Source organism: Astatotilapia calliptera, chromosome 12 (assembly GCF_964374335.1).
Source record: "Astatotilapia calliptera chromosome 12, fAstCal68.1, whole genome shotgun sequence".
Lineage (NCBI taxonomy): Eukaryota > Metazoa > Chordata > Actinopteri > Cichliformes > Cichlidae > Astatotilapia > Astatotilapia calliptera.
The window spans coordinates 25,893,023-26,131,916 of record NC_137433.1 but is presented as its reverse complement, the minus strand read 5'-3'; the positions used below and the strand labels follow the sequence as shown (position 1 = coordinate 26,131,916).

General features: G+C 38.4%; 3 protein-coding genes across 5 annotated transcripts; 1 reads left to right on the top strand and 2 right to left on the bottom strand.

Annotated features, from left to right (window-relative positions):
* Positions 1–50,223: 50,223 nt before the first annotated feature.
* ipo11 (importin 11) lies at positions 50,224–178,734 on the bottom strand. The gene is made up of 30 exons (XM_026188417.2): positions 178,581–178,734; positions 171,333–171,482; positions 164,233–164,333; positions 157,207–157,279; positions 155,768–155,971; positions 153,095–153,227; positions 152,769–152,827; positions 144,272–144,320; positions 140,359–140,429; positions 139,986–140,178; positions 138,933–139,085; positions 138,271–138,314; positions 136,221–136,311; positions 133,984–134,031; positions 132,050–132,155; positions 119,693–119,819; positions 113,385–113,418; positions 113,148–113,188; positions 112,928–113,044; positions 110,812–110,925; positions 106,162–106,277; positions 105,050–105,126; positions 87,876–87,955; positions 87,669–87,749; positions 86,921–87,016; positions 86,419–86,532; positions 85,842–85,963; positions 81,966–82,061; positions 80,487–80,571; positions 50,224–52,239 (listed from the first exon to the last, which is right to left on the bottom strand). The coding sequence occupies exons 2-30, from the start codon at positions 171,468–171,470 to the stop codon at positions 52,075–52,077; spliced, it is 2,928 nt and encodes a 975-aa protein (XP_026044202.1). The 5' UTR covers positions 171,471–171,482; positions 178,581–178,734; the 3' UTR covers positions 50,224–52,074.
* A 3,363-nt stretch (positions 178,735–182,097) lies between these two features.
* On the top strand, positions 182,098–201,141 carry hsd17b3 (hydroxysteroid (17-beta) dehydrogenase 3). 2 transcript variants are annotated; one of them, XM_026186537.2, is made up of 12 exons: positions 182,098–182,343; positions 183,057–183,250; positions 194,905–194,951; positions 195,175–195,250; positions 195,362–195,469; positions 196,264–196,331; positions 196,827–196,871; positions 197,595–197,629; positions 197,765–197,846; positions 197,932–197,997; positions 198,132–198,281; positions 198,371–201,141. In XM_026186537.2, exons 2-12 carry the CDS (start codon positions 183,100–183,102, stop codon positions 198,476–198,478), a joined length of 936 nt encoding a protein of 311 aa, XP_026042322.1. In that variant the 5' UTR covers positions 182,098–182,343; positions 183,057–183,099; the 3' UTR covers positions 198,479–201,141. The 2 variants fall into 2 exon arrangements, with proteins under 2 accessions (XP_026042322.1, XP_026042323.1); XM_026186538.2 differs by lacking the exons at positions 182,098–182,343; positions 183,057–183,250 and adding an exon at positions 185,048–185,159.
* Positions 201,142–207,206: 6,065 nt separating this feature from the next.
* Positions 207,207–220,734, bottom strand: ercc6l2 (excision repair cross-complementation group 6-like 2). Of its 2 annotated transcripts, XM_026186535.2 has the most exons (21): positions 220,428–220,734; positions 219,662–220,089; positions 219,428–219,544; positions 219,061–219,254; positions 218,773–218,866; positions 218,514–218,581; positions 218,170–218,274; positions 216,962–217,169; positions 216,677–216,817; positions 216,177–216,293; positions 215,972–216,091; positions 215,822–215,893; positions 214,028–214,173; positions 213,841–213,936; positions 213,554–213,653; positions 213,280–213,432; positions 212,556–212,636; positions 210,653–211,619; positions 210,420–210,574; positions 209,785–209,942; positions 207,207–208,544 (listed from the first exon to the last, which is right to left on the bottom strand). In XM_026186535.2, the coding sequence occupies exons 1-21, from the start codon at positions 220,453–220,455 to the stop codon at positions 207,380–207,382; spliced, it is 4,713 nt and encodes a 1,570-aa protein (XP_026042320.2). In that variant the 5' UTR covers positions 220,456–220,734; the 3' UTR covers positions 207,207–207,379. The 2 variants fall into 2 exon arrangements, with proteins under 2 accessions (XP_026042320.2, XP_026042321.2); XM_026186536.2 differs by lacking the exon at positions 218,170–218,274 and having other exon boundaries at positions 220,428–220,733.
* Positions 220,735–238,894: the final 18,160 nt, after the last annotated feature.

Below are 238,894 nucleotides of genomic sequence, written 5' to 3'. Positions count from 1 at the left end.
AGTGAACTATTTTTGTAATGCTCATTATCAAAGCCAGTTTAAATTTCAACGAAATTTGATTCTTCGTTTCAGTCAACAGAGTTTTCTGCAGAGCTGTTTGGGTGAAATGTTGTATTAAAATGTTTCAAACTTGCCTACTGAACAAAAAAAAAGTTGAAATTACTGTCATTGTGAGTTGCTTGTCTTTTTCTGAGTACTGTTCATTTGATTAAATCCTTTTTTTCTGTGCATGCACAGATAACCTTTTTTATTATTATTAGTAAAAAGGCAACAATGTTTTTTCAGATAAAGCTTTGTTTTGAAAATTGAGCTATGATTAAGCCATCAAAGGCTGAAATTATTAATTTTCCAAATGGGAAGAATGAGTTAAGATGAGCAAATTTGATTGAAGTGGAGAGAAAGATTCCCGCTGGGAAAATGCTACATAAAAATGGGAAAGGATAGGGTTTATACAGTATAGTGATAATATATGCCTGTCTCAGCTGTTATTGATTGCGCAGACCCAGGAGAAATATACTATCAACATTTGCAGAGTCAGTACAAATTCTGCCTTACCAGTAGAGTGATCCTTACTCTTAAAGCATCCCGAAATATTTTCAAATCTTACCCCTCAGTGGAGATTCACAGCTAAAATCGCTGAAACAGCACTTTGTTTGTGAATCTATAATTATAAGAATCCATATGTGCATACTAATAATGAAATCATATTAAAAATGTCCAGTGACTTTGAAACTTTCATTGATTTAGATTTCACGCAGTCAGTTTGTCAGACAGCTGGTATGTTAATGCTTATGTTACTGCTTTTCTCTCCAGGGTATTGTGATAAAGTGAGCAGGCAGACGGTATATGACTTGGCGAAAGAGGTCCTGTGATCAGCTTCCAGTATGAACTTCAACATGTTGCCAGAGATTTATCTCTCATCAGCACACAGGCAGCATTCAGAGGCACTGGATTACATAAGAGGAAGAGCTCAATTACCGAAGACTATAAAATATGGTGCTGCATTTTTGATGCAAAAGGCCTCGGGAAAAAAACAGCAGTGGATAACAAGAAAATGCAGACAAACAGCGAAACCGCCAGTTACCGCGAGGAGGTGATGAAAGCAGCGTGGAAAAAAGGGTCATGACCACATTTAATGAGAAATGGCAAAAGTGTCACAAGAAAACAAAAAAAAAATGCTTTTGGAAAGACTGCTGAATTTGAACTGCAGAAAAGTCAAAAACATTTTACTGCTTCTGTTCAGACAAAAACACACCGGAGGGTTTAAGTTCACACAATCTTCTGAAGGTTGAGCCGCTTTGTAATAGAAAGCATTTTAACTGAAATCATCACAAACTGGTATGTGATGCACTAGCCCAGCATCCAAAAGGCTTTGCGGTGGGTGATTAAACTCCCAAATACATCACCAACACTTCGACGGAGCATCAGGATGTCGATGAGGTGAGTGTCTGTGCAGACCCCAAGGATACTAAAGACAATACCTGCGCCGGCCACACTGTGTTTACTCTGCATATAGAGGCAGAGCAGTTTCTTCCCCTAGAACCTGAGACTACATCACCAAACTCGTCCTCCACACATAAACAGAAACATTACTGTTATTTATTACCAATATATATTTATTATGACTAAATTAATTATTTATTTTGTTTTGAAGTGCCGAAAGCATCTACATCTGAAATTTATAAGTGTAGTTTATAAATGAGTGAATCATAATTAATGTTTTTTTATTTAAAAAGTGAATAAATAATTGGCATTTATGCCTGAGGTGATGCTTAAATATTGTTCAAGCAATATTTAATGTCTGGAGTATTACTTTGACCAACGGGTTATAAATATTATGGGTTTGTCATTGTGGGTCTTAGTTTTAGTCACTTAGTCAATCACTTAATAAGTTTGCTAAATATATTTTGACTCATGAGGAGTTATGTTTAGCTCTCTACAGTCAATAAGTGGGACAACTTACAGTTCTGTTGCTTACCTACGATAAAATTAGTTATGGTTATTATAAAAATAAAAAATCTGGCGACCGCCAGTGCTACTGCTCATCCTCTCCATCTATGGTATCAATTTCAAAATCCTACGTCGACTTGTTCTCAAGTTATCACATTTACAAGACTTGCAGAAGACGTAAACTCCGACCATTTTTTTCTATACTTTGCGTTTTTCTTAGTGACCTTGTCACTGCAGACAGCATGTGACAGCACCTGCAGCCCGTTAAGGTTACAAAGGTAGACCAGCAGATGTTGCACACAGCACAACATTTGCAGCAACTGAATGACAATATTTTATTCTTCCTAACTGACTTCATACTGTGATAATTAAATGTTTTATTTATTTGTTTGCCTGTTTTGTTTTTCTTTTTGTATTGGGCAAAAGGTATTATTTTTATCTGCACATCTGTTTGTAGCTTCATTTGAACAAAGGGCATGGGTTCCCTCTTTTATTCTGCTATATTTGAATGAACTGAGATTAGTGCACTACATAACATTGCATGGGGAACACGAGTATGTTTTATATTCTTTCATACTGTAATGTCTTTCCAGTTGTTTTCCCTTGCCTTACTATGTGCCTAAAATGATTGGATTCACCAAAATTGCATTTTAAAGCCTTCAAATCCCTAGAAGTGAGAATCAAATAAACAGATATATTCAACTACATTTCAGTAAATCTGGACAGAGACATATACATGTTTGGAGATCATCTATGTCCCTCAGCAGAGAGGAGAATTTTAATTCCCGGCACACAGACACTGTTAAAGTCTTTTTTGCATATACAGTGGATACAATATTCAATCTGACAAAATATGAATTATGCAGAGTGGTTTCCTGACTGGTAATTTATTACAATTAGTAATACTATACATCTTCTTTGATTGGCTTCCCTTCATGTAAGCCTGGATTCATATTCCCTTACATATAAAACAACAAACGCTAACATTTCTCATGTCATCATATAACAGATTTTATGTTATGCTAAAGAAAAATTGCAATACATCAGGTGGGATTAAAGTGACGGCGACAAGTTAATGGAAAAAATGTACAGACAGTGGAACAATATCTGATTCTCCTCCTGCAAAACCAGGACATTCTCTCTCCCCCTGAACAACACTGAGTATCAATAAAGTTGAGCCTCAAGACCCTAGAGGACTCGCCTGCTCTAATCCACCAGGACTAGGCTAGGATTAACAGAGATGTGTGAACAATACACTGCACTGATTGCAAAACTCAGCCTTGCAAAATGACAAGAATTCCCTGAGTGAAACTCCATGGGGAGTGAGACTTCTGTAAACTGGAAAGCAGCTATGTTAGGTTTTTAGACTACTTGCTGGCTGTGTTAGTGCACATTATCCATGGATTCATATGGTGTCTTGGAAAACACACTCAGATGTATGGGCCCACATAACACTGAGGCTTTTTTCTGGTTTCTCTAAAATTCCTTCTTCTGTATTTTTTAATGGCCTGCTTTCATGTGCACTTGCTCCATTTACCCTCCAATCATTATCATTTACTGTTTCTCCCTGCCTGTAATTCTCTTTCAGGCTGCGGTCAGTTTGCAGTGCTTCATTTTTTCCCCTCTCTATCACTTACTCTGTCCTATTTTTCTCCCCTCTTTGCATCTCAAATCAAGTCAATTTATGCAGCCCAAAATCACAACTCTGCCTCAAAGGGCTTTACAAAGTCTACAGCATACAACACTCTCTAAACAATGTTTGATGACGCACACATCCATTCTTGTCTATCTGCAAAAATTTTTTTGGCAGTTAAACAATGTCAACTGACTGCAGATGCTTTTCTTGGGGGTACAAACAAAAGGCAAAGGTAGAAAGATCCAAAAATGAAAGAATGAAAGAAGCAATTATGATTTAGAGATATAAAGTTAATATATAATACACATTTATATGTAAATGTAAATGTGGATTTGGATCAAATTCCAGGGAGACAAAACCGGTACAATATGGAACACATAATTTCCTCCCAACCATAAAGACTGGGAGGGCAGAGTACACAAAAATGCAATACACAAAACAAAAGGACGTGGATCTGAAATCCAAAATGTTCTGAACAAGCACTGAGAGCCACTATGATTACTTCCATTAGTTGAGTTGTTAGAATTTTTTATTTACTCCTTCTCTGGATAATTTCCTTTCCTCTCCTCCACATCCTGCTTTAAACCTAGTCTTTTCTCTTTAGTGCCATTAACATGCAATGCAGGGAAAGAAATGCTGGACAAGCCTCCAGAGATATATTCAAGGGTCCATGTATAACCAAGAACAAAAATGTCTGCAGAAAGGGAGCAATTTCACACAATATGGCTTCATGCTCATTTACTCAAAACGTGTAATAAATCCTCTTTCTACAGAGTGTGCATTCCTGATAAGTTCTTATATATTTTGTCAACAAATCCCTCACCATTTTACTCGGCGTTAAAAGTGAACCCTACTGTGAACAACACTAAACATTCTCTTTGTATGAGCAGTCTCATAGTCCCAGTTATGTGCTCATCTGTTTTACCGGAAGCTGTTCTTCCTGTATCATTTCAGAACATTAATATGCCTGACTCTCATCACCTTGTAGATATACAATAAAGTTAATTCGGCAGCAAGTCAAAGTCAAACCTTCGCTGGAAGGCCTGCATTCTCTGCCATAATTGCATTTGGCAATATCCACTGGTAATAACTGCAAAACGTGGCCTGGCCAATTTCATTTTTGCATTGGAGTGTGAAGAAGATTGTAATTCAAAGTGCTTTGACGTATAGTGGAGTTTAGCTTGGTCATCAAGTCTAATATAGGAATAGAGGAGGGGGACTGCTGAGCTGATGGATCCAGCAGAATCACAGGCCCTGAAATAATTCACATTGTTGTTCTATGAATTTATTACTGATAAAAAAAAATTGTGAAATTGTATATAAAGCGTGATTGCAATATATGAAAAATGATAGAAAACTGGCAGATTTGAACAGAAACTGTTAAAATGTTCATTTTATGAAACTTTTGGCTGCACTATCTGCCATCTACAGGGATTGTCTTTCTATCCATGTAGCCAGTGTGGGCATTTATATCTCTCCTGCATGGTTAGGATCAGTGCTAGCACATAAAAACCTTTTGTGAACACAGGAAACAAAAACCCACTGATTTGTTTTTTTGTTTTTTTCCCTACATAAGCCCCCACCTCGCTTTCTTTTCAGTCCCTGAACAGTTGGAATCCATTTAAATACCTGTCTCACTCTCTCTATGTCACTAACTCGCACATAAAAAAATATGATCCTTCTAGTTTGCCTCTCATCTTACTTTCCAATCTCCCTCACCATGTCTTTCTTTCCTTCTATTTCTGTCTGTCTCTCTCTGCCTCCCTTTTCCCTCAGCACCAGATGTGCAGTATCTCCACTCAAAAGCGTTTTCCTCATCCAGGGTACAATAAACAGTTGTTTGCAGTGTGGAATAACAAAGATTGTCGCCATGGATACTCCTCCATCCCGTGACTGCTGAGTGGCCCTTTCCGAGTTCTAAAAGGAGCAATTATCTGATGACATCAAAGACAGGTGACGACATAAAAAAGCAAAGCGAGGGAATTGGTTCCAGGCCATTTATCAGACAGGTGGAGTGGAGAAGGGGTCTAGTTCACCTCATTCAGTTGGGACAGCTGATATAAGGCAACAAGCCTTCACCTCAAGAGGCCCAAGACAGTTATGTAAACACAGCCATTATGCTTGAAATGACCTGAATTTCATGAAATTCAATAAGAAGGACCCACAGCTCCAGTGTATTCTATAAATGCAGGCTAGGAGGGGGAGGATTACTGCTTTATCTGCATATTGCACCAAAGCTTTGACAGGATCACACTGCAACAGCTTTATATTATTGCAGTACACATAACTACAAACAACAATAGCTCGAGCACTGTGCAAACTTCTCATGTTCAGTAGATGAGCTCAGCCCATCCAAACAGAGAACTCTTTGATTTCAATACAAAAGACATGATCTAGTTTATTTTTAGATAAATGCATTTTTGTTAAAGCTCCGTTAATCAAATGATCTAATGATGTGTAATGTGGAAGGAACAAAACCAAAGACAATTTGTACTGTGTCATGCAGCTTGGAAAACAGTTTTCAGCTCATACACAATTCCCAACTTCAAGTTTTGGGAATAACTTTATATCTCCAAAGCATATGGCTTCAAGTCATTTTTATTAGTTTAAATTCTGCCACTTTTCAGTCCAAGATCAAAAACAATGTTACCATTTGCTGAACATAAAGGAGGATTTAGTGGCAAAACAGAACAAGATTCCCTTTAAGAGTTGGTGAAGAATCAAAATCAGAACTAAAGGACGTTGAATAATGACGCTGCAATACTACATTATCATTTTAATGCAGTGTGGCCGGCATTAAATCGGACACCAACACATGTGTGCAGTGCGTCATTAAAAAATTTGAGGAAACTGCGTAAGTGAAGGACAAAAACTATTTATGATAGTTGAACAGAGGCATGCCAAACACAGGAACTGAAATGAAAAGGCAACAGGTCTCATATACTGGTTTCAAATTTCTGGTGCAAACTGGCAGTTTTTGGTTACCCCCTCCATGAATTGCCACCTAACCATGGTGGAGGTGTCTGTGCGTCCCACATTGAAGGCTTTTGCTTTTGCCTCTTGGCAGTGACTCCCAAGGAAAACTAGTCCTGGGTGAGGTGAAAGACAAAGAGCAAGTCAGTCAAAGACTATGAGAGGAGGCACTGTAGGGGTGGAGAGAAATGCTGAGAGAAATACTGACTTTCAAGCACGTTAGAATTGTACAAACTGTTTTTGCTTGATATGTTGTGTTTACGTGTCCACACATGTTTCATATTTCCAGTAAACCACTGCACCTAAGAGCTCAAAGCTCAATGCTTTTGCACAGTCGCATACATGTGACTTCACATGAAGTCAATATTGTCATTATCGATTATTATTAATCATTGCAGTACGCTTTTTCTCTATGTATATTTTAAGTTATAGAAACTGTAAATATTTTAAAAATTAAAGACTATCTAAATTAAATGAAGAATGAGTTAATTGCATTGGCAACCACCATGATATTAAGCATAAATTATTTAACATTTTAATAATTATATATATACTGTGTTTGAGGTAATGATAAATAATCCAGTCATTAACAGATTACATTAGATTTTGAGGGGATTAAAGGAAGATGAGATCATTTTCAAGACTGAAGTGAATCAAGTGATTCCAGTGTTCATCGCAAACATTGTCAAATGTGTTTGTGAATAAGGTGTTATCATCGAATGCATACATTTACCAATGCATATTGATTTATATGTATTTCATTCACATTTATGTGCTCATCACCCCTGCAAGACACAGAGGAAGAAATATTGGACAAAAATTGTAGGTGCACTCTGATGTGTGTTAGTATTTGACTTGGATTTCCTACCAAAATGAGGTTTTTGAGAATACAAAATGCCACATCAGTTCATACATGTATCTTGGTTCATCACCTTTCTATTATCCTGTTGTGTAAAGGCAGAGCTTGCGGAGGATCAGGGCTGATGTTTTTGGTTTAAAAATGACTCCTTGAAAGCAGTTCAGACAGCACTGTTATATAGAGATTTCTTACAGTATATACACTTAATGATGAGCTTCAGCTAAACACCAAAGGCCTCAGGGCAAATCAACATTGAATGTTCTTGACATTTTCACTTAGCATTAGGAAATTGATTGCAATGTTGCTCCCTTAAGAGCCAGACTGGCATTTTCATATCATGGGAGCTGAAAACTCTCAGAAATAATTTATAGTCCATGGAGATGCAATCTCATTATAACCAAGAGATGTTGATCTTCTGCAAAGTTCAACATGAAATATTAATTGCATTTGGGTCCCTGAAGAGTTTTTCAGAATCAGAATCACTTTTACATGTGTGACAGAAATAGTTGGAAAGCGACTTAATGGCACACTATGCAGAGAATTATTAAAAACCAAAATGATCAGCGGTGTAAGGACATATTAAACTAGAGAAAGGAGGACAGCTCGAGTAGCATTGTGTGGCACATTGCAGAAATGAGGAGGATATTAGAATTTGGATGGTGGAGTCACCTAATAAAATGACAGCCTACAACTGAAAAAAGTACAGAGGATTTCCCACTGGAATGTGAAGAGCACAGATGAAATGACACTGTGATTACCATAAAAAGGATCAGTAGTTGCTTTGGTATGTACACATGTGTACATACTAATGTCAATATTTCTCTAACAAGCCACTTTTTGTAGTGGTTAGAAACAAGGCAATTTCATTTGGAGGTCAGGATGCTCGGTAATAGAAATTGTTGATATTTGAAACACTTCTTTCAGTTACCTCGAAATTACAAGAGGTTTCCGTCCAGAAGCTTCTTGAATCAGAGTAATTTACACAACAAATTGGTCAAAACAATTGAGGTATGGGAGGCATCAGGGATCGACCTTCTGTCTCTGGTCCTCCTCTTTTATTCTTCATATTACATTGGTCTTCTTTGTATGTGTGTACAGAAGTCCAACACCATAAAAGTCATGAAGCAGAGACTAGAAGGCTACCATTTTTCCCCTTTTTACTCTCCCTATGATTGTTGCCTTCTTTCAAATGTGTTGGCAATTTTGACATCAACACTTCAGAAGCATTTGAATGATACATTGTACAAACAAGTTTGCTTGGAGCATACTGTGACAGAGAATCTTAACCACACAGTACATGAGAAATGTGTAAAAATGCAGATATATAGATTGTCAGCGGTCTATATCGTTTCAGTGCTGCTGTTTTGATATGTAATGGCAAAGAAAACTGTTCTTGAAGTGAAAGTGTGAATCCAGGCATCCATCCATTCTCTACTCGATGTAAAAAAGGAAAAAAAAACTGCTTGTAAAGGAATCATTAAACAGGAAAATTACATGACATCATCCAAACAGTCTAAAATACTTTAATCTTTGGTCGTCCACCTAAATGTTTGTGTGGCAGGGTCGGTATTTTATATTTCAAGCTGTAAAGTGTAATATATTGTGCCATGGTCCAGTGCACCGTGGAGATACTTCACAGAGTGGAATGAGGCTTGAGGAATAACGATGAGGGATGGGTACCTCATATTTTTGTAGCTGTAGAGAGTCATATAGTGCAAGGTCTGGAATTAACAGGGTTGTGCAGACGCTGTGGATTTCAAAGTATGAGCAATATCCACCACACTCATGACAAATAGCATGGTAATAAATGGTGACTGTAGTAATGTCTATAACAAGGAGTTTAGAGATTGTAGACGGCTGTGGGGTTTGAGTCACAGGAAAAGTGTGATAGGATCAAGACAGCGTCTGCATAATTCTTAGCTATGGACTTCTAATGTACAAGACTAGGCCACGAATCCCACCATCAAATGCAAAGAAAGTTATATATTAAAAAAGAAAGGAAAGAAATTATGTTGTTCAGTTTCTTTAACTATGGGTAAATAAACGCTTTACTAAGTATTTCAAAAAAGTCTTTACTACATGCAGTTAGTGCATAAAGCATTTCCTAAAAACCAGGAAATTACAAGTCTGTGTATGTTGAAATCATTAAGTGCAAATAGTGGTATTTTTATTTGTGCAATCTAAACTAAATATCATTTAAGAAAAGATTACGTTTCTGTTTTTCATCTTTATAGTTCAAATGAAGCAAAATGAAGCATTTGTAATTCATTTATTTTTTAATCAAAGGGTTTCTGTGTTTCACATTCATGCAAACCATCCTATTTAGTGCTGTTGAGAAATGATTCTTATTTCATTTAATTTGTTTATCTTTGAGTGTTTCATCTTGCATAAGTATTTCAAAAAGTTGTAAAAATAATACAATTCCTTTGAAATACAGGATAGAGACCCAGAGCGTCAAATGCAAGTGGTTATGTTGCAACACAAGGGCCAAAAACAATGCATAGAAAGATGTGCTTTTAGTACAGTTGTTCTTAAATACAAGACTGAAAAACTTGAATTCTTGAGCCTGAGAGCTGAGACCACATGCTGCTGGTAATGATGCCCATGCTGACAGAGTTCACTGTGTGGTTTCTTTCATTGAAGATGGTGCAGTAGTTCTCACATTTTATACTTGCAGCACAAAGGCCCTTACTACCCAGTGGATTTGAACCCAGGATCCACTGGATCCATCGGCTGCTCAATCTCAGCAGCCAATCAGTGTGTAAATGTGGGTGTGTTTGTTATAACTCTGGTTGTGTGTTTCAGATTAGGGGCCTAGCTGCCTCTCCCACTTTTCTTGCTGACACACCTGGAAGCAGTTTGGTATTGACCACCTGTCAGCGACTCAGTGATTACTTACATGTTACTATTTACTTTTTTTAAAAAATGTTTTTGATTTTGATCTTTTCGATCATATACTTAAGCCCCTGTCCTTGATACTCAAGTGAACAAATTGAAGTACTTGCAGAACTAATAGCCACAGAAGAATAGGCAAAGGATGTTAAAATGATGCAAGCTCAGAAAGCCAAACTACATACACTTAAATATGAAATAAAGCCAGACAGAAATGCATCTGAAGCGCCATGAAGATAATACAGTTACAAAAGTTACAACTGGACAGTGACATAATAAATAGCAGCATCTGGAGTACAAACATATAGTAGTAGGTGATGATGGCATGATGGTGAAAATAATCGTGAAACAAAATCAGGCTCTTGAAATAACAATGCAACATGTATTAAATCCATGTGCTGTGCTATTTCAAATTCAACAGCCAATCTCTATGGCCTCTTTAAGTCAAGAGATGATCAGCCTAATTCAAGCAATTACAAACTCACCAAGCTTAAATTGCCTACTTGTTCCAGAACCCACTACATTTACTGGTGATCCTCAACAATTTGTGGAATGAAAAATCTCATTGATGGTTCTTATAGGTCATAAACCTCTCCCAGCGAATGAGACAATGCTTTATCTAAAGCATTATCTTGCAGGAGAGGCACATAAGGATGTAGAGGGATTCTCTTACACAAAGACAGAGAGCACCTATCAGAGTGTTTTTGCAATTCAAGAAGGGAGGTATGAAAGTCCATTTGTCATATGAAAGGCTTTCAAAATCAAGTTGCTTAAATGGCCCAAGATAGCTCCAAATGATCTGTTAGCACTTTGCAGATTTTTTCTAAGGTTCTTCTAAGGTTGCGCTGAAGCTATACCTCATGTCAAAGGTCTTACCATCCTTGATTACTGTGAAGAAAATCACAAGTTACTTAGGAAGCAACCAGAACGTGTTTTGTACAAATGAAGCCCAGTAGTTGTGGAGGAAATAGAGAAATTTGTAAAGTCATTTGTAATCCAGTAGCACCTTCATTCTTAATGAATACCAAAACCCAGAGGAGAGATTGCCTAAGAGAGCTAGAGCACTAAATACAAACATTCGATCACCTGCAGTTATGAAAGTCATGGTATTGCTAAGTGTTCAACCTTTGCAGCAAAGAACACTGATGATAAGAAAGCTTTGATTTATGAGAATCACTTGTGCTTTGGATGTTTGAGGAAAGGGCATATCATCCAAAGCAGTACAAGGTGACATGGATGTGGTATAAGTAGTAGGATGTCATCTACCTGGATTGCATGAGGAAAGAGACAGATAGCTTGTGGAAATTCTCACCTACAGTATTTGATATTCAACACACAAGTGGTTCGACATGATTTATTGGCAAACCTTAATGTTGAGGCGCAATTCGTCAAGCTCAAACGAAGCCCAGTGACATCTGTACAGAAGAATTCATAACCGTCGATCATATGTCCCAGCTAAGAAGACATCAGTTCAGTGGCATCACCTCAGATATCTCAAAACTATCAGTGCTATTTAGAGCTGGGCGATATGAGATTTTTTCATATCACGATATGGTTTTTTCATTTCAGGCGATAACGATATCTATCACGATATAAGCCAAATAACTATATTTGTGAGATTTAAATGTGCCGTTGCTCACAAGTAAAATGTGAAATAATCAGCAGCTTGTTTTTATTTAAATATTTATTTCCCATAATAAGTTCAACAGGGTAGATGTACTTAAGGAACATGAGACTTTTTCAGATAAATAAAGGCAAATATTGCAAACTACACAAAAGGCAGCCGCTAAAGCGTTTAAGTTTCAAAATAGAACAAACAAAACAGACTAAATTGTCAATTCCACTTAGAAACAAAATATTAATTCTAAAAATAAATCTTAGTTTGTTTTACAGAAGATCAGACAAAACTGACTAACTTTTGTCAATATCAAATAAACTGAGAACTAAAAGGAAATTCTCAATCTCTCCTTGTTGTATAGCTTAGCTTTTCAAACAGTTTTAACAGTTACTTTAGTCTGACAAAAGCCGAATGACGAATTAGCGCTTCCAGTCAGAGACTGAGGCTACGTCCACACGTACACGGGTATTTTTGAAAACGGAGATTTTCCGTTTTCGTTTTAAAAAATAATCCTGTCCACACATAAAGGCAGAAATGAAGGAAAACGCTGCTATGAACATGCCAAAGCAGCAGGTGGCGCTAGATTCCTAACCGTGCAGAAATGTTGGCCAATCAGAAGTCTAGAAGCCTCGGTGGGAAAAAGTAAACAAAGCTGGGGCATAGAAGCAGAACCGAGTCGTATGTGTGGAGGGACAGTAACTGTGTGTATATGTAAGCATTTAAACACTGCAGAGAGTAGAATTAACAGTATTGTAGAAATTCATTTCACCGAAACAATAACGTGGCGCACAGTGTGACGCATGCACCAGTTTATTGTATTTCCAGACTTGCTTTCGGCACAATTTACTTCCCAAACAAACACACGTGCGGCTTGGCACTTGTGCTGTACGTAGCAAGTCACGCGACGTGACGCTGCGGCTGTGATTGGTTCGGCTCTGCGCTACTTAATTTGGATTGGCTGACCTTTTTTTTTTTTTTTTTTTTTTTTTTGAGGACAAGAGCGGCGAGGTCTATCGCGATAGCTTAATTTCTCTATCGAGTAAAAGTTATATCGCAATACATATCGTTATCGTTCTATCGCCCAGCTCTAGTGCTATTATATTAGAGTGGATCTTCACTCGACAGTGCAGCCTAGGCGAAGTAGTCGAACGCAGATCCACTGAGCTCTCAACACAGACAGCATCGTCAGAAGAAAAGTTGATAAAGTAAATTAAAAATTTTGTATTGTTCGATACATATGCGTACCGAACCAAAAGCACTGTATCAAACGGTTCAATATCGATAGGAGTATCGTTGCACCCCTACTAGGAAGGCCCATAAAGAAACTCGTTGTTCTTCTACAAGCTGAATGGTTAGCAACCTACCTTGGACGTTTAAATACACATGATGCATTTCAGTTATTGCTCTACTCTACCAACTACAACTACAGTATATTGTAAATATACTAATGCTAATTTGAAAGTTTTTTAATATGTTCATTTCTTATTCTAAATGCCTTCCTGCAAAAACGGATGTCTTATTTCACCTCTGTATCAAAAAAATCTACAGTAAGCATGTGTTGTTCATCTTTTTAGAGAACAGGATTATTGTCCTTTCTTAAGCTGTGTGACTTAGTTTCATTGTATGCATTTAAGCGTTCATTTATTTTGTTTACAGTTTTCACAGTGTGTCCATGGTACTCCATGGTGAGCAGCTTGCTTAAATGATGTTGCAGTCCAGAAATAAAGAGGTTACAGCTGTGGAGACTCTACTGTTAATAGTTATTCCAAGGCCTGCTAAAATAACTTTTGATGCACTTCTCTGCATCACATTTTTAGGCTCTTGCATAAGTCTTTATAGTCATCGACTATTGTTGTTCTTTCTCTTCTTCTCCTGCTTAATGAAACATAAAAACATTTTTTTTTTTTTTTAAAAATCATATTTGATGGGGATGGGTTAGATAACGTCTTGGACTAGTTAACTTTTACCCACAGGGCTTTCTTCTTTTCCTGCTTATTTCTCATGATGCAATTTCTCATTCTTGTAACCGTCTTTCTCTTCTCCTTCTGCTTAATTAATCTACTGTGATTTCAGTTTAAAACTCAAAATATAAAAACATTCAGGAGGAAATGAATATTAGGCTCCACACCTTGGGAAGGAAGGAAACTTTCAACCAAACATACTGACAATATAAAGTTTGAGTTGTTAAAAGTGTGTATTTTGAAGAGAAAGAAACCCCTTTTTTTTTAAAAATAAATAAATAAAAATAGGATTTTCCATAAATAAATAGCAACTGCACTGATTTGCAAATCATTTAAATTCTATGTTTAATTGAAAATAGACAAGAAAAAAAGCTGATATAAATATTTTCCCATTTAACCAAAAGTAAAATGAGCACATAATGAACCACACAAACCTGAGTTACTATGGTTTGTGGCAGGCAATTTACTGCGAACTGGGTTAAATTTAACATCTAAAAGCATGCCTTAGGGATGGGGATTGATAAGAACTTAGTGATTCCATTGTTGATATCACTTATTGATTCTCATTGACTCTGCTTTGAGAACCACCACCACCACTAAGCAGCTCATCAAAGATATTACATTCATGCAAATTAATTGCATGATGTGTGGTCAAATGTTTGTGCATGTTGGAGGTATTTCTCCCCTTTCTTGTTAGCAGTGTTGCGGAGGTACACAAAAAAAGAAATGAACAAAACACTCTTCTTAAAAGTAATGCAGTACGTTACTTATTTCGTCAGAGGTGGAATTTCTCACCATAAAATGACCTTAAGAACCAGTTATCGATTTCCATCCCTTGTTATGTGTTTTGATGTGTGTGTGATAGTTGCCACTGTCACATCTGGATGGCTCAAAGCTCATGGCTCATCACCATCTTGAAGCACCACAGTCAGTTTGAAGGCTGCAGCTGACTGCAACAGGTCTCAGACTTAGTCCCGTCCTAAAAAAAAAAGACTAATTCAAAGGCAGGGAGATTGCAAGTTCATCACACAATAATTTTGATCTCAGAGTATCATTTTCCATAGTGTGACTGTAGCCGTACCTGTATAACAGTAACTAAAACTATGAGTTACTTGACTGAGGGGAAGCATGATTGTTGAAAATAATAGGGAGCCAAAAATAGTCTTGTGTTCCACATCACACTTAAGAGGACATTCTTCTGCAAAACCTGGATACTGTTCAACATTAATGGGGCCTTCACCAAAGTGAAAGCATGCAGTAAGGCCTAATTCACCCTCATATTATCATGGATGCAAGCTTTTGAACTGTGTGCTGATAACAAGCGGGATGGTCCTTTTAATCTTTTCCCCGCAGCAGTCCACCTCCATGACTGAAATAGAATTTCAGATTTTGTTGGACAAGACCACAGGGCAGTTTAAAATAATAATAATAATTTAAATTTTGCCTGAATCCATCTTAAATCTGCCTGGGAAAAAAGACAACAGCAGGATTTCTATTTATATAGGTTTTTCTTTCTTTGTATGGTAGGTTTTAACATGTATTTCTGGATGTTGGAATGGACTGTGTTACTGACAGTGACTTTCAAAAAGGGTTTCTGAGAAAATGCAGCGATTTCCTCGACAGAATCGTGTTCATGTTCAATGCAGTGCAGCCCGAGGTTCTTAGCACCATGGCCAATCAGTGACAGCTTATCTCATATACAAGAAAATCTCTGCACTCTTGGAATATTTCTTTGACTTACTTTAGATCAAATCTCCAAATTCTTTGTAATTTTATGTTACACGCTTTTATATATATAAACCAATATGTATTTATACATATATTGTATATAGAGTCTTTCCTCCAACATTTTTAAATTTATGTATTTATAAATGTAGAAGCTTCATTCAGCCCAGCTTTAGAATTTAGAAACCCGGAACCATGTATACAGCCACTGCTGTGACTGTGTTATAACTGTGTAATCCTGCAGCTCTTCATGTTTAATCCATGGCTTATTCATGTCTTTGCAACACACATGAAACAAGCAAACAGCTATCTGCTGCAAGTTCTTATGGACCCCTACTATGCATGATGCCTCATGCTAATTAATTTTCCAACCACCTCCATGTTTCTACATCTTCGAGTAAACACAAAATTGTAAATAATTCAGAGGCTAAGCATGATCTCTAGAGAGGTGCTCTGATTATCCTGTAATTTACATGTGGTATTTTTTATTATTATTATTATTATTTTACCTATACTCAAATCTAACTCTAATATTAAGGTCTGTATAAACAGAAATAAACAAAATGAAAAACATTTGACAGTGTCTCTCCGTATCCTCAGATTTATTCTGGTGAAGAAACACAAGAAATACTCACTGTGGGAATTCTAAACACGTCATAGTCACAAAAAAGTAGACCTGTAGATCTTTGTGTATTTAGAAACAGCTTTATAAATAGCTGTGAAAGGAAATGATCCATATTGAGGTCTTGCTTAAACCTCAGCCTTTCTTTAATAAGAAACTGTACACTAGCAAGCTGGAAGCTCAGACCTCCAGAGAGCCCTCAGGGAATTTTTGCAAAGTGTTCTATACGTTTGAAGTGCATACAGTTGTTCTCTAGATAGCATCTCTTCACTTTTATGCAAGCTATTGCATTCATAATTCATACATTGTAGATGTGGCTTTAGGAAAAGGGGGTGAATAAAACACATAATTCTGCTCCATTTTCACACTCTTCACACTTTAGTGCCTTTTAAGTATTATTCAGAAAACATTCCCCATCCTGGTCCTTCAGTTTATGAATATACAGAACTGTGTCATCTTTATGACTGTCTTTACATACATGCCTATTTTTAAGCGCTTTAACTTAAAAGTAAAGTGTTATGTGAAGATTCAGCAATACACAAAATATAGCCTGACATGTGAACGTATTTCGTTCGCATGCATTCACACAACACACATTAGCTCTTCAGGCTCCTTTGCCAGAGGACTTAATTCACCGTTCCATCCTCTCGCCTCTCAATTAAAACCTATCCATAATCGCTCTTCCTATTACTCTTCCTGACTAATCCCTTTGAGAATACTTCTTTAACAATCCTTTCATCTTATCCATGAGTTAGTCATGTTTTCCTTTATCTCCTGTCTGTAATCTTGGCTCCGGTTGCACACCGTATTGTATCCTCGCATCTCACTCTCGGCAGCTCAAAGAAAGACAGAAAAAATACACAGAAATCACAAATTCAGGTTACTTTTCTCTGACAAACATCCTTCTAAAGCAAATGCAGATGGAGAAAGTGGAGACACAGTTAGCTCCCAAGTACTATTCCTCTTAGAGAATGTGTTTAATCAATACATTCATCTAAAAGCATCAACCAAATGAAAAGTAATCTCTGAATGCCCTTGGGCACTAACTACCCAGCAAAGTATAATGAATCAGGTTTTTGAGTTCATTTTACTACAATATCAATGCCGCTGCACTGAGGATAGTGCTTTAAATGATTTTGCACAGCAGATACAGTTATATGCATGTGTCAGTCTCACCTGTTATCGAGTTAAAAACTAATTTACCCCGAATGAAATTATTTTCTAATTGATCACGTATTTGAGGCTCCCTTTTAACGTCTTCTGCAGTGTGCTTTTCAGATAGAACAGTTTTCTGGTCTGTAACATAAGCAGGCTGTACTGTCCTCCCTCTTCACAGCAGTGTTAAAATGATTTACTGCCTGACTTGGTATAGCCCAATTTCAAGGCTGGCTCACAGGCCCAGCTCATCTGATTATTCAGATTATCAAAGTCCTGCCAAAAATCAAAGGGGACTGTGTGGAAGAAAGTAAGTGGAGACAGGTTTGAAAAAAAAAAAGCAAAAGAGAAATGAAGTATTTTTAAACCACCTCCCTAGATAGAGTCAAGAGGTTGACAAGTTTGAGGAAAAATTGATGTTTAATCAAAAAATACATTCTTTGGTCTAAAATTGTAGGGTTTTTTTAAGCTGTTTGCTTATAGAATAATAATGACTTCAATTAGTTTTGAATGCCGCCTTTTTAACTTCTTATCTCTCACGGTTACGGCAGTGATTGATTCTCAAGTGGTTCTGTGAAACTCAGGATACCATTGCTTGTCCACTTCCTGCTGTGACAAAACAAATTTCCCACGTGTGGGACTAATAAAGGTTATCTTATCTTATCTTATCTTATCTTCACCATCTATTTTTAAAGGCAAAGATATTAAAAACATAAGAAGACCGGCAGGAAAGTATGTGTATTCTGTTGTTTTGGGAATGTTATTTATGTTGAACAAACACAGTAAATTATTGAAGAGATCTGGTTCATGTAGCTGTAAATCTATTACAAAAATATCTCTGAACAAAACATTTAGCATTTAACCCTTTTAAGCCTTTGAAGAATTTCAAGTTGCTATGGATCAATACAACCTTTATATCCCAAATTTTAATAATATGCATGTATTAAGTCCATATAACTACATAAATTGCTACCAAAAAAGGGTGCAATAAACAACAAAGAAAAACTTTTTTTTTAAAACATATTTTCCTAGTTACAGAAATGTCAAAGGTATATCCCTCCAAACTGTAAATCCAAAAGAGTTGCACAAAATAGTTCCCAATCACAGGAAATTTATTTTGAGGGTCTTCATAATTTCATTTTGGGATATGCTAATATTTATAAACTGCATCAAAAAAACAAAAATAGATATTATTGCGTACTATTTGGAAAAAAAACAAAACAAAACAAAGCAGCATTGCACTGTTGGAACTATTTCCAACAGTGCACTCAAAGTTCTAAGTGTCCCAGGAACTATACAAAAGTCAAACATGACTATAGATTGCCGAATCTACGAGGTGCACCTAAAGGCAACATGAACAGTGATCGGATATTGAACCGTACACAATGCTGTAGTTGCACAAATTTCTTTCAAGCATGGATGGCACGATTGCAGCCTTTTAGGGGTTAACCCCAATGAAAGTCAACAAGTAGCTTGTTGGTCATTAAAGTGGTTTTTATGGTTAAATGGCATTTTCTACGTTAACTAATTGTGAGGGGAGCATTTACAAGGTCGTAGTTTACAGACATATTTAAGGTCATCTTAATGCCAACAGATATATTCAGTATACTGTATATTTTAAGCACAAGCTGATGTAATACATGCAACGTATCTATACCTGTCATACTGTCATAGCTCTATCAGTCCCACAACATTTTACAGAATGACATATTTGATGAGCTTTTAAGTTGTTGACAGCTCATACTGAATTTTCCTTCTAAACTTTGCACATCAATATCAATAAATATTCAAATGATCCATTTTTACTCACAAAAAAATCAAACTAAAGAAAAAACAAAAACTGAATTGTGTTTTTTTCCCTTCTTTCCTGGCTCATCACTCATTTTCATCACAGCTCAGATTTACATGTCTCTGTATATAAAACTGTATATAAAGTAGTTCAAAATAGCACTGCCTACATTTGTATGCTGCTCACACACCAGTGCTTGAGTGTTAACAATCTTATGATGTCATACATTATATAATAATAATGCAGTCATCCTCCCAGAGCTAGTAGTATATCATGAATATACTACTGGTTACTAATATCTTTGCATTTCATTGGATTTTTCAGACAGAATTAACACTTGGAATAATTGACATTACTGCATTGGCACGTTTATTTAATTGAATGCACATCTTTCACCACTAGACTGTTATTGCTGCTAAAATGATGTGTTAGTAAGAGGTCATATCTGACCATTGCAGTGTCATGGATGATAAAAAAATAAAAACTGCCTGAATAATACAATTTGGACCTGTCCATTATGAGCCTATTTAGCATTCCTCTTGAGTAGTGTGCCAAATAGGCTGTAACACGCCGCTGTTTTTGTTGAGTCAGCCAGTCCTCATCTTGAATCCTAATATGCTAAAAGTTACCAATGTTATAACAGATTTATCCCTTCTCCAGAGATTATATCTCCAGTATGATAGCATAATATTTCCTGCAGTTCAAAACAGAGATGTTATATATGTGTGTATATATTCACAGCCAACAGGCAAATATTGTTATTATCAGTCTATGATATTTCATACCATTTCTCTCACCCCCGTGGTAATTTTTATTTATTTTTTCTGTCTTTAGGTCTTTTCTCTAAAAGTGGATTAGTACCCTTTTCACAAAAGCTCCATGTATCTGTCCGACGCTGTCAGGGTTGACGGATGCACCTCTCCTCTTTTTTTGTGTGTATGAGGCAGAGACAGATGCCCACGCATCTGCACCAACCAAGCATGGAACTTGTGAAAATACCGGAAAACTGATCTTGTGCAATTGATTAATTTGGTTTGAGAACTGAACCAGGTGTAGTTATTAGCTTCAGAAACACAACAGGTGGTGAGGCTGAAACTACAACTTGGCTTGTTTACATTTGTTTTCTCTTGTACTTTGCTGTCATCCCTCATTATTCAACTAATAACTTCATATTATGTCAGCACTCTATATCAATATCTATTATTTCTTAAGATCCAGAAAATGCATTGCAGCAGCAGCCTTGAAGGAAAGTGTTTTACTTTAAAATCCAATTACTTCTCCTAGTTATCCTTTTGTGTGCGCGTATTGGAGTTCTTCGTCAGGAGGGTGAACCAATTTGAAAATGGAATGGGACCTTGATGGAATTGTTGATGTGTGTATGAATGCATAGATAATTTAGTGCTGATTTTGCATGTGTATGTGGGTGTGTTTATGCAGCAGTCTTTACAGTCTTTATCTGAGGTTCCCAGTCAGATGCATGTCCTGCTGTAGTGGTGACTCTCCAACTGCCTGGATGGTTGGCTTGATTCTGATCAGTAACCGGTCGATGGCCGTGGTGTCACAGCGGATTTTTCTGGAGTGTGGAAAAGGTGGTTGGGCTTGGGGATTTGGAGGTGAACAGACCTGTTAAGATCATTCTGCTGTGACAGACCCTTTGCGCTCATCCTCTCTACTCTCAAGTAGTCAACTCATTGCGCTCTCATTTCACACTTCAGGGCAAATGGAAAGGGGGGAAGGAAAACCAAGAGTGAGGGAAAGTAAGGATGAGGGGAAGAGGAGACACTTTTGTACAGTGAGGCAGAATGATGGGATCGAGAAGGAGGTCCAAAATGGGGCCATGGACTTGTGTGTGTGTGTGTGTGTGTGTGTGTGTGTGTGTGTGTGTGTGTGTGTGTGTGTGTGTGTGTGTGTGTGTGTGTGTGTGTGTGTGTGTGTGTGTGTGTGTGGACAAGTTTTATACTAAGCATTACCCACAAATCATATCACTCTGCAGAACAGAGAAGAAAAAAACCCCCAATATGACAGGATGCAAACGTTATTGTCATTCTCATAGCTGCAAGTTAGGAACCTGCTCACAACAGCCTGGTCACGTTTTCAAGAAAGAGGTATTAATGCTGAGTTTTCCAAATGCATTTTTTGGCTCTCTGAGTACTACAAGGCAAGTGCCCTCTGGCTTCATTATATACATTTCTACAGCCAATGTCTCAAAAATTGGAAAGGCCAGAGGAACAATATATTAACTTGATTTACGGGTAACCTGTCAACTTAAAACGAGACATTTGCTTTTAATCAGTGGTATGCAATGACTTTGACAGAAAGTCAATGCACGCCACTTCCTCCAATGTTAAACAAGACAAATTGGCCCAGATTAAAACTCCGATTTTGCGCTGCCTGCCTTATGTATTTTGCACTCTTCCTTGATGTCTTCACCTTTCTGCACTCCTCCCTGGTTGAAGAATTGTCAATTATTCTTACATCAACTCTTCTACTCTGCTGCTGTTCACTGATAACAATAGAAACACGTACTGTTAGAAGGAGGGGATTTGCTGCAACACAGCTGAATAAAATTAGTAGGTCATTAGCAAGAATCTATAGAACTGGACTGCATGCTGAGGTGGCAACCCGTAACCCTACTGAAGTAAATTAAAGTGAAGTAAAGTCTTTGGAAAAATGTACTTCTACAAGTACTTTTTTTTTTTTGCACCATGTTCATTCACTCATGAGCTGCTGTACCATGAATCAAATGGCTGACTTGCCACCTCAGCATGCAGTCAAGTTCTGTTGAGTCTTCCTAATGGCCTATTTATGTTATTCAGGTGTGTTGCAGCAGGGATACATGGAAAAGTTTCAGGACACTGGCCCTCGAGGACTGGAGTTTGACACTTGTGCTCTATAGTCTAAGAAAAAAATATTGTCCTTCACTTGGTATGAATTGCATCAATTTGGCCCACTTCCATTTGGCTTGTTTAAAGCCCCAGTCACCTTCCAATGTGTCATGGACTGGGTACTAGGTACACATGCTACATGCCCTGCTGCCTACCTGGGTGATGTTATTATCCGGTGTGACACCTGGGTGCAGCATATGTGGGGAAAGGTCCTAGAGTCCTGGCTCGCCAGTCCTTTAAGTTCAAGGTGAGCCATAGGTCGGGGCACAGATGATTGTGGTGACTTCCTCTCTCAGTCGTCAGGGAAGGGATAGTAGGCTAGGCCGAACAACTCCCCGGCCTAAGTCAGGCAAAGGGGTATTTGGTACGGTGTAGTTTGTGGCATTGGAGGGATCGAGCAAAGGTTTCACGTGGGCAGTGACAGGGGAGGCTGGTCACAGGTGGTTTTCATCTTCTAATCATGCCTCCCATATTTCAGTAGGATGCCAGGAACGAGAAGAGCGGAGAAAAGAGGGGGAGCCTCTGTGGAGAGAGCAAGGACATGAATAAGAAAGTGCATAAACTCTGTAAATAAAGCATTCGCTCATTGGCTTCATCTCTTGGATGCGGAAAAATTATTTGGCATTCTTGTTTTAGAGTCAGTGGTCAGAGGCCAGAGGTTTAACTAAAATGCACATGCGCAAACGACCAGAACAAATTGCTTGTTATCAGGATACAGACACATCAATGAAATTTGCAGACTCCAGTACTGTAGTCAAGCAGAGTTAATCCTGCCTCCAGAGCAACCAGGGCCACACATAGGCAGTTATTTAAGTGTGGGTGCAAACAGCTAAGAAACTGTCTGACAGAATGCAGTTTGATATTAAAGAAGAAAGTTCCTTTTCATGCATTTTAATTAATTAATATCTATTTTTAAATTTCACTAGACCAGCACTGGTTGCCTTGTTTGCCCTGTCAGAATGCCAATGCTTTTAATTGAGCAATTTCAGGCCTTTGCTCAATTAACTGAATCTTTCACCACAGTGTCTCTAACACTCAAGCACGGTCTTCTTTTGTTTACCACTTGAGAGCTTGGGGTTTCTGAAAATCAAACTTCAGATCAACAGCCCTCTAGCAACATGCCCATTTTTAACCTTTTGACTTGAGTCTGTCTGCATGAATAACTTTGCTTTGCTTTGCTATGCTAGATATCTTCAGAAGGTGAAAAGGGGCTGTATTTTCTTTGGCACACAAAACAAAAAGGGAAACCGTGTTCTCTCTCCAGGGCCTTAATTAAGCATCTGACCAAATACTTTTCTTTTCTCATTAGATTTGCAAACTGGACTGTATGAAAAGAAAATTGCAATCTAAGCACGTTCAGAAAAAGAGCTGTTCATTTCAAAGGCAATGCACTGCACATTTCATATTCTGAAATTAAGATAAGCAAAAGAATAATCACAGTAATTATGTCATTCATAATAACTTGAAACCGCCTGCCTAATAAGATAATATCTGTGGGCTGCAATAGAGATACTCATACATTTTTATTCTAATAAATGAATAGTTTACAACAAAAGCTACAGTTGAAAAGCAGCAAATCAATTATTATTATGAATAGTCTTTACATCAATATCAGCATCTGAATGAATCATTTCTTTCTAGAAAGACCACTTGTCTGTAAATACGGAATATTTACAGCAGACATTTCTCAATAGACATGGCAGCTCAATGTTTTCACAAGCTCATCAGTTTCTGTTGAAACACATCACAAGCCATGCTTTGCATGATTATATAAAGGTATTTGTTATTGAAAAGAAAATGGAAAATGTATGCTTTAATCCATTATTTACTGTAAAATGAAATTTTAAAGAGCTTACAACTTGTATTCTTTAAAACACGAATGGGGTAACCCACTTACATTTTGAAGCAATAATTCAGTTTCTTTAAAAAAAAATAAAAATACAAGCAGGATTATACATTTTTTTATGCTCAGACAGGAACAATTTAAAGTCACAATAATTGTTTACTCACACACTTTGAATGCATTTTTAATCACAAATAGTTTAAAATTTCGCCTTGATACCCACACTATGAAATTCATTTGTCCTGCTTTAATTGGTGATGCCCCCATAAAAAATAATAAATTTAAATTAAATACCATTTAATACCAGTTACAGTATAAATAAAAAAGACTTTACACCATAGACTCACATCTGGGGTGTAATTTAATTTTGAACATTATTTTAACAATCATGCCCCTTGGAAATTCTCCGCTATCAACAAATTTGAGCCAGTGTGGCTCCTAAAATAGGCGCATTTCTGCAGTCATTATTTAATCTTAATCTCTTCTAAAAGACACATTTTTTGAAACAGTGCCATTTCCCATAAGTAACATACTGACTTAGACTATGAGCTGTATACTGCCTTCTGCTGCAAAGTGGGTTAGACGGCATGTATTTCAGATGGATTCTTTGTGTCTTGACAGTGGCAGTTATCCATTTTATTTACCCAACTGAAATCATTTTAGCTATCTTTCATCCCAGAATAGAAGGGTAAGGCATGTCAAAGCTGCTTTTGTGTTTGGACGTGGTGACACATGGAAAGGACAAGGCTGCTGTCTCATCTTAAGCTGCTTCCTTTTATTTTGTAGAACAGACAAAGTGTATTTTGGCAAAGTGGAAACCATCAAGATTTTTTTTCCCTCGTGAAGCTCTTTTTTATAATGAACTTATGTATCTATGGAGAAAGTCAAAGATGAGACCAAGAAAAAGAAGCAGAAGGAGTAAAGGAGAGAGATAAGTGTGTGTGTGTGTGTGTGTGTGTGTGTGTGTGTGTGTGTGTGTGTGTGTGTGTGTGTGTGTGTGTGTGTGTGTGTGTGTGTGTGTGTGTCGCTACAATTTTTCCATAAAGAAAAAAAATATAGAAGAGGGACTGTTCCAAGCTTCAAACGACAGGGTCTGCTCTTTGTTCTGTGCCATAGTGTTTGCACTTTTTATGAAAAGTCTCTCTATGACTCAAGAGCTCCCAGTCTGCTCTCTGCCTCCATCCACTTCGATTTATTTCAGGGTAGACTGACAGCACTCCACTCGATCAAAGGGATTAACACCGAAACAGAGCAAATCATAGAAATTAAAAAAAAAAAAAATCAGCTATTTTTGAGCAATATTAACTTGTAGCTATGTCATCTACTAATGCCACTTTACTTCTTGCACACCTCCGGGTGGAAGTGTGAGATATGAAAGCTGCATCTTTGTAGTTGAGAGATACAGACACAGACATTTAGACGGAGATACAGAGAGGGACGGAGATGCGGAGGGGGCTGCTGCTTCCCTCAACCAATGCTTTTAGTGAGAGTGTGCTATAATTTCCTAAAACAGGGAGAGTGACTGCATCAAGCTTCAAACAGCAGGACCTGCTCTTTCATCCATATCTTTTTATGAAAATACTTCTCTGTTCTTTAAGAGTTTTCAATCTGCCTTCTGCCTTTATTTAGAGAATTTAAACAAATAGACCAAAAGTGCAAAATGCCTGAGATACAGCATTATAAAGCACACAATTACATTTTACGCTGTGCAATTAGAAGTGCACTCATTTGCATGTTTACTAGAGGCGCAAAAACTAAGAGCAACTGAGTTTGTCATCTGCAAAACAGGAAGATGCGAGTGATAAGAATGGACACAAAGGGATAGCTGAGGTTGGAGTGAAACTCACCGCTTTAGTCTCATAAAATTCAAGGACTAGGGAGTAGCACAGACTGTGAAATTGTCAGTGATTGCCTTTTGCAGAAAAACATTGTTGCATGTCAGTCAAGTTCCCCTCACTGTGATTAGTGAACAAACTAGGGCTCATCTGCATATTACACAAAATGTGAGAGAGTTCTGTGGCAAGATGCAGTGTCCCAGCAAGTCGCAGTGAACTATTCAATAAAAACAAAAAATATATGCTTCCAGATATACTAAGAGGCTCTGGGCATTTTGGCAACAGATGCAACCAGTGACATCAGACACAATCCATTTATTAGCTGTAGAGAGGGTAACTGGGGTAGCTTTCTTCTGAAATAACAACTATACTTTTATTTGTAGGCAAAGCATGTTATCAATGCTCCTCTCCCACCCACACACAAACAGCCTATAAATAGCTTTATCAGTATTAATGCAATATTATCTTCTATCTAATGTAGTATAAACCTATTCATTTACTTTTATGTATTCAGTGCATATATAGCAGTAATAAATGTTGCTTTCTAAGCTATAAACTAAAGTTTTGTAATTTTGTGTTGTTTTTTTATTTTGCCTACATATAAAACAACATGCATTCCACAAATGCAGCTATGAATTGTTTCAGTGATTTTGCACAGGGCAGCATGTATCCACACAGATCTATACAGCCTATATAGGCTTTACTCTTAATGTGTGATTTATGAGAGGTATTAAAGTGAGGATGATGGGAAATCAGCTATGTAATTTACTTTGTCAGAGTGTGCGAGACTTGTAATATAGCTGATTGATTATAGGATCACGGTCAGGGGCGTGGGATTAATAAACAGCCTTAATCACTCTGAATTACACTCAAGAGACAGGTTGTAAATCTGAGAGTAGAACAAAGGGGGTGAAAATCATGTAATACTGTGGTACAGTTACATTTGTCAGTTGCTGATGGACTGTAATTTAGAGGCAGTCAAGCAACAGAACACATTAGTAATGGCACTATGTCAGCACTCAGGCATATGTGGCTGAAATCAAGATTTAAGGGATGGCCAAGGGATCCCATGTGGAAAAGATATATATAAATCTTATAAATTTTGCATCTGTCTTGTGTGAAACTTGTATGAAAAGCATACAAGAGTGAAAACAGATATAAGATTATATAAATGACACTTGTATGTTTTGGATACTTACTAAAACAATATATGAAAGTAATGAGAAAGTGGCCACTTTCATGAGTAAATCATCATATAAGTTTTTAATATTTCTTTTCCATATGGGATGTGTCAAAATAGAAAGAAGTGAGATAAATTGTCACTTTGGCTAAATGTCATTTGTGCTAACAGTGTAATTATTTTGACAAAAAGATTGCATCGGTAGCTTTTTTTTTTTTCTCCTTTTTCCTTATGTAAATATAATTTTTTACAAGAAAAAGGAAGATATTCCATCCTTCAAGGGGCTTAGATGACACTAAAGACATGTCAAGAGTAACAGAAGAATATTTCTTAATATATGGAAATAGAAACGATGTTGCATGCTTACAGAGTGAGCATTTTGAAGTGTCAGCGGCATCCATCAGCCACAGACAGCTGATTATCCATCAGTGTCCAGCATTTGCTGATGAAGTTGGAAGAGAAATAGTGGTGGCCAAAGACAATTTTCATCCTAATTATTCTGTCTGTCAATCTGTCAGGCAAGGCTTCCAGGTTTAACGCTGCAACTGCACTGAGGCACTACTTTCACCCAGCTCAGTGCACATACAAAAGAAGTGCACCGGTGGAGCACAAGCATGCACAGACTTATATACACACAGGAATGAGGACACACAAGCTCCTGACAGATATGCCATCCTCAGTGTGTAAAAGTACAGACAAGCAAAGGATAAGAGAAACAGAAGGTAAGCAGTGAAATGACTGACAGATTTGGCTCTCTTACTGACCCACACACCAAATCGTTTTACGCGTAACTCACATCCCCACAGGGCTTTTATCCAAATCATATCCACCCTACCACAGACTCATCATAAGAACTCAAACATTAAATCTGTCTGGAAAAGACGGTCTTACAGTACAAGGCGTCTAGGTAAAAATCAATAGGGATCAATTGCAGTGTGGACACAGTGTGTGTTTCACAGTACCTGAGGCAAATTATGGAAGAATGTGTTCTCTTTCCAGAATACAAATGAAATGCCTAGGACAAGATTTAATAATATGTGTCCCGTTGGCCGTCTGCCTGACACAGGAGCTGCCACCATTAGATCATAAGTCTATATCTCAGTAGTTCTGGCTCAAAGCTTTAATTATGATTTGGTGGGGCAAAGGTGAAACTTTGAAAAAGTTCAAAAGAAGTTGGTTTTCGATTTTTCGTGGAGCTTTATTCAATAATGAAAAGGTCCTCAGAAGTCAAACCCTAACAGCAAAGTCCTGGTCATTGTAATTAGATTTTTTAGCGATGCTTCACCTCATGACTAAAAATGGATTCATGCCTAGAGGTGGACCTTTGTGCACTTACATTTGTAGGGGGGATAAATCATACATATTTATGTTTTTGTTCTGCTCTGCTTCATGTTAACACGGAAATTTTCCAAACAGACCAGATAAATAAATATGCTAAACAAACTTACACCGACTGCACACTTTTGGTAACTCTCATCCTGTATTAGCAGCTAATTTTTTCAAGACTCACCTAGAAAATCAGCTGACACAGTTTATGCAACACTTTAGTGCAAACACAACATAACTCTGTGTTATTATATATAACTGGATTATGTGTACAGTTTAAGTATAGCATATCTATAGATTTAGGCTTTGACTTAATTGTTTCTTCTACTCGTGTAATTCCAAAGTGACACAACAACACTCACCTCAGGTATGGTCCATCAACACCAGAGTCTGCCTCACAGATAAAAAGCCAGTAAAGGAACTTAGAATTGACTCAGTTGGCTCTAAAAGTAGACATTCCATTTTCTACAGCTGTGCTCTAGTCAGATACGCTTTATTTTATATTCAAAGTGAAATGATTAATTAATAAGATTAGAGATGCTGAATCAATAGCTGCTCAGACAGTCTGACTGTTGTATAATGTATCTGCTATGGACATCTTACTTTTCAGTATCATTTAATGCAGAGTAACCTGATAATGAGATAAGACAAAAGGAAAAAACGGACAGACACGCAGCGACCAATAAAAACTGTACCCCTGAGCCACAGGCAGATGATAGTGATACTGAGGAGATAGGATACTAATAACTGAAATTCATTTATCTAATTGCTATGAAAAAAGTAGACTGGTTTAAACATGACTATTGGCTTGAAAACTATCTCTAGTGTTGCAGTGAGCCAACATTTTACAGCTTCTATGTTTTTATCCTCAGCACAGGAATAAAAATGTACTTTTCTTCTATAGTATTCTAAATAAAGTGAGTAATCTTAAATATGAAAGGACCTAAAACTGATCCGTGTGGGATCCCACAAAACAGAAAACAGTATGGAGCAAATGGGGCAAATTCAGTCAAATCAAATTCCTCATTTAACTGGATTAAATATATTAATTTTAAACTTGCCTAGTGATATATAATCAGCACTGAAAATGCAAATAAGCAGAGAAAAATTAATATGTATTCCAATTTTGCCAACCTCAGTTTAAAAAAAAAAAAGCAGCAGTTCATTAGGCTACACTCTGGCATCTAGCAAGTGTCATGATATTGCCTAGCAGGCTGCTGTTTGTAAACTGCAGTGGGTTTAGCACCGCTACAGTCCTAAACCCTTTGATCTCCCGATTTCAAAACTGAAGTCAAAATGAGAGACTAGGAAATAAAAACCTAGAAATATTTATAACTTCAAAATTGTGTTAGATGACAGTGGGAGCAGTTTACAAAGAGTGTGTCTAAAAAACAAAAGCTGGCATAAAAACAAAATCCAATTTAAGATTTAGTTCAGCAAATTACAGCAAACGCTGTATTCAATATTTTCTGCAATATTGCATTTGACATATTATCTGTAGGGACAAACTCCTGTATTTTTTATGGCAAACTAAATTATATGGTGTTCTTACTGAAACACACCCAATATGCTGAATTAGTTGAGAAATAAAACCCAGCTCATTAGTTTCATGTGAATATTGCTCCAGAGGTTTTGTGGTTTGTTCAGAAGCTGTACTTCCATGTTCTGTTTAGAGAGAAGAGGCATTTCCCTGGCAACCTCCTCTTCAGTTCCCAAACTCAAGCAAACAATGTGGCATCACCGAGAGTTAAAAACTGTCTTTAATAAAATGATCAACATAGCTGCTCAACCAGGTGTAACATTAAAGATAAACATCCAGGCATCCATGAAAAACAGGATTTATAAAGTTTAACAGAGGTAGAAGTTTGGTGTCTGGCAAACCGTGAGCCAATGGGCGGCAGTTACATGGTAAGGTTTTAAAAACGTAGCTTTAAAACGTGCTGCGGATGAATAGTGCTAATAAAAATCCAGAGAGGCCAACAGTGATCACTGACTATTTTTAGGGGTTTGTTTTTAAATAGAACACGATACAAAGCATTTAAACACGTTAAAAAGACAACAGCCTTGATGAACGCAGTGTAGTTTGGACACGGAAGCATGATCATACATCATTATCTTTTTCAAATTGTACTGTAATGAACATGAACATTAAACATGATGAATTTGCTGGAATGTCCCAGCTCTCTGGGAAGAATCTCTGGGAGGATTGCCAATTTGTGAATAATCTTCCTCATTGTAGAATGATGGACTTGAAATTATTTGGAAATGCCTTTCCAAGACTCATAGGGAGCAACAATTTCTTCTCTAAGATCCTTGCTGAAGATTTTCCTCCACAGTACCAGAAAAGCAGACTCCCAAAACCTCCCAAAAGGTGCTCGCATTTGCTGGTCTTCAGCTAACCAAGACACCAAACAAATGCTTTACTAATTCACATTATAGATCCATTTACACAAGAAAAATGAAGTACACAACAATATCCTGTCAGTGAAGCTGTTGTGAATCTATACTGTGTGTGCATGTATTGGTGAAACAACATGATGGATTCATGCGTTTCAATTTAGATGTTGATTGGCTCTTTGGTGAAATAGTTAGGAAAAAGGCCCATTTTAGCGTTTCCAAATAATCCATTATTTTTCTGTTTCTGTTTCAATTTCCTTTTAGGACTCCTGATTCCTGCAATCTCGATCACTTCAAGAAGCTTTTGGAAATATTGAATAATAACCATCTCAAACAAAAATTGACAAAAACCAAAACAGCCTACTTTTTGTTTTCATCTGAAACTACAAAATTGCAGCTGCTAAAGAGCAATTTCAAAGGCAAAAAAAAAAAAACAGATTTCAGTAAGACGTCTTATCTTGATAAACACATCCCCAGGTGTGCGACTTCCCTCAGCTTAGCACAAGAGGGTCTGGTTTGCACAAGAAAATTACCAAACAGACACAAGCACACATAAGTGGCACTGCAAGCATATTAAAGTTAATGTTGGCATTGCAGCCTGTATCTTAAAATGAAAGGTCATCGCTCGCTCGCTCGCACGCACACACGCACACACACACACACACACACACACACACACACACACACACACACACACCCAACTATATTAAGTGCAATCACATTAGAGGAAACAAATTCTGTTTGAACCTGAATATGAGATGAGGATCTTTCTACATCTATTAGGAGTCTTATTAGGTTGAAAGGTTGCAGGTGAAAACACTAACCATTAATGCAGTGGTTCTAATGTTATGAGGCAGGTTCCAGGTAGGTTGCTGATGATAAATGCTAATCCTTATTTTAGTAAAATTCAACTCAATTTCTTTCTTTCTTTTTTAATTGTTAATGAATGATTTAAAAAAAATATGGGACGTGAGGCGTGTGAACATGGGTGCCTTTGTGAGTCTGAGCAAGTGTGTGTATGTTTGTCATGAAGGACTGCTAGAACCCACAAGTATGAAAACACCCGTTTCTTCTACACATTTAGACAGTTTAGGTTTGAAGAGTGCATCAGATGGGTATCATGCATCACAGATAATAAACAGCAGCAGGTTCCCTGCATCAGCAGATAGATGGGCATTGTTAGGATGTTTATCTAGAAAGTTCCTGAAGCTGTCTATTACCATTTAGCCACTAAATTCAGGAAAACGTGGAGCGTGCAAACTGGGGAAACTGCCTTCATTGTCATCATGTTTGCCATCAGTGCTGCAGTCATTCACAAACATCCTTTGTTTGCCATAATCTTTTGACCAGAATAGCTTGCTATCTGACAGAAGGAAGTGACACAACACTTCATAATTCTAGGAGTAGCACGGAGCCATACAAGCATAACTAATATAAAAAAAAAGAAAAAAGAAAGCATTTGGTTGGTAGGTGATGGAGCATTTCCTGTGATTTACAGCAGTTTGCCACCATCTATCAATCAGCAGTTACAGTGTGGACTGCAATTGCATCTAGCCGGAGTGATTGTGAACAAACTCTTCGATCATTTCAGGAAGGAAGGATATTTTATGCTCTCAGCGAAGGTCAGCTTGAGGTGTGTGGCTTTTTAGTTCAATAAAACTACACGATTCTCCTTTGATGTCAACACCATCCTCTCAGAGGAGGTTTAGCTCGAGATGTGTGTGTGCTTGGGAAACCCAGAGACACACATACCTGAGCTGCAGTTTATGTTAATATTATAAAGACTGTGACAGGGCCAGAGTCTCCATTTACCATCATTGTGTGCTGTGAATGTGAAGATGATTAGACAAACATGTGTGCCTTCAGACTGGACAGGTGTAAACACAGGGTAACTCGTCATCTTCTTTCAGTCTTTATGCAATGTACACCTAATGTTGCTGAAGGCTACATACATTTCCCAGAGGAACCCACCCGAGGGATTAATAAAGTTCTATCTTATCTTATCTATTATAACTATTTTACTAAGGCAATATGTTGATCTTGCCTTAGTAAAAGAAAACAGTAAACAAGAGACACCGAGCCATGTTCATGTAGGAAACATTTTTCAGCTGTTGAAATTCAAAGGCCCTTCATGCAAATCGCTACCTTACTGTGCTGGAGTGGTTTGTGGACTATGTTGTAGTAGGCTTTTGCCCTTGTGAGGATCTTCCAAAGCAAAATGGTTTTGGGTGAGGGGCCATACAAAGAGCAATTCAAAAAAACCCTTATAAGGAAAGGATACCAGGCACACACCCTGGAGGCAGGCCTGGGGAGGAAGCTCAAGGGAGACCCCCTGATATCTGGGGCTCAGCCCATAGGGCCCAGCTGGGCACAGCACAATGAGGAGATTGGAGTCCGCCCTTTTGTGGTTTCAGCACCTGCAGGTGGCACCACAGGGGTCAGCTGCAATCAGCAGTCAAGGTTCATGGCAGTCCCGTTCTGTTGAAACTAGATCTTGAAATGTCACCTCTGTAGTAGGTATTGTTCAGCCAACCTGTACATTAGGAGTTTCCCCAGTAAATGAGGAGGTTGATTCCCTGTGGCTGGATGTTTGTTTGCACTAATGTGTGAAATGACAGATCCATACCCAACCTTCTTGGAGTTGCAGGTTGTAGAAGAAGATACTGGACATTCCTGACAGCCCCAAACAGTGGGGGTGTGATGGGAATGTCTGGGAGAGGCCCCAGTTTGTGAAATCTTTAATTTGCACCTTCAAGAGAACTTTAACAACATTTTGAGGGATGTTGAGGGCATTGACTCTAAAATGACTGTGTTCCATACTGAGGTGGCTGCATGGAGCTGATATGCCTCTGCAACACTGAACGGAGATCGTCTTCTGAAAATTTCTGTTACTTCTGAGCAGAAGTAACCCTAAACCTCCGAGCATATGCTGGAATATGCAGAAAATAGTTTTAAATGTTAAACAAATTTCTTTAGTGCAACATCAGAGAATGTTGCATATAATTTAATGTTTGCTTGATGCATAAAGTTAAAAGATTAAAACTAATAAAACTAGTTTCAAAAAGAGACTTTTTCATTTGATTACATTTTATATGATGGGTTATGCAGAAAAATTAGAACTGGGCTGAAAGATCTATTGCTTTATTACCTAATCAGGTTGTAAATCATTTTTTTAAAGTAACTAAGTAACTAATTACTTTTGAAAATAAGAAATCAGTAAAGTAATGGGATTACTTTTGGGGGAAGCAATCAGTAATTAGTTACTGATTACTTTTTTTCAAGTAACTTCTTCAACTGCTTCTGAACTGACTGGAGTGTGTTCTCCAATTATAGGGCGATCACACTACATATGCCAGCCTGAGTGGGATCCCAGTAACTTTGGTCCAGGCAGGGTGAACTGGTCCCTTTATTGCTTCTTACCTGTACAGTGATGCGAATGTTGCACTGGTCCTTTTATCTGGTTACCTACGTACCTATCCTCAGCTATGGTCACAAACTTTGGGTACTGGCCGAAAGAATGAGTTCATGGATACAGATGACAGAAATATGCTTCTTCCAAAGGATAGCTGGGCTCCTCTTTAGTGATAGAACGAGGAAATCAGTCATTCAGGAGGGACTCAGATTCGAGCCAGTACTCCTCCATCAAATGAAGCCAGTTGAGGTCGTTTGGGCATCTAAAAAGATTCCCTATGGGGGTCTTTTGGGTGAGATGTTCCTGGCACGTCCTATCAAAAGAAGACCCTGAGCTACCCACTCAGGAGAGATTAAAGATTACAGAGACATATTTCTCAGCTGGCCTGGGAACACCTTAGTGCTCCCCTTGATGAGCTAGAGAAGGTGGGTGGAGATATGGAGAGGAGGTGGGTGGGGATATGGAGAGGAGGTGGGTGGGGATATGGAATCTGTGGGAATCTCTGCTTATGCCTTTGCCCCCCATAGCCCAACCCTGGATAAGCAGTAGAAGATGGATGGAAATATAAAGCTGTGTCAAACACAAACAGCAAGAGCTCACAGGAAACAGTGAGATTTTCATTATTCTGGTAAAACATCCATTGCCTAAGGTTAAACTTAATTTGTAAAATCAGTGAGGAGTATAGTTTAGAGGAACCATTAACCTCCAGTTATAAACACTTTAACAAGTTTAAAATCTGCTTTGAAATAACTTTTGGAAATAGGCTTTTGTGGATGTCTTTATAAATTAACCTATTTTGCTTTGTCACAAGGTCAGATGGACCTTTAAGACCATGTCATTGCAGATCAGATCACATGAGATGACCTGACATATGAGTGTCTGTGGATAGTCTGAAACAGTCATTCTAGTAATTTTGTCTGTATCCTCAAATAGAATAAAGGATTACTGTCACAGGAAAATCCCAGGGGAGAAATAATGCATCTAGAGGACAGCAGACAATACCAATCCAACTAATATTAACCAGTGATTCATCTCAAATCCCTCGATAATGTGTGTATAATTTTTCTCCCAGTCCTGTGCTTATGTAAACTGATTATTGTTGCTATTGCTATTTTGTGCACTATGAAATAAAGTCAGTATATACCCTACCCATCTAAACACTGGAGCACACACAGAGACTATATACTGAAATCTACTCCATCTACCACATGCATGTAAAAGTACACAATAAGCCTCTATGTGTTATCAAAGGAACAAATTACTTGAGACACAAATCTGGACAAAACGGGGGGGGGGGGGGGGGGGGGGGGGGAGAGAGAATACATGATTCAGAAATAAATAATAAACCTTTAATCTGTGGCTGAGTGTTAGCTTGACATGAACCAAACATGTCAAGCTAACATGAGAACAAAACAAATTCATGTAATCTCAAACCTTGGCAATGAAAATGTGTTGGATTCATAATATTTTGTGTATTTTAAGAGCAACAGGGCCCGTCATTGTACCCCTGCCTGCCTGATCTTTGTGTCATTTCTTTCGGGGAGAGCTAAGGGTGATCTTGAGCTGACAGTGTGATTCACATTTGGTGTGTACAGTGGCCTACGGCGCTCAATGTCAAATCGATTGTTCCCGTATGACATCGACCTACTAATCACAGTACAGCTTTCTGCTCCATCCTGCATGCTGTGCCAAGTTTGACCATTGTATCACCACATCAGAAATTCCAGGTGTAGGATTTGAGTGTATTTGTGTCCTCTGGGTGCGTGTGTGTGCATGTGTGTGTAGGTATAGGATTCTGTATAGGTGTACCTAATATAAAGTATGATGGTGAGAAATGGGTGATGATAGAAAACTTGGCCTATCCTTGATACCTGCTACCTTAAAAGGGTTCGTTTACTGTCAGTGTCAATCCTTACAGCAAGCTTAGTCTGACTACACACAATAAAAAGCATCAGTGACCACTCTGCTGTATTAGGTAGCCACACCTACGATCTACACCTCTAAACAGATTTAATGGGCTGAAAACTCAATCATGACACTTCCAGCTCCACACAAAAAGAGTCAAGGAATGATTGGAAAGCACTTCATGCATGTCTGTGGACTGAAGTGTTGTTTTCCCTCAAAGGCTTAGTTTCTGATTGTTCCTTAAATCCCCTAAAGCTGATTTGACCTCATGCTGCCCAAGAAAGACCAACTGCTGTTAACCTTCCACTGTGCATGAGTGTTTATGTAAGTATCAAAGGAGAACATTGATGCAGGGGATTACGTGTGCCTGAGCAAACAGACTAGAAGACAAGAAGGAGGAGGGGGGGTGAATGGAGGTCGTTTTGTGTCCGTGACTTAGTTCGCGTATTTAGCAGTTCAGAATACGGCCGCATATTTTCACAGCGTCTTCTTGCATCACTGAGAGATCATCGACAGTCCCGTGAACATAGAGCCTCTATTCTGATTAGCCTGCATTCAAATCCTGGCAGTTCAACAAAAAGCATTTTTGTTACTAGTAAAATGTGTTCAGTTCACTCAAAATTGCAGCAGATGGTCAACTACAAATCTCCAAAATTATGGGAATCACTCAGCGGGAATGCATGCTTTTGTCACTCAAAAAAGAGGATGCTTCACATAAACCAACTCTAACATAAAATAACACCATTAGCAGTCACCTTGCTTTTGTATATGAATCTGTTATGATAAGCAGAACAAAGAGCTGCAGCTGCAGAGCTGTTCATTGTTATGTATTTCATAGCTTCTGACAACTTTCATCAGCGTACTTCAGCTTTTAATGTATTCACTTCTGAGATTGCTTTTCCTCTTATCTCAGCCCTCCTTCTCCTTCCTCCGCTCGCATCTTTCCACAGAATCACAGATGACTGTCAATGAACTTCCTACTTACAATTTTCTTTGCCTTCTAACCTCACTAGGCAGAGCGCAGTTAAATCATTTTAGTTTAGTTTTTTTTTTCTACCCCCTACTTGTCATTAGTGGAAGAGGAGATGGAGGAACAGAGTTTAAGGTGTGATGATGAATTCTTTTACAGAGAATGTAATCAGAGAAAGGACTTATTGCTTCTAATTGAGCAGCACATAAGCTCAGAGGTCATTTGGTTTTAGTCTCTGCCACAGTTCCTTGCAACAAACTCAACTGCAGTAATTCCCCAGACGTGTCACACAGTTTTTTAGCAGGTGGGTGGCCAGCAAATATGCACTCAGTTAACAGTTCTGCTAACAAAAGGCTTCAAAATAAAAGGCAGTTGCACAGAGGGATAGGAAGAAAGACAATGAAAAGAAGGGCAAATGAATGCCAGAGAGAAGTGGGAAGAACAGAAGAACCACAATATCAGTATTCAACACGTAGAAAAGCATGAATGCACATAAAGACTGTGAAACAGAAGCAAGCAGAAGTGGATTTAGTGTTGACAGAGGACTGTGCAAGAACATGTTTCTTAGATCATTTACAATTTGGCAGAAAATTGAAAATTACTGTTAGTTGCAACTGTGAGCTCCCCTGACCCTTTTATATCTTGATAAAACAACTCTCTTTCATTTTACAAGCACTTGAAAAGCACAAGTTTAAGAGGATAAGGTCATGACAGCCTACATCATAAATCTGAGACATATTTCCAGAAAGAAATTCTCTCCAGGATGATAAAATGAACAGAGCAGCTGAGTATATTCTATGTTTTTGCCGATTTTCTCAACACTTGACACTCTCAACACTTAAAGAATATTAAACCCACAATTTTCAGGCAGACAGATCTATGTGTGTCTACAAAGATGACAGGCTTCGCAAATATTGCACTCTCAAATTATTGTTTTCATTGCTATTTTTTTATGTATAAGTCAGTGTTTTAGATTTGACTGGTTTCCTCTGGACGTTTATCTATTGACTGTAATCATCCGCACTGAAATTGAACTGCAATGTTATGTCAACCATTTTAAATACAACATAAAAATGAAGCCTACATACATTTTTTATAATAATCTATAATGGAGGGATGGTGGTTGCCTTTGATAAATGAAGCAATATATACGGACAATACACCAGGTTTATGGACTTGTCATGGTTATGTATTATTCATACAAAACACATACTTTTAACAACGAGTTCTTTCATTAGTGCATCACTTGAGTTATTATTTTTCTGATTGAAAGTAAAATACAATATCATAAAAAAAGTACTATTTTGTGAAATATTTATTTATCCTCACTGGTCACTTTGTTAGGTACACCTGTTTACCTTCGTGATTATAGACAATCACGTGGCAGCAAATGAATGGATTTAGGTATATGGACACGGTCCAGAAAGATAAATGGCAAAGAAAGGTGATTTTGATTTAAGGACTTTCAGCGTGGTATGGTTGTTGGTGCCAAACCGAGTGGTCTGAGTATTTCAGAAACTGTTGCTCTCCTGGGATTTTTCCACAAATCTGTCTCTAGGGTTTACACAGGAATGGTGTAAAAAACAGTTCTATGGGTGACGAGGCCTTGTTGACATCAGAGAAGAATGACCAGACTGCTTTGAGCTGATAGGAAGGCGACAGTAACTCAAGTAGCCACTTGCTACCAGGAGAGCATCTTCTACTCCAAGTATAGCCTTGAAGCAGATGGTCTACAACAGCAGGAGATCACACCAGGTGTCACTCCTATTAGCTAAGAAAAGGAAACTAAGGCTACAATTTTCACAGGCTCACCAAAATTGAACAATAGAAGATTGGAAAACATTGTTTGGTTTGAAGAGTCTTGATTCCTGCTGCAGCATAGTGCACAATGGTAGGGTTTAGAATTTGGCATAAATCGCATTAAAGCATGGATCCATCCTGCTGTCCAACATGTCCAACATGCTGGAGGCATTGTGGACATGCAACAGCAAATCATTTTCACATTTTTTGGGAATGTCCCTGTGTGGTTCCATTTTGGAAGGAAATACATAAGGTCATGGAAACAATCTTCCAAAAGAAAATACAATTTCATTTTACATTATTGTACCTAGGCAACCTAGAGAGTCTTAATCTATGCAAACCGGATAAATATTTTTTCAGTGTGCTGTCGGTAGCATGCAAAAAGGCCATAACTCGCCTTTGGATTAAAGAGGATATTCCTACCATAGATGAATGGATTGATGTGATATATAATATTTTTGTTATGGACAGAATAACTTTTAGGCTAAAGTGCTAGGCGGACTCATTTGAAGAATATTGGTTGAAATGGTTGAAATATGTACAAAATGGGAGGCCCGATTTTGTATAATGTCATTGTATTTCTTGGTTTGTTTGTTCTTGTGTTTTGTTTGGTCTTGTTTTGGTCCATTTGTCTCTTCTGTTGTTGTTCGGTTTGGTTTTGCTTTCCCCCTCACGGTGATTAAATTGAATTTGTTGTATATGTTGTATAAATAAGAAAACTAATAAAACATAAATTTTAAAAAAAAAACAAAAAAAAAACATGGATCCATCCTGTCTTGTATCAATTCAGTCTGATTTGATGGTGTGGGGATATATTCTTGGCACATTTTGGGCCCCTGATTACTCCATGATGCCGCAGCTTAGCCAAGTATTGTAGCTGACCATGACCACAGTGTGGACCTCTTCTAAAGGGCTGCTTCCAACAAGACAACACATCATGTGACAAAGCTCAAATAATCCCCAACTCATTTCTTGAACATGACACCGATGCCAGATCTCAATTAGTGGAACGGCAGATTTGCATGGCTGTGCAGTTGACGAATCTGAAGCAACTGTGTGATGCTATCATGCCAGTGATGTGAACCAAAATATCTGAGAAGTGTATCCAGCATTGTATTGGTAGCTCTGACAGCAAACATGTGCACACTGTACCAAGAAAACCTTAGTGAACGCCCTGACACCAAATTTAGGCATCATAGATCTAATACTTACCAGGTAACACTTTAACATAAAGCCCATGTGTCTGGGGAAAGAGCTAAAAGTAGAAAACAATATGTCATTTACACATGATGCACCATCATGTAGGAAACACAAAGAGTTCATACTGGTACAATAATTTGCTAGAAATTATAAAAAAGCTAAACCTATTCATGTATAATGACACCTCTACTGTGTGACACACACATCAGCCAGACAGCACACCGAGCCATAATATCATAAGCAAATGCTTTCACAGATCAAATCCTTTCCTGAACTTGTAAATCTCCTATAATGCGAAATTGAAACCACAGGCAATCAGGTAATCCAACAAGGCGTCTGGACCTCCAGGGCACCCATAAATCTCTTGTTGAGATTCCTCCCTGTTGTGGGCGCACTACAACTGACGTGTGAAAGCCAGAGGCAGCCAACAGTTTTTAGAGTGATGTTCACTATACTGAGGAGAAAGCTGGAACATTTCCATGTTGTGATATTAAAAAGGTGACAATGTGAGGTGCTACACCACCGTGAGCACGTTCTCTTTTGATGCTGCTGCAATTACAGAGGAGTTCTACCACACTATTAACATCGTTTTGATCCTGGATTGTGTACCTTTACAGAGAAATGCCTGCATAATATTCATATATGCAACCTTGTAATCTCTTTCCCTGGTAGGAAACATAATGACAGATTTGCCATCCAATATTAATCAGCCACCAGTAGAGAGAGACAGAGAATGAGTAAGAATAGAAGGGTCGAAGGGAGACTGGGATAAGAACAGGAGGACGCGGTGAGCGTGTGTTTGTGCCTGTGTGATGGTGATTGCACACCCCACTTTCACTCTCTGATCACGCACTCCACTTACAGGTACTTCGGTGAACCTGAAACCACTCTGTCAAACATCTGTCAAGAGGCTGTCAGCGTGATTATGGGGAGCCACATCAAACAAAAGCTCGCAGTCATTGCAGCTGCCGTGTCACAGTTAAACTTGCAGCCCATCAGATGTGAAATTAGCCAATGACAATTTTAACTCCTGCTTGAAGAGATGTCATTTAGCTAATTACCACCAATGTATCCCTTCTACGGTGGAGATTAAAGTCTCATTTTGACTATAAACACTACTCCTGATACGATACATGAGCAGCTGCAGTGACAGAAGAAAACTATCCTCTGAGTTTCTCCACAGGGTGGTCACTATAATAAGAACACCTAATGGTAATTAATCAGTCCAGTACAAAAGCACTGCAGAAAATATTTTGGCAATGCTTACAAAGTCAAATTTGTGTTTGTGATTTTGACTGGGGTATCACTTCACCTCTAATTTATCACGCTGTGTAACATGTTTCAGAAACTGTGAGCTTCAAAGACCTGCAACATCACCACATTCTCCAGGGGGATTTCCTCGTTGTTGTGAACATGGACAGGGGATTCCACTGCCGATGTCTATATCAAACAAAAAACTGTACAAACACAGCTTTTGCTGTTACAGTAAGGCTCTTTGCTTTTCTTTCCCACTAACTGCATTTGTGACAATTCACAGACACGTCTCTTGGACTGCGAATCTATTTTGTTCATGTGGACAGTACTGCCACAATACCTGAAAGATCACAGCACACGCAAGTGGCTTGCCGCTGCGCTCGGCTCCACTTCTGTCGTGCACAGCTGGAGCTGAACAGGCTCAACACGAGAGAGGGGGGTCATTAATCCCATGGCAACAGCTTCCTCACGTTTACTCACAGGAATGTGATTCTCAGTCATTTTTCTGTGATTATGCGCTTCTAATGTAAGTGCTTTTTTCTTAATTTATCTTGTTTTACTAATAGTCACTTAGTCCATGAATACCCTCCAATGAAAATGCTTAATAGACTGTGTATATATACACACTCAAGTAATCCTTCTGTTCCCAAGAACGATATTACTCTGACTTCTGTGCCTTTTTAAAAAATTTTTTTTTTACTTTATTCACCTTGCTCTGAGTGCCATTAAACAGCGAATAACCGATAAGAGGACATTTTAGTTTATAATACCACTGATAAGGGCCTGTCTTTTCAGATACAGGCCTTATCTACTTTCCTTTATGGCTACCACTTATCAATGATTCCTTTCCAGACATTTCAGGGGATTACTTTAGAATTATTTCACTTCCAGAATTCCATTCGTTTACACTATCTTTTCATGGATAATACAATGACATTGACAGCCTGAAACATCTATTTATGGGGGAAATGAACTTAAATAAATTTCTTCTTTAGGAAAGCACTGGTCCATTTGGTTTTTTCATGTTTAGAAAAAAGGGGTAATGCTCTAGAGTAGTTAGGGATAGTCAAAGTGTCTAGTTTTGAGTTTCAGCTGTGGTCTCAGTTCTTTTTAACTTAATGCATACAAACAACCTAAAAAGCCTGATGCTTTTTAGGTTGTTTGTATGCATAACATGCATTTTGATTGCATCTAATCATCTCTTCCTATTGAGTTTCAACACCCTAATTTTAAGCCTTTGTGAACAAGCACATTTGCCAACTGTCTCAAAGTCAAGACTGTCTTTTTGCTTTGCTCCACACATGGCACAAATCTGCTGTGGGAAAATCATTGTTCTTCTTGTCGTTATTACTCTTGCTGTATGTTTGCGCTGACGTTGGAAAATGATCCCGCCTGATGTTGTGCGGTGGGTAAAATTCCAAACATTCAATGCTGAAGCACTTCCACAGTACTACATATGCGTTTTACATTAAATAGGTCATAATGTGTTGCTTTTCAATGACTTCTCTAAATGAAACGACTCTTTAATACAGTGAGGAAAAAGGTAGTTTGTTATCACTGTGCCCTGGGCGCTGGACTCAAACTAAAATGTTGCTTGACATCAACATTAATGTGCAGCTATTGGGAGTCTTTTTGTTCACAGCTGAAAATGGATTACTTCCCTCCAGAAACCTTGACTAAAAACATTTTCATATCATCGCCTTTCCTAATTTTCTCACTAGCGTAAGGCGAGAAACACTCTTTTGTTTTACCTTTAATGTCAGCCGATGCCATGATGGCTTGCGGAGACGGATTAGTTTGTCAATACCTAAGTCAGGAGAAAAGAAGATCAAAACAACAACACATAAATTAAGCGACTCAATTAGAAAGAAAATAGCCTACTAATGCTGTACAGGTCACAAGAACCCCCTGGCTTTACAGATGATCGATACAGTGGTCAGTTCCATATATCACTTATCTTCAGTTGAAAGAAAACCTTAACAGAATGGATCTAAATCCATTTCAGGCCACAGGATTGTAAATTGAATGAATAATAATTGAATAATAAATAAACCATTAGCAGCCCAAATGCAGGTTTTCCAAATAGATTCACCTGAATAAAGACTAGTATACAATAACATTTCCTAATTTAGATAATAAATAATATACGAAATATACGATGAGCAAAAAACAAAAACTGCTTTAATATACGAGTTGTTTCTGGCACTTGCTAAGGAAATATTTTACTCTCATAAGGTACTGAGGGTTGATAACCAGCCAAAGGCAAAAAGTCTTGAGTCATATCCTGAGATAACTGACAATGTGTTGATAAGAGAGAGAAAGTGTGGCAGTAATATGACTGCAGTATAACTACTACTCTATTCTATATGAGCAAGAGGGAGGCAAAAGATGAAAACAAGACTGCATTATTACTGGAGTCCCCACCTGTGGGTTTCACGTTGGCTTCACTTCTTACAGCCTGCAGCGTAAAATGTACTGTGATACTCTGAGGCGTGAAGTAGAACAGTAGAACTCCATTTCCTGCGTTCCCGTCTCTGGTCTTTGACAGAATTCCTGTGACATTTTGTCTTGTAGTTTCAGCTCTCATTAAATATTTATTTGCATTATGCTGCCGTACTGCTGATGAGTAGCAGGTTGTGAAAGCCTATTTTTACTTGTAATGATGATCTAAGAAGGCATGTACTCGTTTGCACAAGTGTCAAATAGTGGCACAATCCTGCAAGATTTCAGTTAGCGTAAATGAAAAACAAAGACAGAAACATTGTGTTAAACGAAATAAAACACACACACGGCTTTAGGAGGAAAAATGAGCTAAAAGTACTGAATAAAGAAAATGTGTTAAGAGTTCATCTCTGTCAGTTTGGTCAGGTTTGTCCTTACAACAAGGATGATGAGGTTTTGGTGCATGTTTGTTAAAACTGGGATGTCTACATAACTGAGTGAGTTGCCTTCGTGAAGCGTTATGTTTGTATAGGAATACATATTTTGAACCTCTTAAATCCCGCCCCAGATCAGGGGATGAAGGGAGCTTTAATTATCCACAACAGCATTTTTGGAGCCTTTAATTATTGAGTAATTACAACTGATAGGCAGGTTAACGCATATTACTGTCAAATTAGTTCATTTTTTTCATGCTCTGCAATCTGGTGTCCCTTTCTTGGACAGTATGGAGATATGAGTTATAGAAAATAAGTACATCCCACAGCTGCTTACACTTCAGAACATATAGTTCTCCTTGTCTTTGCTGTAATCCGTTCATGGCGCAGATGTAAATAAAGCTCTGGTAACATTTAGCTAGAGCTCCAGAACAAGACTGAGCATGAAATGCAAATTTTCAAACAGCTCTTCAAATATCACCAAACACAAAAACTACCTCTGGGCAGTTTGTCACAAAAGGTGTCTGCTAGCTAATGTATTGCTAGCAGACAACTGCTGAATTTGCCAGTGAGAGAAAAAAACATGTTGTTGTGTGAAACAGAGGTAAAGAAAGATGCAAGACAGAGAAGACAGGAGAGGAAGAAGAGAGATTTTTTTTTTTTTAAGTCAAGTTATAAGTTTTTAAATTAGATATTGGATCTATACATAACATGCTGCTGAATTATAGCTTCTTTTTTTTTTTAAATGATGCACATTTTTGGACTGGAGCAGAGCAACCTATAGTAATTGTGGTGAATGTCTGGTCACATTACAGGTGAGGACATCAACTTCTAGTTAAGGTGATGATGCTGATTACATTCACTCAATGAATACTATCTTTTCTGCTAGCTTTATAGCGGCTAGGCGTTTGCCATCATCCATACAGCTTATTAAAGATTCGTTTATATCTTGTCGACCTCAACTGGGTAAATTCACAGAGTAGTGAAAGTTAAAAAACAAATCAAAATTGATAAAAACTAAACCAGAAATAAAGTTTTATAAACAATAAAATAAACATAATTAATATGAGCAAAATAAAATTCCCAAATTGGTAATTAAATGACTTGATATGACAAACTACAAATCAACAATTATAAAAATACAAAAATACTTCAAACTGTGGAGCTTTAATTGCATCGAAGTAGGCCTTCATTAATTATTCTGTTTTGCTTTAAAAATCTAAAGCGGTATTATTAAATTCATTCTTCAGTTCAACCATCACTTCAAAGATAGTCACTCTGTTATTCAAAATGATTTTTGCCCATTAACTTAATATATTAATTATTAATTTACCAAAATAATAATTTGGTCAGGATGCTAAATGGCATTATCATTGCTGTGACTAATGTGACAGAGTCATGTCCACTTTACACACACTCCCCCCACCTGGCGCTATTTCTACACGAGGTAATCGATCTCATGTCAGTGCTCTCTGAATAGGGAGCACTGACTGGTTGGTTGGTTGATTGGTAGGTTCCATACAACTGTCACACTTGCCTAAAAATCTCATTAATCAGTGGACCAAAGTGACACTTCAATCAGCAAACTTTTCATTTTCCTGTAACAGAAGCGAGATTTCGAACACACACAGATGCGCACACAGGAGCACACGAGGACACAGTCATCAATACGATGAGTGCACATACACCTACTTGAAAGACATGCAGTATGGCCACATAATGATGGCACATGCCAAGAACTTCAGGTTTTAATTACAGGCTTCCACTGGCAGACAAGAACCGCCACTTCTAATCAGAATCAATGCATAGACAAATGGGCGCTCACCCACATGCTGTCACTGATACTTTTCTTCTACATAACCCGCACACAATCAAAATGACACAATCAGGTAGCTGTTGAAGCATGGCAAAGGAAGGACATATTTAAAGTAAATATATTTTGCACATAGTCAATGTCCACTAAATCCAATAGGTGTTCTATTAGAGTTATAAACTATAAAACTATAAACTATAAAAGTGTGATATTGACAGATAGGACTACCGTTAACTTTTCAAGGCCACATTCAACAAAGTGCTATTCTTCAGAGATTTTGGTCCACAGTGATGACAGCCTCGCACAGATGAATCTCTTGTTCCACCACATCTCTAAGGGGCTCTAATGGATTGAGATCTGATGACTGTGGAGGCCATTTGAGTGAACTTTTATAATACCAGTTTGAGATGATCAATGTGAGCTGGCATGTTATTCTGCTGGAATCAGCAATCAGAATACGGGTACCCTGTGGTCAGTGCATGCATCTTTAGAGTTTTAGGCTCTAAAGTGGAACATGGCTTTGAGGGATGTCGAGTGTGTGAGCAGACTTGTCACGAATATCCAAGTTATAGACAAAAACAGGTATGTGTAAAGAAATAAACATGATTCTGCAATGCATTTCAGCAGTTTGACAAAAATGTATCAAATAGTTATATTTTATTTATTTTTAAGCTAATACAATCAAAGTGTAAAAATTGTACCCTTAGGACTGTGCCAGGGCTGCCCCTTCAGTCATTAAGATCAGGTAAATGTTTGCTGGCTGTGGCTTCATACTTACTATGATTAATGAGACTGGATATCATTTCCAGAACCAACTTGGAGCAAGGAAAAAAGGTAAAAAAAACAAAAACAAAAAAACATTAAAGATATTTAAACTTCGCTTGCTATCTTTGAAAAAGCCTTCAACAGCATTTTTGTAAGTTAATTGCTACCAAATGTGCAATGCAAGTATTAAAACAGTCTACACTGTAGTTTTTGTCTCTGAAGAGAATTTTTTTTTTTTTAAAAAGGTACCAAAACAGTGAAAATAAATAAAGTGAAGCAGAAAACTTCACTGCACCGATTAAACAGGGCTTCTAAATGTATTTTGCTTTTTGATATTTTACCTCTTTTTCCTCATTCAGAAAAAATGAATATCTAAAGGATCCCGGGTAATGAAATGATAAATGTACATAAATTAGAAGACTTAAATGAGAAAATTAGCAATTACCAAAGTTTTAGAGTTAACATGCTGCTGTGTAATGATAATCTTTGAAGTGGGAAGCTAATCCAATGAAGAATGCAAATTATTGATTAGAGCTAATCCTCCCTGGTCTCCTGCCATGCATACCACAGGATAATTAACAAAATGCTTTGCGGATAAGTCTACCTGTGGTTCTTATCCGTTTCTACAGAACTAACTAGTAGCAATAGGATGAAAGAGAGTGGGAGAAGAAAGATGAATGGCCGAGTCCCTTGGATTAATAGTGCTGGCAAGGAAGAAAGGCAGGGTGGGAAGTGAAGATGGGTGCAGAATCCTTAATCACCCCTTCTGCACTCTATAAGCCACTCAAGTGACCAGTAGCCAGAAGTACATTTATTCTCTACCAATTAAGACAAATGGGCCAATTCCTGCCACTGCTGCCTTTTAGCATTAAAAAATGCATATTAAAAAAAAAAAGCAAAAAGCTGTAGTGCTGTTTTAAATGCAACTGAAAATAGAGTACATCAATTCTCAAATAATTTAAACCCTATATATAGATAGAAGAGTACAAAGTGGGCGTATAAAAATGTTAAATTTCTTGGCATGTACAGATGAAAACAGAATTAATGGCTGTTAAATAGAGCAAAGACTTTTTAACACCACCTTTTCAAGCATCCTAGTTTTTTTTTTTTGGACGTCCTGCTTCTACTGATGATCAGTCAGATGTGATGCATTTAGTTCGCTAGACATGATTGGAAAAGGCATGTCTGTCTATATGAGGTCCCATATTTGACATTGCATGTCGGGGCACAAACCAAGCCATGACATCCAAGGAATTGTGTGTAGACCTCTGAGACAGGATTGTATCGAGGCAAAGATCTGGGGAAGTGTACAGAAACATTTCTGCAGCATTCTGAAGGTCCAAAGAGTGGCCTTCATATATAAATGAAAAGAAGTTTGGAAACATTAGGACTCTTCCAGGAGCTGACCACCTGCCACTCTGAGCAATCTGAGTAGAAGCGCCATAGTCATGGAGATGACCAAGAACCCGTCGATGACAGAGCTCCAGCATTGCTCAGTGGAGAGAAGAGAACCTTCCAGAAGGACACCCATTTCCCAGTAATCCACCATTCAGGCAAAATTCTCATGTCGGGTAAAAACGAAAAGTCTTTGACCTTAATGTCACACGTAATGTCTGGAGGTAACCAGACGCCACTTATCACCTGCCAATACCATCCCTACAATGAAGAATGGTGGTGGCAGCATCGAGCTGTGGGGAAAGATGAATGCAGCAATGTACAGAGACATCCTGGATGATAACTTGTTCCAGAGCGCTGTGGACCTCACACTGGGGCCAAGGTTTGTCAACAAATTTTTGTCTTTATTTTTTAATTTTAAATATTTTTAAATACATTTGCAACAATTTCAACCAAAGTTTGTTCACTTTGTTATTATGGGGTACTGCATGTAGAATTCGAGGTGAAAAATGAATTGAATCCATTTTGGAATGAGGCTGTAACATGACAAAATGTGGAAAAGGTGAAGTGCTGGGAACATTTTCCAGATGCACTGTAATCGTTCTCCAGGTTGTGCTTTGCATACAACAGTTTGGCTTGAACGTGTCAATGTGTGCAGGATTCTAGTGATTGTCTTCTTAGAGACTTCAATTCCCAATAGGCTAAGTCATTTACTAGTGTCTCGGAAGTTGTTTTGGGGTCTTTAGACACACTTCACTCCTCTTTTCATTACAATCTTTCAGAATCTTTGACTTCCTACCTGCCAGGCTCATTGTTATGGCTGAATAATATTGAATTCCTGATTATACTTGTCACTCCAGCTCTTTGTATATCCACCTGTTTTGTGAGCGTCAACAATTTCCACCCCAAAGTTTTTCTGAAGTTGTTCTTTTGCTTTTGATGCTTTTTCAAGTGACAGCTCAAACACTTATTGATGTTTTATACTGTGTCAAATAGAATCCTCAGTTTTTGGTTGATTTTACAAGCTTTAAGCATTTCAAAGTTAAAGTGAAGCCATTCCACAGCAGTGGTTTGTGCTATAGGTCAATAATGATAATGTGCGCAAACATTTTAAAATAGTATGTTGAAAAAGTGTAATCAAATGCTTTAAACCCATCGTTGGGGTCACCACTTTTGAAAGCTTGTTCGAATTTAGTCAGCTAATTTTACCAGTTACCTGAGATTTTCAACCTGGTGTTTGTTTTTAAGTATTACAGTTTTGTCTCACACAGATCCATACAGTATGCACACCAGTCAAAAGGCATATCGTGGATGACTTTCTAATAATTTTGGTGAGGGTGAACAAATTTTGTACAAAAATTTATTCAATTTATTCCCCAGAATGAATTGTAATAATCTCAGTCATCACTTGAACTCTCTCATAAAACTATCATAAAGTCATATTTATTCTGTGCATTGGCATCACTGCCCCTCCCTGAGCCTGCTTCTGCCAGAAGTTTCTTCCTGTTAAAAGGGAGTTTTTCCTTCCCACTGTTGCCAAAGTGCTTGGTCATAGGGTGTCATATAATTGTTGGGTTTTTCTTTGTATGTATTATTGTAGGGTCTACCTTACAATATAAAGCGCCTTGAGGGGACTGTTGTTGTGATTTGGCGCTATATAAATAAAACTGAACTGAATTGAACTTTTTCTGTTGCTCAAACCAAAGAGCCACAAGCATGGCTGTAGGATCTAGTTCTATTTCCCACTAATTGCCAGTTCATTTCCTTGTACTTTCTCAGTAGTTATTGCCCCATTTTTCTAACTGACAGCTTCCTTTAAAAAAATGAAAAAGAAAAAAAAGAGCGTCTACCAAACTGACTTGAGTTTGCACATCAGTCATGCTGTACTCTCAAGAGAGGATGCATCTAAACCTTATGCTTACCATCATATTTCAGTGTCCTCAGCCTCTCCCACTCGTGCTCCTTTTCACTGCAATCAGTGGCTCAGTCCTTGAGGTTCCAGAATTAAGGACAACTTCCAAGTCCATTGCATTATCTGCAGGACAATTATGTCTGATCTGCTAGAAAAATGCACTCAATAGAATAAGACTGCAAAAAACAAAAAAACAAAACAAGTACATCAAAAACTCAATAGGGACTACTGTTTTCAGTTACACAAAATAAGCACTGGGAATACAAAGACAACTATTCTGGCTGATTACTGCATTTTATTGAAGGCTTTGGAATATAAGTATTTTTCCCCATGAAAACATAACCAAGAGTTATAGCTCCAGAACTTCCTCTACTATGTCGTTTTGAAAACAAACTTAATAATTTCAATCAAGAGTTAACAAGTGAAGAAATCTTCTACTGTTGAACTAGTTAAGTAGTCAACATAATAGTAAAAAGGTCTTGTGTTTCACGGGCAGGTAAGGCTGAAAGCATAAGGCTGTAATTCTGACTGCTACTCAACTCTTATCACAGTGTCAAAGGAGCTAATGTCAGGGCCATCGCTTTCTCGAGAAGGTTAACACGCACCACGATGAAAAAAGAAAACAAATTGTTAAACCATAAAAAAAAACTTATGTAAATGAGTCTAAAATTGCGACATAGTTTAGACAATGTTTCCTACTGTGTGTGTAAAAATGCAACTATTAAATACTTAAGTGCCAATATTCAGTAATTTATTACTTTTCTTTATCAAATAGGTTCGTTCCTATTTATTAAGCATTTTAAGATAGAACACAAAAACAAATGACTCCTCTCAAATCAAATATATCAAACTGTCACGCCAATTACAGGCCAATTCAGAAACAAAAATAAAAAGACTGCAGGACAGCTAACTTCTTTTCCACCAGTGATGCATTGTGATTCTTTTCAATGGCTCTGAAAGCCACTTGATAACAGCCGCACAGGCCAGAATTAAATTCTTCCAAATTAAAGTGAGGACGAAACCTAACAGCATGTCACATTTGGAATAAGTCAAAATGAAGATGTGGCACCAAATCAAGATAAGGCTCTCAATGCGCCTAATGCAACTTCAGCCTAGTATGCACAATCCTGTCGCACTACTCTGAGGTCTTCTACAATTGTGTTTAAGTATACTGACGTGAAAAGAATGAAAAAGATGTGACCATTTTGGTTATTAAAGTGCTCCAACACACCATCAATTAGCAGCGGTATGTATATATAAACATAGTTCAGCACTTTTACAAATCAACCATTTAAAAAGCTCCCATTCTGCAATCAAAAAACAAAAAACAAAATTCTAAGCCACCATACAAAGAAAACCAAAAAAACACTTTAGTTCTCTCAGTAGTTACTTCAATTTGACCTCAGGTTATGACAAAATTATTATTAAAAAAAATAGCTGTAGAGAAATTAACATGATGTAAAAACAAACTACAAATAATGTCAGGCAGAATATCATCCATACTTTACATACATACAAAATTACATTTCATTTTTTTCCTCTTTTAAGAATAGATTCTGTAAACACTGCTTCAGGTCCTTCAGGTTTGATTTATCCCCTTTTCTGCTACAATCTGTATGTTTTTCCATAGAAAATAGTCCGAGGCTCCTGTTCTGGCACTGCAGATGATTCTTCCCCCACCCCCATACTCCCCAACCGTCACAACATTAATTTAACTTTTTCAATTTTCTACCTATTTCACAGCAAAACCAAAAAAAGTGAGGAAAAATATAAGTATTGAGTGGAAGCTCTAGTGCGTTGATGTTGTCATGTAGGTGTTTTAAAAACGTGAAGATACTCTGACCCACATAAACCCAGTCTTTATAAAAAAGGGAAGGACAAGAAATAAGATAATAGAGAGGGCGGCGGGGGTCGGTGGGGGCATGGGGTGTTAGCTGAGGACAGTTGACAAGGCTAGGTTTTGAATATAGATAAGGCATAGCATGGGCAGAGGTTGGGGAGGTTTGAATTAGGAGTCCACATGTCAGGCAGATTGTTAGCCTTTCCAGTACATTTTCAAAAATGGGGTCAGAGGGTAGCATTAGGCAAGGACGTTTCTGTAAGGTAGTGAAGACTTTAGATGTGATTTAGAGGCCTTGGAGGAACTCCTGGAGCTGCCTGACGAGCTCCGTGTCCACAGTTTCCATCAGGGCTCCAAAGCCCTGGTCCCCCATCAGGGCCTGCTGCGCCTTCAGCTTTTCATAGACAAACTGCTGGAGAGAAACGCTGTGCACCGGATCCTCCAGGGCCAACTGCAGGAGGACAAAGAAAATGGAGAGTGGAAAAATTAGTGATCCCACCTGAGAAAGGGTCTGTTAGGCAGCGCTTTGGGAGAAAACAAAAACACCAGCAAACCAGCTGCTCATGGTTGTAATGTAGGTCTTAACAGTTCCCATACATTCATTTCAGAGGCTGTTCAAGATACAGTAAGTAAATATCCAATTTTGAACTGAAGGGAGGATTAATGTTCTGGTACAAACTCAGATCTGGATTTTTGATTTTTTCCTCTCAGACTCGATTTCATTTCCATGATCTAATAACTTTTGGAAGAGATGCTGCCCTACACCAGGCTATTATTTTTGGTTACTGTCTCGGTATAGAAGCTTTTACTCCGGTTTTCAGAATTTTTAATGGTTTAGATGAATACTTAGCACTCTGAAGGACAACTACACATTTCCTTTTTACGACGCAGGATTATTGGTATTGCACACTATAAATAGTGGAGAGATACAGAGCAATATATACAAAGTATGTGACAGGAACAAAACAGGATGAAACACAAAAATTCATGACTACAGAGAGATACTACACCTAGAGAATAAGGAAAGCGTATCTTAATTAGAAAAGAAAGTGTAATCTTGATTCACTTAAAGAAAGAATATCAACATAATCCATAAAATGACCTGCCTGACAAAAAAGGCAAATCCACTAATTACTCTTAATTTTATTAATGCCTGCTATGTGTTGCAATGTGTGTAAGTAGGTGTGTAAAGGACTTTCACTGAAAATGCACTGTGGATTTTTTTACAAAAAAGGAGGAAAATACAACAGAAACCTTTTACGTGTGGCGACTCTGACATATATAACTAACAGAAAACGTACACAAGGAAAAATAATTCAGTATTCACAGTCACTGTCATTCATCTTATACCGAAGAAAGCGCTGGAAAAATAATAATTGACAACAGTGTAAAAAAAACAAAAAAACAAAAACAAGCACAGAAGACTTGAATGGTGGACTACAGCTAACACATTTCTGTAAACCTGCACACTGTCATTTATTTTCTGTGAAATGAAGCAGAGGCAAACACAACAGATGGCAAAAGCCTGAAAGCCGGGACTCGGTCTGCAAATAAATTAGAGAGGTATACAAGTTCTGTTAACACCACTGCACAAACAAAACTTCCACGCATGCAGTCAAGTTTTGAAGATTTCTTTTTGTGTGTGTCTAATAAAATGTATAAAGACAATTTTAGTCACCCTTATATGTTTTTAATCAGTGTGGGTACCTTACTATATCACCGTTTGTAACATTTCCACGTATTCTGGCTCTTTTTTTTTTTTGCTATGATTTCCCCACAGATTAATTATCATTGTTGCTTCAAAGCAGGTGAGTATCTTGAATTAAAAAAAAAAAAACTCTCCTTGTGATCTCCTTTATCACCTAGCACAAACTTGACATTTTGGCGAGCGTGTTCACTCTTAATCACATCAGCCCACAACTGAAAAACAACTCTGGGTCCTTAGAGAAGCACAATATTGCAGTGGCAAATCTTAGTCTCTAGCCAATCACTGGAAACAATACTTGTCATACTAATTTGGTCTTCGTCATTACAATGCTATCAAACTAGTAAAGAGTGGATGTTGCAGAGTGGCTTAATGGAAAAGCTTTCATCTGAGCTGCATAATTACCTTCTCTCTGTATACCACAACATCTTTAAGGTCTTTTTTGTGTGTATGGGTGTGTGCGTCAGAAGCCACATATCATGGCACTTGAATACATTTTTAATCACCATGGTCCTCTTAAGCATCTACTATGATCAAACTAGGGAAAACATTATTAATGCAATTCTTCATATTTCTCAGTAAATATCAGATTAGTTTGGGTTAAACAGGAATAGAAGCAATTAAGTCTGTATGTAGAGATTACAATATTTCAGCAGCAATGTAGCCCCTTATCAGGACTGCACACTTCATATATACTAAATGAGCTTTTTAGAAAAATGCCAGAAAAACAATTCAAGTCTTTGCATATGATAGGGTGTGGATGAAAGTTTGCTGAAGTAGTGTAAATTATTAATATTATAATTATTATTAAATTTTTATTATTAATAAAGATTAAAGAGAAATTGATAAGTGAATAGAATTAAGAAAATAAACAGAATGTACACTCGCCAAGGTACTTCATTAGTTAACCCTGTTCAACTGCTAATCAACCCAAGTATATAATCACCCAATCACATGGCAGCAACCTTATGGATTTATGTAGATATGGTCTTGATTGTATGGTTGAAGTTCAAACCAAGCATCAGAATGTGTAAGAAAGTTAACTTAAGTGACTTTGTATGGTTGTTGGTGCCAAACAAGCTGGTCTGAGTTATTTGGAAATTGCTGATCTACTAGATTTATAATAACCACTCGATATAACCAAGGTGTGCAGAAGAACAACTCTGAACCTACAACACACTGACCCTTGAAGCAGATCAGCTACAGCAACAGGAGACTACACAAGGTGACACTCCTATTCCTGTCAGAGAAGAACAGGAAACTGAGGATAAAATTTGCAAAGGCTCACCAAAATTGGAGAACAGACGATGCCTCTGATGAATGGAAAAAGAGAGATACAGAGAAACCCCTTTCCCGCATCCAGCACAAAGAGGAAGTAACATAAGTGATATGAGCAGAAGAACAGTCATTTTCTGTTGTAACAGAAATTTGGCATAAACAACATGAACTCATGGGTCCTTCCTGCCTGGTATCAGCAGTTCAGGCTGTTGCTGGTGGTGGAATAGTGAGGTGGGGGGCGGGGTATTTTCCTGGAACACTTCGGACCCCTTTCAACCAAGTGAACATTGTTAAAATGCCACAACTAACCTCTATTATGCTGCGATCATCATCTCTTTATGACCGCAGTGTATCCATCTTCTGATGGTTGCTTCAAGCAGGATAACACATCCCTGACAAAACTCCTCTTAAGCTGGTTTCACAATGAATTCATCACAATCACCATGTCTCCCATCCAATAAAGCACATTTGGGCTTTGGAGAAACAGTAAATCAAATTGTGGATGCGCAGGAATAGCACCTTGTTGAATATGTCCCACAAACGAAACAAAGCCGTTCTTAAGGAAAATGGGGGGCCAACCTGGTAATACTGAGGTGTAAATGTTTCTGTACCCCAAAAAATAAAGTTCTGAGATAGAGCAATGGACTGTATTTAGGACATGCTGTGTTGAGACTGTGCACATAGCAACACTGATCAAAAGCAGTTTACAATGTTGCCACTATCAGTATAAACAGTATGCACGACCCATTGTCAACACAGGGGGAAAAACAAGGGCGGAGATGAGAAGACAAGAGAAGAGGAAAAAAAATAACGGTGACACGAGGCAACAAAAGGTGTAGATGTGATGGGTACAAAGGAATGAAATGTGATAAGGGAACGAGGAGACAAATATGACAAAAGAGGGAAAGAATCGTCATGCATGGGAATTAAGTACCAGGAACTGGCTAAGTAAGGTGGTTCAAAGAACCCCATAAAGGCAGCGAGTGATAAAAACAAGATGACGTGGGATGCAAGAGTGGGCAATCATAGCTCTACCTCATTGTTCAGGACAGAGAAAAGAGATGAGTGGGAAACATGAGAGAGTTGAAGAGAGACAGCTGAAATGACAGGGGCTGTAAAAGCCCTCATCTCTAAAGTAATCCCGAGACTACTGTTGTCCTTTTCCAAAGCAAACGGTTCTCAGTTATTTCTATAAAACCATCAGTGTTATTTAAAATTGGCCAATGAGGGACTTTAAACACACTTAATTCACACAACATCATGTGTACCAGGGACCAAGATCCTTAAAGCTCTCTGAATGACAGGCTCACACAAAGACAAATGGTATTAGTACAATGATTGCCAATATTGGTTTCGGGACTGGGATTAGCAAGGACATATTGCAAAGATAATAATCTCACAGATTTCACAATAGTAAGCCTTTTTTTTTTTTAGATCCTCAACTTTCTGATCTCTCAGACCTGCTCTCCTATTTCCACTCTTACAGTTTACTACAACAGACTACTCTATTCAGTCGAAAAACACATTTGTACTGTAGCAGAGGATATGAAAGGAAACTAAGTCAGGCAGACAAATGCTAACTGGAGTTAATGATGCAATAACCTGTACTTTTCCAGCTTTTATCTCACATCCCGTGGTGCCTCATGTCTAACTGCAAACACACAAATACCCCGCAGGAGCGCGAGTGTGTGAGCACATACACCGACTTCTGTGTGATGTAATGAACTGTGGGCCTGCATGATGTATTGAAGTGTAAACTAAGAACTGTATTGTGTAAGGAGATGCTGACAGCACCGGGCTTAGTGGATTACACTGCGGGCAAATGTTAATTTCATCAGCTAATTTACAACACATCATCTGCAGCCTCGCCAGCTCGTCGCCTTTAGAATCTCTAACTAGACATGTAAGCTGCTCTCAAGTGGTCAAATTTGACTCAAAGCATCATGCTGTTTAAGAGAAGCTATTGTCAACTCAGGTTTTAATGGCATCGCCGTCTTAAACAAATACCATCATATACATTAAAAAAAGTAAACTTATATTCTCTTATTTTTTCTGCATGTAAATTTTCTGTCATGCATTATCAGTGTTTGGGTTATAATGTATTATGCATAACACTTAAAAGCAAAAATAATACAGTATTTATTTGGTTCAAAGTGAGTAATCCATTGGACACGTTTTAGACTTTTGCACTACTCCGAGAGGTGCGCTGTCACACACTTAGATTGATAATTCTACCTTTAAAACTTACATTTTCACACACATCAGCACAAAGCAGTTTCCTAATGACATATGGAGATCTTTGCACTTCCTGATTTGTAGATACTTTGCCATTTCTATACAGCTTTCTGTGTTAATCAAAGTTAGGTGATTTTTACACCATCTTGCATAAAAAGCAAGAAACAAAACAAAGACACAAAACCACATTGTATGACTTTCAATATAGAGATCATTTAACTCATGCACTGCAAGTGACACATATTTGATTAACATTTGCATTTTGAGTGCTGAATTTAGGAGCAGTAATACGTTAGACAAATGTAAAGTGATTACATTAATGTGCTTCCCCAAACATTGAGGATTAAATGCATTTTTCATAAGCAACATTATTTCTCTATTCATTATTTCATTATTTTTCTCTTGGCAGGTAGTCCAAATCTGGTGTATAAACCTTAGCATGGCAATTTCAGCCATTCTGTTAATAAACAGAAGGGAAGACAAAAACAATCCCATCAGGACACAAATACTGCATAATGAAGGTGATTTTGTAAACTGGAAGCATTTCTCATTTATGTCATTTGTTCAGTTGCTTGATGGGAGTGAACTATGTGAAATATGATTGGTTCAGGTCATTTGAGGCAAGGTTTCAATTTTGGAGTTTGTACTGTGAAGAAGATAAAACGGCAAAGTAATTGGGGGCTCTGGATAAGTGGGGAAAAGATAAAGTAAGAAAATGATAGAGTAAGAAGTGCAAGTGCAATAACCAAAAAAGTAAACATGGTTTGCCAAAACAATAGGTATAGTAAAAACAACTACAAGTAAAACTGACTGAAAGGATGAACTGAAAGAAAAAAAATATGCATCTGTATTAATATTAGGTAACCTTGCGCACAAGCCAAAAACAAACAAAAGAAAAACCCCAACAACAAAAACCCCTCCACGACATAAAAAGTAGGAAAGAAATATGAAACCAGTAAAGTTTGAGGGGAAAAGAAAAGGAATAATGATGAGAGAAAAGGACAGAGGGAGAGTGACATGCTTCCTGCTGCAGCTCACTGATAAAGAAGCAATGGTCGCCATGCCACAGAAGAAGATAAATGAGAGGGAGGATGAATAGAAGAGACAAATGAGATGTGAAGGAAGTGGAAAAGGTTTGGTAGATGTCTAGTGAGAAGATATAGAGGGGAAAAAAAGAAGGAGACAGAATAGAGAAGTAGGCGAGATACGCTCTGAAGGAAAAAACTGTAATTATGACGATAATGATAATAATAATGATCCTAAGCACCCACGGCAGTCCGCTTTTACCTCATGCAAAATACCCAATAAAAAGCCTACATTTGTTCCATCTGTTCTGACATTACTTAGAGAGGTTGCCAAACACCTTTTTGCTTGCATCTTTTTTCTGCAACCAGTGTTGTCACACGAACAACTGTTTTCAAGGTGGCACAGTTTCACAAATCCATGCCAAAAACATGTAATTTAGCCTCTACTCAATATTTGCTTGGAAGTTATTCATACACCTTTGTCTGGGAAATAAGCTAATCTGCGCCAGCAGGCTGGAGAAGAATATAGCCTCAGCACACCTGAGAGAGTTTGGAACATGAAATTATTTGATCATGTCACCCCACTTCTAGGTGTAAAGTGGCTTACCTAAACAGAACAGAGGGCTACTTAATGTTATTGTATGCAGCTGTTCTTTAGTTGGAACAGAGTGTTTTTTTTACTGGGAAAAGGGCTTTCCATACCTGACACATTGGACCACCCTAACTTTTGGTGGCATTGATTAAATAAGATGCTTCTCCGCAACGATTCTGACATGATGGCATCTTATGCTTGTTGCAGATTTGTTGGTTGGACACTGATGATGAGAATCTCCCATTCCACCACAATGCAAAGATGCTCTGCTGGATTGAGATCTGGCAACTTTGTTGTCCGTTTCAGTATAGTGAACTCACTGTGTTCAAGAAACCACTTTGAGAAGATGGCTACATTTTGGTCCATAAAGGAATTTATGAGACACTCAACTGGCCCAAAAGTGTGCCAACAAAATATTCCCCACACCATTAAACTACCAGCACCAGCCTGAACCATTAACACAAGTAAGGATAGATCCATGCTTTTACAGGTACACTGTTTACTCCAAATTCTGACACTACCAATCAAATGTTGCAGCAGATATCAAATGATTTAGTACTTTCCTGCTTATATACAGTACTTTATGTGACAAGACATAAGTTTTTAACTCACTGTGTGTTCACGCGCAACTTTTCTTATAATCATTAGTTGATATTAATCTCTGGCTCTCTTCAATAGCGCGTCGTTATCCTGTCTTCGTTCTCTCACCTGAACTGGTCGCAGCAGATGGGCTCCACTTCCTGAGCCTGGTTCTGCTGGAGGTTTGTTGTTATTAAAAGAGTTTACATTCCCACCAATTGCCAAAAAAAGCTTGCTCAAAGGGTGTCATATGATTATTGGGGTTTTCTCTGAGTTTTTTTGTATTATTGTAACATCGTTATCTTACAATTTAAAGCACCTTGAGGCAACTTGTTTTAAATTTGGAAATATAAATTAAATTGAATTAAATTGAAACGTGACATATGTTACATGCAAAATACTTTTGTCTCTTTTTTTGTTTACGTTCATCAGTGTCTCTGGATGAACAGACCTATCACTGGGCTTGTCTGTGTCAAACAATATGTGTTGCATTAGGCATACGGTGCAAACAATGCCAACCACTTGTAGTAAATTATTCACAACTTGGCAGCTTAAAAGTTTTAAGCCATACATTTTAGTATCTGTGAATAATATCTGCATACTTGTATATGATCGAATCTATATACAAAAAAAGTCCCCAATTTATCACAGGCATATTTTCTTATGTGCTGCAAAAGATATTTTTCATTCTATAGTTACTTAAAACCAGTGGGTGAGCTCATGGAAAACACCATCAATCTGAATAGACAGTTTAAAAAAAAAAAAAAGATGATCCAGTTTACATTAAAAGACCAAACTCGAGATTAAAATCATTCTATAAAGTGTAGCATAATCATGATGTGTCAAAAACCTTCACTGCTGATAAAAAAAAATGCTGCCATGAATGATGGTCCTTCAATACAATAATCATAGGCATTGTGGTTTAAGAAAATCCCACTTAGAAAGTATGATGCTTATAAGCACGGAAAGACAAAATCACGTAAAGATTAATTGTTGAATTTGCTCTTTTCATGGGATTTTTTTTTCCAGTAAAAGTGCAGGATAATGGGGCATTGCCCTAATGCAAGGCGTCACATCAGATTGAAGTTGAGACTGATTATGAACATCAAAGAATAAGGATAGCAAAGAATTGCTCCTATGCCAGTAATTATGGAAGCATATATAAGAGTGTGGCTAATGGATATTATGCAAGAGAGGGGGTCTATATGTGTGCATGTTTTGTTGGCAGAGCTACGCTGGCTTGGTGGGAATGGGCCTGCTGAATATCCGAGTCTGACACTAATCCTATTACCTCTACTCCAACTGCTGCAGATATCAGCTATTGACTGTTGTCCCCACATACACTGTCCTGATTAAAGGACACCTACATACTTATACACGCAAGCATATATCTTAAGTTATTGGGCGGGGATAAATAAACATACATAGAACATGTAAACATAGACATGTTAATTCCACATTTTAAATGTAAAAGATGTAGCACTAAAATCTTCTTTCCACAGACATTCCAATTCGATGTGAATTTTTAAAGCATAATTTCAGCTTGACGATGACTAACACAAACTCATATGTGTCGTTATTCACATTCAGCTCGAGAGCAATTCAATTCCAACATTTTAAAGCCCACTACAGGCTTTTTATGCTCTTAAAGCATAAACATACAGTGGCTGGAGGGGAGTCTCTTAGCATCGGAGCAGCCAGTCCTTGTGTTTGCAGTAGCACATTTATTCTTCCTGTGAAAACCTCCAGTACAATCTTTCTGTCTCATAAGTGTGTTTTGATGCATATAAAACACAAACATGTGCAGGAAATGTCCACTAGTCCCAAAAGCCCTAAATAAATCCAGGACAGGAACAAATGGCACAGTAGATGATACTGAAGAAAAAAGTAAAAAAAAAAAAAAAGGTTAAAATAACTAATTAAAAATAAATTTTGCATAATTTGAGAATTTTGTGTATCCAAGTATGGGAACAAAACATTCATAAATAGAGTGTCCAGATCTAATGATCAGGTTAGCTCTTATTTACAGAAGAAATTTAAGTGTGAGGGGGAAAAAAGTATTGCTTGGTGATATAAAGTCAACTCAGTCAGTATAATAATGGCTATAGACATCCTGATCTCACCAACCTTGCAGCTGAGCAGAAGCAGACTGTCCCTTTCATTGCACCAATGGCATTTTGTCTTGACTTGTATTAAACGATACTGACTGCACTTGCACCACTGGACTCCCACAGCTCCGTTTAGAAGTGATCAGTACCTTGCTTTTAGTCAGTTGGGTGTTTTTGTGTTGCCTGCAGACTCTGTCTCCCACCACTTACAATGACAAAGATTGATTTTTTGTAATTTTTCTGTGTACCACCACAGAAGAGTTTAAATGAAATAATCAAGAAGTGATTGAAGTGCAAATTTTCAGCTTTAAGGGGGTTAACTGTTTAAAATTTAGACCGACTTTAATCAAATCTTTAGACTAGTAAATAGGAGAAATTTCCTGACCAATTGCTTGTTTACGTCTCGCTCAAAAATACAGATGAATTTATGCTAATAAGGCATTTTCAGTCATGCGTTGCCCAAAAAAAAAAAACCTTTGAGACCGCATTGCTTTCTACTACTTTAGCATACAGTATTGCTAAGCTAATGAAAACCTCAGACAAAGAATCTGCATTACTTACAAAAACAAAAAAAAAAGATCATATATGGCCAATGCTATAATGCTCTCCAAAGGTAACAAACTATAGACAACTACAGACAGCAGCCTTTACGGAAAAGCGTCAGAGCCATTAAGCACTTTACATTTAGTCATCCAGTAAGCATTTGCAATGACGTTTAATACATAATATCAGAAAAATGACTGAAGACATGTATGGCTGAAATCTGAGTCTTGGGGGATTTTAACACTCATTGCTTGACTACTGCTTCTGACCATTTAAAAAGGGTTCTCTACAGCCTTATTATATCTTAATCAGGGAGCCTGGCAGACCTACTCTAAAGAACCCCTCAGGATCAACGCATAACTTCTTAATATAAATAATATGAATGTAATTTCAATTTATATAGGTATTCTAAATGATACAGGCATTCATCACACACAGTGCAGTTCCTTTCAGGTTTATGTATATAATTCCATATATCGAGCCTGAGTCGCATCAAGGGACTTTAGGCACTAAGGTAAGAACTCTACAGTATTTTGGAGAAAAAAACCCCAAGAACCAGATGACCCCTATGAGCAAGCACTTTGTAATAGTGGGAAGGAGAAACTCCCTTTTTAACAGGAAGAAACCTCCGGCACAACCAGGTTCAAGGAGGGACAGCCATCTGCTGTGACCGGTTGGGGGCTAGGGGACAGAGAAAAGATATTAAATGCTGCGCTGGGGTCGAACATGACAAGCATAGAGATGAGTCCACTGTCAGAGGCCATAAGGTCATTGGTAATCTTCACTAGTGCTGTTTCAGTGAAATGCTAAAACCTGACTGAAACTTCTGTTCCTCTGCAAATGATCAATTAGCAGTTTCAAAATTTTTTGAAATAGGAGGACGCCTGAAGATTGGTCTATAATGAGCAAAAACAGCTGGATCAAGTAACGGCTTTTTAAGCTGTGGTTTAATTGCAGCCACCTTAAAAGCTTGTGGTACCTTATCCAGTGATAGAGATACATCAATCATATTTAACATTTTAGCGTTAATTAATGATAAGACTTCTTTGAACAGTCTTGTACCGAGGTGGTACTTTTAGACATGTTGAAAATTTAAAGGAAGAAATTATTTAAGTTAGTTTGCAAAGACTGACAGGAAAGAAAGAGTCTAAATAAATGGCAGCAGTTATTAAAGTTGCTGTACATGTCTGCAGGATGGCTGTGAAGGTTGTGGCAATCCACAACAGCAGCTGTAATGGCAGGCTATATTAGTTTTACAAATAACATTTCATTACAAGTGTTTCAATATATATATCTAGCATTCACTAATAAACAAAGACTACAACAAACTATGCAATACCCAACACATCTACATAATTTAATGTAGGAGATTCTTATGGAAAATTAAACCTGAGGCTTGGGTAATGGACATCATTAGTTACACTTTTAAAATGAAGTATAAAAACTGAGCTCTCACTGTAAGCAGCTAATTGCCTACATTTTAAAACAGACACACAGTTAGCGACAATATAAAGAATTTATTCTTTTTCTTTATAAACTTCAGCAGTTCTCTCCAAGTATGTATTAGATCATGCATGAACAGAAAAGCATGCTAGTGTGCATACTACAAAATCCAGCTGGAAGCAGGATTGTGTACCCATGTAGTTTCACAAACTGCATTTGACCTTTGTGAACTTTATACCATACCTTATAGAGTGAGGGTATGGTGTTGGAAAATAACCATAATTTGACCAGTCAAAGGAGCTTGCAAAGAAAAGCGTCTGGGCTTCTTTAAGTTGCTTGAAGACGTTTCACCTCTCATCCGAGAAGCTTCTTCAGTTCTAAGGTCAAATGGTGGAGAGTCCCAGATATAAACCTAGTGGGAGTAACCCCCCACAGAGGGACAAAAGGACCCCCTGATGATCCTCTAATCGCCTGAGCCAAGGTGGGAAACTGGGCGTGGGTCCCAATCAGCCAGAGTTTCGGGTGTGTTCATTGTGAAACCTGGCCCCACCTTATCATGCGAATTCCTGAGGTCAGATGGCCCAGGATGTGAGTGGGCGTTAAGGCGTCTGGGAAGGGATCTCAAAACTGGATTATAGATGGCAGAGAGTTGGTGTCGTAAACCCCCGCCTCTGTTCAAAGATGGTCGCTCACGGTGGACATAGATGGCTTCTTTCACTCCTCTTTCAAAACCATCTGTCCTTTGATGGTTTGAAAGAGGTTTATATCTGGGACTCTCCACCATTTGACCTTAGAACTGAAGAAGCTTCTCGGATGAGAGGTGAAACGTCTTCAAGCAACTTAAAGAAGTCCAGACGCTTTTCTTTGCAAGCTCCTTTGACTACGATGACCTGGATGACTGAGAACCTTCACAGACACATAATTTGACCACTCACCTCACCACTGAACACCCACCGCCTGACAGCAGCAGCTGTCCACAGCAAGGCATGATGCCCTGCCACATTGCAAAAGCTAGCCAAGAAGGGCTGGAGGAACAAAACAAAGAGCCTAAGGCATTATAACTCTGCCTCCCAAGAGATCCCAAGCAAGGCGAGTATCCACTCGTGCACTGGAACGCCAATCAATCCATGAAGACTCAAGCCCCTAAAACAAGTCCCTAAGACTTCACTGCCAAAGTTCTTGTGCCAGCCACCAGACAACACAGCTAGAAATTCTGTATCCATGCCTTAAAAGGAAAAGCTGTTTTGGTGGCATGATTGGAAAAAACAGAGTTTCAATATTATGATGGCTGTATGTACATTCAAACATCACACAGGCAATCTAGTTAAGAAATTAAGACAGAAATGAAACTTTCCTATCGTTTGCAGGAGAAAAAAAAAACAAAAAACGAAAACAGCTGAAGCTGTCTCTCTGTTTAGGAATACGGTGATATGATGTATAGGGCATCAATTCCTAAGGCCTTGGATGTTGATTATCATTATGCCCTTAGGCTTACTAATAGTCATGTTTATAGTGCATCATTAAATCTTATAAGAAAGACATGACAGGCATATCTCATTGTTTATCTGTAAGCCTCTCAGTGGGAAACTGTGACTTTACATCACTAATGCATTAAACTTGTGCTCAAAGCTATATGTCCATGAGCTCAGTTTATTAAAAAAAAGAAAACAGAAAAAAGGAGTGCTTTGGAAACCCCTCGGTGCATTCATTACTAATAGCTATGTACCCAGTACCAGGACGTATACATTGCACTGACAAATTAGAAAACTACTACAATAAAGAACATAAAAGAAACCAAACAACATCAGACAGAACAGAGTTGAGACATGAGTAGAATAATCGCTGTAAAGAAAAAATAAAAACAAAGATAAAAACACCACATACACAAATGTACACATCTCTCTCTACTTTTCATTAGGGCATGGCCTCTTGACTTCGAGAGCAGATTATTCCTTGATTGCAGTAATTTCCTCACCTAGTGAGGCAGCACGAACGGCAATATCGTAATTAGTACTGTACTAAAGGGCTTAATGTAAGAGTTCCTCAGCATTCTGTCATACAGGTGCATACTAGAAAATGTGTAGCTTAAACAGGCATGAGACTCAACATTTAAATCATTATTGTGTGATTTTTCAGAAAATCAAAGGATTTGAAGAGCAACTCCGAAGAAAACAGTAATAACAATGGCCCACTAACATGCTCTACCAAAAATTGTGCTTTGGTGTGTATCTGACGGACGAAAGCCAAACCAGTTCCACACCACTGAAGTTGCAGCATTTTTACAAACCAGCCCTACTAGCAGGATCAGAAAAACATTTCTTTTTAGTGCTCTAAGCAGAAGGCCATGAATTAGAGGAATCTTTGAACCAGGGCTTTGAGTGACAAGCTTGGTCAAACAGTGATATGAGACATCCTGTCTGAAATCTGGTGTGCCATCTGGTATGCACTAAAAGACCAACTTCTGCATTTGTAAGATGGCACTAAGAGGGGAAAGATGCAGTCAGCAACTTTTTCTGTTTAAAACTTTGTAAAATGTCATTAATTGAGGAAGCGCACAGAATAACAAATCACCCAGACCAAAGTTGAGTATTTACAAGGAACTTTTTCTCTTAAGTGGTTGTAGGCTTCTCACATGCATGGAAAACAACAAATATTTGTATTATTGTTATTACCGCTACCGAAGGAGGTATTTGATGTTTGTTTTTTTTAATCGTGTTGCCTTAAAAAACAGTTTTTCTTTATCAGTGTGTTTTGCTTCATGTTCTGTATTACCCTGCGAACAAATTTAAGTGTAATATCACCAGTGTTGGGACTAACGAGTTATTAAATAACGCGTTACAGTAACTACGTTATTATTGTGGTAACGAGCACGGTAACTAGTTATTATGCCAAAATCAGGAACGCGTTACTCGTTACTGGGATTTAGATAGGGTTGTTACTCGTTACTTCGTGTGGTGGCATCGCGGAGCTTCCACAGATTCAGTAACATTAGCAAGTGGTGGAGGCCAGCAGGTGGATGAAGGAAAAAGGAGGCAAGAGGAGAGACCCGAGGCGGCCGCCGGTCCAAGTGTGAACTGAACTTCAGGTAAGAAGTTATGACCTGCAGTCTCTCTGGGTCAGATATAAACCAAGTTTAGGTGGAGTTTATTTTCGTTATGCTGACTTTTTCCGTACTGCGTGATAGCTAGCTTGACGGAGTTTCTATACAGCTGGGTGGGTGCTATGACACTGATGTTGAACTTTATTTTGTTCATAAGTTATTAGAGTTGCCAATCGTCCCGTCTGGTATTCAGAGAAAATATTACGCGTTTCTTATTGAGGTGAAAAGGAACAGTTTGTCCCGTAATTCAGCTACAATGGAAAAGGCACAAAGCTGGAGTTATTCTGTGTTTACGCTGCACAGCTGCCCCTTCTTTCATTCTCCCCCCTCCCTCACCTGTTGCTACTTCAATCATGAAAACTGATCAGTGATCAGCTGATCGTCTCTCTTGTTTATCGCTCACTTTGCGCCGAAAGAGGAAACCAGCGGATGTCGCGCTAAACAACAGCAGCACGTTTAAGCTTGATCAGCTGTTGTAAGAATTTATTTAATATTAATATTAAGTGCATATTAGAGCATGAGGGTGGGAATGGATGTTTGTATATGTGTGTGCCTGTATGTCTGTGTCTATATGTCAGGTTGGGTATCAGACGCCACCTCTCTGGGGACATCTCAGGCCCTCCAAGGTTTGGAGGCCTATCTCCACCCACCACCACTTCCCCTGCCAGTGGCGGACTCCCTCAGGTATCGGTGCGTTGATGGTTCTTTGTGTGTGGGGGTGGGCGTCCGGGTACACACCGGCTCACTCCTTGACGGCCGCTTATCGGGGCCTGGAGCCTGGGGCTCGCTCGGGCCACTTCGGAGGTGGGGTGCCCCCGGCCTCTCGGCCTGGGGCTCGGTCACTCAGGCACAGCTGGCTGCCGGCGGAGCTCACGGGCGCGTCACTGCAACTCCCCCTGGCTTCTGCTCCGCGGCTGCTGAGTGAGCCCTCATCTGGGACTCTCCTCAGCTCTTACTGGGACAGTGGCGCGGCTGCCCCTCTGTTGGCCTTCCTTGGTCTCTTGTGTTCTGGGGGCCTCTGGATGTCTGGAGTTTTGATCTCCTCCATACCTGCTTCATACCCTGGAGGACGGGGCTGTGGCCCCCCCACACTCCCTAGCAGATCGTTACATGGAGAAACCTTTGGAATGCAAGCATGCTGATCCACACAGGTATGCACACGGGTGTACACACGGGTATTCACAGACGCGGACTACAGCTTTCTTGGCTGCTGCCTCAAAGCACATTGTGCGCTGTCTATCTTGCGTGCTGCACAATATCGTTTGTTATTTAGTAACTACTGCTAGCTAGTTTATTGTGATGGTGCCGTTTTTTTTTTTTTACTATGTTGCTCTTTGTTGTTTGCTTTCTCTTCTTTTTTTTTCCTCCATACAGGTGACCCAGGTGTTTTGTTTTTTTTTGTTTTGTTTTTTTTTTTTTCTTCCCCCCCTTCTCACCGTCTCTTCTCCCCTTTGGTTTTCTTTCTCTCCCTCTTTCTTTCTCCCTGTCCTGTCCCGTTTGTAGCAACTGAAAATAAAATAAATTCATAATTATAATAAAGGTCAATCAAATGGACCAATATGGCAAGGCCATAATGATCCACTTGGTAAAATAAATCCGCTTGGCATCTTTCTTGGCCTTAAGACAACAATTCTGATGGCTAAAGATCCAAACGGGACACAAAAAAAAAAAAAAAAAAAAGAATTTATTTAATATTACCGTATTTCCCGGACTACAAAGCGCACCTGTATATTAGCCGCACAAGCTAAAATCAGGGGAAAATCCTGTTTTGTACATACATTAGCCGCACCTGACTAAAAGCTGCAGGTGTTTTAATGTTGACTTATCATACGTAAGAGAATATGCACAAAGGGAATTGTCAGGAAAGAGATGGCTGTTTGGAGACATCACTTTTATTAATATTTTGAAAAACAAGTTATGGGTACATATTTGCATAACTTTTTAGGTATATGTACAAGTAGCGGTAATTAGAAGTACGAAACATGTACTGTGCTTCATAAATGAGTAACAAATGTAGTACATAACAATAACCTACAGCACACCAGAAAAATAGATTCGGACTACCTTTTAGGCTCAGGTGCAGTGACACAGCTTTAACAAGAAGAAAAGTCAGTCATTCACCACCATCTTCCCCAGTGTCGGATGTCACTTTCAAAACCAAAGAAATCCTCGTTGTCAGTGTCAGAGTCGAACACCCTCTGAAGGGCCGTGGCGGTGTCCTCCTCTCCATCATGCAGCAGTCCAGCCCTATGAAATCCGTTGGTGATCATGGATGTTTTCACACTTTTCCACGCTGTCAGAATCCACCGGTGGAGTTGAGCACAACTTGCCTTTCGCAAGTTTATGGCCGCTTGTCATCCACGCCTCCCGCTGAACGTGTAGCGCTACTTTGAAGTTTGTTTTTCGCGCTACTTGTACGGCACTATGTTGCCTGGCGGATGGACACGTGACCAACATACCACTCTTGAACCCCGATCCTTCCGCCAGGCAACGTAGTGCCGTACAACAGCAGAACAAACAAAACAAATCCTCTTACGATATGACAACAATCATGGACAATCCATAGAAAAGCCGCACCTGACTAAAAGCCGCAGGGTTCAAAGCTTGTGCAAAAAGTAGCGGCTTATAGCCCGACAATTACGGTAATTTCTAGTATCAGCTGATGTTTGCTGGAGCCACAGCTGTAAACCTGCTGGTCATGATGTCGGTTTGGATGTGTGATGAGAGGGAAACATGAAGATGAAACCAGGAGATGTCCTTACTGAATCATCAGAGCTGAACAGGTGATGGAGAAACAGGTTTATCTTTTAGGTGACATGAATGAGTTGAAATTATTAACTGTTTCCGAGAGACAAATAACACCAGGATCCTTTTCTAAGTAGCTGACAGCTGGTAACTGTGCAGGGGCGGGTCTAGCAAAGTGTTGCCAGGGGTCCATGTAGGGCATTAACAGGGAGAGGGGGGCACAAAGAAATACTTTTCTTTCTTATTCTCATTTAAAATGTCTCACTTTTAAAAAATAATTATCTGAATCTTACAACAAACGATTGATAGATTGATGCATATATACCATCAAAACAGTGTACATCACTGTCACAACAGTGTTTATTTTCATTCAAAGGCTTTATGATTTTTCCTATAATGGTGGGCCAGTGTCTAGTCAAAATGCCCGGGACGATTTTTTTTGTCCCAGTCCAGCCCTGTATGCAGCTCATCTGCAGTCTGGTGTTGCCTACATCTTCCTATTCAGAAGGCAGAATTTCCGAGTTCTGAGTACAATCGAAAGCACCACGACTGCAGTTTTTGTGTTGGATGTAAAAGGTGCACATGATGCTGTGACGTAGGCTAGAATCATGGCAGCAGTCAATGACTGTCCAGGCGTGGGATTTCTCTCGTGGAAATATGCACATTATCTTTTCCTTTCTATTGGTAGGTGGCACAGTGCACTTGTGGCACGTAAGCAAGCTAGAAGACTGGCAAAGTTATGGAAGCAACACATTAACAAGAGAATTCTGAGTAAAACCAAAGTTACTTTCCCTAGTAACTAGTTACTTTGAAAGTAACGAGTAACTTGAAGTAACTGAGTTACTTTTGAGAGAAGTAACTAGTAATGTAACTAAGTTACTATTTTAAAGTAACTTACCCTACACTGAATATCACATATGTCTAGTTTAATCTCCTAGGACCTGGGTCCACATATGTGGATATCACATTTTGGGTTGTCTAGACCAGAATACTAAATTTTGCTCTACAAGGGCCTGATATCCACTTACGAGGACATTACACTGCCACTGTTCTATCGAAATCTAAAGCAAATATCCTCATGTGTGGATCTGATTTTTCTCAGAAACAAAAATAAGGTTAAAACAAAAAAAAATCACGTTCTTTGTTTTTACATTCATAAGGTCCCAATCAGCCCAAATAGCAAAGAGAAATTAAAAATGCATGCCATGAAAGAGTTCGGGTCTCAGGAGGTTAAACATCACTTTTTTTTTTTTTTTTTTAATCCCACTAGAGCTCAATTCAAAGTTTTTAAAAAAGCACACTAGTGTTTCTAATAAAGCCTTTGTTGTGACAAATAATCTTCAAAATCGAGCTAATTGTTTAAGATGCCTGCAAACTATCTAAGGAGAATGTGCTACACTGTACCAGACACTTCATACTTAGACCGTGCCCTTTTAACAGCATCTGTTGTGCCATTACCCATCTTAAAATTGTAGCTTGTGACAGAAAGTATTACATTATAATGGACAGTCTATTCCTCAATTCCAGCTTCACACATAATGGCAGCATGATTTTGTTAGCAGCATCATGCTGTAAATCCCCCATTCACTTTATTCAGTGTTCACTCCATAGCTTAACAATCTTTAAATAATTTGTAAAACACTCAAAACAGCTACTCTATTCACAGATCATACTGTGTATACAGTATACTAGATCCATAAGTGCTGTGCTTTAGCTAGCAGAGGGCAAAACATAGTATCTGTCACATTATACTGAGGGCCTTTGCATTTAATTAACGTCATTGTGTTAAAATTTGCTAAAATACACAAGATGACACTCGCAAGATAGTCGTCAATGAATAAGCATTCATGGAACTAAACGGCTAAATTATTATTTTTTTAAAAAAAAGATAATTTATATATTGGTTCCCTTTCTTTAAAGCTTTTTAAAAGGATTAAAAGGAGGACTTTTTAATACTTCTAAGAAAATCTTCTACAGTCAAAGACTAGTACCCGTTCACATCACCAAATATTGCGTTTCCTCACTTCGGATGCTCTGTTAGACCTTTAGTGCAGCCACCTTCAGTTGCTGGTTGTTTGTGGGGTTTTCTGCATTCATTTCAGTCTTCAGGAACTGAAAGGCATGCTCTATTGGGTTGAGATCAGATGGCTGACTTAGCCACTGCCGAACATTCAATTTCTTTGCCTTTTAAACTTGTTTTGGGTAATTATTTTCATTGTGAAGTGCTGTTCTATCTGTTTTGCTGTATTTGGCTCAGTCTGAGCAGCGAATATAGACCTGTACACTTCATAATTCACCCTACTTGTATCAGTCATATTATCAATAAACATTAGTGACCGGCTTCCACTGACAGCATAGTGCATTTAAAAAAGTATCAATTTCTACAGAAAGCTACAAGTGAGAGAGGCAAAGAAGGCAGAATGGCAAATTAGGAAAAAAGATTTAGAGCAGTAAAATCATCAATTAAAATAATAAAAATAAGAATTACAATTGCATATAAAAATAAAAGAAGAAAAAATGAATAAACAGCCAGAGTTCTTTGCATAGCATAGCATTAACATGGTGATTGGTGAGAAAAGTGCAATAGTGTGAATTACACTGTATTGTTCTCATACCAACCAATCAAAATCATAGAGATTTGTTAGCGCTGTAATGAGCCATATGCAGAATGAATAAGCTTTTCACTGGTAATTAAGATACATAATGATCGATTTTACAAGTGAATTGTCAGAGCAAAGATCAATTATCCTCATTATTTGAATCAGACTAATTAACTCCCAATAAATGCAGAGAGCTGACAGGTTTAAATACTCAACATGCTTTTGGGTGCATCATCTGATTAGCAGAGCTGAAATGTAAAAACAAAGACTGGCAGAGATGTCATAGGGCAAAATCATTCTAATGTTCCCTGTGGTGCATGCATAACGTCATAATATCTGGCTTCTCTTTTTAAGAGCACGGTCTTATTAAAATGTTAAAATGGAGTAGAGTCATCAGTATGCCAACACTAATGATAACTGTTTAGCACTAGTCTAACAGGGATCTGCGAATCCTTTAAAGTCCTGAATAGCATTACAGATGTAAATCATGCTGTCAGATTTGATCTCTGCTGAGGTTGAAAATTTGTGTATTTATGCTGCAAATGCACGAGGTCAGACCTCTTGATCTAATTAGAGTGATTAAAAAAAAAGTCTGTTCAGCCCAAATATGATGGCATTTATGTTTGTTTCATGCATCATTTATAAGAAACATTACAGGTAGCTCATGGATGAAAAAATCTCATGTTTTTATCTGCTGTTTTAGCCTCATTAGTCGAGCAGAAGCTTGTGTGGATATCTAAGAAACTGATTTAATGCAAGTCATGGAAATGGAGGTAAACTGCCTTCTGGTTACCTTCCTAATGCTTCTCATTTTCTCTGTGACATTCAGCTGAGTGTCACAATAGAAGACATATCAAATGTTTAAAATAAGACATTTGACTGTTTCACAAAAGATTCATGAAATAGTGAACTAGGTCATGGCAGCAACATGCTGGAAAAAGGCCGGGACAGGGGGTAAAAATAAGTGGTACTAAACAGACACCACTGGAGGAAAAATTTGAAACATTTTGCCACTAATTAGGTTAACTGGCAACAGATCAGTAACAAGATTGTATACATATAGATAGCATCTTAGAAACGCAGTTTTCTTCAGAAGTAAAGATGTGCATTGGTTCACCAATCGGAAAAAGAAAAAAAAATCTCAACACTGGACGCTCATGATCTTCAGGTCCTCAGCACTCAATTAAAAACAATGAGCCTATGCAGTGATTTTTTTTAATCACTGCATAGGCTAAGAAGAGAAGGAAATCATTGTGTGTGTGCCAACCGCAAATGCAAGTCAAAGCTCTACCATGCAAAGAATAAGTAATATGTGAAAATGACCCAGAAATGCAGTCATCTCTGACAAAACTGATTAAAAATGCACTGAGGCAAAGTGGGAAATTGTTCTGTGGGCAGATGGATCAAAATTTGAAATCCACTGTAGAAAACATGGACGCTGTACCTCTGATGGTATGGGGGCACTATCAGCAACATGTGGTCCGATCCAGATGTCTTGCATATTTCAGCAAGATACTGCTAAACCACATAATGCATGGCTTTGGGGTTGCAGATCAATCTGTATATTTACTTTAACTTACCAATAATAACTTACTCTAGTCAACTATCCAAACAGAACACAATGACAGCATTCCGAGTACTGCCTTACAGACACAATGCAATATTCTGCATATGTCTCGATAAGCCTATTAGCTTTTCTATATCGCTTGCCAATTAAAAAAAAAAAAAAACTGCAATCATGTCAACTCCGACTACTCTCATGGACAATAAAGCTGGGAACCGACAGAGATGAAAACTAATTTTGATAACTCTGTATGTCTTAGGCAGTACAAAGGAAAATCTTTATATCTTGTGCTACAAAATAACAGAGAGGTCTGTTATTCAACAAAACCAAATTATGCTGACACCAATGGTCTGCTTGAGAACAGGAGCAATAATAAAGCAAGAATGACAAGTCTTCATTACTAATGCTTTGTGTGACTCAGAGTGAATTGATAACACACTGAAACTCATTTCCTATAAATATATACCTCTGGAAGACCTTTGGAGGCAAGTTGATTGTTCTTTAAAATGAAATAATGAAAAACCGTTGAATGACAAGATCAATTCAAAGATTCATTGGTAGCTCATCAAAGCTTTAAATAATACTTTTGGTTAACTCTGAGAAATGAAAACCTGTAATGTGAATTTTAAATGCACCAACTTTCTTAATTTATCATCTTAATAACTCAAGCATGTTTAATTAAATTTTTATTTAAGGAGCCAAATTAGTTACTTGGCTAATCTGCACAAAATAAGAAAACGTTCAATATTAATAAGTATTCTCTTGAAAAACTGTTTTATATTCATTTTGAGCAATACCAACCACAGTGCAACAATGTGATAGGAATATTTTTTCCTTATCTACAATTTTAAACCACGCTGGACAATATGTCAAACTCCATACACTTTAAAATTGGCAGACTTTAGCTAATTCAATTTTTCGCCTATTTTGTCAAACATAACAAAACAAAACAAAAAACAAACACAAACTACATTTTCTCAAAAATGGCAATTTGAAAAAATAAGTAAAGAAAGAAAGAAAGAAAGAAGCCTGTATGCCAACTTGCTGTCCCACATCTGAGTATGACAAACTGGCATTGGCTAAATCTGAAGGTGTTTTTTGTAAAGCAAAATCTTTTGTTTTGGTACAAAGATGCAATGAATGCTTCTTACCTAAATACAATATATACAATTTTATTTCTATTTATGAATGTAATTGCATTTGTGTAACAACATTCAGGTAGAGCTGCAGTCAAACTTCTGCTGGCCCGAGATTGACTGTAGCATTGTCACTTTTCACATTCATAGAACAACTTTGAAAATAATTGTTATATCACTATCATTTTTACCAAACCCTTCCAATACCAACTCCAGAATAACACGGTACTGAAGATCAACTCATTAGCCTAATAGCCTGGAACAAAAATCTCATCAGTTACACATCTTGAGCAAATGCTATAAATGACTAAACCTAGCATTCTGTTCAAATAAATCGAAATTACATCAAACAAAACATTTGCTGTACTCCTCAGTAAAGCACACCACATGAGACTTCGAAAATGAGGATATGTAGCTGGTGTGAACCTGGGATGCTACAACGCAGCTGTCATATAATTACCCATAAGAAGTAATATGCATAGTGATATGTGGAGTCCAATTCCAAGAGCTGATGTCCAACATCAATTTTTCACACCGGGGGGGGGGGGGGTGTCAGGGGTCTGTTACAAATGGGGGGGGGGGGGGGGGGGGGGGGGGGGAGTGGAATGTGGAAAACATGCAGGGGAACAGGTTTTCCGAGACTATGCAACATGTAACTCTTATTGTGGCCTCCTGTGTGTGTGTGTGTGTGTGTGTGTGTGTGTGTGTGTGTGTGTGTGTGTGTGTGTGTGTGTGTGTGTGTGTGTGTGTGTGTGTGTGTGTGTGTGTGTGTGTGTGTAAGTGAACACACTTAAAGAAAAAAAGAAAAAATTAACTTCGCCAACTTTTCTTTTAGTAATGTTATGTGTGTAGTATCCCAGATTCTCTAACTCTGTGCTTTCCCTATAACAAGTCCTATTTAATTGTACTGTAACTGGGTCACAATTTTTTTGGCAAATCATGTAGTCTGAAAAAAACAGAAGAAACAAAAACAAAGAAAAAGAAAAATATGAATAAAGTAGCAAACAGAGCATTTCCTTACGTCCCTTGTCCATTTCTCGAGGTCAGAGCTATTTTGGCAGTAGGAGAGGAAGCTACACAAATTAATGTTGCGGCTCATTAGTGTACACATTCCTTCCTTAGCAATTACTATTGATTTGCCCTTGAGAAAGGTACCTGCCTACAACACACACTATTACAAATAGTACAAGGGTTGCTTATTTAAGCAGTCCATAAAGATGGAAATTAAACCTTGTGGTATTTTGCTATGTAAATAGGTATTGATTTTTTTTTTCCAGTTCTATGGTCCAAACACTACAATGGAGGCAAATGGAATTTTATTTGCATTGCTCAAAGTATTCAATCGAGTGTGACCTTCCTGGATCACTATTCAGTGACTAGGTTTGGAAAACAGCCAGCTCACTATATACCTACTTATTGCTGAAGATTTGTTTGCAAGAGGGCAGACGTATTTTTTACTTTTATGTTGTAGTTCAATCAGTAATTGACATTTACTTACATAAATGCAGCACAATAACCTTTATGTGTGCTGTGCACATACATTAGCGTAGTGTAGTTTTAAAAAAAAAAATAAAAATAGACGAGAGAGAGTAATTGGGCTCAAGTGTGTGTGTGCCCCCATAACACAACAAACAGAACCCATGTCATTAGTACCCACTGGACTAAGTCTTTGATGTTGCCTATCCTTCTTGTTGTTTGATGGTACTGGCCTTGTAGATGAAGCACAGGAATCAAATAATGCATTATGAACAGAAGCCAAAACACAGCAGCAGTTAGCTTAGTCTGGTTGTCTAGAATACTCAGATTTCATGGGCGAACATGTAAGTCCAAGGTTCCATCAGTAAGAGTTGATCTCAATGAAATTTAACTTCGTTGTGTGTTGCAAGTGATCCCAGTTTCCAAAGTGACAGGTCCACTGGGTGAGTTATTAGGCCGATAGGGCTGGAAACAACTATGGATTTTTTTCCTTGCCCATCGGGATTTGTTAACATATAGAAGGCCGGTACACCGCTGATAAATGCAAGATAATGCAAGATATTTAGGTTTGGTAAACATATTGGCTGCCTGACAAAATAAGAGAGTTTAAAATAATTTTTAATGTTTCTCTGGGTTTTTAATGTGAAACGTTTTCATTTTTATATGCATTAAAAAGTCATAAATTAGTAAATGAGTTATACTTTTGATGTAAAAAATACAACGGGTTCAGTTAGTTTTGCTCACTTTGTCAGTACAGGTAATAAATTGGGTCTTCCTGAACTAAGTGGCAAGCAATACATTAAGGATCGGTAGAATCAGTAGGAGATGAAGAGATGGCAGGAGCAAGATTTGTTGTTATAGTCTTGTGCATGTGAAAGAAAGAAGAAGGAAGTCAGAATACAAGTGTGTAAATGTGAGGAAGACAGGTGGAAAGGTGAACAAGCAAGGAGTAGATATAGTGAATGCTGATGAGTTTAAATACCTGGAGTCAACCACCCAAAGCAATGCACGGCATATAAGAGGGATGAAGAAGAGAGTGTGGAGTGGGTGGAAACAAGTGTCAGGGGTGATTTGTGACAGAAAGACAGCAACAAGAGTGAAAGAGAAGGTTTGCAAGGCAGCGGTGAGATCTGCTATGATATATGGTTGGAGACAGTGGCAGTAACAAAAAACAAAACAAAACTGTGAATCCGTGTTTGGAAGCAGCTAAATGTAATTTGACAAGACAAAACAAAACACCAAACCAATACCTGCAGGCAGATGTTAAATGGCTAACTATACTATAATGTATAAAGACAGATAAATAGCAAAAAGATGTGAGAAGAAACATTTAGCAAAAAATAATAGTTACAAAAATGAGATGAGATAACTGTAATGTTCTTTAATTATTCACTCATTTTTTATATTTAATCTTTAGCATTTCCACAATAGTATATTCATTAAATTATTCCTTTTAAGAGACACTGCTGACATTTCCCTTCGTTCGCTAATAGTCATCACCAAGCTCAAGTACTGAAACTTTCACTTTCTATAATGGGCTGACAGGGGCTGGTGTGAAATCAAGGGTCCCCTGCACTGACAGCAATCAGTCCAATCGAGACGCTTCATGATTGTGATTTGCTTCAATGAAGAATGAGGAACCCCTATAAATAACAAAAATTACAATACGACTGGTCCTGCCATTTACTTCTATACTATCCAGTTTGAATTCTAATCTCACTCTCCATGTGAGATCAATTTAGGTGTGATAGTCCAAGTCAGAAGTCCAATTTTTATTCGCACTCTGCCCCTGTGCGGTGACTACTTTAGAGAAGTACAAAGCTTGACTACATTGCTCAAAGTCTCTTTTTCAGGCACTTTGAAAATTAAGAAAATAAACAGAGTTCTTTTCATCCACATAAAAAGGTAATGACTCAAACATAAGCTCAAAAGTCCAAGGAAAAGAAAAAAGAAAACTAAGAAAGAAACTAAAGTAATTATTTTGTTTAAAGAAAATACTTGTCTATATCTGCTTGAAGAATTACTTAATCTTCCTTCCTGGTAAACAGGACTAATCCTAAGCCAACTCTCATCTCTTTGTAGTGTTTCCAAAGAGAGACTGACTTCTTTTTCACTCATTTCCAATCCAGTCTTGTACCTTACCATTTTTATAGAAATATTTTTTTCTTTATTTGTTACTGTGATCACTCAGGTGATCCCAATAACCCCTACTCAACACTGTTTTTGAATTATTCAAGCACAAAAAGGCGCCTAACAATTGGATGAACCAGCGTTGTCTCTAAACAATTTTAGATTGTATCACTAGCCTCAAAAACCACGTTTGTTCCCATTTCTTTAGATTAATCTATAAAAATGCTAAACATATGAATTTGACAGTCATCAAATAATTTTTTTTCACCAACAGAGTAATTCTCAAAGAACTGTTGGCTGAAAACTTCTATTTTAGCATGGTGTGCAGTTTGCATCTAGGAAAATTAAGGAAACTGGACAAGTGGAGAATAAAAGATGAAGTGGCAGACCTAAAAAACTATAGTTTTTATCTGAAGTTTTTATCAGTATCTGAAGAAGAAACCAGATAATATACAGAATGAAAAATCTAGCAAAACAGGAGAGTTCAGGCTGTGTTGAATAAATGTGTTCATACCAAATATCAACTTTTAAGCGCGTTAGAATTGCTACAATAGAAGTCTGCTTTTCCCTTATAAACTCCATTTCCATGTCCTGCATAGCTCCACATGTTTAAACAGGTGCAGAACTTTTCGTTTTTCTTAACAGAATAGAGAAATAAGGGATGTTTCAAGACTTTTTCACTATACTGCAAGAAACACTAGAAAATGTGTCAGTGGTTTAACAAAACAGAACTCATTCTGCATTATATATTTTCCTGTAATTAACTGACAGCCACTGTGATAAATCAACACTCAGTATATGGTATTGGAAAGCAAATTTATCTGCGAAGGTTTTCTATGCAAAATGGTCTCAATCAATTTCTTTTAATGTACTTTATTAAAAAAAAACATTTTATTCAAAAGGGAAAATTCTAAATTAAGGGCTAAATTTAGGAAAACATGACTATCCACACGCCTGCACAGGGTGGCAGGAGGAGAGATTCCACCTCTCTATCGGACTTCAGTTCCAATAAAACATGCATGGAGGTGTGTTCAGATCTATTTGGGCCTGCTTCACCTCCTCCACTACCTCAAGCTTCTTCATCTCTAGAGATGTGACATTTCATGTCTTAAGTGCCAGTATCCAGGGCTTCTACCCATACCTGCACGGCACTGTTTATGCAGCACTGACCCAAACAAACCCCTATGCTACCCAGTGATGCAGATGGCAGACATATGAAGCAGCTTCTGATGAAAGCTGGAAAAAATAAATTCACTCAGAAGTGGACCTGAAACATAATCAAGCCACATGGAGATAACGATTTTAAATTTCAGCAAAAAAAATTATGGTTTTTCACATTAGCTGATCACTGATTTTCAATGTCAACTGATGAGAAAGAACATGAGAGAGAAAACAATGTAAAAATAAAAATAAAAATAAAATAATAATAATAATGATACCTGTGTCTCACAAGATCTTTGAGACCAGCAGAAAAATATAGACATTTATGCACATTTTTGTTTCATACAGATGCAGACACAGTTGCTAAAAAGTGTCACTAGTCTCCTTTCTCATCAACTTATGCCTCACATAGAAAAGTCCATCATGCAGGCACTCTGATTGCTTGCACACATGTATTCATGCACGTCTCCAAGCACACACACTCACAAACATTAAAAAGCAGAGAGAGGTGCGACTTTAAGTCTTCTCTCCTCTCTTCCCTGGAGCAAAAAGTCAGGGTCTGGGCTGAGGTGATAAGTGCACTGGGATGCTGCCAAGCAAATAGCACGCACACACATGCAAAGAAAAGTAAAACAAGAATATAAATATAGCTATATTTACTCAAACACAAATAAAATCCCATTTGTACAAAAAAAAATGTAATTTTGCCTAAGCACACATTTAGAGAAGACCACTGATACCAACAATATAGCTAAACAATAGTGTGAATGAGTGAAGCGATTCGTGAACTTTCACAGTGTAAAGGGGTACAGGAAGCATCCTCAGAGGATGCATGCTCATACATACATGCACCACTTAATTGGTGTACATCTCCCACCTAGGGGCCACATATGGGTACTCACTGACATTCATGCTTATCTAAAGACTTGCAGGAGGCTTTGAGCTTGCTTTGAACTGCTGTCTGACAACATACTACATAAAGTGACCGTTTTCCTTTTCGCTGCCTGGAATGAACCCTTTATGCTCTTCTCTGCATCTACTCTATGAGTTCCAGAGTGGCATAAACTATCACAAGAACAGATGGGTTTTTTTTTTTAATTCACGGGACACAGAAAGACACTCTGATAAACAGACAATTAAACTCAAAACAATAAGAAATAAATTCATTATTAAAGTTATTTGTCTATTATCCAGTAATGGAAATGAAACAAGAGAAAAACTGATTTAAAGATTTCAAAATTAGATCTGTACCGTGTATGAATTACACATTTCACTCACCAGTTTCTTCCTCTTGTCCTGCTCAGTTGGTGGCTCCTCATCATCACTCAGCTTGGGCTCTTCAAAATGGCTCATCAGCATGCAGCTGCAAACACAATAATATTCAACTCAATATTAATAACTGCAAATAAACCTACACAGTAGGAGACAATTTCAGAACAGGCAGCATGCATACACAGGCACTCCAAATGCTGAACCCTCTGGCACCCCTTTTTTCCTGAATGCTATTCATATTGGTTCATCTGCATGCAGAGAGAATTACAAGTAAAACCTTTGTGCACAGTATACAGTCTGTGTATGGTCTTTTATTTCCTTTGTCCTTACTTAAGCCTTATTGTGAGTAGAGATAAGGTGGGGGGGGGTCCTGAATGTCCCACTGTGATTGTGGTGCGTAGCTACTGATAACTCGTGATCAGAAATTTTAACTCTATTCCACCTAAACCAATGACATTCAAAGTGACAAAAATGAATTAACTCACAATTCTGGGTAGACAAAAATGCAGACTAGTAAATGGTAACTCTTCTGGGCACGTCATTAAAGAAGCTACAGTCAACATCTTGTACTGTTAACACTGAAAAACTGTAGCATGCCAAATTGACTATGTTATTTTACTGAAATTCATTCATGGCCGTAAGGACTTCTCATTTCACACTATGCAAGAACAATTCTAAACCACTCACGAAAACACAGGTCTGTTCGTTTAAAAGTTTACGTAATTCCAAAATAAAAGGGGAATGATTGTATTACTCACTGTTTTCTGTCTCAGCTGACTGCATTTATAAACAGCAAACAACGCTCAGAGGAATATGTTCATCTACAAATATATTACTGCTCGTGTCACACCCAACAGGGACCCAAAACGATTCAACATATCACTGGCAAACAAACGCATACAGTAGACTTTGCTCCCAGCTTTTCAGTTCATTTCACACCATTAGATCTTAGTATGGTGCTGAGCATCTTTCACAGCAGTGAATAGGTGTCTATGTTTGGTGAACATCTGCTAAGAAACTGCTGAGAAAGAGACCAAAAATATTGAAATATGTAGAGGAGGTTCAAAGTGTAAGGAGCGCTGTACTCAGTAACTTTTCCCACAGTGAGAAAGTGATGGTAACTCAGACACGGGCATTACTGTGAGGCTTTATCAAGGTTCAAATACAACCAAGTCAATCTCTCATTTGCTTTCCTTGTTTTCCCTGTAGTGAGCCGCTGCCCCCATGAAATTAATTTTTATCTCAAAATATTTCTTCTGAGGTTTGCATTTGATAAATTCCAACTTCAGCATCGCATCTGCATTTGTAGTGCTTCAAGCACTTTTGGGCGTCTTCATTCATTATGCATGAGTTTTGTCAAAATTACAAACTCCATTCATTTGTGAAAAAAATGATGGGAAGGTTTGGACTGTATAATTTCCACGTTTATAAGCACAGTTTTTTTCTGCTCTTCATTTGTCAGGGGAAAAAAATATGAATACTTACTCTTTGAAAGTGCCCGTTTCAGGATCTTCTGTCATTACATCATGTAATGCCTCAACACAAATGTTGACGATGCCACAGAACTTGTCCTGAATCACGCTGATAACAGAGAACAAAGCTTCATTACTCATGCTCATATCACTATGTCTGTATTTCTACATTAAAAAAGATATATTGTATCATAACAGCCATTTGAAGAGCCTCTAGTTGAACTACTCCGTTCCTAAAACTAGCAATTAAACTCCAGAGTTTAAAACCCCTTTACATATAAAGCATTTAGAGACCAATCACACAACTACTACATGACTCCAACAGAAAATTTTATATCTCATGAGTTCACACTTGCTTGTAGTTCCTTAGTTTCCAAAATAACAATTCACTACCATGTACCCAAGACACTGTAAGATTAGGCCTAAACTCTCAAGTCTCATATAATTTAGCATGGTTTGCTGAAACAGCCTCTTCCTGACTCACTTCACTCTTAATGCACTCATAAGCCATTATCGATTTAACACTCATTAACTGTGTCTTCTCTTTCAGTTTGTGTTTTTTTCACTCTGTTGTCATTTGTTGCCTGCCATTCTGCAGATATATCTGGCTGCAGAGGTGTATTTTCCCAGTCCTCACTTACCAGCCCGGCCAACCTGTCAACAGCCTGTCGTATTGTTTCTCCTATTTCTACACTTTTCACTTTAAAATCACCCCAGTCGGTTGTAACAAATGAGAGTCCTCCCAGAGCCTGGTTCTCTTGGAGCTTTACTTCTGTTAAAAGGGAATGATTACTCCCGACTTTTAGAAAGTCTTTACTTAAAGTGTATCGTCTTGTTTATCTCTGTAATACTGTTAGGTCTTGACCCTTCTATCTAAAGTGCCCTGAGATAAGTGACTGGCACTTTGGGCTATATAAATATAACTGACATCAACAACCTTTAAAAATAATATAGTTTATGAAACCCAACCACACAAGCTTGGAGACTTGCCACAGTCACTGGTGAACTATTTGAGTGAGTCTCAGTGGTTAGTGGTAGTGGAAAGAATATACTTGGGGGGTTTTTCTCCCCTACATCAACAAGAATGAGAAAACGGGGAAGGAAGTGTTAGTGTGAGTGAGTATAGGCACTGATACATCAACTGTTCCTTCTTCTGTCAGTTCATATTCTCAGCCAGGTAGACCCAAGGCAATGCTACATAAAGTTCACTAAGCATTAGGACAAGCCATAACCTGGAAAATCAGAATGAAAGAAGTAAGTATACACAGATGTGTCCCTTATTTTGTAAGTGTGGCAATTTTACACATACACATGGTACCAAATCAGACTAAATATTGATATCAGTGCTAAATAATCTGAAATGTGCTCAATTACCTAGTCACCATAATATTAATTAGGAAATACAGATTACTGGCCTGATGGTTTAGGCAACTCTCGCACACACACAAAATCATATCTAGCAGTGGCTCTACAGTTGATCCTTTTGGTAAAATATACCTACCAATATCCTGGGAGGGTAAAATAAAATCACTAAACATATGTGCCCCTGGTTATGAATAACAGTCTTAAATTGGTGGCCATGGCAACAACTGGAAATAGGCTTTGCCTTTAAGATCATTTTAACATGTCTGTCAATTCTAATTCTATCAACCAAAAACAACTCCCAAGTGAAAAACTAATAGCTGATTAGTAGTGCTGCTCAGTGCCTGTCATTTAAATCACCCTTAAGTGAAAAACTTCACAGTGATTACATGATGGCTTGCATGCCAAAACAAACTATTTACAAACTAGTTCGCAGAGATCTTTGAGAAGTAGTCACTACTCTGTCACAGTAAATCCCATTCACTTTTCTTTCCCCTAGTGATTTCTTTCTTGTAAATCATATATAACATATTACATATATAACACCAGCCACGTTATTAGGTATCCTTTGCTAGTGCTGGGTTCAACACCTCTTGCCTTCTCAGAACTGCTTAAATTCTTTGTAGCATAGATTAACTAAGGTGCTATAAACATTCCTCAGAGATTTTGGGCCATAGAGAGATGACAGCATCAGAGAGTCGCTACAGACTTGTTGGCTGACTATCCATGATGCAAATGTCCTGTTTCACCGCTTCCCATTGAGATCTTTGAGTTTCCCAAGAAAACATCCCCCAAACCATTATATTACCGCTAGCATCTTCAACTGTTGATCCATGGCAGGCCAGAACCAGGTTTTTAAAATTCTGACCGTCCCATCTGAATGTTACAGTAGAAATTAAGACTCATCAGACCAGGCAACTTTCCTCCGGTCTCAAAATTTGATGAACTGCAATCTGTATTCTCAGTTTCCCGTTCCAAACTGATAGGAGCAGTGTCTTTTGTGGTCTTCTGCTGCTCTTGCCTGTAATAAGTGGTTGCTTGAGTCATTGTTGCCTTCCTATCAACTCGAAGCAGTTTGGCCATTCTCTTCTGACCTCTTGCATCAACAAGGCATTTGTCACTTGATATTTTCTCTTATTCTCTGAAAAACCCACACATGGTTATGTGGGAAAATCCTAGTAGATCAGCAGTTTCTGAAACACTGGGACTAGCCTATCTGGCATAAAAAGTCACTTAAAGTTAGGGGAAAAGCTGCAAAATTGGCTAATTTTTTATTTTTTTTTAATTTTTTTTAAAGGAACTTCACCATAAATTCCATTTTGGAACCAATGAGTAAAGCTACAAAGCCTAAGTACCAAAAACTGTAGTACCCTGAATGGTATGGAGAGAAATTTGACTGCAAAATGCTGCAAAAGCATCCGATATGATCCACGAGTGTAAACCAAGATTTGTGAGCTAAACTTAATGAGTTGTGAGTAAATGATTAGCATTTATTCAGCTTTATGATGTACGTATTTGCAAAACAGTTTTACGTGTGGTCAGATTGCTTCATATTTGTGCTTGGATTGAACCGCATGCTTGTGAGTCCTCGTAAGTTACATACAAATCATTGAACACAACAGTAAATCTTAGTTTATGCTTGTGGATCTTATCGTACGCATTTGCAACATCTTTGAGGCAAATTTCTATCCAAAGAATGGCCTATTGAGGCCTGCTCCAAAAGCAAGTAAATCTCTACAGGCTTTCATATGAAAATGCTCAACGTTACATCGGGGGGGGGGGGGGAATTAAGGTGACAGCTTAATAGAAAAAAACAAAAACAATTTTTAAAAAAAAGACGGCTTGCACATATAAACATGTATCATTACCATCATCCTTCTGTCAGTACGGCACAGAAAATGTTCAAGTTCAATGTAAGAGGGCTGGTACTCTGTGTCTGTAAGCACGTATCCACATATTTATCTCTTCATTTATCATAGCGAGAGGTGTTGCCCAGAAAGTGTTTACGGTCGGGACAATAATCCACCAGAAGAAGAGAGACATAAACAAATGTGTTTCATGCTTTGGCTAAAGGATGATGAATTACAGATTTAAGTAACATCGCTTACTATAGCTTGTGACATTAAGTCTTAAAAAGAGATGGAAAGTCGTTTCATTTCTGACAATATATTCTCGCCCCCATATGCAAGTCTGAAAACCCAGCTGTCTGCATTGGCCTGTATAAGGTGTGTATATCAGTATCCGCATTTGTGGTGCTCGGCTGACATATAATTGGCACCCAGAGTGTTAAAGCAGGCGCCCGTTAAGCTGTTGTGCTGTTCTGCATTTTATGGCTGTAAGGAGAAATATATACAGGATAATTTCACCACCTATATCCGTAATGATGAACAAGAGTCTACTAAATAATTTTCCAAGAACATCATTACTTTCCCCCTGTTGTGCCCTAAAGTCAGCTATGCAGTTCAACCCACTTTTCATGAGCTTAAAGCAAAATCAACACAGAAAAGAATTCAAAAATGATTCTCACCTGTTGTCAGAAGGCAGGAGGGAAAGCAGAGCCAACGACGACAGCTTCCTCCTCTCAGGCTGAGTGATGTTGTCCATTCGGTCAACCCACATCTCTATAACATTGCCCAACAACTGGTCCATCTGATGAGCGGAGAAAAGGAGGAAGAGAAATAAGGAGGACAGAAAAAAGGGTTATTAAAAAAAAAAAAAAAAAGAGCAGCAGCAATTTGTACGGAGATGCGTCTCAACCTTCGCTATATTTCTGATTAAACTTCCTGTCTTGTCCTCTGTGGTGAGAAAAAACGAGCATGGTATGATGAGAGACAACTTAGAGAGGAACATCTTTGCATTTATTTAGATTAAGGCTGCAATCTCAGAACTAGGCACAATTAATTTCTTTGCTCAGAGTTTCACAGTAGAGGAGGACAACATTTTAGGGCTTGAAAATGTTACCATTTGCAATTCCTTGGCTCATTACTTTCAGCCTCGTTCACACTGATTCCCTTTTAACAGGCACTTTGCATTTATGTCTCCCACAGACATTCATCGAGTCTGTGCTGAGGAGAGAGAAATGAAGGGCAGACATCAAACCTCACCTCCTGGTTACACTCAGAAGCCATTTGACTTAGCAAAGACGAGAAAAAACTGAAGTTCTGGAGCAGGACACGACCCATGATGCCCAGGTAGGTGGACATCACCACGGGATATCTCTGTAGATCATAGACACGCAATCATGCATACAGATGATGAAAAATAACCACGCATAAATGGTTTTACATAAAACACGAGTCATTAAGCTTGATAAGAGGGAAAAGATGGACCCACTGACACAGCAGAATCCTGTGAATGTGTAACCTTTAACTGAGCTGACTTATCAGTAATTGCCACTATACAGTCTTTGAAGAATTCATTTCAAGTGACAGTAAAGGACAAATTAGAAGAAGGGCCGGGACTATTAACACTTAAGAAAGAACTGAAACCTTAAAAGACAAATTTAAGGTTAAATATGTGGTGAATAATGAAAAACATATTTTTACAGGTTCCTCCTTTTACACAGTTCCAGCGTAGATTCGAGCAAGATGCAAAGGTAAAACTCACCTCACCATCCACAATACCTCTGAAGACAGCTGGCAGCAGGGGCTGAAACATGTGGGCTCCCAGCATGGGGCTAACCTTTAAAGCTATCTCTACCACCTGCAGGGACACAGGGCGAGGAAGGATGAAGGGCGACCCTCAGAGGGTGGAGTAAGCAAAAGGAGCAGAGAGAAACTGACAGGAAAATCTCAGGAGGAAGCCAGAAAAGGAGCACAAAGGGTCAGCCACATAAAAATGTAAAGAAACTTCTGTCGTTATGGGAAAATCCCTCTTTTTATAGATGGTACAGTACGCGAAAGACGCAGCGTTTTTACATTTTGTATTACTTTCCCAAGAAAACTAAATGCTGCTTCTTGTATTCATAATCAAAGACGGTGATGCTGCAGGTAAGAGGGTCTAGAGTGAGCCGTTTGATATTCCTTATGTGCCATTTCTCAAATTCTTTTATTAGTAATGAGAAGTCATAGCTCCTCTTGCATTATAATGGGGTGTCAGTTAATAAGCAGCAGTGCTTGCGCAGTTTGTGTGAGTAAATGTTTATGTGTCTCCTTTTACTGGATATAATGGTGCTTTCAGCGCACCTGCTCTTCAGTGGCCACACAGGCACAACAACCTCTCACAGTGGCTGAACTCAAAAGCAATGAAAAATAAATCCAGACAATAAAAGAGAACGAGACACAATCAGCTGTGATTTTGGAAAAACAACATCTACGTGACTTGACTTTTTGTGAGAGGGGAGGAATGGGAGTACCTTGAGCACCTGCACCCGCCCTTCATTTGTGATGTCTTTCAGCAGGTCACAAAACGATCGACACAAGGATTCTGCGTAGTTCTGGGGAGGGAATAATCGGGGTAGATGGTTCAGTTCTGTAAAAACTTATGCAGATCAGCATGCCAACATGTATTATGACAATATAAGAGTTATGTGAAGTCCAAGTGTTCTTTTGTTGTGTCTCACCTGCAGAAACTCTGTAGCTGACAAATATATGTAGCCATTAACAATGTGGAAGCAGGTACGCAGGTTCTCAGAGCTCAGCTCTAAAACAGAAATGTAAATGTTGCACTTTACAAATTGGACAACAGGTAATTTTTGGAGCATTGCATAACAAACAGAGGGATCAAAGACACTGCGAGAATATGGTTTTTGTTTCTAAATAATCTGAGGTGATACTGCTGAGTGAGACTCTTAATTCAGTTCAGTTTTATTTATATAGCACCAAATAACAGATGCCTCAAGGTGTGACTGGCAAAGACCCTACAATAGCACAATATTTGCTGTGGTTTTCTCTATATTGTGGGGTCTTACAGTATAAAGCAATATAAAGCACTCTGAGGTGACCATTTTTGTGATTTGGTGCTAACAGAATTTTTGTGTATCTGTGTGCATGTTTAAGTAACTATGTTTCTCTGTAAAGTAACATCTGGCAATAGCAAAGAAGCAAAGCATTCAGCCATCTCAGGTATAATAGTAAAAAAAAATCATAATTATAAAAATTAAATTAAAAAACAACTTTATAATAATACAATTAATCTAATTTATTATTTTAGAATAATTTAAATTTCTATAAATAAATGTGCTGTAGCCCATGCCCCCACTTTAGACTCAAATCTGCTTGCTGCAAGTATCACTGGAACAACAAGTGGGATTGCTGCAGTCAGCTTTCAGCGAGCTACCCAATTCAAGCAGTGTATTAACAGTTCATTTTATTTTGATTTCTGTAGCTTTATTGTAGATTTTTGCTGATTAAAACAAAATGTAGCTGCTTCCATTCAACATTAAGTTCGCTTTTCTTAATGTTGAAGCTTGCTGAATAGGTGGTTTGAGTAAGGACTCCCGCTAGCTTTTTCCCAGTAAAGTTTGTAATGATGGTTACAGTAGCAGGCACTGCTGTTTTAAATACTACAAACACACTTTGTTTCACTACACCTGAGCTAACCAGTTTGGAAATGGCTCTGCATCTTTGCTGTTCACCCTCTTTTTAGACAGACACTGGTTCCATATCACTCACACACACCCCCTCATTAAATTTCTCTTACGGGTCTGTTTTAGTCGCAAACCCTTACAGTAAATGAAGGGTTGAAGCAAAAAAATCTGCTTCTTTGCGATAAAGTTATTTGAGTTACTTGATGAATCGTCTAAGGCGTAGTTTACAAGATGAGACAATAAACTCCTTAGTTATCAATAGCTTTTCTTTTCTGTTAAATTAAGTGCATTTAGTTTAATTTAAGACTGATGAAAACAATTTCAAGGATATCAAGTTATATAAGGTAAAGACAAACTGTTCAAACAGAAGTCTTGTACAAAAATAAAGACAATTAATTTATACTAGCAACTTCAAATCAAAATAATAAACCACCAGTGCTATCCCCTCTGCCTCCTAGTACTCACACCAATGTATCAATTTCAAAATCCTACGTCGCCTTGTTTTCAAGTTCTCGCATTCACAAATTTTGGTTTCCATGCTGCTCGCCCGGCAATTGACGACAATACCCCATCAGCCTTTTACGGTTATAAACTGTAACACAGTATTGTTACAGTTTTCCTGTGCATTATTTCCTAGTACACATACTTAAATATAGCGTTGCTTAGGAGGCTGTGATTCCTTGTCCTTTTAAACAAAATCCTACCTTTCTTTTGATTACATCAAAACACCTAAACCTGATGTGTTTACTTGTCAAAGTTTGTCTGCAAGAAGATTATAGTAGAATCTGTGATAAACAATGATAGCGGGCCCACTATGAGCGTGCCTGTTTGTAAAGATGATATTTATGCTAATGCATGCAACATGTTTTCTCCAGCCAACTGTCAGACATAATAAAGTAATGACGATAATATATTCTGCCATCTGTCATCTTCTCAGGTACATTATGTATTCCAGGAGCAATTTAGTCACTGCATCAGCCAAACACAGTATAAGGCTATACTATGCCAAACACATGTAATGAGAATTGATAATGAGTAGACAATTATTGAATATAACACAAAGGAGACACAGGTTAGTGCAAATTATAAGGAAGGAGCAAACAGAGGAATGTCTAAATAGTCAAAATAACTATTTTAATATGTCATTCTGTGTAGAATTGGTACTGGAGGAGAGCATTAAGAGGAAAGAAATGCATTCGTTTGGTCAGCCCAAGTCATAAAAAAGAAAGAAAAGAAAAGTCAAGGCAACAGATTTCTTAATAGTGAATGAGCAAGGAGACGTCAGTTCATTGAACATTGCGAGCATGGCAGGTCCGCAGAGAATGGATAAATGGGTGTGAATGTCCAAGCTTACTTAGAGACTGGATTTACATATTTTGACATGTGACAGTTTTTATGCATATTCTTTTTTAAGTTAAAAATATATATTTTAGTAAATGTGCAGTAACTCTATAGTTAATTACCTCTAACCCAGTAAAAAACAGATATTGTGTTGCTGGTTTCCCAGATACTTCACCAAATGACCAAAAATGCTGGAACTTTTCCTCTCCTTCAAATTCCATTATGCAGTTATTTAGTAAAGGACACAAAAGAGTTCATTTGATGGAAGCCATTATTTTCATAGCCTAAAAGCGAGCAAAATCAATATTTCAAAAATAAATGTATTCAAATAGATTTAACTTGGACAGAAATTCTTTTGTTGTGTCTAAATCATTTTATTCCCATCAAGGTAACCTGAAAGGAAAGGAAAACATGTGGGTGGCTAATCCATCTCTGTGCTGTCAGTGACACCAATGATTTTATTAAACATTACTGAATCAAATTCAAAAGAAAGCAATACCTCCGCTTTCACAATACCTGCTCCAGCTGCAAATTATAATTTGTGCCAACAAGACAATTACTGCATAGACGTTTCTGTACACAAACAAATATAGGGTAAATAGAATAGCCTGAGCACATGCCAAACTAAACATAACTCTTTAGCAAGTTTATTTTGTTGTGACTGCAAAAATAAAACTACTAAGTAAACAACTATGTTCAAACAATTGATGCAATACATGAAACAAGACACAAAATTAAGGTTGGCTATAGTATGTACTTAAATATCTCATACATGTTTCTCCAAAATATGCCTCAACTCACACTGCGTAACTGAAAACAGTTACAAGTTGCCAAAAATAGGTTGATTTAAACTACTGGTGGGCTCTGGCTGGTGGCAGAGCTCTCACAGCAAACCTCCAGTGAGAACCGATCAGCATCTAATATAACTGCTTTGAGCTGAGATTCTACCAGCAGGTCTCTAAAGGCCAAGACTGGAACAAACATGGAAAGGGGCTTTTATGAGTGAGCTTAGCGTGAATACCCCAGGCGCAGTTTAAAAGCTATTTCAGTTCATATGACAGGGAAACTAGTGGGGTGTACTAAAAATGTGGCAACAAGGTTAATCTGGTTTGATATGTAACCTTGAAATGAAGGGCTCTGAGAGGAAAAACAAGTTTTCAGAAGAGACGTGAATGTTACATTAAGCATTTGTCTGTTATTTTACAATCCACCAAACAGAGTAACTTTGAGGGGAAAACCAGGTTGTTTCACCACAAATCGTCCCCAAGAGGGTAAAAAACAGAGTTGTGCATTGTAGGCATTGATTGACAAGAAATGACTATTATTTGGCATTCTGTTTGATCAGAGTCGGGGCTTTTTATATTATTTTAGCTGGTTATTACTAGCATTTCATTCCTCTTCTTAAATGTGTACTTTCTGATAAGATAGTACCTCAAGTGTATACAATAGATCAGTTATGCTTACCTAAAATCTTAATTGAGTGAGCTACATGATACTGGAAGGACCAAAATACCCACACAGACAAATTTGAAATGCACACAACACAGGGCAGGAAATTTTTCAGGAAACTTAGAAAAATTATTTCATATATTTCTTAACAGTTTTTTTTTTAATATTAACTGTTTTACTAAACTGTCTTTGAAGTGGGACTGTACAAGGTTCTACCAGTAGATATGACCTCCAAGCAGACAGGATCACCAAGCCGTGATCAGCAGCACGCATATTTTAGTTGCCAAAAAGAAATCATTATCATTTAAATAAACATATGCATGGGTCTGTCATCAGAACGTTTACAATATGAAAGAAGGACACAGACACCATGACATCACTTATTCATTTTGTGCTCCAAATTTTGTTGCTGCCATTTTTTTAATTTATTTTTTTGGAACCAGAAGTGATGAAGATGACTGAGTATTCTACCCTAACTAGATGGTTGATAAAGCTCAACAACCAAACTGTACAAGTGAAATGCAGATATACAGATATTTGCTAATCAATGCTAATTAGTAACAGACTCATTTCAGACATCAAAAAGTACAAACTTCTTGGGAGGTGTGTGCCAACAAGCAAACCTATATTAGTCAGTCCAGAGGTGTAATTATCTCACTATGCCGTGGAGGCGCCACCTAGCAGGCAATCAAACATAACAATCATAACAGCACCAATCCATCTGCCTATCTACGCTCCCTTCTCCCCTCACTCGTAAACAAGACCCCAAGATACTTAAACTCCTTCACTTGGGGCAGGAACTCGTCCCTGACCCAGAGTCAGGACTCCACCCTTTTCCAGCTGAGGACCATGGCCTCTGATTTGGAGGTGCTGATTGTCATTCACACTCAGCTGCGAAACACTCCATTGGGAGCTGGAGGCAGTCACCTGATGAAGCTAACAGAAGCACATCATCTGCAAAAAGCAGAGATAAAATTCTGAGACCACCCAAATGGAAGCCTTCTGCCACTTGGCTACACCTAGAAATTCTGTCCATCAAAATTATGGACAGAATCGGCGACAAAGGGCAGCCCTGGCAGAGTCCAACACCCACCAAAAACTAGTCCGCTTTATTGCTGGCTATAGGGACCAAGCTCTTGCAAAGGCTTTATAAGGACTGAATGGCCTATAGCAACGGATGCAACGAATCCCTTCACCAAGTCCACAAAAGACATGTAGACTGGTTGGGCAAATTCCCTTGCCCCCTCGAGGATCCTCGAGTGGGTAAAGATGGTCCAGTGTTCCACGACCAGGACGAAAACCACATTGTTCCTCCTGTATCAGAGGTACTACTGACGGATGGACTCCTTTCCACCACCCTGGCATAGACTTTCCCAGGGGGGCGGAGGAGTGTGATCCCCCTATACTTGAAGCACACCCTCCGAACCTTTTCTTGAAGATGGGACCCACCATCTCGGTCTGTCAATCTAGAGCTACCGGCCCTGATCTTCACACAACATTGTACAGGCACGAACCTCATCCAACCCAGGAGATCTGCCACTAAGGAGCTGTTAAACTGCTTCAGTGACCTCACTCCCGGAGATAGACAAGTCACCCCCCTCTACCTCAGACTCTTCTACGGAAGACATGTCAGTAGGATTAAGGAGATCCTCGAAGTACTCTTTTCACCACCTGACAATGTCCTCAGTTGAAGTCAGCAGCGCTCCATCTGCACTATACACAGTGCAGGTAGAGCAATGCTTTCCTCTCCTGAGTCGCCTGATGGTTTGCCAGAATGTCTTTGAGGCAGTCCAGGGAAAATAAAATCAATTGATGAAAAACTATTTCTTCTAAACAGTCTAGTTCTAATATAAACAAAGAGTAGACTGTTCTTTTTTCTATGCCTGTGAAAATACTGTCACCCCCATTATCAAACTTCAGTGACACCATATGAGTACACTCAAAAATACTTAATCTTACCTGCAAGCACAGTTACACATGCTGCATTGTCTTTAATGCCAAAGGCAAAATAAGAGGTAGATAAATGCTTGTGACATCTCTCCAGTCCCTGTCCCTCCATAATGAAACCACCACAAGCACTCCTGCCATGTCAAGCTGATAAGATGTGTACATATTCTGGTAATACCCTTTGAAGAAGAGTTTTGTGTAGCTATCAACATAAGAGGAAAACACACAAATTAATATTAAAAGAAAAAATAAACAAAGAATGTCATTCTTATTCTGGGCAGCCCAGAGTACCAAGGCCTGGACTTGATAAGACTTTCATCATTCACATCCCTCACGATTGCAAATGAACTCAGGCCACCCCCAGTGCCCATGTATGAATACAAACAGCCTGACAAAAATAACACTGCATCTTTCTGGTTATTGGAAGTAAATTCACTTCCATCTCCACACAGCATCCCCAGACAATTTCGGTGTGACACAAATACGGCAGGAACAAAAGGATGGAGGATTTAGTGTGTCAGCTTCAACATATCGGCTTCTTTTTACATCAACACAACAGCCCGATAAATGCTATTCTCTACCTTTGTTGTTCTCTCCTGGGTTCTATGTTGTGACTGGTCCTACAGTGAGATATGAAAAGTGCAATCCTGAAAGCACAATTATGATGGTCTGGAAATAAACACTCAGGTTCCAAATGAACAACAAAAAAATGTCTGCAGTTGATAGTAACCAGTGGTAACCCTCAGCCTTCTAGCAGGTAGACCTATGGTATGAATTTGAAAATCCTAGGTGATTTCCTTCTGGACTTATCCTGTTCCAAAGATTTTCAGAAAAGTTGACCTCTGAGTAGGGATGGGTATTGATAAGATTTTCACGATTCAGATTCTATTTTCGATTCTGTTTAACGATTCGATTCTTTATCGACTCTCTTATCGATTTTTTTTTTAAAAAGGAGAACACTAAGTTCAATTAGCTTAGAACTTTGTTTTATATCTTCTCTTTGAAGAAGATAGAAATTTAGGAGTAACATGGCCTTACAAACCCAACAGTGAGATCTTAAGAGATCCACAGCCTACGGCTCTTCAATGGGGTGTCACAGGGTCCCCAGGAAAAAAAAAATGTAAATGTAAAATAATAAAATAAATATTCTTCTGTAGCAATAACAAAGTATAACATAAATTATTCAGTAGCAATTACACAAGAATATCCAGTCCCTGCCTACAATTAAACACATTCAGTTACCGATAATCGGGGGCATCTGCTGTGGCAAATGGGTGCAAGCCTTTACCACAAACTTAGTCACTGCTGGGTGACATTCGTCTATCCTGACCTGAAAGGAGACACTAACGGTAGACTGCAGCAAGAACTGCCAGCATCTGAGCCAGCCAGACTCTGTTTGTCTCTCTCATCATGGTCACCTAAATGCAGCGCACAGTAATGGCAGGTTTTGTAATAAGGCAGATCGTGCTAACATAATATGCACTGTTAGTTGATTATTTACCTGCCGCATTAACGGGAGAAGACGTGCAAACGTTACCGCCGCTGCTGAGATTCACGAGTCCGGAGCGGAATTAAAAACACGACATTCATTTAAGGTCATCGTGTGTTTTGTGAGCAAATGCTTTTGCGTATTCGTAGTGTTTCCTCCCTTAAATGAAATATCTACTTTTCAAGTATTGCAAGTTGCCCTGTTGTCATCCGTTCTCGTAAAATATAATCAAACTTTTGAGCGTTTGAGCCGCTAAGGCGCTGTGTTTCCTGCCAGGTAAATGACGCTCCGCAAAGTGGTGACGTCATTCGGGGCGACTGGAATCGATAAGGGAATCGTTTGCAAAAATGGCAAACAATTCCAAGGAATTGAAACATACCCATCCCTACCTCTGAGTCATGGTCAAGGTCAGTGAGATCAGAACTAGTCTGGGACATAGGAGATACACCTATACTATTAGTTTCAAACTCCTACGTTACTTCGTTCTCGAGTTATCACATTCACAAACTTAGGTGTCCATGATGAAGGCCGCCTGTTCGATACGATGACGCCACTATCCCATCAGCCTTTTACAGCTAAGGGGTAAAAAATACTCTTTCAAATGTTTTTGAAGAGGACAATGCACTTCCTCAGGTTTCCAGCAAAGCGCTCACCAAAAGTGCAGAACACACAGCTGGGCACAAGGAAACTTTTTTTATTAATTAGTAAGATTTGGATGCAATTGAATTATAGAGAAATTATTTTAATATTTTCTCCTTCCATGCATAGAAATGCCCATGGACAAAATATTAGAAAAGCCTAAGGAATACAAATTAGTCTAAATCAGAATAGGCTGTTTTGCCAAACACTATAAAAGCAATTAAATTTTAACAAAGATGTGGGAAGGGAGGACACAATCACCCCCTCCACGCACACACCGTCATAATCAAATAGTCACAAAAACAGATGCTAAAGCACTGATTAAGCTTTAGTGAGTACATCCTTCATAGCCCTGGGCATATGCTGCAAAATCCGCTTCAGTTATCAACATTAGCTGGGAAATGAGACTCACATCTGACTGCGATAACAGTCCCTGAAGTACCACTAATGGTTCCTGGGTACTTCTAAAACGTGGTCATATTCCACAATTCCACTATTCCACAATTTTCAGTTTATAATCTGTGATTAGGGTGAAAATGTTTGCAAAGTAAGGAAAGTGAACAGATAGCAAAAAAGCTGTGCCAAAATCTGCAATGAAGCACAACAAGAACAGATAATGTTTGTTGGGCTTATTCTAGTCAGCCAGCTACAAAAAGTTGGAGATCAGTAAAGCCCTAGGCTCGGGGGGTTTAACAGCCTTCAAATGCATAAAACTTCACAGAAAAGTGACAAGTCATGATATGTCTGTTATTTCAAAGTGTTAATAAATACTAGACCTTGTTAATGCTCCGAAATATTCCAAGGTGAACGTATGAGAAGCGCTCTCCAAGCTCTATAGCCAGCAAAAAAAAAGTCTCAAACATCTCACACTGGTTAATGCATGAGGAACTCCAGGTTAAACATGGATAGTATATCTGAAGTTATTAGACTGTAAGAAGAGCCCTTGTGGAGTATGACATCAAAATGGAAGAAAAGATGATAAGATGTTACCGTTTCCTCTATTAATGCATCAAATAAGGCGAAATATTTCCAACGTATGTGATAGCTATAATCAAAGCCATTACTTACAGTTAGGAAACCTGTAATAAAGAGCTTGTCGTCTAATGGGGTTGTTCAGATTGATCCAGGAAACATATTAACAGGGCAGTTAACTGTGAGTCTACATTATGAGAAATGTTAGCAATTCCCTCAGAGTACTTTCATAAGCCCTTAGCAGGATTGCTTTATTCGTCTGTGGCTGTGCCTGGCCAATATTTTTGCACAACAGCTATGATGACACTGGATAATTGTGCCCCCCCCCAAAAAAAAAACCCCAACAAAAAACAAAAACAAACAAAACCCACAGACAATGATATATCTATAGAATATGTTGAAAAAAAAAATGATACCAGTGAAATTCACTTTCATCTTTGTTTACTGTGTCCATCTATCTGTTCTTTTCCGCTTATCCGATTCAGGCTGGTTGGGGGGCGGGGTTGGAAACTACTCGAGCTACTGTACAGAGAGGGGTAGGGTTCACCATGGATATGCTGCCCGACAGTCACAAGGCTAACACAGAGAAACAGACAACAGTTCACACTCACATTCATGGATGATCTGATATCCTCGTGTCGGTGTTGTTCCCACATCATAATAAATGTTGTTCCAGGTTCAACATTGCAAGTGACCAATCACATTGTTGTGACATCATACTTTTGCAAGCCAAGCCATTCATTCATTTATGACATTCCAGTGTTGCAAGGACAATATGTATAATGCTTACCGTTTATTAAAGAATAGTATCCTGAAATGAAAAGAATTCAAATTGCTGGATCGGCGGACAGAGGCGGTTTCTTGCACGTTAATTAGATTCTTTTTTTAAGGTGTTTTTTTCCAAAGTCGCAAAAGTATGATGTCACAACAATGTGATTGGTCACTTGCAATGTTGAACCTGGAACAAAATGTATTATGATGATGTGGGTACAACACCGACACGAGGATATCGGATCGTGCCACATTCATACGTAATTTAGAACCAATAATTAACCTAACACCACTTAGTGCACATCTTTGGACTGTGGAATGAAGTGGGGGTACACAGAGAGAACCCACGCAGACATGGAGATAATGAAACTCCACAAATAAAGGCCCCAGCCAGATGGTGGATTCAAACCCAGGACCTTGCTGTGGACAACAGTGCAAACCAACATACTTGAGAAAAATTAATTACCATATTAATATAATCAAAATATGAGTGTAGTCGATAACAATAACTGTATATTGGTATCCAAACAGAATAACTACACTAATAGTTAGTGCCTAACAGCCAAGAAAGGAACTTTTAAGCCATTACCAGCTAGGTTTTAACAGAGACCTAGCTGGGTCTTTAATATAACATGTCTTTTTCATTTTAAGGCCAAATTAACTTTTTTTCATCACAATTTTCAGAATGATAGAAGGCAAATGTGGGGAACTGGTTGGTGCCATTACCCCTTTTTATGCTTACTGCTGGCCATCACCTTGTACAAACACAAAATGCCCACAACGGTGAGCTAACACTTATCAAGTGCAAACAGATCTTTCATCTGTCAGCGTCTCTGACTTGACTGTGTGCAGCAGTATGTTATTACTTCAGCAAGGTCATGAAGCAGTTCTGTTTCAATTTATCAACCAGGAGGCAGGCTAATATTATACTGACACTACTAGTTTGATTACCAGTCACTCATCTGGCAATGTTTTAAATATAAGGCAAGACATGAAGCATCGCTGAATATGTTTCCAAACCAACTTCATTCTAAGCCAAAGACTAGAAAATATGGTGAAGCATATCTGCCCTTTGGGCTCCCCTGCAGAATTGGTTTTCCCTTCGTTGGGAGCACGCACTGGGCTCTTCAAATCACGGACAAACAGTATCCCACATTCTTGATTTTTAGTTCACAAACACTTGTGATGACTAACTACTGGTGACATTTTGGAGATGTTAGCTCTTTATACAGTAAAGTTACAGTGGGATACAAATAATATCAGGCTGATGCTGCCACAATTTGTTCCCCCGGTTCAAACCACAGACAAACAGTATCCCACAGTTGTTTATGTTTTTAAACCCATTTTGCACAGAGAGGCATTTTTTGAAAAATGTATTGATAGCAATGTTGAATATTATTACACAGGAAAAAAACAACTACAGTAAAATAATCACACCGTGATGCCTCTGCCTTTGTAAATAGAGGGACAGTAACTGTGTGTGTATATGTCTGTGAAGGTTCTCAGTCATCCAGGTCATCGTAGTCAAAGGAGCTTGCAAAGAAAAGCGTCTGGACTTCTTTAAGTTACTTGAAGAAGCTTCTCGGATGAGAGGTGAAACGTCTTCAAGTAACTTAAAGAAGTCCAGACGCTTTTCTTTGCAAGCTCCTTTGACTACGATGACCTGGATGACTGAGAACCTTCACAGACATATTGCCTTAAATTTTGGGAGGAACACCCTTCAACTGGTGCGGGAGTATGAAAGGGAAATAATCCAGTTTTTGAGATCCCTTCCCAGACGCCTTAACGCCCACTCACATCCTGGGTCATCTGATCCCAGGAATTCCCATGATAAGGCAGGGCCAGGTTTCACAATGAACTCACCCGAAACTCTGGCTGATTGGGACCCACACCCAGTTTCACACCTTGGCTCAGGCGATTAGAGGATCATCAGGGGGTCCTTTTGTCCCTCTGTGGGGGGTTACTCCCACTAGGTTTATATCTGGGACTCTCCACCATTTGACCTTAGAACTGAAGAAGCTTCTCGGATGAGAGGTGAAACGTCTTCAAGTAACTTAAAGAAGTCCAGACGCTTTTCTTTGCAAGCTCCTTTGACTGTGTGTGTATATGCAAGCGTGTAAAGCCTGCAGTTATCAGCATTTTGTCTCTATCTGCCATTCTGCAATTCATCTCATGTAAACAATAATGTGGCGCACAGCATGACATGAAAAAAGGCACATACCTTTGACGTTGTGTGACGAACTCTGTATTCCTCGTCCACACGTAAACGCAAAAAAGGAGTTTTCAAAAATCTCCATTTTCGGTGATTCGAAATGCCGTTTACGTGTGGACGAAACAGCTGCGTTTTCAAAAATACCCGTGCAGGTGTGGACTAATAGTAGACATTAGTAGTTTATTTTCCTACTACCTGTAATTTATTGCAGATTACTTGTATTTGCTTAATTGTTTACTAAATGTTTGAGGTGTGAAATAAACCGCAATGGAGCAAAATATGGGTGTGTGTGGTTGGAGGATGTGTTTGTGTTTGTGCGAGCGCGCGGGGGGGGGGGGGGGGGGGGGGCGAACATTTTTCTTGTAAAACAAAGGGGGGCCTAGCAAAAACAAAGTTTGGGAACCACTGATCTAACTGTACATTCATCATCTTAGAATTCAATGCAACCATCTATTTTCTTTACTGCTTATCCAATTTAGGTTTGCAAGGGAGCTGGAGCCTATCCAGGCTGTCACAAACAGGGACACAGGGTACACCAAGTCTATCACAGGGCTAACACAGAGAGACAGAAACATTCATGCTCACACTAAGACCTACGGCCAGTTTAGAATCACTAAATACATGCATGTTTTTGGACTGTGGGATAAAATCGGAGCACCTAGAGACAACCTACACAGGAACGATTGATGGCAAAAAGCAAACACTGCAACGCCTCATCGTACAATTTTGGATGACCATTTGGACCAAAATAAAGCTATTTGAAGACACAGGCTAAAATAACAAAAAGATTATGAAAATTAGCATATATGGCTACAAGAGCTACACATGACTTCCATATATCTCTTGTTATGAGAAAATAAGCAATCACTGGTTTTTAAAGATCTCTACATTTTGTGATTTTCTGTTTTATATCTATTTTTAATCCATCCATTCGCTACCGCTTTTCCTTTTCAGCGTCGCGGGGGGCGCTGGAGCCTATCCCAGCTGTCGTAGGGCGAGAGGCGGGGTACACCCTGGACAGGTCGCCAGTCTGTCACAGGGCTAACACACAAGGACAGACAACCATTCATACTCACATTCACACCTAGTGACAATTTGGATTTTCCAATTAACCTATCCCCACAAGCTGCATGTCTTTGGACGGTGGGAGGAAGCCGGAGTACCTGGAGGGAACCCACGCAAACACGGGGAGAACATGCAAACTCCACACAGAAAGACCCCGGCCTGATGGTGGAATTGAACTCAGGACCTTCTTGCTGTGCGGCTATTTTTAATTTTATTTTTATTTTTAATTAATACAACACTAATGTGTTTGTTTCCGACCAAAACTACGAACCTTTCGACCAAAACTTTGAACTGCTGAGTTTCTCAACACTGAAGGGACAAAGTAAAGTACATTAAAATGGCTACTTATCTCTATTTCTTGCTGACATTAGTCAGTGTAACGCCAGTAAGAGAGAAGAGAGAAACTTCTGTGCTTGTGCTCCATCATCACAAGTCAGAGCACCACACACAGTTGAAACGTGTCCTAGTTCAGAGTGTGGTGGCAGTGATACAGAGTGTAGTGCTAGTCTAACAATTTAGCCAAAGCAAGGCTCTTGACATTCTAATTAGGGAATTTTCTCCTCCAGTTCAGCAATGATGGAGCAGGGCTCTTTATCAGGCAGGCCAGGCCACATACCTGGCAAGCTCCAACATCCTAGTGAGCCAGACTATCTCAATGGCCCACATCCCTCCATTGCTCTCCATGGGCAAAATAAATGAACCACCAGATGTTCTAGTGAAAACTAGCCAAAGATGATGACTAGCTGAAGACTGATGAAAGAGATAGATTACAAAACACAGGCAACTTTAGTTCTTGTATAAGATTTGTCATTGGTATGTGGAAATAAATGCATGTTTTAAAGGAAAAATGTTTCTCTATTTAACTTCTTGTTCTTCCCAGCGTTAAATCACAGCTTTTCAAAGTGTTTCCTGATTTGTTCAAACCTGTGATCATACCTCTGAGCTATCATCTTTGAACATAGCAGCTTTGAAATTTCTATCTGACACTTGCACTCACAAGCACATTGAATGCAATTAATGAGCTTTAAACATGCAAACATAACCTTGGGAGAAACTGATTTTCACAAGAACATAAGACAGAGACAGCAACAAGCTGTAGAGAAAGTACTTAGGGCTGACAAGTGGCAGTAATTTTAAAGTCTTATCATCTGGGTTATTCGACTCATTAACGTAGCAGCAAGCATAGCCTAAAATAGCGGCACACATGCACAAATGCTACAATAGTGAAAACATCTACTGATGGCAAAGTACTTAAAACCAGCGCGCTTGTTAAGAGTTTTTGAAAATTTGATAACAGCTAAGATAACAGGGGCCTGACTAACTGAGGCCCACTGATCACTCTTGACTTTAAAGACAGCAACAGAGAGAAGACAAGTTCAGATTGCTTAATCGTGACATGACTGAAAGACTAAAAACTGGATCCTTTATCTCATAGCAGATGCAAGAAGAAAGAAGTTGTCAATGAGATGTGGCTGAAAGCTTAATAAGAGCTATTAAACAGCCCTTGTGTTAAGAATTATCAGTCCTAATATGACAAAACAGTAAAACAGCTAATATGTGCAAAATCAATACCTAATCTACATCTATTTTAGATACAGAAGCAGTTTAACATGAAAAGATGATTGATTAGAAACTTACCAACACCTTTTGATATTAGACATACGTATAGAAAACTCCAAAGATTTAGCCCAGATCTTTTTTATGAATATACAAACATGACTTGTATTTAAAAAGCAAAAAAAAACAAAAAAACCCCAAAAAAACACAATGCATTTGCCCCTCATTTATTTATTTATTTTAATACTAATGGACTCCAGTTTCCTTGTACCTGCAGAAATGTGAAAGCTTTTTTTCCTTTTCCTTGCATTAATATGTGTCTGGCATGGCCAGAGTAAAGTGGCACTCATCATCACTGAACCAAATATTGACAGAAAGGCGAGCAAGGTCTCCGAAGTAAACACAGAAAATGGGAATAATTATAAGCATATTTGGGTCACAAAATGAGTCACATTATATTGACCAAGATGGATGTTGGCAAAGCAGGATCTATTCTTAATCTATTAAGATCTATTCTTAAGGGAGAGAGATTGTTTCTCTATTGCAGCCTCTGATGAGAAAGAATTATTATTTGTTTTCAGCGTTTTAACACATGAGGCTGCTGTTGGATCACTGGGAGGATGGACAGATGATATAATATGGCATTTCTTCTTGCAAAATCACTTTAATAACCAATTTGTTATCTAAATAGACTATTAATTTCCTAATTTGAAACTAATTGCTGTAGTCCACATTTGAGCCCTTATGAGTTAAACTGCATATTAGGGAGATAAATGGTGCTGAATGGAATTGTGAAAGTAAACCTTTCATCTAATGTGGAATACCATTGTTAGGGCTGCGCTTCGCAGGCCGCGCTGGTTTAGAGACTTATTCCCGTGAACAAAGCAAGACAGAGCTCAATCCATTTTAACTTGCGAGGGGAGCTGATTGGACCAGGATCTTGGAGCTGCAAGCTCCTCACCTGATGTGTCTATGAGCATGTGATGTGATCAGTGATATGTGTATGTGTGTCTGTGTAGGAAACAGAAGTCAGCCTTCATCCTAAAGATCTAATCATCTTGCTAAAGATCTAATAATTTTGCACAATGACAATCATATTCATCCACAATTCTCTAACAACCATCACAGCATTTTCTCATATACCTTTATGACTGAGCTAATTTTTCTCCTGGAATTTGTGTTTCCACTTCCATCTGTCAATCTCCATTTCTACACAACCTTATCTGTCCGTGTGTATCTGTCTCTCATTTCCCACCATTAAACCTTCAATTTTTTGCTGTTCTTTAATCTGACACCCTCTTATCGATATTACAGTCTGTCTTCCCTCCTTCAATACACCCATTAAGCCCACTTAAACCAGTAATATGGCAGCTGATCAGCACGCGCTGATTATATGACAGATCTTCGTCAATCAAGTGGAAGCAATCAGGGCTGACGTCTTTCAATCACACAGTCAAGACTTCTACAAGTGCATAAATGTTATTTGCATTATTAGTTCATCTTCTGTGCTGAAAAATGTTCAGGAAAATGTTCCTGAATGATTGGACTCACTGTGATCACCCACAAACTTTAATCTGAATTTAAAACAGTTTTTCTATCACTAGGATTTGGTATGCTTTTTCACTTCTCTTTTTTGGTTTCTTGGCAACAGTAGTTGTTTTTGTCACCTTCCTGCCACCTCTCTGTAATTTTCTGTGATTGGTCTAAAATTTAACATAACTAGCAGTGATGCCTTGCAAAAAAAAAAAAAAAAAAAAAAAAGCATCCCTTTTCCTGCAGTTTTCATCTCCTTGGTTTCCTGTTTCTGTTCAGCACTAGATAAGGCCGTCTCTTATCTTTCATCCATGTCCACGCTCCTCCAATGCACAAACTTTCTTTTATGTGACTTTCTCTTTATGAATTTTCCAGCAATCACTTTTAAATAATTCCTTTTCATTCACCACCTCCATGCCAACTTTTATCAAGCTTTCCCCTTTCCTCATCCTCTCTAATTCCCTCATCCTCTAATACATCAATCCATAACTGTCAACCCGAGTCCTTTGCTCTTGTCTCATGATTCCCCAGCCACACTGTAAGTGATCAAATGCTCCACCAAGCCAATCAAGCTACACTAGTGGTCATATCACTCGTTATGTGCAGAAGCACTAAATCAATACTATTCCTCATCGCACGCAAGGCCACACACATACACCACTACAGAGTAGAACATGTGAGGTGTGTCCCAGTGCTGTGGGCCCGTGATAAATCATCCAGCCAGTTCTATTCAGTCTGCCACCCCTCGCAGCTGCCTACAGACCAAGAGTAGTGACTCTGATGCCTTGAGGCAACTGCAAAGCCGCAACTCTGATCTTTACAAGCTACAATAGCCTGAGGTAATCAAACTATGAAAATTAAGTCCACGGTCATGGATTGCATCAACCTTCCCCATTCTCTGTGATTCTCAACTATTTGATCTGACAACACTGGCTTGTTTTGGGGGGGTTGTGCAGCAATTTTACATCACTGTTATGACCATTTCTGGAGTGAAATGTTTTTTGTCTCTCTCTTCATAACAACACATATACAAATAAATATAACCATTATACAGGAAACCCACTCTAAAATGCATTATAGTCACATTATTCTTCATATTATTGTGACAGCTTCCTTTCTAAACAATACTGTGATCTGCATATAAAATGCCATTAAGTTATTTTGGGGAGTTTGTGTGTGGTCATAAACCAGGCCAGGCAAACAAGCAAACAAAGAAACATCATGTGAGCTCACCTAGCAAAGCTGACATGTTCTGGAAAATTCTGAGCAGCTCTGGAGTGATGGCTGGACTGTTCTCCAAAGTCACCAACCTGCATGATGACATGATGAGAGGCAAACAAGGGCAAAGTAATGAGATGAGAGAGAAAGAGAAAAAAAACAAGAAGTAACAAAAGAGATGTTCATTAGATTAGAGATGGCAAAAGAACATGGGATGAGAAACAGCAACACGACAAATATTACAGGAAGAGAAAGAAGGTCACGGGGATTTAAAACGGAGGAAAAACGAGGAATTATGAAGGTTGTGTACAAAGAAAAAGACAAAATATCATAAAAGCAACATCGAATGGCTAAATTTTGGCTATAAATGAAGTCCACTAAGAAAATGGAAGTTGTAGTCTATATAAAAAGAACTAATATTAGGGATCTAAAAAGAAAATGTTTGAATACACAGTTCATTCACATTTGTAGCTTACTAAATGTGTTATTGACACATCATCAGGATATTATAAGCACAACATAACCTTAGAAGCAAACAATAACAACAAAACAACCCAATTTCGACTGTAAACCAAGCAAACAAATATATAGGGCACCACTGTTTATCAAGTAGACTAAAAGATAGGAAAATAGATATAAGACTGAGGGTTTCTACTGCAAGACAGACACGGCATGCTGAATGCTGAACAGTGAAGCTCTCCAGCGCGGCAGACAGGAAAAGAGAGATTAAGTAGGACGTTAAAAAGCAAATGGATGATAAAAGAGCAATATAGGGTAACCCTGACAAATTCTCTTCTGCTGAACTGAACCTTTTGGAGGTAATGCATTTTCAAAAGTGAACATAGTGTATTGTAGCAGGCACCTTCATTAAAATGGTACATTCCCAAATATTAAGATAAAGTTAAGATTGTGGTTGAGCTGCATGAATTAACAACACCTGCATTTAACTCAAGAATAGATGCCTTTGAAAAAGAAAACTGAGAGTCAGTAAATGAGGCTGATGTTTAACATGAGAAAAGGACTCCGGTGAAATAGAGTGACAAAGACAGCTATATCCAAAGTATCTAGTGTCCTGATGGGAGTGTGTACAAGTCATAAATGTTAGTGTACTGCATATGTCTCTATACCAAAGCTCCAGCCCATCCTCCAGCAAATACACATGTGGCGGCTGCGAAACATCAGTGCTCAACTGGATGACAGGAAGAAGAAAAGGGTACAGGTTCTTGCTTTCTGCCCCGAGGCCCTGTGAGAACACAAAGATACAGGAAGTCAGTTTGTGTGCTTCAGTTTAATGGGTTTTCCTTGCAGATAACTTTAGCAGAACGGTGTGGAATAGAGACACATCGGCTTATCCAAAACCTGACACACCCTTCCCCAGCAACTAGTGAAAGACCATACCTCAGTGAATCAGGTTAACAGGGAGGAAGCTCTTTGTAAGCACAGAATGTTTCTTTGGCTGCAAAATACTTGCCTTAGGGTGCAAGAGTTGTTTATGGATTTATTTTTTAAAATCCTCACTTTATATCCCTTTAAAACACTATGGACCTATTAAGTTCGATTTCTGGGAAAAAAGCATGTCCTGGAACTAAGTCAGAGGTCGTTTCTTGGTCGTTTAGATTTTAATGACGTTTAAGATGACACAAGAGTAAGAAATGACGCAACTTCCCCTTGGGAGATTTTTTTCTTGGCAAAGTGTACTTCACAAGCCCTTTGTTACTAATGCACTGGACATCTGTATGTGGCCATACTGTAACACAGAAAAGGGGAATGAGCAACCGAGTAGTGTGTCATTTTGACCTCAATAGTATCGCACTGCTTTTAACTAATAGGGGGCATAAAACAGTGCTACTGGAAGCAAAGATGAAGACTTTAAAACCAAACTCATATTTCAAGGTACATTACCGCAGCTATAATGCTGGATTTGACTGTAAGAAAGGACACAGCTCAACACACATTCAGCTCTACATGATTGTTAGTGTTGTTATTGTTTCTGGAGGAAAATCTGGTCATCTAGTAAAGATTCTGCATCCCTTTTTCCAGATGTGTTTGGGTCAAATGCAACAGCAACATATCCAGAGTATGACCAACCATTTGATTAATGTTTCAACCAGGCTATAGACTATATCAATTTGGCAACACAGTATAATTGAAATAGCTAAACTGAATGCTTCACTCAACATATCACAGAGAAACAGAGTTTGCATTTTCAAATGATTAAAAAAATAAAAAATAAAAAAATAAAAAAGCAGATTCCCTGTACACTTTCCTGGCCAAAAAAGTCACACATGTCAATATTTAGTTGAACCATCTAAAGCTGGCATCGTTTCAATAAGCAAACCCCTGCAGTCTTTATCTTTCAAACTTGGGCCGTCTACCAGAGGCCTGGGAGCTTCAGGGTCCTGCGAATTATCTTTGTCTTTTCTAAGCTGTGTTCTTCTGGACGAATCTCAGATGTGGCTCTTGGGATCTGCTGGAGCCATTTGTCCAGTTTAAGCTTTACACATCCACTCTGTGTATTTATAGAGAACACAAGATCATTTGGAAGAGGATAAGGGAAAGATGCTGTTGATGATGCTAAGTGCTTGGGCACAGTCCCACTTTGGGGGTGTCAGCTCCTTTTATGCAGTTAAAAAGCAACTCCCCATAAAAAAGATCAAATACGAAGAGCCTGACTTAGCATGAGGTTGTGGTAAAGTTAGGATTATCGCAAGCTTAAAGTAATTTAAGATTAGGCAAGTACTGGTTATGGTTAGAATACATCTTAAAAGTCTTCAGAAGTGCTGAAAAAGTTTGCATTTTCAAATGATTAAAAAAATAAAAAATAAAAAAATAAAAAAGCAGATTCCCTGTACACTTTCCTGGCCAAAAAAGTCACACATGTCAATATTTAGTTGAACCATCTAAAGCTGGCATCGTTTCAATAAGCAAACCCCTGCAGTCTTTATCTTTCAAACTTGGGCCGTCTACCAGAGGCCTGGGAGCTTCAGGGTCCTGCGAATTATCTTTGTCTTTTCTAAGCTGTGTTCTTCTGGACGAATCTCAGATGTGGCTCTTGGGATCTGCTGGAGCCATTTGTCCAGTTTGGGGATCACTGCCCTGAGTGCGCCGATTATCGCAGGACCACTATTACATTCTCCTTCCACATCTTCTCTAGCTCCTCTCTCAGCCCTTGGTAAATCACAAGGTTCTCATCTTCTTTCTTCCTGATGTTGGCTAGCACTTGGGAGTGATACATCTATCACTATAGCCTTCTCCCTCTGCTGTCAGTTTAAATATTTAATCGCAATTAATTGCGTGATTCCCTACAGTTAGCTCGAGACTAATCATAAATTAATCACAGATTTCTTTATCTTTTCTAAATGCACCTTAACAATATTTTTTTCACGTTTCAATATCAGCACGGAGGTGGACAAACAGACCTGCTTTAGTCACGTGTATATTTATGTAATACTGCTCAGAATATTCTCCAGAAAAATCTCAAGGGTACTGCATGCTCAAAAAAATATGCCAAAAGTAGACTTAAGCATATACTTCCTCACAATATAACTGCCTGCAAGACATAGCCACCCATGTAGCTATGGCTGTTGAAAGTTTGTCCCTTGTTTTAGATTGTTCAGGCGCCTCAGTTGAAAACTGTCCAGCATTGTCTGCATCAACATGTTATTATCACATTAACGTCAACAGCCCTTATCTCTGTGTGCGTGTGTGTATATATGTAAGTATATATGTGAATACACTGTCTGAGTGACTTCAAACAATAACACGGTTATTGAACTGACAAGAAAAAAGTCATCCAAATTCAGTTCAAAGTTTGTTTCATAAAAGGCAAAAGACAACCTTCCTTTAAGCAAAACTGTCAGCAGAGTTAGACAAGTACACAAACACGCACACACAGCAAAAAAATAAATACTTACATAAATCAGAATACACACAAACACACAAGTCAAGCACTCAAAGTTACCAATTATAGTGCCAACAAACACGATTGTTCTAAATTATGGATTATGCCCTCTGAAGCATTTCTCACCCTTGATACCTCACTTCCATCTTTCTTCACACATACACACAAACTCCTCTTGATGAAAACTTAACCACTATCTGACACCATGGCCTTTTAAAGCACTCTATCACTTTAAGCTTTACACATCCACTCTGTGTATTTATAGAGAACACAAGATCATTTGGAAGAGGATAAGGGAAAGATGCTGTTGATGATGCTAAGTGCTTGGGCACAGTCCCACTTTGGGGGTGTCAGCTCCTTTTATGCAGTTAAAAAGCAACTCCCCATAAAAAAGATCAAATACGAAGAGCCTGACTTAGCATGAGGTTGTGGTAAAGTTAGGATTATCGCAAGCTTAAAGTAATTTAAGATTAGGCAAGTACTGGTTATGGTTAGAATACATCTTAAAAGTCTTCAGAAGTGCTGAAAAATGACTCTGTGCGTGTAGCAGGGGAATAATCTGTGTGAAGGACGACAGGATCCAAAGTAGCATTCCAGATCTGTCAGCACTGTTTTACTGATAGCATGACATTAATTTGGTCTAAATATGCCATCTCTTACATTTATGTGGGTGTAAAACGAAGACAGCATTTCTCAATCCCCAGATGGTGCAACCCTTCTCTCTCCATCAAACAAACAACAACAAAAAAAACCCCTCCTACAGGCAAAACTGAAGTTTAAAAGCAAGTAAGCCAATACGCCGGCTATTATGCTGTTGGATCACTGACTGGCATGAGTTGGTTGTGCCAGTTCCAGCTGGTCCTAAGCCAAACAATCCATACACACTTCTTTGCAGGTACAGGACTGGGTACATTAGGACAGGTCCAGGTACAAAAGGGTTAATAACACAAGATACTCTGCTGTACCTTACATTTTAACTTTTAAACATTAACATTTTTCTGCATGTATTAAATGAAAAAAAAGAAATTAGCATGTGGCAACACAGTTAGATAATCTAAGGCCCTTCAGCTGCAGATTTTCATTTCGTTTGCCAGATGTGTACTCTTGTTACTCTCCCAGAGGAAACATGTTTGTATCACCAGGCATTTCATTTCCCACCATGAGCTAATGCAGCCACACAGGGGTCCAAATCTTATTCAAGTCTGAGATAAGCACCTTCAGTCCATAACAGCATTCTTCTTGGGACAAATGTTCTTCTCACTATTTAAGTTTATGGGGTTTCTCATTACTGATATCTCCAAATTAAGTTGCAGATATTTGCAATCTGCAGCTTAATTCTCACAACCCACAACTCCTATTATCTCCTGATATCTTTAATTCTAATAATAATCAAAATCAGGTGGATATCTTCTGACTTTGACTCTGCTCATAGTTGAAATGTAATTAATTATTTGAAAGAGGCACCAGCTGTGACCCTGGGGTCCTTTGGGAAATTAAACAACAGACCACTGAATATTAATATTGAGATTTTTGCCAAGAGTGTTTTGAAAGGATCTTGAGAATGTGTACCTACAACAAGGATTAAAGCTCTGGGGATTGTGAAATCCACAACTAAACTGAAATTTAGTCAATCCTGATGTTTTGGATTTTTGTGTGTGCTGTTGTTGTTTTTTTAAGAAAACTGTGAATCACACTTATAAACTTAATCACTGTAAAGTTGATACGACAGATCAACTTGTTGTTTAACATTTTGACTCCTCATACTAATCAGTCAATTCACTCAATTTATTTGAATTGAATAGTGTGTGAATACTCGATTTGCAACTGGACCGACTAATGCAAAAATAATAAATTGTAAATTTGAGATGCACCATACCTGTACCAGTTGGATAAGTGTAGTTAGTATGGCACACCGAAGCATGTTGTGTTCTTCAGATTGCTTCCAGAGCAGAGGCAGGTATTGAACTAGACAGCCTACATAGGGCCGTATCTGAAAAAGAATCACATTAGATGGCAAATAAGAAGCAAAGAAAATGCTCTGCAACTTAAGTTGCAGGTTTCACAACAGTTGCAACTCATGTTCAATTCACATCAGACTCCCGTGGATTTGCAGAAATTAAAAGTCTCATTTGGGAGCAGAAAAAGCGACAATGGTGAATTCTGATTCGCTGCTGTCTCAGCAAAGTGTTATGCATATTTACTGCATGCCCAAACAAACTTTGAGACTACTCGGGCATATTTTCTCTCAAAATTTTCTTAATATTGTATACAAACTTGGCATAAGAAAAACAAACAGCCATCCAATAAGAAAGTTTTGGGGGGGGGGTGTTTAAGTGAGAAATTGAGATCCCTTTCCTCTTATCCTCCCCGGCCTCCCTAGAAGCCCAAATCAGTCACTTCAAAACACATTTCAGAGGAAAAGCTGGGTACATAAAATACTAGACAGGTAGGTGAAAATTCATGATATTTTTTTTCTTTTAAGTCTGTTTGTCAGCAATGCGAAAATTAAATGTGCCAACTTCATAATCTGCAAAACCTCTTATGGAAGCTAATTTTGTTGACACATGTTGTCAGTGTCTGTAGCTCCACAGCAGCTAAGGCATTACATTTTACCAAACTATAGAGGATATGACACATGCACAGTTCATGAAAAAACTTCTCTGTCCTCAATCATCCTTCACAAAACACTGTTCTAATACCAAAATGGTATCATATCCATTTCCGTTCTTAGATTACATCAAATCTTTTGTTTAAATCATGTAAATATCTGGGTAGTTAGAGACTAATTGGATGCCATCACTGTCATTCCTGTGTGAAATTACAAAATGTGATGGCACACTGTGCAATTTAGGTGCAGTTACTTTGCAGCCAGCCAACTCCAGGACATTTGAGTATGGCACTGAATTAACAACTACAGAAACTATTCTGCCTTTTCTTGTACTGACTTGTGCTAGCCCTTTCTATTCCCTATAGTGGCTATGTGGCCGAGCTGAAGACCCCACACTGGGATTTTTTGCTCGATTACACCTTTATGAGGAGCCACCTAGGAGCAGAGAGAACAGTAAAAGAAAGAAAGAAAATGCTGTGGAGCCTTGAGGAGAAAGATAAAAAGCGAGAAAAACAGACCCACAAAACCACCCTAGGATGACATTTGTGAGACTGACAGCATAAAAAGTAGCTAAATCTCATATCTGTTATCATGTTCATTTCAACTCAACCCATAGTCGTGGTTTCATTGCCTAGTTCCTCAACTGCTGCCACTCTTTGCGGGTTCAAAATCCCTCATGAGAACGGTTAGAATATTAATGGGATTTCCAGTGACATTAGAAGTTTAGCCAAGACCAGTGACTGGGGGAAGTCTTAACCAGATTGACAGTTTGCTAGGATAAAAGCCATTTTTGTGACAGATTTAAGTCAAGGAATTATTTAAGGGATGGCACTTAAAATGGATCTGAATAGAACGTAGGGGGGTCAAAAGGAAAGGCATTTTTTTCCAGGGCTGGCAGTTAAATGGATTAAAACAACTTAATGGATGCTCAAAAAATCTAATCCATATGGTTACAAAAGCATTGCAGTGGCAGAGGAGAGACTGTATCTTCATTGTAAATGAGAGCAGACATCAGAACAAGCGCTGCTTGAGGCTTTGTGATTTACAAAGAATCAAGATTTGGGCTTTATCTTTTAAGACAGATGGCCGTTTTACCTTGGTGGTGTGGGTATAGTACAAGGTGACTGGTGATTTGTATCTGTGATTTGATGTTTTTTAACAGCTTCACATGTCCCCTGCAGAGTCCAAGTCAATAAGTACAATTTGTGGAGTTACACTTCAAAGAGCACTGCCAGAATATATCTTTTCAGATGTCGAACACAAGGGCTCCTTCAAAGACACTTTGGAGTTTGCCTCAACTTTTCATACCGTAAATGTCATCGTGCAGTAATATAAAGATGCATATTACTTAAGGAAAACTTCTATCTGATATCAAACATCTTACCTGGATGCCTACTCTCTCGATGACGCAGGAGATGACATGGAGCACCTGCATTTTAGTGTCGCACTCTGTTACCTGCTGCAACAACTGGAAGAGCAGCCCAAAGATGGACTCAAGATACTAAACAGGGAGACAGAATTTAAAATGTCAGACATAAATACTGATGTCTAAAAAACCTTTTTTGGTGTTTTCTAAAACTTGAATTTCAGAAACTTGTACTCACTGGAAGGAATTGTTCTGTCCGGAACTCAAAGTCATCGACAGGTGATCATGAGTTAAAGAAGAAGTCAAACTTTAGGGTAGACAGATGTAAAAGCAATTCACCAAGATACACTCAACCATTGTACATTTGCTTTTGCAAGGTCGCAGTCAGTTTACAATAACACTCAAAAGAATGATAAATTCATGTGCTGCTGAAGTTAACTACCCTTATTTTCAAATAGGCCTATCAAAAGGATATTGAGTTTAAGAGTTGTAGCCGTCTCAATCCGCACCTATAAGAGGGGGGAAAAAACATGGCTCAGCAGGTAAAATTAAGCATCACATTATCCATCTAAACCGATACAAACAAACTCACATCGGGCGAGAAAAAATAGAAACCATAAACCTAAAGTAAAACAACTTTTCAGAAATAAACAAAGCTAGTTTGCAAGGTACCATGTTAGCCTAATAAAGGCCATCGAAGTGGCTGCTCAGCTTTCTGTATCACAGCAGAATAATCTGGCAATGAGTATGATGGCAGAAGGTTAAAGGTTAGCAAAAAAACTTAAATGCCAGTCTACTAACATGTCTCAAGCTTTAAATTCACATGCCTGTTTGGGTATATTCAGGTAAGATAACCCAGAACAGTCATAGGTCATACGTCTAATGATCAGTTACAACTCTCAGGTTATTGCCTGTAAACTAACAAATGAGCACAATTTGGGTGAAGAACCCTTAGGTGATCAGTGAGAATTTGCTTAAATCTGTTACTGTAGGAGGAAAAGAAAATCTTGTGAATTATGGACAGATGGACTGTGGACACATCAGCATGGCATGAACTTATTGGTCCTTTGGCCAGATTTGCTAACCCAGATCTGAGAAATTCTTTTAATACAACAAATCAATATGTGTGATTTTGACTATTTTGTTACGGTTGGAATGTTATCGTTTTTAGCCTGCAAACATTTTTGCAAGGTCTGCATAGCAAATTTCCCCAAAAAGGTGCTTAAATTGCATTTTCCCTTCCACGATAATACAAATGGGGTTTCAAATCTGGATCACAGATCATTTCATATTCATACACTGACTGGAAAACTCAATTGGCCTCTGTCTTTCTGTTTGTGTTGTACAACACACACACACACACACACACAAAAAAGTTCTTTATGAATATGGAGCACCCCATTGATCTGATCTTGACCCTCAGATTTTCTCTCAATACTTCTTATCTTGACTAAAAAATATTGACAGTTTCACAAGCATTACCATCATCATTTATGCACATAACACAATCATTTTCAAACAACACGAGTGCAGAGTTAAATAATCTTCTTTGATTTTTAGAGTTACTCTGTTAGGGTAAAGCCAGAAAACTGCAGAAATCAAAATTTTAACGAACAAGATTTGTGTTCTCCATTCTTATGACACACACACACACACACACACACACACACACACACACACACACACACACACACACACACACACACACACACTTTGCTTCCACCACGTCAGTCATATCATAATTTATCCTCCTTATTTTCATGCATATTTCTACATGTATAAAATACTGCCAAATCCAAATAAAATGTAAAATTGTTCTGTTTTTTTTAAAGGACAATAGTAAAAAGAAAAGGCGTTTGCATTTAATTTTTAATTCAGAAATCACAAATATCTATAAAATCCTGAGCCATTTTTACTGAAAATTTTGGTCTCCATTTATTCTGCCTCATCACATCATGCCAAGTCAAGGTTTTGGAATTACTGGCACCAAACCAGTGGTATGATCACACTCACACTGGCACATTTTCCTCAATTATTAATTGACTTACTCAAATAAGCAGCATAACAACTTCTCCAGCTTGTGGTGTTTATACTTTTCTAACACTATGAACAGCTCATATTTCTGAAGCACAGAAAATAAACTGATTCTCATATTATGTTTTATTTTTAAAAAATGACATGACAGCAATAACTGTAAGTAAGCATAATCTAAGGTCTGCATCTCTTTGGTAATTAACTTACAACACACACACTTGACACTAGGCAGCAGCTTAGTCAAAATATAAGCTGTATGATATTTGTCCACTAAACAGATATGATACATTTGGCCATTTTAAATGAATACAATCATTTGTATAACAATAATAATATGGGCTAACAATATTATAAATCCATAGACAAAAATTTGAAGCATCTGTTCTATACTGAAAATACAGGTGACGAACAAAACAAATGGAAAAAGTACATTAATGAAAGATAAATCTGAAATTCAGACAGTCTGGTTTAGACACGAAGAAAAAACACAGCCCTTCTGTCTGCATGTTCATAAAATACTGAATATGGTTTTAATAATTCCGCATACATTAACCAGCAACAAAAGGAGTATGTTGATGAAGTGGGCTCTGCAAGTGCCATCAGCACTGGCCTTGTTGGCAATTGGAATACTTATGAGTGAAACTACATTCTAATTCAACAAAGCATAGAGAAAACCATGGGTTAAAAGATGGAGATAAAATACTCAGATGGGTCTTATACAAAAACATACGTATTGTCCGACACTGTTACATGAAACATTCACTTTAAAATGTTACTGATGTTCAAAATATCTGAGGGGTTAAGAAGCCAAAAATAAAAAAATAAAAATAAAATTCATCAGATTTATGCCAACTATAAAAGTAACTGAAGGTCTAACCAGGGAAAACTTACATTTAACCAACTCAGTGAATCTGACTAAGATAAAAGTAACGTGAAAAAGCAACACCAAATCCAAAACAATCATCTGGAGTAAAATGATAATGAGCATCATCTAAAAAAACCTACATGCATATTAAGTAACACAAATGCATATCCTCTTCTGGAAAATATTTCAGCCAGTGCTCACTGAAAAATTCTAAGTGTTAATTTAAAAAAAAATGCTGGCAGATAAGCAACAGCCATTTCCACAATTTGTAGTTACCGATGAGTTAAGTTGCTTTATAATACATCATTATAATACAAATTAATGATTAGTGTTCACATAAATACATGTATGTTGTAACGTGCGGTGGAGATGAAGCCAGCCGCGGAGATGTGCAGGTGGATAGCGAATGAGCAACAGCTTCTGACTTTCCAAAAAGTACTCATTTATTTACAATATCAAAAATAAAAGTGCTACCTCTACCACACATTACTAAAGAGCACACTAGTCCGCGTACACACGGGAGCATCCATTACAGGAGGAGTGCGAAGAAGAACAAAAAAAGGGGGTGACACCAGTCGTGAGACAGGAGGCGCCGCCATGTGGTGATACACTGCATTACAATAGCAACTGTTACAATGTGTATGTATGTGTAAAAGCTTAAGGAGTTAAAAGCTTAAACTCACCACAAGACTATTTTTAACCTTTACTAAGACTCTGTGAGTAAACAAACAAGAATGCTGCAAAAACTAGAACACCTTGAAGAAAATGAGGAGATAAAAAAAAAAAAAAAACTGTCACAATCCAAGTAATATGCATCTGTGATTTAGCTCATGAATGCCACTGATGGATGCTAATAAAGCGTGTGCATGGATGGCTGTCTCACATATAAAGCTCCCGGAGTGTGCAACACTACCACAGAAGTCTGCGGAAACTATTTAAGAGAGCATGCTTGTGATAATCAAAATGTTAATCTGATCAAGACACCGAGGGCCACTGCCTTATCACCCTTTCTAACAGTAAATGGCACCATAAATTACAAAAAAGCTCATCATATTGCATTCAGTACAATGACTGAGGCCATTAACTCATCGGGAAAGTATTACAGGTCACAGATCATGTTGTTTTTCCCATAGACTTCTGCACAATTAGACTTCTTTATGCAACCAAATGGGCTTCCTTTTTCCATAACAATGAAGAGTTTGCTGCACTGCAGCATGAGCTCCTACATCTATCTTTTAAATACAATGCAACTATGACAAGGCGCTTCAGTCTAATTTTTGGACACAAGATGTCATAATTAAATAAGTGAATAACTTTCCAGGTTAATAAGGAAAACAGAGCAGCAACAAGGATATTAACAACTTAGATTGTTTATAAGTCTCGAGGTTTGATTAACAATTCATTCAGGTAAAGACTTTCTAATTGGCCCCGAAAGATACTGATCAGGAACTACAACATGATTAGTGAGCTGGTCAGTTATGTAAATGCAAGTTTGTACGAGGAAATGCCGCTGAAATGGTAACAGCACTGAAATTAATCTCTACTTTATATCACAAACGATTTACAAAACCCATTTACCTACACAGGGTGTAAATAAGAGTAAAATAGATAATACTGGCATGTAACTAAATTATCACATTAAGTGCGCATTCTTTTAAGTGCAATAAAAACCATCTGTGCACAACATCTGGATCAAAGCAGCCAAACGTATATAAGGTAACACCACACAAATTATGATCAAAGTTCAGGCTGGACCTTTAAAAAGCAAAAATCATTAGTGATTTCAATTAGGCTAAATTTGATATAGTGGCGCTACACATTTAGACTACCTAAGAGGCAGAACAAGACATGTCTGTTTGAACTATGACATGCTACCTTCAAGCTACAATCACTGAAAACATTATCAAGCTATTTTTTTCCCCCTCCTGTTTTGCCAAGAATATCACTATAGCAAATTTCCTTGATCTATCATGACATCATTTTGAGGCTCACTTCACTACAACTTAAATTTTGTTTCGGTAGAACAAAGACAAATCTGAGGCCAGCAGATTGTGCGAGTGTGAGTGGTGGGGAGTTGAAACTGTTACAACTGTTTTGATATTTGTACTCCCCAAGACATCTGAGGGATTACAGCAGTGCTCATCAATTGGCATATCAGATGTGCCTTTATTAGTCAAGAAGACTGCAGGCTTTTGCACGGCATAGATTTTTAGGTTATCTAAGTGACTTATATATCATGTTTAACCTGAGTAGCGAAAGACGGTGGTGGGTTTGAAAACGATTTGCCGGGAGTCCGGTGTTCTCACCAGCTCTAGTGAGCTTTGCCCCCGGCTAGCTATCAAGCTCGTCGGGACGCTTTGGAAAATGTGTCTTGATAAACTGAGCAGATATTTGAGGTTTACACAGCTACATTCTCGCCTGAAAATATGTTAAACGTTTATTTTGTGACCCAGAAAGAATAATAAGAGTAATATTAAAACTAACTAGCTGCCGCCATTGGAAACTGAGCAGGGCAGCGCTATGAATTCTGGGATAGGTTGGGCCACAAAGTATACACCCGACCCATCCTTCAAATCTGGGGAAACGAAGGCCGCATTTGTCGGAGTCTTCAAATTTGGACAGTCTTTGTCATGTCGCTGTAACGTAATCGGCCTACAATTGCACAGGAGGATGCGGTTCCTGAATTTGGACACAGCTACGATACCGGACACTGCTTCTTCTTCTTCTCTGTTTCAGTCCGTTATTACACTCTTAAATCCTACTACTTATTCCTACGTCTTACAAAGCTTCAAACGACGTGTCGACTATTAAATTAGTCGTCGATGATTTTGATAGTCGACGTAATCGTGACTAATCGACTAATCGTGGCAGCCCTAAAGTACACACGTTTTTATTCTAAATTCTAACCTATAAAAATGACTGACAACTCCTGTTGCATGTACAGGAACGGATAGAAACACTCAGTTCCACAAAAAGTGAGCCCGTTTGAATGACATGTTCTAGATTTGTTCAGTGTCTGCTATTTGAATTGTATTTGAACCCTGAACAAACTTCTCTAAGAGCATTAAGTAGTGTTTCACAACTTAATAGAAGGTTGTTGAAATTCAAATGCGCAGTACATTTTCCAGTCTACATACAGACACAAATCTATCTCTGTTAATAGTGAGTAACTATCCTATTTAGCCACCTACTGGCAAAGAAAAGTCAGCAACCTGCAATGAATTTTACTCAATATACATGAAATGTATTTTGTATTCAACATCATACCCCCACAACATGACAGATGATAATTGAGTGTCAGTTAATGGACACAGAAAATGATATTTAACTGCTACCTCTTGAGTGAACCAATCCCTGATCACATTTCTGGCTGTTTGGAGATTAAGTATTAAAATCTTAACTTTAATTAAAATGTTATCATATTACTAGATATAAATTATGTTAAAAGAAAACAATCAAGTGCATGAGACAGAAAGCATATCAGATGATTAATCTAATTTTACCTTACGGTGAAACTCAGTCCAAATTGGGGTTATGGTTTTGTCAAGGCCACAGCTAAATAAAAATGTTAGTGGATAGTAAAGGAAAAATTCAAAATATAAAATCTACAGTAAACAGTAAGTTGAGAAAAAAAGATGGAAAAAGCTTGTCACAAACTCTGATTACATTTGGCTTTTTTATGTAGAAAGATGGCAGCACAGTGGCTGTGGTTTCACGCTATTAAGCAGAAAACTGTGTTTGTGTAGCCAGCTGTGCACTTTCACTAACAGCCCATTTCAGTCATTATGAACTGAACAGGAGGGTTTTTTGTAAGAGAACCTGGCACTTTAATCACCAAGCACTTTTGAGTGGGGAAAAAAAAAAACTGTATGTAGCTGCCTTACCACCAAGTCGGGATCCTGCATGAGACTTAAGATGACCTCATAGAGTAAAGGTCGAAGGTCAGATTTGAACTTGACAGAAATCCACTGCCCTATTAGCCAGATGACTCGTCGACGAATCAACTTGTACCTGCAGGACAGAAGAAGACAAAGTAACTTTTAGCTGAAAACCTGAACAGATGACTACTCTGTGCTCTTCAATTATATCGTAATATGGAGAAATTAACCAGCTGGCGCTATAATCTTAGAACCATAATGTGAATACACAGCAGTAGTTAGCAGACCATTAAAAACTGCTGGGCCTATTCAAATAATGAAATCTGCACTGTCATTGTTTAAGGCTTATTCAGAATTGTTTCTTGTGTTGTGTTTTTTTTTTTTTTTTTTAATTGTTGCCTCCTGTATGCTGGAGGCTATGGCACAATTTGTGCTCTCAGGTAAATATCACTGTCACTTTATTACACCCTACAGATAAGTCTGAACTTGGAGTGTAAAGAATGTATTTGTTCAGACACATTCTACTGTATGTGCATTTGTTTAGCTGAATTCATATGAGCAAGAGACTGAAAGCCTGAGGGACAATGAATCTTGTGACTAATGACCAAGTAAGAGAATTGGCCTAGTTAGAAAACTAGAATACTTAATTTTAAAAAAATACTTGTGTGGAGTAGTTATGTGACAAAAGCAAGCTGCATGTCTAAATTGCAGGACGCTATACGTTTGGAAGTTATTTTTCAGACAATTATATTTGGCAAGCTCCTTTTGTATGTCTAAGGACCACCTTGACAGTAATGATAGGGACTGAAGGACAAGGGAAGAGACAGATGAGGATAGGGAGTGACACTCTTGTTGGCTTCCTGTCAAACATCCACAGGGAGGCAGAGATCATAGCCTGGGCCACCAGCCAGAAGATGCTAAACAACAGTATGACTCAGGAGGTGGAGATGGAAAACCAACCTTGCATGTGTGCATTACAGTCGTGCTGATGGAGGATGATGTCAGGGATCGATGGCGGTCAAAAGGTTAATAGTGATAGCTCACCAGTCAAGGCTATTTTTTTCCAGTTTACCCACTGATGCAATAAATCGATAATATTATCATTGTTCTGAGATTCATAATAATTTTTAAAAAAGCCAAGCTACAGTGTCCCACTTCCACATATAACCAATACCTGCAACACAGAGGGGGACGATATAGTAAAACCACAACAGGGTACATATTATATCGAGTGGATACACATGGATACCACAGTGGTATGATGCTCTGGCACCCAGCAGCGATGCCATCACTCACTGGAGATACCATGAGGGGCAACAGGACGACTGGACTATGAAGCAAATCGTCAGCTCTAGTGTGTATGCACAAAACAAGCTACAAGTCTTGATCTTAAAAATAAATAAATAAATGTATAGCAAATAACATTAAATTAAAGGCCTGCTGCACAGGATCACAAAGAACTGGAGCATCAAAGAAGAATGAACAATCCATCAATGACCTTTAAAGTAAAATAGAGTTAACCAGACAAACTGGATTTCCACAGGTTTTTTTGAGGCAATAACACGTGATGGTTCCAAAATGAGAAAGCAGGTATGCCAATGCCACTGGCAGTAAACAGGCAACTGGGAACATTCAACCAGCTCTCAATAAATCAAAATGCTAGCATCTCTGATCCAAAGAGAGAGTGACACTGCATGTAAATTATCCCAAGATCATCTGTTACTATCACTCACACAAGTTAAAATCTGTGGCTATTGCTAATGTTTGATGTTCTTAAAACTCTGAGAATATAGTACCTTTATCCTTTAGACTTGCATCGCTTTTCCTTTTCATGTTTGAACCCTACTTACTTTCCACCAAAACCTTAATAACGGTCCCTTCAAATCTTGGCCCCAATAAAATTTCCATATTGCTTTCAACTCTGGAATAAGTCTAAGGGCAAGCATTTAATTAACGAATAAGCACACATATGAGGCATCAACAGGCACATCCAAGAATCAACAGGCAATGACATTGGCTTTAATTAAAGAGTCTGTCTGCATCCAAAACGAGGAACCAGCCAGAAAAATTGGCAATGTGAAAGGAGATGCATGATACTCAGACCACAGATGTCAGGAAAGTTTAGAGACAAAAACTGCGACCACAGCAGCATTGCCACACAAAAATGAGACGGCATCGTGAGCCAAGATTGGTAAAGACAATTTTTTAAAATCTGCAAATGCTAATATGTATGCATTTTTTAATCTTTAATTCTGTGGCACAGGAATTTCAGCAGAGTTCAGGGCTGAATTTGAAGAGTTATGATTAACAGACAAAGAAGGAAAGTCCATGTAAGGAACACATTTCCTGATTTGGTGATGATTTATCAATGTTTGATTTTTGGCAAGTATCTGCAAAGAAATAAACAACATTTCTGTATATAAGCAATATTTTTTCTAGATCATGTTGTAGAAAACCAGTTGCAAAATGTCTTTGAGTATCCAACAAATAAATCTTTAACCTTCTCAGCATTATTTCTGACTTTGTACTGACGTGACTAACAGACTACACATTTCCAGGGCTATGTTGCATCTGTGCATGACTGGAAAAAAATACTGAATATCTGCTTCAGCAAGGGAGATTACAGGTGGTACAGTCTATTATTAGTGCAGTAGCAAAGTGGAAGAAAAGATTAGAGAAGCAGATGGACAGACAGGTTGACAGAGGTATTTGTCAAAGGTCAGACATGACTCATCCATGCTAAAGCTGTTTCCTCCTCCACAACTTCACACAGCTGTCAGGAACCCTGTTCATCATTTCTGGCAAGCCCATGGGAAATCCGTGGACAGAAATGAGCCCAAAGGAATTTTACATTATTGCCGAGAAAGAAATCTTGCACAGTTCAGGCTACATAAATGTAATTTATTTCATACATTGCTGTGTGTATGTAAAACTTTATTTTCCCAATACTTAAAATTCCTAAGCAATGTAGTGTGAGACTTCCAAGTCAGAGTATGAAGAACCTTTTACACAGTGGCACAAAATAATTCCCTTTACCATTCCTGCAAAAAGCGATTCAGCCTGGATCTAAGGTTCGAGTGAACAGTTCCACATCACTGCCGTAAAGATTTAAGCACCATTTTTAGATTTTAGGACTCAAATTTAATTCACTTAGTCAATACCAAATGGAAGAGCTTGTTAGTCACAATCAGAGCTAATGCAAAAGAAACTAAAGAAAATGCAATGATATGACAAGTAGTATTAAAAAAAATTAAAAAATAGCTGCTGCCAGAGCTACCCCTCATCTTCAAGTAAATGCACCTTTAGTACAAATGTGAAAATCCTACATCACCTCATTTCAGCTACTGCATTCACAAGACTTTCACAAAACTTGACTTCTGGTCACCTAAAGGCCAAGGTTACGATAATCGAATGCATCCAAGGTTTTTAGTGGATGCACCTATGGAAACATTTTGAAAATCCTAGGTGTCATCTTTCTCGAGTGATCCTTTTCACAGGATTTACAGAACACTTAATCTCAACTAGTCCTAAGATTTTTAGATGTATGCCACCTCATGAGTTACTGTATTCACAAAGTTGGGTGTCCAAACTGCCTGTGATAGCACAAGACTTCACAGTTGAGGGATAAAAATGGAACCCCAATACAGGCCCAATCAGTTCAAGACTACTTGAAAAATGGCACACACACACACACAAAACATAAAAATCACATTTCGCATGGTTGGATCTTAACAACTTCCCAAGCAGAACTTCAACATGTAACTAGGAGAAATGGAAGTGAGTGAATGCTTTAAAAAAAAAAAAAAAAAAAAAAACAGAAATCAAACTTCCAGGAATTGGAGTTGGATCGTCTCAGTGTCTTGACAGACAGCCAACTGGATCCTCCGGCTCAGTGCTGGTTAAAATTTTTGGGTCTTCCATTTGACTTTTCATAACCCTCAGGATCATTTAAGAAATTCCAAATGACTGCCTTGCTGCGTCCCACCTCAGCAGCAATGGTGCGCTGTGAGAGATCCTGCTTATGCAGTTCAACAACCCAACCATGTTCAAAATGGAAAAGTTTTGGGGGTTTTTGCCTTTGCCATCAGAATGTCATGACACTGTGACTACCTGACAGAAGGTAACAATAAATCCACTTTTTCGCACAGATTTGCCCTTTTAAAAGCATGTGGTCATAAACTTTTGATCAGCCTGTTTCAGTTTAAGCCTGGTTTTCAATTAATTGCATGCTCAAACAAATGTTTTGTCTCCCTCCCATTTCTTCTTGTCACATGTTGAAGCTCTACTTGCAACCTTGTTAAGATCCAACCATGCAAAATGTGATTTTTTTTTAATTTATTTATTTTTTTTGCCATTTTTCAAGTGGTCTTAAACTTTTGATCTGGACTTCATAATAAGCCCAGTTTTGTGAGTGCTTGTTTTCCCCAAGACTTGACCCCATGTCAACGTGTTTGTATCACAACGTGCTTGTGATACAAACCTAACAAAAATCAACCCAATGTGTCTAAAACTAGCAATAAGAGAACACCAAGACTTAAAAGGTAACAACTTTGAAAAGTCTCTTGGCTAACCAACAGATGCTTTTTACTCCAGACAGACACATCAAGCAACAAAGGGAATGTCAAAGTGCCAAAGTGTTTCACAGCCTTCTATGCTGGCAAAGCCTGGAAGCAAAATAATTGAACACAAACCATATCTGTTTAGGTTACAACAAAAGGTGTTTTTTAGGCTAGTCCAAGTAAATAACACAAAAAAAAAGCTCTCAGCTATGTCCAAATACAAGTCATGTGTTAGTTCTGAATATGTATGAGCTTCAAGATGCCTCACTATCTCCTCTGTTCTTGTCAGGCACGCTGTCCCGTCACAGGTAAGACAGCTGTTTTGGCTTAGGCAGAAAAGGGAGGAAAATAGTGACAGCAAGTTAAAAATTAAAGTACTGTTTCTCATGAGGGTGACTGTACACAATGTGCATCTGTGTAGTCATTATGCCAAATACTGACAAACAACTCACTGGCTGCCTGAGGCTCAGCCATAGGTGTAAGCCACACACAGCAGCTTTGCTGACAGATTTGGGTGCGAATACATGCACTGTTACTACTTCACACCAAGTGATACAAGCAGACTTATCCAGGGCATAAACTTATCATGAAACCTGCAAACTGCAAGAGGTGCAAGGGCCTTGTAAGAAAAAATACATTAAAAAAAAAAAAAAAAAAAACGCAAGCTAGCAAATAAACATCTACAGTGGGGCAAAAAAGTATTTAGTCAGCCACCGATTGTGCAAGTTCCCCCACTTAAAATGATGACAGAGGTCAGTAATTTGCACCAGAGGTACACGTCAACTGTGAGAGACAGAATGTGAAAGAAAAATCCATGAATTCACATGGTAGGATTTGTAAAGAATTTATTCGTAAATCAGGGTGGAAAATAAGTATTTGGTCACCTCAAACAAGGAAAATCTCTGGCTCTCACAGACCTTTAACGTCTTCTGTAAGAAGCTTTTCTGTCCCCCACTCGTTACCTGTATGAATGGCACCTGTTTGAACTCATCATCTGTATAAAAGACACCTGTCCACAGCCTCAAACAGTCAGACTCCAAACTCCGCCATGGCCAAGACCAAAGAGCTTTCGAAGGACACCAGGAAAAGTATTGTAGACCTGCACCAGACTGGGAAGAGTGAATCTACAATAGGCAAGCAGCTTGGTGTGAAAAAATCAACTGTGGGAGCAATCATCAGAAAATGGAAGACATACAAGACCACTGATAATCTCCCACGATCTGGGGCTCCACGCAAGATCTCATCCCGTGGGGTCAAAATGATCATGAGAACGGTGAGCAAAGATCCCAGAACCACACGGGGGGACCTGGTGAATGACCTGCAGAGAGCTGGGACCAAAGTAACAAAGGTCACCATCAGTAACACACTACAACGGCAGGGAATCAAATCCCGCAGTGCCAGACGTGTTCCGCTGCTGAAGCCAGTGCATGTCCAGGCCCGTCTGAAGTTTGCCAGAGAGCACATGGATGATACAGCAGAGGATTGGGAGAATGTCATGTGGTCAGATGAAACCAAAGTAGAACTTTTTGGTATAAACTCAACTCGTCGTGTTTGGAGGAAGAAGAATACTGAGTTGCATCCCAAGAACACCATACCTACTGTGAAGCATGGGGGTGGAAACATCATGCTATGGGGCTGTTTTTCTGCCAAGGGGACAGGACGACTGATCCGTGTTAAGGACAGAATGAATGGGGCCATGTATCGTGAGATTTTGAGCCAAAACCTCCTTCCATCAGTGAGAACTTTGAAGATGAAACGAGGCTGGGTCTTCCAACATGACAATGATCCAAAACACACCGCCCGGGCAACAAAGGAGTGGCTCCGTAAGAAGCATTTGAAAGTCCTGGAGTGGCCTAGCCAGTCTCCAGACCTCAACCCCATAGAAAATCTGTGGCGGGAGTTGAAAGTCCGTGTTGCTCGGCGACAGCCCCAAAACATCACTGCTCTCGAGAAGATCTGCATGGAGGAATGGGCCAAAATACCAGCTACTGTGTGTGCAAACCTGGTAAAGACCTATAGTAAACGTTTGACCTCTGTTATTGCCAACAAAGGTTATGTTACAAAGTATTGAGTTGTATTTGTGTTATTGACCAAATACTTATTTTCCACCCTGATTTACGAATAAATTCTTTACAAATCCTACCATGTGGATTCATGGATTTTTTTTCACATTCTGTCTCTCACAGTTGAAGTGTACCTCTGGTGCAAATTACTGACCTCTGTCATCATTTTAGGTGGGGGAACTTGCACAATCGGTGGCTGACTAAATACTTTTTTGCCCCACTGTACATAGCTTGTACTGGATGAGCGGCTCAGAAGCATTAGATGGAGGGTGATTTGTCTTTAATACAGCCATCACAATTCACAATCAAATATCATTTGAATGCAAATTATATTCAAGTTGTTTTTAAGTCTTGTAAGTAACTCAGATCTCAGTTGTAAACACCATGAACTGTAGACTTTAAGTTTGCATTCTTAGGCAACACTTTACTAAACGGTTAGGGACCCACAGCCCTGAAATGCTGATTTGTTTTAAAATGGAAAAAAAAGTTTGGCAGATTTCTGATCTAAAGAATATATTCAACCCTAAAGAAACAACTCAAGATGATAAGTGGCACAGAAACTGTATCCAAGCAGGAAACAGAAAATCCTGTGAGTGAAAGGACTTTGCCAAAGACATTGATTCAGCTATTGCAATGATAATGTTATTTGCAAGAAACGGGTTTTTCTTGCATTAATAACAATTATACCTGTCACCTGAACATATTACTGTGGATCTCTGGGATTCTATTATGTGTGAAAATGTGAGATCACAATATGTACGCCATATTAAACACTCCAACCGTGAATACCCAAAGGGCCAAGGAAGGCAGACAGTGCAGCATCTGGGAATGTTCTGGTAACAGTGACAAATGTGCATCGAGCAAGTGTGTCAGCCAGAAAACCTGCTTTGAATGTGACGTCTGCAAATACCAAACAGGTATTGTCCCCTCTGCTTCTTTCTTCCTACTGACACTGCCAAGTTAGAGAGCTATTTTAGCTATTCTGATGCTGTGCTTTATTTGTTGCTAGTAGTGGCTGGTGTGTGTGTGTGTGTGTGTGTGTGTGTGTGTGTGTGTGTGTGTGTGTGTGTGTGTGTGTATATACTGCCCTAATCTCTTTACATACTCAAATTATCACAAGATGTAAGGCCCCCGCTTAAATAAATGGATACATTTTAAAGTTTTTAGATGTTTAGGTTAGGTCAAGCATGCTGATTAAAATTGAGCAAGTACATGTTATGGCTGGTTAAAGTTTCGCCCAAGCATTCATAAGATGAACTGCAACACAGTTCGGTGAAACCAAACCCTCTATTTCCTAACGAGTCCCTTTCCCCGTCTAATTACTTTACACCAAATAAAGTGTATGAAGCTACTAAAATGAAAAAGTGAGTTCTAAGTAGGGCTGCCACGATTAGTCGACTAGTCACGATTACGTCGACAATTAATTTAATAGTCGACGCGTCATTTGAAGCTTTGTAGGATTTTCTGAGATTAAAGTTATCGTTTTTACACAGCCGAATAAACGTCAAGCAGACAACTGATTATCAGAAGTGTGAGATGCTCGAGAATATACTCCGGTGTCCTGTTATATTTTAGATAGCAAGGAGTTTATTAAACTTCACCGAAACAGTCTGCAAATTTCATTAAAATTTAATAAACTATCATCTTGTCTTCATTTTTAGTTAGCACATACCTTAAACACTTAAAGCTGTAAGCTAATGATAGTTATATAAGAGCTGATGCATGCTGGTGCAATAAGCTGTACGTTTTACGTCCAATGGATGCATGATCTGATTAGTCGACTAATCGCAAAAATAATCGGTGACTAGTCGACTATCAGAATAATCGTTTGTGCCAGCCCTAGTTCTAAGTGGCATGAAAAACACAGAAATATGACAGTGATGGAAAAACTTTGCTCAACTGGCTAGGTGTTGCTATTCAGGGAAGAAAAATGGTATACTACACAATAGTGTAAACCTGCATGGAAATCAGAACAGAAGATGATCTAAGAACCTTAGACTTTAATTGCTTGTTTTTGTATACTCGAGGGTAGGGATAGCTCAGTAGGTAGAGTGGTTGCCCCATGATCGGAAGGTCGGGGGTTCGATTCCCCTTAACAGCTACCCTGAGGTACCCCTGAGCAAGGTACCGTCCCTACACACTGCTCCCCGGGCGCCCAATGGCTGCCCACTGCTTCACTGAGTGAATGGGTTAAATGCAGAGAGCAATTTCCCCACGGGGCTCAATAAAGTACAATAATGTACAATAATGTACACTAGGAGGAAAAACCCCTTAGTTTAGCAAATAAAGTGATTATTATCATTTCCATAAGCACAAACATGTAATTAGTAACAATATCAAGTATTAAATATAGTAATAATCACATCAAAAATTGTAGCAATACAGTTCTTTAACAGAAAGGACTATTAGAACATTTTAAAGGTGTGATACGTTCAAAAATGTCACAAATCACAGAAAGTTGAACAAAGCAGAGATAAGTCAGGTGGCACAGGCCACTACAAGTAATTACAAGTCTACAATAGAACACTTCATGATCTGGACCCCACAATTCAGCAGTATCAAATCCACCTACACACCTTTGGGGTGAACTTCAAAGCAGCATCAGTAAAAAAAGAACTTCCACTTATAAACCTTGGGGAGCTGTGCAAAGCACTAATGTTTGCTTGGTTAGCTTTGATACCAAGAGCACGACGGCTCTGTGGTTCAGTAAGTGCCACAAGGGTGACAACTCTTTCAAATGTGGGCCTTTACTGTATGGAACAGCGACTTTCAACTTTATAGCCACGGAGTGCATATATAGATACACTATATAAAATGAGTAGTTCAGATCCACTGTATATCAAAAAACCTGCGGATCACACATATTTGGAAGTTTAAAGTGTTTGGATTGCAGTCATAATAAAGTGTTCTGAATATACAGCTTTAACATCAGGTGGCTTTAGATCAACTAGGCAGGAACGTGTGCATACGTGTGTTGGAGGGGGGTTAGCGGGCTGTGATAAGGCAGGTTACAAACAGCAAGTTAATTGCAGTAACATTACACAAGTGTATTCTTATTTGTAGTACACCCCACTGAGAGCTGAGAAATAAATACTACATTGCAACTTGAAAAACAAGATAATATACTGACAGTGTAAAGACAAGCATCACGAAGATGAAGTCCTTTAACAGATGTAGGCAGTCATGCATGAGCACTTGAAAACAGAAACCTCTGACTGCTACAGAGAAAAACTCCACACACCAAGGGAGATCATCAAGCGTGTCCCTTTTTAAACCATCCATGATGAATACACATTCCCAACTTCAGAAGCCCCATCAAAGTACTGTGGGAACCATGTGACAGCAACACAGCTTCATTTGCACACCACAACAGAGAAATCAATGAGAGTTGAAAAGTTTATCTGCTGTCCTGGATGTAACTAACCTTGTCTTTGCTGAATCCGAGTACAGCTCAAGGATATGTTTTATATGACTTGCTTTGTTTTGGTGGACCACGAGTCGGAATATTGACTGACTGATTGATAAGGCCAGTGTCTTTTTATGATCACATTTTTACTGAGAAGATAAAAGACAATAATGAATTTTATATTGTAAGCAATGAACAGGCTGTTCCACTGTGTGCCACTCTTTCACCATCATCATGAAACATTGAAAGTATTTTATTTTAAAAACAAATACAAAGACACATTTTGTAAAATTTATGACACACATTGAGTGTCATGCTTCTTTGAGTAGCCATACTGCAGTGTCTACTGCTTTGATTGTGCATTCACACAGTAGTGCAAAAAGAACTCCGAGACTCATTGCTTCACCACTTCCCAGCAACTGAGGAGCACCGCATATGACATGTTTCCAGAGTTTTAGCCGAAAGGGAATTTCTTACTGGCTTCTAATTACTGTTCTACTTTGCAGTTTTAATTTCAATTTGTCACTTGCATCAATTTTAATGCCTCTACACTAGCAACAGCCGTAGCTTCAGGCACTGAGTTTTCAGATTCAAGTTGTGCCTCTCTTTCGCCCCTATCGCTCTCTAGCTCCATTAATTTTATCCACACCCTTTATTGGGACAGCCATGGATAAAATTCTTAAAATTTGGAAGAAACATTCAAGTGGATTAAAAGATGGCCACTGTGGCCTTGCAAAAAATGTTTTGGACCACAACTCAAGAATTTATATGCCAATTGTGATCAAATATGACACAGAGTCTATCAGGTAAAACTCATGCCATGCCCAAAAGGTCAGAGGTCTAACGTTCTTTGACAGAATCTTGTGCATAATTATTTTATAATCATCAATAAATAAAATGTAAGAATTTTGATGATATTTCACATTTGGTCAGATGATGAACTGTAATCTTTGTTAAGATGCAACCTGTGTGTTTTCTGGTTGGTGCAGTAATTCAAATAGTCTTCGACTAACACCATTAATGTGTGTATTTGCATGAGTGCACAAAAAATTGAGAAAAATTGAGAGCTGGCATTTGACTACATAATGGGTTTTGGGTTTGTTTGTTTTTTAATCATCTTCAGTGTTTTTCCCAGGAGTCTCAAAATTTAAAACCCTCCCTTAGAGTAAAACTGCATTCTGTATTGTTTCTTTATAGACTGGATTAAGCTTTAAAAAGAGATTAAACCCCAGGTAAAAGTGGAGGGGTTATCTGCACTTGCATAGCCTGGAGGAAGAATCAGTGCGACATCAAATACCATGCAACCCTCGGTGACCAACCTTCTGAGTGCTGCTTTGATTGTGTTTCGTGTGTGTGTGTGTGTGTGTGTGTGTGTGTGTGTGTGTGTGTGTGTGTGTGTGTGTGTGTGTTTGTGTGGCACTTCCATTGTCCTTCATCTCCACACCATCTCACCTCTGGTCAGTGTCTCCCTTTTCTAACACCTTTTAAATCCATCCATGTAGCAACTCATTGTAACTTTAGCTGACTGCCTGTAGAGCCCTTAAAGAGTTCTTTCACAGTTTAAACAAAGTTTTTCTATTGAGTGCTGCTGATGTCCGCATTTGTCTGCTGCTTGTAAAGTGATGTGAAAACTAGCAGTATTTTTTAACATAACCATGACGGAAAAAACACCCCAAGTATTTGTTACTTATGAGCTTTTTTGTATGCATTCAATGTGCTACAGGCTGTGAGAAAGCTGGAGAGGTTAATAGTCAATTAACTTGAGTACACTGGAAGGAGTGTTAAATATGCAACATAACAGACATTGAAACTGAGCTTGCATACAGTAAAACACCGATTACAAAAGAACTGCTAAGCTGCTTCACTATTATCATTTCAACCCTGAATGAGACCGATGTGGTCAAATGAGACATGTTCAAAAAAGGTAAGTATCCCCCCTCCCCCCAAAATATAAATTAATAATAATAATAATAATAATAATAATAATAATAATAATAATAACAACATTCCTTTTAATAATTCAGTAACCATGTCATACAAAAATAAAATCCTTACAGAAGGCTAATAAATTACTTAGATGTGGTATATTTACCTCTGTGTGGCCATTAGTGATTTAGGCCAAAAAATAATTTTATTGTTTAATGTTATCTAACCAGTAATAATTAGAGTGAAATTCCAAAAACTCATTTCACGGTCAAGTGGTCAACCTTTTCTAATTTAGTTAGATCTGGCTTTTTTTTTTCATTAGTGCGTGCTTTAATATTAAAATTAATTTTTTTTTTAAAAAAGAAGAAACAATTAAAAATAGAATATTTAGAGAAGACAAAAAGAATACCTGTGATGGCTGACTTGCAACTCTCCAAGAAGCTGATTCTTGAACCACTGGTCAAAGTCCACATTGTCAAACAGTTCATAAGCTGCTAATCCCACTGCATTGTATACTGCAGAGAAAAAAGTTACACTGGTTACAATATTCACAATACGACTGACATGTTTCCCCTACAACAGGGGTGTCAAACTCAAATACACAGTGGGCCAAAATTCAAATCTGGAACAAAGTCGCGGGCTAACATTAATATTTATTGAAAAAAAAAATCTTCCTCCAGATTTAAGAATGAATCTTTTCTTATAGACTCGAACACGTTTTGCTGAAAAACTGAATATGGAACAAGCAAAGCTTAATACTAAACAATATATATATTAGCTGTATAATACCAGTAGGCCAGCTCTAATAGTCATTTGGTATGGCTTCGCAGGCCAAATGTAATTAGGCAGCGGGCCAAATTTGGCCCGCGGGCCAGAGTTTGACACCTATGCCCTACAAGAACCTTTTCATTTAACCATTGGTTAAATGCTTGTGCAACACATGCACAGCAGCACAGACAAACAGCTCTTGAGGCTCTTTGACGCAAGTGAAAACGCAAAATTTGATAAATTAAACTGCAGGGGACCTTCACAAAAATGTAACTTCATCCAACTTAACATGGACATTTTAAAGAAGCGAATAAAAGCAAAATGGCTAAAGCTAAAGCTACAGAGCTCAGAGCCAGTCAGGCTCTGCCGGCCTTGACCAAGCTTGAGATGTTATTAGCAAACTTGAAAACTGGTAAGGTAAAACATGTCAGATAAATGCCGGTGTAGAGTCATTTGGGGTTACTGGAATGTAGCTGTGGTTTCCAACAAATTAATGCTTGTTGTGAAGCTTTCATTCTGCTAACAGTAGGCTGAATATGCTTCAAATATGCAGGCAAATATTAACATACAAAACAACAAAACAAAAAAAGAGTACATGTTATAGAAACATAGACATTATAATAATGATACTATAGGTTATGCTTCAGGCAGAAATTGGTGTAATGGTGACTAAAGGGCAGGGATGGCTCAGTAGGTAAAGTGGTCACCCCATGATCGGAAGGTCGGGGGTTCGAATCCACTGAACGGCTACCCTGAGGTACCCCTGAGCAAGGTACCGTCCCTACACACTGCTCCCCGGGCGCCTGCTTAGTGGCTGCCCACTGCTTCACTGAGTGAATGGGTCAAATGCAGAGAAAAACAAGTAATTTCCCCATGGGGATCAATAAAGTATCCATTATTATTATTATTATTATTATTAAAATGAAGAAGAGTGCAATAAAAGAATAAAATAAAAGATGATTAGAAAAAGAGTGACAGAATGAGAATATAATATAATATAAAAAGGGATAAAAGAACACACAATACAAGAAATAGTGGCTGTTACTATTTATAATTTATCTTCAGAAGTAATGAATTTTGAAATGGCAAAAAGCAGAGAACAGGACTGATAAAAAAAACAAAACGAAGAGAGACTGATCCGATTTACGGAAAAAGAAACAGACTTTTTCCATTATTTTAATTCTCTTGTATTATGTAAGGCTGAATATGGGGCAACTTGTGAAACAAAGAGCAAAACCATAAACCAGCAAAAACAAGGGAAATATAATCATTTAGGTGTCTATGATCAGTTTCAGAGGAGTTTAACACTTTAGATACATATTCTGTCATTTATTTTGAGAAAAACCAGGACTAATGATATGATGTACAGATGGACAGTGGAGTGGTGCAAAAGTAGCAATCTTATATTTTACTACTGACAAGGGAGGGACGTCTCAATAGGCAGCTAAGAGCTCTTTGGAATTGGTCTTTTTTGTTGGGGAAGATTTTTGTGTTAGAACAGTCAAACTCTGATACTCCCAGCATGACAGAGCAATAATTACAATGGAGTAAAAAGTACGTGAGCTTTTGACTGACCTGCATCCTTCATTAGCAACTGAACAGAGTCTTCCACATTGGTTGGGCCTGAAAAGACACAAATATACACTGGATTTAATTTCAGTAACAAGGCAGAATCAATAACATTAGCAATATAGCAGCATATCTATTGTCCCAGTATTGCTCTTTGACAGCGGAATGTATGTAAGGTATGTAACTGACAACTGGAAATTAAACAGGCACGTCACATCGGTCTTGCTTAAGCCATTTTGATGGGCTGTTCTTGCTCTCTAGTTGTATACTCAGGTTTCAAAATCAATAGATGTCTTCTTTCAACCATAGAATTACCCAAACTGGTGTTTTCCTTGCTCCAGCAAAACCAATTTCCACTCTGACACTTAAAATGAAAAGTAGCTCGAGAGACAGGGCAGAAGTGGACCTTGTAATCCACCCAAGCGAGCAATAGCACGACCAATTCAGCAACAGAACAAGAGCTACACACCAGTACCCCCATGAGATGAGGAGCAGTGTGCCAAATTTGCGTGTGTACATGACCGAGAGTTTAGAAAGGTGGACGTAATGACAGCCAATAGCAGAGTTCATACTGACTGTTAAGCTTAAATATTGAACTAAATCTGTGTTTCATCAACAGATGTGAATAGACTTGTTTGTACTATGCAAACTGCCTCAGACCATGTGTATGAGCAAATAATATATACTTATTTAGGTTTCCAGACTGATGTCACCTAAAATTTGGTCAAAAGTAAGAATATTAATATTTATTATTATATTATTATAAAGACTAAAAATATCTTCTTCCCATCAGCCATCGGGCTACTCAACACCCACAATAAACTCCAAGCTGTCACTAAACACTGCCGATACTTGGGTGGGGATACAAAAAACCATGTCAAGTAATATAAATATTCATATGAAAGGGCACGGAGAAAGCTCTACAACAGACATTTTATTTTTTCAATGCAATGCCCAATCACGTCACAAAGATACCATAACAGGCCTACATCATGTTGTAATATAAAGATTATAAAAATTTTAGTATAGCCCTTGCCCTTTGAGGGGAATTACGTTTTTTTGTCTTCATCCTATTCTTATGTTAAATGTATGAAAATTATTAAAAACACTTCATGATGTCATTTATCACTTGTCACTCTAGTTTCAGTTACAGCAGTGAGTTTCTTATCTTGACTGATACATGAGCCATACCTTCACCTGCTCCCTTCATACTCTTTTGGTCTACCTGGTAGCCCCCCCCTGCACAAACTTTGATGTCAAACCTTTTTTTTTTTGTGCCTTCAATATCAGCCACAGTGCATGTCTCAGGGGATACAGAACTCATCTCCTCTGTTACTGGAGCCTGAGCCTTGCTTTTTTCTTTCCCATTTTTACCATTGTCATTTCAGAGGAAACACGGTGGACAGTTGAACCTTCTCTGGCACTATTTTTTAATCTTTTTATTTTTTTTGTCAGAAATTCTCCTGCACAGAACGTTCCAAAGTTAATGTTTCTTTATCTAGAGAAATGGAGGTGTTGCAGATTGTGAGCCAATCGCTAATATAAGCAGTGCAGTAAGAACAAACTCCAGAATATTCCATGAATCTGATGGTAGTTTTGTGTGTTTACTTTTTCTTCCACACTTTAAGTAAAATTTATATGCAAATATTAGTGACTCAGGGCCAATTTCTCTACTTACAGCTGCATGAGTAAGGGAATATACTGTAGCTGAACAGACGTATTCAACACAGTCTTTACACAAGTATAACTTCTTATGCAAACTTCTTAAATTAAAAAAAAAAATCACTTATTTTGTAAAAAGTTGAAATTAAGATTACTTGGCACAAAAATTATTGTTAAAAAAAAATTCTTAAAGTTTGTGTTTTGTTTCTGTGATACTTGCACTTTTTTCCCCTAAAAAGGACCTCCTGGGATATGAATTGTCACATATTGATGGGAGAAGTTGCACGTTGTTTGTTTCATTTTTGCCTTTTCTATTGTTTGTTTTAGTTTTTTAAGGTTAATAACCAAAAAAAACCACTGTTCACCACAATCAGGCTACAAAATGATTTGTACAAACAGCCTCTAAAATGATGATAAACTGAATCTATTTATGCATTATAAAGATGTATGAGTGTGTTATTTTTAGCTAAATGTGTCCAATTGACTGGCTCCTGCCTATACAGTTTTCATTGCCAAGGTGTTAAAAATTCACTGGAATGAAATTAGACTATGTGATTTGTAGGTATAATGCTTAAACTGACCCTGGAGATTCTGAACCATATCCAGCAGCACTGGTGTCAGGGTCTGGCTGTAGTTGTGGAAGATATCCAGGAACAGTACTTCTGTGCAGGGCTAAATACAGAAATAAGTTAGAACAAATAAAAATAGAGACAGGTAGTTGACAGAATATTAACACATGCAGCATCACATTTAGCGCAAGTCATTACAGTTACTTTTTATAGGATCACAATTCTTTAGTCTCAACAGCACGTTGGGTTCTGCTGGGCATTTAGAGGTGGGATAAGGTGAGGAGTGCAGCTATCGCATTAATATTTGATAAGGACAAAAACAAAAGTCATACAAAAAGGTGCGACAAAAATAAATAAACAATACATTGTGTTCCCAGTTCAATAGAAATGCAATCAATATAACACTGTTAGGAGATTTTTGTGGGTGTTTATGCTCAATAAAGAAACGGCCTAGACAACTTCATTAGTTTACTGGGTTAGAAAAAGCATATTAAAAAGGTGTAAGAAAGAGGTCATGGTCTGTGCCGTTTGTGAAAACAGCCCATTTGCCACAATATCAGTGAGAGCTTATATACTGGTAGCATAACCGGTCCTCTTACACGGTACTTCAATCAGCTTCATGAGAATAGGACAAACAGAACAGATTCTAACTGATACAGAAACGATCCGTCCTGAGGTTCACAATATGCTAAAAAGCTGTTCAAATGCATTTTGAGAAAAGAACAAGTCTGCCACTAAGCTTAGTGGTTGCTTATTTTAGCCTATATTTACATGCACAATTTTTAAAAGTAAGTGTTCTACTTGGAAAGCAGCAAACTCTTTTGTTCATTAAAAAAACAAAAGTTTTAAATTACATATGAATCCATTGTAAATCAGCAGTTGCAGCATACATTTGTGGATCCTGAGGCTATGAGCGTATCTGTGGCAATTTTAAAACTTCTCTCAAAAACAGAAAAGCTTCATAATTAATTGCCATGCACATGTATGAATTGATGTGTGAATTCAGAAGTTACTAGATTCCAACATATATAAATAAAATCATCCTCTAAGGCATTCAGTTTTATAGCGCTGCATTTTAAACAAAAAAAAAAAAAAAATCAGAATCACCGATGCATTAAAAGGTATGGAAATTCACAAAATTGTTGTTTTCTAGAAAAATTCAAAACTGAAGTAATTAGATGTTTAATAAGTTCTTAGACCATAATGCCACTTTTCTTCTGCTGCTGCATGCCTTAAATGCATAAAAACTTGTACAAGGCTTAGAGTTCACTGAAAGAATGTGTTACTGTACTTCAAAGAAACAGCAGGGCAGACATTTGTCATCTGAAGTGATGAAAGTAAGTGGAATGGGGCACAACACAGGAGAGGGATAGAGAAGAAATAGGACCATGGATAAAAGATTATGTCATGCATCAGCAACAGCCTCTAAAACTAACTAGACTCATGACAACCTTTAAAACTCCAGGCGCCACTAAATGTTTTATGATGCTGCCATGTATACAGTCAACCACCACAGAACTGCACAGCATTTCTGAAAATACAGCACACATAGAAATATGTAACAATACCGCTGCAATTAACTTTAATGAAACTGGCTGTTATGATCATTTAAATCTACATTTTTATGATCGTAAAGACAGACATAATTGATTTCTGTCTGTTCTCGACATTCAGTTTTACCCAAAAACACAGGGGATCGATTTATTTTTGCTTTATTAATTCCTCTAATGCTTATTTTTTTGTATGATGAGGCAAATATTTAATTTCCTTCTTTTGAGCATAAGATCGAACAGACTGTTCTTCCATACCAACTCAGTGTGCTATATATGTAACAGTTCAAAGTACTGGTACTCATATAGCACTTTCCTATTCTAACTGAGCACTCAAAGCAAAGCAAAACATTCACCTATCCATAAACGCTCATGAACGTACTGGTAGAGGGGACTGAATCACTGATCTTCTGATTAGTGGATGACCTGGTCTACCCTCCTGAGCCACAGCTACCCTATTAATTTACAATTTCTCTGCACATATATATAGATGCATATAAAAATATACTTACCCGCAGACTGTATTTCCAAGAGTCACCACCTGTCTCTTCCACAGCTGAAACAGTTACAAAAAATAATTATCTGTTAGAAAATGTTGATTAGGAGGTGATGGCTGACACTGCACAACAGAAACATCATATATATTATGACAAAGCCCTGAAATTGCAAGTGTGTTTTCTCACACACACTCTAATATGTGGCTCTGACTGACTATAAAATTGGATTCAAATGTCAACAGACTGAACTCCCACACTGGGCCCTTGTGGTTTTAGCTTTATGAAGTGTTATGTCTGAGTGGTCAGTGTCATTACATAAAGCCTGTGAGGACACTATGATGTTTTGAAAATATAGCAAGATCTCAAATGCTGCCTATAACTACAAACGCGCACCAAGAGCTATACCCTATAAATTATGTCAATTGACAGTTTTAAGGAGAATCAAAAATACGTATTATAAATCACAAAATATTGATTTAAATTGCTTTAAATCTGCAAACTGTCCAATTTATGGATGAAGGGTATTAATATAATATGGTCATATGATGGTAGCAATCATTTACCTAATGCTGTAGATTCTCCCTAATACATCAAAATTTAAAATACACAAAAAAAACAGACATTGCAAAATCCATACAAGTTCAAATTTGCGAGCATATTTGTAGATGTGATATTACCAAAGCTCTCAGGGTCCTCTTCCCACATTGCTAGCTCTTCCTCTGTGAGAAGGAAGTAGTGTGAGACAAGCCGACGTCCAATCTCTGTCAGTGTGGGGTGGGTGAAGAATGCAGTCTTGATTTTGTGAGCTTCCAGGCTCTCTGGTTTACTGTCTGAAGGATGGAGAAATACAACAATAAATAAAGGAAAAAGACAACATTTCAGTCGTAAGTTATCACAAACACAGACACTTTTCTTCAAAATATTGTTACTTAATACAATACAAACATTGTATTATAGCAGTAGTGTTGCTACAGACATTTAGTACGTAAGATTCCTAAATATAAATAAGGACTGCAAGGCAAAATCTCTTAATTTTAGGCAACGAGCAGCTGAAGTAATCCTCAAGTGTGACTCATTTTTGCTGTCTGCTCATTAACTTCAAAATCATAATTCATTTTAATAGTGTTTCTGGTAAAAAGAAAAAGAAAAAAAATCTGCTCTGTTGCTCATTTTTTATTTTGTATTAATTGTGCATGATTTAAGGTTACAGTACAAGAAGAAAATTAAACAGCCCTTTAACTTCCTCATTTATCTTCTCTGTTATAGGAAAGCAAACCTGAAGTCATGACCAACTCTGACACAACAACACAGTCAGATATTCGAATGAAACCCAGAACCTTGGATTGTTAGAATGGGAAAGTTCTCGAGTAAGGAACCCCAGAGATTATGCTAGCTGACACAAGAAAGGCCAACTGCTGTGCCATTTGCTAATGAAGCACTAGAAACCTCAGACAGCTTGGGAAAAGAAAAAAGAAAAGAAAAAATACATGGAGCTGCGATAAAGTACAGTGACACCGATGGCGTTATAGCCCTGTGCTATTGAAACTCGCTGTCAGTGACGCGTATTCAAGGGCTTGTGGCATTTCTGCTGACTTTTAAATCACAAACCTAAAATGAAATGTTTATTACCTACAGAGAGCATCATTTTCATTTTTAGTATTATCACGTATATTTTTCAGTTATTCTCCAACCCTTCAGACTCCTCTTTCCCCGAGACACTCACAACTTACCATCAATGTTCTTGGCGGGTTTGTAGGCATCATTCTTTACAATCATCTTGATGAGGTTCATGCACTGAACAATAAAACGTTCAAAGGTCACTCCCTCTCCTGCAGGCGTGAACACGTAGGTAACAGCAAACTCCAGGGAACGCTGGATTAGCGGTATAAATGCGCATGGATGGTATTCCAGGAAATCCAACAACTACGTGAGAGGAAGGGGTAGACAGAACACAAGGACAGATACATAAAAACAGTGGTAAATTTAAATATTTTAAAGAAGAAGCTATAACAGGCCAGCCTCAGAGGCAGAATGCACAACCTATTCATGAACAACTAATGCAGTCATTTATATCATCATAAATTAATAGACGGGTCAACTCACAACTTTAGTGTACAAAATGATGGTCTTTTCCAGCTTTTCTCTGCATGTGCTGTCTGAACCAACCTGGCGACCTGATATAAAACAATCACATAGCTTTGTTACTTAAAGCAGTATTACACTAAATATATGCATGCAGCATTCTAGGAACTCATTTCATTTAGATCCAAGATACTGGACTAAAAGGTAGGAAGCAGGAGCTGCATCTCCAACTCTTATTAAACTCTTATTTAAAAACAAAAACAAACAAAAAAAAGAAAAGAAAGCAAGCAATAATAAAAATTTTAAGAGCTTTATAATCCTGGATATTCAATGCACAAATGACAAAAAGGAGGAGGAAAAAACTGAAAACCGAATCACTCTGAATTAGTCGTTAGCTCTATTTTGGAAGAATTTATTTAGGACGTCTTTGAGATCAGTATTAGTATTTTATTCTAGTATTTTCCACTTCAAGGCCAACCTCTTCAGTGATTACAAGTTTATTACTTGCATCTGAAATAAAAATGTTTAAGATCTCAGAGCTTAGGCAGAAAAGCCTTAAAGATAAAGACTGCCTGCTAGATGACAGTGATAGCGACCTAACATTAACAGACATATCATCTCTAAAGATCCTGTGTTGGCAGTATAATGGCATTATTTTTTATAGAGGGTTTACTCTATTGTGAAGGCAAAAAAAAAAATCTGAATTTTTAAGCAAGATCTTCAGTTTCAGTTCCTACTGCATGTGTATGGTCTCCTCAGGTTCTCAGTCAGATTCACATTTTTGCTTCTTAAGAGCTTAGAAGGATTTTATATTAAAATCCAGGTCTGAATATCTTTAAAAGTATCTTTTAATTCCAGTGACATCTATGCATCAAATACAATTTCATCAGCATAAAAATGGTATTCTCGTATGTGCAGAATGAACAGCAGAGTGCCCAATATCTAGGGACACATTCATCAATCAACTTGGAATATGAGTTAAAATCACTACGAGATGTAATACACCAAAAAGAGATGCTTTTAACCGATGGTAGAAAACATAACTGACATTTTACTTATCAAGAGATAGGGGAAAACCCTTTCAAGGATCTCAGACTGATGGACAAAAATTTAAAAAAATAAATAAAATAAATTGCAAAAACATGTTGCTCTTATTGTCCCAAGTGAGCTAACAATGCCATTTACATCAATAGCTGCAGTACAAGGAAGACAGGAAAGAAAAGAAAGGGGGGCAAGAAAGTTGACTCTCCAGCTGAGACTTCCTTTTCTTTAAAGTCAGATGCCCACTACACCTTGCTGACTGATAATCCCATGAGTCCTTTACAAGCGCTGATGCATATAATAAAGTACAGTAATATTAAAAATTAGAAAATAAATGACTCGCTCCCTCTGATGTACATTTTGGCTCCATAAAACCACTCCTGATTCTAGAGGCAATAAAGATGTCCTCTATAGTATACATTCTTGCCAAACCCATTGATGAAATCAGCTCTGCCAACAACAGTCTCATACATTCCTCCAACCACTTGTGAGCATGCAAGGTCATTGTTTCCTTCAGCTTCATACACACTAAAACTTCCATCAGCATGTACTAATTTGAAATGACAAAAGCTTCACTAAAAAAGCAAAATAGGTTAATTTTGCTTTGTTTACTTTTTTGGCCACATATTCTTGAGCCATACAAATTTTCAGAGCCCACTGCATTCTAACTGAATTCGTGCTCATGCTATTGTTTCTCTGATGATATGCAACAGTTGGTAATGTTAGATGTGCAAAGTCACCCACGTACTAAGGAACCAATATCTGAGCGATCAAAAATATCTTTAACTAAGCAAAGAAACATATTTGAAGAATTAAACATTTATTCATTGTTATTAAAAGATAAGCAGCTAAGAAAAAAATATATACATGTATATTACAAGAATATAGTGACTGACAAAAATAGACGGGCCATCTGAGTAAAAACCTCAAAGATAAAGAGTCTGACATCAGAATGGACCACAAACATCGTCCCCAAGATACCAGTGTATATAGCTGACCTTATCAGACTGTGCAGAGCTGATATTTCTCACCACAAGCACTGAGCTGTCTTTCCGTTTCCCCTATCTGTCAGGCCAAAATACCAACAGGACCATGATCCTGTCTCCACTGCCATCAGCAGGGTGAATATTAGAAGTGATAGTACTGGCTGATACTGCTAATGATATTTTTCAACATCTGCTGCTACGGCAGATGGTGGAGTTGTGCCTGAGATTTATCTCAAACTGATTGGATGCTATGACAAACATTTATACAAAAGAAAAAGAGACCATAAATAGCGAGATGAGAAGAAAAGTAAGCTTACGCAGCTGCCAATGACCCAAGTAGTTCCCAGTGGATAGAAATCCAGCACAAGGGCATGAGAAACCTGTTTAACTGATGGAACTGCACTGCTCAAAAAAAACTTAAGGAACACTTGATCATCACAAGAAAATCAATGGCTCCATAAACAGGACTTTATGGAGTCTGGTTCTGACAGAAGCCACAACTTCAATTAGGTAAAACAGGCGGCCAACGTCCATGGTGCTGGGCTGTGAGCACAGGTCCCACTAAGGATGTTGGGACTTCATGAGTGTTGCATGAAGTCTTTTTCTGACAGTTTGGTCAGGAACCTGCACATTAGAAGTCATTTTGTCACCTTTTGTTGAAGAGCTGGGTTGATGCCGTTCTACAACCCTGTCCTACTCTCCTGAAACTGCTAGAAAACAAAGCGAGTTTTCTTCCAACACCATGCACTGGCTCCATGTACATTCTGGAGGAGCTAAGCTACTTGTGCAACCTGAATGGGCTGCAGATACTGTCTTATGCTATCAGTAGACAATTTATTTACACAATAGCTAAGCATACGTCAACTCTAGTATTAAGGAGGGAATATTAGTATTCATGGTTTATTGTCCACAGAGCCAGAAACTTTTTATTATCAAACAGAAAATAATGGAAAAATACACATTCCTGACAAAGAAGCAACAGGCTTTTTGTCTGCTGATCACAGACTAATCGTGAACAACCGTGTAGTCACACCTCACAGGCCCATCGTGATCCAGATGAAAGAAAACCAAAAAGGGGTCTTTGGAGATTAGATTAAAAGTAGATTCTAAATTCCTGGATGAATTTCTGTGACACTTTAGTACCTAGAACAACATGACCCAAAATTGCAAATACCTTCCATCAAAAGAAGTCCCCACTCAAAGGCTGTGATTAATTAAAACACAGGATACATTCCACTCACCCTCAGATTGTTTTGAGCAGCACTGTTGAAACTCGTTAAATACACTGTTAAATAGCAATGTTGTCTTTTTGAGTTTAAAAGTTTGTGAAGTGAAAGAAATACTGTTTTAAATTCAACTGCTGCTCATAACCAGAATATAAAACTACAGGTCAGGAAAACGTTGAAAAACGACACAGTAAAGAACTATCATCACAACTAAAGCAACATAATATCAAGGAAAAGAGGCAAATAATAGGATAGGAGCGGCTGATAGGTGGGATTATGTCGTGCTTTTTTTATTCCGTGAACTTACTGTATGTTCACATGCGCACGCACGTGATTATCAAAGACAATTCATTATGTCTTTTAATTTTTTCAAGACATAAAATATTCATAGATTAGGATGTCTTTAATTCAAACTATTTTTTTAATTAAAAAAAAAAACTTGTAATTAGACATGTTCCAATACTTCAGAATATAAATTAATGAAAAACAAGGCTCGTTAGGATGACTCTCTCTGAACTTTTCATTTTCAATGCGACCACCTAACTTCAGAAATTATAAATTATCGGAGACTTTTCAGGAAATGCCTTCTGCGTGCACTACATGAAGCACCACTAACACGTTTACTGAAGTGTGAAGCCTACAATCATATACTTGAGGAAAAAGAAAGCAACATATACTTACAGCATTCCAAGAACTGTTTTAGCCTTTCAAACACTGCATTCAGGAAGCCCTAAAAAGGAAGAGAGGGTGAAAAAAAGTTTAATTTCTGACATTTTTGCATTTGAATTACTGATGATGGCTTCATTAGTATTGCTCCAGGGGATATATACTGACAAGGGAATAACTTTTGGTATCTGTGTAGGTGGGGATGCTTGCAGCTTTACTCAGGAGTATATATATATATATATATATATATATATATAAATAAAAAGGTGCCAGCTACTCGGTATGAAAGAGAATCAATTTTCTGTAGCCTGGTATAGTCATGGCTTAGCATGGGAAATTAGATGATAGATGGAGACACAACTGTTTAGTTCTGCAATAATGTGCACCCTTGAGGTCAACAGCAGTGGCATTAATCACGCGTTCAGCCAACACAGTCTAGTCAACAACTAAAGGTCCTAAAAAGAGTGAGTGAAGAAACGGGGGGGTCACAAGTGGAGCACAGAAGACAGTGTGGAAAATTACAGAGAACACGGTTCACAGCAAGCGTTCGATATGCTCATGGTGGGATTTAGACAGAGGGGTATAGGCAAGGTGCATTGGGAGGATATCAAAATGGAGCATGTAGGAAATTACAAACTGTGAAAAGGGGGTGGAAAATAATTTTCAATCAAATCAGCCATGTCAAAAAATATTCTAGAACTAAAGAGGAAGGGAAATGAGGCTAATAGCAATGCCAGGGAAGAATGCACAGGATGAGGAGAAAAGCAAACAAATGTCAGCAAAATGAACAGAGATGGAAAATGGATACAGAGTGATAGTCATCAGATGGGTATGTCAGCAGTAGTGTGAGAAGTAGGAGATGAAAAAGGCAGATGAGTGTCAAATAGGCTAGTTCGCTTTGAGAAAAGATCTAAGGGAAAGGCAGTAAGTGGCAATTTAAGTAGTGAATGTTTTAGCTCTGTGATCAGGTATATGGGCACAGACCAGTTTTACAATGGCACAAGTGAATGTGCCTTTTTTTTAATGCAGAACTTTTTGGAATGGAGTGACACCAAGATGCTGGAAAGCTCCTGGATGTTATTCATCCAGCTTTAGTGTTTTTTGTCTATGTCGAACAAGCTCTATTGAAATTCTATTGCATCCTCACTCTTTTAGTGATTGTTTGACAATCAAGCCAGGAAGATTATCAACTGCAAAATGAGTTTTACAATTCATCACTGTGGCAGCCTGTGTGCAGAGTGACAATGTTCTTTATTCTTAGAGACAGTATTTTCCAACTCACTGCAGTTCTGCAATAATGCAGTCACTGTGGTGAGAAGAAAACAAACGTAATCTTTTCAGAACGCTCATGTCATGTGTAAAGAGATTCATTGTAAAACAACTTTTTAATGGGACCACAAGTATGAACTCCATAAACGATGCCATAGAGCTGTGACACACTAAGCAGAGTTCAGGGGAAGTGCCAACTTAGAAGAGATGGCTGCACAGCTCATTCTTCTGAAAATGTGGAATTTGAATACACTGGACACTAAAATCAATGGCATATAGTAATGTGCAAAAGTATCAGTCCACCGCTTTGTTCCTTTAAAAGTTTGCTAGGGAAATGGGAACAGCAATATATTAAAACATGTACACAAATGGCAATGTAGTCTATAAGGCAAAAAAGAGAGCTTGCACACTTCTAATGAGCTTGAAGGTCAACATTTGGGATGACCACATTTATTCTCCAACACAGCCTGAACTCTTATGCAAGTTTTCTTGCAGCCTTCAAGTAGTTTTAAAGGACAGTTCTCCGAACTTTATGTCGGTTTTATCACACATTGCTTCAGTGATGTTGAGGTCTAGGCTCTGGGGAGGCCAATCTAGGATGATTGGTGTTCCATTGTTCTTATGCACCAAACTGGTTATTATATAGTTCTTTCCTAATCCACTTGAGCGCTCAATCTGCTTTAGTCACTCACTTATACATGCACTAGAGCTGGGCGATAGAACGATAACGATATGTATCGCGATATAACTTTTACTCGATAGAGAAATTAAGCTATCGCGATAGACCTCGCCGCTCTTGTCCTCTTAAAAAAAAAAGATCAGCCAATCCAAATTAAGTAGCGCAGAGCCGAACCAATCACAGCCGCAGCGTCACGTCGCGTGACTTGTAACGTACAGCACAAGTGCCAAGCCGCATGTGTGTTTGTTTGGGAAGCAGCCAGCGGGTAATGGAGGAAATGAGCGTGACCGAAGAGAAAACAGATGATGGTTCCAATGCCGGAGAGATTGTCGAACGGAAGAGCCATAGAAGTTCCGTAGTGTGAAGGTATTTCGGCTATTTCAAGTCTGACAAAAAACAGAGTAGCGTGCACTGTAAATTGTGCCGAAAGCAAGTCTGGAAATACAATAAACTGGTGCATGCGTCACACTGTGCGCCGCGTTATTGTTTCGGTGAAATGAATTTCTACAATACTGTTAATTCTACTCTCTGCAGTGTTTAAATGCTTACATATACACACAGTTACTGTCACTCCACACATACGACTCTGTTCTGCTTCTATGCCGCAGCTTTGTTTACTTTTTCCCACCGAGGCTTCTAGACTTCTGATTGGCCAATATTTCTGCACGGTTAGGAATCTAGCGCCACCTGCTGCTTTGGCATGTTCATAGCAGCGTTTTCCTTCATTTCTGCCTTTATGTGTGGACGGGATTATTTTTTAAAACGAAAACGGAAAATCTCCGTTTTCAAAAATACCCGTGTACGTGTGGACGTAGCCTCAGTCTCTGACTGGAAGCGCTAATTCGTCATTCGGCTTTTGTCAGACTAAAGTAACTGTTAAAACTGTTTGAAAAGCTAAGCTATACAACAAGGAGAGATTGAGAATTTCCTTTTAGTTCTCAGTTTATTTGATATTGACAAAAGTTAGTCAGTTTTGTCTGTTCTTCTGTAAAACAAACTAAGATTTATTTTTAGAATTAATATTTTGTTTCTAAGTGGAATTGACAATTTAGTAGTCTGTTTCGTTTGTTCTATTTTGAAACTTAAACGCTTTAGCGGCTGCCTTTTGTGTAGTTTGCAATATTTGCCTTTATTTATCTGAAAAAGTCTCATGTTCCTTAAGTACATCTACCCTGTTGAACTTATTATGGGAAATAAATATTTAAATAAAAACAAGCTGCTGATTATTTCACATTTTACTTGTGAGCAACGGCACATTTAAATCTTACAAATATAGTTATTTGGCTTATATCATGATAGATATCGTTATCGCCTGAAATGAAAAAAACATATCGTGATATGAAAAAATCTCATATCGCCCAGCTCTAACATGCACTTTTTGCAATCCTTTTCTACCCAAGAGTTTTCTATCTAACACTCCACACACTCCAATGAACAGATTGGAGAGCAACTTGGGTCCAGTATCTCAACCAAGGATACTTATCGACTGGAGCAACCAGCCATCGAACCACTAACCTTATGCAGATATGCTTTTACTACACTGGCAGTGTGTTTAGGATAACCCCCATGCTGAAGAATGAAGCTATTGCCTACCAACAACATTTTCCAGACAGTATTTGATGGTGGATCCTCCACAAAGCCTCCACTGTGTTTTACTGTACACACTCAGTGCTTTACCTCTCTCGGTCTCCCCTGTAGATACTGACATCAATCTAAACTAAAGAAAATTCAAGTTCGCATTTATCACTCCATAAGACCTGTTGCCAGTTAGAACTCATTTTCAGTATAGTTCTTGTGTAATTTGTCATACCTCAAACCTTTTCTTCCTATTTCCCTTCCTTTCAAATGGCTTCTTGATTATCACCCCTCAACTGAGACCATTTTTGTTGAAGCTTCAGTGAACAGTAGATGGATCAGCTGAAAGGTCAGATCCATTTCTCACTTCTTTTATCATCCACTTGAACCAGTTTTTTGTTTGTTTGTTTTTAGGGCACTGCACACCATGCCATGATATATCATGTTTTCAGCTAATTGCTCTTTGGGAATCACCTTATTGGTGCAAAAATATTAGTTTGTCATCTTTGGTGGGGTGTTTTATGCACTGAACTAAATAAATGGAAACAAATTATGTGCTTTCAGTAAAAGACAATTTAAAATTTGTTCTTCGCTATCCTATCTGTCATGTGTAGACACAAATCAAATCAAATTTATTCGTATAGCACAACACTAGTTGATCCCTTGAATTAGGTGTTTTTTAAAGCTTGAATGATTCAGAGGTCAGCGTTAAGTGGCTTTAACAAAAATACCTCCTCTGAAAATGGTCAGGTACAAGGACTGGACTGAACTGGACTGAAAATGACCAAAAAAGAAAGTGTCCAAAGAAAAACTTTCAAAGACCTTCACAAAGCCTGCAGAACTATTGCTCAACACCACTTCGTTTTGTTCCTTGGAAGCAAAAACAAATCCACACTATTGTATGAGGAGAACAAAGAAATTAGTCTCTATATTCAGTGAGCACTACAGCAAGACCAACTAACCAAGCCTTTTAGGATCATTCTATGTAAAGTCAGTCAGTTCCTGACCACTTCATAAGTGGCTAACTGTTTTATTTTGTTTTTTTTATACCAACTTTTGTATATTTAATAAAACAATGCAGAATTATAACATCAAGCTATGAATGGGTTGAATTTTTGCTGTATTTCATTTTTTTATTTTTTCAGTATTTTTGAGCCCTCATAACTTCATAAGAAGAGGACCTAGTTAAAACCGAGTGTCACAACATATTTAAAAAAAAAAAAAGAAGTCTTTTTTGGTTCATAGCTATTGTTGGGTAATAATAATGCCTGAGCAAAACAGTACAAATTAAATGTCTAGAATGTAGACTGACAGGAACGAGCAGCATTAGTTTATCTGTTACTGATGACTTAAAATCTGAAAGAAAACTAGAAATTTTCAAGGGTTACAGATTTATTATTATGTGAAAAGGTGCTCAATCAACATAAGTTATAGCATATAAAAGGTGTCCTTTATACACATAATATCAGGCTCATCTTATAGCATGATTCTTATTATTTTGTTATAGAACATTTGACACACATCAGCTATCAAAATCAATGAAGCAACTCAAGCAACCCAGTAACCTACAGACACTTCATTTCAGTTCCTGACAGAAACATGACCTTGAAAGGGAACTGGAAATTAGATCATGCAATATGAATTAAAAGGGTTTTCTTCATCATCACACCCATCATCAAAGGAAGAGCAAAATGAGAGGTGACAACTCATCAAATTCTTAAAGAACTAATCAACACATAAGCATGACACATCCATAAACCATCACAACTCTCTGACAAACTTCAATAAAAAACATGGAGCAGTAGCTAAAAACATTCAAAACAATTTAAATTAGACTCCTGTTACTAGATACAATTTAAAAAATACTGGCAACTGCCAGTGCTACCCCTCAGCCTTCTAATAGACACACCTATGACATCAATTGAAACTCCTCAGTGCACTTATTCTTGAGTTATCATACTCACAAACTTGCGTGTCCATGCCGCCCGCCCGCGTGGTAGTGACAATTGCCCATCAGTCTTTTGAGCTGAGGTTTAAAAAGTTTAACACGTGGCAAAAGAGTGAATAACTATAAGTTTTCTATTCAGAAAAAAAGGTAATTTCTTATTAAGTGTTTTTTTTAATTGATTTAAGAGACATTACCCACTCTGAATCAGCTCTTTTCCCCCAACATTAACTTTAAGTTATGTCCAATAAAAAGAAAGGAATAAAATTTTGGAAAAAGGAAACTTTTTCCTTTGTCTCCAAACAATCAAGGGTCTGACTCAGACTCACTGCAATCACTCTCAGACAGCTTTTCAAATAATTGCCATTGCCCAACACATTGCAATCAATGTGAGACAGTCTGCTCCAATAAGCACAACTTGGCTATGACGCATCTCTGTGCAACAGGGGAGTCGACTCAAATGGTTGCTAACTGGTTGTTTTCCGATTATATTCCTATATACTGTAAAAGCAAGACTGCTGAGTGCCCATATCATTCTGTAGATCAATCTCCACCCACAGCAGCTACATCCCTATCAGAGGAGGGAATTCTCTTTGAGATCTACAAGACTCTGGCTGGACTCTGAATGTAAGTAATTAATGTGGTAATTAATGTGAACTTCTGCGTATGTAGACGGCAACACGTTTACAAAGGATTTTGCCAATTTTACTTATCACAAGCAGATTGCAAATTTGACCCCATTCAATCGCAAGACTGCACCTCACTGTGAGTAGTTGCAGACCTGGTCCCCATCTTTTCAGCAATCATTTGAAAGGCAACAAGATCATTGCACACAATGGCAATCCTTTTTGTCATGTCAGGTTCGAACCACTGTTTTTCCAAGTGTAAATACAGCATTAAACAGTTTAAGATAGTTGCTCTGTGCTTAGTCATAATGGCATTATGTTGTTTACTTGTTTCTGTGAGAACCTTCAACGCCTAATTATTTTTAAAAGATTACAGAACTTCTTCCAGTGCACACTTGGAGCCTAATATTAATATTTTTAAAGAACTTGATTTTAACATAGTGAGTTATATTAAAACATGGTTGCCTAAGTAGATTCAAGGTAGGCATATTCCTGTGTTTATTCAGCACCAGGAGAATGAAAACAGCTATTAAAGCAGTAATTACTAAGAAAAGCAACAATGTAAATTAAATATGAAATATTTACTTTAAAACACTACAATGAGCTGGAATAACCAGTGAAAGCATGAGGCAAACATCCGTTTAATGAAAATATTGTGACCATCTTATAACCTTCAGCCTGGAGGCTAAGTTGTCGTCTCATTAGTGGAGAAACAGGGCGCAGTAAACATTTTTTTCTGTCATAAAAATGTCCTTGCCATCTACAAGCATAAAAAAGCAGGAAAAAACAAATAAAGCAATAAAAATCAGAAATGACAGAAACATAACAGCAGAAGCACAAAGACAGAAACGGCACAGCAACAACAGACCACATTTTTAATGTTAATGACTCGTTGACCTTTTGTGACGACTTACATTGTATCAAAGACAAAAGGACAAACTGAATTCCCCTTTGGCAACTAACATTTATTTTTAATTTTCAGTTGTTCTGGCTTTAATAGATTGACAGAACCTATATATATGTATATCATAAATTACTAATAGCCAGCAATTCTGGATAGCTTCAAGCATATCTTTAATGTCAAAGTTGTTACTGACTGCCTTTACTTTCACAGAGTGCAACAACATACGACCCGCACCTCCAATCTAATCTACTTAATTGGAAACCCTGACTCCAAATAGCTTTTGGGGAAGTCATTAACACAGAGGTTCACTAACATTTTCCAGCCTGTACCATAGATGATTACTCAGTGCTTTCAAAAAAAGACCAGAGAACAAAAATACAACAGTTTGGGATCTGTCAATTTAATCACACTGTGTGTATGACTATGTAACAAATGTACATTTTACTATGAGTTAAAATTCACAGAAGATAAACAAAAACTGAGAAGTTTTGTTGTTGTTGTTTTTTTAATGAAAAATCTGATGAGGTCACATCTGTCCGAGGCTATATTGTTATATATTTCAGCCCACAGGTTATACCAGTGCTGGCATCCTTTAGGTGAAAAAAGCATAAATCCAGGAAAATAAGAAATACTGCTCATCACAGTTTTACATGGAATTCATTTATGTTCTTTTCACTTGCCTACATATACAGTATAGCGATTTCAGGTAATTTTTTTTCAGACCCTCAAGAGCACTTACCTTCACTGAATGTTAAGTAGCACCTGAAAGCTTTAAATCAGTAAGCCTAAAAGGTTTATATCTATTTTTTCACTGCATTAGTAGATAATTTAGTCCTAAGTGCATTCAATTTGCTATACTGAAAAGGTTATCTGATAAAAAAATAATTATCCTCAGTATAGTTAGCAGCATTATAGGACTGTACAATGTGCTCAAGATACAATTCGTTTAGGTACAGAACAGGTAAATGCACCAAAATGTTTTCCATTTTATTTTGGTACTTAAAATACATTAAAATTCCAAGCATGAATTTTCTTGGCTAAAATCAAATTCAAAAAGCCTTAATCCTTCAAAAAATAACCAGGAACATGGTTTATCAATTATTCTTGTTCAGCATTCATTATTATTCTTTCACCAAACAGGAGATACTCAGAATATGAAACTGGAGTTCAAAGAACTGGGACAGTTTGTGCAAATGATTCCATTAACTCTGAGCCATGAGGAAACCAAAGCCCTATCCAGGCACATGCTAAAGATTTTTTTTAAACCAGATTTAAACTAAATTGAATTAACAGTTTCATGGAGTCAAACTTTCTTCACACTAGAAGTGAGAGAAGAGCTCCGGACTCTTTGAACCGAGACAAGGCTCAAGGCACTTTCAATCATCGTGGCCATCCATATTTTGCACGCTGTGATTGGAGTCGTTTTTGACCCAAAACACCAACAGAAAAATATCAGCTTTTCCCAAATATGAGAGGTACTAAAGCAGCCACAGCTGAAATAACTTGAGACTCACCATTACTTCCATATTCTGTTGTGGCTCTTGAAATCCATGGACTGTCAGTTTGCGAAGCACTAAAAGGAGCACAAAAAACATCACTATGCAGGATTTTCACTAATTAAAAATTAACTATATTCAACATCTCCTCATAATTAGTGTTTCACTAAGTAGCTGCATATATTAATACTTCCATGTTTGCATGTTCAATTATCTATGTTTTTAATCAAATGGTGGGATCATGACGATTAGATTACCATGTTGTGCTAATAGGTGATTGCATGTCTTTGCATGATAATGCAGGTTTGTGGCATGCGTGCATGTGTCTGTGCAAGTGTTGCTACCTTTAAGAGAGAGTAGTGTCCTCTCCAGCGAGCTGAGTGCCGCAGCCTCATCTCTGGCGTAGATCTGCTGGAGGAAGCAGTCTGTGTGATGGCTCCACAGGGAGCATGCAAAGCTGTAGATGCCCGATGCCAGCTGCCAACATACACATTAACATTTTGGTCAGGCACACCTGGGTTAATCTGGGTCTCGAAAGCATTTGAGGTCATTTCACTCAACATAAATGCGCAAGAAATTCTGGGCTAATATGAGTGTAGCTTTGTACAAGAACCTACTTCTGTTTTTATTTACCTGTTTTTTTATTGTTTATTAGTTTATTAACATTAAAAATTTCCCTTCAGCACACCATCTTGGATCACTTTGCCAGTAAATTAATGTGACCACAGGTAAACATCAGCCACTGACATCAGAAAATGTCATTTTATTTGTTGATATGGTGACAACAAGGTCGGTGTTGGCGAGCGGCTATTAAATCGGCGTGTCCCTACATGGAACATCAGAAACTCAATTGCTGGTGATACACTCAAACAAACAGGAAGGAAAGATGGACCTGTGAATAACAGGTCTAATTTAGCTCCAAATGAACTTCCAATTATAGTCTCAGTATTATTTGGGCTCAAACCAATTACACTTTCGCCCTCCATGATAGCAGCCTCCTGTAGATGCAAAACAAGATCATCAAAGGTAGATAAAAAGCACTCAGTTCTATCAGCCAAGTGTAACAATGTCTGCTTAGAACATCCAACAAATCTGCCAAAGGAAGGGAGTAAGTGTGTGTGTGTGTGTGTGTGTGTGTGTGTGTGTGTGTGTGTGTGTGTGTGTGTGGGGGGGGAGATTCTAACCATTAAATCTCATTAACTATTCAAAATTGACAATAACATTGCAGTGGGATAACAGTCAAGTCTTTGCTATTTGATTAAGATAAACAACAAACCCACATTAAAATTACTCTGTGGAAAATTGTGAACACCATATATCAAACAAGGAAAGCAAGCAACTTCTAGCCAGAGGAACTTTGCGCTCTTGGTAACACTCAAGAGTCAAGTGGGAAAAATCTGAGAATCAGTGGTTAAGTTGATGTTCGGCTGTTCAAAGAGAAATCCCTACTTTGACAGCACAGCATAGGCTTTGATATATTCTTTAGAAAAACCGCAAGATTGGCAAGTTTCTTCTTTGGAGAGATTTCTCTACAGCTTGTCGTTTTCCATTCCTCAGATCCCAGACTAATCCAACCCATGGAGCCTAAAAGTGATGAGCCAAGTTCAGAAAACAACTTCATATTGTTCTCATGACTTCCTCAGTCTTGGTGTTTCAGTAGACTAATACGCTATTGTTTATATGGGTTTTTACAGTTTCATTACATTCTGTGAATGCACAACAGGTAAATCGCATCAAAGCGTCAATACACAGTTTCCAAATGTTACAGACATTCAAAAAATATAACAACCTACTCCAGTCGACAGGTGCATTGTAGTCTACCTTCTTATCCCCCTTTTTATTCCTCGTTGTGCTACATCTGTGTAAAAAAAACTAGTACATCCTTGCCGTTTGCATTTTCTACCCCATGAATCAAAAAGAACATAAAAAAATTAAAAACTATTAAGGTGCCTTTAAGTATAGGTCTGTAAGGTCCTAAGGCGAACCCGATTTCTGAATTAGTCCTCTCCCTAATGGCCCTCCAACACTACAGTGATACTTTTAATCTTTCAGCAGCGTTACCAGTCTTAGAATTACTATCCAATTACTATCCGAGAATATAATTACAGCATAAGCAAAATGTTTGTATGACAAAGTATACACATGATTATTAGAAGAAGAGAGGAGGAGGAGAGGAAAAAAAGAGGAGAGGAGGAAGAGAGGAGATTCAGTGTCAAAGTCATCAGTGCATCATTAAATGAGTGCGCTGTTTAATGGGGGCTCAGGCTGCCTTTGTTTCTTGTGTTGCCTAAGGGCAGAAATTTTGGCATACAGGACGCCTCTGCCTGGCATCCAACTATTTGGTCTCAGCCACTGCTCTCATGTCCTTTCACCCTCTGTTGGTCCCCATCTTCCCTCTGCTTGATCATCTCATTCCTCTAAAATCTTTCTCTCCACAAATGGCCTTTTTTTAAACTCAAATTTAAATCAAGCATGAAAGAAAAATATTGTATAATGTACGCTGTGTTCACCAGAAACACCAGAAATACTTACTCAAAAGTTAATTTGTCTCAACGCAATATCAACAAAGACACGGAAACGCTGATAACCATTTCTAAACAAGTCAACCATGCTTGAGTCATGTATGACAAGGGAATATTTTTGCTATAAATCTTGTATTTAACATGCTTCTAACAGAAGCTAAACAGCATCTCGTAGAGACAAAACCTAAAAAGTCTCAGGATAATCTTAGTATTCATCTATTCATTTTCAAAATCTTCTGAAGGAGGAAAAAAATAGCAACAAAGAAAAAAAAGTTATATTGCAGAGAGCAGGAGTCTGCAACCTGCAACGTATAAAAATCCAGAAAGTTTCACTGTTTACCTAACATAACCTTTTATTCAGGTATATACAACTGATGTATAAAGAGCAAAACACAGCTAAAAAACACTAAGAATAAGAATAAGAAGCAATGGAGAACAAAAAGGTTGTAATAGAATTTTGTATCAACACTGGACCAGCTAATATTGTGGACTTACATCCTGAAAAAGCCGCCTGTCCTGCGCCAGTCGTTTGGATGCTAGAGTTTTGGTGACATGATAGAAGGTTAACAGCGCTCTGTGCTGCTGCAGGCCATCCTGACCCTTCACAGACTCGAGCAGAATGGGGATGAGCTCTGGCCATTGCCTGGGGCAGTCCAGACGGGCCACCTTGGCTATCAGTACTGCGATCTGGGTTGCTATCTGTTGAGAAAAAAAATAAAATAAAAAATACATGCAGGAAAGAGAAGTTGACCAGGGGCAAAGCATAATCAAAACCGCAGAAGGTGGAGCAAACTTGATGGGAATTTTATTACGTAGTTCTCTTTTAAAAATAAGTAGCTCGAACAAATAGGACACAGAATATCAAACTTTTTACAGTCAACACAGTGTACATAGTACATGCATCTGGTGACAGATAGGGAATCAGTTGCATGGATTAAGTTGATTTTTAAAATAGAGTGCTTGTGCCTGAGCTATATCTGCAATGTGCATCACATGATCTGGTAACAGCTTCACTTCTCATATTTTTTTTTTTTAAATTGGCTTTCCACTGAGCCCAACAGCTGAGCAAATATCGCTCAAGTCTACTCATTACTCCAACACAAACTGCCGGTAAGACACTCAATACTTCGAGATTAATTTCAAGCTCAAAATGAAAAAGACACTTTATACCTCAAGACTTAATGGACATTTTATGATAAAAATCAAAACTCTTTATATTATTTGAACACACTCCAAATAGCTTGTTTTTTTTTGTTTTTTTTAATGTGAAAACCTTGCGTGAGTTTTTGTTCTTATGGTTGTATAAAAGATTTATCTCAGAACATCTTGCAGTACACAGTTCAGTATTTAAACTTGCATCCTCACAAGCATCAGTAAGTCAATTTGTACACAAGTTACACTCACTCTCTCATTCACAAGCATAAAGCACCCTCATGAAATTTGGACTCCACGAGAGGCTGTGACTAGAGAGACATATGGTGTCCAAATCGTATTCATTGCTTGCCATATGGACCCGATCAGTCCTGATGTTTGAGAGCTGTCCCACAGGGACATACAACCTGTAGAAACCAAGATGGATGGCCATCATTTAGGGCCAAGTTCCACGTACCCCCTGGGACAGATGTATTACGCTGCTTGACTCCTGAATTATTTGTTTGTTGTAACCTTCCCCACACAGCCCCCCAAAAAAAATGTCTATCAAGAAACTTCAAATTAAGTCCCAGTATGCAAAATTAGCAGCTTTCATCACTTTCAAATCTCATTCTATGGAGTCGCATTGTGACAGCCTAAAAAATCTTAATGCTGTCAGTCAGATCCTTTGTAACTTATCTGGTTTTGATAAAAGCACTTCAATCAAAATCAGTGTTTTATTCATCAGTATACAATGATCAAACATGTTTATTTCCCTCTCCCTCTTTATTTTCCCTGCTCACCTGATTGACAGGCTCGTTGAAGTTTGTGATTAGACCAGCACGCAATGACGTCTTCTCCTCTTCTGATAATGCACTGCGAACAAACCAATCAAAAAGCTGTTCAGAGGAAGTAGAGAGGTCGAGAGAGATGAAACAATAAAGCTGACAAAAAGACAAAGGCAGCACTTAATATAGAAAAACAGACACATTTGAAAGCGTCTATAGATAAATGAGTACAGTATTTCAGTATTACTTTAAAACAATCTTGCCCCACAGTAATTTTGCTTTCACAGTACTGCGCAAAAACCTTAAACCACCTTTCATTTCTTACTTCCAAGCAGCCAGACGTTCTTGCACATGAACAGTATCTGATGGTCATGTTCTTAAGAACCATGCAGTACCATATGGAAAGCATCAGATTGGCAACACCTTCATTTTTCAACATGACAATGATCCCAAACACCCTGCCAATGTAGTAAAAACATTCCTGGATATAGGGGTATGTCACCAGGGTGCAGAGGAGGCTACCCCCCCCCCGTCCCCTTCTGGCTGCCTCTGCCTCAATTTTATCCCACAACTTAGACATTCACATTACTCACACTCTCATTACACATACATATAGGATCTTGGGGGTGGGCACGATACACGGAATCCAAAGTACCATCAGGGTGTACACCCCACCCCTGGCGTCGTTGCCCACCTCTCAATTTTAAATACACGTAGACATTGAGGGCTAGCAGGAGGGACTGCGCTTACCTGCTGCTCTCTGGCAGGTAGCTCCATGCCCTCCTGGGTTTTAAATGCACCTTAGAACACACATGCATCAACCCTACAATGAGCGGGTGGAGGGAGGTTTGGAGTCTTCTCTCACCCCCATTCTCTGCGACCTGCTGGAGCGGGGGGGCTAGTAGGAGGAGCTGGCCGTCCGACTGCGGTCTGCAGTGTGGGGCCTCCCTGCTGCTGCGGAGTCAGGGCGGTCTGCCTCCCCCCACCGCAGGGAAAAGGGTAACACCACCTGGGTCTGGGTGCAGTTCCCCCCTCCAGGGGCAAGGGTACCTAGACCCGGTTTGTAGAGTACGCTTGGGGAGTGTGATCGTGTGTACAGCGTAGAGCTGGGCGATATGAGATTTTTTCATATCACGATATGTTTTTTTCATTTCAGGCGATAACGATATCTATCACGATATAAGCCAAATAACTATATTTGTAAGATTTAAATGTGCCGTTGCTCACAAGTAAAATGTGAAATAATCAGCAGCTTGTTTTTATTTAAATATTTATTTCCCATAATAAGTTCAACAGGGTAGATGTACTTAAGGAACATGAGACTTTTTCAGATAAATAAAGGCAAATATTGCAAACTACACAAAAGGCAGCCGCTAAAGCGTTTAAGTTTCAAAACAGAACAAACGAAACAGACTACTAAATTGTCAATTCCACTTAGAAACAAAACATTAATTCTAAAAATAAATCTTAGTTTGTTTTACAGAAGAACAGACAAAACTGACTAACTTTTGTCAATATCAAATAAACTGAGAACTAAAAGGAAATTCTCAATCTCTCCTTGTTGTATAGCTTAGCTTTTCAAACAGTTTTAACAGTTACTTTAGTCTGACAAAAGCCGAATGACGAATTAGCGCTTCCAGTCAGTGACTGAGGCTACGTCCACACGTACACGGGTATTTTTGAAAACGGAGATTTTCCGTTTTCGTTTTAAAAAATAATCCCGTCCACACATAAAGGCAGAAATGAAGGAAAACACTGCTATGAACATGCCAAAGCAGCAGGTGGCGCTAGATTCCTAACCGTGCAGAAATGTTGGCCAATCAGAAGTCTAGAAGCCTCGGTGGGAAAAAGTAAACAAAGCTGGGGCATAGAAGCAGAACCGAGTCGTATGTGTGGAGGGACAGTAACTGTGTGTATATGTAAGCATTTAAACACTGCAGAGAGTAGAATTAACAGTAACAGTATTGTAGAAGTTAATTTCACCGAAACAATAACATGGCGCACAGTGTGACGCATGCACCAGTTTATTGTATTTCCAGACTTGCTTTCGGCACAATTTACAGTGCACGCTACTCTGTTTTTTGTCAGACTTGAAATAGCCGAAATACCTTCACACTACGGAACTTCTATGGCTCTTCCGTTCGACAATCTCTCCGGCATTGGAACCATCATCTGTTTTCTCTTCGGTCACGCTCGGTTGATTTTTCTAGTCGGCACACTCATTTCCTCCATTACGCGCTGGCTCCATTACCCGCTGGCTGCTTCCCAAACAAACACACGTGCGGCTTGGCACTTGTGCTGTACGTAACAAGTCACGCGACGTGACGCTGCGGCTGTGATTGGTTCGGCTCTGCGCTACTTAATTTGGATTGGCTGATCTTTTTTTTTTTTTTTTTTTTTGAGGACAAGAGCGGCGAGGTCTATCGCAATAGCTTAATTTCTCTATCGAGTAAAAGTTATATCGCGATACATATCGTTATCGTTCTATCGCCCAGCTCTAGTACAGCGTCCCTTTATGTCTGTCTCCACGTTGGTTGAGTGTGGAGTAAGTGCATATGAGAGCATGAGGGTGGGAATGGATGTTTGTATATGTGTGTGCCTGTATGTCTGTGTCTATATGTCAGGTTGGGTGTCAGGCGCCACCTCTCTGGGGACATCTGGGGACATCTGGGGACATGATGGTTCTTTGTGTCCGGGGATGGGCGTCCAGGTACACACCGGCTCACTCCTTGGCGGCCGCTTATCGGGGCCTGGAGCCTGGGGCTCGCTCGGGCCACTTCGGAGGTGGGGTGCCCCCGGCCTCGGGCTCGGTCACTCAGGCACGGCTGGCTGCCGGCGGAGCTCACGGGCGCGTCACTGCAACTCCCCCTGGCTTGTGCTCCGCGGCTGCTGAGTGAGCCCTCATCTGGGACTCTCCTCAGCTCTTTCTGGGACAGTGGCGCGGCTGCCCCTCTGTTGGTCTTCCTTGGTCTCTTGTGTTCTGGGGGCCTCTGGATGTCTGGAGTCTTGATCTCCTCCATACCTGCTTCATGCCCTGGAGGACGGGGCTGTGGCCCCCCCACACCCTCTAGCAGATCATTACATGAAGGAACCTTTTAAAAAAAACAAGCGCGTCCATGCTCACAGGTGTACACACGGGTGATCACACCCACAAACTACACCCTTTTTGGCTCCTACCTCAAAGCACACTGTGTTCTGTTGATCTTATGTGCTGCACAATAATGTTTAATATTTAGTATTTACTGTCATATTCCCATATATCATTGTGATGTTGTTTATTCTATTACTCTTGTTCTCTTCTGCTTGTTTTCTTTTTTCTTTCTCAGCAGGTGACCCAGGTGATCGATATATGCATTTTTTTTCCTGCCCATTCTGTTGGTTTTTGTCTTTTGCCTTCTCCCCTGTCCCTCTTCTCAGCTGTTTCTCTTTCCCTCTTTCTTTCTCCCCTTCTTTCCCCCAGTCAAGTCTGTCCCGTATTCAGTAAGTGAAAATAAAATAAACAATAAAAGGTGAATCAAATGGACCATTACGGCAAGGCTGGGATGGTCAATTTGGTAAAGTAAATCCGTTGGGCATCTTTCTTTGCCTTTAGACAACAATTCTGATGGCAAAAGAGCCAAACGGGACAGGCAGAAAGGAAAAAAAAAAAAAAATAATAATAATAATAACAATAATAATAATAATAATAATAATAAGTCACTGACTGGCATCCCCAGAGCCCGGACCTCAACATTATTTAAGCAGTGTGGGATCATCTTGATAGTAAATGAAACTAAAGGCAACCAAGATCCAAAGAAGAGCTTTGAATGTCCTTTAAGAAGCTTGAAAACTATTCGTTAAAACTACTTGAAGATGTCATAAGAAAGCTTGCATAAGAGGAGAGACTGTGATGAAGAAGGTGGTCATCTCAAATACTGACCTTCCATACTGTACTTCCATGTATATTTGAACCTTTCAATAAATCACTGCAGATGAAGAAATGAGGAGTGGCTCAAGACTTTTGCATACTACTGCACATTAATTGTAGACCTAATATAGATAAACTGTTACTTTTTTGCACAATGTCTTTATTCATGTACCTCATGTTGCAGATTTATTTAATTCATTTTGATCTTAGACACAGTAATCAGACTGTAGTGTGCAGGAATATTCATTCAAATTATCCACAATAAAACAGGACCAAGTGTTAAACCCAGAATTTTCTAGCTGAAGGCAAGAATGCCAACTACTGAGCCACCATGTCGCATTACGAGGAGCGAGTGCCAGCCGCCCTGGCATTGTTGAATGCAGCACATATCCTAAGAGACCCCTATTATCTCAATTTGGATTCTAGACGTGTAAATCACAGACTTTAATATTATGGCAATAATGAATATGACAAAATAGCCAACTTGGTAAGGGATTTATTAAAATCAATTAAATGTGCTACATTATTAAGTGAAGATCCTGTGAAATGCATTAATTAATTAGTAAACTTTGAATAAACCTGCTGTCCTCCAAACCAGATATACTTTGGAGGTCGCAAAATAGTCACAATTTGTGTGAATATGCAAGAAAATATGTTGTTTTATGATGAGTTACCCTGTTCTAATTCAGCTGCTGCTGAAGTTAGGCACATTGAAAGCATCTGATTTGAAGAACCGTGAGGAGTGACTCATGCTGTAACCCGTGGCAGAAAGAGAAGCGAGATGGGTGGAAGTCAAATTACTTGCAGGGAGATTGCAAATTAGTAATACAAGATTTGCTACACACACATATTTTGGGAATACGGGGGTGAGGCAAGCTTTAAAGAAATACAGGATGAAAGATTAAAAGATATATTAACGTAAGCAAGTATGCTCCTGAGCCCCATTTTGTCCTTGTAAGTCTGCAAGGAGCTAGAAAATCTGATGATTTGAGGGTGGAAAATATCAACCAAGTGAGAGACACAAAAAGATTTAACACAATGCACAGACTGAAAATTTCCTGAAAGAGAAACACTCAACTCCAAATTTTATTAGGTTGTTCTGGCTATTATGTGGGTGTTTCCAGCCACATAATATGTTGCAGGGAGATGTATTTTCAAAAATGCATTTGAATAAATGCAGAACAAGAAGCAGATTTGGTGTAAAAACCTCTCTAAGAACTGCAGGTTGCTCAAGTGAGTCACTCCCTCAGCAACAGTGGAGAATATAGGCCAGCTTTCTATTGTTTTACAAGCAAATTACTTAAATCCTACTTTAACAATATTTATTCATTCATTTGCCAAACTAGGGCACACTATAGTACAACTCCATAAAATTAACTCATCATAACAATTCAGCTAAATCAACCGAATTCCAACTAAAAATGTAAATCACCCGGTTCTGCATAAATGTCCTTTTCGTTTGTACAATGTTGGTTCTGGTTGCATCGAGGTCAGCGGTTTTCCCAAAGCTGACAGTACACCAGGGATGGCATAAATGTAACAAATAGATTTATCAGTTTAACATTAGGTTAAGTAAGAATTCTTCAGCTTTAAGTTTTTATGTTGTAATTTGAAGTCACTGGAACATCTGTTGATCAGAGCGGGAAACTGTAAACAGGTAAATTACTGTATTATCCATTAATGTCATATTTTTAACTGTATTCATCTCTGTAGTTTTAATATTTGATTATTATTTGATTGTAAAGCTGCTTTACCTTTTACATTTGTACCATCTTAATTTAGGCTTTTTCATTAAGTCCATTAAAAAGGAAGTTGACCTTTTTCATAGGAGAATTTCTGGGCTTGTCACAGCAGCAGCACATGTGTTACATTAACACTGATGACGGCACTATTAGCTCCAAGTGGCACAGTCGTGCTAAAATGAGCCAGGACACAGAGCCGAGTTGGTGCGGCCTGTAATGGTATCTAGTAACACCATTTTGGATGGAAATGGGCATTAGCTTTTTTAACAATGACTTGTTAAAACTATTTATCATCATCTACTACTCTACCCAGTACTGTACCTAAAAGTCCCTTCAGAAAGTGAGACAAAAATCCAAGGCTTGCTGTTCAATAATTGCTTATTTAAAGGACTGACGCAAAAATGTGGCTTTGCTAATGACTTAGAAACAATAACTATTGTAAATGTACCTGGACAAAGTATTTCAAAACCTCAAGTTAACTAAATCTGGCAACACACTCACAGATTAATTTTTTTTTAAACAATTTTTAAATTAATTCAGTTAAAGTCTATTACTGTAAGCTGCTGTAACAAAAATGTTATGTCATGTTGCCTACACTTCATACACTGACACCACATGAACTGTGCTGAGTCACACACTATCCAACCTCTGGGTAAATGGCATTGTCCAAAAGTAATCGCATCAATAATCCACGGACCACAGCACTCCAAGTAAAATTTAGTTTACAGAACTACTGACAAGAGTGACTCAACTTTGGTAAGAGCAGAAAACTTACCAAACTTACAACAACAACAGAAATGAACTGCAACAATGCGAAGCAGTCAAAGAGTGGCCACAAGTGCTTAGGCAGAACCGATTACCTCCAACCAGCTCCTCTCCTGTGAGTTTAACAGCAAACGTCCATTCAAACCTTACAAAAGCCAGCTAGTCAGGTACCCGAAGAAAATTTGTAGGTTTTGACTACTAAAATCCGATCTTACACCAGACAAAAGAGACACAAAAGAATAAACCGAGCATAAAATCAAATCACAATGATATGAATAATCAGGACAGAAGGTAAAAAAGGGGGAAAATGGCAGCTGTGAGAAGTGATGGAGAGAGAAATGCAGATGTAAGCTAAAACTAGTGAAGGAAAGACAATGGGAAAATGGAGGACATGGAGGCTGTGACAAAACAGAAAATTGCAACTGCAAATATGAAACAAAAAGATTTGAAAATAAAGCCTCAAAATCAGGCAAAGAGATTAAGACCGATGAATAGACATGCTTCAGGAGTGGAAGAGACAAGAAAGGAAACGATGAGCTGCAGGAGAGAAAAGAAAAGGTCTAAAATGGAAAGGCAGAATAGAGAGGCTGATTAGCAGCAGAGAACGTGACACAAGCAAGCACTTACTGAGGTGCAACTCTCCTCCAGTATCTGTCGATGCCATTTTTGAAGTACAGAACCGCAAGCCACCTGACATTCACATCCAGCATGTGGTTATTGAAGATATTCTGTGGGAAAGAAACATAATCAGCTCAGCTCACAGTGCCTTGTTAGCTCAAATGAGTAGGACTACACAGTACTCTGATGGCTACAAGCCCTTTAAGATACAGCACCGTTAAAATCCAGGTCACACTGACTTTATGTTACAATATGTCTCAAGTGACCAAACTAATGCAGCTTTACTTATCATAAATGCCAAAATCACTGAGATTTAAAACGTAACCACAGAAAATACTGCTGTGTAAAGTCATTCTTCCTTACACGGCAAAGGCAGAGGCTCCATAAAGAGAGAACAGTAACATCAAAGATTGGAAACTTAGTCCTTTCAAGTTTGGGAGATAAAATGACAACGTGATTTTTCAAAAAGCATAACTTTTACTTTTGCTTTAATGCAAACCTAAAATATCCATCTGTTTTTTTTATTTAACTATGCAAGTTAAGAAAGAAACAAAATCCTCATCAGATTCCTCTCTGAAACAGTAATTCAGCTGCTTTGGTTCCCTTGCTCTTTATTTACTGACACCTTCTGTACCATCTCTGAGGTGAGAGATTAAGAGACCGCTATCATACTAAATGAGATGAGACAGCGCGCACACAGCACACCATGGCGTAATTGCCAGGGACCGTGGTATCAGGAACATCTCGTGAAAATTTAAATCATCTGTGACTCCAGAGATAACACTGAACTCAAAGCTAAGGATGACCCAAGATGGGATTTTTGAGATGGGGTCTAGCAATATGACCCCACCCCCCAATTCCACAAAACATCAAAGCACACACGCTTTTAAAGTGAGTTAAAGAAAAAGTTTGTGGTGATTTTCAGTATTACAAATGTAATAATAAATCACCTTGCGATTGTATGTCCCCACCAATTATGCTACAGTTTGTACCTATGTCTAAAAGTTCACACGGGGGAAAAAAAATGTGTTTTACATTTTTGCAATGTAAGGTCAAAGTTAACATCTTGGCCATCCTACACTTGCAAATATGATGGGCCATTAAAGGAGAGAAACAAATGTCACATTCTGATGTGCATTCTCCTCCATTAATCTGAGGCCATCTGAATGCATCAGTTTCATGAGCAACATTTATTTCCTTTCCATAAAAGTTACAATCTTATTTGGCTGGCTCTGCTAGCATTCACTTATCACTTTTAAAATGGCACAAGTCTGAACTGCATCCAGGAAGAGACAGGCTCACAGAACTGTCTCACACATCGTTAGTTGCTCAGCTCACTCAGTCAGGCTTGTTGGAGAATGCCCTGAACAGCAATAATGTTAGGTGGGAATTTAAAACAAACAAACTAAAATAAAAAATAAAAAAAAAAACCTCCATGTAGGAGGAACTTTCACTTTGTGCCTCGCCATCTCTCTATGTCCTAACTAACCTCAGGGAAATCTCGTAGTTGGTCCTATACATATGAGATATGCAAAAAACCAGCTTGTTATTATTTTACAAAAACTACCAGGGTCAACTATTACTATTAGCCTCCCTGTTACTAATAGACAATTGTGTATTGTGTATCCTTTTTTTCTGGGTAACAGCCCGCTGTGACTTGTTGTAGCTTTAAACAAGTCTCACACGTTTCCTGCAAGGTTGCAAACCTTTCTTTGTCCATTTCTGTGCAGGATCGTCTTCTTTGACACTTTGCTAGTCATCCACTAATGTCTTGGCACTTGTTCTGGGGTCTTTAGACACAGCTTTCACTAGTTTTCTTTCTAGAGTCCTTCAAATCTTTTGCTTCCTTCCTCTGCCAGGTTTGTTCTATACTGTGTGGCTCTCTCTTCAATTTTTCAATACTTATACACTATACGCTCTGATAACTTTGTATATCCATCTTCTTATATGTAAGCACCAACAACTCTATTTCTCAAGTCTGATTTAATCTGATTTCTTTTGTTTTTAGTATCATATTTTTTCCTCAAGTTTTTATACTGTTTTTTAAGATAACCTTCAGTTTTAACTTGATTTTACAAGCTTCAAGCATTAAAACATCAGTTCACAGCAGTGCTTTGTGCTCAATAAAAAGTTTAGTTTTCCAGAGAGCTGATAATATTGCCACTGGTAATATTTAATTTTTCTTAAATAATTCTGTTAATGTGTGTAAATACAAGTATTCTATGCTTTCTAAAGAAAACTAGTATTTCTAGAAATGCTTCCCTTGTTTTGTTGAAAAAGCATTTGGGAAAAACCAAAAAACTTCAGAACTGCCTAAATTCTTTGTGGCACAGCTTCAACAACATGACCCCATTCCTCAGACACAATAGTATCACACAGTTGCACCAGATTTGTTGGCTGTACATCAATGTGACTCTCCCATTTCACCACACCCAACAGGTGCTATGTTGGATTACGATCTCAAGACTTTGAAGGCCTCTGAAGTACAGTGCTATATCAAAAGAAATCTTTGGATCTTTGTGAATTTGAGTGCATTACTCCTACTGGAAGCAGCAATCAGAAAATGAGAACGAAAACAGCCTTTACACAAAAAAGTGTGGTCAAAAAGAGATGGAGATGGGCAACCACATTACTCAGGTAGGCTCGGGTGTTTAAACAATGCTCAATTGGTACTAAGGGGCCCAAAGTATGGGGCAACCTTTTATTGTCAATTTTGGTGATGTCGTGTGAACTGTAGGTTCCTATTCTTAGCTGGCAAGTGTGTCACCTTCATATTGGGTGTTCAGATACTCTTCTGCATACCTTGATTGTAACAAGTGGAGCTATTGTGGTCTTCCTATTAGCTTGAAGCAGTGAAGCCATCTCCCCTGACCTCTGGCAGCAACAACGCATTTTTGTCCAGAGAGCGGCTGTTCAGTGGATATTACAAAGTTTCTGAAATATTAGGCTGTCTAGCACCAACAACCATGCCAAGCTAAGTCACTTGAAATCACATTTTTTCCCGTTTTGACATTGAGTTTGAACTTCAGCAGGTCATCTTGGTCATGTCTACATGCCTAATTGCGCTGACTTGCTGTAATATAATTTGCTGATTAGGTATCTACATTAGATGCATCAGTTTAAGTGCTGTACCGGTAAATCTAAAAGTTATTTTCCTGAGCTAACTGGTTACTAAAGAGATGGAAGATCCAGCAACACCTGTAGTATACACAGTGTTGGGGAGTAACGGAATACATGTACCGCCATTACGTATTTAAAATACAAAATATGAGTAACAGTATTCCATTACAGTTACCGTTTAAAAAGGTGGTATTCAGAATACAGTTACTTTGTTGAATTAAAAGGATTACATGGCGGTCTTTTCCTGTTTCCTATGTTAGGCTGTCCCCTCTCTATTTTTGGTAATTCTACGCCGGCGGAAACCCAAACAAAACACATATTAAGAGGCTCTAATGCCTGTGTCTCAATCTCGCGGCCCATGTTACCCCCACTTGCGGCCCGCATAATTAAAAATTATTGTACAAAAAGTGATTTAATATGAAAGCAATAGGCAGAGTGTTACAGGCATAGCCCTAAAGAATGTAGCCTCATGGGCAGTATAGCCCAGTTCTAAGTAAGTTCTTAAGACTCGACTGTACTCTGTGTTCGTGTTTTCCTCCAAAACAATAAGTTCTGGTGGAGCAGCCTTTCAACGCCTCTCTCTGTCTCTCACTAGCAAACTTGACCCAAACAACAAAGTAAGGCTAGTTTTTGGCTATGAGCCCGACACGGAGCCCGACACGGAACCCGACGTATTAGTCAGAGGTTCCTTTACTGCGGTTCGGAGCCACGGACCTGTTTTATATACGCGCGGAATAGTTTTCCGTACGAGATCGCTGCAAAAAGTGCAGCCTTACCTAATGTCAACCTACTGTTACTCATTATATATTACAATTTAAAAATCTAGTTGGTATTGGTATGGCGAGTAGGGCTGCTACGATTAGTCGACTAGTCACTATTACGTCGACTGTTAAAATCGTCGATGACTAATTTAATAGTCGACGCGTCGTTTGACGCTTTGTAAGATCCCAAAAGACGCAGGAATAAGTAGTAGGATTTAAGAGTGTAATAATGGACTGAATCAGAAGATGGCAGCACTGCATGTACAAGGATGCCAGCTGCCATTAAACCCCGAAGAAGAAGAAGTAGCCCTGTCCCAGAATTCATAGCGCAGCCCAGCTCAGTTTCCAACAATGGCGGCAGCTGGTTAGTTTTAATATTACTCTTATTAGTCAAAGGAGCTTGCAAAGAAAAGCGTCTGGACTTCTTTAAGTTGAAGACGTTTCACCTCTCATCCGAGAAGCTTCTTCAGTTCTAAGGTCAAATGGTGGAGAGTCCCAGATATAAACCTAGTAGGAGTAACCCCCCACAGAGGGACAAAAGGACCCCCTGATGATCCTCTAATCGCCTGAGCCAAGGTGTGAAACTGGGTGTGGGTCCCAATCAGCCAGAGTTTCGGGTGTGTTCATTGTGAAACCTGGCCCCACCTTATCATGCGAATTCCTGAGGTCAGATGGCCCAGGATGTGAGTGGGCGTTAAGGCGTCTGGGAAGGGATCTCAAAACTGGATTATAGATGGCAGAGAGTTGGTGTCGTAAACCCCCGCCTCTGTTCAAAGATGGTCGCTCACAGTGGACTCCTCTTTCAAACCATCTGTCCTCTCTGTCCAAAATGTGAACATTGGCATCCTCGAAAGAGTGTCCTTTATCCTTAAGATGCAGATGGACTGCTGAGTCTTGTCCTGTGGAGGTGGCTCTTCTGTGTTGTGCCATGCGCTTGTGAAGTGGCTGTTTGGTCTCTCCAATGTAGAGGTCTGAGCATTCCTCGCTGCACTGTACAGCATACACCACATTGTTAAGTTTGTGTTTTGGCGTTTTGTCTTTCGGGTGAACCAGTTTTTGTCTGAGCGTGTTGCTGGGTCTGAAATGCACCGGGATGTCATGCTTGGAGAAAACTGAGTTTTTCTGATACACCGACTACATAGGGGATGACAATGTTGTTGCGTCTGTCCTTCTTATCCTCCCTCGCTGGTGTCTGGTCTTCTTTTCTGTGCCTCTTTGCTGACTTTAAGAACGCCCATTTAGGATAGCCGCACGAGTGCTTCCTTTACATGTGTGTGTTCCTTCTTTTTTTCCTTCAGGCTTAGAGGGAACATGTTCTGCCCGGTGGTGTAGGGTCCTAATTACTCCAAGTTTGTGTTCCAAAGGGTGATGGGAGTCAAAGAGGAGGTACTGGTCCGTGTGTGTGGGCTTCAGGTAAACTTCGATGTTGAGTTTGCCGTTCTCTTCAATGTGCACAGCGCAGTCCAGGAAAGGCAAACAGTCGTCCTTTGTGTCTTCCCAGAGCTAATGATAGTTATATAAGAGCAGATGCATGCTGGTGCAATAAGCTGTACGTCCAATGGATGCATGATCTGATTAGTCAACTAATCGCAAAAATAATCGGTGACTAGTCGACTATCAAAATAATCGTTTGTGGCAGCCCTAATGGCGAGTAGCCTTCAGTAATAGTAATAAAAATCACACAATAGTACTTTCATGTAGTTGTAAAAAGCATGATAATACATTAAGTAATCCAAAGTATTCAGAATACATTACGCTCATTGAGTAATGTAACGGAATATGTTACAAAATACATTTTGGGGCATGTATTCTGTAATCTGTAATGGAATACATTTTAAAAGTAACCTTCCCAATACTGAGTATACAGAAGACCTTTATTGCTTAAGCAGCACGTTTCCGCTTGTAGCCTTCATCAGGGTCATCATCAATTTAATACTGCAGCACTGATTCAATACCTGCAGCATCATCATCCGGAGGGATCCATCCTTATGCTTCTCCAAAGAGAGAGAGCTCAGCATCTTTAGTCACATAGCACAACAGTGGTAACTACATTTACTGCCTTTAAAAAAATAAAATAAAAAATAAAAAAAAACCCACCGCAAAATAAAGACCGGAATAATCAGAAGCTAACATCAAATTACTTTGTGTACCTCACCTCACAAAGCTGTCTTTACAAACTTACACATTACTAATTGCTGTGACTTACTAAAGGTTACTAAAGTGTGCATGGATGCATTAGCATAACTAGATAGATAATTTGCAAGATGACACCCTAAGTAGCTGTGAAAATGTTTTATTCTAATACGGTTAAAAGAGGAAGTCTAACCTAATGCATCTAATATTACGTGATGTACTGTTAGACCTCACCCATAGTACTCATTGTGCAAGAAGCATGGCTCATTCAGTAACTGTTGTAACATCAACAAATATCATCAATGTTTGAATAATAAGATCATGTCACTGTAAAACCCGGAATGTAACATATCCCGTGTCTAAGACGCAACAGGACTACGAGAGGAGACAGAAAACAAAGGCTATCGTTAGTTTCACTATATTTCACATCGTGGAGAAGTAGTTTCAAAAGGAATTTTCGGAGAGACTTCCAACGTGAAAAGGAAATCGCATGCAGTGTTGTCTCACAAATCTACAGTGTATTATTGGCAAATATAAAGGAAAATAATAAACTGTTCCATGAATGTAATAATCATTCGAGCTTACCCTTGCAGAACACAACCTGAGCCAATTTATTTACAAAATGCAGAGAGAGATGAAAGTGAAATCCATCTCATTGTATTGTATTGTATGGTTTAGACAGCAAACAAAAATGTGTGAGGATCCACTGTGGATCCACAAGGGCTTTGTGGTGAAAAGACACCAAGTGGTAGGTGCCGGTCAGGGCATTGTTTACCAGCTTTGTCACCACACATGCTTTTGCATATTGACAGTTGATGTGGTTAAAAAAGAAAAAACTTGTTAGTTACTTTCGTGTGAAGGTGACTGGACAGACTGTTAAAACAGAAAATATCTTACTCCTCAGTGTCCTGTTCTAATGCCGAGAGAAATATTTCCATCCATCTGAAAACAAAGAAGCCCTAAAATGATACGTTTCAGCAGATAAATTAAACCCGGTGGCATCTAACTTTCAGCAAAATACCCTATTAAGATCTTTATTAGTTTTAGTGGTTTTGATGTAGACTTTATTTCTCTTCTTTGATATCATGGCCTCACCAGAAGGACTGAGTAGAAGCCTGGCTGGGTCTCCCACTGCCGGAGCTGCTCCTCCGCAGGCTTGAGCACAGCTGTGTCCTGACTGGTAGCTTGGGTTAAGGCCTGCAGCACCACTGAACTGGCACTGTCCATATCCATAGCTGGATATATCTGAAGGAAAACAAAAGGGGAGGGAGAGAAGGAAAGACAGACAGAAAGCAGAATTTATTTTTTCTGTCCGTGAAAAGTTCTGGTTGAGCTGGAGTAAAACCTTTCAAAATTGTTTCAGTGTAGCTAAAGCTGATGCAGTCAAATTACATCTACAAAAAAAAATGTCAGTACAAGGAATTTCTGTTGCTTTGTCTGTGGCTGCATCTTTTTCCATCTTATTTTTATTATAGATCAAGCAGTGCTGAAATCACTGTCAAACTGACTGGGAAAGAAACAAACCCATCCGAATAAAGAGAAGCGCACCTAATAGAAACACTGACAGTCATCTCGGCTGTACAAAGAGCTGTTCTGTCCCAGATAGAATTCAAGAACCCCAGCTTCACACGTCCAAAGGTGTTTTTCAGTCTCAAAGGAAGTACCCGAGTCACTTTCACAGTCTGAATAATGAACTGTTGCCTAACCAGGCCTACACTGATAACATGAATCCTTCATTATGAGCTCAACCTTTCATGAAGGGATTAACAGATTTTGTTTCCCTTTTTTTAAAACACTCTCCTCAGTACAAAACAAAATGAGCCATTTACAATATGAATAAAAAAATACATTTATTAGTGTTATTCCAAATACATTACATTAAAAACGTTTTTAAATAATCCTTTTAACAAACCAGTCATATTAAATTGGCACCATACTACTAAGTGCCATCCGTGAAATCATTAGTAGTATGGTGGCTGACTTTTCATGACTAGGTTAGAAAAACAGCATAGGGAACAACAAGACTGCCATCTACAGTCCAAAAGTAAATATCCTGCACCACAAAACACTGTGTGCGTCTGTAACTACATGTGCATTAAGAATGCATCAGGAGCATTGCGGCCGGTGCAATTTTCACATTACAAAGTATAATTATTGTAGTGCACAGTCCATGCATTATACATTACCATTATTAATTTTGATTATAGTAAGACTAGTACCAGTCAATTCTTAAAGACATTAATGAAGGTCGACTTTGTGAGCACAGTTATCTTGATTTAAGATAAACATTCACCTACAAATTGATAAGCGTTTCCTCACAGATAAACTTTACCTTGGTGGGCCACCCAGACATAATAAGAGTTACCAAGTATACTTTAAGTAATTCGAGCTTATTCCCCCCCTTATTTGCCTGTGTAAATGATGCTATCTGCGATCAGTGTCCAGGTTGTTATTGTGGCAATGTGGTTTCTGCTTTCTCTGAGAGTGGAAGCAGAACTGCTGCGAACTGGAGGGTCACTCCAACTGGAAACTGCAGAAAGTGACTACTGATTCAAGTGCCGCTACAGTGAGTTTACTGAGCCTGCAGACCAGAATAAGGACTGTCACCAGCTGCAGTCTAAGACGGTGGAATTCGAAGTTCATCTGCAGGATGAAAGGCTCATTCTGCAGAGCCAACTGATTATAATATTCACTTATTTTTCACAAAGCACTTGACAAATAAGATTTTCTCCTTTTATTTACAGGGAGGGGTACTTCTACACTTTCATTTCCAACTCACATTCCACTCTTGTGACTGTTGACAACGCTTTCCTGACCATCTCCATGCAAACTGAATCAGAAATGGCAAAAAAGGATTTCACTCCAAAGAATCCAATAATTCAGTCCAATAAAAATCCCTTGTTTTGACATCTGTAACTTACGTCATATTTTTATTTCTATTTTCTTTCCTTAAGTATGGCGTCTTGACAGTCACCCTTCTATTAATACTATTTGCTAATTTTTGTATGTTTGTTTCACTTAAATGTTTAGATCATCAAACAAATTTAAATATTAGACACAAAAAGCAGTTTCTAAATGAAGGTGTTTATTATTACGGGGAGAGAAAAAAATCCAAACTTATATGGCCCTGTGTGAAAAACTGATTGCCCCCTAAACCTAATAATGGCTGGGCCACTCTTACCAGCAACAAGTGCAATGAGTCTTTTACAGAGAGGAATTTTGGCTCATCTCAACCCCATTGTAAGATTTTCAAGCATGAACTGCCTTTTTATTCAATATTCAAGTTGAGGTCAGAAACAGATGGCCGGATATTCTACTTAAGGATGTTTTGGTAGACAGCAGAATTCAGCAAGTCTTCCAGGTCCTGAGGCAATAAAACAGCCCCAGACCACTACACTACCAGCACCATATTTTACTTTTGGTGCGATTTTCCTTTTCTGAGAATCTGTTTCTTTTATGCCAGATGTAATGGGACAGACACCTTCCAAAAAGTTCAACATTTGTCTCATCAGTCCACAGAGAATTTTCCCAAAAGTCTTTGGGATCATCAAGATGTTTCTGGCAAAACTGAGATGAGTCTTTATGTTCCTTTTGCTCAGCAGTGGATTTTGTCTTAGAATTCTGCCATGCAAGCCATTTTTGCCCAGTCACTAGGGCTGGGCCATATCATGCCGTTCACGGTAATACCAGTATAATGTTGGGCAACGACAAGGAAATGAAATATCGCGATAGAATATGGGTAAAACGCGCATGCGCAGTGCCTTTGTTTTCATACGCACATGGCGAAAAAGGCACGGCGGTGACGGAGAAAGACAAGGACGAAAGCGGATCGTTGAATGAAACGGATGAACCAGAATTGGTTTGTAAAAATGGTGCAACGACAGTGGTGTGGAACTGGTTTAGCTTTCGTCCGTCAGATACACAACAAAGCACTATTTTTGGTAGAGCATGGCAGCGGACCGTCGTTATTACCGTGTTGTTTGGTAAATACGGCACACTTAAAATCAAACCTTTGATTTTTCTGAAAATCGTGCCCCTTATAATCCCATGTGCCTTATGTATGAATTCTGGTTGCGTTTACTGACCTCGAAACGATTTTATGTCGTACACGGCGCTCGAAAATCTGTCAAATGTTTTAGTACGACTTTGCTAAGCTACGAACCCACACCGCTTGATGGATTGTCGGGGCATTACGGCTATCGTAGGCAGGAGCCTCGCGGAGTGATACGTACTGTGCTTCAACAAAATATTACCGTATTGTGTGTGTATAGCCTCTTTTTAAGTTTTGTGGATATTATACATGGTTATGCTGAGGATATGTCGGCCAATTTCCACTGGAAATGCCTTTTGGTTAAACTGTCAGCAAGGAATTTGCACTGTTACGTTTTTATACAACTTTAATGTAAAAAAACAGCTGCTTGTTTAAGTGAAAATACATTGATGGGGGTTTTTTTGCACTAATAAAATTGTGGAGTTGTAAAGTATTTTCTCTAGTGTCAATTATATCGTCAGTTATATCGTTATCGCAAATTTTCAAATCTATATCGTGAGAAATATTTTTGGTTATATCGCCCTGCTCTACCAGTCACTTTCTTTGAATCATGAACTCTGACCTTGACTGAGACATGTGAAGCCTGCGGTTCTTTAATGTTGTTCTGGGTACTTTGTGAGCTCCTAGATGAGACGTCGATGTGCTCTTGGAGTAATTGTGGTAGGCCGGTCACTCCTGGGAAGCTTCACCACTGTTCCAGGTTTTCTCCATTTGTGTATAATGGCTCTCACTTTGGTTCAATTGAGTCCCAAAGCCTTACAAATGGCTATATGTAACCCTTTCCGCCTCACAGATTTCAGTGACTTCGTTTCACAGGCGTTTCTTCAGATCGTGGCATGATGTGTTGCTTTTAGAGCTCTTTTAGCCTGTTTCACTTTGTCAGACAGATTCTATTTCAGTGATTTCTTGATTCAGCAGGTCTGCCAGTAATAATGCCCGAGTGTGTTTAGTAAAACTGAACTCAGCTTTCCAAAAAAATGTGGTCAAAGTTAATTCATGATCTAACAGGAGGGGCAATTACTTTTTTACAGGAACAGGTAGATTTTGATAACTTGCCTCCCTTAATCAGTGAAATCATCTTTTAAAAACTGGATTTTGTATTCATTGGGGTTATCTTCATCTAATACAAAAAAAATTGATGATCTGAAACATGCAAGTGTGTCAAATATGCAAAACACAGGGGAATCAGGAAGAGGGTAAACATTATTTTCACACCACTGTATGTAGACATAACACTGCTTTATCCCTTTAATTGGGTGCCTCTTTCGACATGAATGCTTCATAGGTCATAGTAAGTCGTTCAACAAAAATACCCTCCTCTGAAAATGGTCATGACAGACAGACCTGTAGCAATACTGGGGAACTATCACTCAAGGCCATGAAGGAAAAAAAAAACACTAAGAAAGTCCGACTCATTGGAAGCAACAGAAATGAAGGTTGGTTCAAGAGTTTTAGACAGTACTGTATGTTTACTGCAGAAACTAAAGTTAAATAGTGATTAGTCAGTAAAATAAAATAAAAAAATATGATACAAAAAAATAAAAATGTGTTTTTGGTTTAATCTTCTCTTGTTTAAAGTTTAGTAGAGTTTAAATCCAGTCTAAAAGCTTTAAAAAAAACAAAAAAACAGGGTGCAGCAACAGAAACTCAGCTGGTACCGAAATGACAATGAGTGTTATGTGGAGCATTCAAGCACTGAAATGCTTGCAAAGCAGAGGGAAAAAATTAGAAACTTGGATAAAATCCAGTTTTTGAAATGTTGTATAGAAGGGCGGATTTGGCAGAGAGCCTAGTCTTGGCTCCAGCAGTAGCAGCTAATAACGTTACACTCAACCCTCTGAGAAAAGCACAGGAGGACAGGCTCTGTCCCCAAACTCCTCCCCCATGCAAGACCAATACTGCTGAGGTTTGATCAAAAGGTAAATAAAGATGTTCCGCTCTCTGCAGTCAAATTTAACAACAAAACAATAAAATTATACTAAAATACAAAAAGGTTACATCCGTTGGACTTGGGGTTACCAAGGTAGCCCACACATAGTACCTAAGGTATACACCAAGTTTACCTTAGGTACTAAAAAACCATGTCGAGCACTGCTGAGCTGACCTGAGTAGGTACTAATGGAAGGGCTTTAAGTGAGCATGTAGTGGCAAATGAAATAAGCCTTTGGATGAACAATGACGGCATTGTGATTTTGCCAGGCAGTTCCTATTAAATACCATCTATTAAAAATGTTTATTTAGGTAATATATGCTTTAATATAATAACTTATTTTCCTATGGTTAGTGATGTTATAGGACAAATTTCTGGTGAGGAGGAATACATTATTAAAGCATTACTGAAACAAATTCTGATAACACAGAATCTGCAGATTGACTTCCATCAGTAGCATTATGAGTTTAAGTCGTGCTTATCTTTTCTGTAATGTAATAAAATATCATCCATTTAGAAAACTGACCTGTGTGAGCTGCCTGGTTTGCTAGGACATTGTCTACTGATATACTGATAATCTCACTGTCGTGGACGGCTGTTTTATACAAAGAAGGTTTACAGAGCAACATTTTAAACTATTTTAAAGTGATTTAAATATGGTTTCAGTGGCAATTTCCGGAGTGGAAACTGAATCTCAAGATAGTTTCAGGATTATCTAGCTTACTCTTGGTGGGTATTTTAGTTAAAGACATCATTAAAATGGTGGTAGTAAGTAGACCACTGTAATATACCAAAATTCTTTTTCATGACACATGCTTTAACTTTTACCAGAAAAAAAACCCACCACGGCCCAAAAAGAAACAAAGCACTTAAGACAGTTTTTTGTTTTCCCTACAGTGACATACAGTATGAGAATGTGCTCTGTTCTGATCACATACTGCTTTTTTTGTTTTACCACTGTAAGGGTCACAACCTTAAACTTGTTCATCCACAATCCAAATCTGCATAACTATTCACGGTCCTTGGTGAGTGTAATGAGACAAACCTGGGGCAAGTCTGACTGCAGGAGCAAGACCAATGTGTCAACCTCAAATTGCTATTTAGTAGCTCAAAAGGTAGCTACTTCAATAATCTCCAACAAAGCACAAAAGAGGGAAAGAAAGCTGTTCCCGCTGAAGATAGAAGAAACAAACTTGTTTTGCCACTTAAGACAGAAACAGGCCACTGAGTACAGCCAAGCTACAAAGGAAGATTATACCAGCACCTAATGATGTGTGACTCAAACAAATCACTCCAATTACCACTGTTGTAGCCCTCACTAGTTCACATGAAGAGCAAAAGATGGACGTAAAATTGCACGGTGGAAAAGCTGGGCGTTTCGCATTCTGTTAAAAAGCTCAACGCAGGAGAGATCATCCCACGCAGAAAATATTTTCTAGTTTTATTATCTGACGATGCTGTGCAGTTTCTGAAGCGTTACAAGGTTAAGATGCTTTATTTACTGTTAAGCTAAAGTGTTATTTTATACTTTAAATCATATGCTGTGTCACTGGATTTAAGGCTGCTGGCACCTTCTTTCAGTAATCACTCTTGACAACAGCTAATTGGAAAATGATAGAAAATACCCCTTAATTTACATACATGAAATGCTACTACCTGAATATCGTGATATGATTTGGGGGTTATATCACCCACGCGTAAATTGCCAACACATGAGGCTAATCCAGCGGTAGGCAGCTAAATATTGTTTTGCACTTGCCGTAGCTTCTGTCGCTAACACTAGCTTGCTGTCAAATGTTGGCTCGGTTGACAAGAAAGCTAGGGTGGCAACTGCAGGGGCTATCGGTACATTTACTGATTTACCTCCAACTAAAGCTACGGTAACACACGCCTGGACATTTTACACTATATATAGCTATGTGTCTACAGGCCTTTAGTCAAAGCAAGGATTTGTTATGATTGTACAAACGCAGTCGCTAGCATGTCTACGCAGTGGGTTAGTTTGTTTCTGAAGCACAGAAGGAACCAAAACAAGCTCAGTGGCGTGGGGTAATAGTGGGGCAGAATTTTTAAACTAATGTGATTCACATTTGCCTTTTACTACTGCTGTAGGATTATATAGTCCAACTTGCTGTAGTCTTGCCCCAGTGCGCGTCATCTATAATCAAAATACCGCTCACTCACTAAAGAACCGGGGTGGGCAGAGTTCATAATCGTGCATATACCCCAAAACACCAAAGCTAACTTTAGGCTGACTAGCTAGCAAGCTTGAACTTATTCTATCCAAACCAACGTCCGTCAGTAGTATTTGTCCTGGCAACCAATTAAATATTTCTACAAAGACATATGAAGCTGGACTCACCTAAAAGAAAAGCAGTAGAAAACAGAATCTGTGCTTGTAACAGTGGCTGCTAAAGCGCTGCCAGTGGTAATGTAATGAGAGGTGGAAACACACGCTTGTAGGAATGGCGCGGGGAGAACAGCAGGCGCGTGTTGATGACGTAGGATCAGCGGCAGGCTGCTTCATCATGAGTAAAGAGAGCCAATCGCTGTTTAGTATACTGACACCAAAAAATCTGGCTGCTGAATTTTTGTATTTTGTTTGTTTTTGTAGGAAGTATTTTAAAGTTAATTCCGTCCTGAACTGGAAACCAGTGAAGTTACTTCAGTACTGGAGTAATATGTTCAAATTTCAATGTGCCTGTAAGGACTCTGGCCACTGTATTCTGAACAAGCTGAAGTAACCCTACTAATGATTTGGCAAACAGTAGTCTAGCCTGCTTGATATGAATGCATAGACCCATTTTTCAAAGTCAGTCTCAGAAATATATTTTCTAACTTTTCATACACTTGTTAAGTGGTAGAAAGCTGTTCTGGCGACCTTATTTGTATAATTATCCAAACTGAGTTCCAAAATAATGCCAAGGTTCCTGACTTGCTCACTGTGTTCAGAGAGAAGAAGATAAACATGGACGAAATTCTGTTTCTGACATTTTTGGTGCAATCACAAATATTTCTGTCTTGTCTCTGTTCAGTTCTGAAAAGTTTCTATACATCCATCAGTTAATGTTATCAGTGCAGCTTATTAAACTGTGAACAGTAGTTAGATGATTAAAGAAAAATAAAAAGCACAACTGTGTATCATCTGCATAAGAATAGTAGGACATATTATTATTCTTTTTGATAGTGCCAAGCACATAAAGGACATTTTAGTATCTTGTTTAATATTTGTCTATTTAAACTTGCATAGAGACCATGCATTATTCAGATATACAGTTTCATGATTACTTAATTTCCTGATTTACTTTAATTATCTTTTTTTTCCAGTTCAGTACATTAGTTCTAGTATGTTTCCAGGGTGGGCTTTCTCATTTCAGTTCAGTGTTTGTTTGTTTGTTTGTTTGTTTGTTTGTTTGTTTGTTTGTAAGTCCCAAAAAGTTGATTCTGTTCATCTGGACATAGCGTTTTCAGTGGGAAAAACATTCCATCGCTCATCCAAGTGACGTCTTCAGTCTTAGCGATTTCCCTACCAGGATGATTGAGCATGCATCAAGACGTTTGTTTGTAAGTTTCTTTTTTATATATAATTTGACAATATGGTCAGTTTTCAGGGGTGATGCAAACACAGCACTTTGTGAAGGTGGCTTTGTAATATAAAATTCAATAAATAGATCAGTGTGTCCTCTGATTTTAAGTGTCAACAGATTTGACTAAAACTAAAGACACAGGTATATATATTTCTTTTATTTTTGTGAGCAATATTGTTTTGTCTGTTTTTTTATTTTGTTTAAATATCTATTTGTTTACATCTACTGTTTGTTAAGGTTTAATTAATTATTATAATCATGATACCTTCTGTACTGTTTGTCGTTCATTATGATTCCCCAGGATCTCGAGCTGTTTTCTCAGAAAAGGCCGGCTGTCCTATAAGGCTTGTGTTTATGTGATGCTGTTTCATTAAATAGCATCGCTAATTTCTTCACAATTTGGCCTCAGTCAGAAAACCAAAGAAAAACTTCATTTTGTATTTGCTGAAAAACTCTAAAGCGCTACGACTCATCATTTTCTCGGTGGAACAATGCACTTTTGGGTTGAGTTGTGCCAAAACTTGATTTCCAGCATTTTGCCAAAAAGTGATTGCCTGTATTTAAACTGCTATAAATAACTTTTTGGCCTATATGTCAATTGTGTCCAGTCCATCATGAATGATATCAAGTCATCTTGAGCCACAAACGACATTCCTATCACAAGGTGAAAGCCGCAATCACTTTTTTGCAAAGCGACTTTTATATATCCTTTATTTATCATGTTAAAAGGTCTCACTTACATTAAAAAATGTATTTTAAGAGTAATCTGGCCAAGAGAATAGCAGAACTTGCAACAAATATAACAATAGGTCTATAAGGATATTTTAAGTGGCCTTAAATGGTTGGATTGGTTATAAAGTAGGTACAATAACACAAAGTCATCACTTGAAAAATGTTAATTTTGAAATTTTATATATAACCCCATTTGTAAATCATGCTCATAAAGTCTATTTCCCAATACAAGTAAAGACATTAACGTAAAAAAATTGAAAAGAAAAAAAGAAAAAAAAATAAACTGGAAAAAAGAAATTGAAAAACAATCACTTTTTTGCCTGAAGGGCCACTATGCACCGGCCGAACAAGCAGTGACAGCAGTCCATTGGTTCATTTTCATGACTGACACTGGATTGCCCAATCAAATCTCGTAACGTGACCGGCCCCTCCCATAGCTATGCTGTGTGCTCATGGATCAAATGGCGAGAAGGTGGAGCTGGAAAGCTGAGAGAAAATAGTAAAAACAAAAATAGATGCAATAAAATGTGCCAAACTAACAGACATGTTAGCTGTCGGGGCTGCTGCACCGTGAACAGTAGTACCAGCAACAAGTAGTAACCAGGCCTCACAGTCAGAGGAGCGTGCTGCTGCTAGCACCAGCTGAGGGGAACACACACATATATACATACCAAAAAATAATCCAAGTCCAGTCCTGTTGACATCTCTGCTCCCTAAATGTGGCTTGTATTCAAGGAATTCTCTAATCTTGCACATGGCATGTGGTCATTCACTGGGGGGAAAGGCATAACCCAGAGTACACAGGATAGTTATCTGTAGAGTGTATCTGTAGAGTGTAGACGAGTTTATCTTCTCACATAATCTCGAACTGCTTGATTTAGATTTTCTTACCACTAGGTGGCAGAGATATTTCAAAGCAGATGTACAGGCACGCAGCCTTTAGGTTATCAGGTCAGAATCTTGACCAATGTATAAATGAAAACTGCTTATTTTAAAAACCTGGAAGTTATACAAGACAAAGTGGACCACATTTCTGTCAGTCTATCATCGGTGACACCAGAGATAAACAAATCATGCAATCACACATTTATGTTGGCTCCCAAGAGAGTATTCATTCCTCTCTGTGGTTTACCACACAATAAGTATTATGCATTTACTGATCACATCAAATAAATATAGTTTACCACATAAAGCAACCTACTCAGTGCAAGACACCAACTGACTAAATGTGCCCTATTTCAGTATTTCTCAAAATCAGAGTAACTTGATATTTGTGTGGAAAATGCTGGTCAAATAGCCTTTAATGTGTTCTGGGCAATAAGCAGACATATTACAGACATATCACTTAAGTATCTGAGAAAGTACAAGTACTGTGAGAAACTAGTTCGCCTTTTTGCACATAGCCCATTGTCAGGTGACATGCAGAACATGTTTTTCCACACAGTTATCTAACTGTAAATCATAGTGACACTAATCCCTATCAGTCTTCGTTTGAATTTCGGTGGCCATTTCACTGAAGGCTGTGTATTAACTGGGATAACTTACAATTATGGTACGCATGTCAAGAAAAAAGCTTTCTAGACATTATAACGACAAGAAAGATGATCACTTTTGACAAACAATGGATTTGTTGATACAAACAGAATAGAAGAGAAATATCCTTTATTGTCCCTCGTTGGGAAATTCACGTGTTACAGCAGCAAAGTGAAAGGCAGACAGAACTTGCAGATTCAAGTAAAGAATATCAAATAAAAAATGAGAAATGACAATTTTACAAATACTTGATCAGACATTGCAGCGCTAAAGGTGAGTGAGACTTTTTTTAAATGAAAATGAAGTCATAATGCAGCTGCTCAGAACACGATAAGATTTAATTACACACTTAGCACTCTTCCATACCTACCAGCCTAAGTTTGTGTGTGTGTGTGTGTGTGTGTGTGTGTGTGTGTGTGTGTGTGTGTGTGTGTGTGTGTGTGTGTGTGTGTGTGTGTGTGTGTGTGTGTGTGTGTGTGTGTGTGTGACTGTCTGCCTGTCTGTGTGTATATTGAGATGTTCTTTAACCCTTGTGTGGTGTTCGTATTTTTGTTACTCAGCCAGTGTTCATGGGTCTGGTGGACCCGCTAGAGTTTTGGCTTTCCAAATTAACACTATCAAACAATTTTATGTTAAATTACTCAACAGATGTTTACTTCATCCCAATTACAAGACATATGAACAGCAAACATGGTTAATTTTTTCCCTTTACCTTTGTTAGATCACATTTATGAATTAATGTGCTTCTCGTTTTTCTTTTATATAAAATGTTATAAATAAATCAGTTATAATCAAGTGGAGTGAGTGGAAAGACACAATACATTTACACGTGAAAAAATAATTAATTGTTTAATTTTTCTTTTGAAAAAAACTGAACACGGGTCTCACAGACCCGAACACCATACAAGGGTTAAATGGGAGGATCCTGTTCCTCGTTCCCTCTTTGTGTCAGTCTTTCCCGCTGAACAAAAATGTTTCTCTCACAGACTCACAGACACTTGACTCCTGAGCCTTCTGTACCAGAGAAGCATGGATTTCATGGAACTCTTTTTCATTTCTCTTGGTACTGGAGTTGTGGTGTACTATGGAGTGAGGCTACTGCTTTTCAGTAGGATGCTTTTTCCAAAACTGTGGTTTCCACTGCCAAAAACTTTCTTCACCTCAATGGGAGAGTGGGCAGGTGAGCAGCATGTTTATGCATGTCCACATGTATGCGTTTGTGCTGTGCGTGTCTGTGCCATGTGTAATGAATACCATACAATCTTCAGTAGGTCATACTATGATAAATAAATCCTGGAACTTCAGTAGGTTACGTAGTATCAAGCCAACATAGGTATCACGTTTTGTGATACAACACTACATTTATGTGTATACTGTATGTAATTAGAACTTTTAAATGACTACATTATTTGAATTAATTAATAAGCTAAAGTGTACATGGCAGAATCTGCAAGTGCCATGAACACTAAGCAGTGAAAGTGATTTAGTTGATCAACTTGTGTGTAAAAGTGCATTTAGTAGGTCACAATAGCGTGAGTCCCCTGCCCAAACTTGTTTTAACATTTCATCGTTACACAAGATTGCGCTTGTGCGCTGATATACCCAAAGGAGGCAAGTCCCGACGCTTAAAATACTTCTTTTTTTATATACTTGCAGGGCAGCTGATATATGTACAGAAAACACAATTCAAATTCAATATCAAAATGTATGGAACATCAAGCATAAACTGCATGTTTTTCACATAACATCCATTCTGAGATGAGCAAAATGATCCGCGTCATCAGTTGACATTGGAAAAAAGCTGCATAACGACAAGTCATACCTGTGTGACTAGTTTAACAGGAAGAACTTGGTATAGTACAGGGAGTCAGAAATATTCCTCTACCTTACCACACTATAGCCTACTCTTCCGAAAAATGTAAAGAAAACATAACAACTACATTTATTTTATACACAATTACATGTAGTGATAAGCTTACTGACAAAATGCACCATATTCCATTCATTTTCAAACTTGTAATAATTTAGATTGGCATGTAGTTGTGTAAAAAGGGCTGTTAAAGTGCAAATTATGATACGCAAATTATATATGCAAACTGTTTCTAATTAAGAATAGGAAAAACATTTTCAGATTTCAAGAACAGAGAAGTAAAGCCAAACCTTCGGGTTGAAAATGGCAAATTACTGTTGAAGGTTTGATTTAAACCAATCATGTTTTTCAGTGTTTTCCCAAAACATTTTACCCTGAAGTGTTTTTGTAGTGAGTGGATATACAGGATTAAGAATAATAAGCAGGAAGCTTTTACATTCGAAGTGGGTACCACAAATCTAACATAAACACTCCAAATGAAACTACAGAATAGAGTCAACTTAAAGGCGGCTGAGGAAATGAGCAAATACTTGCTCTCTTGTCAATCTCCTTGTGACATTCCTCTGCAGGTCCAGAAGCAGTTTCATTCACTCAAGAGGTTTGCTTTGGCATCTTCTGAAGGGGTTATTCTCTCACAGTGCTCAAAGAAGCCTAATAAAAACACTGGGCTGATCTTGCTTTTCTTCCCAAAGCCCACTTTCCTTCCCACTTTCATTCCAGAGGAATAACATCTGAACAGCACGGCTGCATAAATGACACCCCTCTCCAATTATTTCTCCCAATAATTGGAAAGCCCCATTTGTATCCCTCTTCAGACCTTTTAAACATTTTTAGTTTCAAGAAGCCTAAGCGGTGTTGTGCATGTGCATGGATCTATTGATAACAAAGAATAAGTTACTCAAATGGCAATGCCCCATTTTTTAGAAGCTCACAAATAATTAGGACAATTAACTATTTCACTATCAGGTGAGGCATTTTCTTTTTTTCTTTCATAATAATTAGGCAGATAAGAGATGTGGGCTTTTCAAATATAAGTGCTGTACTTGTATTTGGTAGCTGTCCACCAATAAGATGTCAGTGCAAGTGAAGGAGGGAATCACTAGGCTGAACAACCAAAACAAGCTTGCCAGAGAGACACTAAAAATGCAGGAGTAACCTAACCATCAGTTGTGAAGGCACTGGGCAGCTCAGCAGCACCCAAACACAACATCTAACCAAGGTAAGAACACTTTTAAGGTGGTATGTGAATCATCATCAAGAGGTACAATCAAGAGATGCTTTCATGAATGTAATTACAGAGGGTTTACACCGAGATGCAAATCACTGGTCATACACAGAAACAGTAAGGCCAAAAAACATCTAGCAGAGCCTGCAAACCAGATAGATCAGAATCAGAATCAGAATCAGAATGGGTTTATTGCCAGATGTTGAGGTTTACAACATTAGGAAATTGCTGCGGTGCTTCAGTGCAGACAATAAGAATTAAAGTGCTATGTAGAAAGAAAGATATGTGCATGAGATATACATGAGATATATACATGAGAATAAGAATTATGAGTGCTACGTAGAAAGATATATACATGAGTGCAGGTGGTGATCAGTGCCAAACATATATACATGAGAGTAAGAATTATGACTCAACTTAACTTGTACCAGAACGATAGCAAGGGAAACTGCTCGTGATTTGAAGCATACCGCCTTATCTGACAAAGATGGTAAATGGTAAATGGCCTGCATTTGTATAGCGCTTTACTCAGTCCCTAAGGACCCCAAAGCGCTTTACACTACATTCAGTCATCCACCCATTCACACACACATTCACACACTGGTGATGGTAAGCTACATTGTAGCCACAGCTGCCCTGGGGCGCACTGACAGAGGCGAGGCTGCCTAACACTGGCGCCACCGGGCCCTCTGACCAGGTAGGGGCATTATTACGACATGTGTGTGTATGGTTCTAATTGTGAGTGAATCACTATTGTTTACTGATAATGTGACTGATAAATGTAGAAGGATGAATTATTTAGTGTGCAGGGCTATACGCTCTGCTTAGATTCAGCCATGTGCTGCATAACCTATCAGGCAGTGCAAATAGATAATGACCCAAAGCATGTTGCAAAAGCAACCCAAGAGTTTCTCAAGCCAAAGTAATGGGATACTCTTCAATAGACAAATAATTCATTTGATATTAGTCAAATAGAGCATGTTTTTTAGTTACTGAAAATAAAATCTGAAGGTAGAGAGAAAAGCAAACCGAATGTAGTTGCAGTTAAGGCCTGAGCAAAGCATTAACATCTGGTGATGTCCACAAGATTTCAATATAACTTAAAATGATCTTAGTTTGTCCAGCTTTTTGAGTTTCTAAACACAGGGAACTATGCACAATGACGACTGTGATTCCTAAAAGTTAAACCACTTGAATTAAAGTTGAAATTCTGCCCTTAAATCACATTTATGTTATTTGATTTAATATCCGCTGCGCTGGTGGACAGAGGCAACATTGCAAACACTGTGTCTAAACATTGTGTCATCCTTCAGTATTTATTTACTCAAATGGTAAATGGTAAATGGCCTGTATTTGTATAGCGCTTTACACATCCAGTCACCCACCCATTCACACACACATTCACACACTGGTGATGGCAAGCTACTCAACTCTTACAATAGAGTACAATGAACTCGCTGTGACATATTAAAGTGAAGTAACTGTGGCGAGCTTTGTGAGATCACACAGTTTTTGTATAAAGTGGACAAATATGGCACTTAGAAACACTGTTAACAATGGGGACAAATAGACTTTCTATTCCCTTGTTGCCCTTGTTGAGTGCATAGGCTCAACATTAATTTAATATTGGAAAATGTCTTAAGTTGGCTTCCAGTTTTACTATCCTGCTGGCTTTTAAATGACAGTCTTTCTTGCTGCATCACTCTCACACAACAGCACATTTGTCTTTGAAGAGAAGCCTCCACAGGCTGCTGCAGTTCACAGAGCTCATTTGCATAAAGGAAAATGTCACAGTCATGTCTGGTTTCAAATTATTTTGGGTATGTTGATTTTATTCAGTTTGTCACAGAGGAATCCAATTTTTTTTTATAACCAAATGTTATATAACTACATAATGCTGTGTTTCTTCACTCTCAGAAAAATAATGGTTCTTAAATGGTTCTTTTTAAAGACTCTATGGTTCTTCAAAGAACATTACCAGCTAAGGACCCTTTTAATTTATGAAAATGTTGTTTCATATTTTTCATTAAATATCACAAATAGATTTTAAATATATTGTAGTGGGCTAGGGGAAAGGGCCGCTGGCTAGAGGACAACTTAGAACACGTATATCTGATGTTAACGTGTTCTAAGTTGTATTGTTGTAATGGCAGTTACAGTTATCAGATGTTGATTTGCCATTTTTGTGTAAAATTACAGCTGCTGTGTTTTCTGTGTTTGGTGTAGCCAGCGGAGCACCGTGAGTTAGACTGCTGTGTCCGTTTACCACCTCTCACTGCTGTGGTGTATGACGGAGTGATCCTAATTAAAGGCTGTGCTCGCTGTAGTTTAGCATTACAGCTAATGCAGGAATAGCAAGTTGAATACAGAAGTCTTCGTCTACATGTCTGAGCTTGCCACAATATTGTTTTGTTTAAGTTATTTGAAGGAAATGACACAGAAGAGTGATTTTCCTGTGACTGGCTCAGGTTTGAGTAACAGTGGAAATCATGAATTACAGATGCTGCAATCTGCAAAAAGGTGGACTATAATTAAATTGTGAAGGGACAAGAAGTTGTTCTTGGGTTAGACATCTTTAATAATCTATTGAAGTAATACACTAAAGGACCAGGGGTGAAGCTCTAGTGTAGCTGTCTGTCATTTTTGTTGCAGTACATGTCATTTAGAAGCTTTCTCTTGAAATATTATGGTGCTGACCAGCAAAGGGTAGCTGAGATGTTATTCTTTCCTCATGACTTCCAGCCCTTCCAGTGCTGCAGTGTCAACAGAGGCGTTTAATCCTCTCATTGTGTTATGGGCGTGCAAAAGGACATCCTTTGAGCTGAACATTTCTGCACAGGAAGGCCGATAAATGTCCAGCTCCAAGTTGGCTCATTTAGAAGAAACATGCTCATTCTAAATGTGCGACTGTTTTTATGGTCTGAAAAACAAAGTGTTTCCCCAAGCGAAAATTGTTTTTATGGATGAAATACTACAAAGACTTTCTCAGAATCAACTGAACCTGTTCAGTTCATGTTGATAGTACAGATATAGACATACATCAACAAATCAAGAAAACAAGTGATCTGCTCTGCTAGTTTGCCAAAAAATATTAAAATTCATCAGACAACTGTAGTAAGCAGTGTTGGTCAAGTTACTTGAAAAAAGTAATCAGTAACTAATTACTGATTACTTCCCTAAAAAAAGTAATCCAATTGCTTTACTGATTACTTATTTTCAAAAGTAATTAATTACTTAGTTACTTTTTAAAAACACGATTTACAACCTGAGTAGGTGATAAAGCGATAGATCTTTCAGCCCAATTCTACTTTTTCTGCATAATCCATCATACAAAATGTAATCAAATGGAAAAGTCCCTTTTTAAAACTTGTTTTATTAGTTTTAACCTTTTAACTTTATGCATCATGCAAAAATTTAATTATATGCAACATTCTCGGACTGGAAGAAATTTGTTTAACATTTAAACCTATTTTCTGCACATTCCAGCACATAAAATATATATTTTTTGTGTGTGTTTACACTCTTTCAAATAGATGCAAGTAAAACACAGCAGAAAATAAATAACATCAAAGACTAGGGTCCTGTTGCTCTATTTTCACTTGTAAAGCAGGAGTGGCGTAAGTGGAGGTTTACCCGGTCACTGGAAAAATCCGCGAGTTTCTCTGTGAGTTTCCCATTACGTCATAGCACACTCGGCGCTTGCTTGGAAGTTTAGGGGTTTTTTTTCGCTGTAAAAAGAAGTTTTCTTCCCACGCACAACGGACACTAATGTTTTTGTCACTTTTTATGGAATCAAACTCAAAGTAAGGTCAGTACTTCCACGCTTTAAATGCTGCACGCTCATACTCTCTCCCGCACTCATATGATCCATTGTTGATCTGCACACAGCTGTTGTCACGGTCATGAGATATTCTCGCAAAAAAATCACGGTTTTAGTAACGCAGTTACGCAGCGTTCCTACGGGAAAGTAACAGTAATCTAATTACGGTTTTTGCAATAGTAATCCCTTACTTTACTCGTTACCTGAAAAAAGTAATCAGATTACAGTAACGCGCTACAAGTAACGCGTTACTGCCCATCTCTGGTAGTAAGTCAGCTTATGAACGTAAATGACAACTTTGCACAAATATTACAAATACTATACTATATATAGTATATATGTACTATATACTATATACTATATTCCTTAGTGGAACAATTTCCCTACAGTGCAGCTTACTTGCAGCAGCTGTCTGACAAGTCCTTTGCTGTTGCATCAGTAAAAACATCTGGTGTAGATACTCTGCCAAATCAAGCATGGGGAGCTACTTGCTATGGCGACCCCTTGTGAATGAGCTGAAAAAAACCTTCCCTAATCCATCCATCCATCCGAGATGGCTTTCTTTGTTTTTCTTTTAATTTTAAGAAGCATCAGTGCAGAATAGTTTTGTGGAGGTTCTGCATAAAAATATGCTGAAATAATTTATTGCATCTTGTAATGTCTTGATGCATCCAGGTAAGGAAATTCCAAAAAGTTGATTCTGTTCATCTGGACATAGCGTTTTCAGTGTTATTTCTTCAGTATCAGCTGACTGCAATTTTTTCCACCCTTATAAACAGTACATTTGCGTAATGACTATAACTGTCGTGGTCCTGGGTCATTTTGACCCAGCGCCCCCCTTTTTCTTTTTTTTTCGGTTTTAAGTTCATTTGTTACTCTAAGGAGTTAGTCTATGGGTCCTTAGTTGTTCAGTTTGGATTTCCCCTCGTGTCTTTACCCCCTTTGTCCCCCTCTGTGTACTGGAGTTCTGGTGCCTTGTTTTCCCCTCCTTGTGTTCTATTCCATGTTTCCCCAGGCCGTCATGTCTGTGCTCTCCCTCGTGCTCCTCAGTGTTCTCTCTTACCCCCAGTCTGCGTCTCTGTGTATTTCCTGTTTTATTGTGAAGGTCCGTGTCTTATGTCAGTGTGTTCAGCTCACGTTTCCCCTGTCTCATCAGGTCAATTAGGTTCAGCCCTCCTGTTTGCCATTCTGCATTTTCCTCTGTGTGTATTTATAGTGTGTGCTCATCGCTGGTTTGTCTGTGTTACCTCCACGTGTCATCCCGTGTTCCACCACAGATGTTTTCCTCTGAGTTATGGTTTCATATTTGTTTAGGTTTGTTCTTAGTTTCCGTCCATCCCATCTCTGTTCTGTCTGTATTATCACCTCATGTAAATAAAGCCCACTCATTGCATCGTCAGTGCCTGCGATTGGGTCCTTTTCCCTTCAACCCCACACAACTCCCACTGCAGCAGTGACATAAACTAGCACTACTGGTGAACAATGGCCTGTGCAGTCAGTTTCTTGATCATTAATATGCAAATTTTTACAACCAATGATCAACAACTACTGATCAAAGACCACTGATCAATGGTCATGAGTGCCATTCACAGAGCATTGTGAGATGGGGAAAGATGTACCCTTAGGCCCGCTCCTCAATTCAGAAGGTGTGAATAGACTGTGGAGTCCTGGCCTGACAAGTTAGCTCTTCTGTGGTACATAGGACCATTGATCAATCATTGCTGATCAATGGTCATTACAATTTGCATCTTAATGATCAAGAAACTGATCTCACAGCCCATTTTTCGCCAGTAGTGCTAGTTTAAGCCATTACGCAAATGTGCTGTTTATAAGGTTGGAAAAATTTGCAGGCAGTTGAGACCAAAGAACTCACACTGAAAATACTACGTCCAGATGAAGAGAATCAACTTTTTGGGTACATCTTGTAATGTTTCTTCTTTAAAAATCATGATACAGGACAATCTGTGTTTCACATAGTTTATGTTTTCATAGGGATTATTCAAATGGTTCCTGTCCATTGGCAAGTATTTTAAATAAATGCTCTCCTTTCACCTCCACTGTATTTTGGTGGATGCAAAAATTGTAAAAAAAACCCCCCCAAAAAACAAAAACATACATAGTGTATTTCAGGTTTGTTGCAATTGAATTAAAAAATATTTGAGTAATCAAGGAATATTGAAATACCAGATTTGAGGTTAGTCTAGATAAAGTTTGTGTAAACTTAAATAACAGTAACTCAGTTTCTGCAGACAAAATAAAAGGACATTGACTAAGGCAGCCTATTTTTGCCACTCTACCAAGGGAACAATATAACACTATTTTTATTCTTTTGTGTTATAGCATTATAAAATCTTGTTACTATGTGAAAAGTTAATTGTTCTAATTTGCAGTTATAGTAAGAAAGAGAGCGCATGTTTCTAATATAGTGGCTTTTCTTCAATGACTCACCATTAAATCCAGAATCGAATTTAAATTTTTATGTACTCCTCACATACAAGGTCTTGAATAATCAGGCCCCATCTTATCTTAATGACCTTATAGTACCATATCACCCCCATTACAGCATTTTGCTCTAGGACTGCGGGCTTGCTTGTGGTTCCTAGAGTATTCAAAAGTAGAATGGGAGGCAGAGCCTTCAGCTTTCAAGTCCGTCTTCTGTGGAACCAGCTTCGAGTTTGAATTTAGGGGACAGACAGCCTCTGTACTTTTAAGATTAGGCTTAAGACGTTCCTTTTTTGATAAAGCATATAGTTAGGACTGGATCAGGTGACCCTGAATCCTCTGTTAGTTATGCTGCAATAGATCTAGGCCGCTGCGGGATTCCCATGATGCATTGTTTCTTCTTCAGTCACATTTTTAAATTTACTATGTGTTTATACACCCCTCTGTATTAATTATTAGTTATTATTATTATTCTCTGACTCTCTTCAACAGCATGCCTTTGTTCTGTCTTTGGCTGCCCCTCCCTTAGCCTGGTTCTGTTGGAGGTTTCTTCCTGTTAAAAGGGAGTTTTTCCTTCCCACTGTCGCCAAAATGCCTGCTCGTAAGGGGTCATATGATTTCGTATGAATATTGGGGTTTTCTCTGTTTTCTTTACAATATAAAGTGCCTTTATATTGTTGAGATTTGGCGCTATATGAATAATATTGTCTCCTGGGTGAGGTGTTCTGGGCATGTCCCATCGGGGGCAGGCCCTGAAGCAGACACAGGACACGCTGGAGAGATTACAGTGGCTTGCAAAAGTATTCGGCCCCCTTGAACTTTCCCACATGTTGTCACATTACAGCTACAAACATAAATCAATTTTATTGGAATTCCACGTGAAAGACCAACACAAAGTGCTGTACACGTGAGAAGTGGAACAAAACTCATACATGATTCCAAACGTTTACAAATAAATAACTGAAAAGTGGGGTGTGCGTAATTATTCAGCCCCCTTTGGTCTGAGTGCAGTCACTTGAACATCCCACAGAGCACTGTTCAAGCGATCATTCAGAAATGGAAGGAGTATGGCACAACTGTAAACCTACCAAGACAAGGCCGTCCACCTAAACTAACAGGCCGAACAAGGAGGGCGCTGATCAGAAATGCAGCCAAGAGGCCCATGGTGACTCTGGACGAGCTGCAGAGATCTATAGCTCAGGTGGGGGAATTTGTCTGTCAAATATGGTGGTGGCAGCATCATGCTCTGGGGGTGCTTCTCTTCAGCAGGAACAGGGAAGCTGGTCAGAGTTGATGGGAAGATGGATGGAGCCAAATACAGGGCAATCTTGGAAGAAAACCTCTTGGAGTCTGCAAAATACTTGAGACTGGGGCGGAGGTTCACCTTCCATTAGGACAACGACCCTAAACGTAAAGCCAGGGCAACAATGGAGTGGTTTAAAACAAAACATATCCATGTGTTAGAATGGCCCAGTCAAAGTCCAGATCTAAATCCAATCGAGAATCTGTGACAAGATCTGAAAACTGCTGTTCACAAACACTGTCCATCTAACCTGACTGAGCTGGAGCTGTTTTGCAAAGAAGAATGGTCAAGAATTTCAGTCTCTAGATGTGCAAAGCTGGTAGAGACATACCCTAAAACACTGGCAGCTGTAATTGCAGCAAAAGGTGTCTCTACAAAGTATTGACTCAGGGGGCTGAATAATTACGCACACCCCACTTTTCAGTTATTTATGTGTAAAAAAAAAAAACGTTTGGAATCATGTATGATTTTCGTTCCACTTCTCACGTGTACACCGCTTTGTATCGGTCTTTCACGTGGAATTCCAATAAGATTGATTCATGTTTGTGGCTGTAATGTGACAACATGTGGAAAAGTTCAAGGGGGCCGAATACTTTTGCAAGCCACTGACTGAATACCTGTTAGGACCATTTGCCTGAGCATTTATAGTTTTCTTTCCAGATAATCACTAAATGGATTTTGTGCTTGTGTGTGCTTAGTTTATAAAGCGGATGTGTTTACTAATGTTAGAGTAATAATCCTTATCTTCTCCTGGGGCATAGTGCAGATGATCACAGTTTTAGTGCCTCTCCCTTTAAGAACGCACTCTTTTCGAGTTTTTTTTGTTTTGTACTGATTGCTCCATGCAAACATTGAGAATCACACACAACTCACTTTGAACTTACCATAAGTGGGCTGGTACAAAGAAACTCCCATTTCTGTCAGTCGAAGGAAGTTTAACAACAGAAATTTGTATTATAGATGAATATAAAAAAAAAGTGGATTTTCTTTCTGTCATCTAATTGTTTATTTAATTATTTGGTGCAGGATGAATAGACATGAGGGACGTCTTTATCAACAGGAAACATTATAAAACTTATTTGAAAAAACTAAAACTAAAATTTCCAATGCTATCCAGTGGGCCAAATTGCAGTTTTTGCTGGGCCAATTCTGGTCCTCAGGCCTTGTGTTTGACTCTCCTGGCTTAGAGCATTTAGAGCAGTCTGAAACTTGAGCTTTTGGTTCACTGCGGTAACTTTTACTTATGTTGACTATATTATTTAAAACTTTGATCATGTTTAACACGAGCACCATATATTAAAATCAAAACGTCCACTTCTCATCACATAACCTCACCGCACATGCTCAGTTTGGTTATTTTCACTGTTTCATTGTCTTGAATGTAGTTCTTAAGTTGATATAATTAGGTTGTTTGTTTGTTTGTTTTTTATAGTTCAGTATGTATATCTACATGTTAAAGCCCTATTTGAACATACTGCTGCCTGTTTGTGTATACTGTGGTTTTCACTAAAGAAGAAATATAAATGACAAAACTTAGCGGATTGCATTTCATAAAACGGAGGCTCAATGTGAGGTTTCTTTGTCATTTGATACTTTCCTAATTAAGTAGTAAAAGTGTGAATTCAATTTATTTGTTCAGCTGAACAAATTAAAACGGAGGCTTAATTTCAGTTCCTGTTTCAGTAGTTAATAGGCAGTGTCACATTACTCATTTCCCCCCTGTGCTAACAACACTTCAAACCATGGGATCTTTTTAATGTTTTAATGGCTTTACACAATTTTCTCAGTGCTGTAAAACATAATTAGATATGAATTCTCATTTAGGTCTGAAAACGGTGATGAAAACAGCCTGTGGTCTTTGTAATAAGGGCCAGGAGGAAATGGGAGAGCAGTGAACACTCAGAAACAAGCTGTTCCTATCAGTTCTTTATCACACCAGGGGAACATGCTGTTTTAGCACAGTTTGTACAAACAGAATGGAGTGAGGATTAAACTAATGTAAACAAATAATAAAACAATCCTGGGATTTGGCTGAAAGCAGAGGAAGATGGGTAAGGCAGTGCATTACTGTACTGTTCTGTGCAGTACAGTGCCTCTAGTGGTCAGAATGGAAACTGCAGGAGATTTGATGAGGGATTCATTTGTAATTTTCAGTCTCTCCATCCTCCTTTCAGTGGTGACTGGTTCTTCAGAGGGAATAGGAAGAGCATATGCATTTGCAGTAAGTGACTGTTTAAATAACTCTGCTTGTGTTCTCATAAAACAAAACGAATACACATACTGTACATAATATCTTTTTATATTTTAGCAAATACTTATATGTATAATAATTTGAAATGAGCACACCATAGTTAAACTACTGTTCCTTTGAGGCACACTTGCTACTTTTTGCTGTGTAACTGTGTTTTCATATGTACTTTTCCACTATCGCTATTGCATCTCAGCTAGCTCAGCGGGGAATGAACATTGTAGTCATGAGCAGAACCAAAACAAAACTGGATCAAGTGGCTAAAGAGATAGGTATCTATGTGCATGTTTTATTTTCTTTGCTTCCTAAAATGTATGATATCTGCTAATATGCTGTTGATCCAGGCAAACGGTGCACAATATTTGTCTTTTCATTGTTCACAGGAGAAGCCACAGGGCAGAGGGTGAAAGTGATAGCAACAGATTTTACCAAAGAAAATATCTTTAGTGAAATTGAAGAGCAACTGAAGGACCTCAACATAGGAGTTTTAGGTGAGCTTTTATTTGTGCCTCCATACAAAATCCAGTTCCAAAAAAGATGGCATGCTGCGTAAATAGAAACACAATCCAATGATTTGCAAATCTCATGAGCCCATATTTTATTTACAACAAAACATCTTCATTTTTAAACACCATTTTAAGAAAAACATTAGCTTTTAAGCACTAAGCTGGGGCAGAGCCATGTTTACTGCAATGTAGCAGCCCCTCTTCTTTTAAGAACAATTTGTAAATCTGCTGATTTTACAGACTGTGGAATTTTGGGAGATGAATGTTGTTCCATGTTTTGTCCGATATAGGATTCTAGCTGCTCAACAGCCCTGGATCTCCTTTGTCATACTTCTTTGGTGAAAGTTATGGAAGATCGGCAGGCCTGTCAGCACCCAGACAATGCAGTTGTAGTTGATGCAGAATCGAGTTGATCAATATTTTGCTGGAACATGCAAAGATTTCCCCCAAAAAAGACAACCAACCTGTTACCGATCAATCTAATCAGCCGCAAAACATTCCTCCAGTTGTTTCTTTTTAGTATCATTTACTTTTCCAGCCTTTTGCTGCCACCATTCCAACATTTTTGAGACATGTCATTCACAGTGAGCTAACACTATTCATGAAATGGTCATTTTAAACATTCAACATATTCAACAACTGTAAATGAAACACAAATTTATAAAAATTTGCAAATCAACACAGGCACTTTGTGTTTAGAGACAAAAAAAAATGGGGAAAAAACCCTAATTATTTAAGAAAATAATATCAGTTATTTTCCGCGCTTTTTTCTACCCCAGTCAACAATGTAGGAACGCTGCCTTGCTTCATTCCCTACAGATTCCTTGAGAATGATGAGCTGGACAAGGTCAGTAGTACCTCAGCAGCTTATACTTAAAGGTGTTTAGTTTTTTGTGTATATGTTTATATTTGTTGTTCCTTATTAAAACCCATTGATGATTAGGCTCTAAAAAAATCATCCATGCTCACCTGCTAGCTGTGATTTCTGTATGACTCTCTTTATGGCTTTGGCAGATATAATAGCATCACCTGCATATGTGTGCAAATGTATAATAAACAGATCCAGGACCTTGTGCACGACTCCATGTACAATAAGTAAAAACAAAAAAAGAAAATACCACTACAACATTATGACTAACTATAGATTGTTTGGATTGACCCCATTTGCATAATTATTACTTTTATTGGTAGTAAGTTTGACAGCAGATAGCATCCTGATGTTGAACCTCAGAGGGTTCAGTTTATAATAACATGTTTTTAGAAGAGCATTTTAGCTCCAAATACATTTCTTTAGATATAAATAAAGAAATTATCTGAGACCCATGTTCATCTATGTTTTCAGACAATTACCAAAGTGATAAACTGCAATGTGAAGACGATGGCCAAGGTAAGATCATAGTTTTATTGTTACTACAAAACAATGAATTTAAAGTCATATTGATTGTTTATTGATGAAGACAGTATATAATCATCAGTATAATCTGAGAGGGTTTGCCAGTAAAGGAAGCGCACGTAAAGGATTTTGTAGAGCAGGGTTGTCAAAGTGGCACATACAGCCCACTATGATCTTAAGTGGGCCAGATCAATGAACTTCCCCTTTCTGTCATTTTAAAGAAGTTTAAAACAGATTCCTGAGATATGGAAGTATGATTTCAGCAGTATGTCTCAGTTTTCTACATAAAAACGACATAAAGTAATAAATTAAATTACAGACAAAGTTTCGGTAGCTTCACCCAGACTGTCCTGTAATTATAAAGCACAAAGTTTTTGTTAATTTGCAAAAAATGTTCTTTGTTTATTATCTTTTTTTTACTGTGCACCCAAACATTTTTTTTATAGTTAATAGTGAATGAACGGGGACTTTTCTGTTATTTACATACTTTTGTATAGAGTTAAAATATAGTTAAAACTCCACATTTTATGCCATCCTTTACATTTTCTAAAGCTGTCCAGTGGTCGGATTGGAGTCTTTGCCGGCCCAGTTCTGGTCCCCGGGCATTTTGTTTGACACCCCTGTTTTTTAAGGATTATTTGTATTGTTCTAAAACAAGTTAATGCTTTTCATTGCTTCATATGACTCAAGTCTGAACTTATTTTCTTTTGTTTCCAGATGTGCAAAATTATTCTCCCAGGCATGGCAAACAGGTTTCCTACCCATGTTTTCTTCATTAGATGTAATGTGTAAAGTGATGGATTATAACATGCTAATTAATACTGAGGTTGTGCTCATAAGTGTTGTTTAATTATTTATATCTGTTTGTATGTTTATTGTATTTATAGAGGGAAAGGGATGATATTGAATGTTTCTTCTGGAATTGCTTCTATCCCATGTCCCATGTACACCCTGTATGCTGCATCAAAGGCAAGTTTCACATCAGCGGCACACTTTTAAGTCTCTCTGCCCAGGCGACGTATGATCCTTCACATTTTAATTTGCGTTCTTATAGGTGTTTGTGGAAAGATTTTCTCAAGGTCTACAAGCTGAATACAAAGATAAGGGGATTATTATCCAGGTATTTTGATCCTCACTCAGACATCATCTCAAGTTTTATGAAACGAAAGCAATTATTTTCTTTAAACTAACTTTAAAGTCTTTTATTTCTTGTCCTCTTGTCCTAAATCTTTCCCTCTCATGCACTGTTTTCAGTCAGTGGCTCCATTCGGGGTATCCACTCGAATGGCTGGGTTCCAAAAAGCTAACATGATAACTTTTTCACCAGAAGACTTTGTAAAATATTCACTGCAGTACGTCAGCGCTGGAGACAAAACAAATGGAAGCATCTGTCATACAGTTCTGGTAAGACTTAGAGTCGCAAACATAATGCCAAAAACTGCCACCAAGAGACTGACCTGCAGTATTGTATGTGTGTGTGCATGTGTGTACAGGGCTGGTTGCTGCAGACTATTCCACTTAAGATTCTCTATGCAGAACCTATGATGCAAGGCTTACAAGACTACGCCAAGCAAAATCGAATGCAGGCTGGATTGGTCTAAATCAAAATCCATGTGTGACAGACATGCTGGTGTGCTTCAGATCATAAGTTCTTCTCCCCTTGCTTTTCTTTTTCCATCAACAGGTTAATCTTGGTTTCATCTGTCCGAAGACTGATATTTTTTTTTGTGGAGCTATGCATTCTGGGAAAGTCTAATCAGGTTTTCTTGTTCTTGACTGTAAACAGCGATTTGCATCTTGCTATAAACCCTCTGTATTTATGTTCATGAAGGCATGTCTTGATTGTAGACTTAGACGCACCTACCACCTTGAGTGTTCTCGACCTGGGTTGATGTTGAAAAGGTTTCTTTCTTCCTGTTTTTTGTTTAACCATCAAAATGATTCTGCCATCGCCTACTTTTGTAATCTTTGTGTGGTCTTTCAGGCATTTTGGTGTTCTTGAGCCGGTCAGTGTTTGGTCACTCCTGAAGTTTTTGCTATCTCTCGGATGATTTTGTTTGTTTTTTTTCAGTCTATGGCCTCCCTTACTTGTACTGACATCTTTGAAATTCCAGTGAACAGTTACTAAATCCACATTCAACACTCAGAATCCGCTTCAGAATAACACTGGAAACGGCCTCGCCTGCCCAATTAATTTTTACAGTTGACTGACAAAACTGGTTGTGTACTAAAAAAAAAAAGTTATAACATCTACACAGTTAATGCATTGCCTTTGTCAAACAGCCCCTGAATTAAAGGTGAAAGTCTGCACTTCCATCACATCTTAATTGTTTGATTTAAAATCCACTGTCATGGTGTATAGAGGCAAAATTGTCTCACTGTCCAAATACTTATGGAACTAACTGTATTAATATGAATGCAGTAGTACTGTCTGAACTGTTTCCATGTAAAACACACATGTCTATAAATTACATTCTTAATTTAATCTCCACGTCTTCATCTTATAGGGACTGATGCATGTTGTTTGTTCACTCAAATAAATGAAATATCACCATTGTTGGTTTTAAACAATATTGTTACTGAACAAATGGTGCTTTTCAAGTTTACTTGAGTAATTAGTGTTATTTCATGTAATACTGTGCACTCAAAAACAAGCTTTTCAATTTGCTTTAAAAAAAAACCCTCAGGCCAAGTTATTCCACCCAAATGCAAAGTAACTGTTAACTTGCCAAAGCACTGCTTTTTGTTGTAATCAGACTATTACTTATTTATGAGTGTTCTTGTCAATAGAAAAATGATGTCGTGTTTCTCCTTCTTTGCACCTTCAGTTTTACGGTTAAGATATAAATCTCTTACTCCACACAGTTAATAATTCTGATGCAATTCAAGGTTAAAATTTACATAACTTTCTCATACGTGACTAAGCACTGATAGCAGTGACAAATGTGTGTGTGTGTGTGTGTGTGTGTGTGTCTACATATCTTGTAGAGATATGAGTAATAAAAATAATAATGACACCTTATCTGCTAAACGGAAGGACCTGTCTTGTTCCATTAATTCACTCCTACACATCCGTACGCGCGCACACACACACACACACACACACACACACACACACACACACACACACACACACACACACACACACACACACACACACACACACACACTTTTAACTGTCATTAGCATCCTCTATTCTCCTCTGAGATTAAGAAAACATTTGCTCGCGTGATGGGAAGACGCAATCATCTCAGAATCAGACTCTTTTCTAATCCACAGCAGGAGTTCGGGACAGAGACTTATCAGCTTCTACCTGCATCCTCAGAAATTAGTTTGAAGGGTGTGCTGCAGACAGCATGATATACAGTGTTTAAAGAAAACAAAACCTTCCCTCATCTGTGTATGTATATATGCTGACACGTACAGCTGTTTTAATTAGCATGTGCTTCAGTGATGTCTGACCTAAAAGGGTCACTAATCACACGGAGACAGGGGTGTTTAGACAACCGTGATGAATGATCCTCCCCATGAGAGATAGTGTCGGGAATAAGAAAAAAGAAGGAGTGAGAAGGGGAGGAAGGTCAGAGTGACCCTGAGCTTAGACAGTCTATTCCTAGTCTGAATGTTTAAAAAAAAAGAAAGGAAAATAATGACCTGTTCACAAATCAAAACTCTGTTCACTTCTCTTGGTATCGATCAATGACTGTAGGAAACATATACACTGATTGGTATGGATATTCATGGTAAGAGAAAATCTCAGAATCTGTGAGCTCATCAGTTTATCTGTAATTGATACATATGACTTTGGTTTTGTAATATATTAAGACAGAAAATCCTCGATTTCCACTGTGTACATTCACAGCAACTACAAATAGTGTAGGAGCCAAACTCACGTCCACAAAGTCTTTCAAAATTGTCAAATTATCAAAAATGTATTGCTGCCTGATTGATCATCGCGAATAATGGCCGATGGTAAATCAAGTGTGTGGACGCTTTTAACGTATTCCTACCTGAGCTGTTTGTTTTTGTTGCACATCATTGTTCATGGTAAAGCTTCAATCTAACCTGGCCTGGACTGCAGATGTAAATTAGCCGTGTTGTTTAAATTTTTTAATGTTTTTTTCTTTGGTTTATGTATATTCGTTTACATGTATGAAAGGAAAGAAAAAAGAAAGGAGTATTTATCATACCAACACAAACAGGGTGACACAAGAGTAACTAGTAAATCATACTTCATGAAAAATAAAGATGTGTTTTAACTGAGTGATTTGATGTCTTCTCAGAGTTCTCTAAGGTCAACTGAATTTTATTTATGTAGTGTTTTTCATAAATACTACGAGCTGTAATAAATCATTGGAGTGATTTATTATTAATCATTCATCAGGCCCCGTTAGACCCTGAACTTGAGCTGTTAAGAATACGATGGGTGGATGTTGTGATCGTGTAAAGATTCGTCATGGCCACTAGAGGGCGCGAAATGTAAAGGTTTCATCGTGCCTTGGGATTCCAGAGCTATAGCGCTGCAGCAGAAATCCGGCGATCAAATGTAGTCAAATTACCATTTTTATCACAACACTGTTCCCCGCCACCGGGGGTTTCCCATCATGCGTGCTAAATTGAAATATCTGTGTAAATGCATCTACTTTCAAAGCTGCAGTCTGAGCAACGTGTGTGTTACCTGCAGCTGAAATCAAAGGATGTTTACCTGGGTTGTTCAACAGCAGGGACTTTCCTCACCTGGGGTGATCTGCGATTTATGGGTATGGGTGGCAGCACAATTATGACACCTTTTAATTTATAGTTTCCCTTACAAAGCCTCTCTAACGTCAAGTGCGGTTCTCAAAGCTAATATCTCACTTATTTTCCAGACAGTGTGTGGGAGAGTTTTCTACACACACAGAATGAGGGCTTTAACCATCAGATAGGTCAGATTTTGGTACACATATTAAACTCAGAGTGTCTAAAGCCTCCAGCAGATAATGAATTCATTAAGGAAGGGGTCAAGAAAAAGGTTTTATCACAGAAGATGACCATGGGTGAAATGGGTGGTCAGGGCTCTTGAAGACACCTTCTTGTGTGTACGTTTGTGTGTGTGTGTGTGTGTGTGTGTGTGTGTGTGTTGAAGCACGGGTAAGAAAAGGAGAGCCTTTGAGGATGCTCCCTGTGTGACTCCTTTCTCCTCCCTGGACACTGCTTGCATGTTGTTTCAGTAAACAGAAGGGTCCAAAGATGATCCAAGACAAGCACATTGCCACTGCAGCCCACCCAGAAGCCAAGGTCAGCACTACTAACCTTCAGACACATGCGTAAACTTACACACTAAACCAAGCTCACACACAAAAAAATTCCAGGTTGACTCAAGTGTTTAGTTTGAAACTAGAACTTTATCCACCTTTGTGCTTGCAAAGTAAAACGAAGGTAGCAATTAACCCGGATAAAGGAGTTTTGAAAAAGTCCATACACTTACATACTTGACTGGCCAAACAGCCCAGATGTATATACTATACCTTTAACTCCATGTTGCCTTTTTTGGAGTGATGCTCATCTGTATTGATGGGCAAACATTCATAGAAGCTGAAATATTTCTATGACATAATTACCAATCTTGTTTTTCAGATTTTCTTGCTGAGCCCATGAACATTTAATTCCCACTGAGCAGTTCCAGGGGGGTAATTATTTCTCCCAGCAGTTATAATACCTACAGCTTTCCTGCCATCCAGGACTGGGCTCTTTGAAACTCAAGAAGATAATTCCAATCCTTCATCTTCTTCAAAAGAGCAGGCTGTCAGGGAAGAGCTGGACTGTCAGCGAGGGAAAGCAAACAAGCTGAAAGAAGAGGGACAAACGAGACAGAGAGAGTTTTAGAGAGATGGATGGTTTGAAAAATAAAGGGCAAGTAACTTCTCTGAGGGCCCAGTGCTCACATATGGCTAGGCTTTGCTTGTATAGCCTCACTTCAAGGCGAAGGGCCCTGCAAACATAAACAGTAGAGAGTCTGCAGCTGGAGCGGGGAGGCAGCCGCTTGCTCACCGAGACCTCTCTACACTAAACAATGGATCAAGTGACGCACAGGCCTTTGGCAGTGCAACAGAGACCCGGGCTGCTTAGAAAAGCCTTTCTTCCGTGCGTTTATATCTCTACTCTCTCAATATTTACCCCATGGGAAAACACACAATTTTCCATTCCTTTTGTTCTGAAAGCAGCAAAAAGAGTAGCCCTCCCATTTCCATCTCTCCCACCTTCAACACAGGGCAGGGTCAGAAAGGATAAGTGTCCTTTTTGTGCAAATCTTTAAAAATATTATACAATTTTTGACAACAGTAGAACCCCAGCTAAAGAATTTAATAACTAAATTATTGCAACAGCTCGATAAAGGTGCTAGGAATGAAAAGATTAAAGCTTAAAGCTTAGATTTGCACTGAATCTCCTACACTGATATTCCCACACATGGCCTATTTCCAGCCGTGATGAGGAGAAGCAAACAAAATGCGGATTAGTCTCCCTTACTGTGTGAGTCACTGCATTAGAAACTTAGTTTGTACAAGTGTGTGCATGTGTATCTGTGTGTGTGCATCTGTGTTATATCTCTTTTATGATGGGGCACAATGGGGAAAGGAAGGGCTCGGGAGCTAGTGAATTAACCCAAATTACAGCTAGCAGTTACCCAGACAACTGGATAGGAATGAGGGGCAAATGGTGTGTAATTTTGTAATGAAGGGGGAGTTCTTTTTCACATTTCGAGACCTCCTCTGCCTGTTACCGTAACAGGAGGACTCTGTATCCCTCCAAAACAGTTGTTGCCTGCTGAGTCACCTAAATGTGTGCTTCTTTTTTTTTAATAGGCCTCGGATAGAAGCTATTTATCTGTTTCCACGTTATTATCTATGATGGTCAGCTAAGTTTCTTTTACAATTTCTTAATGGTTACCTTTATTTTCAGCTTATTTTTTAAATAAGCTATAGTGTTGCATGAACTTTGACGAGAATTCTATACTATGATTTCCTCTATGAGCTCGTAAAAAGCCCCAATAAGTAATTTTCTTAGCCAACCAACAAGTTAGTTTGTAGAGTTGTGATGTTTAGATGAGTTTTACTGAAATAGTGAGAAGTGTTTTGCATTTTTTCTCTTTTCTGACTCATTAAAAGTTGGTTAGAAAGGTTAAGTAGAAGTGCAAACATTAAAGATCTGGTAAAAGAGGGTAGGGTGTTTGCTCACTGCTCAAATGGGATTAATTTGCACCCACACAGTCCTAATAAGACAGATTAAAAAGATTTTTGAGCACAAAACCTTTAAGGCCACAGTGAAATGCAAGTTAAACCAAGGATGTGAGTGTTTTGCATGATCAGGAATTTTTTACGCTGTACAGGAAATAGTGGCTGGAGGGACTTAAGTAAGAAATTCTGACACCCACAAATGTTGTATGTGGCTTGGCACACACAGCATAACAAATGCAGGAACTAGCACCTACATACACACACCTTCCTTTCCCACAATATGAGGTCAGAAAACAGTGCTAGGAATAGATTAATTTAATCCAGTCTTAAGTAATGCATTTAGAGAATTTACTATAGCATTTATTGTTACAGTTGTCCATATTTGATATTTTGTCATGTTTATTGAAACAGGTGCACACATAAACAGAAAACCTGTGAATAAGGCAAAAACAGACTTTGTACAATTCTGTTTGTTCTGTTCTCTGCCAAGCTGTCGCCACACTGCTTCGGTGATGTTAAGGTCTGGGCTCTGGGTCCAGTCCATGACTGATCCTTTTGCATTGTGTGTTTTTTTTCTATCCAGTTATGCTTTTACCACACGGGCAGTGTGTTTCATCAGATGCTTTCTGGATAGTACTACATGGTGGATCAAAATCTGATGGTACTTTTCTGCATTTAGATTTCCATCAGTTCTGACAAGATCACCAACACTACTGGCTGAAGTGCAGCCCCATGACAGAGCCTGTGTCATGTTTTACTGTTGTACCTCTCTCCTGAGCTCCTCTGTGAATACTGACAATTTGAACCAAAAATGTCAAATTTGTATTAGTCACTCCATAAGATGTGTGTAGATACAAAACTGGTTCATCCTTTGAGTTTGGTGCCTTTTTAATGCTTGAATGATTCTTATACCGACTTAAAAACCCAAGAACTGGACTGAAAATGAGTGTAAAAGCAGTCAATGTCCACATAAAAACTTCAGAAAGCTTTAAGAACTATTGCTCAAAGAACTATTTTGTACAGTACTGTAAATCAACATTTATCACATTCATACGCTGAAGACTTGGGATTACTTTTTTTCAATGTGTATGTTTTGTTTTTTTTAAAATTTCAGTGTCTTTAAAACAACAGATGCAGTTCGTAGCGCAGATTCTTTTGGTTGCTTCGTTTTATGCATTTATACATGAGCTATTTCTTAATCTGTGACAGCCTGCAGATGTTCTTCACACACTGCAGAGTGAACCTATAGAAACCCGATCCAAAGATGACTGCAGGCTGAGGTCAGAGTGGGTGACAACACTCATTCAGTTTTTTACAAATCAAATCAAACTAGGTGTGACAGTCTGACCTGTGAAAATAAACTTAGAGGTTCAGGGCCATCTCTTCGCTTGACTGTGCTGCATTTTACAGGCTTACAGACACTCAGGTTATTGTGGCAGGAAATATAAACAGACTTCTCAACCTTCCCTCGACACATAAAGACAAGAAACTAATGAGAGGACTGGAAAAACAGTCAGCCTCTTTGGTGGGATTTCTTGTAGCTCCATCTGTGGGAAACGGCCTCCCATGGCAAGTAATAAAATACAATAATCCAACTGATTTGAGACATTGTCAGTTATAAGTCATGGCAGCAGAAGCAGATCTTTGTTATAATAATGTAGTTAGTACTAAGGACATGAAAGCTTTGTTTGCCACCGAGCCATGCTAGCTGACATCCATTAGCCTGGAACCACTGCAAGCCAGTTAGTGAGCTTCACCATTGCCAGTAAACACAAAAAGATAAAAACGATAGGGATCTGCAAATCTCAGTTTTGGATGAATCAGAAACAAAGAGAGAAAAATGTTTTGGGGACTTGGAAGAGAAAAGGCTTTTGATTCATTAAACAGATGTGACGGATGTGTGGCTTCTAATTTAGCAAACATAGCCATGATCTACCACACACACACACACACACACACACACACACACACACACACACACACACACACACACACACACACACACACACACACACACACACACACACACACACACACACACACACACACACACACACACACACACACACACACACACACTTACTTTACCGACCTGCATGATTTGTTGAGGCACGTTCAGTGATGTTCCGCACTTTCTCATTTCTGCTACACAGAACACAACACTTAAACAGAGCAGCTTTCATTTACATCAACGCAACAGCTGAAAGAGGTCAAACACAGCTGTGTGTAACAGAACAGTAATGTGCACTCCCAAACAAACAAGATGACCTTTTTTTTTTCATATTAAGGCGAAGCTTAGAGTTTGATGAATTTGACAAATGCAACTACAACGAAAATTTTCAGATGATGGGTGAATGGAAGGGCATGAATACTACCTGCCATCACTCATCTCGCTGCTCCACTTAAGTCTTGAATTGCTTATTGTTATTACACTAATAGCACAGCAGCTCTCCCCTCTGAGGGGCACAACTCAGCAGACCCACAGAGCGCTCAGATTACAGTGCAGATGACTGCAGGGAAACATCACCATCTACATTATGTAATGTCCACTCTCTTGGGAGGTGTGAGGCAGCAACGGGTGTGGAGTGACACAGACCTAACAGCCATTAAGGAGTTTTAAGTGGTATTTCTGCACAGTCACCAACACTTATTGGGTGACAATTATGATATCAGTCACACAAGCCTAGAAGCCAGTCGTTAACCCCTTAACAACCACTGGTTGGCAGAAAAAGAAAACGTGTAGTCCCAGATGCCAACCACCTACCAAATGAAAAGTTTAGTCATTTCACAGTTGCTGTATTTAGGAACAGCTGATCAGCCACTATACCTGTGTGATCGGCCAAAAGGGCTGACACTATGCAACCCTGCCTATGCTAAGTCCAAACCATAACCATGTTTGATGAGATCTGAGTCAGCTTCGCCCTGAAGTTCCACTTTTTGTTTCTCTGTTGGAAACAGTCCAGTGTAATGGAAATTATCTGTTGTCATCACATGATACATATATACAACTTACCACTGTGACGACAAAGTATAGTGCTTAGCCAGTGTAGAAAAAAAGAAAAAAAAGAAGAGCAGGGAAACTATTTTGATAAAAGTATATGCACGTTCAACTAAATACTTTCAAGAGTGATTACACTGAAGTTTATTTTAGTAACATACAAGAGAATTCTCTTTTTTAAAAAGTAAAAATAAAAGACAATTTAAAAGATTCAATCGTTTTAAACAAAAGAAAAGTACGAAAATTTGCAGACAAAGCTGCAAAACTGTTCACTAATACAAATTCAAATGCTATTTTTTCCACAGGAACTTGTCATTAGTTTTCCAGAGACTCTTGCTGTCCTTCTCCGCAGACACGGTTCTAGCTGCAAAGTTGGTGGTGATGCAAACTCTCTGCACTTCTTCTAAATCTGTTAATCTATTGATACTCTCCTCATTACCCTCATTCAGGATGTCCCAGAAGTCTTTGCGACTGCCCTTCGATGCCCGTGCTGTTGTTTCGACCTGGTGTGTAGTTTGGGTGTGTAAGGTTGCATCAGAGTGGGAAGTGAGTGCGGACGGTGAAGGCGTGGTAAGATTGGTGCTTACAGGTGCTACGGGTGGTGTTTTTGGGATGTGTTGAGTACTCTTGGGTTTGGGTTTTAGTAAGTCATCTAGGATCGAGGTGTCTCCTATCAGCTCTGTTAGGTAGGAGCGATTAGTGGAGATGGAAGGGGGCTGAGAATTTTCTCTCTGCTCCCTCTGCAAAGTTTCACTTATCCTCAAAGATGACTTCTGCTCCTGCTCTTTTCCTCGTGCTGTGGGTTTGGATACCATGGCGGAACTGCCATGGCTGAGGTCCGAAGAAGAAGGGGTATCTCTGTCTGTGCAGTTCAGGCGAGCAGAAGCCTCCCCAGACCCAAGACCACTGCTGCTGACTCGATCGCCGCCAAGACCACCACCAGCTATGTGGGCTCCAGAAGTAGAAACACTACCTCCCTTTGTCCGCTTGAGTCCTCTGGCACTGCAGTGCGTCTCGTCCTGCTCTTCTGACTCAGGACTTGGAACATCACTTAGAGGTTCCAGCACATTCCTTTGTGATATTCTTTGCTTTTTGCGAGGTTTTGGAGTATCGCCTTTTGAGTTTCTAGCCTTTTTTGGTGGCACAGGAGTTTTTTGCGATGTTTCAGGTTTAGTTCTGAAATTCTTTTGAGTGAATGTCAAATTTTTTGTGGCTTTTGAAGCATCCTTTTGTGGATTTTTGATCTCCGAGTTAGCAGCTAAGGGGGAGGCTTGTGCTGAAACAGGTTGTGGGAAGTTGTTTTTGACCGTATCAGCCAACTCAGGGAGGTTCAGTGAAGTGTAATACTGGTGAAGCAAGGCCAGCCTCTGGGTTGAATCTTTGCTCAGAATTTCAACAGCAAACTGGTGGACTGTGGGAAATTTGAATTTTTCTGCCATTTCCTCCAGCTGTTGCCTGCAAAAAAAATAAAGAAAAGAAAAGGGGCGATAATGAAGGAAGAAAGTGCAAAAAACCCATCTAAAAATAGAAAATTGTGTTAGATACTGAAGATGACAGGATATTTTAACAACTAATGGTTTCTCCTAACCTCTATTCACAAATGCACAGTAAGATCAAGGCTAGAATCTGGCATCTGTGACCATAAAATGCCTTAAAATCTCAAATAATACCTCTTCAAAAAGCCACAAGGCCTATACTATTAACCACATATTGAGTGAGGCCTAACTAATTATAAACATCCCATATTCACGCTCATATCCAGAAAGCAGTGTAGTGTGTAGTATTTTTCATTAGCTCCTAGGCACCTATTAAAACTCTGCTCTAACAATTATTGGGGACAGAAATACCTCCGTGGTGGTAAAGCAGAATTATAGTGGTGTTACTAGCATTTGTGGCTTTTACTGAAAAAACAAAACAAAACAAAACAATACAATAAAAGTAGGAGCAGTATAACCTGATGCGCATGTGGATTTTAATCATTAAACACCAAGGTTAACTGAGGCGATAGCAATATAAGTAGTGTGTATTTGCTTCCTGGTGAGCCTCCAGGCAGGGATACAGCCCTCGGGGAGTGAGACTGGAGCCACGAACAGTGTCTGTGTGTCTGCGTTTGAGTATTTAGAAAGGGGTGGGGGTGATGCAGCAGAACAGAATCGTGTATTTGAATGCTCTGCATGTGAACGTGTGCTAATACTTGTTAGGATATGTGTGTGTACGTATCAGAGTGAGTTTGGAAGTCCTAAGGCGATCATTTTGGTTAGTCCCAGGAGGGCTGCGGTTGTGAAGGGGAAAACTCCTGCACTGTTGGGCATGGTCATAACTGGGTAATCTTTGGCACGATGCTGGGAAATAGGTGGAAGGAAAAGCTCAGAGGTGGTCCCTCACTAAATACACATACACAATTACTGAGGCCCAGGTGGGGCACTCAACACTATATCTCCGGTAGGTTTTGGCCTCATTCCTCACTGCTAGAAATTGTTCTTTCTTTTCCTTTCCTCCCCATTACTCCTCTAGCCAACCTTCCTCTCACTTATTATCCTACTTTTTTCCTCCCATATCAGAATTTTTTTTACTCTTCTGTTGCAGTTTTTCCCCTACACCTTCATCACCTCTCCCTCTTTTACCCCCCGGCCTCTCTTATCATCATGTGATTTTTCTGCCTTAAAATAAGTTAAACTCTTTTACAATTCACTACCTGCGTATGGCTTTGGGAGTCTCGCCAAAGATGAAGGTGTTGTGTTTGGTGTGATGCACACTCTTGGTGGTAAAGGTGACTGGATGATCCAAACTGAGCTCTTGCAGCCTCATAGTGGAATGACACAGCTCACTGTCTGGCAAGCTCTCCGCCAAGCTCTGGCACAATCAAACAAGAGTAAAGTTTCAGAGAAATATTGATCCACTCTCTGTCAAGTTACCTAACAACAACATAGTTTATAGTCATTACCGGTGGACCAGATTTGCAGGCATGAAAGAGCATGTAAAAAATGAAGTACTGTGCTGCAATTAATGGACAGTCTTAAGTCACTGGTCCTAAAAGTCCTATAATTACGCTAAATCATAATGAACAGCATTTATTTACCCCATAGTTCTACTCTTTTTAAAATTAATTTCACTGATCAACTCGGTTTCAAATCAGCACAAACTGCCCAACAGTAATCTACAAGTATCACTCCCATGTAACAGAAAAAAATGTGTTTTATAAACTGGGTGAAATGATCCTTTAACTTGCCATCAACACAGGGTTAAAGGTATGACGCTTGACTGAGGGCTCTATATCATACTATGTGAAGAATCAATGGACCAGATCAGTGTTTGACCTCTTGTTTGTACCTCTTGGGTTCCTAGAAGGTGATTGGCCGGGAGCTGCGAGTACATTTTGCGTTCAAACACGTCCCGTACAGCAGCTCGACTGATTAGCTCTTCTGCTTTGCTGCCACCCACAATGCGCTGGTTAGAGTGGGTGTACACCACCTCCTGTACACCTCCTTGAAATGAAAAAAAAAGTCCATCAGAATTGGTACAATTTTGTTATTAAAAGTGTTTAAAGTAGCACTGGAACTAACCTAGCATGCAGTCAATAGTTCCATTCTTTTCTTTAGATGCCAGGGTTGTCTGACTTTTCAAAGTTGTAAATGAAACAGCCTTCGGCATCAAAGCTTCCTTCTCTGTTGTGCCCGTCACAGGTCTTTGCCCAAGTTTTTGCAATTTAACTCTGGATCTCTCCATGTGTGGACTTACATGTTCCTCCTCTGAAGATGAGAATGTCTCTATATCTTCTGTGTATTTTGATCTTCTTTTATCCCTTTCACTTGCACTTTGCCTCCTTTTACTGTAGTCTGTCCTTCCTCCCCCCTTCTCTGCTCCATCATGTAAATATAAAGTATCCTTTTTGGACCACGACTTTGCCTCTAAGTCGAAGTCTTCAGATTCATCTGAGTAACCACCAAACTTGTGTTTTTGGCGAAATGTAGTTTTGAGTTTATTAACTTTATTTTTTTCTACTTTAGAGTTTTTATTGCCATCTTCATCCACAGTAATTATTTCACGTATCTGCCGTTTCAGACCCGTGTCACCGTCTTGTCTTCCATTATCTCCATTATCTCTTAATTTTCTGTCTGAATTGCAGGATGTGTCCCTGGTTTCTGTTCCCAAATGGACACCGACATTTCCTGTGATGGAGGTCGACGTGTCTTCCCTTTTTTCCTCCTCAGGATCTTCCTCAAAGCAGCTTCCTTCACCTTCTGGACTCGTTTGTCCTTCTAGCGCTGGTGCTTCTTTGACTCTTTCAAAGAGTTTGGAGAAACCATGCTGTTGGAGACTCATTCGACCAGGACCTGTTGTAGCACTCCTGCTCCTATTGCAATCATCTGTACTGAGGTTTGAGGCCTTTCTCTTGACCCCCTGCTCCCTCTCATCCTCTTCACTGCTGAAGTCCAGCACCCCTGTGGAGACGTTTGATGCATCGCTGTTCTCCTTCACTGGTTTATCATTTGGTACATGGACTTTTGTAGGTGAAGAACCTCCAGCTTGCTAAAACAGTAGACACAAGGTAGAAACAGACTGAGAAAGAAAGGACAAGCAGGGCAGGCAATACATTTCTCTTATTAGTTGCATCTTGTTGTAAGTGAACTGTAGCTTTAGCTCAAAAATCCACCTGTATCACCACTGAGTGACCCAATCAGGCAATCTTTCAAGTGATACAAAGCTATTTGTTAACTTTCAATAATGTGGTTTAAAGCTTCTATAATGATAAAAAGAAAAGGGTCATAACGTGTTCCAGTGTTACATGAATGAGTCTCTGGCTGCCCCCCAACTGATTCTAATTTCAATTTCATGAACTAGGTGACCCAGGTTAGCTCATATTTTTGCAGGTATCCAGGTTCTTTGAGTATGTCTGAATTCACTATAGTGTTTCAGGGTTTTCGTTATTTGTTTTTGGATTTTTTTGCAAGGAAAAAGCTGCTCTGACTGTTCTCAGTGGAGTAGTAAAAAGGACAGCATAGTGCACACTGCAGGCCTGGCTGGGAAAAGGATGATAAGGGGTACCACTGTATAAATAAATAGCTGAAAAGTGGAAGACAGACTTCATTGTGGTATGTGCCTTACATTAGCGCAAACAAGTAATGGCACCCAGCTGTTCATATGTGGTGGTGACACAACAAGAGCCTTATGCTTCAGTTTCACTAATAGAATAAAATGTTATCTGTTATCTTCCATAGCGTACTCCAGAGTCTACTGCACTTGATGTGTTTGCAAGTATTAATAGTAATTAATTGGAAGTGTGCAGTACAAGTTGGTCACTTTCACTCTCTCAGAACAGCAGCTGAGATCTGCTTAATGAGACTGTGTGGCTGGTAGACTGACGGACAGCAGGGTTCACGTGGGAATGGGAAGACAAGCGGTCTGCTTGGAAAGAATGACAGAGTCAGGGATGTTCTGAGTTTCTGAGAAGAGAAGACTACTCACGCCAGCTCCCTTTGTCTCCTCCTCCGTGTCTTTGCCTGTGTGTGTACTCATCATAACACCAGCCTCCACTTGCCCTTCTCTCTGAGAGGAATTCATCAAAACAAACATTTCAGTGAACAGCATCAACTCAGTTCTGTCACAACCATCAGCACAACAATATCTTTCACTTTTGGTATTTAGTATAACACTGTGAGAGACAGGTTAGGTCTTCTGCAGGATACCATTTTTATAACTGTACGTTTAAACATATCTTTAATTTGAAATGTAAAGGGAAATCCTAATATCCTGCTTTTTAAAAACACAACAAGCAACCTAGAGTACTGTGACACTGTTGTATGTATAAATCAAGATTTCTGAATCCTGCTAACCACCCTTGCGGACGCAGCTACAGCCAATTATTTTAACAACACCTGAATTCAAAGATTAAGAGATGTAGTGCATTTATTATGCAGATGGAAATATGTACACCCAGTTTTCTCTGTGCTCTGAGATGATGAAACCAGGACAGTCATACCTACCTAGTGTAGTTTAAGTCTTGATATTGAGTTGAAAATCAAAGCAAGTGTTAAATGCCTCCAAAGGCCCAAGACAAGAAACAGTAAAAGTCATTTTGGTTTGTGAAACCCTGAATTGCGACTGTGGAAATAAATCAGTGGGATGATGTGAGTCCAGGCGGGCAGCAGCACACACAGTCAAACAGTAAAAGGTCTGTCGGCTATCTAACCTCTAAAATCTTGCGGGTGAGACAGGTCCCTTGAGTTTGCAGCCTAAATAGGTTTTTGATCCCAAACAGTTCATCCTTATGGTCACCATGCCCCCGCACTGCTTCGAAATACCGCCGGGAGCTCTCTTTGCCAACTACAGAGGAGTGCAATTGCTGGAAAATGGGAGAGAATGTGGAAATGCAGCATCTAATTTATATACTATAGCTTCATCTGTATATACAGTATTTAAATTGCAGATTACATTATGTCTATGAGTTTACAGTAGTCTGGTACCTGTTTGTAAATTTGTCGTAGGTATATGACCTCTTCCACAGTCCCCAGTGAGATCAGCCTAAGAACAGTCACATCCCTGCATTGGCCAATGCGATATGCCCTGAGGAGATGTATAAAAAGTATGATGCTTTTCAACAGCACAAAGTGGCGCAATAACACCAAACATTCCTGCCTTGACTTTGGATGCAGTATGCAACAGTTAGGAATTACCAGAATATTGTTAGGTTAGCTAAAGAGCTGCAGCAAAACACTACTATGAAATAATATCTAGTCAGGTGGCAGCCTACCTGTCAATAGCCTGAAGGTCATTGGCTGGGTTCCAGGTGGGGTCAAACAGCACCACAACATTAGCACCAACAAAGTTAAGACCAAGACCACCTGCCCTAATAGAAAATACACATATTAGTAGGTTTCAATACCAAATACTACCTAGGATAAAATTAATTGCTACAAGTGTTGGTATTTCCAACTGACATGGTGGAAACCAGGCAGAGGTTGATGTGAGAGGAGCTGTTAAAGTCTCTGACGATCTGGACTCGCTCTTTGGATTTGGTGGATCCGTCCAGTCTGCTGAAGTCCAGGCCCACAGCCATGCAGTAGCTCTCCATCACATCTAATAGCTAAAAGATTCAATACACAATAAATGACCATTTAGGAGTTTATTAATCAGTAGAGTTGTATAGAAAATAGATCCTACACGTGTAAACTGAAGCAGCATATCTAAAAATATCTGCTGGACTTCAGTCTTTACAACTTATACTTACAGATCTACAGTGAGGCTAAACACTGAGCACTACACTGGCCTGTATGGACACCATGATTAGCATTAAAGTAAAACCAAGGTCATGAAAATATGACTTCATAATCATGCTTCCTCCCTTCTGCACACTCTGCCTGCATCCCACGCCCACATCAAAAATTAAGTACTTTCAGTTATGATGTGAAGACTGAGAAAAAGAAACTTAGGCTCAAGGTTATAACTAACTAAAACTAATATAACACCTAAAAGTGAGTGTGAAAGTGCTGTAAAATTAAATGAAAACAAAACCTAACTGAGATAACACAACAATACTTAACATAAAAATATTACTTTTAGACTTAAGCCTATGTGACCGTGTATTATCAGACTGCTCTGCACTTTAATCTCACCTACACGATAATGACAACAAATCTAAAACTATTAAAAATTTAACGAGTAAACCCACTCTAAAACTAATTCCAGAATTATAGCAGACGCAGTAGCATTTCAACAGAACCTCACAAAGACACCTGATGTATTCCTGGAGAGAGTGAAATTAAACTGAACAGAAAGCAAAAACTATAATAACTGCTGATTGATATACCTGAAGCTTAAATGAGTTATACTGTATCAGGTGACTACAACCATTAGACTGCACTCTCAGTCTAATTGTCTTCACCACAAACTTATAAATAAACATGATGTAATGAGAAAACCACGTCCTCTAGACCTTTTTTCCTATAAGCAATTCATCTAACAGAAGACGCGATTAGCAAGGTTCAGGCTGCTCCTTTGTTCAATTTTATTTTATTGGCATAGCACCAATTCACAACAACAGTTGCCTCAAAGTACTTTGTATTGTAAGGTAAAGACCCTACAATATTAGAAAAACAATTGCATAACCCCCTATAAGCAAGCACTTTGCAACAGTGGGAAGAAAAAACTCCCTGTTAACGGAAAGATTTAGAACTGGTTTCTCAGGATCACTCTGAGACAGGATGATATTTTGCAAATGAAGGAATGCAGTCCTACACGTGTGTTTAATATGCATACAGAAGGACATATCCTGGTCACAAAGAACTCCAATACTCCTCATAGTGTTACTTAAGGTCAAGTTAATGCCATCCAGAGTATCAGGTTAGACACCATGTTTCCAAGATTTTTAGGATCAAGTACAAAAACTTCAGTTTGGGATGATTTAGAAATAGGAAATTAGAGGTAATCCAGGTCTTTAAGAAATGCCAGTAATTTAACTGGTAGATTTGTATCATCTGGCTTGATGAAAAAAATAATGCTGGGTATCATCTGCATAGCAATGAAACTGCACAGAGTGCTTTTTAATAACACTGCCTAAGGAAAATATGTATAATGTAAAACGACCCTAGAAGAAGACTCCCTATTTAAATGAACAAATTGGAATCTATCAAAATAGATACGACTCAGTATTTAATTCACTCATTGCACAACATATAAACCTGCAATCACACATCCAAAGTCACAGAAACAAAAAATGCAAACGCAGCTCTCACCTTGGTTGAGAGAGAAAAAATAAGCACTTTATCTCTCTTTTGTAGATAAAATTTGAGAAGCTTCTGCAGCACCTAAAAGAAAGCATAAACCTGTTAACCCCCTTTAGAAACTGGCAGTGAAGGGATCACGCAGCTGTTTTCGTGCTTTACCTTCATTTTTCCACTGTACATTGGGTCTGACAAGGCTTCAAATGCTTCATTTTTGCATCTATGCACAAATTCTGGAAACTTCTGGAATACCTTTGCACAAACAGCACTCACATACTTTTCCTAAAAATAAGTGGGAAAGTCATTTTAATGAACAAGATCTTGAGAGAATCGATCCAGAATCACGTGCAAAGCAACACAACTCTACCTGTTTCTTGCTGGTGCCTGGAGTAGACTGAAGGAGTGCTACATGGTTCGCAACTTTTCTCAATATGGCCAGGTAACTAAAGTACAGCTCCTTCATATGAACACCATCAGAGTTTGTCTATGATAGAAGGAAAATATTATTTAATGTAAGAGACAAAGCATCTTCTTGTTGATTTTTATACATGTGATTTTTATGCAAAAGCATAAAGTTTCCTTTCTGTTTTAATGGGATCTATTACTTAGTGTATTCTAGCAGACTATAATGAACTTTAAAACAGTTACTTAATGAAAAAAAAGATTAGGCACCTTCACAAAGACACTTTATATGAACTGCAGTTAAAATACATTGTGATATTTTGATGTGATACTTTAAAGTGGGTAAAATAAAATGTAAACAAACAAACAAAATATCCAATAAAAGTGATTTTGGTCTCAACATATAGAATCAAGTTGTGTGTCCCTGCAATTTACGAAGCACGATAGCAGAAGAGAAAAACTAACTTTATAGCAGCAGCTTCTGCGGGTGCGTCTGCTGTGACAGTCACATTTTTCTGATGACCTTAGGAGTAATGTCACATCTTCACTGCCGAGCACTGCCTGATACACTGTCTGCTGAAACTCTGTCATAGAGCAATATACCACCTTCGATGAAACAACACATACATACATATACAGAAGGGAATTAAGTCAAATAAATCTGATTGAATTAAAAAAAAATGTAATTATGAAAATGATAAAAGGACAGTAAGTGATAAAAGTGTTGGTCAGTCTGACGTCTAGTCTTACCCGGTCGTCCTTCTTGGGCAGCTGTTCTTTGATAAGAGCTTTAGTCCTTCTGAAGAACCAATGAGAAATCTTCCTCACCAGGGCTCTGACGGCCTTCCTCCCTGTAGCGAGAGCGCGTTTGGTTGCGCTGTGCCTCTGCCCTTGCTCAATTGGATCTGAAAATTTGTTCTTGAAGTGGCCTAAGCTACCAAGACAACCTGGTATAGCCCTGAAGAGAAAAGTAAACATAAATCTGAATCCCTGCATAGAAGTTAAATAAAAACATAATGCAATTCATTAAATTTAATTGAAAATGGGGCAAAGTCTACATATTAAAGTAAGATTTTTAACAGTAAGAATTAACGGTTCTTGTTAGTAAGATGGTAAGACCAGAGGCAAGCATTTGTGGAGGTGTGGGAGTGCATTAGTGTCCATCTCTGCACATTGATGGGACCATTGATGTTGAACAGTCATGGATGTTTTTCAGGGAAGGCTGAATTCAGGTGCTAAAATGGTCTAGTTAAAAATGCCTTCTTTAGGCTGCTCCTTTTAGGGGTCACCACAGTGGAGCATCTGACTACATCTCACGCTATAACTAGCATACTGCTCTCCAACACCAACCCTCTGCATGTCCTCCTTCACTTCGTCTATGAATCTTCTTTGTGGTCTTCTTCTCAACCTCCCACCTGGAAGGTCCACATTCAGCATCCTTTGACCAATATATACATTATCCCTGCTCTGGATGTTCAAAAAAATCTCAATCTTCCAACTTTGTCTCGAAACCGCTCAACCTAAGCTAAAATATCTTAACGTCTTCAGATCTGCCACCTCCAGCTGCACCTCCTGTGGGAATTAGTGGTGCTATCTCCAAATAATACAACACAGCAGGTCTTAAAACCATCTCATAAACCTTACTTTCACACTTACTGCAACATTTTGGGAACACATCACTCCGTACACTCATCTCCACTCTGCCAGCACTCACTTCTTCACTGTTATGCACTGTCCATTGCTTTGAATGGTTGATCCCAGGTATCTAAATTAATCCACGCCACTACTGCCGCTCCTTGCCTGTCTACCCTCACTACAGATTGCAATGCCATCTACAAATCTTATAGTCCACATAGACTTCTGCCTGACCTCATCTGTCAACCTGTCCATTACCATCACAAACAACAAAGAGCTCAGAGCTGATCCCTGATGTAATCCCACTTCCAGCTTGAACTCACATTTCACCAGGTTCTCGCTGTCCTCGTACATGTCCTGTACCAACCTCAGTTTTCTCTGCCACTCCTGATTTCCTCATGCAGTACCACAGTCCCTCTCTTGGCAGCCTATCATGGCCCATTAAAAACAAATTATGAAACAATAAAAACAACAGAGGAGGCCAAGAAATGTTGAGCAACTGAAATCCTACAGTGGTCAAACACTTGCTGAGGGCTGTAAAAAGAAAGGGTATAGTGAAATAGCCTCCCATATCCAAACATGTTCCCGACTTGCATTGCTTTATGCCTCTCACATTTTTTAAAAGACAAGTTGTGATATAAATTTTAAGGTTGTAATTTTAACCCACCAATCCATAACACACCACAGCTCCTCCAGGTTGTTCTGTAAAATAGTTCCAGTGAGACCAATTCTGACCTGATGGAAATACAAAGTTAGCATTAGAATCCTGACTCAAAGTTGAGCTTGCTAAAAGGTTAATAAATTAATGTGTACAGCCTCAAAGACAAAGTGCATCAACACTTTCCACTATCAGTTATTTGATACTGACTCATTAGTAGTCCATACTAAATACAAGAACTCTGAAATAACAACACAAGCTCTCTAACCTTACATCTTAGCTCCTTCATGGCCTGAGTGATCTGAGAGTCTGGATTTTTTATCTTGTGGGCCTCATCCACAACCACACCAGACCAGTCAATCCTGTAGGGAAAAGGCAAAGATATAATCTAGGGCATAAATAGATAAGGCAAATTTATTTACGGCACAAAATTGATCTAAAATGCAACTAAAGTGCCTTAAAAATAAATAAAAACTAAAATGAACAATTTCTTAAGGAGCCTAATTTATAAATAGTACTAAATGTACTATACATGTTTTTTAAGCGTGGGTCTTACTTATTAAACTGATCCAGGCAGAGACGAAGAGTTTCATAGGTAGTGAGGGCAATTTCAACTCGCCCTTTCTTAATGCGGGCCAACTCCTCCTCTTTCCTCAGTCCGTGGACCACCACACACTGGAAGTGACCCCATGTGTCCAGCTCATCTTTCCAGTTATAAAGCACTGACAGTGGGGCCACAATAAGGAACACCTTAAACAGAAATGTCACAGAAATGTCAAAATTGTGACTGTGATATTCCACTGCTGTCATTTGTTGCACTTTATCAAATACATAGTGTGTGGTTTTTTTTTCTTGACAATTTTGTTAAAACACAGGTCACATTTTTATGTAAGCAAGCTTTAAAAAAAACAACAACAACCTACTTTGCTGGGATTACTTTGCTCAGATGACTGCTGACTCTGCAGAAACTGGGGCCTGTTGTTTGCAATGTCCTCCCATGTGCCTGTTTTGTGCAATACAGCAGCCAGAAAACCAATGACCTAAGGTGAGATCCAACAGACGACAAGAATGAAAAGGAAGAGAGCCACAGGAAGCAAAATTAAAAACAAACACTGGCACTTTAACAGTTCTCACAAAAAAAATAACATGCTTTGTACCTGTACAGTCTTTCCCAGGCCCATGTCATCTCCCAGGATGCAACCTCTGGAACGGATGTAGTTATTGTAAATGAACCTGATACCTTCCTGCTGGTAAGCTCTAAGGTATCTATTGATGGTATAGGGAACTCGGTCTTCATCAGCATCACTCAGCTCTAACGGGACACATAACTTGGGGTCTATCAGGCTGGTAGGAAACCAAGGTTTCTCATGCATGAAGTCCCTCAAACCAGGTCTCACAAGTTTTGAGACAGGTATGGCTTCCGCCTCTTGTTCGTCCTCTCCCACATCTTTATTAGTGTCTTTAAATATCACCCATGCTGTATCCTCATTAAGAGAGCTGGAGGTCAGTTTCTGGATAGTGGCTTCTCTCAGGACACCATGTCTTAGGTGTAGAGCCAGACAACTGTCACCTTCACGCCATTCTGCTGCAAAATCATTGTGACATTATATTTATTAATGATGTAGATGTATTAAAGAATTTCACATTAACTCCAGTCATTAAAATGACTGCAAATTTAAACTTGGGCAAATATAACACTAGCTATAACATATAACAATAATCTTCGCAAATACTCTTTAAGAAATTGGTCAAAAAAAGGAAAGAAACGTCTTTGCAGGAGGGGGTATTTACCACCAACTGCTAAAATATGGCTAATCACTAATTTGTGAATGTAAAAATGAACGTAAAAGCTACTTGATAGAAATATAAACATTATCTACGGAGAAAACAGACAGAATAGGAAGAAAAACAGAACAAAAATACCTTTTCCAACTGCAGAAGTTGAAGCCATTAGGAGGAAACAGAGGCTGCACTCTCTGATCTTCTTCCGGTAGAGGAAAAGGCACTGTAGCTTGTTAGCCTGCTAGATTAGCTCAGCCATCATATACAAAAAAGGAAAACGGTTAAATGGAGACGAAAAACCTATCTGTGTGAGTCACGTGATTCCGAGTAAGTCGCTCATACTTTCTCCTCTTCCAAGCGTCCTTTATTTGGGGAAAAGGCACAACAGGCTCACAGCAGGATCAGCTCCACTGCAGGCTGCTCAGTGTTTATCTGTTTTCACAATCGATACCGCACTTTCGACAAATTTCACCGACGAATCTACATTTAATAAATGTAAATATAAAAATTTCGTTTGTGCAGCTTTGTTAATTTGATTTACATCATTTATTAAACATTGTCTGGTTTAATGATTCGATCGATTTCATCTCTTTAACCATGCGTCTCTCTTGTGTGGAAAGTGCTGCTGAGGTTTTAATGTGCTCTATTCACGAAAAAAATGATAAAATTTAAATATCAAAATGAGATAAAACATCTCAAATCTGATTTGGAGTTAACGAAATATAATATCAACTAACAATTAACTTCATATGACATAAACAATATACAGATCGGTCACATTTGTCTCACCCTCGTAGTTCCCCGGTTTTTGGAGGTACTCTGAGCATCTCAGTGATTTTTTTTTATTTTTATTCCTTTGCATTTTGCCAGGCTGACTCACATGTTGTGATCAGGGTTGATCACAATGTGTGAGTCACATTAACAGTGGAGCTGGTTGTAGATTTTCTGTAAGAACCCCCCCCCCAAAAAAAAAAAACAGCAGAGTTTGTACTTCCTGACAGTGATGAAAAGTTTAACCTGCCAAAGAGGATAATGATGCACTTTCTCCATCAGTGCCTGGTACCCTGCTGGCATGATCATTGACAAAAGCAGATGGTGGCATATAGTATGTTCGCCTAAGACAATTGCTGCCTCCAGTTTCTACATGACCAGTACACCTGCAGTATCTGCTGGCAGCCAAAAAACCTTGTATCCGACCCCTCTTAAATCAGATGCAGACTCTTTGTACATGTACATGCCTTCTTGAGCAGGGGGAACTTGCATACGTTGCAAATGTTTAATCCAATATAGCAGGGGTGACAAACATAAGGCCAGGCGATCAGAATCAGTCTGTAAAAGGATGCAATACAGCCCCCTGGATGGCTTTGGAAAATGTTAAGGAGGGCATAAATTTTGGACTTATTTTTTTACTGTACTGATAAAGAACTTCCCCATGGCTATTTATACTACACCAAATTAATAAATAATAGTTAAATATTTTAAAAAAAATAGAACAGTCTAATATAGAAATTTACAGTGAAACAATTACTTCTTTACACTGATGGAAAGGAGAGTTTCACTGGTCTGGACTTAAAGTAGGCTGTATGTAGCACATGATGTAAAATGAGTTTTACATCCCTGCATTACAGTATAGTGTGTTACCAGTGGTGTTGTTGGTGACTGTGGTCACGACTGCCATCAGATCATTAACAAACTCCTCCCATATAGTTTTGGGATGATCCTCGTCCTGTTATGATTATCCTCACCCTGTGAGGTAAGATCTTGCCTTAAGCTCCAGACGAGGGCGATTGATGATCATTTTACATTTCCTCCACCCCTGAATATTCACATCATCCTCTGTCATCTTCTCACCAAGCTTCTTGTTAATGGTCTTGTCATTCTACCTTTAAATACTCTAGGAACAACAGTTAAGCCTGCAGTCTGAGAGCTCTAATGGGGTGATAAAAGGTCATTAAGATAAGATGGGGCCTGATTATTTAAGATCTGTTATGTGAGGAGCAGGTTTTTTAAATTAGATTTAAAATTGGATTTAACAGGCAGCCAGTGAAGAGAAGTCAATATAGGAGAAATATGCTCTCTACTTCTAGTCCCTGTCAGTAGTCATGCTGCAGAGATTCTGGATAAGCTGGAGGCTTTTCTGGGTTTTTTTTTTTTTTAGTACATCTTGATAATAGTAAATTAGAATAGTCCAGGCTAGAAGGAATAAATGCATAACTAGTTTTTCAGTGTCACGCTGACGCAGGATGATTCGATATACAGGTTGAGACCAGGAGCATCTGTGATTGATTGATTGGCTGATTGCAATCATGGCACACAGCCAATCTGTGGGAACAATAATTCTGGCTGAGTTTTAGGGATGGGACTTATTTCCCTCAATGACATGCAAATCAGTTAGTAACTTTTATGTAAAGTGTTGTTTTTTTCTGGATTTTTAGTCTCCCTCCACTAAAATCAATCTTCTTCACTCACCTTTTCACTCACTGTGCATTTATACACCACTCTGAATTGAATCATTAGTTATTATTATTCATCATTGGCTTTCTTCCACAGCATGTCAGCATGCCTCTTCCCCATACCCCCAACAGGTTACAAAAGATGGAAGCCCTTTCCTGAGTCTGGTTCTGCCAGAGGTTTCTTCCTGTTAAAGGGAGTTTTTCCTTCCCACTGTCACTCTGTATTATTGTAGGGTCTTTACCTTACAATATAAATTTCCCCAAAGTAACTATTGTTGTGATTTAGTACCTTATAAAAAAACTGAATTGAATTGAATTGTCAGCGTTTTTCACAAATCTGAAAAGTCCCAAAAATCTGCCAAGAAGCCAGAAGCATTTGAATTTTGAGTGTATGTTTAATTTAGCACTGAGTGTGTCTGCTAATAATGTGCTAATAATGTGAAATGCTGATTGCCTATGGGGCTAGTTGAAACTGTAACATTTAGATATCACTGGCAATGAAGACATTCTTAAAGAGGAAACAACAACATCGTCACATCAGCCAATATTTCCCATTAAATGCCAGAATACCACACAGAGTTGGTCTGTTGAAAAGTAAAACCAAGACAGATGTCTTGCCTGTTGTCTGGGGCTGATATGGTGGCAATCAGTAAGATCTCTTCAATGTTGTCTGTTGCTGTGCAGAACTGGCTTGTAAACATACACCAACATTATCTCAGTTCTTCATCCCCAATTTGATTTTCCCAAAACGTTGGCCATGCTGCTCCAGATGAGGCACGACTGGGTCTGCTTCTTGCCATGGTACACTGCTATACAAAAATGGAACTTTTTGTTCCTGCTTTCTCAACATTGGGAATTTATAGGGCAGCTGCTGCAGATGTTCTCATAAAGAAAGCCCAAACACTGATGTCAAACGGTTTACATACTACACTACATCTCACACACGCTTGTTCTCTCACTGAATCACAAGGAACCTTTTCTGGCCCCGTTAGAAATTCACGACTCAGACAGATAGAGTTGAGATAAATAGATCACTGGCTTCTGGCAAAACCTTCTCATTTTCAAAATTGACTAATTGATTTTTTTGAGATATTGTGCCAAGTGCTGGATTTTGATTTTTCATTTCTGAAATCAGTTGCTGGTTTTCAAACTTAGCTTCTTCTTGATCAAATTGGAGGAGAAAAAATATGTACTTTATTTTATCACTGCTCTTTTTTATGTTGGAAAAACTTGATAGAAACCCAGAATATATAGCAGCCTTCTTGGGAACCTACTTGCCTTCAAGAAAGCCCATGTTGTCTCTACTTGCCTTTCAGCTTGAGCCAGCTCTATAACCAGACACATTCTAACTATGTGTCCTGATTTCTGAACTGCCAAAGAAATATAAGATGGAAGTGGTCAGATCCAGCACTGAAATAAAAATAATAAAAATGTGAAAATAAATAGTGGCAAGTAAAACAGTGTGCATAGATTATTCATTCAGGTGTGCAGAGATATTAACTAATTGTAGCCACCCGTAAAAATGTATCTTTATCTGGTGCATAAATGTACATTTATCGGCTACTGTTGTACTATTTTGTGTCTATATCATCATGGAAAAAATGCAGCACCTACAGTTGTGATTATAAATCTCTCGTACATTATACATCACCCAATAAACCAAACAATAGTAAAATTCCAAATCGATCTAGCTGATCTATAAGATATTTACTTATGTATGAGCAGTGTTGGGGAGTAACGGAATACATGTACCGCCGTTACGTATTTAAAATACAAAATATGAGTAATTGTATTCTGTTACAGTTACCGTTTAAAAAGGTGGTATTTAGAATACAGTTACTTTGTTGAAATAAATGGATTACACTGTTTCCCTGTTTCATATTGTGGCGGGTCAGGACTGTTTGGTTTTGTTTGACAGCTACGTTCTGTTGTTCCAGGCGGCAGCGTTACGGTTGCCATGGTTACATGGTGTAAAATATAAACTCCAGTGACATATTTACATCAGGACGCTCTCTCTCTGCGTGTTTCCTGGGTGAGAGAGGCCTTTTTGTTGTTGTTGTTGTGCTAGGCTAATAGGCAGAATGCTACAGGTATAGCTCTAAAGAATGTAGCATCATAGGCAGTGTAGTCCGTGCTGCAGGGAGAATGGACTGCCATACCCGTTATGTGTCTGTGAGCGAGGGAGAAAAAGGAAAAGTCGGAGCTGTCATCGAGCAGAAACGGGAGCTGGGAGCATGTAAATATAATAATAACCACTGCAGCCAAGAAGAGTGCCTGACGAGCCCAGGTGTAAGTACGCTATTAAGACTCGACTGTATGCTGTGTTTGTGTTTTCCTTCGAAACAATAAGCTCCGTTGGAGCAGCCTTTCAACGCCTCTGTCTGTCTCTCGCAAGCAAAGTTGACCCAGACAACAAAGTAAAGCTATTTTTCGGCTACGAGCAGACAGGGACCCCGCCGTATTAGCCAGAGGTCCCTTTACTACAGTTCGGAGACGCGGACCTTCAGTAACAGTAATAAATCACAGCAATAGTACATTCACGTAGTTGTAAGCAGTATGATAATATATTAAGTAATCCAAAGTATTCAGAATACGTTAATCTCATCGAGTAACGTAACGGAATACGTTACAGAATACATTTTGGGGCATGTATTTTGTAATCTGTAATGGAATACATTTTAAAAGTAACCTTCCCAACACTGTGTACGAGAAGTAACATGCATGGTGGTATTTTTGGCCTGCGGCAGTGACTTCTTCTGAAATGTGGCTAAATAGAAACTAAACTAAATAGAAAAAAAATTCCATTTTGCCAAAGAACTCTTAAGTACAATTGCAACGAGTTAGTTTTCACTTCTGTTAAGTAATAACTTTTTTTTATAACATTCTTGCTGTCTCAGCTTTGTGCTTTCTTGAGATGAATATTTAACATTGTAATCTCTTAAAACAGAAAAGAAATATTTTCTAATTTATTCTAATTAGGTCAGAGTGTTGCATTCTCTTGCATTCATGGTGAAATTTCCCCACTGGCTTTCCTAGGAACCCACCTGTATTGACTTAAGAACATGCACTTTTGTGGACAAGGTGTTTCCTGCAGCAGTAGCTTTAATCTCAGTCGGATTTATTCGCCTCAGTTGAGGTTTGATTCAGATAAAACAGTGTTGGACCAGCCATGGGTGAAACTTCTGTCGTACGTTGTAATCAGCGCCTAGAAAGACCTGAATGGAAGTCTTGTCCCGCACTCGGGAGCTTCGGAAATACTCCTGTGTTCCACGTCCTCTCTCTCATGAGTCAGAAAGTCCACTATGAGCCAAAAGCAATTACCACTGTGCCAAAAATGACAGTTTCAACTTCATAAACACTGATTGCACAGACGGAAAATTAGGTTGATAATTCATGCTTTTCTCTTTGTCGCAGTTGTTTCATTCATCTGTTTAATTCATTCATGGTATAAGTGTGTCCTGCAAAAGCTGAAATAGTTTAATTTAAATTAAGTAAGATGTCTAAGAGCAACATATCCACAAAGCCTTAATTAAATGAGTGTGGATTTTTCAAAAAGAGGAACATTTCTGACACGTTTTCACTTTTTTTTGTACCAGTTGCATTTGTTTCATAGTAATGGTCTTTTTGCTGTAGAGCTAATCTTTCTCTAACCATTCGTGGTAGTATAATCCTAGGGAATGATCTTACTTTTATGAAGACTTTCTTTCAATTCCTCCAGTTGTCAATACGTACTTTTCAAATTAATGAAAAATATCAGGAATTCCATGAGGTAATTTCTTTAAACTGGCCACAGAAGGATAGAATAAAGAGATTTTAGATGTGAAATAGCTAACAAAACATCTTTCTGTCATAATTTTTTTAATCCTCACTCTAAATGTGTACTACTACAAAATTTGACAGAAGTGAATCATTTTAATTCAATTCAATTTTATTTATATAGCAGGAAATTTCCCTTTGAGGAAGTGCTTTGGTGACATTGGGAGGAAAAATGTCCTTTTAATGGGACGAAACCTCTGGCAGAACCAGGCTCAGGGAGGAGTCGCCATCTGGCATAACTAGCTGGGGTGAGTGGAGGAAGACAAAAAAATCATACATGTGCAAATGGTCAAAGGAGAAACTTTACTGTGACATTGAAATGTTCCGCAAAACCCCCGAAAAAACTTCTTGGCCATTATTCAACACCATTACTCAATTATTAACATTTCATAATGTTCATACATTTGGTTGGATACAGATCTTGGGTTCCCACTCTGAACCTGCGGTGACTGTACGGATCTTTTGTCTATGTGCTATGCATTTTAAATATGAATACATGAATATAAACTTTATTTTGACCAGCGGGGGAGTTCTGCAACTCCCAGGCAGTAATTGTAGTTTTGAATACAGTTAATAAGACAATTTGCATCACAGACTTCTGACATGATTACATCCTTAGAGACTGCACCACTCCAAATCATAGGCAGTATGCAATTAAGACTGTCATCTATGTATTTATATTGTTTTAAAGATGCCAGGATGTCTCAGAATCACTTCAAATTGTGTTGTCACAGCTGCAATTTTTTGAAATCCACCTATTATCTTGTCATTGTCTCATTTATCATTATGAATGTAAGAGCTAGTCACAGTAAATAGTGTCCATTTAGCAAGGCTGGAGACAAAAGTGCTGTAGTTCTTTTTAATAAAGTTATATAAGGCTCAAATAAACTTTAATCATTATCCATTATCTCATCCAAACTCCTCTTGCTCTCACACACTCGCTCCTCCAAAAGCTGACAATTAACCTCCCTCTAAATGTCAGAGTGCTCTCAGGCCTGCGGCCACACTGAAACGGTAAAAGGTAAATATACAAAACCACTTTTTGTCATTCAGATTTCATAAGTGGAGAATCCTTCAGCCTCTGTTGAGCAGTTTGGGGCCACAGACAGATGATGACGCAACGTATTCTGCTCAGCAAATTGATTTACAACGTAGAAGCCTCTAATGACCCGAATTTGATGGCTGGTCCCCTTTGTCCTGCAGTGAGATGGAAAACTCTGCAGAGCAACATATTTACAATCACACTGCCTCTCATTACACTGCAACCCCATAGAAGAGCCTTTTGTTTGTCCTCTTTGGCCACACTACCAGAAAGCCCATCAACCAGAAAGTATAACTGACTGTGGAGTCTGTTCATGTCTGTGTGTGTGTGCTCTTGTGCTTGTGTAGCTGGCATCTTGCTACAAAATTCTCCACAGGGCCTTAAAAAAAACAAAAAAACAGCTGATTAGATCGCTGACAACAAGAGTGTTAAACTGCAGGACAGAAACGCAATGGAAAGAGGGAAACGCGTCCGATTTCTGCCTGTGTTACTCCACTCTGGTAATAATCACACTCTTCCTGCCAGGCATGTTGGGCAAGCATGGATTGTCTGATACTGAAATAAAATAACTGGACCCTAGACAATATTTTCCCCACTTCCACTCTTCTGAACCACCCCTAACCCAACACTGACTGCAAGTCAAAGAACTGCATGACTGCACGTCTCAACAATGAGGCCACACAAAAAGCACAGATTCAGCAGAACTGGATGTCCATTTCTCAGGCGTTTAAGCATGCAATTATGCTCCCCTTTGCTCACCAATTCACAAACAGGATTAGGGGGGAGTACAACGTGGTATCTGTAGTAGTTCACTAAGTGCAGAAGGATCTGTGGAGACACTGCTATCTTGATTGGCAGGATTTTAAAGTTGTTGCACGTGAAATACCTAAGGGCTTGTGTAGTTGTGAGATTTCATTTGCGTGAGAGCTGGCAGTTTCATGCATAGTTGTATTTTTATGTATCTTGTGTTAATGTACTGTGTTTTTGAGTTTTTGAATATCTGCATGTGTTTATATATTTGTATGGGTATTCAGTGGGATGTTTTACTGTGGGGAGCAGCCCTGCTGCGGGTAGGCCGTGCATCCATGCATCCACACATATTCACCATATGGGGTCCAGAGGGGCTTTCAGGGCCAGGCCAGGCCATGCTTATGGACCATTTAGCACACATTGCTTTCTCCTTCATGGCTACACTGCATTTCTCCTGATACACAAATCAGAGGTGGAAACTTCACAGTGAATAGAGAAAGACTCCACAGAGAAAACAGAATGATATACAAATCTGTACTTATTGGAATACCAACACAATTTTCCATTTGCCTTTTATGCTGGTTCCTTGATACTTTGGATATTCTCTATTTAAATCTGTCAGCAGTACTGCGGGCAGTTAGTGTGACCTGTCAAAGCTGACTATTGTGAAATGTAATCATATACCAAGTTAAGAGAAATATGGCCTCGGGGTAGTATAGTATAGTATAGTAGTTTAGCACAGCCATTTCACCTTTTACTTGAACCCAACAGCTGATTTAAATGTGTCCAAATATACAGTGGACACATTTAAACGATTTAAACTCATAACTCATATAAAATGAGTAGTACATATATTCTACTGCATGTCACATATTGAGTTGAAAAAAATGTTTTTATTCAGTATTCTTGATTTGAGGAAACATTTTGAGATTCCATTAAGAAGTCTAAATGTAGAATGAGGCTGTTAAAAAACTAAGTACACCTCATGATTCAGTAGCTTGTAGAACCAACTGTAGCAGCAATAACTTAAAGTAATCGTTTTTTTCTATTACTTTATCATTCTCTGACATCACTGTGGACGACTTTTGGCCCACTCTTGATAATATTGTTTCAGTTCTCTGAATTTGCGTCATGCACAGCTTACTTAAAGCTGTGCCACAGCATTTCAGCCGAGTTAAGGTCTGGACTTTCACTGACCACTGTAGCGCTTTGATTCTTCATTTTCAGTCATTCTTTTGGAGATTTGCAGCTGTGCAGGGGTGTAATTTCCAAGGGGGGTTAGGGGGATTATGATCCCCGCAATAAACAGACCCAACCAATATAAGACCCCAATAAAATTATGAATTGTTCAGCACAAAGTTACGCCGATGCAGCTATGCTTAGGTTTGTTGTCCTGTTGCATGACACAGTTTGGACCAGTCAGGCAGATGGCCTCACATCTCACTCTAGAGTACTTTAGTATACAGAGTTTATGGTTGACTCATTGAAAAGTGCCAAGGCTGCAAAACAAAACAAGCTCAAATCGTTACCCCTCCACCACCATGCTCGACACTTGGTATGAGGTATTTGTGCTCATACGCTGTGTTTGGATTCCACTAAACAGGGTGCTGTGGGTACTTGCTGTGATTGATTTATATTTTAGCAACAGAAGAGCGTATAGCCTTGTTTGATGTCAGAAGTGTGCAGACTGTCTAAAGAAAATAATTTTTGTTAATTTTGGGTTCACTATGTGGTGGTCTTTGGTTGGAATGCACTTACGTTTGTAATCCAAAGGTGTTATTTAATTTAATGAGTGCCTGCAGTTCAGTGATTTGATATTATTATCAGGATAAGTCATTTTCTGCCCCCAGAACAGCTTAAAATATATAATTCTATAACATTAAAACAGGGCACATTTAATCTTCTTTTTTTGTTGTTGCTACTTTTCCATATCTCCACTCTCCTTTCATCCATCCCTCACTCTTCTGATTTGTCTGTGTGTGGTCTAGAGACATTGTAAATCCCCAGCTCATGCATGGTGCCACCCAATGCGACGTTTAGGTCTCCTTATCCGCAGTATCAGCCCAACCCAGTCAAGGTCATTTATGCCTTTCAAAATTTCTCAAAGAAGACTTAATGATCTCTTTCTACATACATAAACAGACTGTATCTTAACACTCTGATATGCAAAAAACTCTTAACTTATCTGTCCTTGTGGAAAAGTTAGCTATGTTAATACAGTTTTTACAATTTTCCTGATGGATGGATACTCTGACAGTCATGTAAGATAACTTACTTCTTATCTATTTGTTCCTCTCGGTCAGTCATTGTCAGTACAAATCAGTAGAAGTGTTCATAAATGTTATATTTTATATGGAATTTATTTTAAATTATGTGTAACTCCAGTGTACAAATACCTAACGAAGCATTTGTGTTGTCTCCTAATTTATTTCCTAATTTTTTTCCACTGGAAAAATCCTTCTTTATATGACTCGACTGTTTCTTTCTTTTTGTCTGTTTTGCACATCCTCTCTTTTACCTGGATATTCCAGAAGTGACTACTATGCAAGCTATAGCGTTAGACACAGATGGTGGTGACAGAGAAGGGATTAATCTCATTCAGCTCTGAGGCCCTGGGAACAGTGGAGGCGTTGAAAAATAAAGCCTTAATTCCTGAGTTTTGGCCTGACTGGCTGGGTGGTCTCACAGGCACAAATATCATACTAAGTGACCATCCTCTCTACAGTTCACATCAGCCTTTTCAAACAAACACTGGGGCAGAACCCATTGCTAGAATGGCAATTGAGATATGCAACAGTGGGCATGCAACCTCTGCTCTGCCTGGGTCAGGCTGGCCTGAGAGAAGATGAAATGTGGGAACAGTGTGAGAGAGCTATAATGAAGAAGGAGCAAAACTGAACGGGTGACCATTTAAAACAGTGGGAACGAGTTAGACGGTATGAAGGGAGGAGAGGAAGGAGAAAAAGAAAGAGAGTCATGGAGAGATCTTTGCTTGCTCTGTGTGTGGTCTGAAGACCTCCAAGCTTGTTCCGGGCTGACTGTGTCCTTCCTGGGCTCAGAGAAGAAGGGGCCAAAAAAAAAGGAGAAGACGCCTGCACAATAAAAGGGAATGTTTGCCTTTGCTTGTGTAAGAGCACGAATGAGTAAACTTTTCTTTTATGTGGAATAAGCAGGCAAACACTGGCATGTTTGGCCCGCCATGGGGAGATTACTGTGTTATTTGCAAATATATCAGCTAGCCTGCCAAACAGAGCTCTTTTCACCGGGCATTCACCCAGGAAGAACGGAGCCTCGCTCTGTGACGCATAGTAGTTTTTCGAAACACTTGTGCACCTGTGTGGATTTTGGTGGATGAACTTGACAAGATGAATTTTCCAAATAGCCAAAACATATTATAGATATCCTTATATTACATGTTGGTTTTCAAGCTAGTAAAATAAGTGCATTGTAGGCGAGCTGTTGTGCATTGAATTGCTATAAAGCATGTGCTTATCTCCATTTAGGGCAGTAAAAAAATTTCAAAATTTGTTGCAAAACGCAAAAGTAGCCAATTTAAAGATGTTAAAACTCAAACTCATTTAAATTTAAACACAGTCATGGAAAACAACAGATATCACTGCACATGCACAAATACTTCAAATGTGTCTGCAAGTCACAGAAATGTGCACGTGCATGCACAATATGTAAGCAGTGGTTCCCTGGACAACCCAATAGCTGTGTGAGCATAATTATATAAATGCATGAATATAGTACACGCACACACACTCACAAACCCAAACACAGCACACGCCCACATACATCAAATACAAATACTTGTGTTCAATTAAAATCAACACTGACTGAGGTCTCAAACCCTGAAATCATTTCCAGAGACATTTTGTGTCTCTCCAGTGAAATGTAGGTTGTGCCTCAGTCGAGGGGACTGTAAAGGCTCGGAGTGAGGAGGTCTGGCCCTGAACAGACAGGGTTACATATGAGTCCACTGCTGTGTGCCCCAAATACAGAGAACTGAATACCCTTCTTCAAATAAAGACTCTGATTAGACTCCATCAGTCATCTGTTAGCACTGAACCACAGGGTTTTTTCACCTTCAAGCTGGAGGAGAACAGATGTTGACAGATAAACACACTTATGCACAGGCACACACACACATTCACATGCACAGACAACATCCTGAGGCCAGATATGGGACCTATATGCAACCCTAATTCTGTTTAATGTAAATAAAAAACAGAATTAAATGATTTGAAAATCTCATAAACCCATGTTTTATTCACAATAGAACAGAGAAAACATATCAAATGTTTAAAATGAGACATCTTACAATTTAGTGAAAAACATTGGCTCGTTTTGAAATTAATGGCAGAAACATGTCTTAAAAAGTTGGAACGTGTGCAACAAAGGGCTGGAAAAGTAAGTGGTACTAAAAAGAAACAGCTGGGGGATCATTTTGCAACTAATTAGATTCATTAGCCAGTAATCAGTAACATGATTAAATATAAGAAGAGAATCTTTGAGAGGCAGAGATTTTCACAAGTAACGATGGGCAGAGGTTCACCAATCTGCAAAGAAAAAAAAACTGCATCTACAAATAGTGGAATATTTTCAGAATAATGCTCCTAAAAAATTGCAAACAAATAATATCATCATCATTCTGAGAAACTGGAGGAATCTCCATGTGCTGGTGACAAGGCTGAAAATCTGTATTGGATGATCTTAAAGCCCTCAGGCAGCACTGCCTTAAAACAGGCATGATTCTGTCATAGAAATCACTCTATGGGCCCAGTAACACATCCAGAAATCATTGTGTTTTATCCTGTCTTCCTCCCACCACCCTAAACTGGCCATGGCAAATGGCTGCCCTTTCCTGAGCATGATTCTGTTGCGGTATCTTCCTGTTAAAAGGGAATTTTTCCTTCCCACTGTCACCTAGTGCCTGTTTAAATGGGTTTGTTTGATTGTTGGGGATTTTATCTCTATTATTGTGGGGTCTTTGCCTTACAATATAAAGTGCCTTGAGACTGTTGTTGTGATTCAGTGCTACATAAATAAAATTGAATTGAATTGTCTGTGAACATAGTTCACCTTGCCATCCACAAATGCCGTTTAAAGCTCTACCATACAACGAAGAAGTCATGTGTAAACATGATCGAGAAACCCCACCATCTTCTCTGGGCCAAAAATCATTGAAAATGTGCAGAGACAGAAACGTACAGAGACAAAGATGAAAACTGTTCTGTGGTCAGATGAATGTAAATTTGATCATTATTTTTTGGAAAGAATGCATGCCATCTCCTCTAAACTAAAGAGGGGACATCCAACTTGTTGCCAGCACTCAGTTCAAAAGTCTGCATCTCTGCAGTTTAGGGGTTTATCAGGGGAAATAGATGGGATCTATACTTAAAGCTCACAGGCAATATCAAGTATGATATTCCTGTTCACTGACAACAAACGGTGTTTATGGGTTGTGTTAGGGTTTATCTGTGCTTCTGCAAAAATATATTTTGGGCAGAATCCAAAAAAACCCTCCAAAAACAAAACAGTGATTTATATTTTATGAATGATGTTATTTGTTATGTAGCATCTGGTTCAGGGTCATATCCAAAGTATTGCTATCTTCTTTTTCCCCATAGAACCTGATAGTTAACAAATTAGGGTATTTCCAGTGGGTCAGCTTCATCATCAGACAAAGTACTGGAACATTTGGAAAACACATGAGTATTTACATAGTGTTAGTATTCTCTACAGCACCTATTTCAACAGTGGGGGAAACAAACACATTAATTTTACATGCATGCAGAATCAGTTAGGATGAGGTTATCTGCAGGCAAACACTGAGGTATGGATGTAGTGTTTATCAAGTCAGGACTGCTTCTCAGAATTACAGCATGTGTTGAGGTCATTTGCCACAGCCCCACATGGATCCCAGTGCAAACAGGATGTCCTGTCTGACAGCTAGAAATAATCAGTCATTAGTCACTCTACCTTAGCAACGCACAAAGACACAAATACACAGTGCACACTGCTCACAAAGACTCTAGTCTGGTGTCTTTGTCACATCTTCAGCCCTGCTTTCATCTACAGATTCCTGCAAGTGGGCAAGCGTACAGATAACACATTATTTCTATATATCCAGACTTTACAATGGGATTGCGCCACCTGACGTAGTGAGCAAACTGGTTTTAGATTATGATAATTTACAAGATATACTTTTGATCAGCTGTGTTTTGTAGAAGAAGAAGAGTATAATGGTTAGAAGGCCATAAAAGGCATGGCTGTGAGGCTGTTACATGCACTTGTTAAATCCACTTGTCACTTTTATACACATTCAGAGACATATCCTGTGGTCCTTGGTGGGGTCATTCATAGCCTCATCTTTACTGTGGTAGTCCCTGGAGATGTAAACAGTTTGTGATGGGTCAGTGGTGTTTCTGCATAGGCACTGTTTGTCACCCAGCTATAGAGTCTAGGCAACAGCACAGCGGTAATGGTTTAACACTGCAACAAATCCTATATGCCAGATACGTTTTTATCAAATTTGAGGCAAAACAAGGTGTGTTGTAATGCTTCTATGTCATAGGAGGGGCAGATTTATTTATTTATTTATTACAACCCATGGCTTGGTATTTTGCCATCAAACTGAATTAAAGCTGGAACAAAGGGGGAAGTCAAATTATATTATTTAGAACTTAGGAGTCTATCTATTTCCTATCTCCTACCACAATCTTACATGAGTTGAATGGGTAAGTGTTTTGGGTTGGAGGTCTTTACTTTAATGGCAAGTGGCAAATATTCTGATACTGGAAGGTAAAAATTAAAAAATTAATTAAATTAATTTTTTAATTTAAATGAACAAACTACAGAGGTCATTGTGTTTGGTCCCTGTGACTACTATGACTTTGGCCCTTTAGAAATTTATTTTAAAAAGACCCTTTGCGAGGAGTGATTTTTGACAGTAATCTGATGTTTGATAAACACATCAATGCTGTAATCAAAACCAGTTTCTTGCATCTTCAGCTACTTGTAAAAGTGAAGCCATCTCTCTGTTTTAGAGACTTTGAGAGAGCTATTCATAACTTCATTTCATCTCGCCTCAACATTTGTAATAGTTTGTAATAGGTTGTAATAGGTGTCAGTCTGTCATCAATTAGCCGACTGCAGCTCCAAAATGCTGTAACACGATTACTAACTTGCATGCGCAAGTGAGATCACACATCCCCAATACTAGCATCCTTACACTGGTTGCCAGTTAGTTTTTGAATTGATTTTAAGATTTTATTATTCGTTTTTAAGGCATTGCACGGGTTAGTACCCTCATACCTTTCTAATCTTTCGAATTGGTACACTCTTGCAAGATCATTGAGGTCTGCAGATCAAGTGCTCCTAGCTGTCCCAAGCTCCAGATTAAAGCACAGAGGAAATTGGCCTTTGCTGTGGCTGCTCCTACACTGTGGCACAAACTGCTCCTTCACATCAGGACCTCCCCAACATTAGATACTTTCAAAACCTGTTTTAAAACCTTTCTCACTGAAGTCTTCTCATTTTATGCTTCTTTTCTTAAATTTTGTCATTTCTTCCTATTTTTATCTCTTTTGATTATTTGAAATGTACAGCACTGTCAACAGTTGTTGTTTTAAATGTACTATATAAGTAAATTTGATTTTTGACTAATTTTACATTAGTACAATGTAAAATATTAATCTAGTCAACTGAAATTTGCTTGATTTGTATATATTTAGTTTATACTAAGCACCTTAAAGATTAAGTATTTGAATAAATAAACCTCTTACTTTATACATTTCAGTTGCATTTTACTCCGAATTATCGGTTCATGTTAGCTGAGGTTGAAATTTTTTTTCTTTTAAAATGAAAACAAAGGATTTTGAATGAAAACAACGGAATTAGAATGTACAGAACAGAGTTTGAATGAAAACAACAGAATTTGAATCAAAACAATGGAATTTGAATGAAAACAACGGAATTAGAATATACAGAACAGAGTTTGAATGAAAACAACGGAATTAGACTGAACAGAAAAGAATTTGAATCAAAACAATGGAATTTGAATGAACAGAACAGAATTTGAATCAAAACAATGGAATTTGAATGAACAGAACAGAATTTGAATGAAAACAATGGAATTTGAGAATAAACAATGGAATTTAAATAGAAAGAGTAGAATTAAAATGAAAACAAAAGCATTTGAATGAAAACAACAGAATTTGAGAATAAACAATGGAATTTGAATGAACAGAACAGAATTTGAATGAAAACAATGGAATTAGAATGAAATGAACAGACTTTGAATGAAAACAATGGAATTAGAATGAACAGAACAGAATTTGAATCAAAACAATGGAATTTGAATAAAAACAACAGAATTTAAATGAAAACAACGGAATTTGAATGAAAACAACAGAATTTGAGAACAAACAATGGAATTTGAATAAAAAGAGTAGAATTAGAATGAAAACAAAAGCATTTGAATGAAAACAACGGAATTTCAATGAAAAGAACGGAATTACAATGAAATGAATAGAATTTGAATGAAAACAACAGAATTAGAATGAACAGAACAGAATTTTAATGAAAACAACGGAATTAGAATGTACAGAACAGAGTTTAAATGAAAACAATGGAATTAGAATGAATAGAACAGGATTTGAATCAAATCAATGGAATTTGAATGAACAGAACAGAATTTGAATGAAAACAATGGAATTTGAATGAAAACAACAAAATTTGAATGAAAACAACGGAATTAACATGAAAACGACGGAATTTTGATGAAAACAACAGAATTTGAGAATAAACAATGGAATTTGAATAGAAAGAGTAAAATTAGAATGAAAACAAAAGCATTTGAATGAAAACAACAGAATTTGAGAATAAACAATGGAATTTGAATAACAAGAGTAGAATTAGAATGAAAACAAAAGCATTTGAATGAAAACAACGGAATTTCAATGAAAAGAACGGAATTAGAATGAAATGAATAGAATTTGAATGAAAACAACAGAATTTGAGAATAAACAATGGAATTTGAATAGAAAGAGTAAAATTAGAATGAAAACAAAAGCATTTGAATGAAAACAACAGAATTTGAGAATAAACAATGGAATTTGAATAACAAGAGTAGAATTAGAATGAAAACAAAAGCATTTGAATGAAAACAACGGAATTTCAATGAAAAGAACGGAATTAGAATGAAATGAATAGAATTTGAATGAAAACAACAGAATTAGAATGAACAGAACAGAATTTGAATGAAAACAACGGAATTAGAATATACAGAACAGAGTTTGAATGAAAACACCGGAATTAGAATGAACAGAACAGAATTTGAATCAAAACAATGGAATTTGAATGAACAGAACAGAATTTGAATGAAAACGATAGAATTTGAATGAAAACAACGGAATTAGAATGAATAGAACAGGATTTGAATCAAATCAATGGAATTTGAATGAACAGAACAGAATTTGAATGAAAACCATGGAATTTGAATGAAAACAACAAAATTTGAATGAAAACAACGGAATTAACATGAAAACGACGGAATTTGAATGAAAACAACAGAATTTGAGAATAAACAATGGAATTTGAATAAAAAGAGTAGAATAAGAATGAAAACAAAAGCATTTGAAGGAAAACAACAGAATTTGAGAACAAACAATGGAATTTGAATAAAAAGAGTAGAATTAGAATGAAAACAAAAGCATTTGAATGAAAACAACGGAATTTCAATGAAAAGAACAGAATTTGAATAAAAACAACGGAATTAGAATGTACAGAAAAGAGTTTGAATGAAAACAATGGAATTAGAATGAACAGAAAAGAATTTGAATCAAAACAATGGAATTTGAATGAAAACTACAAAATTTGAATGAAAACAATGGAAGTTTAAAAGAAACAACAGAATTTGAATCAAAACAATGGAATTTGAATGAAAACAACAGAATTTGAATGAAAACAACGGAATTAGAATGTACAGAACAGAGTTTGAATGAAAACACCGGAATTAGAATGAATAGAACAGAATTTGAATCAAAACAATGGAATTTGAATGAACAGAACAGAATTTGAATGAAAACGATAGAATTTGAATGAAAACAACGGAATTTGAATGAAAACAACGGAATTAGAATGAACAGAAAAGAATTTTAATGAAAACAACGGAATTAGAATGAACAGAACAGAATTTGAATGAAAACAATGGAATTAGAATGTACAGAACAGAGTTTGAATGAAAACAACGGAATTAGAATGAATAGAACAGAATTTGAATCAAAACAATGGAACTAGAATAAAAAGAGTAGAATTAGAATGAAAACAAAAGCATTTGAAGGAAAACAACAGAATTTGAGAACAAACAATGGAATTTGAATAAAAAGAGTAGAATTAGAATGAAAACAAAAGCATTTGAATGAAAACAACAGAATTTAAATGAAAACAACGGAATTAGAATGAACAGAAAAGAATTTGAATCAAAACAATGGAATTTGAATGAAAACTACAAAATTTGAATGAAAACAATGGAAGTTTAA

Excerpts from the sequence above, each read along its gene's own strand:
- ipo11 (XM_026188417.2), bottom strand. The coding sequence starts at position 171,470 with ATGGATATGGACAGTGCCAGTTCAGTGGTGCTGCAGGCCTTAACCCAA. Across the intron at positions 134,032-136,220 it reads TATGGTTCAGAATCTCCAGG|GCCCAACCAATGTGGAAGAC; the intron begins GTCAGTTTAAGC and ends GTGTCTTTTCAG. Across the intron at positions 113,045-113,147 it reads GGACAGAACAATTCCTTCCA|TATCTTGAGTCCATCTTTGG; the intron begins GTGAGTACAAGT and ends CTCCCTGTTTAG.
- hsd17b3 (XM_026186537.2), top strand. The coding sequence starts at position 183,100 with ATGGATTTCATGGAACTCTTTTTCATTTCTCTTGGTACTGGAGTTGTG. Across the intron at positions 194,952-195,174 it reads GAAGAGCATATGCATTTGCA|CTAGCTCAGCGGGGAATGAA; the intron begins GTAAGTGACTGT and ends ATTGCATCTCAG. Across the intron at positions 198,282-198,370 it reads GCATCTGTCATACAGTTCTG|GGCTGGTTGCTGCAGACTAT; the intron begins GTAAGACTTAGA and ends ATGTGTGTACAG.
- ercc6l2 (XM_026186535.2), bottom strand. The coding sequence starts at position 220,455 with ATGGCTTCAACTTCTGCAGTTGGAAAAG. Across the intron at positions 215,894-215,971 it reads TGTACAGTGGAAAAATGAAG|GTGCTGCAGAAGCTTCTCAA; the intron begins GTAAAGCACGAA and ends GCTTTCTTTTAG. Across the intron at positions 209,943-210,419 it reads ACCTTCTAGGAACCCAAGAG|AGCTTGGCGGAGAGCTTGCC; the intron begins GTACAAACAAGA and ends TGATTGTGCCAG.